Genomic DNA, 288,358 nt, shown 5'->3' with positions numbered 1-288,358 from the left:
GCTTCCCGTCACCCACCACTGGAACAGTCTATTCTCAGATATTTAGGCCCCGGCACCCAGGCAGAGGAGAGAGGTCCCGTAACAGAGAATCTGTCTTCATGTCAGCAGAGAATCAGTCTGCATGTCATAGCAGAGAATCAGGCTTCACGTCAGCCACCACTGCAACAGTCCATTGTCATAAATTTAGGCCCAGCACCCAGGCAGAGGAGAGAGGTCCCGTAACAGAGGATCTGGCTTCATGTCAGCAGAGAATTAGTCTGCATGTCATAGCAGAGAATGAGGCTTCACGTCAGCCACCACTGCAACAGTCCATTGTCATAAATTTAGGCCCAGCACCCAGGCAGAGGAGAGAGGTCCCGTAACAGAGGATCTGGCTTCATGTCAGCAGAGAATTAGTCTGCATGTCATAGCAGAGAATGAGGCTTCACGTCAGCCACCACTGCAACAGTCCATTGGCATATATTTAGGCCCAGCACCCAGGCAGAGGAGAGAGGTCCCGTAACAGAGGATCTGGCTTCATGTCAGCAGAGAATCAGTCTGCATGTCATAGCAGAGAATCAGGCTTCACGTCACCCAACATTGGAACAGTCCATTGGCATATATTTAGGCCCCGGCACCCAGACAGAGGAGAGGTTCATTCAACTTTGGGTAGCCTCGCAATATAATGGTAAAATGAAAATAAAAATAGGATTGAATGAGGAAGTGCCCTGGAGTCCAATAATATATGGTTAAGGGGAGGTAGTTAATGTCTAATCTGGACAAGGGACGGACAGGTCCTGTGGGATCCATGCCTGGTTCATTTTTATGAACGTCAGCTTGTCCACATTGGCTGTAGACAGGCGGCTGCGTTTGTCTGTAATGACGCCCCCTGCCGTGCTGAATACACGTTCAGACAAAACGCTGGCCGCCGGGCAGGCCAGCACCTCCAAGGCATAAAAGGCTAGCTCTGGCCACGTGGACAATTTAGAGACCCAGAAGTTGAATGGGGCCGAACCATCAGTCAGTACGTGGAGGGGTGTGCACATGTACTGTTCCACCATGTTAGTGAAATGTTGCCTCCTGCTAACACGTTGCGTATCAGGTGGTGGTGCAGTTAGCTGTGGCGTGTTGACAAAAGTTTTCCACATCTCTGCCATGCTAACCCTGCCCTCAGAGGAGCTGGCATTGACACAGCTGCCTTGGCGACCTCTTGCTCCTCCTCTGCCTTGGCCTTGGGCTTCCACTTGTTCCCCTGTGACATTTGGGATTGCTCTCAGTAGCGCGTCTACCAACGTGCGCTTGTACTCGCGCATCTTCCTATCACGCTCCAGTGCAGGAAGTAAGGTGGGCACATTGTCTTTGTAGTGTGGATCCAGCAGGGTGGCAACCCAGTAGTCCGCACAGGTTAAAATGTGGGCAACTCTGCTGTCGTTGCGCAGGCACTGCAGCATGTAGTCGCTCATGTGTGCCAGGCTGCCCAGGGGTAAGGACAAGCTGTCCTCTGTGGGAGGCGTATCGTCATCGTCCTGCCTTTCCCCCCAGCCACGCACCAGTGATGGACCCGAGCTGCGTTGGGTGCCACCCCGCTGTGACCATGCTTCATCCTCATCCTCCTCCACCTCATCCTCGTCCTCCTCGTCCTCCAGTAGTGGGCCCTGGCTGGCCACATTTGTACCTGGCCTCTGCTGTTGCCAAAAACCTCCCTCTGAGTCACTTAGAAGAGACTGGCCTGAAAGTGCTAAAAATGACCCCTCTTCCTCCTCCTCCTCCTCCTGGGCCACCTCCTCTTCCATCATCGCCCTAAGTGTTTTCTCAAGGAGACATAGAAGTGGTATTGTAACGCTGATAACGGCGTCATCGCCACTGGCCATGTTGGTGGAGTACTCGAAACAGCGCAACAGGGCACACAGGTCTCGCATGGAGGCCCAGTCATTGGTGGTGAAGTGGTGCTGTTCTGTAGTGCGACTGACCCGTGCGTGCTGCAGCTGAAACTCCACTATGGCCTGCTGCTGCTCGCACAGTCTGTCCAGCATGTGCAAGGTGGAGTTCCACCTGGTGGGCACGTCGCATATGAGGCGGTGAGCGGGAAGGCCGAAGTTACGCTGTAGCGCAGACAGGCGAGCAGCAGCAGGATGTGAACGCCGGAAGCGCGAACAGACGGCCCACACTTTATGCAGCAGCTCTGACATGTCGGGGTAGTTGTGTATGAACTTCTGCACCACCAAATTCAGCACATGCGCCAAGCAAGGGATGTGCGTCAAATTGGCTAGTCCCAGAGCTGCAACGAGATTTCGCCCATTATCACACACCACCAGGCCGGGCTTGAGGCTCACCGGCAGCAACCACTCGTCGGTCTGTTGTTCTATACCCCGCCACAACTCCTGTGCGGTGTGGGGCCTGTCCCCCAAACATATGAGTTTCAGAATGGCCTGCTGACGTTTACCCCGGGCTGTGCTGAAGTTGGTGGTGAAGGTGTGTGGCTGACTGGATGAGCAGGTGGAAGAAGAGGAGGAGGAAGCCGAGAAGGAGGAGGTGGCAACAGGAGGCAAAGAATGTTGCCCTGCGATCCTTGGCAGCGGAAGGACGTGCGCCAAACAGCTCTCCGCCTGGGGCCCAGCTGCCACTACATTTACCCAGTGTGCAGTTAGGGAGATATAGCGTCCCTGGCCGTGCTTACTGGTCCACGTATCTGTGGTTAGGTGGACCTTGCTACAGATGGCGTTGCGCAGTGCACACTTGATTTTATCGGATACTTGGTTGTGCAGGGAAGGCACGGCTCTCTTGGAGAAGTAGTGGCGGCTGGGAACAACATACTGTGGGACAGCAAGCGACATGAGCTGTTTGAAGCTGTCTGTGTCCACCAGCCTAAATGACAGCATTTCATAGGCCAGTAGTTTAGAAATGCTGGCATTCAGGGCCAGGGATCGAGGGTGGCTAGGTGGGAATTTACGCTTTCTCTCAAATGTTTGTGAGATGGAGAGCTGAACGCTGGCGTGTGACATGGTTGAGACGCTTGGTGACGGAGGTGGTGGTGGTGGTGTTGGTGGTACATCCCCTGTTTGCTGGGCGGCAGGTGCCAACGTTCCTCCAGAGGCGGAGGAAGAGGCCGAGGCGGCAGCAGCAGAAGAGGTAGCAGGGGGAGCCTGAGTGACTTCCTTGGTTTTAAGGTGTTTACTCCACTGCAGTTCATGCTTTGCATGCAGGTGCCTGGTCATGCAGGTTGTGCTCAGGTTCAGAACGTTAATGCCTCGCTTCAGGCTCTGATGGCACAGCGTGCAAACCACTCGGGTCTTGTCGTCAGCACATTGTTTGAAGAAGTGCCATGCCAGGGAACTCCTTGAAGCTGCCTTTGGGGTGCTCGGTCCCAGATGGCGGCGGTCAGTAGCAGGCGGAGTCTCTTGGCGGCGGGTGTTCTGCTTTTGCCCACTGCTCCCTCTTTTGCTACGCTGTTGGCTCGGTCTCACCACTGCCTCTTCCTCCGAACTGTGAAAGTCAGTGGCACGACCTTCATTCCATGTGGGGTCTAGGACCTCATCGTCCCCTGCATCGTCTTCCACCCAGTCTTGATCCCTGACCTCCTGTTCAGTCTGCAGACCGCTGGGGAAGGGCTAGGTGGATGCCTTTGGGAAACCCTGCCAGCGGAGTCTTCAAACAGCATAAGAGACTGCTGCATAACTTGAGGCTGAGACAGTTTCCCTGGTATGCATGGGGGTGATGTGACAGACTGATGGGGTTGGTTTTCAGGCGCCATCTGTGCGCTTTCTGCAGAAGACTGGGTGGGAGATAATGTGAACGTGCTGGATCCACTGTCGGCCACCCAATTGACTAATGCCTGTACCTGCTCAGGCCTTACCATCCTTAGTACGGCATTGGGCCCCACCATATATCGCTGTAAATTCTGGCGGCTACTGGGACCTGAGGTAGTTGGTACACTAGGACGTGTGGATGTGGCAGAACGGCCACGTCCTCTCCCAGCACCAGAGGGTCCACTAACACCACCACGACCATGTCCGCGTCCCTTACTAGATGTTTTCCTCATTGTTATGGTTCACCACAACAACAAAAATATTATTTGGCCCAATGTATTGTATTCAAATTCAGCGGGATATAAATTTGAGGCCTAGTATTTAGGCGCTGGGTGACCGGTATGGATTTACTAACAGAATTGGACTTGGAAATGCACAGTAGCGTGTGTGTGAAGTTATTCTGAATGACCCTATGTGCACCTTGAATATTATATACCCTTTTAGGGATAGATTTCAAATAGCTCTGATATAGCAGAAACCACTAAATTATGAAATTGCTAAATTGGGAATTGTATTTCAACCCAGAACAAAAAATGTGCTTTGACGGACACTAAATAACTTTCCCAGCCACAACAGGACAGCGGTAACGAGAGATTTAGCGGGATATAAATTTGAGGCCTAGTATTTAGGCACTGGGTGACCGGTATGGATTTACTAACAGAATTAGACTTGGAAATGCACAGTAGCGTGTGTGTGAAGTTATTCTGAATGACCCTATGTGCACCTTGAATATTATATACCCTTTTAGGGATAGATTTCAAATAGCTCTGATATAGCAGAAACCACTAAATTATGAAATTGCTAAATTGGGAATTGTATTTCAACCCTGAACAAAAAATGTGCTTTGACGGACACTAAATAACTTGCCCAGCCACAACAGTACAGCGGTAACGACAGATTTAGCGGGATATAAATTTGAGGCCTAGTATTTAGGCGCTGGGTGACCGGTATGGATTTAGTGACAGAATTAGACTGGGATATGGCCAAAAAATAACCACACTATTGCTGGTTAAATGCACTTGGTGACGGGCGCAGCTTGCCCCTGATGTAGTATATGGCCAAAAAATGAACAGACTATTGCTGGTTAAATGCACTTGGTGTCACAGCTTGACCAACCACACTACTGAGGGTTAAATGCACTTGGTGACGGGCGCAGCTTGCCCCTGATGTAGTACATGGCCAAAAAATGAACAGACTATTGCTGGTTAAATGCACTTGGTGACGGGCGCAGCTTGCCCCTGATTTAGTATATGGCCAAAAAATGAACAGACTATTGCTGGTTAAATGCACTTGGTGTGATAGCTTGACCAACCACACTACTGAGGGTTTAAATGCACTTGGTGACGGGCGCAGCTTGCCCCTGATGTAGTATATGGCCAAAAAATGAACAGACTATTGCTGGTTAAATGCACTTGGTGTCACAGCTTGACCAACCACACTACTGAGGGTTAAATGCACTTGGTGACGGGCGCAGCTTGCCCCTGATGTAGTATATGGCCAAAAAATGAACAGACTATTGCTGGTTAAATGCACTTGGTGACAGGCGCAGCTTGCCCCTGATTTAGTATATGGCCAAAAAATGAACAGACTATTGCTGGTTAAATGCACTTGGTGTGATAGCTTGACCAACCACACTACTGAGGGTTAAATGCACTTGGTGACGGGCGCAGCTTGCCCCTGATGTAGTATATGGCCAAAAAATGAACAGACTATTGCTGGTTAAATGCACTTGGTGACGGGCGCAGCTTGCCCCTGATTTAGTATATGGCCAAAAAATGAACAGACTATTGCTGGTTAAATGCACTTGGTGTGATAGCTTGACCAACCACACTACTGAGGGTTAAATGCACTTGGTGACGGGCGCAGCTTGCCCCTGATGTAGTATATGGCCAAAAAATGAACAGACTATTGCTGGTTAAATGCACTTGGTGACGGGCGCAGCTTGCCCCTGATTTAGTATATGGCCAAAAAATGAACAGACTATTGCTGGTTAAATGCACTTGGTGTGATAGCTTGACCAACCACACTACTGAGGGTTAAATGCACTTGGTGACGGGCGCAGCTTGCCCCTGATGTAGTATATGGCCAAAAAATAAACAGACTATTGCTGGTTAAATGCACTTGGTGTGACAGCTTCACCCTGATGTAGGCTTTAGCCAAAAAACAACCACACCATTGAGGGTTAAATGCACTTGGTCGCAGCTTGTGCTGGCGCACCACAAGACACAAAATGGCCGCCGATCACCCCAGAAAAATGTGACTGACAAACGGTCTGGGCAGCCTAAAAACAGTGAGCAATTGAGTATCAGCAGCTCAATGACCCACAGCTGCAGATCGATCAATAATCAAGTCCTTTGGAGGAGTTAATCTGCCTAATCTCGCCCTACTGTCGCAGCCGCAACCTCTCCCTACGCTAATCAGAGCAGAGTGACGGGCGGCGCTATGTGACTCCAGCTTAAATAGAGGCTGGGTCACATGGTGCTCTGGCCAATCACAGCCATGCCAATAGTAGGCATGGCTGTGATGGCCTCTTGGGGCAAGTAGTATGACGCTTGTTGATTGGCTGCTTTGCAGCCTTTCAAAAAGCGGCAAGAAAGCGTCACAAAAGCGCCAAGAAAGCGACGAACACCGAACCCGAACCCGGACTTTTACGAAAATGTCCGGGTTCGGGTCCGTGTCACGGACACCCCAAAATTCGGTACGAACCCGAACTATACAGTTCGAGTTCGCTCATCCCTACTGCAGATCCTTCACCCTCCAGTAGGCCTGAACTCAAAGAAGAAAGGTGGGTGAAACTACAGTCTGAAAGTAGAGTGCTGGGTGAGTTGTTGGACTTCATTACTAGTGGCAGAGCCCCTGAGAGGATTTGGCGTAAGAGTGCAGATCCTGAGCTCATCAAACTGTGGAGACAGCGCCATCAGCTCTTCATACAAAAGGGCCTGTTGCTACGGAGAAGCCTAGACCCAGTGTCCAACGAAAGAGTGCACCAGATTCTCATACCCCGACGAGATGCAGGTATGGTGTTGGAGATGTACCACAATCAATCCGGTCACTTTGGGGTCCAAAAGACTGAGGCTAATATCTGCCAGCGGTTTTACTGGGTGGGCATGAGAGAAGACATGGAGAAGTGGTGTCGGGAGTGTGTAGCCTGTGCCTTAAAACGAAGTGAACACCATGATCAGAGGGCACCACTGAGACCCATTGTAAGTACTCGTCCTCTTGAACTTGTCGCCATCGACCATGTGAAACTGGAGCCTAGTCGCTCAGGGTATGTTTATGCCATGACTATTATTGACCATTTCACTAAGTTTGTTGTAGCGGTGCCTGTGAGAGACCAGACGGCCAAGACTACAGCCGAACTGTTCTGGAAACACTTCCTCCTGCCCTACGGATGTCCAGAAAAGATTCTCACCGATCAAGGACCTGCTTTTGAGTCCCATCTGTTCCATGAACTGTGCCGCCTACATAACTGTAAGAAGATCCGGACAACGGCCTACCATCCTCAAGGTAACGGATTATGTGAAAAAATGAATCAGACCTTGATAGAGATGCTGAGGGCCGTGCCTCCTGAAACCAGAGGAGATTGGCCTAATCTGTTGCCACAGCTCATGTTCACGTACAATCATACCATACATTGTTCCACCGGGTATACCCCCTTTTATTTGATGTTTGGGCGCCAAGGGATATTACCTGCTGATCACTCCTTGGACGTACACGTACCTGATTGCATCAGTCCATTGCCTAATACCGACTGGGTTGCTGAGCACCAAAGGCGATTGAATACGGCCCAAGCTATTGTTCAGGAACGTATGGACTATGCTAGAGACCGACAGCAGAGAGACTATGATCAAGCAGCCCATGCAGAACCCTTGACAATAGGGGCTGTGGTATGGTTAAAAAATAACCGCCGTACCAGTAAACTGGACAGTAAATGGGAGCAAAGTCCCTATGTTGTCACTGCAATCCCAAATGTTGGAACTCACACTTATGAGATCACCCGGGAAGGCAGGGGATCCCAAATTGTACACCGAAACCGGTTAAAGCTCTGCCTGACACCAGAACCCAGTGCCGAGAGTTCTATATCTGAACCCCCTGTGTCAGAGTCATCAATACAGTCCGAGGATCCTATGCAGGCTGTCAGTAACCTAAGGTATGACGCTGATCCATGGTTGACACCATGGTTGAACTTGTTGGTGCCCGCTCCGGCACCTACTGTACCTTCACTTCCAGAAGAGCCGGTTCAAGATGCCCCGGATCCAGTTCCCCCTCTAGTGGATCCTGTTGTCCCTATTGTTCCTGACCAAGGTCTCACGGATGGAGATCCTCCTGTTGCTCCTCTCTCTTCTACCTCGTTGCTGAGGGAAGAGGAGACCCCTGTGTTGAGAAGGTCCACCCGGATGACCAGGGGACGTCCGCCAGTCCATTTAGGAGACTTTGACTATGCTGGTGGTGTCTCCTCCCGAACAGTTGCTACCGGAAATAGCCTGCTTGATGTTTGTGCGCAAGAATGGACTCCTCCACGTGAGCCCTTGCCTGTTCTACACCCACAGGAAAACCCTGTGTAGTTCCTTATTATACTTCAGTCAAGAAAAATAGACTAACCTGAAGTCCGCTGTGCCAGGTCAGCGGCCGTGCCTAAGAAGCAAGAAGGCGCCCCTTTTCCTTGCGTCATTTGTTCATTAAGTCACAAATGTTATATTTTCTGTGTGAAATAGTTATTTATCATATTTATGATGTAATGTTTAAATTATGTACCATCTGAGGCCGGTTCAGGCATGTGTGTGAGTACGAGGCCTTACTCACGTTAAAGTCTGGGGGTGTGCAGCATACGGGTAGGCTACCCGACACTGCTAGATTGTAATGTGTATTTCCCTTTAAGCTAGTCGGGCCTGCTTCAGGCAATCCTTGTCACAGCCAGCAGAGGGAGCCCCCAGTTCAGTATAAATAGGCTAGGGCCTAGCCCAGGAAGGAGAGAGAAGTTTCTAGACTCAGTGTTGAGAGGGTCAGAGCTCAGTCAGCAGTGCAGAGATTGCATCTCTGGTGTGGAGGGTCATACCCACCCAGCTTTCCAGGTTAGTGATACCTGAAGAACTCCAAAGACAGAGCCAGCCGTCAGGAGGGAAGAAGACCTCTACCAAGTATTTGCTCAAGGGTTATTACCAAGAATTAGGTGTCTGGACCTTGAGGGTTTCTGCAAGTAGAGTAAGAGGAAATCCCTGAACCTAGGAGGCCTGTCTCGAAGTTAACCTGGTTGTAAGTGAAAATCTGAACCACCACTGTTAACTGCATGATAAAGTGTGAAATAACTCTGGAACTGTGTCATCTGGCTGTTTACCCTACTACATATCCATGCAGTAAAGTTGACCTGTTGTATGAATATCTGAGTTACTCCATTATTCCACCTATCACTACACGGTGTGTCACCGTTCAATTGACACTGGCGTCACGACATTCGTCACCTGCCTGTTCCAGTGCTGACCCGTTTGAAGACGACAGTGAGTCCCAGGTTAGTGGGTTATCCTGCACTACAAAGCCCAGCATACCTAAAGCTACACTACTGACCCCCTGGGACACTGCAATTGTCTGAAGAACTGCCATGCCAGGGAACTCCTTGGAGCTGGCTTTGGTGTGCTCAGTCCATGGGTGTGGTGGGAAGTAGCAGGCGTACTGGCTAGGGGACGGACACTCCGCTTTTGCACATTGCTCCCTCTTTTGCTGTGTGGCTGGCGCTGTGTGACCACCACCTCTTCCTCCGGACTGCACACGTCACTCGCATGACCTTGATTCCATGTGGTGTCTAGGACTTTATCATTCTCCACATCATCTTCCACCCGCTCTTCACCCCTGCCCTCCTTGTCGGTCTGTACACTGCAGAAAGCCACTGCAGTTGGCACCAGTGTTTTATCATCATCAGAGATGTGCTGCGGTGATCCTCCCATGTCCACATCCTGAAACATAAGTGGTTGGGCATCAGTGCACTCAATCTCTTCCACTTTTGGAGCAGGGCTATGTGGACAGCCCTCGGAAACCCTGCCAGCAGAGTCATCAAAAAGCATAAGAGACTGCTGCATGACTTGGGGCTCAGACTGCATGGCTGATTTGAAAGGGGGTGAGGTGAAAGACAGATGCCTATGGGCTGCAGGTGCCAATTCTGCGCTTTCTAGCAGGGGACCGGGTGAGAGACAATGTGATGGAACTGGAGGCACTGTCAGCCACCCAATCTACTACTGCCTCTACCGCTGAACGTTCTGTCGCCTACATGCACCTGAGGAAGGTCTTTCATTTGGGCGTGTAGCTGGCACAGTTCCTCTCCCTGCAACAGGAGCTCCACCAACCCCAGCAGCACCAGGACCAGGGCCACGTCCCTTATTTGATGCTCTCCTCATTCTTTGAGGTCACCCACTGAACTAACAGACGGATTAAATATATCAATTTCTCTGTCTCGTATGCAGTGTAGGTGTACTTCACGCAATAAATGGGTATATGACGTGCACCTAACTAACAGACGGATTAACTATATCAATTTCCCTGTCACATATGCAGTGCAGGTGTACTTCATGCAATAAATGGGTATATGATGTGCTCCTAACAGACGGATTAACTATATCAATTTCCCTGTCACGTATGCAGTGCAGGTGTACTTCACGCAATAAATGGGTATATGACGTGCACCTAACAGACGGATTAACTATATCAATTTCCCTGTCTCGTATGCAGTGCAGGTGTACTACATGCAATAAATGGGTATATGACGTGCACCTAACTAACAGACGGATTAACTATATCAATTTCCCTGTCACGTATGCAGTGACGTGTACTACGCGCAATAAATGGGTATATGACGTGCACCTAACTAACAGACGGATTAACTACATCAATTTCCCTGTCACGTATGCAGTGCAGGTGTACTTCATGCAATAAATGGGTATATGATGTGCACCTAACAGACGGATTAACTATATCAATTTCCCTGTCACGTATGCAGTGCAGGTGTACTACATGCAATAAATGGGTATATGACGTGCACCTAACTAACAGACGGATTAACTATATCAATTTCCCTGTCACGTATGCAGTGACGTGTACTACATGCAATAAATGGGTATATGACGTGCACCTAACTAACAGACGGATTAACTATATCAATTTCCCTGTCACGTATGCAGTGCAGGTGTACTTCATGCAATAATTGGGTATATGACGTGCACCTAACTAACAGACGGATTAACTATATCAATTTTCCTGTTACATATGCAGTGAAGGTGTACTTCACACAATAAATTAAGCAAACATCAAGGGCCTAGCAGGCCAATTTACAGGGGCATGTCATATCCACTTTGCATTTCAGTGGTGCTCCCTGGCTCCGTTTGTATGTCAGGCCTGTACTGCGGTTCAATAGACAGATGTGCCCACAACACAGTATTGGGGGGCAACTGCAACATAAACGGACCCCTAATAGGTATAGGCCCCATAGGCCTAGGGGTTATCAAAGTCGCTGACCGCACCGGAGCAGGCATAACTATCGTGGACTGCTGCACTGGCCTGGGTACCGCTGCTGCAAGTGGTCCGGTGGGTACTGGGATGACTGGCTCTGTGCGCCGGTGCACAGCGTAAGAGGATCCCACCGCAGGTGCCGGTACTAAGGAGGGACGACTGGCAGGGACAGGTACTCTCACCTTAGACCCGGAGACGTCCAAGTCCTTACGTCCACTTTCTTTTACGTCAGGTGGAGTCTGGATCCTGGCGGAGGCAATCTGGCGTAGCTCCCGTAGCTTTAACTCCAGCCGCACAATCTGGCCGTCCAGGCTTTCGGAGTCGGGATCGCTGGTCTCCGCTGTCGCCGTCAGCACTTGGAAGGTGGGTGGTTCGTCCTGCGCAGCCGCTGCAGGCTCAGGTGAGGCGTCCGCTTTCCTCCCTCTGCGGATATTTTCCAGGGTAGCTCGGAATCTCTCGGCATCCTGAAGCTCACGGACAGTTTTCTCCCTGCGAGGCAACTCAGGTGAGGGCCATGGGCTAACCCTCTTCTCCACCCCTGTCGGCTGCCAAAATACATTCGGGCCAATGAACGAGCCCCTTTCTTGAAAGGCATGATGGGCCGGTTCTGGAGAGCACACAGGTTCGCGCTCGCAGCCAGGGTGGTCCTCATCAAGGTCCCAGTCCTCCGATTTCTTTTTAGGACGGGACACGGCAGTGGCGTAGGGGCCTCGCAGGCCCTCGGCAGGGGTGAATTCAACTTCCTCTCCCTCGCGGAGGTTATGTAAATGTTCTGGGAGGTAGCTCCGCTTGACGGACCTCCGATTGACATACAAGTCTCTTCCAGTCAGGTAGTCTTTTATGAAACCGAAGCCTCGGTCCTTGTCAAAGGCCACAACCAACCCCATTCTCCTTTCCAGGCGGGGTTGTGTGTCAGTGTGGCACTCGTGAACGGTCTTTGCCAGTTCTTCATAGTATATTTTGGTTTTAGTCGTCTTCTTTATTGCGGCCTCCCGAAACTCTGCCATCAACGCTGACCACTTGAACGAGGGCTGGAGAAGTCTCTCCAGGAGCCATAGTAGGTCTCCGGTTGCGTCCTCGGTGGCGGGCAGGCGGGTCTCTCCGGTCCTGGAGAGTAGGCCGGTGGAGCGTCCTCTTGCTCTACACCAGTCACATTCATGGTTAACAAATCAGGCGCGGACATCTCAGCAGAACAGTCCTCACTCCTCAACATGCTCGATCCTTCTCTGGAGAGCGACAGGGTGGCGCCAACAATTGCAGACAACTCCTCCCATTGCACTGGGAGGCCGCCCCCCAGGTACTCCAGTATGGTGGAGGCGGAGTCCATTACAGCAGACATGCAAATGTCCAGACAGGGCGGTGGCGCCAGCATACAGCCTTCCCGCACTTTTAGCAGAAGGCGCCAATCTTTACCGCCAATTCAGGATGAAGATGACGCAGCAAACAATTTCAATCAAGCTAAGCGGCCATCTTTGAGCAAAATAGCTGTCTATTCATTGACAGCAAGCGGTGGCTTAAATAAGTAGAAAACAGTCCACACAATGCTATTTTCACACCGCAATTATTACAGTTCACTTTGGCCCAGCAATTTTCAATAAAACAATTGGGGCATGTCACTTTAAGACAATTTTCAGCACACAGTTTTTAAATCCGCTATGGCGCAGGAATATTCGAATCCTGTTCGGGACGCCAATTTATGCAACACGCCAGACCTGCAGGGTATAGACGAAGTGAGGTCACGGTTATGGGCAATCGAGGGTACTCACTGTATTGGAGAACCCTGGGCAGGCGCGTGGCAGTGAAGGAGAGGTAGACACGGTTCCTCTGGGGCACACTCTGTATATAGGGACCAGGCCTGATGGTGGATGAGGTGCCCTGGATGTTACGGGTATTTTGAGTGCCTGGGGCAAGGTCCCTGTTGTATTCGTGACGCCAGTGCCTTTGGACGGTGGCACGCCGGTTGGTAGTTGGAATAATGTAGGTACACAGGTAGAATAGTGAACCAAACGTAACTTTACTGAACAATCCAACTTTGTACAGCAGGTAGTAGTACAGTCTTTCAATCACAGTTCCACAAGTAGGCTTATTCACACAATGGCAGGTAATGGGAGGGTAAATTCACAAGCACTCAGCAGCAGGTTGTACCTTTCCTCAGAATCAATGTACACTGTCCTTTCTAGAACTCCTGCTCTGGCTTTATCTCCCAAGGCCCGGATGCCTAAAGGGTGGCTTAAATCCTTGGTTACTAGCTTCCTCCGGTATTAGATTCTTGCTGCACTTTCTAGTTTCATCTGCCCATCAGGGTCACTTAGCTTACCCTGGATCGCCCTCTCTTGTAAAGTGGATGACTGTGGGTTTCTCCCAGGAGGTTGGGTCCTGCAACTGGGGTGTCTTCAGAGCTAACTAAGGCTCTCTTGTTCTCAGGCAGGCTGGAGCTTCTCACTAGCCTCCTGGACATCACTAGCAGCCAGGGCTATCCAGCTGCATGTCAGGAGCAGGCTTTTTAACCACTGTGTTCTCAGACTCCTGACTCTGCACTAACACTCCCTGTATAGGCCTGGACATTTATACTAGGGGCTCCCTATCTCCCTCTAGTGTCTGGGATGTCTAACTACACCCAACTAGGCCTGCTGTTGCATCATACAGGGGTACATTGCATATAACAACACATTAAAACATACATTAAATGCACAATTAAACATGACATTTCTGTTCCTTGTGAGTAGGAGTAACGCACACACCAATTAACCCTTGTGTAGTGCCCACCCCTACCTAGTGGGACACTACAAGGGCACACAGCTTAAACGCTTCTTGATTGGATGCCCTGCAGCCTTTCAACAAGCTTTATTAAATGCCCGAATACTCGAGCCCAAACTTTTCCGGCAAAGTTCAGGTTCGGGTCTGGGTCTGGGTCCGGGTACCAAAAATTGTAAAGTTCGATACAGACCTGAACTTTACAGTTCAGGTTCATTCAACACTAAACTTGGGCCATTTTTCCACTGCCTCATTTACTAAAAGCTGTTCCTTTAGAGGGCAGAGTCCTGACCAAGTTTTCACCTCCAGTAGAAGAAAAGATAATTACAACTAAGACTGGGCCCCCTCTTGACCTGGGCCCCATAGCAGTCAAATGGTCTGCAATGTTTGCATATGTGTTTGTTTAGATGCTGGTTACGCTCAAGTCGTCTGGTGTGTGGGGGAATATTGATAGGACAGGTTGGATATGATCTGCCCCTTCCCATTGTTTCTCCCTTTGACAAGTGGCACCAGAAATGTCTGGCAGATGCCTATCTCCCTTCACTACATTTAATTTTGTACAGATTTTTGTATTGTGTATTGTGCCTGAGGCTCTAATATATCTCTACATTGGTTTCTTTATGATTTCAGCAGTTCTAGCTTTGTAATCTCATCACAGATCTTATTTTCACTGTCTAATTACTGCTTAGTCCTATTTATAGCTGCAGAGCCTATTACATGAATGTACTACCACTGCCGGCAATGAGAGACTCCCTGTCACTGAGATTAAAGGCAGTGTTATGAATGGCACATGGTAGGTGCATACTTGCTATTCCAATTTACGGGACATTTCAAAGAGATTATCCAAGAACTACACATTGATGACCCCTGTTTGACTGATGGGGGTCCAGGCTTGCGGAAGCCCATTAATCAGCACAACAAAATAGCTTTGCTGCTGTTCTGAACAACACAACTTCTTGTTTACACAGGAGTAGCCCCATACATACTAGTGTGGGCACCCATGGCACTGCAGTTGAAGGCAGGGGCGGATTGGCCATAGATCTTACAGGGAAATTTCCCGGTGGGCCAATGGCCAGGGGGCCGCCTGTGCCCTCCTCACGGCCAGCCAGTGGACGTTTTTGGGGATGTATTTTGTGCTATTGGGGCAGTATTTTGTGCTGTTGAGGCAGTATTTTGTGATGGACTCTGGTATTTGGTCTGTAGGGGTGGTATAATGTGTTACAACATGGTGCTGCCCCCCCCCCCCCCCCACCCTACTTGTGGTGGTCCTGACTTCAATCATTTCGGACCCAACTACAAAATGGAGCCACTTTTAGTATTTTTTCCAGGGCCACTTTAAGTTCCCAGTCCGCCCCTGGTTAAAGTGAAAGGAATAGAGCTGGACTACAAGGAGCAACTGCCTGTACTGTTTCTGTAGACAATATGGGGGACACTGTGCTCAACAGAGCAGCAGGCAGGAGGTTGGACCACCATAAATCAAACACTGTTGGCCTATTGTTAGGAATTTGGATAGTTAAAGAGAACCACTTTAAAGGGAACCTTTCACCTGGATTTTGTGTATAGAGCTGAGGACATGGGTTGCTAGATGGCAGCTAGCACATCCACAATATCCAGTCCCTATAGCTCTGTGTGCTTTTATTGTGTCATAAAATCGATTTGATACATATGCAAATTAGCCTGAGATGAGTCCTGTCCCTGACTCATCTCAACATACAGGACTCATCTCAGGTTAATTTGCATATGTATCAAATCGTTGTTTTTTTTACACAATAAAAGCACACAGAGCTTTGGGGACTGGGTATTGCAGATGTGCTAGCTGCCATCTAGCAACCCATGTCCTCAGCTCTATACACAAAATCTCGGTGACAGGTTACCTTTAAGTCCGTCCCCATTCGGCTACAAAATGGACATAAATTAGCCTTTTATACACATATGCATACCACACGTCCTGTGGTCCTGTACATGGGACTAAGCTGTGCGCTTTGGTAAGTAAAAAGTTAAAACAACACACTAATGAGAATTAACTAGCCCAATACAGGGCCATATAGATCAGATGATTGTCAGGAACAAAGTGTTCCAAAAGATGGGAGATACTCGAACAGAGCTAGCGGTAGCAGAGCTTGGCTTAGGTCTTGCACATCTTTAACCTGCGCCCACAATTTCAGCAGCAGCACCAGTTCCTGAGCTGACCACAATATAAGCAGACCGGCAGATAAGGCCTTCGCAGTTTTTTGGGATGTTTCACCTGTACATTGCCTCTGCTCTTTAATGCCGCTGTGGCTACCACCCTCCTTCTCTGATGTAAACTCCTCCTCAGCACCCCGATCCTGCTCCCAAGTCTTGTCCAACATTCAATCATTATCATAGTCCTCATTGTCCTCACCGTCCATGCCACTTTTATCAGACTGTAATATGTCATTGTGGGCTCTTTGGCCATCCATTTCACAATCTCCTCTTTGTCCTTAATTATAATGTGGCAGTCTATCAGAAACCAGGAAGAACTGTGGCCTGCTGCTACTAATACTGGCCAGATGGTGCTACCACTGCTGTTTGCACTCCTACAGCCACCCACATTCAACTCAAACGAGAAGGAGCGAGTCTTCTATTATTTTTTTATGCCTATATATGAAAAGGCACAGGTTTGTTATACAGATTATTAAACGGTAAGCAAGCATCTTTTCTGTAATTAAAAGATAAAGGTAAAATTAAATGCCCCCTTCTACAAACACACTACACACTGTTATTGACAATTTACAATAGTAGTACAAGACATGGAATGAAACTGCAATATTATAATGTAGTTATTGCAATACAACACCTTCCCTAATAATGCCCTGTATCTTGAAGTAATACAATGTGTTAACTGAAACTGGTATATAGATGTGTTATTGCAGCACAACGTATTCACTAATAATGCACCGTATCTTCATGCAATTGAATGCATTAACTATAACTGATATGTAAGTGCTGTTATTGCAGCACAATGTGTTCACTAATAATGCATGGTATCCTGAAGCAAGACAATGCGTTTGAAGCAGAATATGCGTTATTGATGATGGTGCTGGAAATAAGCCTGTGAAATACTTATGAACTGTCGAAACTTGGTTTAAAAAAAAAAAGGCTGGCTGGCTGTTAATTTAGATTAAAAAAAAAAGGCTGGCTGGCTGTTAATTTAGAGAAAAACAATGAGGTTGGAGGTTCTCCAGAATCATTACAGCAACATGAACTTCTGTGTGTAATTGCTTTTTGGCAGACTCAGACAGCACACATGCTCTCAGATTGCGAGCTGAACTTAGAATGGCATCTCTCCAGCTCAGAGGCTAAGGGACCTTCAGAAATCCTGCCCCAGATTGGCTTACAGGCTCTTTGTCAGCCTCTGAGCCAATCAAGACAAGCCCTCTCCCTCCAGGGTCATGTTATCCTCCATCTTCATCCTTCCTGTCATTTTCACCACAAATTTTCATTGTAAAGTGGTGCAGGCACTGATTTGCACAAGTCATCCGAAATGAATCGAAAAAACATCAAATTTGTTTGGCAGTAGAATTTTAAAAAAATTTGTAATGAATCCAATTATTGTAAAAAGATTTGCTCATCTCTAGTTGTCAGACATTCGCTTCACAGAGTAAGTATTCCTATGCATAACCTAGAAAATATCATTTTATAACACTTATCCACGTTTTTCTTATAAATACTGGTATACACCCAATTGTTTGAACAAGCACATTCATCAGTGACCATTCCTCAAAGTGCACACCACTCAACGTCAACCCTGCCTCAGGCATGCTTTCTATATTTTCAGCCTTGTGGGGGTGACTTACGGATTAATATACAGGCCCTTTGTCCTCAGAGCTGCATTTTTAGTCTCGGCAAGCTTCTAAAGAGGAGATTTTGTTAGAGATTCTGTAGCTCCCTCTCCTGTATTCTTGCTTACAGCTTAAATCCCATTGAAAACAAGGACTTGGCATCCAGTGCAGCTACAAAGCTTTGAAGACTACGTTATTGTAATCCAGTAATCTGCCAGATCAGAGCATCTGCTGCAAAATACTCCGTACACTGGATAGGGATCTGGAAACTTCAAAAATTGGCATTAATTGTCACCATCGGGTATTCTCTGCGTAATGCAGAGCATCACTACAAGACAACTTTCTTGAGTAGGATTTGCCTTAACACCTTTATCCATGCTGTGCTGTAATACTTGATTCTGACCTTTTGTCCATGGTGAAACAACATATAGATGATAAAATTGTCCATGTATCCAACATTAGCAGATGAAACAGTAAACCTACTCAAAGTACAGCTCTAGCTTTATATTTCCATAATGCAACCCTGTTAAAAGCTGGATACCGAAGTCTCTCAATTTATAGTTATTTATCGGTGCTGGGACGACCATTGCAAGTTGAGAGCACAACTAGTAATTAGTTCTAAAATCCCGAATGTCATTCCCCATAAAATGAGATAAAAAAAAAAAGGAGATATGTAAGAGAGATAAAGCAAGTCTTTACATATAACAGCTAGTAATAGATGCTGGCAGCTGTAAATCACTTTCTATGATAAAGACAGGAGCTTCTTCAGGATCCGGTATAGCACACAGTGTACAGACACAAAATTAATCCGTACATCCTGCAGGGTAAAATAAATATGCAGGTGTGCATAGTTATAGTTAAAGGGAAAGCAAGGCATGGCAGCATCTATGATCTACATCTAAACTAATACAACATCTAATATACAGTTAAACATGAGGTGCTCAGAAGGTGATGGACGAACATCGGCTGGGACGATTCGCGGACGCGTGTTCGCGATCAAATGTTCGCGAACCGCGCGTTTGTGGCGGGCCCCATTCACTTTAATGGCAGGCGAACCTGAAAAACCTTCAGGTCATATTTGCAGCCAGCAAACACTTACTAGAAGTACACAAATAGTCCCACAACATGGACAGTGATATACCAGAGGGGAATCATTGGCAAAAATTCCCACAAAAAATATGTATTTTAATCAGGGGCCATTTTTAGGAGTCTTAAAGGGAAACTCTCAAAAATGTGCCCTGCTGCAGCCTAGAACATTTTTATTTCCTATCGGTTTGATGTACACAAATGTGCAGCACTCCACGTTTTTGTATCCTGCAGAGTCCATAAAAAAAAATGCATACGTTAACGTAATTTTTTCTACCATGGAACTGTATGGTGAACGGATGCCACTGTACGGCATCAGTCTGAGGCATCTGTAAATTTTTCCCGCTCATGCCAGGTTTAAAAAAGGATGGCGTGGGCAGGCGTGGCCATCCAGTTATTGGATATCACTGCCATACATTGACCAGGAAAACACCTCTGTACAGTGACCGGATAACACCGCCATACCGTGACCAGATAAAAGGGTATAATAGGAATGACTAGGGGCACTGCACAGGGTGTGGTAAGAGAGCACAATGCAGGGTATAAGGAGGCACAGTATGGGGTGAGGGGCACAGTAAGGGGTGGGGGGTACAGTCACATGACCCTGTGACATTAAAAGGTCCTTATGGTGAATGCGGTTCATACACCACCATAATGAGAAGCAGAGGAGTGAGACAGGGGTGTGATTATGTGGCTAGAGATAAAAATGTAACTGTCGGCCAGTACAGGCCCTAAAAATTAGGCAATGGGCATTCACCTGACAGCAAAGAACTTTGCATTCTGTGGCTGGAGGTACATTAGGCGGTCACAGGATAAATATGTATCTGTCGGCCAGTACAGGCCCCAAAAATTAGCCAATAGGCATTCACCTGACAGCAAAGAACTTTGGATTCTGTGGCTGGAGGTACATTAGGCGGTCACAGGATAAATATGTAATTGTCGGCCAGTACAGGCCCCATAAATTAGGCATTCACCTGACATAAAATGCCTTTTATGCCTCTGTATATACATAAGGCAATGACCATTCTTTGTTTTGGGTGTTGGCGGATATGTGTGGGCTGGCATGAGGAAATTCAATTACACGTGGTCATCACAGGTGTTGAATTCCTCTGAGATCCATGCCTCACTCATTTTTAAAAATGTGAGGTAGTCCACACTGTCGTGAGCTAGGCGAGTGCGCTTATCGGTCACGATCCCCTCTGCTGCACTGAATGTCCTTTCGGACAGGACACTCGACGAGGGGCAAGCCAAGAGTTCCATGGCAAATTGTGCCAGCTCTGGCCACAGGTCAAGCCTGCACACCCAATAGTCAAGGGGTTCCTCGCTTCTCAGAGCGTCCAGATCGGCTGTTAACCCGATGTAGTCGGACACCTGTTGGTCTAGGCGTTCCCTGAGGCTGGATCCGGAGGGCGGCTGTCGATGGGTTGATTGCAAGAATGATCTCATATCCGAAGTGATCAACAAATCTTCAAACCGCCCTCTTTTTGCAGGCTCGGTAGGATTTGTACCCGCACCTGTTTTGCTGTGGGTGGAAATTCCTCTGCCAGTGCCCGCAACAGCAGAATGCAGCATCTCTCGCAGCAAGGTCTGGAAATGCTGCATTCTGACAGCCCTCTGTGATGCTGGTAACATGTCCGCCATTTTTTGTTTGTACCGGGGGTCGAATTGCATTGCCACCCAGTACAGGTCCTTGACCTTTATGCTTTTTATACGGGGGTCCCTCTTCAAACACTGGAGCACGAAGGCCCACATTTGCACTAAATTGGAAGTGGTGGAGCGCCCTGGCTCCTGCTCATCACCCAGGAGAATGTCGTCCTTGGTCTCCTCCCCCCAGCCACGGACAACACCAGGGATCCCCAAAAAGTTTAAAGCCTGCTCTTCTTGCTCCTCCTCCTCCCCCCCAGCCACCATCCTCCTCTGACTCCTCTTCAGACCCCTGACTTGTCTCAAATGGAGTAGCCCTCCCTGGGAATTCATTCAGCATTACGACTTCCTCATCTTGCAGCTCCTGCTCCTCGACGGCTTGATCAATGACACGACGCAATGCACGCTCCAGAAAGAAGGCTTAAGGTACGATGTCACTGATGGTGCCCTGGCTGGTGATCTCATCAAATGGCCGCAGAAGTCTGCGTCGCGCATGAGCAGCCACTGGCGCAGTGAAAAGAAACCAAGCTCCCAGAATCTGTCCTACTGCAGAGTTCGTATAGGTAGTCGTTAACGGCACGTTTCTGCTGAGCAGCCTATCAAGCATATACAAGGTGGAGTTCCATCGCGTCGGGCAGTCACAAATCAGACGGGCAAGTGGTGTTGGCGCTGAACATCAGCAAGGCGAGCCACGGCCGTGTAAGATCTAAAATGGCCAGAGATTTTCCTGGCCTGCCGCAAGACGTCCTGGACCCCGGGGTATTTGGCAACGAATCATGATGTGTGCCATGCACGGCACATGTGTCATTTTGCCCTGTTTCAGCGCGCTCTGCAGATTGGTACCGTTGTCGCACACCACTTTACCAACTGTCAAATCAAGGGGGGTTAGCCACTGATAGGCGTGTGACTGCAGAGCTGAAAGCAGTGCAGGACCGGTGTGGCTCTTGGCTTCCAGGCACAACAGCCACAGCACTGCATGGAAATGTCTCTCCTGGCACGTCGAATTGGTTCTGGGGAGCTTGGCGGGTGCAGCAGAAGAGGCGGTAGCAGTGGGAAAAGGAAGAGTCAGCCGAGGAGGAGACGGAGGATGGAGCTGGAGGAGGAGAAGAAGAGGCAGGCCTGCATGCAATTCGTGGCGGTAACGCCAAATCCACACAGGTGCCACGGGTTACATGCTTGACGGCTTTTAGAAGGTTCACCCAGTGGGTAGTAAATGTTATGTACCTTCCCTGCCTGTGTTTGCTAGACCACGTGTCTGTGGTCAAATGTATCTTGGCACCAACACTGTGTGCCAGAGATATAGTAACTTACCTCTGAACGTGGCCATATAGTTCAGGGATGCCCTTCTGGGAGAAATATTTACTTCCGTGGACCTTCTATTGAGGTATGCCAATGGCCACAAATTTTCTAAAGGCCTCCGAGTTCACCAATTTATATGATGCAGGGGGAGAAATAGAACTGGATCGCACATACACAAAGCTATGCTTTGATCTAACTCGCTTATCAGCGCTATAATAAAGTGTACAGCCCCCCATACTACATGCTGTACAAGAGGCATTAGTGTACATTTTGATCAAAAGGCATAAGCCCACTCACCACGCCAAGTTCGCCTCTGAGTGGGACCTACTCTGAAAAAGGCGCAGCGACCATGCAGTGACGAGGTGGCGCTGCCCTAGTAGGCAGCGGGACCCAGGGGTCAAACAGCTGCAATTTATATGGCAGTAGTTGGCAGGCTAGCAGTTCCGACAAGCCAGCGGTCACCTTTTTTTTTTAAGCTCAAACATTTGGGCCACAGAAGCCTGCCTTGTGCCAGATGAACGCGACGACAGCACAGTGGAAGCAAGAGTGGAGGACAAATAGGAGGAGAGAGGAGAAGGAGAAGAGGAAGGATGTGGAGCACTGGGAGTGTGGCTTTGTGGGTTCTGATGACGTTGCTCCCACTGGGCTCGGTGATGGGAGGCCAGGTGCCATCTTAAGGCGGTCGTCCCTAGGTGAGTGTTGGGCTTACCGCGACTTATGCGTTGAAAGCACAGGCTGCAGATGGCAACACTATTATCAGCAGCTAACACGTTAAAAAAAGCCCACACTGCGAAGCCAATCTGCCGGCGTCCTGGGGGCGCAAGATGTGACCGTGCATTCTAGATGGCTCGCTCCAGATAAATTTGCAGTCTGCTTTTTGCCTCCTGTGCACTGTGAGTTCTGCCTGCTTCTCCTCCTTCTCCTCCCTATCTGCTGCTCTGTCTCTCCCTCTGAACTCCCCTCCTCCTTCTCTCTTATGGGCACCTACGTGACGTCCATCGAGATGTCATCAACGTCACCTTCACCACCACTGACATTAGAGATCTCGGGGTAAGCAGCAACAGCGGGAACCACCCTCCTTGGGCTAATCTGGTTACTGTCGTCAGACCGCTGGGTGGCGGCCGTTGCTACCTCCCCTTCCTCATCCGATGCCAAGAATGGCTACGCACCGGTAAGTTCTGGGAATGGATGGGAAAATAATTCCTCTGACTCGAGTGGAGGGGCTATGGTGGTGGTGTTTTTGGGGGGTGCACACACAGCAGAGAGTGAGGAGGGTGCAGATACAGAGGATAAGGAGGGTGCAGAAGCTAAAGGCTGAGTGAGCCACTCAACCAACTCTGGTGCGCCCTTTGAAGTTATTGCACGCGCTTTCTCCAAGTTCCCACTTAGGCTCCGGCTTGGTGCACCTGCCCGACTCCTACCATCCCTGCGGAACGGTCTGCCTCTTCCTCTGCCTGTCATTTTCTAAATGACCCTCTGCCTAAGTCCGTAGAGAAGAGCAGTATTTGTGGAAGAAGGTATATCGCAGCCCTCAATCAGTATTTGGCAGAAACAGGTATATAGCACCCCTCAATCAGTATTTTGGCGGAAATTGGTATATAGCACCCCTCAATCAGGATTTTGTGGAAGAAGGTATATGGCACCCCTTAATCAGTATTTGGCAGTAACAGGTATATGGCACCCCTCAATAAGTATTTTGTGGAAGCAGGTGTATCGCAGTCTTCAATCAGTATTTGGCGGAAGAAGGTATATAGCACCCCTTAATCAGTATTTGGTGGAAACAGGTATATAGCACTCCTCAATCAGTATTTGGCGGAAACAGGTATATGGTGCCCCTCAATCAGTATTTTGTGGAAGCAGGTGTATCGCAGCCCTCAATCAGTATTTGGTGGAAGAAGGTATATAGCAATAGCACCCCTCAATCAGTATTTTGTGGAAGAAGGTATATGGCATCCCTTAATCAGTATTTGGCGGAAACTGGTATATAGCACCCCTCAATCAGGATTTTGTGGAAGAAGGTTTATTGCAGCCCTCAAGCAGTTTTTCGGGCAATAGATATATCCCACCAATTGCAATTAGTTACTCCAATAGCGTTTGTCCCTCTATCTAGCTGCGGTATCGCAGCAGAACCGCACACAACTTCTGCACAATAAAAATACACTATAATATAATTTCTATGCCAGAAAGTATATTATAAGCATATCACACCCCTCTATATCACACCTATCGATAGCACACCTATACCAGTCCTTAAAAGGACTTTTGTGGCCCTATTAGCTAGCGTTTGGTGTCCCTAACTGTCCCTTCTCCAAAATGCAAAACACATACTGTAAAATGGCTGCCAGATCGGATTCTAATATAGGGTTGAGGGTGTGTCCATGTGCTGAAACGTCTCAATTGGCTGTCCTGTCCCACCTGATGGATGTGTCAAAAAAATATGGCGCATGCGAATATCGCCATATGTTTGCATGTTTGGCGAATCGCGAACGAGCAAAGTTCACTGCAAAACGACCGCTGGGCGAACCGCAAGGCCATCTCTAGTGCTCAGCAAATATATTTTGATCAGAAAATATCTGTGCCCATCCACCATAGCAAGGTGACCTCAGTACGGATGGGAACCTACTCTAATACCATAGAGATACAGTAGGTATTAGATGTGGTATTAGTTCATATATAGATCATATACTGTACATTTATAGAATGCTGCCAACAATTGCTTTCTCTTTAATAGCACAAGGTGTACCAAAAATAATATGGAGCTGTTCTCACCTGGTATCCAAAGGAGACGCTCATCCTGGCATAGGTAAAGAGCAGTACATGTTATCAAGTAACGCATTGTACTGTAGAGAGGAGCTACTAGACAACCAGTACAGGTATTTTCCAGTGAAATGTCCATGCTGGAAAATCCAGGAAGATGGTCGGTGTCTGTGGCATTGTTTGTTGAGTCTAGTTACAAGATACAGTGCCCCAGAAAAAAACATGATATGCTCAAAATATTGCATTGCAAGGCCACTGAGGGACCAAAGTGTATACTGTGCAGATTTATATATCTCCCATTGTGTTCAATACTAATTGTACAAATCCATAGGCATTAATCTCCCCATAGTGAGAGTCGCATGCAGTCAGAATGATATCAGTTATGAACTCTGAAAAAGAGCTCCCATGTGTAGATACGGTATATTTTTCAATATCATGCTTCTTTCACACAGTTTTTGGGGTAAAAATAAAAAGTATATATTTTTAATATTTTTTTCCGACTGTGTTTTTGCAAAGATATTTTTTTCATTTTTTTTTAACTTCCTTAGGCCTCATGCGCACAACTGTATTTTTCAACTGTGTGCTCTCCACATTTTTTCCGATAGGGGCATGCACACATTGGTATTTTTTGTGGCTCTGCATGGACGTTTCGTAAATTATTATTAATATTATTATTATACTAACTTATATAGCGCTGACATTTTCCGCAGCGCTTTACAGACATTAGCATCAAGCTGTCCCCAATGGGGCTCACAATCTACGGTCCCTATCAGTATGTCTTTGGGGTGTAGGAGGAAACCGGAGTACCCGAAGGAAACCCAAGGAGACACAAGGAGAACATAAATTATACAACATCCTATTCTTGTCCATATCATGGACGAGAACAGCCCTTTGTCCCTTTGTATTGATGGAAGTGAGAAAAATACGGAAGGTATCAATATTTTGCAGATCTGTTATTTATGGCTCAATATATAGACACAGCTTTCTGCATAAAACCTTAGAGATGCCAAGGGAAAAATGCCTGAAAAAACATCATTCTCAGAGTCAAAAATGGCAAACGCACACAACACAATGCAAAAAGTTGTAAGCAAAAAAAACGTTTGTCTGTAGTCAATGTCATAATTCACTAGACTTTAAAGTAACACCTGGACACATAAATAATGAGAAAAATGCTGCAAAAGAAAACTCTGTGAACCCCCCAACAAAAACTGTGTGAAACCAGCATTGTGAAGCTAATCAGCACAGGATAATAAACCAAAAACAGAATAAAGCTCATTCATCATAAAGGGCACAGAGTAGCATAGTGTAGCGACAGACGCTGATTTCAGTGGTCTGACACTTAGGAGTTAACATGAAGTTGCTTTTAGGATAAGCTGTGCAGCATCCACGTAGCGATGTAGCAAGGAGTCCCATGTATTCATCATATATTAAACCCCACTCTCCAGCATCTGAATGACAGGTTTCTCCATGTTACTGAGCATATGGAGAAACATGTCAACCAGTGGCTGGAGGAGGGAGGGCCCACATCATATGAATACATCAGCCTCCTTTGTTCACAGTTGACTCCTTGCTGGCCACACAGGGTGAATTTTAACTTATGGGTACAGAAAAATTGCTTCTAAATGACTGACTGTCTGACAGGAGTGGGTCTGTCACTCCACTATGCTGCTTTCGGAGGGCAGGATATGGGACCTGACTAGTTTCCTATTATTGAACGTGCAGTACATTTTGGTGGCTCTAACAGTGGCAAGTGGGGACCATTCAGAATGATTTATGAACCTATGATCTCTGGGTGTTAGCCCAGCGGCCTGTGTCGGCACTGCTGCCCCTATCAGCAGGCACAGGCTCCCTTTTTTCCCTCCTGCCGCACAGCTGACAAACATGGGCAGCAACTAATTTAACTCTGCTACATGTGATCCATGCCAGTGTTTCCTTGCTTCTGAAGGTTGCGTGGGTGTGTCTTTCTTTCCTATGTGGCAACACATACACGCCCTCTGTCTCAGCAGCCAATGGCCGGATTGCAGCATGTATTTAAAGGCACTTCCTACTACAGGAAGTTGCCTGAGCAACCTCAGTGTCTAGCCTGTTTAGTCCCTGTGCAAAGGTGTTTATCTTGTCTGCCTTCCTGTGTACCGAATATTGCACTCTGCTATTGTACTCCTGGACTGCTTTCTGCCGCCTGTCTCTGACCTCAGACTTCGTTTATGGACTTTGCCTGTTTGACGCCTGCCCCTGACCTCGGATCTTGTTTGCTGACTTCGCTTGATTGCTGCCTGTCCTGACCCGTACCTCCAGGCCTTGCACGTTCCCTTGGTGCTTGCACCGAGCACTCTGACCCCCTGGTCAGCTGCCACTGACTTGGGGACTACTCTGGAGTGGCACCTGGCAGATACCCTACAGCCCAAGCCTATCCCCACCATCAGGGGCTCTAGTGAATACCAGGTAGCTGCTTAGTTACGCCCCTCTGGAGTATACCCAGTCAGTGGCGCAGTGGGTCCACACCCGCTTGCATAACACTGGGTGTGCAGAGACAGGTCCGCAGAGGCAATATGTGAGTGTTGGTGGGCCGATGTTGTTTACTCACTGTTCCGTAGGGCTCCCTGGGCCGGTGTACAGTGAATGGAAGAATAGCACCAGTTCCTTCGGGGCACACTCTTTTGTCCAGGGACTCCCGCCAGATGGTGGTTAAGGGGCCCTTGGTGGAATGGTTTAAGGTGCCGTGGAGGCAGGGTCCCTGATGTTCGTGACGCCAGTATCGTGAGGTGCAAAGGAAGCTGGTAGGAAGGATGAGGAGTCAATGGTTGTAAACAACAGAACGTTTTACTTAATCAATTGCCTTGAGGTAGTTAGTGCAGTTAATTTACATAGCAAGGGTGACAACCCATATGATGCATACACGATTGGCTTCGCTGCAATCTTAGTAAAAGGCTAGACAATAGGTGCATTGAGATTTTCCTTTGGCTGGTATGAGAGAGTTCCTTTCTAACTGTCCTCACTTTGTCCACACTCTAGCCAGATACTGGATATAACAATGACTCTAACTTGTGTTTGGCAACCCACAGAACAGTCTCCCTAATTGCATGCATGAATCCTCTGCTCCATTGTTTGCACTGGTTGCTTTCAGAAACCCTAGTGCACAATATCCATAGAGGTATGTGGTAATGGACAACCTTGCGCCTAGTCGTCCGGCTGTGTCCAGGTGCTTTTAGGCTTCTCCCAGTCACTGGTGCTGCAAAGTCCATAAGCTAATGCTGCTTCTATCTCCACTAGACTTTCTCTATATCCCCAGTTTACTCTGGTCTGTGCTAGGTAGCTGTAAGGATGTTCTCACTACTCCCTCAGCTTGGCCAGGGCCAAGGGGCTAAGATAGCAGCTACATATTGGACTTTGCTTCTCCTGCTCCTCACTCTTCACTACCTCTCTCCTAACTCCTCAGCTAACTTCCTTCCTTCTATCTCTGACTTGACACACTCTAAGATATATATATACATATATATATAAATATATATGTGTGTGGTGCCAGCACCACCTAGGGGTGAATGGATGTAATGCAACTACCAGCCTGTTGTAGGGAATTTGCAGCTTAATACATAGAAAATACAATGGCATAAAATTACATACATGAGATTTAAGGGGCCCACTTCCAACACGGAGAGTCCTAAAATGGTGGAGTATGACGAAATCAACTGGTGATAGGTCCTCTTTAATAGAGATGAGCGAATCGAAGTTGACGAAGTGGAATTCGATTCGAATTTCAGATTTTTTTTTTATTTTTTCCTAAAATTGCTGCTGCACATGTTAGGACATGGAGCAAAGGACTCTGGGAACGAGGGATCACCCACAATGCCATGCATGAGCCATTTAGCAGCCAGACCGCCCTATGATATCACAGTCCTATAAATAGCCTCAGCCATCTTGGATTTGGCCATTTTCCAGTGTACTTAGTGCAAGGAGAGATGTCAGCAGGCACTAGGGACAGTGCTAGGAAAGACTTGAAAACTTATATTTTGCTGAATAGAAGTTCAAGGAAAGATCATTAGAAGTGTAGGGAAAGGATAGGGAGGAATTATTCCACAGTATTGAAGCAGAACAGGGTCCAACAGGGGACTGTACAGCCTGGGTAATAGGAACAATCCTATTACACCTTGCTGCACTGACTGCGGATCCAAATTGCCATTACACTGCTGCTTTTAGGTTTGCAATAAATGATGCCTCTGTAATTTCACCAAACCCTTCTTGTTATTAGGGTGCAAATGCTGCCGTTCAGCAGTGCAGTTATATGTTCTAAATCCTTTTTGGGTGTGTATTAGTGGGGAAAAAGGGCTTATTAGCCGTTGTGTGGTGAAGTGAGAACATTACAGCCCTTTTTGGCATGTATTAGTGGGAAAAAAAAGCTTATTTGCCGTTCAGCAGCGCAGTTATATGTTCTAAAGCCTTTTTTGGCGTGTATTAGTGGCAAAAAAAGTATTATTTGTTGTTCAGCAGTGCAGTTATATGTTCTAAATCCTTTTTTGGCATGTATTAGTGGGGGAAAAAAGGGCTTATTAGCTGTTGTATGGTGAAGTAAGAAAATTATAGCCCTTTTTGGCGTGTATTTGTGGCAAAAAAAGTATTATTGTCCATTCAGAGGTGCAGTTATATGTTCTAAAGCCTTTTTTGGCGTGTATTAGTGGGAAAAAGGGGCTTTTTTGCCGTTGTGTGGTGAAGTGAGAAAATTACATCCTTTTTGGCGTGTATTAGTGGCAAAAAAAAGTATTATTTGCTGTTCAGCTGTGTAGTTATATGTTCTAAAGCTTTTTTTGGCGTGTATTAGTGGCAATAAAAAGTATTATTTATCGTTCAGCGGTGCAGTTATATGCTCTAAAGCCTTTTTTGGCATGTATTAGTGGGAAAAAGGGCTTATTAGCCGTTGTGTGGTGAAGTGAGAAAATTACAGCCCTTTTTAGTGTGTATTAGTGGCAAAAAAAAATATTATTTGCCGTTCAGTGGGGCAGTTATGTTTTAAAGGCTTTTTTGGCGTGTATTAGTGGCCCAAAAATTGTATTATTTGTAGTTCAGCGGTGCAGTTATATGTTCCAAAGCCTTTTGTGGCGTGTATTATTGACAAAAAAAGTATTATTTGCCTTTCAGTGGTGCAGTTATATGTTTTAAAGGCTTTTTTGGAGTGTATTAGTGGCCAAAAAAAGGTATTGTACCAGTCGCGTACACACACACAGAGGGGGGAGAGAAGTGACCACTGCGCTCCACCCTTACCCCTGGCCCTGCCTACTTGCCTCACGAGTCCTAATGACAGGGGACAACTGGACGGCAATCCCTAGCTTGGAATAAGTGCAGGGATGACAGACAACAGAATGTGAACGGACTGAGTGAATACCAGGAAAGCTACAAAGTACAAATGGAGCAAGCAAAGAATAGTCAGGAGAAGCCAGGGTCATAAATACCAGGAGAGTCGTGAAGTACCAAAAGAGTCAGCAGAGGATCGTCAGGAGGAGACCGGGGTCAGAATACCAGGAGAGCAGCAAAGTACACAAGGAGCAGGCAGAGGATCGTCAGGAATTCAGCAGGAGGTAAGTACGTCAGGAAAGACACAATCGCAGGTGGAACCTAAATAACAGGCAATCTGTGGCCAGCAGATTGCCTGTTTAAATAGGGAGCTAGAGGGGTCATGTGACGTGGCCAGCGGCACATGACTCCACACAGACTACACAGCCGAGCACCGAGTGATCAGCTAGGTGCTCAGTCCTTAAACCATTAGCATGAATGCAGATAGATGCACACATAGTATTATCAGGAGCGCGGGTGACGCTGGATGCACTGATGATGCGCGCGTGCTCCGGACGTGCCCGCCTCCTAGATGGCGCCGTGACAGGTATTATTTGCAGTTCAGCGGTGCAGGTATATGTTCTAAAGCCTTTATTGGCGTGTATAAGTTGGGGAAAAAAGGGCTTATTAGCCGTTGTGTGGTGAAGTGAGAAAATTACAGCCTCTTTTGTCGTGTATTACTGGCAAAAAAAAAAGTAGTATTTGCCATTCAGCGGTGCAGTTATATGTTTTAAAGCTTTTTTAGCCGTTCAGCGGTGCAGTTATATGTTCTAAAGCTTTTTTGGCGTGTATTAGTGGCAAAAAAAAGTATTATTTGCCGTTGTGTGGTGAAGTGACAAAATTACAGCCTTTTTTGGGGTGTATTAATTTCCTTTTTATTTACTTATTTGATCTAACAGTATGTCAGACAGAGAAGTGACAGGTCCTGCACAGGTGACGGGCAGAGGCATAAATGTTTCTGGGGCAGGCACAGGTCACAGTAGGGTAAGGGGACATGGCAGCAGGGGTCACTTCCAGAGGCCTGAGCTCCCAGTGTCAGCTAACGGTCATGTCTTGACCAGCAACCCAGTGGTTCCTAAATGGTTGACTCGGTCATCCACTTCATCCCAAGTGACATCAGACACCCCCAGCCAAGAGTCGTGGGTTCGTCAGACACAACCCTTAGTTGGCATGGCCTGGGAGCAGGCCCTGTGCCCTCAGCTGTCCTCAACCTGCCTCTGTCCTTTTCTGTTCCCTAAGCCAGAGAAGTATTATATGCTGTGGGCTCAGCTCCACTCTACAGCGAGGACGAGCTACTGCCCAGCCAAGATCTGGAGGAGACATCCGCCGCTTCCTCTGGTAGGCAGGCAAGTAGTGATGAGGAGAGTGGCGTGGGAGCTGGTTTTGTGAGCGGTCAGGTTCCTGGCTCAGAGACCGTTGAGGAGGACATTAGTGTTGAGCGCGAATATTCAAAAAGTGAATTTTTATAGCGAATATCGGCACTTCAAGAATTTGCGAATATTTAGAATATAGTGCTATATATTTGTAATGACGAATATTAGTGTTTTTTTTAACACAGTACACATCAGGTGATGATCCCTCCCTTCTTCTAGCTTGTGGGCCAATGAGAAGGCTTTGTCACAGCTTAGCAACATCCCTAGCAATAGAAAAATTGCCTACCCCACACCGGCATTTTGCACGCATTACGCAAATAATACATTGCTGATTTTCACAATTAAGAATATAATCTCGAATTCATGAATATATGACGAATATTCTACAAAATATTCACAAAATATCACGAATTCGAATATTTGCCCCTGCTGCTCATCACTAGAGGACATCAGTGACGTGAGGATAGTACTCGACAATGATGTAACCGATTGCAATTGAGAGCCGGGTGATGAAGGGGCTTCATCATCATCGGGAGAAGAGGGTGGAGCCAGCAAGTCAGTAGCGTGGCCGGGAGTCAGCAGGGTGGCAGCAGTGGGAGGTCAGGAGCCAAATGTGCCCAGGGTAGACCACCCGCTTCGCAGGAGCTTACCTGTAGTGGTGCAGGGGTTCACGGAGGCAGTGGCAGTAGCAGTCAATCAGTGCAGAGTGTTGGGGGTAAAATCACCTACTTGGCAGTGTGGCGGTTTTTTGTTAAGCAGCCAGAGGAGGCGAACATGGCCATTTGCCGAATCTGTGGGCAGAAGGTGAAGAGTGGCTGAAGGGAGCTGTCTGTCCTTCCATCATCTGCCGATCCTGATGATCCTGCTCCTCGCCCTCCTACTCCTCATCAGTCATTCCGTCAGCAATCGATCACCGAAGCGATTGCCAAGAGACAACAGTATGTGTGCACTCATCCAACAGCGCAGAAGCTGAACGTGCTCCTGGCCCAGTTGCTGGTGCTGCAGTCCCTCCCTTTCCAAGTGGTGGACTCTGCATCTTTCAGAGAACTGATGGCTTGTGCCGAGTCAAGGTGGAGAGTCCCAAGCCGTCAATTCTTTGCCAAAAAGGCAGTACCAGCCCTGTACAAATACAAACCGGATTCCAAAAAAGTTGGGACACTATACAAATCGTGAATAAAAACTGAATGCAATGATGTGGAGGTGCCAACTTCTAATATTTTATTCAGAACAGAACATAAATCACGGAACAAAAGTTTAAACTGAGAAAATGTAAAATTTTAAGGGAAAAATATGTTGAATCAGAATTTCATGGTGTCAACAAATCCCCAAAAAGTTGGGACAAGGCCATTTTCACCACTGTGTGGCATCTCCCCTTCTTCTTACAACACTCAACAGACGTCTGGGGACCAAGGAGACCAGTTTCTCAAGTTTAGAAATAGGAATGCTCTCCCATTCTTGTCTAATACAGGCCTCCACTACATCATGTAAGATAGCCTTCAGAGATCTCTATTCCGGCTACAAAGAAAATATAAAATCGTGGTGGGAAGTGAGGTCTCTGGAGAGCTATATCGAACATAAAATTGTCCCGAGGGGATTACGTATTCCCATTAAACCCGCAGCCCAAATCAATTCTGGGGAACTGCTGGGGAAGTGGGAATCAGAACTAACCAATAGTTCCTTCCGTTTGATGACCATTCTTCTTGAAGAAGAGCGAAAGGTCTTCGAACAAACCTCATCTAAACTGAAGGAGCTCATTGAAAGCGCTCTGAAATATAAATCAGACACCGAGTTTAACAAAAGGGAATCATCCCTACAGACATCGGTGGAGCGTTTTCAGGGGCTCATAAAAGAGAGGAAACACAGGCAATTTCTAAAAGATCTAGCTGAGTTTCGTGAAAACAAAGCATACAACTTTGAAAACAAAATACCAATCCAGGTCGAGTCCGAGATTTCCTCTTCGGAGGCAGAGTTTTCGGACTCGGACACGTCTGAGTTATCGAAAAACATCTACAGGGGTCGGGGCGGATACAATTCAACCCGCAGACCCGGACGTAGGTGGCAAAGATGGGGAAGACAACGAGGGTATGGAGGTCGAGCCGGAGGAGATGTATCACAACAGTATCCCCCTGCCTCTTCCTCCACATCCTCTTCTTCCTCCTTTCCTATTCCTACACCACAACCTCAGGTGTCTTTTTTAGCGAACAGTCAAGGCCCATATCAGCTCAGGGAACGTACGAAGGTGGTCGACAATCGAACATAACAGATAGTCTACAGATTATCAATTTATCGTCCAGACCACTAACTAACACTGAAACAAAAATACTAGAGAAAGGTCTCTCGTTCGTACCAGCAACAACTTTTAACAAATTTATGTGGATCAAGGATCTTAATTTATTTTGCAGGAGACTTAGGTGGCACAACCACCATAATAGTCAAACATGTAGGGATTTGGGCATTAATCCTGAGGACTTCCCAGATCTTCAGAACTTGATGGATCTTTGGGAAGAAGGAACAAGAACAGTGGGGGATGGCCCTTTTACTGATCTACATCCGACTAGCACCAAGTTGCCCCCACCGACAAACTCTGAGCATATAGATATTTTTTTGCGACTGGTGAGCACTGACCTGGAGAAGTTGGATATCAGAAAAAGTAGAGAACACAATCTCTCCAGAAGTGAATTCACCAGCCTCAGACAACTTGAATCTGATAGCTCTATAGTTATTAAACCATCGGATAAGGAAGGCAACTTGGTATTAATGGATCGCTCAAAATATCAGAAAATATGCCTCGATCTTCTAAAAGATACGAATAGCTATCATATTTTGTCTAGCGACCCCTCTGCGACCTTTCTGTCTCATTTAAGGACAATTCTCCCAACTAGGTCTCGAACAAAAAGTTATTAACAAATCTGAGTATCAGTTTCTCTTTCCAAAAAACCCCCAATTGGCGACCTTTTACAGCCTCCCAAAAATTCATAAGGGGCTAAATCTAGGGATGAGCGAACTCGAACTGTATAGTTCGGGTTCGTACCGAATTTTGGGGTGTCCGTGACACGGACCCGAACCCGGACATTTTCGTAAAAGTCCGGGTTCGGGTTCGGTGTTCGTCGCTTTCTTCGCGCTTTTGTGACGCTTTCTTGGCGCTTTTTGAAAGGCTGCAAAGCAGCCAATCAACAAGCGTCATACTACTTGCCCCAAGAGGCCATCACAGCCATGCCTACTATTGGCATGGCTGTGATTGGCCAGAGCACCATGTGACCCAGCCTCTATTTAAGCTGGAGTCACATAGCGCCGCCCGTCACTCTGCTCTGATTAGCGTAGGGAGAGGTTGCGGCTGCGACAGTAGGGCGAGATTAGGCAGATTAACTCCTCCAAAGGACTTGATTAACTGATCGATCTGCAGCTGTGGATCATTGAGCTGCTGATCCTCAATTGCTCACTGTTTTTAGGCTGCCCAGACCGTTTGTCAGTCACATTTTTCTGGGGTGATCGGCGGCCATTTTGTGTCTTGTGGTGCGCCAGCACAAGCTGCGACCAAGTGCATTTAACCCTCAATGGTGTGGTTGTTTTTTGGCTAAAGCCTACATCAGGGTGAAGCTGTCACACCAAGTGCATTTAACCAGCAATAGTCTGTTTATTTTTTGGCCATATACTACATCAGGGGCAAGCTGCGCCTGTCACCAAGTGCATTTAACCCTCAATGGTGCGTTTGTTTTTTGGCTAAAGCCTACATCAGGGTGAAGCTGTCACACCAAGTGCATTTAACCAGCAATAGTCTGTTTATTTTTTGGCCATATACTACATCAGGGGCAAGCTGCGCCCGTCACCAAGTGCATTTAACCCTCAGTAGTGTGGTTGGTCAAGCTATCACACCAAGTGCATTTAACCAGCAATAGTCTGTTCATTTTTTGGCCATATACTAAATCAGGGGCAAGCTGCGCCCGTCACCAAGTGCATTTAACCAGCAATAGTCTGTTCATTTTTTGGCCATATACTACATCAGGGGCAAGCTGCGCCCGTCACCAAGTGCATTTAACCCTCAGTAGTGTGGTTGGTCAAGCTGTGACACCAAGTGCATTTAACCAGCAATAGTCTGTTCATTTTTTAGGCCATATACTACATCAGGGGCAAGCTGCGCCCATCACCAAGTGCATTTAACCAGCAATAGTGTGGTTATTTTTTGGCCATATCCCAGTCTAATTCTGTCACTAAATCCATACCGGTCACCCAGCGCCTAAATACTAGGCCTCAAATTTATATCCCGCTAAATCTCTCGTTACCGCTGTCCTGTTGTGGCTGGGAAAGTTATTTAGTGTCCGTCAAAGCACATTTTTTGTTCTGGGTTGAAATACAATTCCCAATTTAGCAATTTAAAAATTTAGTGGTTTCTGCTGTATCAGAGCTATTTGAAATCTATCCCTAAAAGGGTATATAATATTCAAGGTGCACATAGGGACATTCAGAATAACTTCACACACCCGCTACTGTGCATTTCCAAGTCTAATTCTGTCACTAAACCCATACCTGTCACCCAGCGCCTAAATACTAGGCCTCAAATTCATATCCAGCTAAATCTGTCGTTAGTGCTGTAGCTGGGCGAGTTATTTAGTGTCCGTTCAAGCACATTTCTTGTTCTGGGTTGAAATACAATTCCCAATTTAGCAATTTCATAATTTAGTGGTTTCTGCTATATCAGAGCTATTTGAAATCTATCCCTAAAAGGGTAGATCATATTGAAGGTGCACATAGGGACATTCAGAATAACTTCACACACACCCGCTACTGTGTATTTCCAAGTCTAATTCTGTCACTAAACCCATACCTGTCACCCAGCGCCTAAATACTAGGCCTCAAATTTATATCCAGCTAAATCTGTCCTTAGTGCTGTAGCTGGGCGAGTTATTTAGTGTCCGTTCAAGCACATTTCTTGTTCTGGGTTGAAATACAATTCCCAATTTAGCAATTTCATAATTTAGTGGTTTCTGCTATATCAGAGCTATTTGAAATCTATCCCTAAAAGGGTAGATCATATTGAAGGTGCACATAGGGACATTCAGAATAACTTCACACACCCGCTACTGTGCATTTCCAAGTCTAATTCTGTCACTAAACCCATACCTGTCACCCAGCGCCTAAATACTAGGCCTCAAATTTATATCCAGCTAAATCTGTCCTTAGTGCTGTAGCTGGGCGAGTTATTTAGTGTCCGTTCAAGCACATTTCTTGTTCTGGGTTGAAATACAATTCCCAATTTAGCAATTTCATAATTTAGTGGTTTCTGCTATATCAGAGCTATTTGAAATCTATCCCTAAAAGGGTATATAATATTCAAGGTGCACATTGGGTCATTCAGAATAACTTCACACACACCCGCTACTGTGTATTTCTAAGTCTAATTCTGTCACTAAACCCATACCTGTCACCCAGCGCCTAAATACTAGGCCTCAAATTTATATCCTGCTAAATCTCTCGTTAACGCTGTCCTGTTGTGGCTGGGAAAGTTATTTAGTGTCCGTCAAAGCACATTTTTTGTTCTGGGTTTAAATACAATTCCCAATTTAACAATTTCATAATTTAGTGGTTTCTGCTATATCAGAGCTATTTGAAATCTATCCCTAAAAGGGTATATAATATTCAAGGTGCACATTGGGTCATTCAGAATAACTTCACACACACCCGCTACTGTGTATTTCCAAGTCTAATTCTGTCACTAAACCCATACCTGTCACCCAGCGCCTAAATACTAGGCCTCAAATTTATATCCTGCTAAATCTCTCGTTAACGCTGTCCTGTTGTGGCTGGGAAAGTTATTTAGTGTCCGTCAAAGCACATTTTTTGTTCTGGGTTGAAATACAATTCCCAATTTAGCAATTTCATAATTTAGTGGTTTCTGCTATATCAGAGCTATTTGAAATCTATCCCTAAAAGGGTATATAATATTCAAGGTGCACATTGGGTCATTCAGAATAACTTCACACACACCCGCTACTGTGTATTTCTAAGTCTAATTCTGTCACTAAACCCATACCTGTCACCCAGCGCCTAAATACTAGGCCTCAAATTTATATCCTGCTAAATCTCTCGTTAACGCTGTCCTGTTGTGGCTGGGAAAGTTATTTAGTGTCCGTCAAAGCACATTTTTTGTTCTGGGTTGAAATACAATTCCCAATTTAGCAATTTCATAATTTAGTGGTTTCTGCTATATCAGAGCTATTTGAAATCTATCCCTAAAAGGGTATATAATATTCAAGGTGCACATTGGGTCATTCAGAATAACTTCACACACACACGCTTCTGTGCATTTCCAAGTCTAATTCTGTCACTAAATCCATACCGGTCACCCAGCGCCTAAATACTAGGCCTCAAATTTATATCCCGCTGAATTTGAATACAATACATTGGGCCAAATAATATATTTGTTGTTGTGGTGAACCATAACAATGAGAAAAACATCTAGTAAGGGACGCGGACGTGGACATGGTCGTGGTGGTGTTAGTGGACCCTCTGGTGCTGGGAGAGGACGTGGCCGTTCTGCCACATCCACACGTCCTAGTGTACCAACTACCTCAGGTCCCAGTAGCCGCCAGAATTTACAGCGATATATGGTGGGGCCCAATGCCGTTCTAAGGATGGTAAGGCCTGAGCAGGTACAGGCATTAGTCAATTGGGTGGCCGACAGTGGATCCAGCACGTTCACATTATCTCCCACCCAGTCTTCTGCAGAAAGCGCACAGATGGCGCCTGAAAACCAACCCCATCAGTCTGTCACATCACCCCCATGCATACCAGGGAAACTGTCTCAGCCTCAAGTTATGCAGCAGTCTCTTATGCTGTTTGAAGACTCCGCTGGCAGGGTTTCCCAAGGGCATCCACCTAGCCCTTCCCCAGCGGTGAAAGACATAGAATGCACTGACGCACAACCACTTATGTTTCCTGATGATGAGGACATGGGAATACCACCTCAGCATGTCTCTGATGATGACGAAACACAGGTGCCAACTGCTGCGTCTTTCTGCAGTGTGCAGACTGAACAGGAGGTCAGGGATCAAGACTGGGTGGAAGACGATGCAGGGGACGATGAGGTCCTAGACCCCACATGGAATGAAGGTCGTGCCACTGACTTTCACAGTTCGGAGGAAGAGGCAGTGGTGAGACCGAGCCAACAGCGTAGCAAAAGAGGGAGCAGTGGGCAAAAGCAGAACACCCGCCGCCAAGAGACTCCGCCTGCTACTGACCGCCGCCATCTGGGACCGAGCACCCCAAAGGCAGCTTCAAGGAGTTCCCTGGCATGGCACTTCTTCAAACAATGTGCTGACGACAAGACCCGAGTGGTTTGCACGCTGTGCCATCAGAGCCTGAAGCGAGGCATTAACGTTCTGAACCTGAGCACAACCTGCATGACCAGGCACCTGCATGCAAAGCATGAACTGCAGTGGAGTAAACACCTTAAAACCAAGGAAGTCACTCAGGTTCCCCCTGCTACCTCTTCTGCTGCTGCCGCCTCGGCCTATTCTGCTGCTGCCGCCTCGGCCTCTTCCTCCGCCTCTGGAGGAACGTTGGCACCTGCCGCCCAGCAAACAGGGGATGTACCACCAACACCACCACCACCACCTCCGTCACCAGCATTTCTAAACTACTGGCCTATGAAATGCTGTCATTTAGGCTGGTGGACACAGACAGCTTCAAACAGCTCATGTCGCTTGCTGTCCCACAGTATGTTGTTCCCAGCCGGCACTACTTCTCCAAGAGAGCCGTGCCTTCCCTGCACAACCAAGTATCCGATAAAATCAAGTGTGCACTGCGCAACGCCATCTGTAGCAAGGTCCACCTAACCACAGATACGTGGACCAGTAAGCACGGCCAGGGACGCTATATCTCCCTAACTGCACACTGGGTAAATGTAGTGGCAGCTGGGCCCCAGGCGGAGAGCTGTTTGGCGCACGTCCTTCCGCCGCCAAGGATCGCAGGGCAACATTCTTTGCCTCCTGTTGCCTCCTCCTCCTACTCGACTTCCTCCTCCTCTTCTTCCACCTGCTCATCCAGTCAGCCACACACCTTCACCACCAACTTCAGCACAGCCCGGGGTAAACGTCAGCAGGCCATTCTGAAACTCATATGTTTGGGGGACAGGCCCCACACCGCACAGGAGTTGTGGCGGGGTATTGAACAACAGACCGACGAGTGGTTGCTGCCGGTGAGCCTCAAGCCCGGCCTGGTGGTGTGTGATAATGGGCGAAATCTCGTTGCAGCTCTGGGACTAGCCAATTTGACGCACATCCCTTGCTTGGCGCATGTGCTGAATTTGGTGGTGCAGAAGTTCATTCACAACTACCCCGACATGTCAGAGCTGCTGCATAAAGTGCGGGCCGTCTGTTCGCGCTTCCGGCGTTCACATCCTGCTGCTGCTCGCCTGTCTGCGCTACAGCGTAACTTCGGCCTTCCCGCTCACCGCCTCATATGCGACGTGCCCACCAGGTGGAACTCCACCTTGCACATGCTGGACAGACTGTGCGAGCAGCAGCAGGCCATAGTGGAGTTTCAGCTGCAGCACGCACGGGTCAGTCGCACTACAGAACAGCACCACTTCACCACCAATGACTGGGCCTCCATGCGAGACCTGTGTGCCCTGTTGCGCTGTTTCGAGTACTCCACCAACATGGCCAGTGGCGATGACACCGTTATCAGCGTTACAATACCACTTCTATGTCTCCTTGAGAAAACACTTAGGGCGATGATGGAAGAGGAGGTGGCCCAGGAGGAGGAGGAGGAGGAGGAGGAGGAAGAGGGGTCATTTTTAGCACTTTCAGGCCAGTCTCTTCGAAGTGACTCAGAGGGAGGTTTTTGGCAACAGCAGAGGCCAGGTACAAATGTGGCCAGCCAGGGCCCACTACTGGAGGACGAGGAGGACGAGGATGAGGAGGAGGTGGAGGAGGATGAGGATGAAGCATGGTCACAGCGGGGTGGCACCCAACGCAGCTCGGGTCCATCACTGGTGCGTGGCTGGGGGGAAAGGCAGGACGATGACGATACGCCTCCCACAGAGGACAGCTTGTCCTTACCCCTGGGCAGCCTGGCACACATGAGTGACTACATGCTGCAGTGCCTGCGCAACGACAGCAGAGTTGCCCACATTTTAACCTGTGCGGACTACTGGGTTGCCACCCTGCTGGATCCACGCTACAAAGACAATGTGCCCACCTTACTTCCTGCACTGGAGCGTGATAGGAAGATGCGCGAGTACAAGCGCACGTTGGTAGACGCGCTACTGAGAGCATTCCCAAATGTCACAGGGGAACAAGTGGAAGCCCAAGGCCAAGGCAGAGGAGGAGCAAGAGGTCGCCAAGGCAGCTGTGTCACGGCCAGCTCCTCTGAGGGCAGGGTTAGCATGGCAGAGATGTGGAAAACTTTTGTCAACACGCCACAGCTAACTGCACCACCACCTGATACGCAACGTGTTAGCAGGAGGCAACATTTCACTAACATGGTGGAACAGTACGTGTGCACACCCCTCCACGTACTGACTGATGGTTCGGCCCCATTCAACTTCTGGGTCTCTAAATTGTCCACGTGGCCAGAGCTAGCCTTTTATGCCTTGGAGGTGCTGGCCTGCCCGGCAGCCAGCGTTTTGTCTGAACGTGTATTCAGCACGGCAGGGGGCGTCATTACAGACAAACACAGCCGCCTGTCTACAGCCAATGTGGACAAGCTGACGTTCATAAAAATGAACCAGGCATGGATCCCACAGGACCTGTCCGTCCCTTGTCCAGATTAGACATTAACTACCTCCCCATAACCATATATTATTGGACTCCAGGGCACTTCCTCATTCAATCCTATTTTTATTTTCATTTTACCATTATATTGCGAGGCTACCCAAAGTTGAATGAACCTCTCCTCTGCCTGTGTGCTAGGCCTAAATATATGCCAATGGACTGTTGCAGTGGTGGCTGACATGAAGCCTGATTCTCTGCTATGACATGCAGACTAATTCTCTGCTGACATGAAGCCAGATTGTCTGTTACGGGACCTCTCTCCTCTGCCTGGGTGCTGGGCCTAAATTTATGACAATGGACTGTTGCAGTGGTGGCTGACGTGAAGCCTGATTCTCTGCTATGACATGCAGACTGATTCTCTGCTGACATGAAGCCAGATTGTCTGTTACGGGACCTCTCTGCTCTGCCTGTGTGCTAGGCCTAAATATATGCCAATGGACTGTTGCAGTGGTGGGTGACGTGAAGCCTCATTCTCTGCTATGACATGCAGACTGATTCTCTGCTGACATGAAGCCAGATCGTCTGTTACGGGACCTCTCTGCTCTGCCTGTGTGCTAGGCCTAAATATATGCCAATGGACTGTTGCAGTGGTGGGTGACGTGAAGCCTCATTCTCTGCTATGACATGCAGACTGATTCTCTGCTGACATGAAGCCAGATCGTCTGTTACGGGACCTCTCTGCTCTGCCTGTGTGCTAGGCCTAAATATATGCCAATGGACTGTTGCAGTGGTGGGTGACGTGAAGCCTCATTCTCTGCTATGACATGCAGACTGATTCTCTGCTGACATGAAGCCAGATCGTCTGTTACGGGACCTCTCTGCTCTGCCTGTGTGCTAGGCCTAAATATATGCCAATGGACTGTTGCAGTGGTGGGTGACGTGAAGCCTCATTCTCTGCTATGACATGCAGACTGATTCTCTGCTGACATGAAGCCAGATCGTCTGTTACGGGACCTCTCTGCTCTGCCTGTGTGCTAGGCCTAAATATATGCCAATGGACTGTTGCAGTGGTGGGTGACGTGAAGCCTCATTCTCTGCTATGACATGCAGACTGATTCTCTGCTGACATGAAGCCAGATCGTCTGTTACGGGACCTCTCTGCTCTGCCTGTGTGCTAGGCCTAAATATATGCCAATGGACTGTTGCAGTGGTGGGTGACGTGAAGCCTCATTCTCTGCTATGACATGCAGACTGATTCTCTGCTGACATGAAGCCAGATCGTCTGTTACGGGACCTCTCTGCTCTGCCTGTGTGCTAGGCCTAAATATATGCCAATGGACTGTTGCAGTGGTGGGTGACGTGAAGCCTCATTCTCTGCTATGACATGCAGACTGATTCTCTGCTGACATGAAGCCAGATCGTCTGTTACGGGACCTCTCTGCTCTGCCTGTGTGCTAGGCCTAAATATATGCCAATGGACTGTTGCAGTGGTGGGTGACGTGAAGCCTCATTCTCTGCTATGACATGCAGACTGATTCTCTGCTGACATGAAGCCAGATCGTCTGTTACGGGACCTCTCTGCTCTGCCTGTGTGCTAGGCCTAAATATATGCCAATGGACTGTTGCAGTGGTGGCTGACGTGAAGCCTCATTCTCTGCTATGACATGCAGACTGATTCTCTGCTGACATGAAGCCAGATTCTCTGTTACGGGACCTCTCTCCTCTGCCTGTGTGTGTGCTGGGCCTAAATATATGCCAATGGACTGTTGCAGTGGTGGCTGACGTGAAGCCTCATTCTTTGCTATGACATGCAGACTGATTCTCTGCTGACATGAAGCCAGATTCTCTGTTACGGGACCTCTCTCCTCTGCCTGTGTGTGTGCTGGGCCTAAATATATGCCAATGGACTGTTGCAGTGGTGGCTGACGTGAAGCCTCATTCTCTGCTATGACATGCAGACTAATTCTCTGCTGACATGAAGACAGATTCTCTGTTACGGGACCTCCCTCCTCTGCCTGGGTGCTGGGCCTAAATATATGCCAATGGACTGGTGCAGTGGTGGCTGACGTGAAGCCTCATTCTCTGCTATGACATGCAGACTAATTCTCTGCTGACATGAAGACAGATTCTCTGTTACGGGACCTCTCTCCTCTGCCTGGGTGCCGGGGCCTAAATATCTGAGAATGGACTGTTCCAGTGGTGGGTGACGGGAAGCCAGATTCTCTGCTATGGAACCTCTCTCCAATTGATTTTGGTTAATTTTTATTTATTTAATTTTTATTTTAATTCATTTCCCTATCCACATTTGTTTGCAGGGGATTTACCTACATGTTGCTGCCTTTTGCAGCCCTCTAGCTCTTTCCTGGGCTGTTTTACAGCCTTTTTAGTGCCGAAAAGTTCGGGTCCCCATTGACTTCAATGGGGTTCGGGTTCGGGACGAAGTTCGGATCGGGTTCGGATCCCGAACCCGAACATTTCCGGGATGTTCGGCCGAACTTCTCGAACCCGAACATCCAGGTGTTCGCTCAACTCTAGCTAAATCCTTTAAAAGGTCGTCCAATCGTGTCGGAAATAGACTCACTCACCCATCATTGTGGGATCTATCTCGATAAAGTATTGAGGGACTTTGTATCCTGTTTACCATCGCACACAAGGGATACGATGGATTTTTTGAGAAAGATTGAAACTGTATGACTTGATCCACACTGCTATCTCGCTAGTATAGATGTGGAGTCACTCTATACTTCAATACCGCATGATAAAGGCCTGGCAGCTCTGCACATTTTCTGAGATCAAGAGGGACCCAATTCCAGAATCATAATCAGTTCATTATGAATTTACTGGAGTATACCCTTACTCACAATTATTTTCTATATAACGGGTCCTTTTACCACCAACTTGTCATGGAACCATGAACCAGACGTGCAACCAGAGATAAGTGGAAATAGAAGGCTTTAATGAAAATCAAGCTGTAAGCAAAAGTCCAAACGGATGGCTAAACCGAAGCAGGGTCTTGCGAAGCCAGAGGTCAGGAACCAGAAGGGTAGTCAGACGAAGCCAGGATCAGGAACCAGCAGGGTAGTCAGACGAAGCCAGGATCAGGAACCAGCGGGGTAGTCAGACGAGGCCAGGATCAGGAACCAGAAGCAGCAGCAGTCTTAGAAGCATGTGAACACAGGAGGACCAAGCAAGGAACTGAAGCCACAGACCTCCTATATATATGAGCTAGGCATCCAGCTCCTCCCAGTGGGAAGGAGAAGCCGCAGGGTGGAAGGCTACAAGAAACCCAGAAACCAAGATGGCCGCCAGCACATGTCAAACGAAGGAGGACAGCAAGAAGGTAAGACCATGACAGTACCTCCCCCTCAAGGGCCCCTCCTCCGCGGAGTAAAGAACGGTTTCTGAGGGAAGCCCATAACCACGCCAATGGACCAAAAACTGCACCCGACCGCGGACCAGGCGTGAGTCCAGGATATTGCTCACCTCATACTCCTCACGATTGCCCACTTGGACCGGACGAGGCCGAGGAACCGAGGAAGTGAAACGATTACACACCAGAGGCTTCAACAGGGAGACATGAAACACGTTGGAGATCCGCATGCCAGGAGGAAGCGCAAGGGCATAGGCTACCGGGTTTACCCTGCGAAGCACTCGGAAGGGACCAACAAAGCGAGGCGCCAGCTTGGGAGTGGGCACTCGAAGGTTGAGGTTGCGGGTGGACAACCATACGCGGTCTCCGACCTGGTAGGAAGGAGCGGGCGCTCGTCTGCGATCAGCCTGGAGTCTCTGGCGCTGCGCAGAGACCTCAAGGGACCTCTGGATCTGTACCCAAGAAGCACGTAGGACGGAAAGGTGATCCTCCACAGCCGGAATATCCTGGGGAGAGAATACCTCCGGTAACACGGCAGGTTGGAACCCATAATTGGCCAAGAAGGGAGACGTCCCAGAGGAAGAGTTCACCGCCGTGTTCCTGGCAAACTCAGCCCAAGGCAGGAGGTCAACCCAATTGTCTTGGTGATCGGAGACATAGCAACGAAGGAATTGCTCCAAGGCCTGATTGGATCGTTCTGCGGCCCCATTGGACTGAGGGTGGTAGGCCGAGGAGAAAGAGAGATGAATCCCCAACTGGGAGCAAAAGGCGCGCCAGAACCTGGACACAAACTGACTCCCCCGATCCGACACAATCTCCTTGGGCAAACCGTGCAACCGGAAGACCTCCCTGGCAAAAATCGTGGCCAACTCTTGTGCAGAGGGTAACTTCTTGAGAGGAACACAGTGGCACATTTTGGAAAACCGATCCACAATCATGAGAATGACCGTATGGCCTCGGGATGCAGGGAGGTCCACAATGAAATCCATCCCCAGGTGTGACCATGGACGCTCCCCGGTGGCTATGGGTTGCAAAAGGCCCAACGGAAGGTGCCGAGGGGACTTACTCTGGGCACAAACGGAGCATGCCGCTACATATGCGGCGATGTCGGAACGTAGAGAAGGCCACCAGAACAGACGTGAAACAGCCCAGGACAGCTGATTCTTTCCAGGATGCCCCGCGGCCTTGGAGTTATGGTAGGTTCGCAACAACCGAGTGCGCAACTCCTCAGGCACAAAACATCTGCCGTTGGGTCTCCCAGAGGGAGCACCAGATTGAGCCGCCAAAATCTGCTCACCCAGGGGAGAGGTCAGGCTGGTGCGAATGGCGGCCAGGATCTGATTCGGAGGTATGACCGAAGTCGGAATCGACTCCTCCCCGGACAGCTCGGAGTACTGCCGTGATAAGGCATCCGCTCTGATGTTCTTGGAACCGGGTAGGTAGGAGACCACGTAATTAAAACGTGACAAGAACAGAGCCCATCTGGCCTGACGTGGTGTCAATCTCTTGGCCTCAGAGAGGTAGATCAGATTCTTGTGGTCCGTCAGGATGAGAACCGGAACCACCGAGCCCTCGAGCAAGTGCCTCCATTCTTTAAGGGCCTGCACGATGGCCAATAACTCCCTGTCACCAATCTGATAGTTGCACTCCGCGGCAGACAGTTTCCGGGAGTAAAACCCACAAGGAAGCAGAGGACCCTCTGGTGTTCTACGCTGAGACAGAAGGGCGCCTACTCCCGTCTCAGACGCGTCCACCTCGAGGACAAAAGGCAACCCAGGGTTGGGATGCGACAGAATCGGAGCCGACACAAAGGCGGACTTTAGAGCCTCAAAAGCTCGGATGGCCTCGGGCGGCCAGACCTAGGGATTACTGCCCTTCCTGGTCAGATCCGTGAGAGGCTTGGCTAGCATGGAAAAGTCCCTGATGAACTTCCGATAATAATTGGCGAAGCCTAAAAAGCGCTGCAGGGCACGAAGACCACTGGGCTGGGGCCACTGTAAGACAGCCGAAACCTTCTCAGGATCCATGGAGAACCCCTCAGCGGAAATGATGTAACCTAAGAAGGTTACCTGGGAACGGTGAAATTCGCATTTCTCAAGCTTACCGAACAGCTTGTTCTCTCGTAACCGTTGCAACACTCGTCTGACATCCAGAATGTGGGCCTCCATGGATTCAGAATATACCAAGATGTCATCCAAATAGACCACCACACACTGCTGCAACAGGTCACGGAAAACATCGTTGATGAATTCCTGGAAGACAATTGCACAACCCAAAGGGCATAACCAAGGATTCATAATGACCGGTCCTGGTGTTAAACGCGGTCTTCCACTCATCGCCCGCCTTGATCCTTACCAGGTTATATGCCGCCCTCAGGTCGAGTTTGGTAAAGACCGTGGCCCCTTTGAGGCGATCTAACAGCTCGGAAATCAAGGGTATCGGGTAAGCGTTCTTGATCGTGATGCGATTGAGACCCCTGTAATCGATGCAAGGCCTCAACTCACCGCCCTTCTTTTTCACAAAGAAAAATCCAGCCCCTGCCGGGGACGAGGATTTGCGAATGTGTCCGCGTGAAAGCGCCTCCCTCACGTACTCCTCCATGGCCTCATTCTCCGCTACCGACAGTGGATAGACTTTGCCACGAGGAGGAATGGCACCAGGTTGTAACTTTATGGCACAATCGTATGGGCGGTGCGGAGGTAGGGCAACCGCACGCACCTTATCGAATACATCCCGGTACTCATCGTATTCAGGAGGCAACAGAGAGTCCGAGGAAGTACACAGCAACTTGACAGGCCCATGGATGCAACTAGCCCCACACTGCGGTGACCACGAGAGGATCTCGGCCGATCTCCAATCGAAAGTCGGATTATGCTTCTGGAGCCAGGGGTACCCCAAGACCACCGAGTAGTGTGGAGACTAAATAACCTGGAGACAGACCGACTCTCTGTGAACGGCACCAATGGCCATCCCCACTGGAAGGGTCTCCTGAGTCACGTGTGGCGGCAGAAGGGGTCTGCCGTCTATCGCCTCAAGAGCCAGTGGGGAACCTCGAGGCTGCAGAGGAATGGAATTGGCGGCAGCGAACACACTATCAATGAACAAACCACCAGCACCAGAGTCCACCAACGCCTGGGTCGTCACCGAGCCCCCGACCCAGGAGAGGACAACAGTAATCAGTGGTTTGTCAACACGGGAAACCGGGGACGAGGAGACTCCACCCAAGATCTGCCCCCGACAGGATCTCAGGTGCGAGCGTTTCCCGGACGGTTCGGGCATGCCAACCGAAAATGCCCACCGAGACCACAGTACATGCATCGGCCCTCGCGTCTCCGGAGTACCCTCTCCCCCTCGGACAGGCGAGCAAACCCCAGCTGCATGGGTTCACCCCCAGACAAGTCATCCCCAGGAGGCGTGGGAGGAGAGGGAGGCACGGGTGGGACAGCAAACGTAGGCGCCAATCTGTTAGGAGACCTCCGCAGGCTCTCCTTAAAGGAAGGTCTCTCCCTGAGTCTGGTGTCAATCAAAATCAGGAAAGAAATAAGAGACTCGAGCTCCACTGGTAGGTCCTTAGCTGCAACCTCATCCTTCAAGGCATCCGAGAGACCATGAGAGAAAGCAGCGACCAGAGCCTCATTATTCCAGCCCACCTCTGCTGCCAGGGTACGAAACTCAATGGCGTATTCAGCTACGGATCGTGAACCCTGTCTGATGGACATAAGGAGCTTCGCAGCAGAGGCGGCACGAGCCGGCACATCGAATACCTTCCGAAGAGAAGCAACAAAACCGGAAAACTCGGCAACCACCGGATTGTTGTTCTCCCATAAAGGGCTGGCCCAGGCCAAGGCCTTGTCCGAGAGCAGCGAGATCAAGAAGCCCACCTTTGATCTCTCAGTAGGAAAGGCATGTGGCAGCAACTCGAAATAAATGCCCACCTGGTTAAGGAAACCTCGGCACTGAGTTGGCTCTCCCCCAAAGCGCTGTGGAAGGGGGGCAGAACCGGTCATACCCCGGAACACCGCAGGCGCAGCAACAGGTGTCGGGGTAGACTCTGGCGCAACAACCGGAGCGGCAGTAGGAGCGGGTCCAGGAGCGACAACCGACCCATCGGCAACGGAAGCTAAATGAGCCGTGCGTTCAAGCAGGGTTTGCAACGCCACAGCGAACCGACCCAACAGGTGATCCTGCTGATCAAGTCTGGCAACCAGCGTAGGTAGCGAGGATGGCCCTGTACCGTCAGAATTCATGGCTTGGTCCTAATGTCATGGAACCATGAACCAGACGTGCAACCAGAGATAAGTGGAAATAGAAGGCTTTAATGAAAATCAAGCTGTAAGCAAAAGTCCAAACGGATGGCTAAACCGAAGCAGGGTCTTGCGAAGCCAGAGGTCAGGAACCAGAAGGGTAGTCAGACGAAGCCAGGATCAGGAACCAGCAGGGTAGTCAGACGAAGCCAGGATCAGGAACCAGCGGGGTAGTCAGACGAGGCCAGGATCAGGAACCAGAAGCAGCAGCAGTCTTAGAAGCATGTGAACACAGGAGGACCAAGCAAGGAACTGAAGCCACAGACCTCCTATATATATGAGCTAGGCATCCAGCTCCTCCCAGTGGGAAGGAGAAGCCGCAGGGTGGGAGGCTACAAGAAACCCAGAAACCAAGATGGCCGCCAGCACATGTCAAACGAAGGAGGACAGCAAGAAGGTAAGACCATGACACAACTCAGGGGGATGGCAATGGGAAGTCCTTGTGCCCCTACCTATGACAACCTCCTCCTGGGTTGGTGGGAAGATAGATATGTTTTCCCAGACCAAGCTACCTAATGGGGTGACATGGTCATCTTTTGGACGCGTTATATAGACGATATTTTTCTGATCTGGAATGGCACTTTAGAGGAGTTCAACAAATTTGTGTTAGCCCTAAACAACAATGACATCGGACTAACATTCACAAGTGTCATTGACTCTCGTTGTATTACCTTTCTTGATGTAGAAGTGAGGCTGGTGGATAACAGTCTTACTACCACAGTTTTCCGGAAGTTGACCGCCACAAATAATATCCTGCATTGGAGTAGCCACCACCCCCCTGCAGTAAAAAGGGGTATCCCCAAAGGACAGTATTTGCGCATGCGCAGAAACTGTTCGGGGAGGGAAAATTTCTACATTGAATCTAGGAAACTGAAAAATAGACTATTACAAAGAGGTTATCCTCAGTCAATCCTAAAGGAGGCTTTTCACGTGGCGGAAAACAGTAAGAGAGAGGATCTCTTAATACCAAGATCAAGAGATAGTAACAAAAAAAATCCTATTCGCCTAATTTCTACGTATGATACAGCTAATAGAGAGGTATTGGCGATCCTGCGAACTTACTGGCCAATCCTGACTATGGACGGAGATCTCTCGAGGGCTATCTCTTCCTTCCCGCAAGTTACATATCGCAAGGGGAGGAGCCTAAGAGATAGACTCGTACATAGTCACTATACGGGAACAAAAAAAGAAGGTACCTGGCTTGACAGACAGCCAAAAGGAGTCTTTAAATGCGGGACATGTAAGGCCTGCAAATACATCAATCAGACCAAAACAGTGACCTGTTTTATGACTAAAGACCTGCATACCATAGGCAATTTTGTCAACTGTAAAACAAAAGGAGTCATCTATATATGTCAATGTACCTGCCCTAAAGACTATATAGGGAAAACATATAGAGAACTGAGACGTAGAATATGCGAACATGTCAATGACATTGTGAAAAAGAAGGATACATCCGTGGCTAACCATATGAATCATTGTCATAATGGTGATCTCGGATGCGTCCGTTTTGCGGCCCTCGAGGTGGTCCCTATGCCTGCCAGGAAGGGTGACTGGGACCGGAGGATACTCCAGAAGGAAACGGAATGGATTTATCGATTCCGGTCCAAGTCACCAGGAGGAATGAACGAAAGACTAACATACACTTGTTTCATTTAACTGGTAATTTTTGTCCAAATCTGACCTTCCTCTGTTTTATTAAACAATTTATATCCCAGTATTGGACCATGCTGATACGAGAAGTATCGCAATAAACAGGGACAGCTTTATCACTAAACCCTTATCTTAGCCAAGTTTTACTTATGGACCACCTATGAGATACGTGGACCTCTGTAAAATTAAGATGGGGCTCTATAACAGGGCCACATTCCTTTAATCTCCCACTTATGATAAAAAGATAGCCGGTTTATTGATTTATAGCAATACATAATAGTAGACCGTTGTTCCTATATTATAGGTCTATGATGAACATATCACTGATATCCCTATCCTAAAAAATAAGATATGTCTCCGGTTTCTCCATATATAGGGGGGACGGATATGGACCATATAGAACACGCATTAGCATTTTATCCATCGCTCGATGCGTCTCAATATGCGGCTCAGAGACCGGAACCTCTAGCTGAAAACTTCCGGCGGTATGCGGTTCATCATGCGTACCATCGACCGGAAGTGACGCATCGCAAACGTGTCATGCGTCTCACGAACCGGAAACGCTTGTCTTTCAGCGTCCGGAAGCAACAGCAAGACCGGTGCTTATAAGCTGAGCACTGGGATCAGTAAACCGGCCACATCAGCTCCCTCCTATTATGATTATTCAAATAAGACAGTGGGATTGTCCTGCGCAGTAAGTACTTTGGATAAGAACCTGCAGTTTTTACTTTGTCGGGATTTGTATCGATTTTCTTTCTCCTGTTTGCCTTTCTTCAGGCTATCCACTCACTGACAGGATCTAATATCTTTATACTCCCACTGATCAACAATAGGAGCTAAGTATCAGATATTTACATCTTTTATACCATTTTTTGTATTATTCTCTTTGCCCTACAAAATAGGGTTGTCTATCACCCCCTGATGATCTGCCGGGCGCAGATGAAACGCGTCGGGGTCCGTTTCATTAACATTTATTTTTCCAACCTGCTATTATTTATATAGGTAGGGTTGTCTTAGGTTAACTACAGTCATAGGCACGGGGACAGGGTATCTCTACCTTATGGGGATATCCCTGGGCTGAGGGCCTAGGTTGTCAGGGACATCTAGGGTATCCCGTCTGATACCCCTCTTTTTCCTGTCCTTTGATCTAATACCTGGTTGACTGTTGATTTCCCTCTATCAGGTTACTTAATAGTGTTGTGGCATCCAAATCTAAGTAGGAGTTTTTTTGTAAAAAAGACTTAAAGGACTGAGACCTGCTTTGCAGGCAAAATTGAAAGCCTACAAACCAGAGTGGAGGGTTACACCATTACCTTAAATAGTTGGTGCTGCTAAAGGTCTGGAGCTGGACATGTCTAGTTCCAAGCCCTCAAAGATAAACATGGTCGAGGGCCAACAGAGACCATGGTCTGGTCAGCAAGCGAGACAGAGGAGGAATGATTTTAAATGTTACAATTGTGTAAAACCAGGACATATTAGGAGAAACTGTCGTTCCCCTCCCCAACAGCCTCATCAGGACCAGGATCCTCAGACTCAGGGGCCTGCATGCACCCCTGCCTCTGTGGGTTCACAATAGGAGGCCAGAAACCATATGTCCTTATCTGCCATAAGTACAGCAAAAGCAGGATGTCAAATACAAATATCGGTTCAGGTGGGGAATCAACAAGTTCCCTTTCTGGTAGACACGGGGGCAGCCAAAACAGTGATAAATCCGGATTATGTTAAACCATGGCAGATAAGTGCACAGAGTACCCACGTCTGGTTTCATGGAGGAAGTAGTCTATGTTCCAGAAACATTGCCTATAAAGTTGAAGATCAAAGATAGCACTGTGGTAACACTGTGGTTGGTCAAAGAAACTATTTATTTTAATCTGCTAGGCACTGATGTTTTGCAGGCACTGGGGGCACATATTCATTTTAATGAGGAGGGTACCACACAGGTAGATATAGGAGCCTCGGATGAGGTTCTGTGTCAAGTTATGGCCCTGTACCTAGAGCCTGAGATAGGATGCCATTTACACTACAAGGAATGTGGGGAGTTACAGGTAGTCCAGGACAAGTTATGGGCATCCACAAAGTTAGACATTGGGAAACTTAATGTTACCCCTTTCAAGGGTTATCTCAAACCAGGTTGCTAACCACCCCGTGTTAAGCAGTACCCCTTGAGTCATGCTCAAGAGCAGTCAGTAGCCTTACAAGTGAAACAATATGAGAGTCTTAGCAAGGACCAGTTCACCAGCAAATACACCCCTGTTCCCAGTTAAGAAGAAACCAGTAAAGGGACAACCAGTAACATACAGGATGGTTCATGATCTCAGAGAGATAAATAAGGTCATTATATTACAGACCACCATTGTACCAAACCCACACACTTTGTTATCACAGGTAACACCAACTGCTACACACTTCACTGTGATAGACCTGACAAATGCATTTTTCAGTGTTTCCCTACACACAGACTGTCAATACCTATTTACATTTAAAGGTAATCAATATGCATGGACAGTTTTACCCCAAGGAGCACAGAATTCAACTACCATGTACACACAAGCTTTACAGTCAGTATTATCTGGAAGGGAAAATTCCTGATGACATTGTACTATTGCAATATGTTGATGATTTACTTTTGTGTGCAGGAACTTGGAAAGGTTGCATGGAAGCCACTCAGTCATTGCTGATCTTTCTTACATAAAGTGGATGTAGAGTCTCCAGAGAAAAACTGCAATACTGCCAGTCAAGAGTTACGTTTCTGGGACATTATCTCTCAGAGGGTGCAAGGCACCTTACTGAGGACAGAAAAACAAGCGGTGAAGGACATAAATCTCCCTCAGGGGCCAAAACCCCTCAGGATGTTTTTGGGTCTAGTCTCAAATTGCAGACCCTGGATAAGGCATGCATCCATGCTTATGCAGCCTTTGCATGGTTGCCTGTTATCAACCTTTTTGTCTGACGGAACATGCAAACAAGTCCTTTTTCACTCTGAAACTGGCAATATTAGGAATCCCAGACTATGATCAACCATTTAACCTGTTTTATTCATAGCTCCAGGGACACAGTACAGCAGTGATAGGTACAGACCAGTTGCATATTTCTCTGCTAGATTGGATCCTGTATCCAGGGGAGCGCCTTCATGTGTCAGAGCTGTGGCGGCTGTCCAGCTCATGGTGGAAAAAGCATCTGACATTGTCCTTGACTACCGTCTAGTGGTACAAACACCACATGACATTCAAGGCATACTCAGTCAAGTACAGCCAAAACACATTTCTATGGCCAGATAACTGAGGTTACAATGTTTCCTCCTCATGCCAGATAGCATTACCTTTAAGAGATGCACAACTCTGAATCCTACTACATTGTTACCAATCACAGATTCAGAAATGGGGAGGGAGGCAGGGGCGTAGATAAGGGGGAGGGGATAGGGGGGATCAAACTCCCCCCCCCCCCCAGAGTGTTTGTCCTCCTAACCTGCCAGAGAATGGCCCGGGCGTGCCGCTGCCTGCAATAGCGGCGCGGGCAGTGCGGCACACAGAGAGGTGATGGAGGCTGCAGGGCAGGGCCGGGCAGCACAGGGGGACAGCTACGGCGGCACAAGTAACTCACAGACACGCACAGGGCAGCCAGGCAGGGATGACGCTGATGATCACATGGCATGCACGCTGCCTTCAGGCTCCGCCTCCACCTCGTAGGGTCGTACGTCTGGACCCCGGCCAGCTTCCTGCCTGCGTGTGCCTTCTACTCCTGGGCGGCGGCTCACAGAGCACGGAGCACAGAGCCTGGAGATCTCAGAAGATTAGAAGAGCTAGAGAAGAAAGAAAAAGAAGTAGTTTGAGAGAGAGAGACAGACAAAGACTCTGGAGCACTAGTGCAAGTAAAAGTAATAAGTAACCCCTTAAGGACTTAGGGCGTACCGGTACGTCCTAAGTTTAAATAGCGATTGCGGCGCCCCGAGGGTTAATCCGAACAGGATGCCGGCTGAAATCATTCAGCCGGCATCCTGTCACAACACCAGGGGGGGGTCATGTGACCCCCCCGTGTTGGCGATCGCACCAAACCGCAGGTCAAATCAGAACTGCGGTTTGCTGCATTTCTGCGGTTTCTGATCAGAAACTTTAGTGTGGCTAAAATAAAGATTTTGCACCCCCCCTGCACCCCTTCATGATTTTATGCTGGCGAGTGGTGCAGGCGGGGGTTGTGGGCGGTGGGGGCGTTGCGGGAGGTGGGCGGTGCAGCAAGCGGGATCGCAATCCCCCGCCCGCCTCCTCTTGAAAATTTGTTGGTGTACAGTGGTTATACCAGAGTGTCAGCACATTGCTGACACTCTGGTATAAACGGCTAACATCTATGCAGATGTCAGCCATTTAACCCTTTCCATACCGCGGTCCGTAAGGACCGCGCTATGGAAAGGTTAACTGTCAGGGTCAGGGGGCTCCCTCCCTCTCCCATCGGGGGGCTGCTGTGCCTTTGCAGCCCCCAGACAGGATGGGGTCACAGAGGTAGGGAGCCCCCCTCCTTACCCTTCCCCGTCTGCGAAGTTGTGGCCACAACTGGTTCCCATGGCAACAGGACGCCTTCTCAGACATCCTGCTGTCCATGGTGCTGAACAGATCTATGCTAAAGGCATAGATCTGTTCAGACAAAGTGGAAGTAAAATACAGTACAGTACACTATATAGGGTACTTTACTGTATTATACAAACATCAGACCCACTGGATCTTCAAGAACCAAGTGGGTCTGGGTCAAAAAAATGTAAAAAAAGTTAAGATACAAAAACACATTTATCACTGAATAAAAATAAAAAAATAAAATACACTACACATATTAGGTATCGCCGCGTTCATAACGACCTGATCTATAAAACGGTCATGTTACTTTTCCCGCACGGTGAACGCCATAAAAATAAAAAATAAAAAACTATGAGAAAATTGAAATTTTGCCCACCTTACTTCCCAAAAAAGGTTATAAAAGTGATCAAAAAAGTCGCATGTACGCCAAAATAGTACCAATCAAACTGTCATCTCATCCCGCAAAAATCATACCCTACCCAAGATAATTGCCCAAAAACTGAAAAAACTATGGCTCTTAGACTATGGAAACACTAAAACATGATTTTTTTTTGTTTCAAAAATGAAATCATTGTGTAAAACTTACATAAATAAAAATAAAGTATACATATTAGGTATCGCCGCATCCGTATCGACTGGCTCTATAAAAATATCACATGACCTAACCCCTCAGGTGACCACCGTAAAAAAATAAAAATAAAAACGGTGTAAAAAAAGCCATTTTTTGTCATCTTACGTCACAAAAAGTGTAATAGCAAGCGATCAAAAAGTCATATGCACCCCAAAATAGTGCCAATCAAACAGTCATCTCATCCCGCAAAAAATGAGACTGTACTTAAGATAATCGCCCAAAAATTTAAAAAACTATGGCTCTTAGACTATGGAGACACTAAAATATTTTTAGGGTTTTAAAAATGAAGTCATTGTATAAAACTTACATAAATAAAAAAAATGTATACATATTAGGTATCGCCGCGTCGGTGACAACCTGCTCTATAAAATTACCACATGATCTAACCTGTCAGATGAATGTTATAAATAACAAAAAAAAGTGCCAAAAAAGCTAATTTCTTGTTACCTTGCCGCACAAAAAGTGTAATATAGAGCAACCAAAAATCATATGTACCCTAAAGTAGTACCAACAATACTGCCACCCTATCCCGTAGTTTCTAAAATGGGGTCACTTTTTTGGAGTTTCTACTCTAGGGGTGCATCAGGGGGGCTTCAAATGGGACATGGTGTAAAAAAAAAAACAGTTCAGCAAAATCTGCCTTCCAAAAACCGTATGGCATTCCTTTCCTTCTGCGCCTTGCCGTGTGCCCGTACAGCAGTTTACAACCACATATGGGGTGTTTCTGTGAACTACAGAATCAGGGCCATAAATAATGAGTTTTGTTTGGCTGTTAACCCTTGCTTTGTAACTGGAATAAAAATATTAAAATGGAAAATCTGCCAAAAAAGTGAAATTTTGAAATTGTATCTCTATTTTCCATTAAATCTTGTGCAACACCTAAACAGTTAACAAAGTTTGTAAAATCAGTTTTTTACAAACTTTACAGGCAGGCTGCATGGTTTGATGTATTTTTTCTAGTCTCCTCAACAATAAAGAAACGTAATTTCTTATGGAAATTACAAGAGTAAGCTAACATCTGATGTGTCATGCGTGCCATAGACTGTCACTCCAGATTGGAGTGGGTAGGTACCAATTACGAGTCTTTTTAAAACATGTTTTTTCCATATGGTGTCAAACAACTAAATCGGTATTGCTCAAGGTAAAGGATTGGTTTAGGAATGATATGATAACCCTGATTTTGAGTATTTTGTAGATGGAAGCAGATTTATGGGAAAGGATGGCCGGTTCCACACTGGATATGCGGTGGTCACACATCATGAGGTAGTACTTGCTGAACCACTCCCTCCTCACATGTCAGCACAGGAGGAAGAGTTGAAGGCACTCTCTGAGGCGTGTAAAATGGCTAAAGACAAGAAGGCGAACATCTACACGGATTCCAGGTATGCTTTTGGTATTGCACATGATTATGGACCAATTTGGCAGGCCAGAGACTTTTTGACATCGGCAGGCCAGTCCATTAAGAACAAAGACTCTGTATTTGAACTAATGAACTCTCTATTGTTATATGAAGAGGTGGCTGTCATAAAGGTAAATGCCCACACAAAACAAGTGACTAATGAATCAAAAGGCTGACACAGGGCTGACAAAGCCACTAAAAAAGCTGCCCTCAAGCCCAGAGACACTGAGACTGTACTAGTGAGTGCCTTTGAGCCTCAGGAGATGTCTGCTTAAGCAGATGAAGAAGAAAAAGAAACTTGGACTAAAAGAGGCGATACCCCAAATGAGCAGGGACTATGGCAAGTTCAAGGTAAGATCTACCTACCCATAGTCCTGATAATGGCCCAAAAAGCCCATGGGGTGATGCACCAGGTAAAAGTCCTATGATCAACACTGTGGCCAAAAGGTGGATCGCTCCAGGGTTCTCCACCATGGCAAGCAGGTTTGTACAAAGTTGCATGATTTGTGCTTTGAATAATCCAGGTCAAGTGGTGAAGACTCCTAGCAAGCACACTCCGAGGCCATTTTACCCGTTCCAGAGACTGCAGATAGACTATATACAACTGCCTAAGTTAGGAGTATATGATTTTGTTCTCGTGTGTGTTGATCTCTTTTCAGGGTGGCCGTAAGCTTATCCCGTGTCTAAGGCAGATGCAAAGAACACCGTAAAGAAACTGGTCAGTAGTGATGTCCCGAACTATTCGCCTGCAAATAGTTCCCAGCGAACATAGCTTGTTTGCTGCTGCGGGCGAACATATGCGATGTTCGGTCTGCCCCCTATACATCATCATTGAGTAAACTTTGACCCTGTACCTCACAGTCAGCAGACCCTCCCTCCCAGACCCTCCCACCTCCTGGACAGCATCCATTTTAGACTCATTCGGAAACTGCATTCACAGTGAGAGGAGGGAGAGTGTAGCTGCTGCTGATTCAATAGGGAAAGCGTTAGCTAGGGCATTGTTCTGTGTCCACAGACTCATCTGCTGTAAGGACAGCATCCTGACAGCACCCCAAAAAGCCCTTTTCAGGGCTGGTACATCAGTCTGCTTTTTTTTTATATATATAAATATATATATATATATGTATATTGCAGTTGCCAGGCTGCCCGTGTGTGAGAGGCTGCAGGCTCAGTCACAGTGCACACCATTCATACAGGGTGTGAAAGAAAATACCTCGCAGATAAAAAAAATGCGATTAAAATTTTTTCTGTGACATAATCACATTTGCAAGCCCGTGTGTGTCAGGCCCACACATACTGTATACTGCTAGTGCCTAGGCCTGCAATCATACCGTTACAGGGTGTCATTCACTCAAATACCTTGCAGAATTTTTTTTTTTATATTTAAAATGTTTCTGTGATCTAATCACATTTGCAAGCCCGTGTGTGTCAGGCCAACACATACTGTATTGTGCCCACTGGCTAGTGGCTAGGCCTGCACTCATACCATTACAGGGTGTCATTCACTCAAATGCCATGCAGAAAAAAAAAAATCTATTAAGAATTTTTCTGTGATCTAATCACATTTGCAAGCCCGTGTGTGTCAGGCCCACACATACTGTATTGTGGCCACTGGCTAGTGGCTAGGCCTCCACTCATACCGTTACAGGGTGTCATTCACCCAAATACCTTGCAGACTGTACTGTGCCCACTGCCCACCACTTATATAGGGTGGCACAGTACCTTGCACGCATAGTAACACTTATCTAATAAAAAATGACAGGCAGAGGCAGGCCACGCCGCAGGGGCCATCATGTTCGTGGTGCTGTGATTTCCACTGGCCCTGGAATAATGCCCAGTGTTCAGAGGCCACGTACCCTGAACCCAAAAAATTCAGAGAAAATAGTTGACTGGCTTACACAGGACACCCAATCTTCAACAGCTTCCGCTAAGAACCTTGACGCACCATCCTCCTCCAGCTCAGCTTTGGTCACCTGCTCTCAAGTTACCACTCTCCCCCCCGCCGCCACCACCACTACCACCACAGCCGCTTCACTTGATGCGCAACCATTATTGCCAGGGGATGTAGATAACAGGGATATGTCTCAGTCAGGCAGCATTACACACATGGACATACAGTGTGATGATGATGATGATGTTGTACCCGTTGCTGCTTCCTTTGCTGAGGTGTCAGATACAAGTGAAGTGGTTGATGATGACGATGTGTCAGAGGATGCCACGTGGGTGCCTGTTCGAAGAAAAGAAGAAGAGGGGGAAAGTTCAGAAGGGGAGACAGAGAGAAGGAGAAGACGAGTTGGAAGCAGGGGGAGGTCGTCGCAAGGAGCTAGTGGCACAGTCAGACCGCATGTATCGGCACCCGGGGTCAGCCAGACAGCACGCCAATCAACGCATGCTGTTGCCACCACCAGAATGCCGTCATTGCAAAGCTCAGCAGTGTGGCATTTTTTTTGTGTGTCTGCCTCTGACAACAGCAATGCCATTTGCAACCTGTGCCAAAAGAAACTGAGTCGTGGGAAATCCAACACCCACCTAGGTACAACTGCTTTGCGAAGGCACATGATCGCACATCACAAACGCCTATGCGATCAACACATGATGACGAGTAGAAGCAGCACACAAGCTCAAAGCCACCATCCTCCTCCTGGTCCAGCATCTTCAGCCACTGCTGTCCTCCTTGCCCCCTCTCAACCACCCGGCACTCTGCCTCTCACCTTGAGCAGTTCCATCTCATCTGCCCACAGTCAGGTGTCTGTAAAGCAAAATGTTTGAGCGTAAGAAGCCAATGTCACAGAGTCACCCCCTTGCCCGGCGTCTGACAGCTGGCCTGACGGAACTCTTAGCCCGCCAGATTTTACCATACCAGCTGGTGGAGTCTGAGGCCTTCAAAAAATTTGTCACTATTGGGACACCACATGGACGATTTTTTTTTTCTAATAAGGCAATCCCAAACCTCTACTCAGTGATTAAAAAGGAAGTCATGGCATCTCTGGCATACAGTGTTGGGGCAAGGGTCCATCTGACCACTGATACCTGGTCTGCAAAGCACGGTCAGGGAAGGTATATCACCTACACTGCGCATTGGGTCAACCTGCTGACGGCTGCCAAGCATGGAATGCGTGGCTCTACAGCGGAGTTGGTGACACTGCCACGACTTGCAGGCAGGCCTACTGCCACCTCCTCTACTCCTCCTACTCCATCCTCTTCCATAACCTCCTCGGCTGAGTCCTCTTCTGCTGCGGCGTCTGGCTGCACATCAACTGAATCCCCCCAGCTCCCCAGGGGCTATTCCACATCCTGGATACGACAGTGTCACGCTGTCTTGGGGTTGACTTGCCTGAAAGCAGAGAGCCACACCGGACCAGCACTCCTGTCCATCCTGAACGCACAGGTGGATCAGTGGCTGACCCCGCACCAACTGGAGATCGGGAAAGTGGTGTGTGACAATGGAAGCAATTTGTTGGCGGCATTGAATTTGGGCAAGTTGTCACATGTGCCGTGCATGGCACATGTGTTGAATCTCATCGTACAACGCTTTGTGTCTAAGTACCCAGGCTTACAGGACGTCCTCAAGCAGGCCAGGAAGGTGTGTGGCCATTTCAAGGGGTTCGTACACGGCCATGGCGCACTTTTCAGACATTCAGCGCCGAAACAGCATGCCAGTGAGGCGCTTGATTTGCGACAGCCCGACACGTTGGAATTTAACACACCTAATGTTCGACCGCATGCTCCAACAAGAAAAAGCCGTCAACAAGTATTTGTATGATCGGGGTGCTAGGACAGCCTCTGCGGAGCTGGGAATTTTTTTGCCACGTTACTGGACGCTCATGCGCAATGCCTGTAGGTTCATGCGTCCTTTTGAGGAGGTGACAAACCTAGTCAGTCGCACCGAAGGCACCATTAGCGACCTCATCCCATTTGTTTTCTTCCTGGAGCGTGCCCTGCGAAGAGTGCTGGATCAGGCTGTAGATGAGCGTGAAGAGGAAGAGTTGTGGTCACCATCACCACCAGAAACAGCCTTGTCATCATCGCTTGCCAGACCTGCGGCAACGCTGCAAGAGGAGTATGAGGAAGAGGAGTCAGAGGAGGAATGTGGCTTTGAGGAGGAGGAAGACCAACCACAGCAGGCATCCCAGGGTGCTCGTTGTTGTCACCTATCTGGGACCCGTGGTGTTGTACGTGGCTGGGGGGGAAGAACAGACCGTCAATGACATCAGTGAGGAGGAGGAACCGGGAAATGAGTAGCTTGGCATCCAACCTTGTGCAAATGGGGTCTTTCATGCTGTCATGTTTGTTGAGGGACCCTCGTATAAAAAGTATGAAGGAGAACGACCTGTACTGGGTGGCCACGCTACTAGACCCCCGGTATAAGCAGAAAGTGGTGGAAATGTTACCAAATTACCGGAAGTCAGAAAGGATGCAGCAGTTCAAAACCAAACAAAAAAATATGCTTTACACAGCTTATAAGGGAGATGTCACAGCACAACGGGAATCTAACTGGGGAAGAGGTGAAAATAATCCTCCTCCTACCACGACCACGGCGGCAAGGACAGGACACTTTACAGATGTGTTGTTGATTGAGGACATGCAGAGCTTTTTCAGTCCTACACATCGCCACAGCCCTTCGGGATCCAGCCTTAGAGAACGACTCGACCGACAGGTGGCAGACTACCTCGCCTTAACTGCAGATATCGACACTCTGAGGAGCGATGAACCCCTTTACTACTTAGTGTGCAGGCTTGATCTGTGGCCTGAGCTATCCCAGTTTGCGATAGAACTTCTGGCCTGCCCCGCTTCAAGTGTCCTGTCAGAAAGGACCTTCAGTGCAGCAGGAGGCATTGTCACTGACAAAATAAGTCGCCTCGGTCAAAAAAGTGTTGATTGCCTCACTTTCATTAAGACGAATGAGGCATGGATCCCGAAGGGACTGACAGTAGGGGATACGTTTAACTAACAAAAGGCCTGAAGACATGCCTTGGCCTGAAAATGGTCCCCACGCTGCTTTATTTAATGTCTGCATATCGGATGACTTTCGTGAAAACTAGGGTTCAAGCCACAATGTTTTAGTCACCTTTCTGCCTTGAAAACATCAATTTTTCCGGCCGCTGCTACAATAACATTGTTTTTCAGGCATGTGTACATGCCTAATTTTTCTGGCCTCTGGTGCTGCACTGTGGCTGCAAAAACAAAACAAACAAAAAAAGGCACATACAAGTGTCAATTCCCCTTTCGTGATCGTTACCTTGTTGTGGTGAAGGGACTTGCGTATCACAATGAAGCGATCATCACCTCTATGAGTGTGTTGGCAATGTTGCCACACCCCAGATGATAAGGCCGTTGCTTCATTATGATCAGACCAAAAGCGATCGGGACGGCTGGATGTTTTTTCATCCATATGTTTTTTAATACATAAAATAAAAAAATCATAATAAAGTCTCTTAATAGTTTATTAGAAATAATGCAGACAATTAAAAAAAATCCCCATCAATTCCAATACAAATCAAGTACAAAGCTCAGAACTAAAATTATTCCAGGATGTTGTAATGGTTCGTTAATTCGACAATGGTTAATCAATTCGACACACATCCCCGGATAGGGGACGTAACAGGGATTAAACTGATAGGAATAGTACTAGTTAAGACACCACTCATATATGGTGTCACAGCACATTGCTCCGTGCATGCGCAGTGCCCCAACTTGGGAGTAAGAGGACCGACCAAGCTGCTTTTTCCATCTCCCGGTTCCTAAAATCAATTCAGTTTGGTGTATCAGAGTTTGGTCTGTCACTGTGAAGGCAGTCGAAGGTACCCGGCCTAAATTTTTTTTCATAAAAGGCAATCCCACCCTGATATGGGACGTAACAGGGATTAAACTGATGAGACTAATACTACAGAAAATAGCACTCATATCGGGTGTGACAGTAAATTGCACGGCGCAGACGCAGTGACTGTGGCGTGGATTCAAACAAAGGGGAGGGAGCCAGCGTTTTTTTAACCATCTCCCTGTTCGAAAAATCAATTTAATAAATGGACCCTAGATCGGAGATGTCACGTAACAGGGATTAAATTGATGAGAATAGTACTACAGAAAATAGCACTCATATCGGGTGGGACAGTAAAGTGCACGGCGCAGACACAGTGACCGTGGCGTGGATTCAAACAAAGGGGAGGGAGCCAGCGTTTTTTTAACCATCTCCCTGTTCGAAAAATCAATTTAATAAATGGACCCTAGATCGGAGATGTCACGTAACAGGGATTAAATTGATGAGAATAGTACTACAGAAAATAGCACTCATATCGGGTGGGACAGTAAATTGCACGGCGCAGACGCAGTGACCGTGGCATGGATTCAAACAAAGGGGAGGGAGCCAGCAATTTTTTAACCATCTCCCCGTTCGAAAAATCTATTTAATAAATGGACCCCAGATTGGGGACATAACAGGGATTAAACTGATGAGAAGAGAGAACTATAGAAAATAGAACTCATATCGGGTGGGACAGTAAATTGCACGGCACAGACCCAGTGACCGTGGATTCAAACAAAGGGGAGGGAGACAGATTTTTTTTTTTTTAACCATCTCCCCATTCGAAAATCAATTCAATTCACCTTTCCGGGACCCTTGGTGTTGTACGTGGCTGGGTGGAGGAAGAAACCTTCAATGACATCAACGGGCCATGGCTAGCTTGGTATCCAACCTTGTGCAAATGGGAAGTTTGCGGTTGGGCAAATGGACTGTTTGCGGTGCATTAAAAGGAGAGTTTGGTCTGTCAATGTCTGTGAAGCGGGCGTAACCCTTACACTACCTGATCGATACAACATCATACCTGATCGTATGCACACACTGAATGTTTTAAACCACGTTGTTTATAAAAAAAAATAAAAAAAATGGATTGTTAGGTGATTTATGCCCTTTATGGATAAAAATCCAACTCTGCATCAACTATGTAATTTTCCATGGGAGTTTTGCCATGGATCCCCCTCCGGCATGCCACAGTCCAGGTGTTAGTCCCCTTGAAACAACTTTTCCATCACTATTGTGGCCAGAAAGAGTCCCGGTGGGTTTTAAAATTCGCCTGCCTATAGAAGTCAATGGCGGTTTGCCCTGTTCGCACGTTCGCGAACATTTGTAGAAATTCGCGTTCGCCGTTCACGAACGGAAAATTTTATGTTTGCGACATCTCTACTGGTTAGTTAACTGATATGCAGGTATGGTGTTCCTGAAGCTATTGAGTCAGATAGAGGTTCCCACTTTACAGGTGAAGTGATGTGAGCGGTTATGCAAACTTTAGGCGTGACGCAAGCCTTCCATACGGTGTACCACCCACAAAGCAGCGGCCGTGTCGAACGCTTGAAAGGGACAATAAAACTGAAAATTCAGAAAGCCATGCAGGAAACAGGTAGACCATGGACAGAGTGTTTGCCTCTAGCCTTGTGCTCAATAAGAACTACACCAAACAAGAAGACAGAGTTGTCCCCCTTTGAGGTATTGTTTGGTAGTGCCCCAAGGCCAGGATTGTATTTCCCTCAACAGTTACAGTTGCAGTTGCAGGCTGACGGTATGGTTACATGAAGGCCCTCACTGAAAGATTAGATCACACTCATAAACAAGTGTTTGCTTCCATTCCAGATTCCGACTCAGTAGAAGGTACGCACAGTCTCGAGCCTGGAGATTGGGTGGTGGTAAAGAGGCACGTGAGGGAAAACCTTTGAGCCCAGATTTGATGGTCCCTTCCAAGTCCTGTTGAAAACTGCAACCTCCATAAAGGTGGAAGAAAAGCCTAACTGAATTCACACCTCACATTGCAAGAAAGTGCCAAACCCTGAGGATGGAGATGCTTTGCACTGCTTCTCCTGGCTCTGAGCATCCAAGCTCTACACATGAAGCTAAAAAGTGAATGGGACAATGCCCTTATTAGGCATCATCAGGTCATGTTAAAGAATATGACAGATGCGGACAATTATAAAAACTGTTGGATCTGTACTCACAGTCCTGTGAGTTCAAAGACTATGCCTTATTTAGCGATCCTGGTGCCATGGTTAGAGCTTGCTGACATAAACTGTAGAGACTTTTTATCCATTTGAAGATCAGAGAATTAAAGTCTTAAGTTTAACTCTACTGCAGTGCCCCTTCCTATTGCTGGATGGGTAGAACTCCCCTGGTGACAGGCCAATGTGACTGCAAAAAAGGACAACACTGTCAGAGTATGGGATTTTGATGGACATAAGTGGGCCAGAAATAAAGTACGAAAGCTTCATCTAGGAGATTTAGATTTTCCAGTATCAGTCTCTTTTGCACTGTGTCAGGAAGCAGGGGGTGTTACCCCTACTCTAGGACCACGGGCACGGCGCAGGGCACGGGTTCCCCTTCAGCTCGGTAGAACACCTGGTGCCCGAGGTGCGGGTGCGCGGCGTGTGCGCGTGCGCAGTACACAGGCTGCTCGCTCATTTCCGGGTGCATAGCGTTCCTGCATTATCCGGCTGTCAGGTGTGAGCCTTGCTGAGGGAGATTCCCAGTACACACCTTCTTCACCTGCCATTGGTTCCTGGGGAGGGTGGTTCCTACCTTCCCTGGCTATAAAGACCTGGCCTGAGCTCTGGCTCATTGCTGAGTTATTCCACCTTATGGTGAACACCTAGCCTCCCTGCAGATCCTCCTATTACCTGTTGTTTCTTTGTATCCTTCCCGGCTACTGACCCCTGGACTGTCTTCCGCCTTGAACCTTCGCTGCCTGCCTCGACCCGGATTGGACATTGACTACCCCTCTTGGATTATCCCTAAACTTGTACCGCGTTCTGGGCTGTCAGCTGCTTACTGCCAGTGGGTTCCTCATCCCACTACTGGCTCCCTAGGAGGTTTGACAGAATAACTCAGCCTTCACCATGGAACCCGCAAAAGCAGTGGATCCCATGACGGCCATGACCCAGCAACTTAACCTCATGACGCAGGCCTTCCAGGAGATGCAAGCCAGTCATGAGCACCTGCTGCAGAGGGTTGCCACACAGGAGCAGCGCATCGCAGAGCGCACCGCGCTACCACCCTCGCCTCCCCCTACGCCGGCGCGCACCCTGGAAGTGGTCTCTAGCGAGACGTCAGTCAGCCTCCCTGAGCGGTTTTCAGGAGATCGGAGGAAGTACCGCTCCTTCATCATCTCCTGCGAGCTGTTGTTTTCCCTGAAGCCGCGTACATATGCCACGGACTTCGTCAAGGTACGCACTGCAATTTCCTTGCTCTCAGGGCCTGCCCAGACCTGGGCGCACCAACTCCTACTAGATGACCCAGTGCTGGCATCTTGGAAGTCCTTTGCCGCAGCTATGCAAAGACTTTATCATGACCCCCTGCGTTCTTCAACCGCCAGGGGTACCTTGCGCACCCTCCGCCAGGGCAGACGTCCAGTGGAGGATTACATCATGGAATTCCGTGAGGTAGCCCCGGATACGGGCTTGAACGAGGTGGCCTTGATTGACCAGTTCCGCATCGGTTTGTCCAAGCAGCTCAAGGATGAGCTCGCCCGCATTGGGGTGTTGGGCTCCTTGGGGTGCCTGATGGACTCAGTAACCCACCTGGATCGCCGCTTCCGGGAAAGACGACAGGAGCGACAACAGACCCCGCCTCTAACGGAGCGCCGGTCGGAACCCTTAAGGCTTCCTGTTCCTGTGGCGGCAGACGGTAACCAGGAGGAGCCGATGCAGATCGGGGCTATTCGGGGTCCCCTGTCCACGGAGGAGAGAACCAGGAGAAGAACCTTGCATCTGTGTTTATACTGCGCAAAACCGGGCCATTTCCTGAAGGACTGTCCCATCAAACCTCCCGAAGGTAGGCCGGAGACACCCACGGTATGCATTAACCTACCTATGTATAACAACTCGTCTCATCTCACTATCCCTGTTTCCCTACAGCTGGGCAACAACAATATTGATCTCTCTGCCATCATTGATTCGGGCGCAAGCAGCTGTTTTATGGACAAGGATCTGGCTTCCCAACTAGGCATCCCGTTGCGCCCTAAGAAGAACCCATCCCAGCTGCATCTGGTGGATGGCAGCACCCTAAAGACGGGACCTATAGCCATGGAATCCCATCCCTTGTTCCTCCGCATCGGCCTTTACCATTCCAAGAAGATCGTGTGGGACATCGTGCCTTCCCCCTTGTTTCCAGTCATTCTAGGCATCCCCTGGCTTAGGAGACACAACCCCACGATTAACTGGACCTCTGGCTCCATCACCTTCACGCCCTCCTCCGGTTCTCCTGTTCACGCGTCTCCGGCTCCAAGCCCTCCTACGGTTCTGGGCACCGTTGAACACAGACTACCCGACAAATATCGGGACTATGCAGACATTTTTGAAAAAAAAGGAGCAGACGCCTTGCCGCCACACAGGCCCTATGATTGCCCCATTGACCTGCTCCCTGGAGCCCCACTGCCGTACGGGCGCTTGTACAATCTGTCCGAACCCGAGACCAGGGCCCTGAAGGACTACATAGAGGAGAGCCTAGCGAAGGGGTTCATCCGTCCCTCGACCTCTCCAGTTGGGGCCGGCATCTTCTTTGTGGGAAAAAAAGATGGGGGTCTCTGGCCCTGTGTGGATTACCGGGTCCTGAACAACATCACCAAGAAGAACCGGTACCCACTCCCTCTCATTCCCGACTTGCTGGACAGAGTCAAGGATGCCCATTTCTTCACCAAGATCGACCTCCGGTGGGCCTACAATCTGATTCGTGTCAGGGAGGGGGATGAGTGGAAGACAGCATTCCGCTCACGGTTTGGGCACTACGAGTACCTTGTCATGCCCTTCGGGCTCTGTAACGCCCCTGTCACATTTCAGTGCTTCATCAATGACGTCTTCCGTGACCTGTTGGATACCCATGTTGTGGTATATCTGGACGATATCCTTGTCTTCTCCAGATCACTGCCACAACACGAACGGCATGTCAAATCGGTGCTCCAGCGTCTGCGGACCCACAGTCTCTATGGCAAGCTTGAAAAAAGCACCTTCGAAGTCTCGTCCATTGAGTTCCTGGGCTACATCCTATCCCCAGGTCGAGTGGAGATGGACCCCAGGAAGATCCAGGCCGTCCAGAATTGGCCTGTCCCCCGCAATCGGCGGATGGTGCAGCAGTTCATTGGTTTTGCCAATTTTTACCGCCGATTCATTCAGAACTTTTCAGCGATCTGCGCTCCCATCACTGCTCTGACCAGGAGCAACACCCTGTTTGAATGGACCCCGAAAGTCCAACAGGGATTCCAGCACCTTAAGAGGCTGTTCACACAGGCACCTATACTGGTACAACCGGACGTCTCTTGCCCGTTTTTTCTGGAGACCGACGCCTCCGAGGGGGCTATCGGGGCTGTTCTCTCCCAGGTCCAAGGGGAGAAGCAGCTTCTCCATCCCGTTGCCTTTTATTCCCGCAAACTCACCGGGGCCGAACGCAACTATGATGTGGGTGAGAGGGAGCTGCTCGCCATCAAGGACGCCCTGGAGGAATGGAAGGAGCCGAAAACCCTGTGGTGGTGTACACCGACCATCGCAACCTCGAATATCTCCGCAGTGCAAAGCGACTGCGTCCTCGACAAGCCAGGTGGGCTCTCTTTTTCTCACGTTTTCGCCTCCAGATTACCTATCGACCGGGATCCAAGAACGGCAAGGCTGATGCCTTGTCCCGTATGTGCTCCTCCGAGGCCGATCCTGCACCTCCGGAACCGATCCTGCCAGCCGCATACTTTCTAGCCACCCAACACTCCTTGATCGAGAGGATCCGACGGGCCAGCACGCCAGCTCCAGAGGAGGCAGCCCATCTGCCAATGAAGCAGGGGCTTCATTACCACCAACAGTGGATCTATGTCCCAGTCTCCCAGCGACTGCCTGTACTACAGCATCACCATGACCACCCCACAGCAGGCCACCGAGGTAGGCGCAACACCACGGAATGCATCCTACGTCAGTTTTGGTGGCCCTCTTTGGCAGCCGACGTACGCTCCTTCATAGAGTCTTGTTCCGTGTGTGCACTCTACAAACGTCCCACCTCAAAACCCGTTGGGTTATTACAGCCTCTGCCAGTGCCAACCCTTCCATGGCGCAACATAGCCATGGATTTCATTGTGGACTTACCGCCTTCACAAGCCTGTACCACCATCATGGTGGTGGTGGACAGATGTACCAAGATGTCCCACTTCATTCAGACCTCCGGTCTCCCGACGGCCCAACAAACCTCGGAGTTGTTCCTCCAACACGTGTTCCGGTTGCATGGGCTCCCTGATTCCATCATCTCAGACAGGGGCTCGCAATTCACCTCCCGCTTTTGGACCCAGTTTTGCCGTAGCCTTCATATCACTCGCAGCCTGTCTTCTGCCTATCACCCCCAGTCCAATGGGCAGACCGAAAGGACCAACCAAACCCTCGAACAGTTCCTTCGCTGTTACACATCCCATCTACAAGATGACTAGGTGAGCCATCTCCCCTTCGCGGAATTTTCCTTCAACAATCAGCTTCATTCCTCCACCGGGCTCTCACCATTCTATGTCAACTATGGCTATCATCCCGCAACTCTCCCAGATCTCCCCCTTGATGTCCCGGTGCCTGAAGTGGCTCAACGGCTCCGGCTCCTACGAGAACTAAGGCGGACCCTAATGCAACAACTCCAGGCCGCTCAGCAGCGGCACAAGATACAGGCAGACCGTAGACGCACAGAATTTCCCAGGTACAAAGATGGGGACAAGGTGTGGCTTTCCACACAGCACCTCAAGCTGTCCTGTCCCTCCCGAAAACTGGGACCCCGTTACCCTTCGAGATCGTGAGTATGGTCAACAACGTTGCAGCCAAGCTCCAGTTGCCTACTTCCCTGGGAATCCACCCGGTATTCCACGTGTCCTTGTTGAAACCACACCGTGCCAACCCGTTCCCGGACCGGGCACCTGCTCCACCACCTCCCATCCAGGTGAATAACGATGATGAGTATGAAGTCCAGGAGATCCTGGACTCCCGCCGCCGGCGTGGGGTCCTGGAGTATCTCATCCACTGGAAGGGGTACGGTCCCGAGGAGCGTTCCTGGGAGCCCTTGGGGAATGTCCATGCGGCCGCCAAGGTGCGGGCGTTCCATCGGGCTCACCCCGAGAGGCCTTCCAAGGGTCGCGTCTGGAGGCCGCTCCTTGGTGGGGGGCTCTGTCAGGAAGCAGGGGGTGTTACCCCTACTCTGGGACCACGGGCACGGCGCAGGGCACGGGTTCCCCTTCAGCTCGGTAGAACACCTGGTGCCCGAGGTGCGGGTGCGCGGCGTGTGCGCAGTACACAGGCTGCTCGCACATTTCCGGGTGCATAGCATTCCTGCATTATCCGGCTGTCAGGTGTGAGCCTTGCTGAGGGAGATTCCCAGTACACACCTTCCTCGCCTGCCATTGGTTCCTGGGGAGGGTGGTTCCTACCTTCCCTGGCTATAAAGACCTGGCCTGAGCTCTGGCTCATTGCTGAGTTATTCCACCTTATGGTGAACACCTAGCCTCCCTGCAGATCCTCCTATTACCTGTTGTTTCTTTGTATCCTTCCCGGCTACTGACCCCTGGATTGTCTTCCGCCTTGAACCTTCACTGCCTGCCTCGACCCGGATTGGACATTGACTACCCCTCTTGGATTATCCCTAAACTTGTACCGCGTTCTGGGCTGTCAGCTGCTTACTGCCAGTGGGTTCCTCATCCCACTACTGGCTCCCTAGGAGGTTTGACACACTGGCCCAGGGATACGATCAGACTGAAGGAGTCACTATAGTGGCAATACAAAAGACTCTACATAATGTGTCATGAGCATAACAACAAGTTTGAAGGGTCCATAAACGATAGTGATGATTGTAAAGACAACCCTGGGGCTGTATTGACTCCTAAAACTAATGCCAATTATTCCTGCGGTTTTCGGGGAGAAATAGGCAGTGATAATGATGGCCAAAAATTGTGTTTATATAATGAAAGTGTAACCATTACTGCAGTTGCTTATATACTCATTTATCATGTAACCTATAATTATACTCTTCCTGGTGATCTTTATTTTGCTTGTGGAGTTTCAGCATATAAGTGGATTCCACCTGGAGCTTAAGGAACCTGTACTCTTGTCCGACTGACTCCATCCACATTTATACTGTCACATGATAAGCTTAACACCTTCAGGACCTTGGACGAGTATACTCGTCTTGGAGCAAGGGTACTTAGCGCTCCAGGACGAGTATACTCGTCCTGACATGGTGACAGCGCTGAGTGCCGGCTGTTACACACAGCCAGGCACTCAGGCTCAATGCCGAGGGGGGTCCTGTGACCCCCCCCCATATCGGCGATCGCTGCAAACCGCAGGTCAATTCAGACCTGCGGTTTGCAGCGCTTTATGTAGTTTCTGATCAGGGACCGCAGGGATCAGAAACCTAAAAATTGCCAAAATCTACATTTTTTAACCCCCCCCTGCACCCCTGAATTTATTTATGTGGCGGGGTGCAGGGGGGTAGTTTGTGGGCGGTGCAGCAGTTGCGGTGCGGTAGTTGCGGGAGGCGGGCGGTGCGGCAGGCGGGATCGCGATCCCCGCCTCCCGCTAAATTTTCATTGGTGTCCAGTGGTATACCAGAGTGTCAGCACATTGCTGCGATGTCAGCCGTTTCACCCTTTCCATACCGCGGTCCATACGGACCGCGGTATGGAAAGGGTTAAGTCAGGGAGCTCCCCCCCTCTGCCATCGGGGGGCTGCTGTGCCTTTGCAGGTCCCAGATGGATGGGGGGACAGAGGGAGGGAGCTCCCCTCCTTCCCCTTCCCCGTCTGCTCAGTTGTGGCAGACAGGGAAGGTTCCCATGGCAACAGGACGCCTTCTCAGGCGTCCTGCTGTCCATGGTGCTGAACAGATCTATGCTAAAAGCATAGATCTGTTCAGTGTAAGTAAAATACAGTACAGTACAATATATTGTACTGTACTGTATTATACAGAAATCAGACCCACTGGATCTTCAAGAACCAAGTGGGTCTGGGTGAAAAAAAGTAAAGATAATAAAATCACATTTATCACTGAATAAAAAAAAATAAATAAAAAATACACTACATATATTAGGTATCGCCGCGTCCGTAACGACCTGATCTAGAAAACGGTCATGTTACTTTCCCCGCACGGTGAATGCCATAAAAATAAAAAAATAAAAACTATCAGGAAATTGAAATTTTGCCCACCCTACTTCCCAAAAAAGGTAATAAAAGTGATCAAAAGAGTTGCATGTACGCCGAATTAGTACCAATCAAACCGTCACCTCATCTCGCAAAAAATGAGCCCCTACAGGAGACAATGGCCCAAAAAAAAAAAAACTATGGGGACACTATAACATGATTTTTTTTTGTTTCAAAAATGATATTTTTGTGTAAAACTTACATAAATAAAAAAAAGTATACATATTAGGTATCGCCGCGTCCGTATCGACCAGCTCTATAATAATATCACATGAGCTAACCCCTCAGATGAACACCGTAAAAAATAAAAACTGTGCTAAATAAACAATTTTTTGGCACCTTACATCACAAAAAGTGTAATAGCAAACGATCAAAAAGTCATATGCACCCCAAAATAGCGCCAATCAAACAGTCATCTCATCCCGCAAAAATCATACCCTACCCAAGATAATCGCCCAAAAACTGAAAAAACTATGGCTCTTAGACTATGGAAACACTAAAACATGATTTATTTTGTTTCAAAAATGAAATCATTGTGTAAAACTTACATGGAAAAAAAATAGTAAAATGGAAAATTTGCCCAAAAATTGAAATTCTGAAATTTCATCTCTATTTGCCAATAACTCTTGTGGAACACCTAAAGGGTTAACGACGTTTGTAAAATCAGTTTTGAATACCTTGAGGGGTGTAGTTTCTTAGATGGAGTAACTTTTATGGAGTTTCTTTTCTAGGGGTGCATCAGGGGGGCTTCAAATGGGACATGGTGTCCAAAAAAATCTGTCTAGCAAAACCTGCCTTCCAAAAACCGTATGGCATTCCTTTCCTTCTGCGCCCTGCCGAATGCAACACTGGATGGAAATAAATCTTGTGACATTGCAGAAGCTTATCGAAACAATGCCACAGCGAATGTGTGCCGTAATCAAAGCTAAGGGCTTTTTTTTGGTGGCAACTTTTTTTTGGGACAGGCAGTGTATATAGGATTCAGAAGGAAAAAAAAATTGCATGCATTAAAACCTTCACGTTGACTAGGACTGAAGCCGACTCGGAGGCAACACACCAGTCAACAACTGTCTGACTAATATTGTGAGTGAATTATTAATTACATGCTTCTTCATATCTAGAACATTGCGTCGCCATCAGAAGACCTTCATTTATGCTGTTTAGAAAATGTCATTGCAATGTTCTACTTCAATTATCTGTATCAATGTATCAATGTCTTTCAAGTTGTAAAAACTGCTGAATACAGAGTCCTCATTCTGTGCGCGTACATAATAATTACTGTTTTTTTTTTTTTTTCTTAATTACAACTTGTGTATTAAAAAAAAGACGCCACAGGAACTGAAGGGAGAAGAGTGCTCCCTCCTACTCAGTTATAAAACATAACTGTCATTTCATCATTCACCTCATATAAACCATCACTGCGACAGACACGGAGATATGTGATGACATCTGTTAACACCAACAGTGGCATCTTGCTGGGCACCATTATTCAATAAGTTGTCTTGCAGCATATGCCGCATGTACAGTAAGTGAGTACACCCCTCACATTTTTGTAAATATTTTATTTTATCTTTTCATCGGACAACACAGTAGATATGACACTTTGATACAATGTAGTCAGTGTACAGCTTGTATAAATTTGGTGTGCCCTCAAAGGAACTCAACACACAGCCATTAATGTCTAAACCGTGGCAACAAAAGTGTGTACACCCCTAAGGGAAAATGGCTAAATTGTGCCCATTTGTGTCATGGGACTCGTTAGTGTTACAATGTCTCAGCTGTGAATGGGGGGCAGGTGTGTTAAATTTTGTGTTATCGCTCTCTGTCACGGCTGAGGATGGGGAAAACCCTCAGCCGTGCGATGACAGAGGATGGTAGTCACGACTTGGCCAGAACCACAGAATTAGGGAGCAGGTCACCTCCTATTGCTTCCCTAATCTGACTCTAACTCCTAGCGACATGAGCCGACCTTGAAGGTAGGAGGGCTCATGCTCTGGAACCTCGGGTCCCTACTAGCCCTCCGCAGGTGCCTAAGCTAGGAGCTGGGTAGACTACCTGTTCCTCCTGGACATGGAGAAATAGGAGTCTAAAGATGGCCAAACTATAAAGACAGGGGAAACAGAAACAGTCATATGGCAATGACAGGTAAGTGCAACTAGTACTAACACTTAGCTGCCACAGACAGAGCCTGGGACCCAAGTATCAGTGCTGCTGTCCACAAACACAAACGACAGAGCACACACACCACACAGGACACCAGGAAACCATACGCTGCAAAGAATAGACATGACACACAAACACATCCTCATAACATCATGTATAAACAATACATAACAATTTGTTTATGACCACAAGGGTGGCCCCAACTGGCAGATGGAATTACCAGGAGGGTGTCTCCAGCAAAGCATGGCTGAAGAACCCCTCAGCTTCTGATCTCCAAAGAGGCTTTATAGCCCAAAGTGGCCACACCCACACAGACACACACAGGAGAGGGAATTAACCCTTCCAACACTAACCAGGGAGTGAAACCACTTAAAGGGGAAGTGTCCAAAAGAAGATCACACTGTAGCTGTTACCGCAGGCAACGACATGGGTGGCAACCATGTCCTGGGAGTCAGCCAGAAGGCCGAGACACTGCCACCACATGTACACATCCAAACCAAACGTTGCCACGGGCAGCCACAGTGAAGGGAAGAGTCACAGTGCACACCAAACATAAATTTCGTGCACACCAGACATACAAAGTGCATAACATACACACACTCCTAACTGAGAGGTTGCTAGGTGCAACCGCATGAACATTGCCGCAAGGTGCCTAGCACCAGCTCAGGCTGCTCTACTGCAACAATACAAAATAACTTGTTGCCCGCGGAAACCACAAGTGAGGCAGCACACTAGCGGCCCTCACCTGTGGTTGAACACCCAATAACAAACCGCAGGCAACAGCATGCGGTTCAGGAGTCACGACCATGACCATGGCCGTGACACTCTCACACTCTCTGATCACTGGAAGCTCAGCATGGTACCTCATGACAAAGAACTCTCTGAGGATAAAAAATAAATAAAAATGTTGCTCTACATAAAGATGGCCTAGGCTATAGGAAGATTGCCAACACTCTTTTTTATAAATTAATTACATTTTTATTTTTCCTTCAAAAAATTTAACAAACATGATATTACAAAATTACAATACAAAATATGCACATTTTAAATGCATTTTTCTGTCATAATTGCTACAGAAAAGACACAATTTATCCCATTTCCCCCTCCCCCACCTTCATTCTCGTTGTCGTTGTCTGGGGGCACAGCCGCTACAGCATTAGACCTTACGACCATGTCAGCCAAGTTCTATCCCATCTAGCTCTCTGACTCTTATTATAAATAGCAATTTTTTCATATTTCCTCACTATCAACCAGGTGGTACCTTTCAGATATCAACAAGTGGTTTTTTGAGCCCCAGTTCCTAGCAATTATTACCCTGGCCAACATAAGTGACTTCATCCAGAGCAGATTTTCCCGTCCCTGTTCATCATATACGGAGGTGCCTAAGACCGCAATCATTATATCTATCTCCGCTTCACATGAGGAGCATCTGAGGAGCTGAGAAAAGACATTACTCCAAAAATCCTGGATTGCCAACACTCTAAAACTGAGCTGAAGCACGGTGGCCAAGACCATACACCGGTTTAACAAGACAGGCTCCACTGAAAACAGGTCTCGCCATGGTCAACCAAAGAAGTTGAGTGCACGTGCTCAGCGTCATATCTAGAGTTTGTCTTTTCAAAATAGACATATAAATGCTGCCAACATTGCTGCAGAGGTTAATGGGGGGGGGGGGGGGGGGGCTCAGCCTGTCAGTGCTCAGACCATATGCCGCACACTACATCAAATTGGTCTGCATGGCTCATGATGCACAAGAAAACCCGCAAACAGTTTACTGAAGACAAGCAGACTAAGTACATGGATTACTGGAACCATGTCCTGTGGTCTGATGAGACCAAGATAAAAAATATTTGGTTCAGATGGTGTCAAGCATGAGTGATGGCAACCAGGTGAGGAGTACAAAGACAAGTGTGTCTTGCCTACAGTCAAGCCTGGTGGTAGGAGTGTCATGGTTTGGGGCTGCATGAGTGCTGCAGGCTGTGGGGAGCTACAGTTCATTGAGGGAACCATGAATGCCAATAAGTAGTGTGACATACATGATCTCCTCCCTCGGAAACTAGATGCAGGGCAGTATTCCAACATGATAATGACCCCAAACACACCTCAAAGACGACCACTGCTTGCTAAAGAAACTGAGGGTAAGGATGTTGGACTGGCCAAGCATGTCTCCAGGCGTAAACCCTATTGAGCATCTATGGGATATCCCCAAACGGAAGGTGGAGGAGAGCAAGGTCTCTAACATCCACCAGCCCCTTGATGTCATTATGGAGGAGTGGAAGAGGATTCCAGTGGCAACCTCTGAACTCCATTTGTGTATAATAGTAGGGCACACCTACATTCGGCTGCACATGGAGACAGGCTGTAATAACAATATCAATTTATTAGAACTATATTATCACGCAGTAATAAAAACAGTAATAAAAACCCTAAAATTTCCCTTAAAATAGATTAATAACCGAGAATAGCATGGTAAGGTACATACAAATGGATAAGGTGCATACATATGATGATCTCAATTATAATGAAAGGACCATTGCGCCAAAATAGATGATATGTATGTAGTGGCACCACCAACTGTATAGGTATACAAGTGATGATCACAAATTATGTGCAGTTTCTTTGTGTACGATAGTCACTTGATTTAAATATCCGTATTGTAGTTCATATATTGCGCTCGTTTCAACTACTGGTCCTGATCAGTACCATTTGTTAGTTGTCTCTCCTTATTGTCCTTGTTAGATTCCTCTCCGGATTTAATGGACAAGTTTATGCACTATTGTTGCGTGATCTGGTGTCCTTGAGTAGCTTTAGAGAGTGTGCGGTATACAATCTCTGATATAACCGTTTTACTGTCACTATTGTCTATATATGACATAAACTATCTAAACTGATATCACTTAGAATTTGAGTTACTCACTGTTTTGCAGGATTCGCCAAACCTGCTGTATACACCGTGGCGTCCCATGTGTTGTGGAGTTGAAGATGGCAATCCAGGCTCCGGTGGACTTTTCAGTGAGTGTAACTTGAAGCGGTTCTGGAGATCTTCGGTGGGTGGATAGCAGGTATGCCGATTTAGTAAACGGCAACAGCGATCATGTTGATTCAGTAGGTTGTAAATGTACCGATCCGCACTGCCTTACTTGGGTTTGTATCACTCGGCGTTCCACGTGTCTGTTAGGTCACCGATTCCTCTCCCCGTTAATTCTCTGGGTTTTACTAAAGCGCTCCAGATTTTTGGATTTGTTTAGTAGAGTTACTTGTCTACCTCCATGATAAATCTTTACCATACACGTTTCAGAGTTAACTACAACTCCTTCCTCAGTGGTCATCATTCTCATGGATATGGTCAGTTTAAATACTTTTCCGGAGTATGTTCCAATTTGAACATTCTGTGTTGTATCAAATATATGGATTGTGTAACGGATCTCCTAGCACCCCGAGAGGGTACCTCCGTTGATGGATGCTCCCAGTGCTTCCCGAGGACTCCAAGCACTCCGCTCTACACCAAAACCACCACAGGAGCCAGGAACAGCTCTTACAAGAGCTAGTAGTGATAGCCAGGGGAGTATAGCAAATCTTCATCGTAACCTCCTGGCATTCCTGCGGGGTTAGTGGGGGATCTGTACCGGTCGTCCAGCGTCCCTACTCCCTGAAACTCCGGCTGCCGTTGGGGATCTGGGCCGACTGCCCAGAATCCCTGAAGGGCCGGTGGAGAGATCTCGGTCCCATCTCCACCTGCCATATGGGTTTCCCCCCAGGACCAGTCTATGAGGTCCCCTACCTCTGTAGCTGGTACTGAAGCAGGGGATACTTCAGGCGGGTCTTCCCAGCTGTAGGGTTGTAGGTCTAGGACGGCCACCCAGCTCTCTGGCAGTGTATCTTGGGACCGAATTGAGCTGAAGAAGTATTGGTAGTCCTGCTCCAGCTCCCACTCTTTTGTCACTAGAGATGCCAGGTCTTGTCTCACCTCTCTTGCTGTAGCCCAATCATGCATAGACTCCCTGTAGTCATAGATATCCCAGAACCGGGACTCTCCAGCATCTCCGAATTCCGGTTCTGCGAAGGCCTCAAACAACAGGCCAGGGCCATCATAATCCTCACCCTCGGGTCTGTCGTGCTCAGCCATCCAGGGGGAGTGCCGAATCACATACCACCAGAGTGCCTGGTAGGCATGGTCTAGCCAAAGCTCCTTCCATACCAGGCTCTCCAGTTCTGTCACCCACTCATCCAGGGGCTTCTCTCCCAGAAGGGGCATTCGCAACTGCTGCTCCTCACTGTGGAGACACTCGCCCCCCCAACGCTGTACATCTTCCAGGGCCTTGTGCCAGGCGCCTTTCCGGACTGCATCCCTCCAGTCCGGGTCATCCTCCTCCTCGTAGTGGAACGCTGTTCGAAGACTAGCCGATTCCATCCTGCTGTAGCCAGGGGCGCTGTACGGATACTAGCGTTGCCCTCAATTTTGTAAATCCACGAACGGTGTCTCCGAGCTGCTTCTCCTCTCACTAGGACGCCATCCCACTGCTTGCCACCAATGTAACGGATCTCCTAGTACCCTGATCGGGTACCTCCGTTAATGGATGCTCCCAATGCTTCCCGAGGACTCCAAGCACTTCGCTCTACACCAAAACCACCACAGGAGCCAGGAACAGCTCTTACAAGAGCTAGTAGTGATAGCCAGGGGAGTATAGCAAATCTTCATCGTATAGCAATCCCCACACACATGAGACGAGGCTCTATGTTGAATGTAAAACAGCAACTCTTTAATGGGTTATTTTTCAGCCTTTTATGCAGGTCTCCTAGCAAGGGACACTCCCCCTGGGGCCCTTGTAGAAGACTGTGACAGTTTATATTTTAGCCAATCACTGTGCATTTACAGTATTGAAACCTTCCCAGCAATTGTACACAAAACCCCCTTCCCTCTGTCTGTAACGCAATCAACAAAATACTATGAGCATTGTCTTTGACGCAATTAACTAACACACTGGCATTGTCTGAGACGCAATTAACTAATACAATTACCAAGCATAATGGGCTAACTTAATCACTACCAGACAGAACACACACATTTTTCCCAACACACAGAAAACACATCAAAACCCCACATATCCCCATAATGTATACATCCATGGATAGCTCTGATCTGGGTGAACAACATATCCAAAAATCACCCAGATCCGAGCAGGGGTTCCCGAATTCCATGGAAGTCACATTTGGCCGGCCGCAAGCATGGCTTTCCTGCCCAAAACAGTTCCACAGAATTAAGCTGTGCGGCTGGTCTGTCTTCTCCTTCAAAGTTAGTATGGGCCATAATCCTGGGGCAAGAGGCTGGCAACCAGGCCCCTCCAAAACCCAGTGGCGAGGTTGGTTTCGCCACAGAGTGGATCTGTATTCCATTTTAGTCCTTGTGGGGGTAGTAGTGGTTTATACTTAAGCTCAATATAAGGAGAATGCAAAGCATGACAAAAAAGTAAAAATAAAACTAAAAACAAGAAAAAAATTCTAGGCAATCTATCACTTCTTCCAAAAATAAATAACTTGATTTTGTGTTATTACGGCTTTTTTATTTCATTGCAGTGTAGCTGCGGTATTGGAGCGTGTTTGATATAGTGTCTTCTATAAATGTACAGACTTAGGGCACCTATTTTATATATACTGAAAGTGCATTGTATGTCACATTTATCGAGTGTAGGGAAATCAATTTTCACCACTTCTTCTTTTGTTGTGACAGTATACATGCAGTATTGTTGCGTTTTTCCCGCTAATTGAATATCTATCATTATATTATCTCCTCTCTAAATATACAGATATGGGGAATCTATTATGTATATCCCAAATGATTATTATTTTTAGTTTTTTATTTCTTATTCTTTAGTTTTATTTTTTATTAACATAGAAACATAGAATGTGTCGGCAGATAAGAACCATTTGGCCCATCTAGTCTGTCCAATATTAAGTATGTATGGTCCATTTTATTTGCAATCTGAACTACCTTATTTTCTATTCTAGGGGACTCCCATCAATAGATTTATGCCTCAAGATTATCTTGACTCATGGTAATGAAATGGAGAGAAACACACTGACCGGTCGAGACCACATGACGTTTTAGAGACAGAACAACCACATAATGATGACTAAAGCAAATTTGGGATACCTACCTCAAATAGATATGAAATATTAACAGAAAACCATTTTTTAGATCAAACTCACCACAAAGCACAACCACAACAAAAAACACCTCAGAGATCTCCACAAACACAGACACGTACAACACGAGTAGAGTCCCCAACACATCATTACAATTTGAGATACAGACACAACAGTCAAGAACGGAATCACAGAATATATCAACAACACAAAACACAACAATCACGACATTAGGAAAATAAAAACTAACAACATTAGAAATAACAATTTATCTAAACTAGAAATACAGGCAATTAAACAACTGCAGAAAGAACAGAAAAAACTATACGCCCAGCAGACAAGGGGGGGGGGGGGGGCGATTGTTATAGGGGATTCAGATAATTACAACAAAGAATGTAAAAGGCAACTAACAGACACAACTACTTACACAAAACTAAGTGTTGACCCAACACAGGAATACTATAGGGAACTATCCAATCTGTGTGAAAAAGGACGAAAACAAGGTATTTTATCCAAACAAGAATCCCAGTATATACTCAATACCCAACGTAGATTACCAGTGTTTTATTGTGTCCCCAAGTTACATAAAGATCCAATAAACCCACCAGAGCGACCAATAATTTCAGGTATAGGTTCTCTCACTGCAAATTTATCACATTACATTGATAAACTACTTCAACCAACAGTCAAAAAAAGTCACGTCATATGTAAAAGACACTACACAAGTAATACAAATAATAGAACAACTGGAATATAACCCCCAATGGATTATAGGTATATTAGACGTACAATCCTTGTACACAATAATAGACAATAAACAAGGATTGGAGGCTATGAGTAGAGAATTACAGCAAGGAAGTCAATTACCCAAAGAACAAATAGAATTCCTGCAGGAGACTACACAGTACATACTGAGCCATAACTACTTTTGCTTTGACTCAGACATCTACCTACAGATATGCGACACGGCCATGGGCACCAGGTTTGCACCCAGTTATGCAGATTTATTTATGGCTAATTAGGAGCAAGAAAATATTGACCCTAAACTGGGGTCTGACCTGGTGCTCTGGAAACGTTACATAGATGATATTCTATTTGTATGGAGGAATAACCAATAATCTCTGGATATATTCTTGGAAGAAATCAATCAAAATATATACAACCTATGTTTTTTAGAAACGTTTAGCCAAATAATGGTGGAATTTTTGAATCTACAAATTAGGGTAGATGATAATAAATTGATATGGAAAACCTATCATAAGCCAACATCTAAAAATAGCTATATACTATACAATAGCTGTCACCTACCCCAATGGTTATTAAACATACCGTCCGGATAATTCAGGCGTATTAAGAGGAATTGTTCAAAAACAGAGAATTTTGAAGAGGAGGCCATACAATTAAAAGATCAATTCCTCAAAAAACAATATCCACCAGAAGTATTGGAAACGGCACTTAACACAGTTCGTCAACTAAACCGTGAAACTTTTTTTAACTGTAAAGGGGGAATATTAATCACCAATATTATGCGAATATCGGTAATTAATATTCATAAATAGGAGGAGCCGTCTAGTGAAGACTCCGCCTATTTATACCTTTATATAATAATAACACAATATCTTCGCTATGCTTTACACTAATCAACTACACTAGCTGCATGCGCCTTACTAACTCGCTACCGCTAACAAGTACACGCTACACAAAGGGTACAAATATAACGGTATTTATTTAACACACTAAGCACGCAATACACTAACAATACACAGCACTACACATATACAATACTCAAACTACGCTACACGTTCCCAAATTCCACCCACAAACTAACTATACAATACACACATACAAGTATAACAACCCACCCGCCTAGCTCTATACTGTCCCTACGGGGTTACAAGAGGGTTATACAGTTTGTATACAGCAAGGGTCCAGGGACACAGCAGGGCAGAGTAGGAGAAGGTGTGCAGAGTAGGAGAAGGCGGTTAACAGGGGACTGGCGCAGCAGGGGTTAATGGATAAGGGAATATGGTTGGCACTGCAAGGGAGGTACAATGCCATGCCAGCGTATACTCAGCCATCTCCAGGGCCAAATGGGCCTCTCTTCCTTCAGGCAGCAGTCCTCATGTGTCTCTGAATCCCAGTCTGGTTGTAAGGAGAGAGAGAGAGCCACCTCTGTTCGGTTTGGGTTATTATAGCCCCAAAACAGCCCCCTCCTCCTTCCTCAGGCATGTGACATCATAGTGTGGTTTTTGATGTCTCTGGTTAGAAGGTCCCCTCACAAATGGTGCCAAAGTGTCTGATTGCTTTAGGCCTGAACAAAAGGGGACTGGATGCTAATCAGCTGTTATCCTACAGGCTATCAGCACAAGTTTTACTCTAAACAACTCTGTTGATAACAGTTGGAATTGAACCGGGGGTATGAATGGGCAGCAATAAGCCCACATACATACTGTCATGCTGACATAAGTGTATATACATAGACACGTGTGCAAATACATACACACATATCTATATATACACACACCCTCGCATATATCTGGGGCATCACATACAGGGGACATGCATATGTCCCCACTTGCCATACAGGGCCAATATATACACGGTCATACAGGAAATATATACTAACTATAAGGGGACACATATATACTAATATAAGGGGGATTATAAGGGGGCACAGCTTCCAGGGACCACATATTTCCCACAGGGGCCACCATGAGCCCCTGGGGATCACCATGGGCAGACGTGCGCAGATGCTGGGCACATCTGCGCACATCACCCCATGATGCGGTGGTTAATGTATGCATATATATACCATACATGCCCGCACGTGTTTGCAGGCATGCATGGATATACACGCATACGTCTCAACCCTTCCTCAACAATCCCCCTGTTGTCGGACTATATAATACGACAATATATTGGGGGAACGGGTTGAGGTATATTTCCCCCCCCCCCCTCAACCCCATCCTAGGTGGAAGTTCAGGAAGAACTGTAGTGTACACTGTTCTTTAGGTACTTAGACATCCCTAATCCATTTTTCTCCGACCTGCCCTTCACCGTAACCTACTCCTCCGTCCACAGGATACACAGTCTTCTTCTTGACATCTTTAGGATACCACACACCCACAATCTCTTTAACAGTCTTTTAGTGTCGGCCACCCCCACTATGGAGTGACCACACCCCCACAGTCTCTCGGTAATTCTGCCGATCTTCAGGTATCTTCGTCCCCCCCAATTCTGGAGCGGGTTCACCCTTACAGTCTTTAACTGGCCTTTCTTTAACCCCTTAAGGACACAGCCTTTTTACACCTTAGGACCAGGCCATTTTTTGCAAATCTGACCAGTGTCACTTTAAGTGCTGATAACTTTAAAACGCTTTGACTTATCCAGGCCGTTCTGACATTGTTTTTTCGTCACATATTGTACTTCATGACACTAGTAAAATTAAGTCAAAAAAATATTTTTTTTTGCACCAAAAAATACCAAATTTATCAAAATTTTGAAAAATTAGCAAATTTCAAAGTTTCAGTTTCTCTACTTCTGTAATACATAGTAATACCCGCAAAAATTGTGATGACTTTACATTCCCCATATGTCTACTTCATGTGTGAATTATTTTGGGAATGATATTTTATTTTTTGGGGATGTTATAAGGCTTAGAAGTTTAGGAGCAAATCTTGAAATTTTTCTGAAATTTACAAAAACTAAATTTTTAGGGACCATTTCAGGTCTGAAGTCGCTTTGCGAGGCTTACATAATAGAAACCACCCAAAAATGACCCCATCTAAGAAACTACACCCCTCAAGGTATTCAAAAGTGATTTTACATATGTTGTTAACCCTTTAGGTGTTGCACAAGAGTTATTGGCAAATGGGGATGAAATTTGAGAATTTCATTTTTCTGTCTAATATTTCATTTTTACCCATTTTTTCCACTAACAAAGCAAGGGTTAACAGCCAAACAAGACTGTATCTTTATTGCCCTGACTCTGCAGTTTACAGAAACACCCAATATGTGGCCGTAAACTACTGTACGGCCACACAGCGGGGCGTAGAGTGAAAGGTGCGCCGTATGGTTTTTGGAAGGTTGATTTTTATGGACTGGTTTATTTACACCATGTCCCATTTGAAGCCCCCTGATGCACCCCTAGAGTAGAAACTCCCTAAAAGTGACCCCATCTAAGAAACTACACCCCTCAAGGTATTCAAAACTGGTTTTACATACGTCGTTAACCCTTTAGGTGTTGCACAAGAGTTATTGGCAAATGGGGATGAAATTAGAAAATTTCTTTTTTTGCCTTATTTTCCATTTTAACCCATGTTTTCCACTAACAAATCAAGGGTTAACAGCCAAACAAGACTGTATCTTTATTGCCCTGACTCTGCCGTTTACAGAAACACCCAATATGTGGCCGCAAACTACTGTACGGCCACACAGCGGGGCGTAGAGTGAAAGGTGCGCCGTGTGGTTTTTGGAGGGCTGATTTTTATGGACTGGTTTATTTACACCATGTCCCATTTGAAGCCCCCTGATGCACCCCTGGAGTAGAAACTCCCTAAAAGTGACCCCATCTAAGAAACTACACCCCTCAAGGTATTCAAAACTGGTTTTACATACGTCGTTAACCCTTTAGATGTTGCACAAGAGTTATTGGCAAATGGGGATGAAATTTGAAAATTCCATTTTTTTGCCTTATTTTCCATTTTAACCCATGTTTTCCACTAACAAAGCAAGGGTTAACAGCCAAACAAGACTGTATCTTTATTACCCTGACTCTGCCGTTTACAGAAACACCCAATATGTGGCCGTACACTACTGTACGGCCACACAGCGGGGCGTAGAGTGAAAGGTGCGCCGTTTGGTTTTTGGAGGGCTGATTTTTATGGACCGGTTTATTTACACCGTGTCCTGTTTCAACCCCCCTGATGCACCCCTGGAGTCGAAACTCCCTAAAAGTGACCCCATTTTGGAAACTACGGGATAAGGTGGCATTTTTTGGGGGAGTATTTTTAGGGCAAATATAATTTTTGGTTGCTCTATATTACATTTTTGTGAGGCAAGGTTACCAAAAATAGAAATTCTGATATTTCTTCTCCATTTGCCATTAACTGTTGAGGAACACCTAAAGGGTTAATAAAGTTTGTATAATCATTTTTGAATACCTTGAGGGGTGTAGTTTCTTAGATGGGGTCAATTTTAGGGAGTTTTTACTCTAGGGGGGCATCAGGGGGGCTTCAAAAGGGATATGGTGTCAATAAAAAAGGCCATCAAAATCGGCCTTCCAGAAACCATGTCGGTCCTTTCCTTTTGCGGCCTCCCTTTTACGGATACAGCAGTTTACGACCACAAATGTGGCGTTTCTGTAAACTGCAGTATCAGGGTAATAAATTTTAACTTTTGTTTGGTTGTTAACCCTTGTTTTGTTACCGGAAAAAACGGACTGAAATGGAAAAGTGCCAAAAATAGCGGTTTTGGCACCGTTTTTTTTATTTTTTTTTTAACCGTGTTAATCTGGGTAGTTAGGTCATGGGATATTGTTATAGAGGAGATTCTTACGGACGCGGCAATATCTAATAAGTCTACTTTTTTTTTTACAATTATTTAGGTTTTTGACTATATTATCTTTTTTGATACAACATTTTTTTTTGGGTATCTCTAAAGTCTAAGTGTCATTTTTTTTATTTTCTTTTAGCCAATTATCTTATGTGGGGGCTCATTTTTTGCGGGATGAGCGGACGGTTTTATTGGCACTATTTTGGGGGCTATATGACTTTTTGATCGCTTGCTATTAAACTTTTTGTTATGTAAGGTGACAAAAAAAAATTTTTTTGCACCTATTTTTTTTTTTTTTTTTTTACTGTGTTAATCTGGGGGGTTGGGTCATGGGGTATTTTTATAGAGGAGATTCTTACGGACGCGGCGATACCTAATAAGTCAACTTTTTTTTACAATTATTTAGGTTTTAGACTATATTATCCTTTTTGATACCCTAAAAAAAAATTTGTATCTCTAAAGTCTAAGAGTCATTTTCTATTTTTTTTTTTTATCTGATTATCTTATGTGGGGGCTCATTTTTTGCGGGATGAGATGACGGTTTTATTGGCACTAATTTGGGGGCTATATGACTTTTTGATCGCTTGCTATTAAACTTTTTATTATGTAAGGTGACAAAAAAAAACTTTTTTTGCACCTTTTTTTTTTTTTTCTGGACCGTGTTAATCTGGGGGGTTAGGTAATGGGGCATTTTTATAGAGGAGATTATTACCGACGCGGCAATACCATGTCTACTTTTAATAAATTATTTTAGTTTTTTTGGGTGTCTCAAGTCTGAGAACCATTTTTTTTTATCCGATGTCAGTGCTAAATTGGGATATAAATTTAGTACTCCATGGAAGTGTGATACTCCCTGAAGCAACCGTCAATGCAGAGGCCCGGATGATCGGGGCAAGTGTCGCACTGAGTAGTCGTGTCCTTCCGTATCCCCCTCCTGCGACACACTCTGCACTTTTTTTGGGTTCGTCCCTTCTTTCCAGTATGGGGGACCACACCTGGAAAGTGTTGGCCAGGGACGATCCGGGCACCTACAGTTCCCGAGGTACTCCGGCCTGCTCTTTCCCGGTCCGAAAAGATCAGGGCCTTGAGGACTGCCTCATAGAACTGGAGGAATGTCCCTGTGCTGCCAGCGCTTCGGGATAGTACAAAAGAGTTGTACATGGCAACCTGCACCAAGTAGACCGCAACTTTTTTGTACCATGCCCGGGTTTTGCGCATGGCGTTATATGGCTTGAGGACTTGATCAGAGAGATCAACTCCTCCCATATACCGATTGTAAGCGACGATACAATCGGGCTTGAGGACCGTTGCCGCGGTACCTCGCACAGGGACAGGGGTGATGCCGTTACCATGAATTGTGGACAGCATAAGGACATCCCTCTTGTCCTTATACCTGACCAGCAACAGGTTTCCAGTGGTAAGGGCACGGGTCTCACCCCTGGGGATAGGTACCTGGAGGGGGTGGGCAGGGAGGCCGCGTTGATTTTTCCGCACGGTCCCACAAGCGGACGTGGATCTGGCGGCAAGGGACTGGAACAAGGGGATACTGGTATAAAAGTTATCCACGTAAAGGTGGTAACCCTTATCCAGCAGTGGGTACATAAGGTCCCACACAAGTTTCCCGGTAACACCCAGAGTGGGGGGACATTCTGGGGGTTGAATCCGGGAATCTCGCCCCTCGTATACACGAAATTTGTAAGTGTACCCTGAGGTACTCTCACAAATTTTGTATAGCTTCACGCCATACCTCGCCCGCTTGGAGGGCACATACTGGCGGAAAATGAGTCTCCCCTTGAACGCAATGAGAGACTTATCAACCGCGACCTCTCTTCCAGGTACATAGGCCTCCATGAATTTGGCCCCAAAGTGATCGATGACCGGCCGTATCTTGTACAGACGGTCATGGGCAGGATCACCTCGGGGGGGACATGCTGCATTATCGGAATAATGCAGACATTTCCGGATGGCCTCAAACCGGGAGCGTGTCATGGCTGTACTGTAAAGTGGGGCCTGGTATAGGACGTCCCCACTCCAGTACAGCCTGACACTGGGTTTTTTGACCAGGCCCATATGCAGCACGAGGCCCCAAAATGTCCTCATTTCGGCTGCACTGACCGGCGTCCAGCCACCGGGCCTGGCCAAAAAGGAGCCCGGGTGTTGAGCGACGAACTGTTGGGCGTACAGATTCATCTGCTCCACCATCAGATTTACCAGTGGGTCACTGAAAAAATGACAAAAAAAGTCATATTCAGTGTAGCCCACTGTGGAAATCTGGATTCCTGATTGGCCTACAAAATCAGGAATCACAGGCTCGTATCGCTCTGGGCTACACCAGACAAGTTCACCGGCAGGGGGCTCCGGTGGATTTAACTGGTGGGCCGGGAAACCAGTACGAGCCCCAGAGCTGCTCGTACTAGTGTGGGCCACAGGGTCCCTAACATGGCGGTCCCCTTGCTCCGCCTGGCGGCGTCTCCGCCGCCTTGGGGGCTCATCATCATCGCTAGATGATGAGGAGGATGCGGATGACAACAGGAATGTGGGGTCATCCTCATCCTCACTGGGACTCTCGGAGTCAGAGGCAATCTGGGCGTATGCCTCCTCGGCCGAGAACGTCCGGCGGGCCATAGGGGAGTGTGTGTCTGCGTGTATATGTGCGTGTGTGTAACTCTTTATTTTGTGTGCGTGTGTGTGGGGGCACGGGTGTTCACGAACTCACCCTAAAACTAACAGAAAAAAAATAAAATAAACTAACTAAAAAAAGGGCAAAAAATGTGGGGAAAAAAATTCAAAACCGCTGATCAACCGTCCGAAGTTGATCAGCGGTGGGGTGTGCGATGCGCTAACAGTGGCCGGACACTAAGTGCCGGCCACAGTCAGCGTACACGAAAAAAAAAATATGCACCCCAAAAAAGGTGGGGGGGGGGGCAGGGGGGGGGGGGGCAAGTGGCAGCACCCCTGGGGGGTCTAGGGTCACACAGCTGTGCTGTGGACCCCAGACACCCTAACTAGGGTGATGCAATCGAAGTTCAAAAACTAACTTTCCCTTTTTTTTTCCCTGCCTAAACCAAACTTTCCCTAGCTGTCCCTATGTACCTGATGGGGTCCTGGGGGGCACAGATCGGGTCCTGGGGGGCACAGATCGGGTGCAGCAGACACGTGCAGGCAGCTCCTCTCTCCTCCGGCTCCGGAACACAAAAGGAGGAGGAGAGGAGCGCCTGCCTCTTTTGAATCTGCCGCCGGACCGCCCACAGACCAATCAGAAAGCGATCCTGAGTGGTGATGTCACCATCACCACTCAGGATCGCTGGATGGTGATTGGTGGAGTGAAATCACACCACCATCACCATCCTGTTCCGGGTTATCGGGACTTCAGAGACCCGAATAACCCGGAAACGCAGAAAACCGCAGGTCTGAATTGACCTGCGGTTTTCTGCGATCGCATACATGGGGGGGTCACCGGACCCCCCGGCGCATTTGCTCCAAGTGCCTGCTCAATGATTTGAGCAGGCACGGTGTTCCGATCACCGCCCGCCGTGCGGCGGTGATCGAAAATGCACAGGGCGTACATGTACGCCCTGTGTCCTTAAGTACCAGGGCACAAGGGCGTACCTGTACGCCCTATGTCCTTAAGAGGTTAACAGTCTCTTGGTGTCGGCCACCCCCACTTTGGAGTGACCACACCCCCACAGTCTCTCGGTCGTTCTGCCGATCTTCAGGTATGGCCCGCCTCCAAGGCATCTGGAGCGGGTTCACCCTCACAGTCTCAGTCCCAACGTCTGTTTCCATCTTGATGGGTGCGGTTCTCCCGTGGACAGATTAATAGGTCTTTACAAGGCAGGTCAGACTCTTAAGCGGCGATGTCACAGTACCTAAATTCTACTGCGGAGAACACCTCCGCCACACTACACATCCAGCCCTTCCCTTAAGAACTTCACCGTTCCAGGGTTCAAGGAGGCAAATGAATGATGCCTGTCCCTATCGTGACCTAACCTTATCCCCATTCACACAAAATACATGTCATATCCCTCCCAAAACCAAATTCCATACATGTGTGTACCCATAGAGACTCATGCAACCTGGCATTCCTCTCTACCTCCAAAGACACAGGTAGGTCGTAGACCCCTGTGTCAATGGGAAACGACTATAGGATGCAAATGTGTACAGCCAAATTATAACTCACCACAATGCGTTGGGTGAGTTTCCCTGGGTATAGGCTGTCACACATTTGTACCTAGAGTGTCTATGGGTACACAATCAACCAACAAACATAATCAATATGTTATACGTCCCGAACCCCCATTGAAAACAAAACGTGTCCATACAATAATATTTGGCTACAGGAACCATGTTTGGTTATGTCCTGAGCCTCCTCCTCCGGATAGTTCTGTACAGTTCTGTCTGGTTCTGGTCAATAAGTCCCTTGACCCTCCGACTGTAGATGACGATCACCAGAACCAGAAGAAGTTTCACTGGGTGAAACAAGTGATATGCTCTTCCACCCGAACGTCTCCAAATCTTCCTCCAGAGTCTGAGATAACGCTCCCGCTGGATTGTGGCACAGTCCTCCATCTCTAAAACACCTCTAGGCAGAGGTCGCTTGTTTGCCAAAATCCAGTGGGATCCTCTGGAGCCTCCCAAGAGTGTCAGGGGGAATAGCTGGCCTCTTCCGTGGCCTCTCCTGTGTTTTTCTTCCGCTCCATATAAAACCTATGGCAGAAGAAAATACCAGGTGCTCCCAGGGGAATTTCTCCCCTAACGGTGCAGTTAAATGTACAAGAATTCCCAGCACCAATACCTTTGACCCATGGGTAGAGAAAGGTATTGGGCTGCCCTTTGTCTCACAGGACTCCTCATTATCCCAACACTGGTGTCTGAACACCCTACCTTCAGAGGAGCGTGTCCTCTGTTACACATCCCTCTGCACCAACAGATAAGGATGGCCTCCCTACTAGGTTAGGATAACTGGAGTTCTGTGGACAAAGCACCATCTTGATAGCACCGCATCCCTGTCCACTCATGTGTACCCAGGCTGACTTCCCCCTGTGATCCTATCTTGTGGAGGCCCGCAGAACCAACGGCATAGGCATGCCCCGGCTCCCCAGGACCCCACAACACAAGAACACAGTCCACACTCTGCTGCCAAACACTCTGCGTCCAATCCCTATCAGAGCTGTGCTACCTGCTCGGACTAGAATTAAGTGCGCAGCACAACATTACACCAATGTTGTCTGTCCGCCCCAGTCCCCAGCGCAACACAGCCTTACCGAAAACCTTGAGCACAACAGTGTTATCAGTATCGATCCGAGACCCTGGTTGCCCAGAATAATATCACATCATCCTTTGTGTGCTGCATGAAGAAGGTCCTTATGCCTTCTCCCGACCAGCAGGATTTCCCGTGTGATATTATCTGCTCGCTACCCTATACGTTCTCGATCCACAGTATAACACTGCTCCACTCCAAGGGGACACAGAATGAAACAAGACAGCAGACGGGACATTACAACACTACATAAATCAGCCTGGTGGAACACACTCATAGACAAGGACCACCATCAACATCAAAGAGAACGTTACAACAGACAACAAAAACACACAACATGGACATGTACAGGGAACAAACGGTGTAACAAATAGTACAGGGGTGTCAAATGTTGCCTAGCCTAGCTTGGCCACTCTGGCTCCTCAGCAGCTGATGATGCTGCCAAGAGGTTACCCCTTTATGGCCAAGCTGACTAGACCCCGCTGCACGATTTGCTACCTGAATCCCATCACATAGACACGTGTGCAAATACATACACACATATCTATATATACACACACCCTCGCATATATCTGGGGCATCACATACAGGGGACATGCATATGTCCCCACTTGCCATACAGGGCCAATATATACACGGTCATACAGGAAATATATACTAACTATAAGGGGACACATATATACTAATATAAGGGGGATTATAAGGGGGCACAGCTTCCAGGGACCACATATTTCCCACAGGGGCCACCATGAGCCCCTGGGGATCACCATGGGCAGACGTGCGCAGATGCTGGGCACATCTGCGCACATCACCCCATGATGCGGTGGTTAATGTATGCATATATATACCATACATGCCCGCACGTGTTTGCAGGCATGCATGGATATACACGCATACGTCTCAACCCTTCCTCAACATTAACACTAAAATTAAAGCAAACCAAATTAATAGTGAAAACAATATGAGGTTAATACTACCTTAACACACAATATAAGAAGGAGAGATATATGATTAAAAAACACTGGCACTTTATAGTTAAAGAGAAGGTGATAGGACATTTAATACCTCACTTCCCACAAATTACCTTAACTAAGGCACCAAATTTGGGACTAATGGTAGCCCCATTGATCACTAAAAAAAGCAGGTAAACCGCAACAATACATTCAAAAATTGGCAAACATCACGGGCTTTCATAGATGTGGAAAATGTATGGGATGAAAATCAAACTCATTTCCAAGGAAAACAACTCTAGTAAAATCCACAACTAACATTCATCAACACACAATAAAAGAATTCCTTACTTGCAACACCAACAGAGTGGTATATATCATACAGTGCCCGTGCAATAAGCAATATGTAGGCAGAACAAAAAGAACACTTAAAACACATATTGCAGAACACATATCAAATATTAAAAAGGGATTTAAAAAGCATACCCTATCTAATCACTTAAAAATCCAACATAATCAGGATCTGAAGGGACTTATCTTCACGGCATTGGAAAAAGTTGAAATAGACTGGAGGGGTGGAGACCATATAAAGAAAATGTCGAGAAAAGAATCGAAGAATATATTTGAATTTAATACCCTCCTACCAGCAGGACTCAATGCAGAGTTTGAGCTCTTTGGATTCCTTTAGATGGGGGGAAGGGTCCCCCATCGACAGGAGACCAGACGATTACGCAATTCGTCTGGTTCTCTCCTGGATGGAGAACCCCCCCCATCCTTTTCTCAACACCATCCATTACCACCAATATTACAGACATCTTGTATTGTTTTTGCATCCTGGTTTTACTTTATTTAAAATATGTCACCCTCCTAAAGTCATTTTTCTTTTTTTGGCTACTTAAAATCCTTATACTGCGATTTATCAATATATAATGCTCTTACTCTTTTTCGTTCAGTCGTTTCTTTAAAAAAACTGACTTTTATAATATGTAAATTACCTCTCTACCAGCAAGTAGGGCGGCTACTTGCTGGTAGCAGCCGCATCCTCCCTTCAAAAAGACATCCCCTCCTCATGTTGATTGACAGGGCCAGCGAACGCGCTCGTCCTCTGGCTGGCCCTGTCTGCGTTATAAATCTCGCGCCTGCGCCGTAACGGTCTTCAGTCGGCGCAGGCGCACTGAGAGGAGGACGCTCGCTCGGCCGCTCCATCCTCAATGCGCCTGCGCCGATGACGTCACATCTACAATCGGCGCAGGTGCACTGAGGAAGGAGCGGCCGAGCGAGCGTCCTCCTCTCAGCGCGCCTGCGCCGACTGAAGACCAGTACGGCGCAGGCGCGAGATTTATAACGCAGACAGGGCCAGCCAGAGGACGAGAGCGATAGCTGGCCCTGTCAATCAACAGGAGGAGGGGCGTTTTTTTGAAAGCAGGATGCGGTTGCTACCAGCAAGTAGCCGCCCTACTTGCTGGTAGAGAGGTAATTTACATATTATAAAAGTCTGTTTTTTTAAGAAACTACTGAACGAAAAAGAGAAAGAGCCCTATATATTGATATATCACAGTATAAGGATTTTAAGTAGCCCAAAAAAGAAAAATGACTTTAGGGGGGTGACAGAAGCCCTTTAACCGCCTCCGGACCGCCTAACGCAGATGTGCGGTCCGGAGGCGGCAGCGCTGCGCACAACGACGCATATACGCGTCATCTCGCGAGACGCGGCCCGCGCATGCGCAGTTCGCGCCGGCATTTCGAAGAGGACCATTTCGTCATCAGCTTGGCAGCCAATGATCGCGGCTGGCAAGCTGATGATTTTCAAAAAAGCCAATCACAGAGCCATATATCAGATCATATTTGTAAATATGATCTGTTATATGGCTGCCTGCTCCTCTGCTGGTTCTTTTCGTCGGTTGGATCCAGCAGAGGAGCAGGCTTCACAGTGAGTACACCAAACACTACACTTTAGCCCCAGATCACCCCCCTGAACCCCAATTAACCCTTTGATCACCCCTTTGTCAATCACTAGTGAAAGGAAAAAAGTGATCAGTGTAAACTGTCACTTTTTTTTTTCACTGGTATTGACCGTTAGGTTTTAGGTATAGTTTAGGTCCCTTGGTTAGGTAGTTAGCGATCAGTTAGCGCCCAGCCCACCGCACCGCAGTCCGTTATTCGCTGATTAGCGTATCGCTAATCAGCATTTGTACTTTTATAGTATCTGGAAGTGATCAAAACTGATCACGGTCAGATCTATAATTGTACTAGTGTCACTTTAGTTCGCCCTCCACCCAAAACGCAGTGTTTGCCCGATCAGGCCTGATCGGTCGCCCACACCCGCCCCACCGCAGTGACAAAAAAATTTTTTTTTTTGATCACTGCACAATCACTTTACACGCACTGCGGCGATAAAAAAATCAGTTTTGATATTTTTTATCCACCGCAGCGGCCTCCGGTACTTCGCTAGCCTCCCCTTTGTAAGACAGGCTTGCTTTTTTTTTCTTGGGTAGTCTCAGGGAATACCCCTAAATTTAGTTGCCCAAAATGTCAAACAGGGGGTATTCCTCTGAAGAGGCCTACAGGCTTCTGACCCAGTCGGATGAGGAGTGGGAACCCTCATCTGATGAATCCAGCGGGTCAGAATACGAACCTGTAGAAAGCAGTGGCTCTCTGACCCAAAGTTCGGACGAGGAGGCTGAGGTCCCTGATAGCACCAGGCGTACCCGGCCCCGTGTCGCTAGACCACAGGTTGCGCAGGATCCGCTTCAAGAGCAGCAGAGTGGGGCTGGTGCTGTCGGATTACGTGGTGAGGCATACACCAGCAGCCCAGCCCTCCCTGGACCTAGTACCAGCACTGCCGTACAACCTGGTGAAGTAGCGAGCACCAGAAGGGCAGTTGAAGCTGGTACGGTGGCACGTGCAGTAGTGACCCCGTCGCAGCCACCGCAAAGACGTGCCCGTAGAGCCCCTAGAATCCCAGAGGTGCTGGCAAACCCTGATTGGCAGTCCCCAACTTCAGCCGCACCTGTAGTTTTCCCTTTCACTGCCCAGTCTGGAGTTCGGGTTGAGACAGCTCAGATCGGTTCGGCCCTGGGATTTTTTGAGCTGTTCTTGACTGCGGAGCTTTTAGACATAGTTGTGGCCGAAACAAACAGGTATGCCACACAATTTATCACCGCTAACCCGGGAAGCTTTTGTGCCCAGCCTTTCCGGTGGAAACCAGTCCAAGTTTCCGAAATTAAAACTTTTCTGGGCCTCCTCCTCAACATGGGCCTGACAAAAAAGCATGAATTGCGGTCATATTGGTCCACGAACCCGATTCATCACATGCCCATGTTCTCTGCTGCTATGTCCAGGGCACGTTTTGAGGCCATCCTGCGTTTCCTGCACTTTAGTGACAACACCGCCTCCCGTCCCAGGGGCCACCCTGCTTTTGACCGGCTCCACAAAATTCGGCCCCTCATAGACCATTTCAACCAGAAATTTGCAGATATTTATACCCCAGAGCAAAACATCTGCGTAGACGAGTCCCTGATACATTTTACCGGGCGCCTTGGCTTCAAACAATACATCCCAAGCAAGCGCGCCCGGTATGGGGTCAAATTGTATAAGCTCTGTGAAAGGGCCACAGGCTATACCCACAAATTTCGGATCTATGAGGGAAAAGATCAGACCCTGGAGCCGGTCGGTTGCCCTGACTACCTGGGGAGCAGTGGGAAGACAGTTTGGGACTTGGTGTCACCCTTATTCGGCAAGGGGTACCATCTTTATGTGGACAATTTTTACACAAGTGTGGCCCTCTTTAGGCATTTGTTTCTAGAACGGATTGGCGCCTGTGGTACCGCGCGAACTAGTCGCGCGGGCTTCCCCCAACGGCTCGTTACCACCCGTCTTGCAAGGGGGCAGAGGGCCGCACTGTGTAACGAAGAACTGCTCGCGGTGAAATGGAGAGACAAGCGTGACGTTTACATGCTCTCCTCCATTCACGCAGACACGACAATACAAATTGAGCGAGCAACCCGTGTCATTGAAAAGCCCCTCTCAGTCCACGACTATAATTTGCTCATGGGAGGGGTGGACTTCAATGACCAGATGTTGTCTCCGTATTTAGTTTCCCGCAGAACCAGACGCTGGTATAAGAAGGTGTCTGTATATTTAATTCAATTGGCTCTGTACAATAGTTTTGTTCTCTACAGTAAGGCTGGGAGAACTGGATCCTTCCTCAAATTTCAGGAAGAGATCATCGAGAACCTCCTGTACCCAGGAGGTTCCGTGGCCCCATCCACCAGTGTAGTTAGCCGTCTACACGAGCGACATTTCCCCAATGTCGTTCCTGGTACCTCAACCCAACCGTCACCCCGAAAAAGATGTCGTGTCTGTAGCAGGAGTGGAATAAGGCGTGACACCCGCTATTTCTGTCCTGACCACCCTGCCCTATGCTTTGGAGAGTGTTTCCGGAAGTACCACTCACAGGTACACTATTAGCATAGGGATCATCTCACCAGGACAGGCACACAGGGCTATTAGGGCCCATTCACTCACTGCTGCTGCAAACGTCTCCTTTCACATGGGACAAAGTGCATAACGCACTTCGCCACATCTTTGGGCGATTTGCGCTTTGCACATTGACCCATGGGGAAGGAGAGGTTTGTTCTATAAAGGTTAAAAAAAAATAAAAAAAACACCAGTAAGCAAAAAGGTTAATGTTCAGTTAAAAAAGTTAAAGTTTATATGTTCTGTTGCAAAGTTAATAAAATTATTGCATTGCGGCCTGGTTTTTTCTTTTTTTTTTTTTTTCTTTTTTTACCTTCCAGGTGGACCAACCGATCGACCAGCTGCAGCACTGATGTGCATTCTGACAGAAGCATTGCGCTGCTGTCAGATTACACGCAAGTCGGTGTATGCGGCGCTGCAAGACGGGATTTTCTCCTCTGCAGTAACAGATATGTTTGCCGAGGCATACGAGCTGAGGAGGAGGCGGCGTTCCTATGCTTTGGCAAACACTTTGTATATATATAAAAAAAAATAAAAAAAAAATCCCGGCAATGATTTATTCATCCACATCGTTTGATGTGAATGGAGAAATCTGGTTTGCCAGGGCATACGAGCTAAGTGGGTATGGATGTAGGGCGGAGCTCCTATGTCCTGGCAGACGCCTTTCCCCTCCTTTTTTTTTTTGGGGCAGAGATTTTTTCATCCACATTGATCGATGCGAATGAAGAAATCTGTGCCGTTCATTTCATTACCTGTATGCTCAATATAAGGAGAATAGCAGAAACTCCTAATGCTGGCCATACATGTAATGATTGCGGAGACCCTCAAATGCCAGGGCAGTACAAACACCCCACAACTGACCCCATTTTGGAAAGAAGACACCCCAAGGTATTTGCTGAGGGGCATATTGAGTCCATGAAAGATTTAAATTTTTGTCCTAAGTTAGCGGAAAGTGAGACTTTGTGAGAAAAAATAAATAAAATTCCGCTAACTTATGCGAAAAAAAAAATAATCTATGAACTTGCCAGGCCCCTCATTGGATACCTTGGGGTGTCTTCTTTCCAAAGTGGGGTCACATGTGGGGTATTTATACTGCCCTGGCTTTTTAGGGGCCCTAAAGCGTGAGAAGAAGCCTGGGATCCAAATGTCTAAAAATGCCCTCCTAAAAGGAATTTGGGCACCTTTGCGCATCTAGGCTGCAAAAAAGTGTCACACATGTGGTATCGCCGTACTCAGGAGAAGTTGGGGAATGTGTTTTGGGGTGTCATTTTACATATACCCATGCTGGGTGAGATAAACATCTTGATCAAATGCCAACTTTGTATAAAAAAAATTGAAAAGTTGTCTTTTGCCAGGATATTTCTCTCACCCAGCATGGGTATATGTAAAATGACACCCCAAAACACATTCCCCAACTTCTCCTGAGTACGGCGATACCAGATGTGTCACACTTTTTTGCTGCCAAGGTGGGCAAAGGGGCACATATTCCAAAGTGCACCTTTCGGATTTTGCAGGCCATTTTTTACACATTTTGATTGCAAGGTACTTCTCACACATTTGGGCCCCTAAATTGCCAGGGCAGTATAACTACGCCACAAGTGACCCCATTTTGGAAAGAAGACACCCCAAGGTATTCCGTGAGGGGCACTGCGAGTTCCTAGAATTTTTTTTTTTTTTTGTCACAAGTTAGCGGAAAATGATGATTTTTTTTTTTTTTCTCTTTTTTCCTTACAAAGTCTCATATTCCACTAACTTGCGACAAAAAATAAAAAATTCTAGGAACTCGCCATGCCCCTCACGGAACACCTTGGGGTGTCTTCTTTCCAAAATGGGGTCACTTGTGGGGTAGTTATACTGCCCTGGCAATTTAGGGGCCCAAATTTGTGAGAAGTACTTTGCAATCAAAATGTGTAAAAAATGGCCTGCAAAATCCGAAAGGTGCACTTTGGAATATGTGCCCCTTTGCCCACCTTGGCAGCAAAAAAGTGTGACACATCTGGTATCGCCGTACTCAGGAGAAGTTGGGGAATGTGTTTTGGGGTGTCATTTTACATATACCCATGCTGGGTGAGAAAAATATCTTGGTCAAATGCCAACTTTGTATAAAAAAATGGGAAAAGTTGTCTTTTGCCAAGATATTTCTCTCACCCAGCATGGGTATATGTAAAATGACACCCCAAAACACATTCCCCAACTTCTCCTGAGTACGGCGATACCAGATGTGTGACACTTTTTTGATGCCAAGGTGGGCAAAGGGGCACATATTCCAAAGTGCACCTTTCGGATTTCACCGGTCATTTTTTACACATTTTGATTGCAAAGTTCTTCTCACACATTTGGGACCCTAAATTGCCAGGGTAGTATAACTACGCCACAAGTGACCCCATTTTGGAAAGAAGACACCCCAAGGTATTCTGTGAGGGGCATGGTGAGTTCCTAGAATTTTTTATTTTTTGTCGCAAGTTAGTGGAATATGAGACTTTGTAAGAAAAAAATAAAAATAAAAAATCATCATCATTTTCCGCTAACTTGTGACAAAAAATAAAAAGTTCTATGAACTCACTATGCCCATCAGCGAATACCTTAGGGTGTCTACTTTCCGAAATGGGGTCATTTGTGGGGTTTTTCTACTGTTTGGGCATTGTAGAACCTCAGGAATCACGACAGGTGCTCAGAAAGTCAGAGCTGTTTCAAAAAGCAGAAATTCACATTTTTGTACCATAGTTTGTAAATGCTATAACTTTTACCCAAACCATTTTTTTTTGCCCAAACATTTTTTTTTTTATCAAAGACATGTAGAACAATAAACTTGGTGAAAAATGTATATATGGATGTCTTTTTTTTGCAAAATTTTACAGCTGAAAGTGAAAAATGTCATTTTTTTGCAAAAAAATCGTTACATTTTGATTAATAACAAAAAAAGTAAAAATGTCAGCAGCAATAAAATACCACCAAATGAAAGCTCCATTAGTGAGAAGAAAAGGAGGTAAAATTAATTTGGGTGGTAAGTTGCATGACCGAGCGATAAACGGTGAAAGGAGTGTAGTGCCGAAGTGTAAAAAGTGCTCTGGTCATGAAGGGGGTTTCAGCTAGCGGGGCTGAAGTGGTTAATTAGCGAGAAAAACGCTCCAATACCGCAGCTACACTGCAATGAACTACAAATAAGCTGTAATAACACAAACTCAAGTTAGTTATTTTTGGAAGACGTGATAGATAGATTGCCTAGTATTTTTTTTCTTGTTTTTATTTTTACTTTTGCCATGCTTTGCATTCTCCTTATATTGGGCTTAAGTATAAACCATTACTACCCCCACAAGGACTAAAATGGAATACAGATCCACTCCATATATTTGATGCAACACAGAATTTCCAAATTGGAACATACTCTGGTAAAGTATTTAAACTGACCATATCCATGAGAATGATAACCAATGAGGAAGGAGTCGTAGTTAACTCTGAAACGCGTATGGTAAAGATTTCTCATGGAGGTAGACAAGTAACTCTACTAAACAAATCCAAAAATCTGGAGCGCTTTAGTAAAACCCAGAAAATGAACAGGGAGAGGAATCGGTGATCTAACAGACACGTGGAACGCCGTGAGATACGAACCCAAGTAAGGCAGTGCGGATCGGTACATTTACAACCTACTGAATCAACATGATCGCTGTTGCTGTTTACTAAATCGGCATTCCTGCTATCCACCCACCGAAGATCCCCAGAACCACTGCAAGATACACTCACTGAAAAGGCCACCGGAGCCTAGATTGCCATCTTCAACTCCGCAACATTTGGGACGCCACGCTGTATGCGGCAGGTCTGGCGAATCCTGCAAAATAGTGAGTAACTCAAATGCTAAGTGATATCAGTTTAGATAGTTTATGTCACATATATAGAAAATAGTGACAGTAAAACGGTTACATCAGAGATTGTATACCGCACACTCTCTAGAGCTACTCAAGGACACCAGAGATCAATGCGATCACGCAACAATAGTGCATAAACTTGTCCTTTAAATCCAGAGAGGAAACTAACAAGGACAATAAGGAGAGACAACTAACATATGGTACTGATCAGGACCAGTAGTTGAAACGAGTGCAATATATAAACTACAATACAGATATTTAAATCCAGTAGTGCCTCCATCATATCAACATTTTTTCCAACAGTATATTCATCAGTCAGCAATATTATTCTGCAGGCAGTACAGAAGAGGTGATCGGCACCAAGTGACTATCGTACACAAGGAAACTGCACATAATTTGTGATCATCACTACACCCTTGTATACCTATATAGTTGGTGGTGCCACTACATACATATTATCTATGTTGGAGCAATGGTCCTTTTATTATAATGGAGATCCATTTGTATGCACCATATCCATGCTATTCTCGGTTATTAATCTATTTTAAGGGAAATTTTTGGGTTTTTATTACTGTGTGATAATATAGTTCTAATAAATGGATAGTTATTACAGCCTGTCTCCATGTGCAGCTGAATGTAGGTGTGCCCTACTATTATACACACATATCATATTACCTTTGAAGACTGGGTGGATCTTTTCAGTAGGTGCACCCATTCTCTACTACTGGAGAGTAGGTGAGCTATCTCCTACTATTAACTGCTGAACCCCATGCCCAAGAGAGTTAAGGCAGTGCTGTAAAATAATGGTGGCCACACAAAATATTGACACTCTGCGCACAATTTAGCCATTTTCCCTTAGGGGTGTACTCACTTTTGTCGCCAGCGATTAACACATTAATAGCTGTGTGTTGAGTTATTTTGAGGGCACACCAAATTTACACTGTTATACAAGCTGTACACGGACTACTTTACATTGTATCAAAGTGTCGTATCTTCAGTGTTGCCCAATGAAAAGATATAATAAAGTATTTACAAAAATTTGAGAGGCGTACTCACTTTTGTGATATACTTTAAGTCAATAGCATTACAGCTGCAGAGGACCACAAGAGACAACGTAAAGTGTTAACCCTGATAGGATGAGAAGGATCAGATTTGACGAGTGTAACTAAACACAACCACCAGAAATTATAGAACGTCTCTTTATGCGATATGTCCCTTGTAAGGAAAGGTTGAGACCTGGTACAATGAGCGTCTGACAATGGAGGTGTTGATGACACCTCTCCCACCATTTACGGCTGGCCGAAGAGTAAATACGGAGATAAGCGCGCAGTTCTGCACATAATGCTGTATCATGATAAATCAAATGGTGCAGGTGCATGTCAATAAATTAAAATATCATTGAAAAGGGGCCTTGATGTTGACGATTATGGCTTACAGGTAATAAAAATCCATAAGTCATTATCTCCAAAAATGAGATTATGCAAGACTAATACAGAATTTTTAATACAGAAGTGTTGGGCTATTGAAAATTATGTACAGTGTATGCACCGTTTCTCCGGATTCTGGCACCTTGATTTCCAAATGAAATGTAAAATTTACTTTCATCTGAAAACGGGACTTTGGGCAACTGAGCAGCAGTCCAGTCCTTTTTCTCCTTAGCCCTGCTAAGATCTTGTCTCTGGGTCATGAGTGTCTTTACACAAGGAATGTGACAGTTTTGGTCCTTGTCCTAAATAAATCTGTGTGTGGTGGATCTTAAAGCACTGACTCAAGCCGCAGTCCACTCCTTGTGAATCTTTCCCAACTTCTTTAATCTTTTCACGCCCTATGACGTACATGTACGTCATCGGGCCTGTCTTTAAACATAGCAGGGTTTCTGCTATTTTAAATTATGCCGTGCCCACAATGGGCTTCGCAGGGCGCATGCCCTGGCCCAGCAAGGGAGAACGCAGGCGCGGGATTTCGCTGGGAGAGAAAGAGGACGCAAAGGAAGAGAAGGGCGGGCAGAGGCTGGGCCGGGGATATGAGCAAAAGAGGCAGAGCAGCCAGGGCTCCACCGAAGTTAGGGCTAAATTAGGGCTCGCACTTGCGAGCCCTAATTTACATACATATCTGTAAAGAATAATTCAAGGCAACTGGACGTACTGTAGATTTCTTGAAAACGTTTCACTCGTTCTTCCAACGAGCTTTCTCAATTCTGAGTGATTAAGAAAGCTTTAGGGGCTATCCTAAATACTATGGATAGCCCTTGGCCCTATCTTATATGGAGGATGGCCTTATGACTATCCCATGCATGCTTAAACTCCTTCACTGTATTTGCAGCTACCACTTCTGCAGGAAGGCTATTCCATGCATCCACTACTCTCTCAGTAAAGTAATACTTCCTGATATTACTTTTAAACCTTTGCCCCTCTAATTTAAAACTATGTCCTCTTGTAGCAGTTTTTCTTCTTTTAAATATTCTTTTCTCTTTTACCTTGTTGATTCCCTTTATGTATTTAAAAGTTTCTATCATATGCCCTCTGTCTCGTCTTTCTTCCAAGCTACACATGTTAAGGTCCTTTAATCTTTCCTGGTAAGTTTTATCCTGCAATCCATGTACCAGTTTAGTAGCTCTTCTCTGAACTCTCTCCAAAGTATCAATATCCTTCTGGAGATATGGTCTCCAGTACTGAGCACAATACTCCAAATGAGGTCTCACTAGTGCTCTGTAGAGCGGCATGAGCACCTCCATCTTTCTACTGGTAATTCCTCTCCCTATACACCCAAGCATTTTGCTAGCATTTCCTGCTGCTCTATGACTTTGTCTGCCTACCTTTAGGTCTTCTGAAATAATGACCCCTAAATCCCTTTCCTCAGATACTGAGGTTAGGACTGTATCACTGATTTTATATTCTGCTCTTGGGTTTTTACGTCCCAGGTGCATTATCTTGCACTTATCAACATTAAATTTTAGTTGCCAGATTTTTGACCATTCCTCTAGTTTTCCTAAATCCTTTTCCATTTGGTGTATCCCTCCGGGAACATCAACCCTGTTACAAATCTTTGTGTCATCAGGAAAAAGACACACCTCAGGCTACTTTCACACCTGCGTTACACGTGGATCCGTCTGGTATCTGCACAGACGGATCTGCACCTATAATGCAAACGCTTGTATCTGTGCATTACCATTTTTTATTTATTTTTGGTCATGATAATGCAAACAGATCCGTTTTGACTTACACTGAAAGTCAATTGGAGGCAGATCCGTTTTCAATTGCACCATATTGTTTCAGTGAAGACGGATCTGTCCCCATTGACTTATATTGTAAGTCACGACGGATCCGTTTGGCTCAGTTTCGTCAGACGGACATCAAAACGCTGCTTTAGTCTCTGCCTCCAAAGCGGAATGGAGGCTGAATGGAGGCAAACTGATGCATTCTGAACGGATCCTTATCCATTCAGAAAGCATTGGGGCTAAATTGATCCGTTTTGGGCCGATTGCGAGAGCCCTGAAACGGATCTCACAAGCGGACCCAGAAACGCCAGTGTGAAAGTAGCCTTACCATCGAGGCCTTCTGCAATTTCGCTGATAAAGATATTAAACAATATGGGTCCCAGAACAGATCCCTGAGGTACCCCACTAGTAACAAGATCATGGTCTGAATATACTCCATTGACTACAACCCTCTGTTGCCTGTCCGTCAGCCACTGCCTAATCCATTCAACAATATGAGAGTCCAAGCGAAAAGACTGCAATTTATTGAGAAGCCTTCTATGTGAGACAGTATCAAAAGCCTTACTAAAGTCTAGATAAGCGATGTCTACTGCACCTCCTCCATCTATTATTTTTGTCACCCAATCAAAAAAAAAATATCAATAAGATTAGTTTGACATGATCTCCCTGAAGTAAACCCATGCTGTTTTTCATTTTTCAATCCATGGGATTTTAGATGGTCCACAATCCTCTCCTTAAGTATGGTTTCCATTAATTTCCCCACTATTGATGTCAGGCTTACTGGCCTATAGTTGCCCCGATTCCTCCCTACTACCTTTCTTGTGAATGGGCAGAACATTTGCTAATTTCCAATCTTTAGGGACGACTCCTGTTACCAGCGATTGGTTAAATAAATTGTTAATGGTTTTGCTAGTTCACCGCTGAGCTCTTAATAGCTTTGGGTGTATCCCATCAGTCCCCAGTGACTTATTTGTATTAATTTTAGACAGCTGACTTAGAACCTCTTCCTCTGTAAAGACACATGCGTCAAAAGATTCATTAGTCTTCCTTCCTAACCGAGGTCCTTTTCCTTAATTTTCCTTTGCAAAAACTGAACAGAAGTATTCATTGAGGCAGTCAGCTAGTTCTTTATATTCTTCCATATACCTTCCTTCTTTTGTTTTTAATTTCGGAATTCCTTGTTTTAGTTTCCTTTTTTCATTTATTTATCCCATTTCTCCTGGACTCCATTGAAACTGTTCCAATCTGATAGGGACTCGTATACCTCTAATCTAATTTTAGAAAAGTCAATTTTTCTAAAATCATCTTCAGTTATGCTACAGCGCTTTGTAAGCAGTCTAGAATGTCAAAATGTGGTGACAGACTCCCTTTAACCAATTAAAAATCATAGGCATCGCCACGTGCAAAAATGCCCATACTATAAAAATATAACAATATTAAAGGCTTAGGGCAAAAAAAATTAAAACAGCCAATTTGCCATTTTTTGTCACTTCAACTACCCAATAATTTCTTTATAAAATATTTCTCACACATTTCAAATTGGTATCACTGAAAAGAACAGATCGTCCTGCAAAAAATGAGCCCTCACACAGCCCCGTACACATAGCTACAAAAAAGTTATAGGTGTCAGAATATGGTTATAAAATGTATTATTTTTCCCTTAAAGGTTAAAAAATGAATCTGTATTAAAACGCAAGAAAAATTATACAAGTGTGGTATCGTTGTAACGGTACTTACCTGGAGGATGAAGATAACAGGTCAATTTTACCACATAGTGTACAGTGTAATTAAAAAAAATAAATAAATAATCTGCATTCCCCCCAATTTGGAATTTTTTCCCACTTCCCACTACATGGTATGGTCCCTCAAAAAAATAAGCCCTCATAAGGCTATGTGAACAGAAAAATAAAAAAAGTTAGGACTATGGGAAGGCGGGGAGTGAAAAATGAAAAATGGCCCAGACCTGAAAGGGTTAATAGCCTTTTCTCTGTTGATTGTGCACCTTTTTCTAACACACTTTATCCTTCCACTCAACTTTGAATTAATATGTTTGGATACAGCACTCAGTGAACAGCCAACTTCTTTAGCAATGACTTTTTGTTGGTTGTCAATAACCGTCTTCTGGACATCGGTCAAGACAGCAGTCTTCTCCATGACTGTATAGCCTACTGAACCAGACCATTTAAGGGCTTAGAAAACCTTTGCAGGTGTTTTGTGTTGATTAGCTGATTAGAGTGTGACACCAGGAGTCTGCAATATTGAACTTTTTCACAATATTCAAATTTTCTAAAAAAACAAAATTTGGGGTTTTCATTATCTGTAAGCCATAATCCTCAATATATTAAAAGAAATAAACACTGAAATCATTGATCAAGGTGGCCCCACAAATGCTCAATTGGGTTCAAGTCTGGGGCGTTATGGCGCCAGGTTAGGACTATGAAGTCTTGGTTATGCTCATCTTACCAATATTAGACAATGGACATCTCTAGCCGTGTCACACATTGCATTGTCATGCTGGAAGATTCTATTCATCCCAGGGAAGACAATCAACATGTATGAGTGTACATAACCTGCAAGAATAGATTCATACCCAAATCAGTTGAGAGTGCCTTCTACATGGATGAGTGGGCTCAGAGAATGTCACTAAAACATTCCCCAGACTATAACGCTGCTACCACCAGCTTGTGTTCTTTAACCAATGGTTGCAGGGTATGTTCTTTGAAGTTTCTTTCCTGACATGCTAACATCCATCTGTTCCATGACGCAGACAATGTGACTCATAGGAGAAGACAACCCTTTGCCAATCAGCAGAGGTCCAATTCCGATACAGCAGCGAAAATTGAAGGCTTTTTTCATTAGCAGAGGTGCAGTGACAAACAGTCTCCTCCGGAGCCGCATATGCAGTAGGGTTCACTGAACTGTTTTCGGGCACTTGCACACGACCGTATGCCCTCCGAGACATACAGTCCGTGAGCAGGCCATATGTCACGGAGCTGCGTTGATCGGGAGCACACAGCATCTAATATTACAATGATGCTGTGCACATCAGGCTGCCCGCGGGACTATGGTCCCACACTCATAAGATCATATGAATGCGGGACAATAGTCCCTCGGGCGACCCGACGTTCACAGAATCATAGTAATCTATGATACTGCGTGCTCCCGAACCATATGTCTCGGAGGGCATACGGTATTGTGCAAGTGCCCTTAGACAGATAACTGGAAGTCCCCTAGGTTATTTTGGCAGCGAGTTGCTTCACTGTATAGCCTCAGTCTGCCCTTGCACACCTTTGTAGCCAAATTTCACCTCTCACATCAGTGGCATGTGGTGCTCTGCAGTTTTCATATTGCCTATTTGGAATGGTGCCATTTCTCCACTCACAATATACTTTCACCACAGCAGCACGCTAATAGGTCACAGTTCGCAGTTTTAGAAATATTACCACCCTTGGCCTGAAAGCCAATAATCATCCCATTTAGCAGCTCTGATAATCGCCCCTTTCACCCATGACAGCAACGAGGGATCTCTATTAAAACAGCCTATGGCACACCTTATGTACCCACCAAACCAGCTCAAGACACGTGACTTCCTTCATGAGTTTGGCACTGCCAAAAATCGAAAGTAGAAAATGGTCATAATAATGTGACTCGGCTGTGCGTAACAAGCAATATAACGCAATAATAATGTAGAAGTAACAAAACTCCACTGACACCTGATGGACACAAGCGGTATTGCTGCCATGTATCATTAGTATTAGTCTTTAACCCTTTGGGTTAGAGGCCTATTTTCATTTTTGTATTTTTCCTCCCCATGTTCCAATAACCATAACTTTTTATTTAAATTTTTCCATTCACATAGCTATATGAGGGCTTATTTTTTGAGGGACACAATGCATTTTTGTAATGCCACCATTTAATGTACCATGTCTTGTAATGGAAAAGGGGAAAAAAATTCTGTGTGTGGCAAAATTGAAAAAAAATAAATAAAATCTCACTAAAAATGACCTGATATTCTTATTCTGTGGCTCAATACGAATGTGGCAAGTGTGTGTGTGTGTGTGTGGCAGTGCGTCTTATGAGGCGAATGCTGCCATTTTTACACTGGTGACGCTGATGCTGAACCACCCAGCCTGCGATGTATCAGCGGGGAGGGAGGAGGGGCTGGAGGCCGGCAAGTTATGTTGGAATCGCGGCGGGGCCCAATGCAGTCACTGTACTCTATTACACCGGGACCCGCTCATCACAGTCTTTATATGTAAAGTGTAGACATGGGAGGTTTGTTAAAGTATAGCAATCCTCTACAGTAGTAGCGCAATCCTCTGTAGTACTCACTATGAAACTCCAGTAGCAGGCAGGTGGGGAGCATAACGTCACGCGCCTGCTCCTCCGACTTTATGAATGAAGCAGGAGGAGCAGGCGTGTGACGTAGTGAGTGACGTTACGTTCCTGCCGGCCTGCCTGCTACTGGAGTTTCATAATTAGTACTACAGAGGATTGCACTACTACTGTAGAGGATTGCCATACTTTAACAAACCTCCCATGTCTACTCTTTACATATAAAGACTGTGGTGAGCGGGGTCAGGTTTAATAGAGTACAGTAACTGCATCTGGCCCCGCCGCGATTCCAACATCAGTTGCCGGCCTCCACTTTGAAAAAAATTAAATCTAATTTTCTTTGCATTACGATATTCTGACAGCCATAACTTTTCAATATTTCGGTCTACAGAGCTGTATGAGGGCTTGTTTTTTGTGTAAAAAAATAATGTATTTTTATTGGTACGTACGTCTTATGTGGTATGTATGTCTTTTTGATTTCTGTTATAAATTTTTTTGGGGTGGATAAGAAACACAAAAAATGGCGAATCATGCACTTTATATTTTTTTTTCTGTTACGGCGTTCACCGTACAGGATTTTTTGGGGGGGATATTTTAATAGTTCAGACATGGCGATACACAATGTTAAATTTTTATATGTTAAAGTGGGAAAAAACACCAATATATTAAAAGTTTAAACCACATGGGATCTATTAGAGTGAATAGGATTTTTACTCTCTCCATTCTGAGCTATGCCTGGTGCATAGCTCAGTATGGAGATTGCCATGGCCGGCATAGAGCGCTTCAGGAGCGTTCAGGCTGTCATGGCAACCGATCGGAGCCCTGTGATTTCACCGTGGGGGTTCTGATCAGAAGTCAGAGGGAGCCTCATCCCTCTGCCTTCATTCACAGGTGCCGTGATCAGTTGAGACAGCCCCTTTAAGATTCTTGGCTACATGCAACCAGTAGGCATGTATTGACTTGATATCATCTTGAGCTTGATCTCATCTTGTGATCATGCACGGTGGCCAATATGAACAAGCAGCGCTGCAGTGTAAAACATAAAATCAGGTATAGGGTAGCAGTCTGAGCCACTGATAAAACATTAAGAGGATTTTAGACTACTAAGACCTCATTAACATTGAAGAGCCATGTGCACAAGGATATAAGAAAGCATATAGTGCAGTCCTGGGCTACAAAGCTATAGTCCCTTAATGCGCCACTATATAGTGCTGCACTATTTCTCCATTATGTGCAATGTTTGTAATATGGCACCCAAAGGGCATGGCACAATTAAGTGCTCCTCTGTATGAAGTTAGAGGCATACAAAGGTACAATGGGACCCAAAGAATTCTACGAGGGGTTGTGAGCCCTTAGATTCCTGCAGTCATTGATGTACTAGTAAAAGCAGATCTGAAAGTAGCCACCAAAACACAAGAAAATGAACAGTGGGTAAGCATCACCCAAAAGTAATAAGGGTCTGTATAAATGCTGTTGTATGGACTCTGGACCATTTTATCTCACTTACAAATGATTTAATAAGCAAACAATATTATCTTTACGTATGAATTTTCAGAGGCATGTAAATATAGCTCCCTCCCAAAACTGAGTCCATGGTGCTTCACAAGCTGTGGATGATGGTGCGGTTTCGCAGCTGCTGTACATAGTCCTTTGCTTGCTGGAATCCAGTGAGGGGTTCTTCTTTTGGAGGTGGTGGTCCCTCAACCAACTTGACAAAAAAATGGCAGTGTACCTTATCCATGATGCCAAATCTGCCCCGGCCATGGATACGAATCCGCTTCAGGTAAGTGCCTTTACCGGAAAATGAGTCAGCTGAATGGGAACAGAAGCAGGTTTGTGTGAATAACGTCACATTTTTATTCTCAGCCATTTATACAAAAATCTGCCATAAAACACCCATGTATATTGCATCTTATGACAACAACAACAGGGGTGGCAAAACCTCAACTGACATGTATATCCAGACTCTGACATTTCCAGTTGTGACGTGGTAGATGACGCATAAAATCTCATCAAACATGAGAACTTTTTATTTTATGAAAATATTTCAAATTGCAGTAATGAGCTAACAAGTGGCGATTTAAAGAAATCTCTTCGACATGCTGCAAACGAATTTATGTTGCGGATTTAAAGCATGGATTTCAGCCTTTGCATAGTGTGAAATCTGATTAAAAAAATCCTCCCGGTGTGGCCGTGTACATTAAATCTCTGAGAATCACACGTTCCTGTGAAATGCTTACCCACGTAAAGGTTAGATTTATATTCCACATGGTGCATTCTTACTGCCATTTCTTGAGCTTCTAACAAGACCTAGAAATGTGAAAAACGTTTAATTGATTTTATCATTCAAAAATCACAAATTAATGTGCCATACTTTAAGTCATATCAGGAACTTTTGCCCTCGTGTTTGCTTTAGATCTACCTTCTTATTGAAGGGAAACTGTCATATTTTTTTTTTATTTGCCATTTTATTAGAGCTGGGCATGTATACCTGAGTTAGTCTGTCAATGACTGCCAAAAGATCTGTAATTACCTTCTAATAACAGCTTTCATTGATGTCCTCTTTGCACTGCTCCCTTAAAAAGACAGTTTCTAGGGCTTGTCTGTCTCCCAACTTAAAGGGTTTCTGTCATGAGAAAAATCATTATGTAGCTGACTGACATTAACGACGCGCTAATGTCAGCAGTACATAACAGTATGTTTGTTAACTCCCTGCCGCCGTTCTCTTAAAAAACAGACTTTTATAATATGCTAATGAAGCCTCTAGGTGCTATGAGGACGTTGCTGCAGCACCTAGAGGCTCGGTCTACTCGCCTTTTGGTACGCCCATGTCCACTGGATTGACGTCCTTCTTCTCTGCATCGTCTTCATAATCCCGCGCCTGACCCATCCCGTTTATTAGTCGGCGCAGTGAGTGAAGGGCGCTCAGCTGCTGCCAGCTTCCTCACTGCGCCTGCGCCGATTACGTCACTGGCGGCAAACGAGCCTCCTTCACTCACTGTGCCTGCGCCGAATACTAAACGGGACAGCGCAGGCGTGGGATTATGAGGATGATGAGGAGAAGGACGTCAATCAAGTGGACGTGTGCAGTCCTTCACACTGCATGCCTGCATTAGGCTTCAGAGTGAGGAAGCGTGTCTCTCAGTAATCCGATCTAATTGGCTGTCAGGGAGCTGCTGGCTACAGCAAGTGTGTATGTGAAGTGAGGAAAAGCAGTTTTGACCTCAGAGAACTGGCAGAGGAGCCATCTTGGGAAGGTCCTCATATTGTAAATGTTTAAACAGCCGTAACTAAGGGAAAACACTCAAGGAAAACAGTGGTAAGTGGAGAAACTAAAGATCGCTTTATGCATAATGCTGCAGCATTAACATGTGCTAAAATTAATTTTTTTATGAAAACATGACAGTCACCCTTTAAGAACCTTGGCCAAGAACAGACGTTTTTCATTGTTCAAACGGCAGCTCCCTCTAGTGGCAGACTCTGCTTCTGCAACAGCACAACTGTGTATAGGGGCAACCACTTGATCTTTCTATTAATTTAAACCAAAGGATACTTAGGCTACATGCACACGACCGTTGTGTGTTTTGCGGCCCGCAAATTTCGGATCCGCAAAACACGGATGGCGTTTGTGTGCGTTGCGCAATTTGCGGAAGGGCACGGACAGCCAATAATATAACTACCTATTCTTGACCGCAAAACTGACAAGAATAGGACAGGTTATATTTTTTTTTGCGGACCATGGAACCATGCGGCCCCACTGAAGTGAATGGGTTCACATCCAAGCCGCAAAAACTGCGGCTCGGATGTGGACCAAAACAACCGTCGTGTGCATGTAGCCTTAGGCTACTTTCACCTCTGCATTTTTAAATCTGGCAGGCTGTTCCAGGAGAGAATTAGCCTGCTGGAGTTCACTGTAGCCGGCAAAGCTGTCAAGTGCTGTGCACCACTGGATCCCCATTGAAGACAATGGAATTTGGTCGGTTTCTGGCATGAGTGCTGGGTTGCAGCTGGACAAAGTCAAGTCAAAACAGGGCACTCATGGCGGAAACTGATCAGATTTGAGCTAGATCCCATAATAATCAATGAGGCCCATCCGCAAATCGCAATGGGGTCATTTTTGAAACTGGAGTAAAGTAGAACAGGCTTAGTTGCCCATAGCAACCAATCAGATTCCACCTTTTATTTTCCAAAGGAGTTCTACTTCACACTAGTTTCATAAATGACCCCAGAAGATGTAAAACTAGCCTTAGAGTGGTCACTTTACAGCAACTTGGGCTACTTTCACACATGCGCTAGCAGGGTCCGGAAGGCTGTTCCGGCAGGGAAACAGCCTGCCAGATCTGTACTAACGCTAGCCCATGTGTGCCGCCGAAAGTCCGCTCCGGCCCCATTCAATATAGAGGGGACGGGGCGGAGATCCTGCTGCAGCACGGCAAACATGCCGAGAGGCACCCGGACAAAAACGGCAGCATTAGTATGGATGTTCCCTGCCGGAACAGCCTGTTGGGCCCTGCTAGTGCAAGTGTGAAAGTAGCCTTAGGCTAGGTCTACACAACGATATGTGTCACGCGAAACATAGGGCACAACTACACTGCAACATGTGTCGTGCGACAATTTTTATAATGGTAGTATATGGTCTCGCACTGCAACATGCTGCGACTGCGACAGTCGCAGAAAAATCCATCTTGAATAGGATTTTTGCAACTGTCGTGTCGCAGTGCAACACCAAGACTACCATTATAAAAATGGTTGCGTGACATTGGTGCGACAAATATCGTCGTGTAGACGTAGCCTAGGTTCTGTGCAAGACCTCAGTTGCACCACTTAAAGAGGATCTTTCACCAGAAAAAAAATAACTTCTAAACTAACTATAAAAGGCATGTAGAGCGGCGCCCAGGGACCCCCCTGCACTTACTGTTATACCTGGGCGCCGCTCCGTTCTCCCGGTATAGCTTCCGGTATCTTCATAGTTAGGCTCCACCCAGGGGAACCTGCCGGCGGCCCATTCTCCCATGCTGCAGCGCTGGCCAATCGCAGCGCTCAGCTCATAGCCTGAGAGAGAAAAAAGCCTCTCAGGCTATGAGCTGAGCGCTGTGATTGGCCAGCGCTGCAGCATGGGAGAATGAGACGCCGGCAGGTTCCCCTGGGTGGAGCCTAACTATGAAGATACCGGACGCAATAACGGGAGAACGGAGCGGCGCCCAGGTATAACAGTAAGTGCAGGGGGGTCCCTGGGCGCCGCTCTACATGTCTGTATAGTTAGTTTAGAAGTTTTTTTTCTGGTGAAAGGTCCTCTTTAATAGAAGGGCTGTAAGACACTCCCGTCAGCATCACAAGGGCTGAAGTTTTTTTTAGGGGTAATAAATAAAGGTGCAGATAAAAGAAACATCCCAGACAAAACAAACAGATATCCTGTTAGGTCTAGTGCCTGTTTTTCTTTCATGCGCATTCACTTTGGGTCCAGGGCTATGGAATTAGTAGGCGGGGGCATGTATTTATTTTTATTCTCTCTCAATCCCACCCCAAAGAAACCTCTTCTAACATAGTTTACTGTATAAATGAAGACATGTAGGCGATAAGACTGCAGCATCACCCCCCTCCTCTCCCTCTCCCATTAGGCTGTATGCGAGACTCATGCTGTGAGAGAGGAGGGGCTTCTTGGTCTAGACTCGAGCAGAAAAGGAGCCCGTCCACTTTTAAAGAAAAACACCAGATCAAGGGGAAGGGGGGAATTTATCATTTCCCTTACGCCAGAAAAGGGGTTTAGTTAGCCACAAGGTTTGGATTGCGACTTTTTTTAAAATAAATAAAAAAGTGCCTCTTTTTACGCCACCCTTGCCACTTTAAAAAAAAAAAAAAAAAAAAAAGGGGGGCTTAGCAAGTGAGAGAAAGGGGCGTGGCCAACAGTGGAGACAAATTTTTCTTCATTTACGTCAGTTTTCCGGTGCAAATGAAGCAAGACATCAAAAGCAGCACGAAACTGACGTAGATTTTTGTTTAAGTGCATGGACTGTCAAAGGATCGCCCTAAATTAGGGCGAAGAGTGCACCTTGTCATATATGTGGTGCATCTTCCGACAGTGCAAGGGATATGAAGACCAGCGCAGAAAGAGCCTGTCTTGATAAATCTCCCCAAAGACTCATGCCAGGAATAGGTTACCATATTCATACACACTGCTAGACCGATGATGGCACTTGATTGGTATTAACAAATTTACATTTTTTCTACGGATTATTCTCCTCTTACCTCTTTAATTATTTTTGCTCCTTTCTTGTCACTGAATTCCATCTGAGCAATCGCCTGGTCTACAGACATCCCCTTGATCTAGAGGTAGAAAGGAACGGTTAATCCTCCCGGATCACGTGACTGATCGGTTATTATTCTGCTACTAAACAGGCCCCTGAGGGCTGTGACGCTCCCTAGATAAAAGCCATTCTACGAAAATATGGGATCATTTACATATCTACATCCACTATCTAGATGAATTAATAACTTTGCTCAGTTTCACTTTGATGACCAAGAAACTCATTTTACTGAAGTCTGTTTGTGGTTACAGTCAAAGTTCTGGATTTAGGAAATTAATCACAAGGAACCGGCGGGGATTCAATTTATGAAATGTTAAAGAGTTCTTAAACAAGGCCGCCTTCCATGGAGCACAGAGATCAATCATATAGTTACACAGAGAGTCTCCTTCTAGACACGACAGTGATGATTTCTGCAACCCACCTGAATCACTGTCTACAACAGGAGTCAACAAACTCCGGACTACAACTCCCATAATGCTCCACTCCTTTCTACAGGAGTTCCAAGGCTGGCCAAGCAAGTTCAGCACTTTCACAACAGCTGGAGTGACAGAGGCTGCTGGACCATACGTTGCATGTCTGCGCTGTAGGAAGATTGTCAGAGCTCGTATCAGTCAATGTCTCCAATGAAGCCTACAATCTCTGATTCCAGATATCAGGCGCACCCGTCTCTTTCATAGGAATCCATAGAAGAAGAATATACACCCTCACGTCACTCCATGCAGATGCTACTTTTTCTAACCCAGAACCCCAGTACTGCAAGGCAACAGTGCCAACTTGGACAATAACTTTTATTACGGTCCCCCCACAATAAGCCAATTACAAGATATCCTTATATGTCTCTGGAGCTCCAATCCTGGATTTGGCTCACTGATTGAAATCACTGATCAAACACTGACGTGTGAATAAGGCTACATGCACACGAACGTATCTGTTTTGCGGTCCGCAAATTGCGGATCCGCAAAAAAGACAGGTGATGTTCCGTATGGCATCCGTTTTTTTTGCGGATCCATTGTAATAATGCCTATCCTTGTCCGCAAGCTAGAAAAAAAATAGGACATGCACTATTTTTTTTGCGGAGCAACGGAACGGACATACTGATGCGGTCAGCACACGGTGAAATGAATGGGTCCGCATGCTAGCCACAAAAAAACGGAACGGACACGGAAACAAAATACGGTCGTGTGCATGAGGCCTAAGGCATCACACAGTGCACCTTGAAACCAACGCTCCAAAATGGCTAATAAACTAGGGTCTTTAACAGGTGATGAAAATGGGTTTGCTAAATCAGATACCTTTAAATACTGCACTGACTTTCCTACTAGACCTGACAGGACGTATATTAGTAACCTATGCTCATCATGCACATTCCTCCTATGTGTTCATTCACCCTTTTACACTAGTCAGTATACTAGCCATAATATGCACTACCAACTTAGGGCTCTTTCACACCTGCGTTATTGTCTTCCGGTATAGAGTTCCGTCGTCGGGGCTCTATGCCGGAAGAATCCTGATCAGTTTTATCCTAATGCATTCTGAATGGAGAGAAATCCGTTCAGGATGCATCAGGATGTCTTCAGTTCCGGAACGGAACGTTTTTTTGGCCGGAGAAAATACCGCAGCATGCTGCGCTTTTTGCTCCGGCCAAAAATCCTGAAGACTTGCCGCAAGGCTGGATCCGGAATTAATGCCCATTGAAAGGCATTGATCCGGATCCGGCCTTAAGCTAAACGTCGTTTCGGCGCATTGCCGGATCCGACGTTTAGCTTTTTTAGAGTGGTTACCATGGCTGCCGGGACGTTAAAGTCCTGGCAGCCATGGTAAAGTGTAGCAGGGAGCGGGGGAACAGCATACCTACAGTCCGCAGAGTGACGTCAGGGCGCCCCAGGCGTATGGATGACGTGATTGCATGGAACGTTCTGACGTCACTCTGGAGCGCCCCGGGAGCCGCGCGGACTGCAAGTATACCGCTTCCCCGCTCCTACTATGGCACCCAGGACTTTAATAGCGTCCTGGGTGCCATAGTAACACTGAAAGCATTTTGAAGACGGATCCGTCTTCAAATGCTTTCAGTACACTTGCGTTTTTCCGGATCCGGCGTGTAATTCCGGCAAGTGGAGTACACGCCGGATCCGGACAACGCAAGTGTGAAAGAGGCCTAAGGGTACTTTCACACTAGCGTTTTTCTTTTCCGGCATAGAGTTCCGTCCTAGGGGCTCTATACCGGAAAAGAACTGATCAGGCATATCCCCATGCATTCTGAATGGAGAGTGGTCCATTCAGGATGTCTTCAGTTCAGTCATTTTGACTGATCAGGCAAAAGATAAAACCGTAGGACCTTTGATGACATCACTCCGGTCATCACATGGTACGTCACATGAACGTTACTATTGGGCTGTATGACTTTTGTTTATGCTCCTGCATACTGTTTGCAATGATCAGCTTTCTCAGCACAGATGTAGATCAAGGTCTTGATATATGGAACACGAACATTTTTTTTCTAGTTTTATATGCACCTTCATTCTCATACTGTGCATAATATTATTATATATATATTTACACACACACACACACACACACACACACACACACATACATACATATAAACACACGCTGCCTTATCAGCACACAAATCATCCAGATCCCTGTGCACCATACTTGCTGCTTACCAGTTTGGCCAAATACCACATCTTGTCCATGCTGTACTTTATCTGCCTGCGGCAATGGTGAATTTCCTATGGAAGTAAAGGATAAAAAATAAATATATAAGTACATAAAACCGAAACACTGGCCGGGGCTCGATGTTAATAAGAACACACTGATTTCTAATGCACATCAGGAGACTCCATATCTGTTGCAGCAAAAGTTATTTATGCCTAGGGCAGTGACTTCCTATCAGGATACAGGAATAAAAAATATAAAATTATCAAGGCTGTGGAGTCTGGGCGCCAAACTTCCAACTGATTCCTCCATTTTTATATACTTCAACCACCCAAAACTGTCTGCGGCCCCATAGCCCTGCTAATTATCACAGTTTCTTTTTTTTTTTTTTTTCCAAATAAGGCTTTAGGTTCACATATATACTGTTATGTTAAACATTAAATGTTCCTAAACGCCTATGAAAAGTAAATCTGCAACAAATTACACATTTATTATAATGGTACAATATTAACCTCTTCCCAACATCTGCTGTACGTATACGGTGAATGTTTGATCTTTAAGGATGGCGCCCACTCAGAAGCCAAGGGTGCAGCATGGCTGCTGGGTGCCTGCTGTTTTACACAGGAGGCACCCAGTGTCAGAGTCTATGATTGTCCATAGTTGGAGTCGTCTCCATTCAACCCCTCAATTTGCAGATCCGCAATGCACTACGGACATCTGATTGGACCCTGAATATGGCTCTTGGAATGCGGCTACATAAAAAAAGTATTGCTTTTGCATGAGACATGCTATTAATGCACAAAAGTACTTAAAAACAAAAATATACATATTTGGTATTGAGGAAATCATACCGACCCTGATCAAACACTGATGTGCGAGTAAAGCCTAAGGGCTTGTTCGCACGACCGTATGGCTTTTTCCATGTTTTGAGGGCCGTTTTTAAACGGATAAATTTTTCCATTTTTTGTTTCAGTAGTGCTTCCGTTTCGGTTCCGTATGGCATATACAGTATACAGTAATGACATAGAAAAAAAATAGGCTGGGCATAACATTTTCAATAAATGGTTCTGCAAAAACGGAACGGATACGAAAGACATACGGAGTATATTCCGTATGTGTTCCGTTTTTTGCGGACTTATTGACTTGAATGGAGCCACGGAACATGATTTGCGGCAATAATAGGACATGTTTTATCTTTCAACGGAACGGAAAAACTAAAATACGGAAACGGAAAGCATACGGAGTACATTCCGTTTTTTTTTTTTGCGGAACCATTGAAATCATTGGTTCTGTATACGGCACGCAGAAAACGGCCCATATACAGAACGCAAAAAACGTTTGTGTGAACGAGCCCTAAAGCAGTGTCCAGAAAATCATTAACATCCATCCACTACATGGTTTGAGACTGAGCTGGTATACGTCTCAGCACTAAGGTTGACTGAAGTGAACTTAACGGTGGGGGGGTTTCTTCGGGAATTAAGAAAATTTGAATACTCGTTTTGTCTGGGGAGCAATCATCGGGTGAAATAAAATGGCCGCTGTCCTATGAGTACACACAAAACCTGTCCTGATCACACAGCAGGGCAAGTTACTTCACAATACTGAGGTAAAAAGCTGCCTCATCCTCCTGCCTACTTGTCAGGGATTATGATCCTGAATATGAATACAGCTGAAAAAAAAAAAACTTTAGCTGAATCTCTGTAGCAATGGAGTTCACGAGCAGATGTGGCTAATAGGCAGCAGCACTTGCATGCAGTGTCCATTACCACAGTCTGTCCTGTCCATTCTCTGTTCTTCATGTCTCCTGATGAACTCCATTCCTACAGAGATTCAGCTAAAGTTCTTATCCGCTGTATTCAGGATTATAATCCCTGACAAGCAGAGCATAGCGGAGGATGAGGCAGCTCTTTTCCTCAGTTTTGTGAAGTAACTTGTCCTCCTGTGTGATTAGGACAGGTTTTGTGTGTACTAATAGGATGGCGGCCATTTTATTTCTCCTAATGATTGCACCACAAACAAAAAGAGCCACTATAACTATTGAAAGGTATTTGGAATTATATTTATAATAAAGTAATATTTACGTATTTTTATTTTCTTAACTCCTGGAGAATTCCTTTTAACTGCGCGTTTAATACCTGCTCTGGACCGCCAGTATTGCATTTCCTATTTTGTGTGCGTGTTTGTATTGAGGCACTATTACAGGCTAGCATAACACAAAACCGGACTCACCGCGGGTCGCCGAGGCTCATCAGGGAGTTGAGGGGGGTAGACGACTCTGTTCTTCATCTCCCAGTTTTGTCCCTCCAGGGCGGCGGTGGTATGGATACTGCTTTGAGATAGCACAGTACTGGCAGCTGTCAGGCTAAAATACCACAAAGTGACTGTGCAATAAGGTCAGTGTACGTTGTTCAATCAGTTTAATATAAAATTCAAGTAACCTACAAACGCTGGGTTAAAGTTGAAGCCCATGGCCTAAACAATACAGAAGCCCAAAGGTTTGCATTCACTGACTGCAAACAGATGTTGAAATCAATTGAAGAACAATATATATTAGAGAGTTGTAGAACATCACGGCACAACAAATATACACTCACCTAAAGAATTATTAGGAACACCATACTAATACGGTGTTGGACCCCCTTTTGCCTTCAGAACTGCCTTAATTCTACGTGGCATTGATTCAACAAGGTGCTGATAGCATTCTTTAGAAATGTTGGCCCATATTGATAGGATATCATCTTGCAGTTGATGGAGATTTGAGGGATGCACATCCAGGGCACGAAGCTCCTGTTCCACCACATCCCAAAGATGCTCTATTGGGTTGAGATCTGGTGACTGTGGGGGCCATTTTAGTACAGTGAACTCTTTGTCATGTTCAAAAAACCAATTTGAAATGATTCAAGCTTTGTGACATGGTGCATTATCCTGCTGGAAGTAGCCATCAGAGGATGGGTACATGGTGGTCATGAAGGGATGGACATGGTCAGAAACAATGCTCAGGTAGCACGTGGCATTTAAACGATGGCCAATTGGCACTAAGGGGCCTAAAGTGTGCCCAGAAAACATCCCCCACACTATTACACCACCACCAGCCTGCACAGTGGTAACAAGGCATGATGGATACATGTTCTCATTCTGTTTACGCCAAATTTGGACTCTACCATTTGAATGTCTCAACAGAAATCGAGACTCGTCAGACCAGGCAATATTTTTCCAGTCTTCAACAGTCCAATTTTGGTGAGCTCGTGCAAATTGTAGCCTCTTTTTCCTATTTGTACTGGAGATGAGTGGTACCCGGTGGGGTCTTCTGCTGTTTGTAGCCCACCTTTCTTTCCCATTCTGACATTCAGTTTGGAGTTCAGGAGATTGTCTTGACCAGGACCACAACCCTACATGCATTGAAGCAACTGCCATGTGATTGGTTGACTACATAATAGCATTAATGAGAAATAGAACAGGTGTTCCTAATAATTCTTTAGGTGAGTGTAAGTGCCATGTACAAAAGATTCTTGAGAATACTTATATATACTATACAGCGAGACCACACATACATGGCTTACAGAGGACTATGGGACACATTTACTAAGGGCTCATTCACATGACCTATTGACATAGGTTATCAATTTCGAAGTCCTGGAAAACCCCTCTAAATGGATTGCCTCATGATGACAACTCATCCTATCCCATGGATAAGTATTAGTTCGGCGGGGGTCCGATCGCTGGGGTCCCTGCTGATAAAGAGAACGGGGGCCTGTGCTGCCCCATTTGAACTGCTGCTCCAGTCAGCCGGAAGATAGCCAAGCGCTTGTACACAATTTTTTTCCAGCAGTCCCATAGAGCTGAATGGAGCGGTGGACATGCATGTGTGTCTGCAGTTCCATTCAAGTGGGATTTGGGGGGTACTATTTCTCCTTGGGGAGAGAACACCTTAATCAAGGAGAAAAAGTACCCCCTCAAATCCTGACTTAGGCCGCTCACCCAGTTAACCCAGTACTCTCTGCTCTGCATTAATGAAGAGCAATCACCCGAAACTGCTGTCTGCAGATGAGGAGCTGGCTTATTTAATATCCAATTCATGTCTCAAGGCCTATTTAAAGGGTCGAACATTGATTTATAGCATAGCTGCCTTACATCTGGAGCTTGCTGAGAGCTCATTTGCATCCCTTTCTTCCTATTCAAATGAAAGCACATGCCCCCATTGCCTTATAATGGAGTCAGTCAGGTTATTGTTTGTTCTAGCATTAAAAAAAAAAGAAAGAAAAAAAAAAAAAGTATATATATTTTCGTATTTTTCGCCCCATAATGGAAGCGCTCATTAGTACCGGAGGACCGGGAAGCGGTGAAAGATCTGTACTCACCAATTCCTGGTCCTCGGCTGTGCACAGCGTGAGGGTCACTGTGACCTCACACTGTGCGCACCTGTTCACAGTGCAGCAGACGAAGGAGGAGGAAGACAGAGCGCGGTGAGGAGCGGCAGCATCCAGGAGCAGAAGAGGTAAGTGTTTTTTTTATCTTATTTTATAAAACATGAGGCTGCTGGGCGCATAATGGCTGCTGGGGGCTAATGAGAGGAATACTGGGGGCATAATGGCTGATGGGGGCTAATGAGAGGCATAATGGGCGCATAATGGCTGCTGGGGGCATAATGGGGCTAATGAGAGGCATAATGGGGGCTAATGAGAGGCATAAGGGCTGATAATGGGGGCTAATATCTGAGGTCTGATTGGGGGTCATTTACATTGGGCTCCGATTTGAGGTCTTATTGGGGTCTTAACATTGGGGCTGATTGGGGATGTCAGCTGAGGTCTGACCTGAGGTGTAATGAAAAACATTTTTTTCTCATTGTCCCCCTCTAAAACCTTGCTGCATCTTATAGGGGGCGAAAAATACGGTATGTTGTTTTTCATGTTTGTAGCTGAGAGATTGTTACAATTGTATCCAGTCAGTTTTCCTGTATTTTAAGCATCCGTTATTCTCAGTTATACACATTTTGCATGTTTCAGCCATTTCCATCAGATCTGTTATTTTACAGAAATAAATTCAATTTTTCCATCTAAAATAACAGATCCCAGACTGCAATGGCCAAAACGGATGCCAAATGTGCAAAACAGTTGTTTTTTTTTTGCCGTTTTCTGTTCTTCTTACACAGATCAGAAAACAAAACGGTGTTGTGAATCTGGTCTGAGCTTTACAGCCAGCACATTACCTGCACGGACACATCTCCCAGTCCTCAACCAGCATAGATCTTCCTCCCTCCCACACCACTTCTTGTTCTCTATCCTCGTTTGACAATATAACAGAAGTACTGTATTAGGCCCCTTTCAGAGGAGTGAGTGTCTCACTGCGGACTCGCAACGAGGCACCTGGCCTGGACTTCCAGCACTGCCTGGGTCGCATAGCATTATAGTGATTTATGATGCCATGTAAGCCTTACAGTTCTGGAACGTACTACATGACACTGACGTAATGCTGTCAGTGTTATCCAATACATTCCAGAACTGTAAGGCCCCTTTCACATGGGCGTCATGGATTTGGCCCGGATAAGATGCGGGTGTGACGCGGAAAAATGCACGATTTTTCCGCACGAGTGCAAAACATTTTAATGCGTTTTGCACGCGCGTGAGAAAAATTTGCATGTTTGGTGTATGTATATATATATATATCACCTTAATCCACTTGTTCGCGCAGCCCGGCCTTCAGGACATGGGTAAAGGACCTTTGATGACATCACTGCGCTCATCACATGATCTATCACCATGGTGATGGATCATGTGATGGACCATGTGATGAGCGCCTTTTCCTCCTGCACAGCAAAGAAGAAGAAAGAAGAGAAGCCGGGCTGCGAGAACAAGTGGATTAAGGCGAGTTAAAAAAAAAAAATATATATATATATATATATATATATATATATTTTTATTTTTTTTTTATTTTTTTTCAACCCCTCCAGCCCTATTTTACTAAGCATTTTGTATTAAGAATGCTATTATTTTCCCTTATAACCATGTTATAAGGGAAAATAATAATGATCGGCTCCCCATCCCGATCATCTCCTAGCAGCCATGCGTGAAAATCGCACCGCATCCGCACTTGCTTGCGATTTTCACGCAGCCCGATCACTTCTATGGGGCCTGCATTGTGTGAAAAACGCACAAAATATAGCATGCTGCAATTTTCACGCAATGCACAAGTGACGCGTGAAAAATCACAGCTCATGTGCACAGCCCCATAGAAATGAATGGGTCCGGATTCAGTGCGGGTGCAATGCGTTCACCTCACGCATTGCACCCACGTGTAAATTACTGTAATGCTATGTGACCCCGGCAGTGCTGGAAATTCAGGACGGGTGCCTCGCTGAAAGTGCACAGTGAAGCACTCGCTCGTCTGAAAGGGGCCTTCATCTACTGGCTCCTCTCTTCTTCTCAACAGACTACTTGCAGTAGTGATCCTATTCCTTTACACCTCCAGTCCCTCTCCCCAGCTGCCATTAGTCACCTAACTGCAATATGTAACCTCTCTATTCTGGTATCTTTCCATCATCTTTTAAACATTCTATGAAAATTGTAGATTCACACTGAAGGCATCAAAACTATGAATTGACACATGTGACACATAACAGAAAAGTGTGAAACAACTTAAAATATGTCATATTCTAGGTTCTTCAAAGTAGCCACCTTTTGCTTTGATTACTGCTTTGCACACTCTTGGCATTCTCTTGATAAGCTTCAAGAGGTAGTCACCTGAAATGGTTTTCACTTCACAGGTGTGCCCTGTCAGGTTTAACAAGTGGGATTTCTTGCCTTATAAATGGGGTTGGGACCATCAGTTGCGTTGTGGAGAAGTCAGGTGGATACACAGCTGATAGTCCTACTGAATAGACTGTTAGAATTTGTATTATGGCAAGAAAAAAGCAGGTAAGTAAAGAAAAACGAGTGGCCATCATTACTTTAAGAAATGAAGGTCAGTCAGTCCAAAAAATTGGGAAAACTTTGAAAGTGTCCCCAAGTGCAGTCACAAAAACCATCAAGCGCTACAAAGAAACTGGCTCACATGCGGACCACACCAGGAAAGGAAGACCAAGAGTCACCTCTGCTGCGGAGGATAAGTTCATCCGAGTCACCAGCCTCAGAAATCGCAGGTTAACAGCAGCTCAGATTAGAGACCAGGTGAATGCCACACAGAGTTCTAGCAGCAGACACATCTCTAGAACAACTGTTAAGAGGAGACTGTGTGAATCAGGCCTTCATGGTAGAATATCTGCTAGGAAACCACTACTAAGGACAGGCAACAAGCAGAAGAGACTTGTTTGGGCTAAAGAACACAAGGAATGGACATTAGACCAGTGGAAATCTGTGCTTTGGTCTGATGAGTCCAAAATTGAGATCTTTGGTTCCAACCACCGTGTCTTTGTGCGACGCAGAAAAGGTGAACGGATGGACTCTACATGCCTGGTTCCCACCGTGAAGCATGGAGGAGGGAGGTGTGATGATGTGGGGGTGCTTTGCTGTTGACACTGTTGGGGATTTATTCAAAATTGAAGGCACACTGAACCAGCATGGCTACCACAGCATCTTGCAGCGGCATGCTATTCCATCCGGTTTGCGTTTAGTTGGACCATCATTTATTTTTCAACAGGACAATGACCCCAAACACACCTCCAGGCTGTGTAAGGGCTATTTGACCATGAAGGAGAGTGATGGGGTGCTGCGCCAGATGACCTGGCCTCCACAGTCACCGGACCTGAACCCAATCAAGATGGTTTGGGGTGAGCTGGACCGCAGAGTGAAGGCAAAAGGGCCAACAAGTGCTAAGCATATCTGGGAACTTCTTCAAGACTGTTGGAAGACCATTTGAGGTGACTACCTCTTGAAGCTCATCAAGAGAATGCCAAGAGTGTGCAAAGCAGTAATCAAAGCAAAAGGTGGCTACTTTGAAGAACCTAGACATATTTTAAGTTGTTTCACACTTTTCTGTTATGTATATAATTCCAAATGTGTCAATTCATAGTTTTGATGCCTTCAGTGTGAATCTACAATTTTCATAGTCAGGAAAATAAAGAAGACTCTTTGAATGAGAAGGTGTGTCCAAACTTTTGGTCTGTACTGTATATATAAAAATAAAGTATCATCTCTTGACCAATCCTGAACAACTAACTACTGACCTGTCTCTAATCTCCCCCTTAATCTCTAAACTCCTGGTCTACTGTCGCCTAGTAACTTTTATTTCACAAACTCAACCCCTTACAATCTGCCTTTCGCCTTCTACACACTGCAGAAACTGCCCTTACCCAAAGTATTTAATAATCTCCTGACAAAGATAAGGAATGGAAACTACTCTGTACTGATTCTTCTGGAACTCTCTGCAGTATTTGACACTGTAGACCACAATATTCTCCTCAGTATGCTCCACTCTATTGGCCTCAAGGACACTGCTCTGTCTGGGCTTTCTTCCTATCTCCCTGGTTGCACTTTCAGTGTATCATCCACTGGCTCTACTTATTCTCCTCATCATCTTGCTGTGGGGGTTCCTCAGGATTCTGTCCTAGATCCTCTCCTCTTTTTTCTCTACCATAGCCTCTACTGAACAGACCATGAGCAGATTTGGTATTCAGTACCTTCCATGCTGATGTCACCCAACTACTATGTACCTCATGTACTACAACACCAGTGACTGTGTGTCCACTACCTCTATCATGTCCTCACTCTATATGAAACTGAATCTCTCAAAAACTGAACCTTTTGTCTTTCCCCTATCTACTAACCTACCTAAATCTGCTATTTCAATTTTGTTCCATGGTAGTAACATAACTCCTAGGCAGCATGCCCACTATCTAGGGGTTATGTTTGACTCAGATCTTTCCTTTCTTCCCCATATTCAATAACTGGCACACTCATGTCACCTGCACCTCAAGAACATCCCCTCAAAACGCCATCCAACACCAATCCCCACACTCAATGCACTGGCTCCATCTGCACTACTCTATTTAGTACAAAGATGGCGGATCACTTTATAAACCAATCACTTTTACCTTTCGTGGCATAGATTGTAAGCTTTTGCGAGCAGGGCTCTCCCTCTTAGAGTTTAAGTCATTCTGTGATGTCCATTTTGATTTGTACATGTTCCCTCTGAATTGTACGGCGCTGCGGAATATGATGGCACTAGAGACTAGGCTGCTGATGTAGTTAGCTCACTGAGACTTGTCTACGCTGGATGCAACTGTAGCAAAGTCTGAGCTGTGAGACGTATCGGACCCGTACGGGTTGTCAGATGCTGGATGTGCAAGTGGCAGAAAATGATAGTAAATGAGTTACAGTCAGAGCGACTCTGCGTTAGTGTTACTCACCCGCGCTGGGTCCGGAAGAGTGACCGCCATACAGCTGTAAGAGACACGTCACATATTAATCCTTGTATGACACAGCCACACGTGCACCGATAAATACTGACAAGTAGTAAGTGTGGCCCCTAAGTGATAAGCAGCACCCAATGCCGCATATCCCCCCTATAACAACGATGCTCAGATACCTTATAATACTCCTGACTCTCTTTGCAGTGATCCCATCCAAGGACACTACAGTTAGTTTCTCCCCACACTGAAATGACTGATAACAGGGAACAATAGACGTACTGGGGGAGATTGTCAAAACTGGTGTAAAAAGTAGAACTGGATTAGTTGCCCATAGCAACCAATCAGATTCCACCTTACATTTTCCAAAGCAGCTATGAAAACTGAAAGGTGGAGTCTGATTGGTTGCTATGGGCAACTGCATCAGGGTTCCTTTACACATTTTGATAAATCTCCCTTAATGTATCAAAGTGACAGATTCTGAATGTCAGAAAGGTCATACAAATCCATACAGGGAGCCATGTCGATACACACACCTGTCACCTTCCTTGTCATACCTCAGCCTGACAGTGACAACCCGCTCCCAGTGCCTGACACCGCTCCCCTGGAGTACATATGGCCACTACTTCCATACTGCAGCACAGCCAGGCAGAGGCCATGTTCATGAGTTTGGGAAACCATCAGACGACCTGAGGACACTGCATGGAGACGGCGTTCCCTCACAAAGCAGCAGACACCATGGCCGGGCTCGGTTCCATAAGTCACCCTACCTCAGGGCTCTGACATCCTCGCCCTCCCCGCTACTCACACGCAGATATGGACGCCGCCATCTTGGAGAGTCTCTCGCTTTACGGCAGTCTGTCAGCGCTCACATGGGAGCCGGTTCTTTACGACCACACAATCGTGAAGTGCTGCAGCGTGCTGGGGGAGAGGCTGAGCTGGAGCAGGTAAGTAGGCAGATTACATACTGTGTGCCCTGTATATAACACCTACAATGTGTATATGGTATCTACTCTCTGTATATACTATCCATACACTGTATATTGTACCTGTACCCTGTATATAACACCTACAATGTGTATATAGTGTCTACTATCTGTATATACTATCCATACACTGTATATTATACCTGTATATAACACCTACAATGTGTATATAGTGTCTACTATCTGTATATACTATCCATACACTGTATATTATACCTGTATATAACATCTACAATGTGTATATGGTATCTACTCTCTGTATATACTATCCATACACTATTATACCTGTAACCTGTATATAAAACCTATAATGTGTATATAGTGTCTACTATCTGTATATACTATCCATACACTGTATGTTGTACCTGTACCCTGTATATAACACCTACAGTGTGTACATAGTGTCTACTATCTGTATATACTATCCATACACTGTATATTATACCTGTATATAACACCTACAATGTGTATACAGTATCTACTCTCTGTATATACTATCCATACACTGTATATTATACCTGTACCCTGTATATAACACCTACAATGTGTACATAGTGTCTATCTGAATATACTATCCATACACTGTATATTATACCTGTATATAACACCTACAATGTGTATATAGTGTCTACTATCTTCCATACACTGTATATTATACCTGTATATAACACCTACAATGTGTATATAGTGTCTACTATCTTCCATACACTGTATATTATACCTGTATATAAAACATAGAATTCCTGTTCTTTCCGATCCTGTACCTCTGCTCTGTATCTTGAGGATTGTGGAACCATTCAAGTCAATGGGTCTGCATGCGCTGTACGGCCTGCACACAGTCGTGTTAACAAATCCTAATTTGCACCGGTTTTCAGGTGAAAACCTAGACAAATGTACAGCAGCTCTGAGCTGGCGGTGAATGCACCTAATATACGACGAGGCCTGCAACTCGCCATAAACCATTATGTGCTGGAGATATCCGAGACCGGCATAAAACTTTAATCTATGATAAATCTCCCACAATGCTTTTCTATCACTCGCCTTATATAGACCTGTCTGACCTCCACCCCTGGGTGCAACCTCAGCATCCACACTTCACCGGACGCTGCTGCCGCCACTGGGGGAGACCGTGACAGCAGCTGCCGCCTAGTGTGTAGGAGATTATTAGCTTTATTATAATGGAGCCACCTATAGTCCCTGGTCCTGCAGTATCTGCCGCCATGTGTTTAGGAGATTATACTTTACAATAATGAGCCCCCTATATTTCCTGGTCCTGCAGCAGCTGCCGCCATGTGTTTAGGAGATCATATACTTTATTATAATGGAGCCCTCTATAGTTCCTGGTTCTGCAGCAGCTGCCGCCATGTGTTTAGGAGATCATATACTTTATTATAATGGAGTCCTCTATAGTTCCTGGTCCTGCAGCAGCTGCCTCCATGTGTTTAGGGGATCATATACTTTATTATAATGGAGTCCCCTATACTTCCTGGTCCTGCAGCAGCTGCCGCCATGTGTTTAGGAGATCATACACTTTATTATAATGGAGTCCACTATACTTCCTGGTCCTGCAGCAGCTGCTGCCATGTGTTTAGGGCAGGGATGGCCAACCTGAGGCTCTCCAGCTGTTGCAAAACTACAACTCCCAGCATGCCCAGACTGCCTACAGGTATCAGCCTACAGCAAAACATGGTGGGAGTTGTAGTTTTACAACAGCTGGAGAGCCACAGGTTGGCCAGCCCTGGTTTAGGGGATCATATACTTTATTATAATGGAGTCCACTATACTTCCTGGTCCTGCAGCAGCTGCCGCCATGTGTTTAGGAGATCACATACTTTATTATAATGGAGTCCTCTATAGTTCCTGGTCCTGCAGCAGCTGCCGCCATGTGTTTAGGGGATCATATACTTTATTATAATGGATTCCTCTATATTTCCTGGTCCTGCAGCAGCTGCCGCCATGTGTTTAGGGGATCATATACTTTATTATAATGGATTCCTCTATAGTTCCTGGTCCTGCAGCAGCAGCTGCCGCCATGTGTTTAGGGGATCATATACTTTATTATAATGGATTCCTCTATACTTCCTGGTCCTGCAGCAGCTGCCGCCATGTGTTTAGGGGATCATATACTTTATTATAATGGATTCCTCTATACTTCCTGGTCCTGCAGCAGCTGCCGCCATGTATTTAGGAGATCATATACTTTATTATAATGGATTCCTCTATACTTCCTGGTCCTGCAGCAGCTGCCTCCATGTGTTTAGGGGATCATATACTTTATTATAATGGAGTCCACTATACTTCCTGGTCCTGCAGCAGCTGCCGCCATGTATTTAGGAGATCATATACTTTATTATAATGGAGCCCTCTATAGTTCCTGGTTCTGCAGCAGCTGCCTCCATGTGTTTAGGGGATCATATACTTTATTATAATGGAGTCCACTATACTTCCTGGTCCTGCAGCAGCTGCCGCCATGTATTTAGGAGATCATATACTTTATTATAATGGATTCCTCTATACTTCTTGGTCCTGCAGCAGCTGCCCCCATGTGTTTAGGGGATGATACGCATTATTATATACTTGATCAGGAGCTAAGTCTAGTTCTAGAATATTGAGCGGCAACAATCACTCTCATCATAGTCACCGTTTGAGGACAAAATCCAGACCAAAAACAAACACCACAAAATATTGTTTTTCCAATTATTTTTTTATTGGAATAGTAATTAGCAACATTGTAATAAAATATTACTGGCCCTTTAATTAGACAGGCATCACAGTGACTCTCAGGTCAGGCCTGGGGGAGACCACAGGACTTGCTGCGGTCATTCAGACCAGTCCACCACTGTCCTGAGATGAGAGCCACCAGATCCAAAGATCCAGAGGAAGGCGAACAAACCCCCCGGAGAGTTCTACCTCAGGGGGGAAAAAAATTCCTTCCTGACCCCAGATGTGGCGATCGGATTTCTCCCTGGATTAGATCGGTCCTGCTGCATATTGCTGTATATATGTATGTAATATAAAGCTCCGGAGTGCTGACCCTGGAAAGAAAGAGACAACCTGCTCCTAAGAGCTTACAATCTAATATACAGTACATGACCTGATCTTTAGAGCTTACAATCTAATATACAGTAGAAACTCTGCTCCTAAGAGCTTACAATCTAATATACAATGAATGCCCTGCTCCTAAGAGCTTACAGTCTAATATACATTACATGCCCTGATCTTTAGCGCTTACAGTCTAATATACAGTAGAAACTCTGCTCCGAAGAGCTTACAATCTAATATACAATTCATGGCCTGCTCCTCAGATCTTACAGTCTAACAATCTCTTACAATCTAAAGCACTAAGTGAAGTGTCCTCTTCTGCGTGGACTTGTCCTCTTCTAGCTTTAAAGCTGAAATGACCCAAGATGATTCTGATTTAGAATTTTGTACATTCTGCAGCAGGCCATGAAATAAAATCTGTGTCCTGGGGAGGCTGTAACATCCCCCATTGATAACAGCTGATCGCTAAGAAGTTCTCATGTAGAGAAGCGGTTGTCCAGATGGGACAATTTCCGTAAGGCCAGGATCATACATGCCATATTTTGCACTTTTTGAAGGAACAAAACTAAGGGGGAGATTTATCAAACTGGTGTAAAGTAGAACTGGCTTAGTGGCCCATAGCAACCAATCAGATTCCACCTTTCAGTTTTCACAGCTCCTTTGGAAAATGAAAGGTGGAATCTGATTGGTTTCTGGTCAACTATATTAGTTCTACTTCACACCAGTTTGATAAATCTCCCCCTACATGCCCAGATGCTCACATTTCCCATAAAGTAAGACCAAGGAACATTTCTTATGCATTTTTTTTGGGGGGGGGGGGGTTAATGGCAGAGATATATCTGTGCTTACTTTCACCCAAGGTTTGAATTTTGCTAGCCTAGTCCCGTTTCTGAATTGCCTGGCCATGGACAATTGGTTTGTTTGCACCCCAGCCGGGATCCTTGCCCCAGTTGCCACTCCTAAACTATAGTTCTGGTAATGGCGCAGTTCTGTACTTCACTGCACACCCTCCAGCTGCTGTGATATGTGATGGCCTGTGGTCTTAGCATTGAGTGAAGAGCTACATACCTGGATATGTCCTCTTCAAGCTGTCAAGCTCAAGTGACACAAAATGGTTCTGGTTTAGAACTTTGGTCATTCTGCACTAATTATGACATCATATGGTGTCTGTGATGTCATGTGCCCTGTGATGTCATCATAACTGCCACTGTTGTTATAGTAACATATGGTGTGGCTTGTGATTACCCATATTTATTGTAGTTAGCAATGCTTTTGTGAGTGTTTCTGTATACACTGAATTTATGGCTTTCTTCAGAGGTATACACTAGTGTTGGGCGAGCATGCTCGTCCAAACACCATTTTGACTTGAGCATCGCGATGCTCGAGTCTCCTCCCCGCACGTTTGTTGGCTGCTAGGCAGCCAGTCAACGTACGGAGAAGTATTGGCACTCGCTGTAATGCCGTAGTCATGTTGGTTACTGGCATTAAAGTGATTGGCTGGTCGGAGATATATACAGTGGGATGCGAAAGTTTGGGCAACCTTGTTAATCGTCATGATTTTCCTGTATAAATCGTTGGTTGTAACGATAAAGAATGTCAGTTAAATCTATCATATAGGAGACACACACAGTGATATTTGAGAAGTGAAATTAAGTTTATTGGATTTACAGAAAGTGTGCTATAATGGTTTAAACAAAATTAGGCAGGTGCATAAATTTGGGCACTGTTGTCATTTTATTGATTCCAAAACCTTTAGGCCCCTTTCACACGGGCGAGTTTTCCGTGCGGGTGCGATCCGTGCGGCGAACGTATGGCACCCGCACTAAATCCTGACCCATTCATTTCTATGGGGCTGCGCACATGAGCGATGTTTTTAACACATCACTTGTGCGTTCAGTTGAAATCGCAGCATGCTCTATATTTTCCGATTTTGACGTGACGCAGGCCCCATAGAAGTGAATGGGGTGTGTGAAAATCGGATGGCATCCGCAAGCAAGTACGGATGCCGTGCGATTTGCACGCATGGTTGCTAGGAGACCATCGGGATGGAGACCCGATCATTATTATTTTCCCTTATAACATGGTTATAAGGGAAAATAATAGCATTCTGAATACAGAATGCATAGTAAACCAGCGCTAGAGGGGTTAAAATAAAATAAAAAATAATTTAACTCACCTTAGTCCACTTGCTCGCGAAGCCGGCATCTCCTTGTGTCTCCGCTGCTGATGAACAGGACCTGGGATGAGCTGCTCCATTAAATAGAGCTTAAGGACCTTCGATGACGTCACTCCGGTCATCACATGATCTTTTACCATGGTGAATCACCATGGTAAAAGATCATGTGACGTACCATGTGATGACCGGAGTGACGTCATCGAAGGTCCTTAACCGGTATTTAATGGAGCAGCTCATCCCAGGTCCTGTTCATCAGCAGCGGAGACACAAGGAGATGCCGGCTTCGCGAGCAAGTGGACTAAGGTGAGTTAAATTATATTTTATTTTATTTTATTTTAACCCCTCTAGCGCTGGTTTACTATGCATTCTGTATTCAGAATGCTATTATTTTCCCTTATAACCATGTTATAAGGGAAAATAATACAATCTTCAGAACATCAATCCCAAGCCCGAACTTCTATGAAGAAGTTTGGGTACCAAACATGCGCGATTTTTCTCACGCGAGTGCAACGCATGACAATGTTTTGCACTTGCGCAGAAAAAATTGCGCATTTTCCCGCAACGCACCCGGCTCTTAGCCGGGCCAAAAAAATGACGCCCGTGTGAAAGAGGCCTTAGAACTAATTATTGGAACTCACATTGGCTTGGTAAGCTCAGTGACCCCTGACCTACATACACAGGTGAATCCAATTATGATAAAGAGTATTTAAGGGGGTCAATTGTAAGTTTCCCTCCTCTTTTAATTTTTTCTGAAGAGTAGCAACATGGGGGTCTCAAAACAACTCTCAAATGACCTGAAGACAAAGATTGTTCACCATCATGGTTTAGGGGAAGGATACAGAAAGCTGTCTCAGAGATTTCCGCTGTCTCTTTCCACAGTTAGGAACATATTGAGGAAATGGAAGACCACAAGCTCAGTTCAAGTTAAGGCTCGAAGTGGCAGACCAAGAAAAATCTCGGATAGACAGAAGCGACGAATGGTGAGAACAGTCAGAGTCAACCCACAGACCAGCACCAAGGACCTACAACATCATCTTGCTGCAGATGGAGTCACTGTGCATCGTTCAACCATTCGGCGCACTTTACACAAGGAGATGCTGTATGCGAGAGTGATGCAGAGGAAGCCTTTTCTCCGCCCACAGCACAAAAAGTGCCGCTTGAGGTGGACTAAAGCACATTTGGACAAGCCAGCTTCATTTTGGAATAAGATGCTGTGGGCTGATGAAACTAAAATTGAGTTATTTGGCCATAACAAGGGGCGTTATGCATGGAGGAAAAAGAACACAGCATTCCAAGAAAAACACCTGCTACCTACAGTAAAATATGGTGGTGGTTCCATCATGCTGTGGGGCTGTGTGGCCAGGGCAGGGACTGGGAATCTTGTCAAAGTTGAGGGACGCATGGATTCCACTCAGTATCAGCAGATTCTGGAGACCAATGTCCAGGAATCAGTGACAAAGCTGAAGCTGTGCCGGGGCTGGATCTTTCAACAAGACAACGACCCTAAACACTGCTCAAAATCCACTAAGGCATTTATGTAGAGGAACAAGTACAACGTTATGGAATGGCCATCTCAGTCCCCAGACCTGAATATAAATGAAAATCTGTGGTGTGACTTAACCACCTCCCGACCGCCTAACGCGCCGATGCGTCCGGGAGGTGGTTGATTTGTTCCTCCTGGGCGCGTCATCTCGCGATACCCGAGATTTCCTGTGAACGCGCGCACGCAGGCGCGCGCACTCACAGGAACAGAAGGTGAGCGAGTGGATCTCCAGCCTGCCAGCAGCGATTGCTCGCTGGCAGGCTGGAGATGTGATTTTTTTTAACCCCTAAAGGTATATTAGACGCTGTTTTGATAACGGCGTCTAATATACCTACTACCTGGTCCTCTGGTGGTCCCTTTTGTTAGGATCGACCACCAGAGGACACAGGCAGCTCAGTAAACTCGCACCAAACACCACTACACTACACCCCCCCCCCCCCCCCGTCACTTATTAACCCCTTATAAACCCCTGATCACCCCATATAAACTCCCTGATCACCCCCCTGTCATGCTCCGTTCAGACGTCCGTATGATTTTTACGGATCCACAGATACATGGATCGGATCCGCAAAACACATACGGACGTCTGAATGGAGCCTTACAGGGGGGTGATCAATGACAGGCGGGTGATCACCCATATAGATTCCCTGATCACCCCCTCTCATTGATCACCCCCCTGTCATTGATCACCCCCCTGCAAGGCTCCATTCAGACGTCCGTATGATTTTTACGGATACATGGATCGGATCCGCAAAACACATGCGGACGTCTGAATGGAGCCTTACAGGGGGGTGATCATCCCATATACACTCCCTGATCACCCCCTTTCATTGATCACCCCCCTGTAAGGCTCCATTCAGACGTCCGCATTTGTTTTGCGGATCCGATCCATGTATCCATGGATCCGTAAAAATCATACGGACGTCTGAATGGAGCCTTACCAGGGGGGTGATCAATGACAGGGGGTGATCACCCATATACACTCCCTGATCACCCCCTGTCATTGATCACCCCCCTGTAAGGCTCCATTCAGACGCCCGCATGTGTTTTGCGGATCCGATCCATGGATCCGTAAAAATCATACGGACGTCTGAATGGAGCCTTACCAGGGGGGTGATCAATGACTGGGGGGTGATCAATGACTGGGGGGTGATCAGGGAGTCTATATGGGTGATCACCCCCCTGTCATTGATCACCCCCCTGTTATTGATCACCCCCCCCCCCCCCCCCTGTAAGGCTCCATTCAGACATTTTTTTGGCCCAAGTTAGCGGAATTTTTTGTTTGTTTTTGTTTTTTCTTACAAAGTCTCATATTCCACTAACTTGTGTCAAAAAATAAAATCTCACATGAACTCACCATACCCCTCACGGAATCCAAATGCGTAAACATTTTTAGACATTTATATTCCAGACTTCTTCTCACGCTTTAGGGCCCCTAAAAAGCCAGGGCAGTATAAATACCCCACATGTGACCCCATTTCGGAAAGAAGACACCCCAAGAAGACACCACGGCGAGTTCCTAGAATTTTTTATTTTTTGTCACAAGTTAGCGGAAAATGATGATTTTTCTTTTTTTTTCCTTTTTTCCTTACAAAGTCTCATATTCCACTAACTTGCGACAAAAAATAAAAAATTCTAGGAACTCGCCATGCCCCTCACGGAATACCTTGGGGTGTCTTCTTTCCAAAATGGGGTCACTTGTGGCGTAGCTATACTGCCCTGGCAATTTAGGGGCCCAAATGTGTGAGAAGTACTTTGCAATCAAAATGTGTAAAAAATGGCCTGCGAAATCCGAAAGGTGCATTTTGGAATATGTGCCCCTTTGCCCACCTTGGCTGCAAAAAAGTGTGACACATCTGGTATCGCCGTACTCAGGAGAAGTTGGGGAATGTGTTTTGGGGTGTCATTTTACATATACCCATGCTGGGTGAGAAAAATATCGTGGTCAAATGCCAACTTTGTATAAAAAAATTGGAAAAGTTGTCTTTTGCCGAGATATTTCTCACCTTAGGGTGCCTACTTTCCGAAATGGGGTCATTTGTGGGGTTTTTCTACTGTTTGGGCATTGTAGAACCTCAGGAAACATGACAGGTGCTCAGAAAGTCAGTGCTGCTTCAAAAAGCGGAAATTCACATTTTTGTACCATAGTTTGTAAACGCTATAACTTTTACCCAAACCATTTTTTTTTTTTGCCCAATCATTTTTTTTTAAATCAAAGACATGTAGAACAATAAATTTAGCGAAAAATTTATATATGGATGTCGTTTTTTTTGCAAAATTTTACAGCTGAAAGTGAAAAATGTCATTTTTTTGCAAAAAAATAGTTAAATTTCGATTAATAACAAAAAAAGTAAAAATGTCAGCAGCAATGAAATACCACCAAATGAAAGCTCTATTAGTGAGAAGAAAAGGAGGTAAAATTAATTTAGGTGGTAAGTTGCATGACCGAGCAATAAACGGTAAGAGTAGTGTAGTGCAGAAGTGTAAAAAGTGGCCTGGTCATGAAGGGGGTTTTAGCTAGCGGGGCTGAAGTGGTTAAAGAGAGCTGTCCATGCTCGGAAGCCATCAAACCTGAATGAACTAAAGATATTTTGTAATGGTCCAAAATACCTTCAACCAGAATCCAGACTCTCATTGGAACCTGCAGGAAGCGTTTAGAGGCTGTAATTTCTGCAAAAGGAGGATCTACTACATCTTGATTTAACTTCTTTTTTGTGGTGCCCAAATTTATGCACTTGCCTAATTTTGTTTAAACAATTATAGCACACTTTCTGTAAATCCAATAAACTTCATTTCACTTCTCAAATATCACTGTGTGTGTCTCCTATATGATAGATTTAACTGATATTTTTTATCGTAACAACCAACGATTTATACAGGAAAATCATGACGATTAACAAGGTTTCCCAAACTTTCGCATCCCACTGTATATCACCCAATGACACGTCATTCGGCTCAGTCTTAGTCAGGGTGAGCTGCAGCAGAAGGGGACGGATAGTGAAGGGACAGGAATTGTTTTTTTTTTTTAGGCAGGGTTTAGACTTGAAAGGTGTTAGAGACCCAAAAGTGCTTTTAAAGGGAGTCTGTCACCAAAATATGACATTGTACATCACTTACATGGCTCTCTAGCACACCTATCCATGATTCAAATGGTACCTTTATAATTCTCTTCTGAGTTTCACCAGCAGGAAAAACGCACTTTAATCCATATGCAAATGAGGGCTCGCAAGGACCCAGGGGCGGCATTCTGTATGTAGGTGCCCAGGCTGCTCTGCCTTCTTTTTACGTTACTCCTCCCCAGCCTCTTCCTTGGCCCGCCCTGTAAGTCCCTTGCGTCATCCACAGGACCGGCCGATATCCCGCGTGTGCGCAGTGCACCGCCGGCACAAGCATGCGCACTGTGATGCCCATTGTGGGCACGGCATCGCTACATGTAGTGCGCATGCAGGGCGGGCCAAGGAAGAGGCTGGGGAGGAGTAACGTAAAAAGAAGGCAGAGCAGCCTGGGCACCTACATACAGAATGCCGCCCCTGGGTCCTTGCGAGCCCTCATTTGCATATGGATTAAAGTGCGTTTTTCCTGCTGGTGAAACTCAGAAGAGAATTATAAAGGTGCCATTTGAATCATGGATAGGTGTGCTAGAGAGCCATGTTCGTGATGTACAATGTCATATTTTGGTGACAGACTCCCTTTAAGGACTATTGTTTTATCTGGCTGCAATATATATTATTAGCGCAACCTGCGCTAAATTGCGTGCAATTGTTTGGCTGCTGCTGACAGTGACACAACCTCTGCTACATCTTTTGTGTTAAATTTCAGCGATTATGGCAAAAAAAGATAGGAAGGCGCTCATAGGGTAATAAGTTCAATAACAAATGCATGAAAATAGGACATTAATGGTTGTGCTCGCCTTATAGTGTTGTGCATACGTAGGCACAACACTAGTGAGGACAGGGGGTCGGTGCAGCCGGTATCTTCTCAGTCCTCGTAAGTGGAGTGGCCAATACTTCAGAGGAATGATAAGTAACACAATGGGAAAAGTTTTGTGCACTAAAAAAGTACACCAATGGATACCTTCTGGCTCAAAGACACGACCTCAGTAGATAAATAAAGGGTCTTTATTTATGAGTGACAACACGTTTCGGAGTCAGTAGACTCCTTTTTCAAGTCTGTGGGGTCCGTGCTGGGGCTTGAAGCTCCCACCATGGAGAGTCTTGGCAAACAAGTGATCCCACACTCGATATTCCGAGGAGCTCTTTTCATCGCCATTCCTTGATTTGGCCCTCTCACCTTATTGTGCACTGATTCCCAAACTCTTGAGCATCCACAGTCAGAAAAAGATGACGGTGAGGAACGGCAATTAGTGTTTCACGAGGTGGATGATGATGATGATGAGACACAGTTGCCAATAAGTCAACTGCAATTAGTGTCTCAAGAGGTTCATGATGAGGATGAGACAGTTCTCAATAAGTAAGGTTCTTGTTAGTTCAACAAGTCTTGAGGATGACCAGAGTGAGGAAGTGGAAGAGGAGTTGGTGGACGATGAAATCGCTGACCTAACCTGGGAAGGTGGCAAGCCGTGCGAGGACCGCAGTACAGAGGGGGAGGGATCCGCAGCACCGCACCAGGCTGGAAGAGGCAGTGGAGTGGCAAAAGGGAGAAGGCGGGCCACACCAAATAGGCCCACAACTGTTCCCCGGAGCACCCCATTGCAGCAATCTCCCTTGCCAAGGGGTAGATGTTCTGCAGTCTTCTCAGCGCGAATTAGATGATGATGCGGAGGAGTAGGAGACCGTTGCCTCCGCTACAGAGGGTAGTACCCATAGCAGGTTTATTCCATCTGTTCAGCGTGAATGGGGCCGAAGAGGATAAGGAGAATAAAAGTCATCCTCCTGATGAGGACCGCGAAGTCTTGTCTCTTGGGACTCTGGCACACATGGCTGACTTTGTTATGCTGCCTTTCCCATGACCCTCGCATTATACGCATTTTGGCCTTCATGGATTACTGGTTGTTTACCCTTCTCGACCCCCGCTACATAGAGAACTTCTCATCTCTCATTCCTGTGGTGGAGAGGACTATCAAAATGGTGTAGTACTACAGTCGTGGCCAAAAGTTTTGAGAATTACATAAATATTGGAAATTGGAAAAGTTGCTACTTAAGTTTTTATAATAGCAATTTGCATATACTCCAGAATGTTATGAAGAGTGTTCAGATGAATTGCATAGTCCTTCTTTGCCATGAAAATTAACTTAATCCCAAAAAAAAACTTTCCACTGCATTTCATTGCTGTCATTAAAGGACCTGCTGAGATCATTTCAGTAATCGTCAAGGAAAGAGGTACAATTCTTGTTAAGAAGGCTTCAGGGCATCCAAGAAAGTCCAGCAAGCGCCAGGATCATCTCCTAAAGAGGATTCAGCTGCGGGATCGGAGTGCCACCAGTGCAGCAGGCAAGTGTGAGCACATCTGCACGCACAGTGAGGCGAAGACTTTTAGAAGATGGCCTGGTGTCATGAAGGGCAGCAAAGAAGCCACTTCTCTCCAAAAAAAACATCAGGGACAGATTGATCTTCTGCAGAAAGTTTGGTGAATGGACTGCTGAGGACTGGGGCAAAGTCATATTCTCCGATGAAGCCTCTTTCCGATTGGGGCATCTGGAAAAAGACTTGTCCGGAGAAGAAAAGGTGAGTGCTACCATCAATCCTGTGTCATGCCAACAGTAAAGCATCCTGAGACCAGTCATGTGTGGGGTTGCTTCTCATCCAAGGGAGTGGGCTTACTCACAATTTTGCCCCAAAACACAGCCATGAATAAATAATGGTAGCAAAACACCCGCCAACAGCAACTTCTTCCAACAATCCAACAACAGTTTTGTGAAGAACAATGCATTTTCCAGCATGATGGAGCACCGTGCCATAAGGCAAAAGTGATAACTAAGTGGATCGGGAACCAAAACTTTGACATTTTGGGTCCATGGCCTGGAAACTCCCAAGATCTTTAAGCCCATTGAGAACTTGTGGTCAATCCTCAAGAGGCGGGTGGTCAAACAAAAACCCACTAATTCTGACAAACTCCAAGAAGTGATTATGAAAGAATAGGTTGCTATCAGTCAGGAATTGGCCCAGAAGTTGATTGAGAGCATGCCTAGTCGAATTGCAGAGGTCCTGAAAAAGAAGGGCCAACACTGCAAATACTGACTCTTTGCATAAATGTAATGTAATGTAATTGTCGATAAAAGCCTTTGAAACGTATGAAGTGCGTGTAATTATATTTCACTACATCACAGTAACAACTGAAACAAAGATCTAAAAGCAGTTTAGCAGCAAACTTTGTGAAAACTAATATTTGTGTCATTCTGAAAACTTTTGGCCACGACTGTAGAAGGTCCTTGTGGAAAAATTGCTCCAAAAATTTCCAGCTGACAACACTAGCGACAGTGTACGTAGTTCCTTGGGCAACCGAGTAGGGGAGATGAGGGGAACACATAGCAATTCCAACAGAGGCAGGGGAACACTCTCCAAAGCCTGGGACAGTTTGATGACAACCCGCCAGTACCCTCACCCTGATGCGAGGCCTAGTGTCGCAAGAAGGGAAAAATTTGGGAAGATGGTTAAGGAATACATAGCAGACCGTGTTAGCGTCCTCAGTGATCCCTCTGTGCCTTACAACTATTAGGTGTCCATGCTGAGCACGTGGCACGAACTGGCGCTCTACGCCTTGGAGGTGCTGGCCTGCCCTGCCTCCAGCGTTTTCTCTGAGCGGGTATTTAGTGCTGCTGGGGCATAATAACTGATAAGCGCATCCGCCTGTCAACTGAAAATGCTGACAGGCTGAACAAGGCCTGGATTGACCATGACTTCTCTACTCCACCAGTGGAAAGCGGCTGAACATAAAGGCACTTTAAGTGTGGCTTTTATGGTGTATTCCCATGTACCCATTCCACCATAAAAAGGGTATATGGTTCAATCTTCTTTTTCTCGTCCTCCTCCTCCACCCTATCAACATGCTTATTCGGCTGCCCTCGCTCCTAATGTTTTAGATCAGGCATGCTCAACCTGCTGCCCTCCAGCTGTTGCAAAACTACAACTTCCAGCATGCCCGAACAGCGTACAGCTATCAGCCTACAGCAGGGCATTGTGGGAGTTGTAGTTTTACAACAGCTGGAGGGCCGCAGGTTGAGCATGCCTGTTTTAGATGGTCACATCAGCAGCAGGCCCTCGCCCCTAATATTGTTTTAGATGGTCAGATCAGCTCGCCCCTAAAGTTGTTTTGGATAGAAACATAGAATGTGTCAGCAGATAAGAACCATTTGACCCATCTAGTCTGCCCAATATACTAAATACTATGGATAGCCCCTGGCCCTATCTTATATGAAGGATGACCTTATGCCTATCCCATGGATGCTTAAACTCCTTCACTGTATTTGCAGCTACCACTTCTGCAGGAAGGCTATTCCATGCATCCACTACTCTCTCAGTAAAGTAAGACTTCCTGATATTACTTTTAAACCTTTGCCCCTCTAATTTAAAACTATGTCCTCTTGTAAAAGTTTCTATCATATCCCCTCTGTCTCGTCTTTCTTCCAAGCTATACATGTTAAGGTCCTTTAATCTTTCCTGGTAAGTTTTCTCCTGCAATCCATGTACTAGTTTAGTAACTCTTCTCTGAACTGTCTCCAAAGTATCAATGGCCCTCGCCCCTAATGTTGTTTTAGATGGTCAGATCAGCAGCAGGCCCTCGCCCCTAATGTTGTTTTAGATGGTCAGCTCAGCAGCAGGCCCTCGCGCCTAATGTTGTTTTAGATGGTCAGATCAGCAGCAGGCCCTCGCCCCTAATGTTGTTTTAGATGGTCAGGTCAGCTCGCCCCTAATGTTGTTTTAGATGGTCAGATCAGCAGCAGGCCCTCGCCCCTAATGTTTTAGATGGTCAGATCAGCAGCAGGCCCTCGCCCCTAATGTTTTAGATGGTCACCAGCAGGCCAGTAATCATACATTTTCAAGGGTGTGTATGATGCCTTCCTTTATGTGTAATAAAGGGTGTATTCGAGTGTCGGTTCCTTGTAATTTTTGGAGGCCCTTTCACTGTGCATAGGCTTTTGGGTGTAGGAGTCCCACTTCCTGAACAATTGTACCACAATGTGAATGAGGCCCTCCTTTATACAGGTTGTATCGGAGTGCCTCTTTCTTGTAATTTTTGGCAGCACTTGCACTTTATATACAAGTCAATACAAGGGAAAGAATGTTTCCCAACAATTTTTCCTCTAAAATCTTTTTATTTATTTTTTTCCTTCGGGTTTTGTGCGTATTATTGTCAGTCTGTAAAAGTGGTGTACTACTCGGACAACATCGTTCCCAGCAGTGACCTGGGAGTCCAAGATGCATCCAGACATCCTCCCTATTAGAGTTGTTGCAATACCAATTTTTTTATTTGATTTTGATACCATAAAAAAGTATTGCGATACTCGATACTGCGCGAAAATTGCATTCCACATTTTTTCAAAATGGCGGATCGCCCTTTTTTTTTTTTTTCTTCCTGTTCCGGCGTTCACCGCATATATATATTTTTTTCTATTTTAATAGTTTGGACTTTTCGGACGTGGCGATATGTGATATGTTTATTTATTTATTGTTTATATATTTTATATGTAATTTATACTTAACATTTTGGTGGGGTTTTCAAAACTTTTTTTTTTGTTTTTGCTTTTTATTTAATAGCTATTCCCCCCCCCCTTAGGGGCTAGAACCTTGGATTTTTTTCATCCCTTGTCCTATTCACCCTGATAGAGCTCTATTATGGTGAATAGGAATTCACACTCTCCCTGGGGCTCTGTGCACACAGCAGCAGGGAGCCGACTATGGCAGCCAGGGCTTCAGTAGCATCCTGGCTGCCATGGTAACCGATCAAAGCCCCAGAATTACACTGCTGGGGCTCCGATCAGAAGCTGCCACTGCACCACCAATGAAGAGGAGGTGAGGGGACCCTGTGGCCACTGCCACCAATAATTTGAATACTGGGGGGTTGAGGGGGGGCGGGCGCACTGCGCCACCAATGATAATTAACCTTTAATACAGGAGGCGGGTACTGGCAGCAAATCGCTGGCATTTAACCTCTCAGGTGCCGCTGATCGCAGCTCCCTGTCATAGGCAGGGTGCCAGCTATGCGATTCTGCTGCCAGCACCCGCCTCCTGTATTAAAAGCTAAAGACTACCTTTCGTGGGTTTGGACTTAAGTTAACAGGACATGTAGAGCGGCGCCCAGGGATCTCCCTGCACCTACTATTATTCATGGGCGCCGCTCCGTTCGCCCGCTGTGCCCCATTACTGTCTCCTGCTCCTTATACTAATTACTACTATCGGAGCAATGGGCAGGAGACATCAGCTTCTCTTCTGGGCGTTCCTTCTCGGAACACCCAGAAGAGAAGCTGATGTCTCCTCCCCATCGCTCCGATAGTAGTAATTAGCACATGGAGCAGGAGACTGTAACTGGGACACAGAGGGCGAACAGAGCGGCACCCGGGAATAATAGTAGGTGCAGGGAGATCCCTGGGCACTGCTCTATGTAGCCTGCTAACTTAACACAGTCCGAACCCATAAAAAAGGTTGTCCTATCATTGGTGGCGCAGTGCGCACGCCCCTCCTCCGCCCGTCTCTCCTCATTGGTGGCAGCGGCACAGGGGGGAGGGAGAGACTGCTTCCTTCTCCCTGTGCTGGTGAGGGAACGTGAGTGCACTGACAGCAGCATCTGTGATACTAGACTGCGCAGCAGTGCAAGCCAGTATCTAAATTTCGATACCCGCAACAACCCTACTCCCTATGCTGATCCTGAACCATTTTAGTGGTAATTGCATCAATTTCTGACCTTTTCCTATGAACCAGACACCCTCCCCTCTTCAGAGCAGGGGGCGCCTGGTTTAATGTCTGGTTCTCCCATTCACTTCCATTGTGCTCGGGTGCTCTGTAGAGCACCCGAGCATCCTGAGGTGTTCTACTCGAGCACTTTGGTGCTCGATCCACACTAGTACACACTCATGACATATAAGTGTTCGCACTGGTATCAAAAGCTTTCATCTGGAGCTTCTCCAGCTCTGATAGGAAGAGTAGTACAACATGCGGCACAATTCTATACGTCAAAGCGACAGACATCCCACTGAAATCCTGACGGACCCAATTATAAGTCATCGGGATCTGCCAGGGGGATTGTTCGGTGTCTGCGATGTGTCTTTCACGGGGTCATGGCTTCCAATCTTAAGTGAGGAACAAAAAATTGCACACTCCGAGCAAAATCCTTCCTGTTTGCCCCCAAATAATGGCACTAATTCATAAATAGATCAGCAGATCCTAAAATTTCTGGTCTCAAAATTGAATTCCTTTCAGTAAGTGCTCATGCACATGAGCGTGTGTGACCCGTGCCCATGCTGCGGACTGCGAATAGTGGTCTGCAATGCACGGGTACCGACCGAGTGCACGGTGTTTGCCGACCCATTCCCTTGAATGGGTAAACGATCCACTAGATACATTCCGCACTGCAAAAAAATAAACATGTTCTATTTTTCTGCGGTGCATAGGCACGGACCAAAATCCCACGGAAGCGATTTGTAGTGCTACTGAGAGCTTTTGATCCGTGCCTCAGCTCCACTGCAAATCTTGTGGATTGGGGACCCATTCAAGTCATCCGTAGTATGGCCTGCACACAGCCGGCGCCCGTATATTGTGGACCCGCTGTGTACAGGCTGCAATACGGCATGGGACACGTGTGAATGAGCCCTAATTTGGTGAAAACCTAGACAAATGTACAGCAGCTCTGAGCTGGCGGTGAATGCACCTAATATACGACGAGACCTGCAACTCGCCATAAACCAGTCACATCCACCGGCTGTGCTGGAGATATCAGAGACCGACATAAAACATCAATCTATGATAAATCTCCCACAATGCTTTTCTATCACTCGCCTTGTATAGACCTGTCTGACCTCCACCCCTGGGTGCAACCTCAGCATCCACACTACACCGGACGCTGCTGCCTGCACCGGGGGAAACCGTGACAGCAGCTGCCGCCTAGTGTTTAGGAGATTATTAACTTTATTATAATGGAGCCACCTATAGTCCCTGGTCCTGCAGTATCTGCCGCCATGTGTTTAGGAGATCATATAATTTATTATAATGGAGCCCCCTATAGTCCCTGGTCCTGCAGCAGCTGCCGCCATGTGTTTAGGAGATCATATACTTTATTATAATGGAGGCCTCTATACTTCCTGGTCCTGCAGCAGCTGCCGCCATGTGTTTAGGAGATCATATACTTTATTATAATGGATTCCTCTATACTTCCTGGTCCTGCAGCAGCTGCCGCCATGTGTTTAGGAGATCATATACTTTATTATAATGGATTCCTCTATAGTTCCTGGTCCTGCAGAAGCTGCCGCCATGTGTTTAGGAGATCATATACTTTATTATAATAGATTCCTCTATAGTTCCTGGTCCTGCAGCAGCTGCCGCCATGTGTTTAGGAGATCATATACTTTATTATAATGGAGCCCTCTATAGTTCCTGGTCCTGCAGCAGCTGCCGCCATGTGTTTAGGAGATCATATACTTTATTATAATGGAGCCCTCTATAGTTCCTGGTCCTGCAGCAGCTGCCGCCATGTGTTTAGGAGATCATATACTTAGTTATAATAGATTCCTCTATAGTTCCTGGTCCTGCAGCAGCTGCCGCCATGTGTTTAGGAGATCATATACTTAGTTATAATAGATTCCTCTATAGTTCCTGGTCCTGCAGCAGCTGCCGCCATGTGTTTAGGAGATCATATACTTAGTTATAATAGATTCCTCTATAGTTCCTGGTCCTGCAGCAGCTGCCCCCATGTGTTTAGGGGATGATACAGATTATTATATACTTGATCAGGAGCTCTGTCTAGTTCTAGAATATCGAGCGGCAACAATCACTCTCATGATAGTCACTAGATACATAGACAAAATCTAGACAAGAAAAAAAAACACCACAAAATATTGTTTTTCCAATTATTTTTTTATTGGAATAGCAATTAGCAACATTGTAATAAAATATTACTGGCCCTTTAATTAATCAGGGATCACAGTGACTCTCAGGTCAGGCCCAGGGGAGACCACAGGACTTGCTGCGGTCATTCAGACCAGTCCACCACTGTCCTGAGATGAGAGCCACCAGATCCAAAGATCCAGAGGAAGGCGAACAAACCCCCCGGAGAGTTCTACCTCAGGGGGGAAAAAAATTCCTTCCTGACCCCAGATGTGGCGATCGGATTTCTCCCTGGATTAGATCGGTCCTGCTGCATATTGCTGTATATATGTATGTAATATAAAGCTCCGGAGAGCTGAACCTGGAAAGAAAGAGACAACCTGCTCCTAAGAGCTTACAATCTAATATACAGTACATGCCCTGATCTTTAGAGCTTACAATCTAATATACAGTAGAAACTCTGCTCCGAAGAGCTTACAATCTAATATACAATTCATGGCCTGCTCCTCAGATCTTACAGTCTAACAATCTCTTACGATCTAAAGCACTAAGTGAAGTGTCCTCTTCTGCGTGGACTTGTCCTCTTCTAGCTTTAAAGCTGAAATGACCCAAGATGATTCTGATTTAGAATTTTGTACATTCTGCAGCAGGTGTGATGTCATGAGGTGTTATGCTGTCATGTGCCCTGTGATGTCATGTGGTGTCTATGATGTCATCAGCCTTGTGATCTCATCATAGCTGCCAGCCAAGCAATCAAGTACATGATCACCGTCACACATTTGTAAAAGTAGCAGTGTCAGGAAAATCTTTCTAGTACTGCACCTGTATAGCACTACATCACAGCGCGGCGTCTAAGAGCCACAATATATATTGGTAAATGTCATGGCTCTTATTTAAAGGGATCATTTAGCTTCATTCCATATCAGCTACTGCTCCATGTGCTAAAGGCCTACACAGGATTCCACACTGGGCTTCCTGGCAGCAATAACCTACTAGTCCCTAGTCACCCCCTTATCCAACAGGACCCAAAGCAGCTGACAGCAGAGAGTTAGAGAAGTGATTAAACACCCCAAACCCGCCCAGGACCACCCACTTATGGGCAACATTACATTAGCCCTGCCCATTTTGGGCTCAGGAAGGCCCAAATTTGCAGGGACTTTCTCTAAAACATGCCCTTCACATTGGAGACAGTTGGCAGCCATTCATGTATAGTATTACATAGTTTGTAAGGGGCCATGAAATAAAGTCTGTGTCCTGGGGAGGCTGTAACATCCCCCATTGATAACAGCTGATCGCTAAGAAGTTCTCATGTAGAGAAGCGGTTGTCTAGATGGGACAATTTCCGTAAGGCCAGGATCATACATGCCATATTTTGCACTTTTTGAAGGAACAAAACTAAGGAGATTAATCAAACTGGTGTAAAGTAGAACTGGCTTAGTGCCCCATAGCAACCAATCAGATCCCACCTTTCTGTTTTCACAGCTCCTTTGGAAAATGAAAGGTGGAATCTGATTGGTTTCTGGTCAACTATACTAGTTCTACTTTACACCAGTTTGATAAATCTCCCCCTACATGCCCAGATGCTCACATTTTCCATAAAGTAAGACCAATGGTCATTTCATATGCATTTTTTTTGGGGGGGGGGGGGGGGGTGGTTAATGGCAGAGATATATCTGTGCTTACTTTCACCTAAGGGTTGAATTTCGCTAGCCTAGTCCCGTTTCTGAATTGCCTGGCCATGGGCAATTGGTTTGTTTGCACCCCAGCCAGGATCCTTGCCCCAGTTGCCACTCCTTAACTATAGTTCTGGTTAATGGCGCAGTTCTGTACTTCACTGCACACCCTCCAGCTGCTGTGATATGTGATGGCCTGTGGTCTTAGCATTGAGTGAAGAGCTACATACCTGGATATGTCCTCTTCAAGCTGTCAAGCTCAAGTGACACAAAATGGTTATGGTTTAGAACTTTGGTCATTCTGCACTAATTATGACATCATATGGTGTCTGTGATGTCATCATAACTGCCACTGTTGTTATAGTAACATGGTGTGGCTTGTAATTACCTATATTTATTGTAGTTAGCAATGCTTTTGTGAGAGTTTCTGTGTACACTGAATTTATGGCTTTCTTCAGAGGTATACACTCAAAAACCTGTGCTGGATGTTACCCAGTTGTATTCTTCATCCATAGGGTTCCATTGTAAAGGAAAAAAAGTACCGTATTTTTCCCCCTATAACACGCACCGTCCCAAAAGACCCACCCAGGTTTTAGAGTAGGACAATAAGAAGAAAAAAAAATTGCATTACACCTCAAGTCAGACCCCCAATAGTAATCAGACCTCAGCTCACAGTCCAAACCAGATCCCCCAATGTTAATAAGACCTCAGCTCAGACCCCAATGTGAATGACCACCTATCGGACCTCAGATCAGAGCCCAATATAAAGAAGACCCCCAATCGGACCTCAGATGAGACCCCCATGCCTTATATCAGTCCTCCATGCCTCATATCAGCCCGCAGTCATATATAAATATATATATATATATATCAGCCCCCAGTTTTATATATAATCAGCCTCCCAGCCATTATTCAGCGGCCCCCCAACCATTATTCAGCAGCCCCCAGCCTTAGATCACAAAATAAATAAACCACTTACCTCTCCTGCTCCTGGACGCCGCCGCTCCTCTCTTCCAACGCAATCCTCTTCATCCTGCCGTCGGCTGTGCTGTGAACTGGCGCACACAGCGTGAGATCACAGAGCGCCCACATGCTATGGCCAGCCACTGCACAGCCGAGGACCAGAAAGCGGTGAGTACAGAGCCTTCACCGCTTCCTGGTCCTCCGGTACTAATGAGCATTTCCATAATGGAAGCGTTTATTAGTATTCACCCCATAAGATGCAGGGGAATTTTTCCCCCAGTTTGCGTCTTATGGGGTGAAAAATATGGTAAATGTCTGCCACTATGTTGAATGGGATGTCTCTGCAATACGCACAACAGCCACTATGTATGGTGTTCTGGTTTACGGACCAAAGTATACATTGAAGAGGCCACAGCAACTCGCCAGGCTTAATGGTGCTGTCAGCCAGCTTATTGGCAGGTGTCCCGAAAGTCAGACCCCCTGATATTGACATTCTATGCTAAGGCCAATCCTGTAGTGAAAAAACCCTTACACACCCCAAGATTGAAATTTCAACACCAAGAAGGACAATCCATAGGGGTATGCAAAACGAGGAAGAAGCAGGTGTTACTTAGATCTGCAAATGATCAGATTTTCAAGCACATAGCTCCAATGTGTGGCACGTGATAGGGGCATAAAACCCAGATTGAAAGCAGAGTTTTTTTAGCCACGTGAATGGGGGATGATTGTGTGATTCCTCTTGTTTGTCTACATGTCAATTATCTCCACTGGTCTCAAACTAGGAGGGACAGAATCCTTGAACTGACAGATTTTGGTTTATCACTTCGGCAAATCACTACAAGCTTAGGCCGAGATGTCGGCACTGTTCAACCAATGACAAACCAAATGCTATAAACTGGTTTAAACCAGTGAACTCTAAATTTCATCACTTCAAGGTCCCCTGCTGCCCATGGATATTTAACTTTGCTGACCTATATAGCGCTACTATATTCTGCAGCACTTTATAGACATTAGCTTCAAGCTGTCCCCAATGGGGCTCACAATCTAAGGTTCCCTATCAGTATGTCTTTGGAGTGTGGGAGGAAACCGGAGTATCCGGAGGAAACCCACGGAGAACATACAAACTCCATGCAGATGTTGTCTTTGGTCGGATTCGAACCTAGGACCCTAGTGCTGCAAGGCACCAGTGCTAACCACTGAACTCCCTACAGATATGATGTACAGCACATCCAAAATAAAGGAGAATCTGCCGTCAATGGCTGTTCATGAACTGAATGTTTTCAGCGCCTGCGCATAAGAGGATGCAGCTATGGTAAATCTGGTGACCTCCGTCATCATCATGTGCTAGATAAGTTTTGGGCTGAGGCTCCTATGGGTGCCTCCAGTCACCCAACCTCTATTCTGTATAGCTATATCACGGGGTGATAATGGTTTATCTTTGGAGGGAGTGTCATCCACTCGTTAAACTTCAATAAAACTAGTTTAAAAAATATATATTCCTAAATACCCCCCCCCCCCCCCCCCATACTTTCTGGAACTTCTGCAGGCACTTCCTATGTATATATACCACTTTTTCCATGGACATAGCGTGAACGGAGCAGCTTTTAAGTGCGTGCGATCATGCCGGGAGTTAGCCACGCCCCCCAGGAATATATTTATAATAAAGTAATATTTACATATTTTAATTTTCTTAGTTCCCGGAGAACTCCTTTCAATCCTGCACAGGAAGTCTTGGTCACCATGCAATGATACAACCTATCACAGCTCCCAGTTAGTACTGACTTCTCGCTCTCATGTAGTTTAACTATTCTTGTGCTTACCATTATTGTTTGTTATCTTCTGACTACAGGTGACACAAGGATGGGAGATCCGGACCGGATGCTTAGTGCATCCCCCAACTGGTATTGCAGCCGTTCCAGCGATGCAGCCGGAGGGCTTTTGGGGTTTGCAGCTCGTAATTCTGTCTACTTGCTACGTATAAGCCCACAGGAGCCTGCATTCTATGGTAACTTTCTGTACAGCGCTGTGAGGGTAAAATAGATATTCATTTTCAGTGAACCAATGAAAATATACCGAGGAATGACTTAAATGGGAGCTCTATTGTGCTGGGAAGGCTTAAAGGGGTTTTCCAGGATTTTAATATTGAAGACCTATCCTCAGGATGTATCATCATTATCAGATCGGCGTGGGTCTGACACCCGGCACCCCTGCCAATCAGTTGGTTAAATCTGTGCCAGTGCAGCCTTCCCTTTGTTGTTTACCAGCTCAATATTGCAGCAGCGAGCAGGTGTAACTATAAGCCATCCCATTCCTTTCTATGGGACGGCTCTGTAGTATACACTTGAATAGGAAGGAGCCATCCCATAGAAGTGGATGGGACAGTTTATAGTTACACCTGCTCGTCGATACCGCTGCGATGTAAACGCTGAAGGCTCCGCTGGCACAGAGCGCGGTCTTCTCTTCAACCAACTGATCGGCAAGGGTGCCAGGTGTAGGACCCCGGAAAACCCCTTTAGAACTGCAGCCATGTCATGATCGGTGGGGGTCGCACTCCTCATATCCTAGTGATATGCCATCACTTTACCAGGTGGGAATAACCCTTGAACTAGCAATTTCATAATAAATTCATTAGAATTATTATTAAAAATCATTTTTTAGCAGGTTAAACCCTATTAGATTAGGTATAGTGCCTGGTAGGCTTGATCCTTCTGATTAAAATGACACCTGTTTTGTGAAAATCTCCACGAAAAAAAAAGTCATTTATTCTTTATGCAAATGAGAGCTTCAGTGCAATGAGGGACAGGGTTTAGCTCCTTAGTGCACCTCAGCTTTTCAGTGCTGGCCATGCCTCTTGGTGCACTAAAGCCCTCATTTCCATAAACCAGGGGTCAGGAAAGTTTTGGAAAAGTCTGTTTGGATCTCTCAGTATGGGATGTTTATCTCATCCTTAAATACACTGACATTTCTCCAAAACACCACCTCTTTGAGGAGACCAGATTTTCAGTTCTCCTATTTAATAGAGATGTAGGTGCTCAGTACTGAGTTGAAGCACCTTTGGCAGCTATTACAGCCTCCAGTCTTCTTGGATATAGTGCCACAAGGTTTGTACACCTGGATTTGAGTGTTTTCTGCTATTCTTTGCAGATTCTCTCAAGCTCTGTCAGGTTGGGTGGGGACCGTCAGTTGACAGCCATTTTCAGGTCTCTCCAAAAATGTTCAATTGGGTTCAAGTCAGGGCCCTGACTGGACCACTCAAGGACATTCACATACTTGTCCCTAAGCCACGCCTGTGTTTTCTTGGCTTTGTGATTGTTGGGAGCAGAATGATGGGGAAAAGATTTAAAGGGTCTGAAGACTTTCCTAATGCACTATATATACAGGGCCTACCTAGATTCAGAGCAATATACAGTACATTAACCATTGAGTGAAAGGAGCTACTTGGCAGCATCTTTATGTAGTAGCATTTTTGAGGTCCTGTATATTTCGTGAGCCGCTCATCTCAGTGGCTTCGAGCTGGCCACTAGCCTTGCATATTGGTTGTCCTTAGTGATTCATGTGCTTTCTCCTCTTTTTGTTCAGGGGAGCTGGTTGGGCATACAGAACGGGTGTCCAGCTTTGCCTTCTCCCACTACTCTGGTCAGCCTCACCTCTGTGCCAGCAGCTCTGATGACGGCTCTGTGAAAGTGTGGGACACCCAGGCGAAGAGTTTGGTGACAGAACACAAGCTCCATCGGGTAAGATCATTTGTCTGTACAAGCGTCTGTGTAAGAGCCAGGACAAGAAGGATGGCAGACGATGAGAGATTGACATGGACATTACAAGGGCTCACATACTAAAAGGGCAAGCAGCGACTGCAGGAGATGAAATAGAAGGAGGAAGCATTAGTGTAGGATGGTGAGGGGAGAGGGAAGGAGGCGCAGGGGGTCTGTGAAATCATTGCCGAGTATGATATGGAAGAAGTGTAATATTAAACTTGTATAATACTTCTATAATATGAAGCTTGCTTAATTGTAATCAGAAAAATGTACCAACATTGTCCAAGCTTGTAGAAAATGCTAAGGGGTGCTGCACCCAGTTTACGCCCCAATATTAAAGAGGACTGCTCACCTCTTCTGGAATGTCTGTTTTAGGAAATACAGATATTCCCCATAAAATAACAGTTCTGTGGCATCATTTCTTTGGACACACCATTGTGCCTTTCCTTTGTTTTTCCTCCTAGAAATTTGGCTTTGTAGGAACATACCCCCAACTGGTTACATCCAGGTGTCAGTTTAGTGATACATTTCCAGGAGATGTAACAGAAGAACAGCTCTATACAGAGTTATAAAAAAAATAATGCTCCATAATTATTATGTTATAAGGAATACAACTGCTGAAGGATCCTCTGTGAAGACTAATGGCATAGCACTAGCCTATTCCATCAGTGTCCTATCAGACACTGCCTGTAATATCGTGTTAGCCTCATGAGTGTCCAGCCAATATTACGTAGCTATTTCTTCCTCTGCCGGTTTCTGCAGTCAGAGATCAGCACTGGACAGAAGAAGTCCTGAGACGTTGCCATAAATCCATGGTGGTCTCACTGACTCCTGGGAGCGTGCTTGGGTTGGGTAAGCAAGAACATGTAGTTCCTGTTTCATATTGTGGCCACCCTGGATACACCCTTAATTATGGACTTTGGGAAAGGTCTAGCATGGCATTTTGTCTATGTCCTGTGTACACGTTCTTAAAAACATCTGTACTTTCTTTCTTACAGAACACAATCTCTGCCCTCCACTGGTCTCCCCTGGTAAAGGATTTGCTGGTAACCGGAGACGAGAAGGGGATAGTGGTTTGTTTTTGGTGTAATCGAAATGATGGGCAGCAGTTTTTCCCAGAGCCGAGGACCATTTTTTGTCTGTCCTGTGCACCACACCAAGAAGATCTAGTGGCAATAGGGTATGTAGCTGAGGAGACCACTAAAGCTGGCCATAGACTGGACAGTCCCTTGCAGATAAAGAGCAGGCAATGCATAATACCTGCAAACCCTGGGAATAATACCCATTCTGCAGATCTGTCTTCTGACAACGCTCTATATTTTAGGGCATCTTGGGGCATCTTTTAGCCTCCCACAGGCCGGTGCTACCTATGACTCCATTTTATCAGGGCATCTTTTAGAAGCTCCCAAAATATAAAGCAATAAGGGTCCCAGAGGTGAGGAAAACCTGGTTTAAGATTGAAAAGTAATTGGGCCATCATAATGTATCACCAGATTGTCTTGGCAACCACAAAGTCCTATTCTGATCACCCCTGGCAGAGAACTGATTTTGCCAGGAAAAGCCACAGCCAGCCAGGCATTTCCCCCGCAGCGACTGCTGCAGGGGAAATGTAATGTATGTGGCGTCAGATGAATGGCTGACCCTATAATATAAGGATGGCTGTGGTTTTTCAGAAGGGGTACCATTCCTACAAAGCAGCTCTTAATCTTGCCTCATAAAGAGAATTCTGTGCAGGGAACCTCAATCTATGACTCATGTCCATACACCCTAATTGGGCATATATATAGGGGTCGTCTTCATGGGGCAACCCTTTTAATGTTGTTAGGAGCTCATTATGTTCTTGCCGTAAGAGTCTTGGCTGACTGTGATGCCCATAGAAGTTACCTTGCTATCCCATATAATAATCAGAAAACTGTCTTAACTTTCCCAGGTACAAGGATGGTATGATTGTCATCATAGATATCAGCCGTAGAGGGGAAGTTACTCACCGTCTGCGAGGACACGATGATGAGGTCCATTGCTTGGCATGGTGCCCACATCCCCGAGAGGAAGATCTATATACGAAGTCAGAGGAATCACAAGGTATGTACTATGACTTCCACTGCAAATATGGAATCCAAGTACCAGTATTTATAGAGATGGGTCACTACAACTATACAGGTGTTAGCATGTTGCTGCTATAGCCATGCAAGCAGAATTTAAAGGGAAAGTCCTATGGGTTGTATTTTCTTTTTATTCATTAGATTAAAAGGGTTATACTATGATTAATGAGACATCATATAGCACTTGAAACCATCTTTCTAATAAAGCTAGAACCAGCCCTGTACCTCACATGGATCCATAGATCTCCCTATTCATTGCTCTACGATCACTTGCAAAGATCTGAACGATGACTATGCATGTAATGTACACTTTAGGCAGCTGAAAGGAATGACAGTTAATTGCCAAAGGAATGTCATGGATTATTAGGATACGTCTGTAAGAGGGGACCCGAGGGACTCCGCTGAGATGCAGTGAACCACACAAGAATGAATGCACAGACAGTGAGCTGTGTGAACCACAATAACTGACTCTAGAGGAAAAAACTATATACAATATAATGTACACCGTGATCCAGCCGGACCACAGTGAGGTGTACTGAAGTGGCGGTACAATCTCTGTGGGTTGCTAGCAACCCAACATTGTCCACAGTGGGAACTCAGCCGGGAATTCCATAATTTAGGTACTGTACCCTTTTAAGGATTTATATTTTTCCTAAATGCCGCTAAATACGGCAGGATCTTCTAACCAAACACAGAGAACCGGAACCACTAGGAATCAACACCAAATTTTGGCTTTGTGTACCTGGGATCCCGGCTGAGGGGCACTGTGGCTCACAGAGGCCAAAGACAGAAAAAATCCCACACTATCCCTCCCGCATGCAGGTATTGCCCACCACCCCACCTCAGCTAGACTCCATAGAACTCCCACTTGGCTATTTGTAACTCCAGAGCCGGGATGTGGATCCACTTGCTGTTGCAGTAAAGCTTTGCTGCAGCTGTGCCAAAACTTGTACTCGCCCTGATTCCAGGGAGGGACCTGAGCTCAAGATTTAAGTCCCATTCAAAGTGCGCACTAACTGAGCGGAAAATGCTTCAGGCTGAGGTTTTCTTGATGGATGATCCAACGCTGTTCCTCATCTCCTGATTATAAACAAAGACTACAGATCCTCTTTAGCAGGCATCGGATCTCAACAATCATCCCTTGCTCACTGTGGATGAAGCCTTTAATCTCTGGCTGATCACAGAACACATCAGGTAAACAATTTAACAGACAGGTCTGAATCCGTTGCTCTCCAACTGCTGACTTTCTGTCCTCCAGCCACTTCCTCTCCCCAGCCCATCTAGCTTTTCCCAGGAAGTCAGGACATGGCAACAAAATGCACAAAATAAATAAGAAGCTACTTTTAACAGTCCATTTCAATAATGCCTCTTGCACACGTATCCGTTCCGTTTTTGCATATTCCGTTTGCGGTTCTTATGCAGAACCATTCATTTAAAAAACAGAATGTACTCCGTATGCATTCCGTATCTCCGTATATCCCTTCCGCTGAAAGATAGAACTTATCCTATTATTGCCTTCAAATAACGATCCGTGGCTCCATTCAAGTCAATGGGTCCGCAAAAAATACAGAATGCATACGGAGCACATCCGTATGTCATTAGTTTTTTGCAAATCCATGCCCACTTTGCCCATGTGTATACTGTTAAAACACATTACTGTGCATTATATTAATGATTAATACGGAGATTTTTTGCGGAACTACGAAATGGAAACACAACAGAAACAAAAAACTGAACAACGGATCCGTGAAAAACGGACCACAGAATACAGAAAAAGCCATACGGTCGTGTGCAAGAGGCCTAAGAAAGCAAATCCTATGCAGCTATAAGATTACTTTTCTTTTTATATTAATTGTCAACATCTCGCTCCATTAGTTCTAAGGGGGCTGGCTGCCCAACTAAGGGCCTCTAGTGGCCAGTCACACAAACTGCATGTTATCTCACTCATAGCTGATTCAATGTAGTCACAGATGGATTCAAATGGAGTATTATATGTCTCATCTTCAGGGGCCCCAGACAGTGACCCCTTCACACGTCCATGTGGGACATAAAATTTATCAGAAAAGTCTGCTGTGGATTTTGCCAGGGATCAGCATCAAAAACCAAATCAATTACATGCATTTCTTGCTTTATACCCCCTATTATTTGGCCTACTTGCCCAGTTTTGGCAATCATTGGTGCATCTAAAACCATACCCTTTTCCCCATGAAACCACACCGATTTTCAGTTAAAGGGGTTATCCCATGACTAATGTAAAAAATGAAAATCGGACATCATATAGTACAGGACAGTCTCTTTCTAACAAAGCTAGAACCAGCCCCGTACCTCACATGGATCCAGAGATCTCCCCATTCATTGCTCTGCTAGATTTATATCAAGCTGACAGCTCAAGGGGAGTATCTTTTCTGCTGCAGCTCAGGGGGCGTGTCCATGATCTCCCTATCACAGCTCAGGAGGCAGCTGAAGGATGAAACTGGGCATGTGCGGCCATCTCGGTGAGCAGGACAAAGAAATAAGAAAACAAACAAACAGCAGGTGGTGCTGTAGATACATTGTATTGAATAACTCAGTAGCGAGGCAAATTTTTTTATTACAGGTAATTACAAAAGTTTTCAGATCCCGGTGCTGGTTTGAACATTGTAGAATATTTTTCATGGGACAACCCCTTTAAGCCACACTCCTTGTGGCATGTGTGCCATTATTTTGGCTTTGTCTGAGACAGAATCCTGGTATATTTGCCATAGTAAACCTGCACCATTGTACGCTGTACTGCATGATCTAAAACTCGTATTGCATACTGTAAATAATATAAGCAGAGACTGTACTTTCAGTGAATTTTACCTTCACACCTACATATGAATATTTCAGGCTTTTAAGTCCAGCAGTCCTTTAAAATCTGTTAGTCTTCTGGTTAGAAATTCAAAAAAAGAATGGAAGATTGCATTAGTAATCCAGGAGACCCATCGTTCTTTCCCTCTGAAGCCTCTCTTGTCTATGTGCTTGTTTTCCGATGGATTCTGTGTTGCTTTTCATCAGGAGCAGAACAAAATGCAACCAATGGTGATCTCCTGCCGGAGTCTGAGAACAAGGGCTGCTACCTGGCCTCAGGCAGCAAAGATCAGACCATCCGTATCTGGAGTTCCTCCACAGGCAAAGGTAGGAGCTCTCCAGAGCTGTCGTGCACTTTATAGTTATTATGCAGGTTGAGTACATACATTGTACTGATAAAGATAGTTATTTGCAGATGTACTTTACATTGCATTTTATATCAGTAAACTGTATGTCAACCATTATAGCTATATATATATATCTTTTAGCTAACCTGCAGGCCTGAGGGGAATCCGATATACTGCATGGGTGCTCTGCAGACTACATGTTACCTTTTATTGCAGATCGTAGTTGATTTTGAACACATTAGACTTTTGGTTTCATGAGATCAGCAGCATCAAGGTTTCTTATTATAGATGTCTATTCCCCTCTTGCACCATAGCAATTACAATGGCTGACCCCATCGGGCATATATATGATCAAGCCAGGGACATTAGCTGTCTATGACCAACTTTAGTTATTGTGGCATAGTTGTCAACTTTAGGCTCATTTTTATTCTGCCATTTTTCTTTTCTTTAGGCATTATGACTCTGAAGTTGCCATATCTAAAGAGGCGGGGAGGAGGAGTTGATCCTACAGTGAAGGAACGCTTATGGTTGACAGTCCACTGGCCGCGTGGACATCCTAGCCGGATACTCTCTAGCTGCTTTGGGTTAGTAATTGAGAGTAGAGGCTGCCTTCTAAAAGGGTGCTGTGGTGGTAGGGTGTGAAGAGGTATAAAGACAAACTATAAGAAGGCTACTTTATATATCTTTGTTTTGAGGTTCCTCTTAATAAACTGATCATGAGGTGCCTCACATCTTAGGCTAATTTGACACTAGTGTTAAAGAGATCCAGCAGGTAGTTTCGGCAGGCAACAGCCTGCTGGAACTCTCTGCATCCAGCATTGCCGGATGCTACCTGTTGACCACCAGTGTCATTTGTCCGGCGAATTCTCAGCATATTTGCCAGGTAGCTGCTCGATCTCCACCAGCTTAGAGTCCGGCAATGCCGAATCTATAAAGCTCCAGCAGGCTGTTTCCTGCCAGAACAGCCTGCCGGATCTCTTTAAGGGCTCGTTCACCCATTCCGTGTGCATTCCACATCACGCATGCGGACCCATTCACTTCAATGGGTCCGCAAATCCAGAGATGCGGAACAGAAGCATGGAACGGAACACTACGGAATCACGGAGTGCTTCCTGGGGTTCCGTTACGTGCCTCCGTACCGCAAAGAGGTAGAACATGCTCTATATTTTTGTGGAACGGAGGGATCGTGAATGGGTCCATGATCCCCATGAGGCTGCTCCACGGACGGCGCCCATGCATTGCGGACCGCAATTTGTGGTCCACAGAACGGGCTTCACATGTTCGTGTGAACGAGCCCTAACGTGTGAGCTAGCCTTAGATCAGCTGTTTATGCTCGACAAACAATATGAAAAGTTTTCCACTGAAAGAATTGTACATGCTGAATATTGTTCACAGCTGCCAAAGTTCTGCTCCTCGGGTGCCAAATATTGGGCTGCATGTATTTAGTGCATTCAGCTAATTGGGGGGCTCCAGTTAATATTGTGTAGGCTGAGTAGAATTTACATTTTGTGGACTGTGTAGCAATACTTCTCATTGTCTCTACAGGGGTGAGCTGCTTATGTGGGAATTAACTAGAAGTGGAAAGCAGAAATGGACCCTTCTGGGCTCCTCAGAGGGACAGAACCATTCCCGCATTGTGTTTAACCTTTGTTCCTTAGTCACAGAGGAGGGGAAGGAGCTCCTTCTGTCTACATCTATGGATCGGGACGTGAGTGCTGTTCATCTTGTGTTAAGGAGGCATTACTGTTTTGTAAAGTGAGGGCATATCGCTAGGATGTGCCATAATTCTATTATTGTGGGGTTTTCACCTCCTAGGAATGAAGGTGACACAGAGCTGATGTAGTGCTCTGCCCCTTTCAAAGTTTTACCTGCATAGTGCACCCTTGGTCACCCAGCGGTAGCTGGCCACATTCACAGGGGAAAATCTGTGAAGGGGACACTCCAGCCTTGCAACCAGGGACGGACTGGGAACTTAAAAGTGGCCCTGGAAAAAAAAAAACTAAAAGTGGCCCCATTTTGGGGTCCAAATTAACAGAAGGAGATGCAACACAAGTAGGCGGGGTCAACAGTACCAGCAGAACCAAATAACACAGTGTAGCACAATATACTGCTCCAAAAGCTGACCCTCTATGGTGGCCATCAATAGCTGCCATCTTCTGTCGTCCTTCTCCAGTTGTCTATGGAGCAGGGGGCTTAGTAGGTGAGATGCGGGCCACAGCAGTTGAATCCAGGAGGGTATGTGCGGTCACTGGCTGGGTACATGAGTACCTGATTCTCACAGCGCTAATTACTGTTGAAAGGTCATTATGTACTCAGCCAGCGGCAGACAGGAGGACTTTTGTGGCCCCCTGGGGCATCGGCCCACCAGGAAATTTCCCTGTAAGGTCTATGGCCCCTGCTTGCAGCCCCTTCATTCTGAGCATTGGTGGGAGTCCCAATCAGACACCCACCAGCCATAACCTAATAGCATAGATGTGCCATTACCTTACACAATAGGAATACCCTTGTAAATGTAGGTCTGTGTGATTCTTTGATCAAATCAGTGAGAATGGTGGACAGCCCCAGTGGTTAGACTAGATAAATGCTAGTAATGAGGCCACGGTTTGCTGATGTCTGCATACTAAAGCCAAGTTTATGCTTACTTCTTACTTCCTGGCAGTTTAGTGAAAATCTGCTCGATAGAACAAAGTGAATGCTCTCCCTTTATGGAAGCTTCTAAGAGTCCGCATGTAGTGCTTCTGTCACAAGTTTGCCTTCGTTTTTCACAGAATACACCAACACAATTAGCTATAGTGACTTGATACTACTATTATAGCCCATAGTCCAAACCAATATCGATTCCCAAACATTTACCTCCTACGACAGAGAACAGCTACTAGAGCTTATCACAAAACATCAAACAAAAATTCGTAGCCTTTATAGTTCCCATTAAAAATGATTTTATTAATACTTTTAAAATACCAAAATACACATTCATATAGTAGGGATAAATATTATATCTTACCGCCAGATATCTAACGGAGTGCGAATTCTAGGCCAATTCATAGGAGGCCCATATTGTAACTGACTTCCATTTGCGATGCCTAGATATGAGCCGAAAAAAGTAGTACTATGCTATCATATCCTCACGGATCATGTAAACGTGGTAACATGTATTAGAAGTTATTTCATCTAGATATCAGTCATGGGACTTGAATGTGCCTATTTGTCTGATGTTACCATGTTTACATGATCAGTGAGGATATGATAGCATAGTACTACTTTTTTCGGCTCAATTTTTAATGGGAACTATAAAGGCTATGGATTTTTGTATTCTAGACCATAGCTGCATTCACTTTTCAGTTGGTTGTTATAGGAAACAGTCAAAAAACCTGTTATGAAACCGGTCCAGAACATTTTACATGAATTCTTATGAACTCAGCGGGACACTTGAGTCTTTCTTACATCAGATTACTTGACAGCAAAAATGCAGTGTGAGGTCTGCTTTGAAATCTGTAGAATTGTAAATGCAGCTCTGGAGTCGCTAAAGCCAAACGTATTTTCGAAATTCACTGTATAAAATTACCTTTCATCTTAAATCATATTACCTCTACTTCTTACACATTCTACTCCCCTTTTAGTCTACCCCTCATTGGTTTTAGATTGTATTCTTGGCCATAGGCTTTTCCCACCTGCAGTCTGCATTGCGTTATCATTTAGTCATACTTCATTGTATCCTGAATTTTCTGCAGATTTTTTATTTTCTTTTGAGAACGAAAGGTTCTATAAGAAACTTTATGTTTATGGGCAATCTATATGGGCTATGCTACCTCTATAAATACCTTTCACTACGATGCACTGATTCTGTCCTCTCTGTACAGGTGAAATGTTGGGACTTGGGCTCCCTTTCTTGTTGTTGGTCATTGAGCTCGCTAGGAGGCTTTGTGTACAGCCTGGCGTTTTCTCCTGTGGCATCTGGATGTCTGGCGGTCGGAGTTGGTGACGGCATGCTTCGTGTCTGGAACTCCCTATCTGTCGTCAATGCATACGATGTGAAGACACTGTGGCAAGGCATCAGATCTAAAGTGACTGCAGTAAGTACATTCAGATTTAATATCTCCAGCATGAGAAGGGTGGGTACACAGTGGGCAGGAGGACTGTTCAAGATCACATCCATTTATTAAACATTCATTTCTGCCATACTGATCTTAAGCCTGAGGCCTTTAAATCAAGGCATGGTGAGTTTCAGGGGAGGACTGGCCATAGACTTTACATGGATATTTCCCTGTGGGCTAAAACCTAGGTGCCACCCAAGCTCTCCCAACTGCCTATGGCCGGTTACATAATGATCTGATGCTCTCTGCATTAATTCACTTATGTACCTGAGCAGCGTGCCTTCCTGAATTCCATTGTATCGCTGTCCCCAGGACGGAGGTTCAGTTGAATACTGCAGTGGGGGCTTGAGAGCCCATGTCTGTTAACCCTCATAGGCCACCATATCAGGCAATGTACACATGGTGAAACAGGCATCTGGAGGTGACAGCGACTTGATACAGGACTTGGGTATTTTATTTTTTTCTTTACTTGCTCACCTGGGGAACACACTACAGGGGCACTATAGAGGTTATTACTAAGTCCAGGCAGCATGCTGAAGGTAGGACTTTCTTGATGCTGTGGCCCCCATCTCGCTTCCTAAGCCCCTTCTCCATGTCTTAATTAGAGACAACAGGAGGGGGAGGAGAGAACCTGGCTGCTATTGATGGCCACCACAGAAGGACAGCTTCTGGGGGGTATTTTGTGCTACACTGTGGCATCTGGTTCTGCTGGGGACAGCAGGATTTTGTTCTGCACTACGGTATTACTGACCCCATCTACTTCTGTTGGCTCTGTCTACTTATGTTGCCCCTCCTTTTGTCAATTTGGACCTGCCTGCAACATGAGGGTCACTTTAAGTTCCAAATCTGCCCCTGGTGAGTTCTCAGCTCCACAGAAAGTATGGGAACTGGGCAGTAGTGTCTAGCTGGGAAGGATTAGTAATTCGCCCTGGTGGTAGATGGATTTTGCATCTTTCTCACCTAATCTTTTGCTTTCCGCAGCTCTCTTGGCATCCAACTAAAGAGGGCAGGTTGGCCTTTGGGACTGATGATGGAAAAGTTGGGATTTATGATGTCTTTTCCTCCAAGTAAGCTATAAGTATTAAGTGTATTTTTATGTTTTATATTATATCTGAGATTTCCTCTAGTAAAAGACAAGTCCACATCTGTTGTTTACTGATAAGTTCACTTTGAATTCAGCTCTCAATAATCAGCTTTTGTTTCTTTTGCAGACCCCCTCAAATTTCTAGTACTTACCACAAAAAGACTGTGTATTCCATGTCCTGGGGTCCTCCATTGCCTCCATTTTCTTTTGGTAAGATACATTTCTTCTGCTTTCTATCCATTAACCACTAGAATACTACATACAATGCATTCTGAAAGTCTTCAGGCCCTTTCCCTTTTTTCACATTTTATGTTGCAGCCTTGTACTAAAACAAAATAATTTATTTTTTCCAATCATTCTGCACTCAATACCCTATAATGAGAAAGTGAGAACGGAATGTTCAAAATCTTTACAAATTTATTGAAAAGGAAAAACTAAAATCTTGCATTAAATCTTGCTTATGAAATCATACTTAGTTAAAGTGCCGTTGGCCATCCTCTTGGTTATGATGCCACAAGGTTTGCACACATGGATTTTGTGCCATTCTTCTCTGTAGAACCTCTTGAGTTCTGTCAGGTTGGAAGCGGACCGTCGGTGGACTGCTTTTTTTTAGGTCACTCCAGAAATGTGCAATTGGGTTCACGTCAGGGCTCTGGGCCAATCAAGGACCTTCACAGGGTTGTCCCTAAGCCACTACTGTTTTGTCTTGGATGTGTGCTTAGGGTCATTGCTTTGTTGGAAGTTGATCTTTCAGCCAGGTCTCAGGTCCAGAGCACTCTGGATCAGGTTTTCGTTACGAATATCTCTGTACTTTTCTCTATTCAGCTTTCTTTCAATCCTGACAAGTCTCCCTGTTCCAGCCGCTGAAAAGTGCTCCCACAACATGATGCCGCCACCATCATGCTTCACTGTAGGGATGGTATTGGGCAAGGTGATGAGCAGTGCCTGTTTTCCTCCAGACATAACACTTTACTTTAGGTTTCATGAGAACAGAGAATCTTGTTTCTCAGTCTAAGAGTACTTTTCTTTGCAAAATTTAATGTGTCTTTTAGTGAGGTTAACCATCTAGGACTGTCTCCTATTTACACACAGGACCTTAGGAGCTCAGCCAAAGTGACCATTTGGTTATTGGTCACATCGCTTACCAAGGCTCTTTTCTCTTCATTACCTAGTTTGGTGAAGCAGCCAGCTCTAGGTAGAGTCCTAGTTGTTCCAGTCTTCTTCCATTTAAAGAGGTCGGCCACTTTCTAGTTACTGTTGACCAATAGGTTTGTAAGATGATTATATGACACTAATATAGCCTTTGTTGAAATTGTGTACTGTTTTCTATATTTCATAAGGTATGGTCCCTTGTTTCTAATTCTTTTGTGCTGTCCACACAGTGGTCCTGTCCATAAAATGGCTGCTGATGGAGGGTCATGTGACCAGGCTAATCACCTTCATGTGATGTCTCCTCCATTCAAATAAACTGCAGCTGCCATCTGCACTACACCATTGGGAGTTTACTTGTTCTGCAGTTTGTTTGAATAGAGGAGGCAGAGTAATGTGTGTGTGTGTGATCACATGACCCTCCATCAGCAGCCATCTTATGGACAGGACCTCTATGCAGACAGCGCAGAAGATTTGCTTAACAAGAGGACATTGCTTATTAAATTATAGCAAACAGTGCAGAATATCAACAAAGGCTATATTAGTGGCATATTGTCATCTCACCTACACATCAGTCGACAGTAGCCAGAAAGTGGTCAACCCCTCTAAGAACTATGGAGGCTACTGGGCATTTTCAGTGCAGCAGACATTTTTTGTATCCTTTTCCAGAGCTGTGATTCCAGCTGTACAGGCAGTTCTTTTCTCCTCATGGCTTGGGTGAATGGGGTAAAACATTTTTATATTAGCATAAGGCAACATAACAAAATGTGAAATGGTCTGAAGACTTTCTGAATACACTGTATATAGTACAAACATTTATACAAAATAGTAACTCCATTTTCTTCTTTTTTTTTTTTCCCCAGGCGCTGAAGGGGACCGGCCTCCATTCACCCTGTATAGTTGTGGTGGAGAGGGGGTCATTTTCCAGCACAACCCCTGGAAACTAACTTTTGAGGCACAAGATATTAACAAGCTTATCCGAGATACAAATGAGATTAAAGTAAGTATGTCTATCTATATGTCTCACTTGGTTTATGCTGGTAATACACTACCCCCCCATACACATCCAGCCATCTGGGGAGAGGTGAGACACCTCTGTACACATTATATATAAATGTGTATGACCACTTTTATATTTAAATAGAGAAAATAGACTTGGGCACTCATGAAGATTCATTGAAAATCCAGTGTGTAGCCTAGCACATGGTGTGAATACACCTTTCCATTGATGTTGCCTGGCATAAGAAAACCAAATAAAAATAAGCAGTGTATTTTCAACGAATCTCAGGAGTGCCTAAGTCTATTTTCTCTATTTACGTTTACTGGGTTGGGACCCCACGACTAGAGCACCCAAACCAGGACACGAGTGCCACATTCTTCTGAGAATACCACTTTTATATTTGTTATACAAAATTACCTCTTACATGTGCAGACCTTCACCAGAAACCTGAATACGTTGAAAACACCACTAAGGGTCCTTTTACATTGGCTGATACCTGGCTACAACATACGCCGATTGACAGTGTAACAAGTCAATAGGCACTCATCCTAAAAGGGTTGTCTCACTTCAGTAAATAGAATTAAATTGTGTAGATTAGTTTAATGCAAGGCACTTACTAATGTATTGTGATTGTCCATTTTGGTGGCTGGATTCATTTTTCCATTACATTATCCACTCCTTGTTTACATGGTTACGACCACCCTGCAATCCATCAGTGGTGGTCATGCTTGCACACTATAGGAAAAAAAAGCACCAGCCTATGTGCACTCCCAAGGTCCCGGCCACTAGAGAGACTGGTGCTTTTTCCTATTGTGTTGAAGCACAACCACCACTGTTGAATTGCAGAGTGGTCGTAACCTTGGAAACAAGGAGTGGATAATGTAATGGAAAAATTAATCCAGCCAGTAAAGGAGGCAATATGGACAATCAAAATACATTAGTAAGTGGCTTGTATTAGCTTTCTCTACATGACAAATGCTATTTGCTGAAGTGAGAGGACTCTTTTAAGGGCTTTTTATACTGCTTGGTGCAGACTGTAAGGGGATGACTGGATTGTTCATTCCCATTCAGTTTTCATATTGTTGTTAGTTTCATTGGGGACTCAGAAAACCATGGGTATAGCTGCTGCCACTAGGAGCGAACACTAAGCTGGAAAATTAAGTGTCAGTTTTAGCTTAGTGTCCGTAGGAGGCAGACATGCCTGTTTGCAGGTCTGCTAACCTTCAGTTTTTTCTGGGAATACAGGAGGCATAAACCCCCTGTTACCCCTTGGGTGAGAACGGAGACCAGCAGGTCATCAAGCCTACTGCTCATTCCCTACCCCCAGAAGGCAAGGAGGTACGGCATATCACCAAATCCGCTGTAACCCAGAGAACATGTCGAGGCTCCTTTATTCCAACGTAGCTTCCCTCACCAAGGGGCAGTAGACTGATGAGGGTGACATGGCTGGATTGGGGCACAAGTATACTTTCCACCCTGGCCTGCGATATAGTGCCCTATTTCCCCCTTCAAACTCCCCTCTCACTTCTGCCCTGGCCAGTTACTCATTCTGAGGCATGGGCTGTTTGCTGCTTACTGACCACTTGTCTGGCAGTTTTCCCACCGCCTTTTTCTACATCCTGTAACATGCCTTATCCAAGGTCTCCCTCTGGATCCTTCTTTTCCTGCCCCATGCCAAACTTGATCCTATCCCAGCATATATTCTAATAGAGGCTGTGGCTTTTGCAACCTACAAGACCACATGAGTAGCAGCCCCTTCCGTTCCTAGCCAAGAGTGGTGGTCTTAAGTTCGACCCCTACAAGGTAGTTACCTTTGTTCCCTTGTGTTTGGCTTGGCTTTGGGGCTCTGGACTTTCTCTGCACCAAGCCATGCCTCTGCTGTGAACAGTAAATCAGGCCACAGCTTTTGCAGCCAAGCAAGTCCCATGTTCTTTTTCAACAGTGTCTCCTCGCTGTCAGCTCCCTCAGTCTGGGGAAGGGGGGGGGGAACCTCTAAGAACCCTCTCAGTTCTCCATATTGGGCAGCAAGGCATCAGGCCTGGTTCGCACTGGCCCCCTTCTCTGCCCCAGCCCTTCCAACTAATTGAGACTATGGCTTTTGGGGCCTACTAGTCTGTACACCAAATGGTCCCTCTGCACTGTCCATCGTGGTACTGAAACCAGGACTGCTGGCCCTCTCACTTATATCGGCCCTTCCTACCTCAATCTGGCTATCTTGGAAGGGTATTCTGTGTCCTGAGTGATGGGTACCACCTGTTCTTGATTGTGGCCCATCTCCAGTTCTTGTTGTTTGTTGCTATCTGTTTTCTGTTGGCTTCTACTGGCTGCTCCTATTGCTTTGGTAAAAACCTATTAGCTCAGTGTCTACAGGAGGAGTATAGCTGTGAGGGGGATGCTAACACCTTTTTTCAGCTTAGTGTCGCCTACTAGTGGGAGCAGCTATACCCATGGTCTTCTGTCCCCCCCCCCCTCCACACCCACACCCAATAAACTCAGTCAGAAAATGATTTTACAGGTATCTCCAAAAATCCTAAAATCTCCTGTTTACATGGGGAGGTGTGCTGCCGAGAATAATATTTTATAGGCTTACATAAAAGATGTGATTGGCCAATAAACAAGTATTTGCCTGCATAAAAGATGTCTGTGACAACAAATGATTGCTGCCATAGTGATTGGGAACAAGCTTTTTTATGAGTGAAATGCCTTTCCCATATTCCCGGGCCCCTCACACACACTGTACTTGCCTCGCTTCCCAGCACCCGCATCGCTTCCGAAACACGCACGGCCGCTGCTGCATCGGGGGGATAGGGCAGCCAATGGCAGGCCACGACATCTACGATCCTCCCTTGCATTGCGGGCGACGCTAGGGAGACTCGTCACCACCTGCCGACCCACCCTCCACTGACGTTGGATGTTTTCATCCGCACGAGGCCGAGATGCAGCGGCAGCCATGCGGGCTTTAGAAGACGCGGGTACCAGGGAGCAAGGTAAGTACATTGTGTGTGAGGGGCCCGGGCATACCCCATTTCAGGGGTTGGATAACCCCTTTAACCGTCAAACGGATTTTCCTATCATACATTTATATCAATGACTAGGTCTCCATGGCAGCTTTTGGTTGAATGTTTCCTTAAAGGGAACCTGTCACCTGGATTTTGGGTATAGCGCTGAGGACATGGGCTGCTAGATGGCCAGAAAAATGTTTTGGGTGATTTTGCTTTTTTAAATTTTATTGGGGAACACAGATTGTAAAGATGTTTATTTAATTTGTATAGACGTCTATGGTTCAGCCTACAGACAAAAATGGGAGTCCAAGTTGCGCGTGCTGCATGTAGTTCAGATGTGAATGTAACAAGATTTATCACTAGATAAATAGGCAGGCTTTTGTGCCATTTTGTGGCTTAATTATTGTTTTTTTTCCCCTCTGTTTAAACAGCATAAATTACCTTTACATACAGAGCTGAATTGGAAACCTGACTGGCAACATCTCGCTGTTGGTAATGAGGATGGGTATGTAAACCTTTGTAATAAATTAATACTGTAGCTGCCTTATAGATGGCTATTAAGAACAGGAGAGGGCATCCTTTTTCTGCGGCATCTTCTGAACTGCTTATACGTCTCCATAAATGTTCCTTTTTTGTGTTACTACAGGAGCATTGAAATCTTTCGGGCTCCGCATCTTAAGCTGATCTGCACTATTCAGCAGCATCATAAAATTGTGAACGCTCTTCGCTGGCACCATGATCACTGTGAGGATCCCACCCTGAGCTTCCTCCTTGCTTCAGGATCCAATAATGCTGTGATCTATGTACATAACCTGAAGGGGGCGCTAGGTGAGGTTCTGCTTATTGACTGTAATCTTGTTAATTTCCTTGACTTAGCAGCTGCTTGTCACAAAAGAGATCCTGAGACGTAATATGAGAAGATTCCTGATGTAATCAATTGATTTGAGGATTGTATGTCCTAATAATGAATTGAATTGCTACCATTTTGTGTCACTGCAGAGAACTCTGCTGAAGTCCCAGGCACCATCACAGATCCTTTTCGGACCTTGTCTGGACACACCGCAAAGATTACAAGTCTGTCTTGGAGCCCTCATCATGATGGTAGGCTGGTATCTGCCTGCTACGATGGCACCTCTCAAGTAAGATGAATATAATGGAGGATAATTGTTCATTCATAGACTGGTCCTCTGAATGTAGGACACCTCACATGGCTGCAGCAGGGAACAGCTGTCGGTAGTGGTGATGTCAGAAATAATGCCATATCACTACTGTATGTGGCAGCTGACCACCATGGTCATGTCACGTGTCAACATTGACAACACGCCCCCATGTTCTTGTGTACAAAGCGGACACCTGTGTTGCTTTCACATCTGAAGTAGCTTTTATTGGTAGAGGTAATCGGGGCCAGTTTTAGACCAAGTGGGGCCCCAAATCCTAAAATATTGGACCAGAAGTCTGACAGCACTTTGTAGGCACGGACAGCGGTTGCAACCACAGCAGCTGATTGCAGAATGCCACATCATCTCTCTTTAGCCTTTCCACTGTGAGCTGCTGATCCTGCAGCCTCTTTGGGTATGTTCACACAGAGTATTTTCTGTGCTTAATAAAACCTAATGCAGAATCCGCATCAGATTTTTTTGGGGATGTGTTTTTTTTTTCTGACGCATTTTATAAAACACTTTTTGATGCAGTTTTGGCGTGGATTTTCATTCCTTCCTATTTTTTATGGGAATTCTGGACATGGACCCCGCGTTATGAATGGCCAGGGCACTTCTTTTTTTTTTTTCCATGGTGCCGTTTATGAAACCACAAGCTAAAAAAAGGGGTTGTCCCATCTGGGCCCCTGAAGTGAAGGGAGATCCCAATGTGCATGCGTGGTCATGCTCCATTATGCTATGAGTGTTCTGATAAAAGCAGTGAATGGAGATAATGCTGTGCATGGACTATATTATGGGGAACGTGTGGATGACACACTGTTATGGGGGACCTGTGGATTACACACTGTTATGGGGGTCCATGGAGAAAAATATCCAGCTCTTCTCATAATCCACAGCCCTGTGCAGGGAACGAGCCAAGCAAATCTCTCAGATATAAGATAAATAGTTCCAGCACTAGTCATGAAACTTAGTTGCACTTTATTTCTTCTTGTAGCAGATAACTCTCATAGACACAGTCCTCCACCCCAACATAGTTGACGCGTTTCGAACACAGGTGTTTTCTTAGTCGTAACCAGATAATGCTGTGCATGGACTATATTATGGGGAACATGTAGATGACACACTGTTGCATTCGCCCTACAAGGCATTGTGCCTGGTTGAAAGGGGTTATCCAACCCATATAATGCCCCCCAAAATGCCTGGGCACCTCATACTGGTCATACGTAACCCTTTTCCTTGCACCCGAGTCGCTTCTGACGGCTGCCGCTGCATCTCCCTCACGCGCGGATCAAAACATCAGGCAACTGGGTGGGCAGCCAATAGCTGGCCGCGACAAGGACGAGCCTTCCTAGAGTCACCTGCGTTGCTATTGGCTGAACCATGACCCCTCCCCAACCCCCCCCGTCGCTGGATGTTTTGATCTGCTCGATGGAGAGATGTAGCGGCGGTCGTACGTGCATCAGAAGCAACGCGGGTGACGGGGAGCAGGGAAAGTATGACCAGTATGAGGTGCCCAGGCATTTTGGGGAGCATTATAGGGGTTGGATAATCCTTTTAACACTGAATTCCTTGGTAACAGATTCCATTTAGGTTACGACTAAAACAGTACTTCAGCTATAGTTCCACAGTAACTTATAGTAATACACTATTCATAGGGGCAGATGGAGAACTGTGACCAGAGCAGAGACCCTGTCATTATGAGCACAACACCTTTCCCAACTATACTTATTGCTCTATCCCTGGGGCAAATAATCAACTCCCTCCCATAAACATGAACTCTTCCTCAATGTATTATTAACCCATCTAGCTAAACAGACTGATGCCTGAACAAGCATCCATTGTGTTTGCTTATTGGAACTGTGCGCTGAAGCTGGATATATACCTATTTATCTAAGGCTGGGTTCAGACCTGAGCGTTCGGGATGGACCGCAATTATATGCGCGTTTACAATCGCAGCTCCAGAACAAGCGAACGCCCTCCCCCTCTCTGCAAAGTGACCTCTGCAGATGTCACCAAGAATGCACACCACATTCTCTCAGAATTCATTATCTTCAGACAAGGGCGTAACTATAGGTGAAGCAGGGGAAGCGGCTGCTTTGGGGCCCCAACTCAGAAGGTGCCCACCCAGGAGTAAGACTAAAGGCTTTTATTGTCAGTGCCCCCTCAACAGTATTATACAGTGACATAATATACAGTGACAGTATATACAGTGTAGGAAATGGACGGCGCAGCTGCCGGGACTGATCTGAGAGAGTGATCTCTCTAGGAGATCTCTGAAGTATAGGGGAAGATGTCCATTCTTTGCTTTTGACAGACTTCCCTAGGGTTAAATAACAGGCCCTATTGCTGTAGGTGTCTTGATTGCAATTAACCAGTTTATATTTCCATACCAGGTTTGGGATGTACTTAAAGAAGAGCCAATCAGTAACTATCGGGGGCACAAGGGACGATTGCTATGTGTGCAGTGGTCACCAGTGGAGGCTGATCAGGTGTGGACGGGAGCAGATGACTTCTCTTTACACAATTGGTCTGTATCAAAGCAGGAGCACAGTCAACCTCCCAAAGGTTAGTTCCCGTATTTGATTTTTTATTTATTTTTTTGATCATTTTCATAGTCCCTTTTCAAGCAGAAGTATAGGGAGTCTTAGGAGCCCTTCACTCAGGTTGATTCACAGACAATTTTCAAAAACAACTGAATGTTCCCAATAATTGAGATGAGAGCTGTATTTACATGCAGCAATCATCTCCTCTGTATGGGGGTAAGATGTTGCTGCTCAGTCGCTCATCACCCATACCCATGCAAAGGACCTTTACAGGAAATGCTTGATGGGAAAACAAATAGCTCTTCTTTACAAGGCAAAAAATTTCTCTTTATTGCTACTTGCAGTTAGTTACCATGTAAGTCAATGTCAAACCCTTTAAAGCCCCTTGAAACATGACTAGGGTTACGAGCCAGACCAGAGACAACCATCTGTGGACAGTACTGCTTTGGAGTTAAAGGGAACCTGTCATCAACTTTATGCTGCCCAACTTGCAGGATAACAGGCCAAACTGGATGGACAAATGTCTTTTTTCGGCCTTATGTACTATGTTACTATGTTACATACTAACGGCAGAATAAAGTAGAAACAGATGAGTTGATTTCAGAGGTCTGTCATTTATAAGTTAAAAGTAAGTGGTTGCTGAGAACCAACATCACAATCATTGCAGACTGGGCCTGGAAAAGAGTCCCGGCCCCCTGAGAAGAGTCCTGGTTATTCATGAATTCCTGCCCTCCCTGCCCACCTGCTGATGGCTGACCGTCTTCTACCTAGTTTTCTCCCTTTCTCTCTAGGAGAAAACTGCCAATCATCAGCAGATGGGTGAGAGAGCATGAGATTCTGAATAACCAGGACTCTTCTCAGGTAGATGTGACTCTTTTCGAGCCCTGAGCTGCAATGATCATGATGCTAGGTCTCAGCAACCACTTACGTTTAGCTGATGAGTGACACACCGCTGACATCAGCATTTCTGTCACTATTTTATGCTGCCCTTAGTGAGGTCAGCATAAAGTTGATGACCGGTTCCCTTTAATGCTGTTCGTCAGGTGGGTTGCTAGTTTGTCAAAGGCATTTCCTGTAGGCCAACTGACGAGGAGCAAGAACTCTGAAATAGTATTGTCCACATGAAGGTTGTCTTTGGTTTGGCTGATATCGCTAGTCATGTTTTAAAGCTCTTTATTGGTTTGGGTAGCTACCTGCAGGTGTCTCTAAAGCAGTCCAAAAATCTTGTAAGTTCCTTACGCTATCTTCCCTTTTTAGGAAAGAAATCCGTTGACCTGGAAAAGAAACGCTATCAGCAAGTCAAAAACAAGGCAAAGAAAAAGAAGAAGACTGACATTATTACTCAAGAGGTTGGAGGAGAAGTGATAAGCAGGGACCAAGAAAGTCTTCTCACCACAACACAGAATGGGGCATCTGATCAAGAAGAGGATGGGGCCTCTCCTGAGATGATTCCTGAGAAAACCCTGCAGGAAGGTATAGTATGACTTGCATCCTATGTTTGGCCCAGAGTGGTGTAACTAATGGTGACTGGCCCATTCATATTCTATGCATTGTTAATACTAATGAATTGTAGCAAACCCTCAGGAAAAAATGTGAATTTGGTATTCACAGTTGGAAAACAGAAATGTGGAAAATTATGAGAATTTGAACCATAAACTGCGTTATAAACTTGGAGGACTTGTTATTATACAGTGTTTAATCTTCATCTGAATCTAGACAACTCTATACGCATAGACATCCTGTGAATTATAATCCATCTGTGTAACTGAGGTCAAGTCTTAAGTATACGATTCTACATTTCTTACGGCTCTGCTGACATATAAATAATTTAGTGATTGAAGTAAAAAAGTTTGTTCAGTATGTAAGCTGTCAAAGTACGGCCAAGACCTCTACCGTGATTCTTACGCCATAAATGATGCATACATATATATTATTTACAACCGCACCAGAGGATCTCCTGACCTGCACTTGTTACTCCAGGCACTTCTCCCATGCAGGGGTCACATTGGGTTCTCCCTCTATATTGTCTCATTATCTGGAGTTTATGGTGTTATTATAGCTCTGGTTTTGATACTTTTATATAGATATAAAATAAACTTCCCCTGACGAAGCTATTCGGTTAAACGCGTTGGGTAGGTGAGGGACAGAGGTATGGGAGATGTGAATATACTCTGTGAATTGGTAATCCTCTTCAGGCTTTTTGGCTCTCCTCTATATTACTGTTTTGCTATCTTACTGCTATAGATTTGACATACTATACTACACTTTTATGTGTGATTTTACAATAATTGATGAGTTTTCTTATTTTTTGTGCAGTTTGTAGTGGAGATCCATTTATTTTTCTCTTCCCTTTTTCAAGTATTTTACTATGCAATATATATGTGATTAGTTGGAAGACATCCTTGCTGTGCTTACCTTGTATACCTATTCTACTTAGTCTCATCCCAGCTGTCCCTCTTTTACTTTCTGCTGTCCCACTGAAATGGTGGGGACTCCATTGTATATGCTTTGTATATACGGTACGTGTATTTAATAAAGTGATTTATTTATTTTTTGCTAACAAGATGGTTGTTTGTGGTTTATAACCTGGCTATACACTTCATATATATACATATTATGTAATTCCGTGTGGCCCTACTAGGTCATCATATAGTTTTTTTTTTTTATATAGATATAATTGACAGTACAGTAAACTAAGTAGCATATTGGTGTACTGCAATGGCCTTCAACTTGTGGCTCTCCAACTATTGCAGAACTATAACTCCCAACATGCTTTGACACATTGGAGGCCACAAATATACTATACATATACATATATATATATATATATATGGCATAATGAGGGACACTTTAGGACCCCCATATAGCTGACATTTAGCGAAGTCTATTGTCAGTTTACGCCTTTTCCAGATTTTCTGATCCTAAAAACGTTGCTTCACTGAAATCGAATGATTTCCCTATTGCATTGTTCTTGAAGGGGTTATCCAATAACATAAACTGCCCCCCCCTCCCCATGTGCCAGGCCCCTCACAGGGAATATACTTATCTGGCTCCCCGCGCCGCTCCAGGTTCCCGCACCACCACTGCTGCTTCTCTCAGTGCGCCAATAAAAAAGCATCCGGTGTCGGGGGGTGCAGCCAATGGCAGGCGGGGACTAGCCTCCCTAGAATCATCCGCGATGCTAGGGAGGCTCGTGGGGGGCAGTTTGATATTGGATAACCCCTTTAATTTGCCTGTACAGTAGTGTAAACCTTGGGTGGGGGTCATAACATCAGTCATGCAGCCTCTTCCCTGCCTCCACTGGTGGGGGATATTATGGCAGCAGCTTTGTGTGTCTGTTATCCTTTCTGTAACTTGGTAAAATATAAAACAATGGACACCTTCTCTGTCTGTGTGATTCTAGCTGCAGTGGAATCTCAGCCTGTGTCCGATGCTTCACCTCTGCCAAGTATTGAGAAGCGCAGTCCAAGCCCAATATTTAAGAGAGCTGCACCCAAGAAGGAGCAACCAAAGGAAAAGGGAGGTTTGTATTGTCCTATTGAATAACGTACATGAACTTGCAGTGGCTTTTGGCTACACTTTAATACTGAGTTATGTCTCATGCACATTTGTATTTTTACTTTAGAAGTTACTATTCTCATTCACAATATCGACAAGAATAGGAGATTTTCTGTGGTTTGCATAATAGACATCTCACGGATGACATCCATGTATTGTCCTTTTTTTTTTTTTAGGACATATAGAAATGAATGGGCCTATGCGCAATCCGCAAAAAATGCGGTTCAGACACGGATACAAGATACGGTCATGTGCTTGAGGCCTTAGTAATAGTTTGAATAGCAATTTCCTAAATGTTTTAACCCTTTAGTGCTATATGACGTATATACTCGTCATGGAGCACTGCTCCTTAGTATACTACATATATATATATCCCCCCCCCCCCCCACAGCTCCCGATGTGCCCCCCCAGTAAATTTCAGGATGGCCGAGCAGGCCGGCCGCTCATCCCTCAGCTTCCCTCCCAGTTTCAGGATGGCTGGAGCAGTTGCAGCGTGTCAGCTGTAACTTACGACCACCCTTCAATAGGAAAAAGCACCAGTCTACGTGGGTTCCCATGGTTCTGGCCACCAGAGAGGCTGATGCTTTTTTTCTATAGTGTGCAAGCACGGCCACTGATGCTGGATTGAAAGATGGTCGTAACCATGGAAACAAGAAGTGTATAATGTGATGAAAAAATTAATCTAGCCACCAAAGGAGGCAATATGGATAATAACAATACATCAGTGAATGCCTTGTATTAACTTTCTCTACATGATAATTGCCTCTTTCTGAACTGAGACAACCCCTTCAGTGCTCCAGACAAAAAAAAAATACCTAGGAGCCATCGGCTACTGAACTGAAAAATTTAGTGGCCAAATTACATTTTTAGTCGCCAAATTTAAATACATATAACTATAATTAAAAAAGACTTGGAGGAGAAGATGAGACAGTAGTGAGCCAGCTCTACATACAGCATACTTCCTGCCAGAACTAGGAAACATATACAGTGCTGGGATTTTTGCCCATTCCTCCTTGCAGAACTGCTCCAGCTCCTTCAAGTTGGATGGTTTGCGCTTGTGAACAGCAATCTTTAAGTCTATCCACAGATGTTCTATTGGATTGAGATCTGGGCTTTGACTAGGCCATTCCAACACATTTACAGTTTCCCCTTAAACCACTCAGGTGTTGCTTTAGCAGTGTGTTTGGGGTAATTGTCCTGCTGGAAGTTGAACCTCCGTCCTAGCTTCAAATCATGCACAGAGTGGGACAGGTTTTGCTCAAGAATATCCCTGTATTTAGCACCATCCATCTTTTCATCAACTCTGACCAGCTTCCCAGTCCCGGCTGCTGAAAAACATCCCCCAGCATGATGCTGCCACCACCATGTTTCACTGTGGGGATGGTGTTCTTTGGGTGATGTGATGTGTTATGATTTGCGCCAGACATAACGTTTTCTTTGATGGCCGAAAGGTTCAATTTTAGTCTCATCAGACCAGAGCACCTTTCTCCATACATTTTGGGAGTCTCCCACATGCCTTTTCGCAAACTCACAACGTGCCTTTTTGTTTTTAGCTGAAAGTAATGGCTTTCTTCTGGCCACTCTGCCATAAAGCCCAACTCTATGGAGCTTACGGCTTATTGTCGTCCTATGTATAGATACTCCAGTCTCTGCTGTGGAACTCTGCAGCTCCTCCAGGGTTACCTTAGGTCTCTGTGCTGCCTCTCGGATTAATGCCCTTCTTGCCCGGTCCGTGAGTTTTGGTGGGCGGCCGTCTCTTGGCAGGTTTGCTGTTGTTCCATGTTCTTTCCATTTGGTTATGATAGATTTGATGGTGCTTCTGGGGATCATCAAAGATTTGGATATTTTTTTATAACCTAACCCTAACTTGTACTTCTCAACAACATTGTCCCTTACTTGTTTGGAGAGTTCCTTGGTCTTCATGGCAGTGTTTGATTAGTGATGTCTCTTGCTTAGGTGTTGCAGCCTCTGGGGCCTTTCAAAAAAGGTGTGTATAAGTAATGACAGATCATGTGACACAGATTGCACACAAGTAGATATCATTTCACTAATTTTGTGACTTCTGAAGGTAATTGGTTGCACCAGATCTTTTTATGGGCTTCCTAACAAAGGGAGTGAATACATACGCACATGACAATTTTCTGTTTTCTATTTCTAAACAATAGTTTCATTTATATATTTTTCTCATTTCACTTCACCAACTTAGACTATTGTGTTCTGATCCATCACATAAAATTCAGATTAACAAAGCATTGAACTTAAGGCTGTAATGTAACTAAATGCGAAAAAATTCAAGGGGGGTGAATACTTTTGCAAGGAGACTACAGCAACACATACCTCCTTCCATTCATTGACATCTCCTGTCATGTAGACGTTCTTTTTACTCTTCTCCTTTTGTTTGACCCAGAGCTCCATGACAGATACTTTCAGTCACATCTAGGCTCTGAAGAGTTTGTTAAAACATGTTAGATTTCTTAATTTTTCTATAAGCCTCCCCACATTTTAAGCACAATCTCCCCACCCTGGTTTCCCAACAATGTCATCCTGCTGTCCCTCCCAGCCTTGTGCCCACTGTGCTCACCAATCCCCCTGCTGAAAAAAATAGGGACCCCAGTAGACATAGTGTCCTTATGGTGTTTCCAGCAATTATAATGGCCCCTAGAGTGCCCTCCAACAGTACTAATAATGTCTGCTAAAATGCCCCCAGTAATAATAATAAAACCCTATATTGTGCTCCCAGTACTAATGCCTGTATTGTGTCCCCAAAATTAATGTCCCCTTTTATGTCCCTGTAGTAGAAATGCCCCTACAGTGCCTCCAGCATTAATATCTCTTATTTTACCCCAGGTAAAAATGCCACTATAGTGCCCCCAGTAGTAATGCCCATGTACAAAAAAAATCCTGTTATAGTGCCCCAGGATTAAAATGCCCCCCAGTGCATCCAGTAATGTCCCATATAGTGCCCTCATAAAAAAAAATGCCCTGGTAATTCCCCCTATAGGGCCTCAGTGTTAAAAGTTCCAGTGCCACCAGTAATGGCCCTTATACTGTATTAAAAATTCCTCTAGAGTGCCCCAATTATGCTGCCAGTTATGTCCCCCACAGTGCCTCTCCATTAGTAATGTCCCCCACAGTGCCTCTCCATTAGTAATGTCCCCCACAGTGCCTCTCCATTAGTAATGTCCCCCACAGTGCCTCTCCATTGGTAATGTCCCCCACAGTGCCTCTCCATTGGTAGTGTCCCCCACAGTGCCTCTCCATTGGTAGTGTCCCCCACAGTGCCTCTCCATTGGGATTGTCCCCCACAGTGCCTCTCCATTGGTAGTGTCCCCCACAGTGCCTCTCCATTGGTAGTGTCCCCCACAGTGCCTCTCCATTGGTAGTGTCCCCCACAGTGCCTCTCCATTGGTAGTGTCCCCCACAGTGCCTCTCCATTGGTAGTGTCCCCCACAGTGCCTCTCCATTGGTAGTGTCCCCCACAGTGCCTCTCCATTGGTAGTGTCCCCCACAGTGCCTCTCCATTGGTAGTGTCCCCCACAGTGCCTCTCCATTGGTAGTGTCCCCCACAGTGCCTCTCCATTGGTAGTGTCCCCCACAGTGCCTCTCCATTGGTAGTGTCCCCCACAGTGCCTCTCCATTGGTAGTGTCCCCCACAGTGCCTCTCCATTGGTAGTGTCCCCCACAGTGCCTCTCCATTGGTAGTGTCCCCCACAGTGCCTCTCCATTGGTAGTGTCCCCCACAGTGCCTCTCCATTGGTAGTGTCCCCCACAGTGCCTCTCCATTGGTAGTGTCCCCCACAGTGCCTCTCCATTGGTAGTGTCCCCCACAGTGCCTCTCCATTGGTAGTGTCCCCCACAGTGCCTCTCCATTGGTAGTGTCCCCCACAGTGCCTCTCCATTGGTAGTGTCCCCCACAGTGCCTCTCCATTGGTAGTGTCCCCCACAGTGCCTCTCCATTGGTAGTGTCCCCCACAGTGCCTCTCCATTGGTAGTGTCCCCCACAGTGCCTCTCCATTGGTAGTGTCCCCCACAGTGCCTCTCCATTGGTAGTGTCCCCCACAGTGCCTCTCCATTGGTAGTGTCCCCCACAGTGCCTCTCCATTGGTAGTGTCCCCCACAGTGCCTCTCCATTGGTAGTGTCCCCCACAGTGCCTCTCCATTGGTAGTGTCCCCCACAGTGCCTCTCCATTGGTAGTGTCCCCCACAGTGCCTCTCCATTGGTAGTGTCCCCCACAGTGCCTCTCCATTGGTAGTGTCCCCCACAGTGCCTCTCCATTGGTAGTGTCCCCCACAGTGCCTCTCCATTGGTAGTGTCCCCCACAGTGCCTCTCCATTGGTAGTGTCCCCCACAGTGCCTCTCCATTGGTAGTGTCCCCCACAGTGCCTCTCCATTGGTAGTGTCCCCCACAGTGCCTCTCCATTGGTAGTGTCCCCCACAGTGCCTCTCCATTGGTAGTGTCCCCCACAGTGCCTCTCCATTGGTAGTGTCCCCCACAGTGCCTCTCCATTGGTAGTGTCCCCCACAGTGCCTCCCCATTGGTAATGTCCCCCACAGTGCCTCTCCATTGGTAATGTCCCTCACAGTGCCTCTCCATTGGTAGTGTCCCCCACAGTGCCTCTCCATTGGTAGTGTCCCCCACAGTGCCTCTCCATTGGTAGTGTCCCCCACAGTGCCTCTCCATTGGTAGTGTCCCCCACAGTGCCTCTCCATTGGTAGTGTCCCCCACAGTGCCTCTCCATTGGTAGTGTCCCCCACAGTGCCTCTCCATTGGTAGTGTCCCCCACAGTGCCTCTCCATTGGTAGTGTCCCCCACAGTGCCTCTCCATTGGTAGTGTCCCCCACAGTGCCTCTCCATTGGTAGTGTCCCCCACAGTGCCTCTCCATTGGTAGTGTCCCCCCCCCACAGTGCCTCTCCATTGGTAGTGTCCCCCCCCACAGTGCCTCTCCATTGGTAGTGTCCCCCCCCACAGTGCCTCTCCATTGGTAGTGTCCCCCCCCCACAGTGCCTCTCCATTGGTAGTGTCCCCCCCCCACAGTGCCTCTCCATTGGTAGTGCCCCCCCCCCACAGTGCCTCTCCATTGGTAGTGTCCCCCCCCCACAGTGCCTCTCTATTGGTAGTGTCCCCCACAGTGCCTCTCTATTGGTAGTGTCCCCCACAGTGCCTCCCCATTGGTAGTGTCCCCCACAGTGCCTCTCCATTGGTAGTGTCCCCCACAGTGCCTCTCCATTGGTAATGTCCCCCACAGTGCCTCTCCATTGGTAATGTCCCCCACAGTGCCTCTCCAGTGGTAATGTCCCCCACAGTGCCTCTCCATTGGTAATGTCCCCCACAGTGCCTCTCCATTGGTAATGTCCCCCACAGTGCCTCTCCATTGGTAATGTCCCCCACAGTGCCTCTCCATTGGTAATGTCCCCCACAGTGCCTCTCCATTGGTAACGTCCCCCACAGAGCCCCTCCCGTAGAAACGTCCCCCACAGCGCCCCTGTGCTTGCTATGAAAGCTGGAGGGGGGTCCTCTGTGGAAGCCAATTAGACCATACCAGTGGCAGGGTTAAATAGGCTATCTGCGAGTGTAATACTAAGAAGTATAGCGGTGCATTATACCAGGAGACTTGATGTTCAAGTCCCCTAGTTTTGTTCAAGTACAAGTTGAAATTACACTGCACCACAGCTACAAGGCAGATGGCATGCAGATAAATATTTAAGCTGATACAGCACTTGCACTAGTGCTGCAACCTCCTTCAAACAGCTGATTGGCAGCGGTGCCTGGAGTTGGATCCCTGCCGATCTGATATTGATTACCTATTCTGAGGACAGGTCATCACTATTATACCATTGCTCAACTCCTTTAACATGTCATTTATTTATACCACTTGGAAAGTAAAAAATAAGAAATGCTAAAGGAACTGCTATTTTTGCCTTCCAAAACTGAAATAAAAAGCTATAAAAAATTAATATGTACCCCAAATTTGAACCAATAAGAAATTGAAGCTCTCACACAACTCTGTCAGCAAAAAAGTAAAAACATTATGGCTGTTAGAAAATTATTCCAGGAAAATCCATGCTCTAAAAACCAAACCTTCTATATATGGGATATTGCATACTCAGGAGAAATTGTGCTTCATTCTGTGTGGTGCTTTTTCTCCCATCTATCTTTCTGAATATAAAAGATTTGAGCTTAAGCTAAATATGATTAGAACAAATAGTCACTGCACCCCTAGATGAATTCCTTGAGGGGTGTGGTTTCCAAAATTGGGTTTTTGGGGGTGTTTCTTATGGTTTAGCACCTCAAGCCTCCCGGTGCCTGAAATATCCTAATAAAAATGTATGTAGTCGGTGAATGCTCAGCTTGACATATGCAACCTCCCATAGCCCCAATGCCTGTATACAGAAATATATTTTTTCATACATGGCCGTCATTAGATTGTCATTGAATACACATGTTATTTCTCTTCTAGACCTGCACAGCCGAAAGAAGAAATCGCGCTCTCTGCTTCCGATCAGCACCAGCAAAGATCACCGCTCTAAAGAAGAGCAACATCGGGACTGTGTGAAGCTGGCAGCCGTCCTGTGCACCGAAGGAGGTAATCGTAATGTGCTGTCCTATAACCATCATTCAGCTATCAAATGTTTGCTTTTTCTCATTAGATTTCTTTGGCCACTTATCTCCGCTATAATAATTTGGCAGGTATATTTTTTAAACCTTTACATGTTTTAGTGGAATTTTTGGCTAGATAAATGGAAAATCATAATGATGACCGTTTATTACAAAAGCGAATGTCACCCTACATTTAATCCCTATGTTATAGTGTGTATATAATGTATGTTCAGAAGCAAATTTCTAAGTATGTGTAACTTATCTTCAGCCTATATTCTAGTGCAGCACTGCATTCACAGTTCTGCAGGCTTCAGAGCTTTAATCTCCCAGCATTCCTGGCTCAGTGTCTGTATAGAGCTTGCTCTGGTGATTATGGAAATGCTGTCTTTTCACTTTGCACTGTACAGTGATTTTGTAAAAACTGTCCCACTGCATTATGGGAATTTGTATAAACCCGGAAGGTTTGTGTCTGTGAACATAATTGTCACCATGTTCCAGTAGCAAAAAAAAAAATTGCGAATGCAGCTCTGGAGGAGACTGGTCTTTATCACATGTTGTAGAATTAGTATGAAATAAGTTTTTGCCTAGTTGCTGAACTTCTATAGATTATACCTTGATGTAAACAGTTACTTTAAATGGAGTCCATAGAAGCAGGTATACGTTGAAAACGTGTTAGTCTGTGGAGCACTGCTGTACAGGCATGCTGAATGTCGTCTTGTCTTTACAGAATCAGCAGAGGGGACGGGTTCTGTGAGTGAGCTTTCATCACATCTTGGCCTCTACAGTGACCGAGCAACTTTACGCCGACTCATGGAGGAAGAGGGTTAGCAATAAATAGTTTTCTGACAGTTAACACTTGAATAAACTTTGAAATTGGTATTTAAAGGGGTTTTCCACCATTTAAATATCATATTTTTGTTGGTATGCATCAGAAAAATGAATAGTATTTGAGGTTATGTCATAATTGATGTAAAAAAAAAATATATATGAAAATCAAACATCATACCGTACATGACAATCTCTTTGTAACAAAGCTAGAACTTGCCCTGTACGTCACATGGATCCAGAGATCTCCAGATGTATTGCTCCAGTTGTCCTGCTAGCTTTAAAGGGGTTGTCCGGGTTCAGAGGTGAACCCAGACATACCTCCATTTTCATTATTATTAACATTGAAAATGCCTTATATAGTCTATCTACCAATCTTTTACATCAGGAAAAGCTCACCTGGAGAGTGGACACTCAGAACTCCAACACCAGGTCATGCTGTGGAAAGGTGACCTGCAGGGGGCATTACAGCTGGCTTCTGAGAGGGGAGAGCTTACAGACCAGCTGCTTGCTCTGGCACCAATGGGTAGGTATGAGCAATATATTTACATTCAGCCTTCTTTAGTTCATTAATATGACCATTAAGTACAAGATTGTATACATGGGCACACCAAGTGGCAGGCTTGGCACTAACCCATTTAGTGGCAAGTCAACCAACGTCTGGAGGAAAGAAGTATTTGGCATGTTGTGTACTGCAGCGCTGTACGTAATAGTGACATGCTATATAGAGGCTGTGTACATTATGTCGCATATTCATTATGTAGTGAGATGGCAGAAACACACACACACACACACACACTGCGTCCCCAGTCATGTTTGTTTTGTGTGACTGGTTGGAACATAGACCCTCAAGGTGTTAGGTCCTAGTTATAAAAATCACTCTGCTTCATTTTTTTTTAGCTGGATATAAAGTCTGGGTTTGGACGGTTGAAGCATATGTGAAACAGCTTTGCTTCCAGGAACAGTATGTAAAGGCTGCCACTCACCTCCTCTCCATTAATAAAGTCTATGAGGCGGTGCAGCTCTTAAAAGGAAACCACTTATACAGGTAAGTGGGTCTGCAGAGCTTATATTCATAATGAAGGGTCCTCTCTTCTGTTGGCTTCTCAGAGTTGACATATGTCCTGTATCATTATAAGTTTGGTTTGTCTTCTAGAGAAGCCATTGCTGTCGCCAAAGCTCGTCTGCAACCAGATGACCCTGTACTCCGAGATCTGTACACCAGCTGGGCCACTGTACTGGAGCAGGATGGTCATTATTCTATGGCCGCAAAGTGGTAAGGCACAGCCAGATGGCTTGAGAAAGTAGGTGTAGGGCTGTCTGGAGATGGGTAATGTTAGGATGAGCAAATGTTTGTGGATTCCATATGACATGCCAATACTCTGTGTATGGGAGCTTTAACAGTAATTCTGCTCTGCACTTCTCTTCATTTACTCAGTTACCTAGGGGCATCATCCCCATATGATGCAGCTAAAGTCCTGGCCAAGAAGGGGGATCTACCGTCTCTCAACACCGCAGCCGAACTTGCTTTAATCTCAGGAGAGAAGACTTTAGCAGCTTCCTTTGCTCTACGCTGTGCGCAAGAACACATCACTGCAAACAACTGGGTTGAGGCCCAGACGTCTCTGAAGCAGCACCCAACCCTGCTGGTAAATCACTCAAAGCATTGTCTACCACTGTAATAAAGGGAACACAAACATTGATGGGGGTCATGTATAAAAAGTATCTATCGCAACCAGTCATGTAGAAAGCTTCTTTTAAATACTGTTTGGCTGCTATGGTCCACACCACTTGTTATTTGGTTCAGAAAGTATATGCTTGTATAATTGGGTCATTTTACAGGGCCACAGGCTGGTCTTTTGTACCAGTGAATTACTGTTTAACCACCTTGAGGACAAGACACCAGTGGATTGGAAGACACAGTCCAGCCCATGTTTTCACGAATGTGTTGGCCACGCCAGTGAGGAGCCTTTCATTAGTAAACTCACAGGCCTGTGGCAGATGGAATATGGGCTGTGCTCAGCAGACCAGTATACAGGAGGTTTGTCAGCAGCTGTGTGCATCTGACACCCCGCCAACCACAGGCAACACCAGCCCCAAGCAGGTAATGGAGCTCTTCTTGACTGTTGTATGTTATTCACATTGGTTAATTCCTGTCTCATCAGGAAAACCCATTTTGCAATTGCCAAACCCATGGAAATCAGCTAGTCAGGGGAAGCTCTGACAGGCCATACCTATCCTTTGCAGCAGCCATCTTTGGCCTTCTATGTAATACATGTATGGGGCAAGAGCTGCTCTCTGCAATGAATCTCCACCCTGGCTAATAGAGTGGGTCCTAAGAGGAAGACAGTCTTTATGGCATCTATATGCATTAATTGGGCATATGAAAAGGGATCTATATAGGGGAACCTGTATTACATAATTGTGGTATATTCACATGTCACGGATTTGTTGCATACACTTTTGCGTCTCTACCATTCAGCTGAATGGAGTTTGCAGAAATCCATGCACATGCCACAGAAACAAACCCCTTCAGATGGGTGAAACCGATCTGAAGTCGCACATTTCTGCAACAGATCTGCCACATGTGAATATATCCTAACTTTGCACACAAGAGATCAGCGTTTAGAAGCGACATCTAGCAGCTCTGTCATTTATTAACTCTTTCATTGTCCATGACTGTCCCATTTACTTGTCCACACAGCTGCTTCTCCACATCGCTCACGAGGTGGCGCTGTCTGCTCTGAACTACCTGTCAAACAGCTGGGATGAGATGGCGGCAGCGTTACTCCGTGCCCTCTACCGTTGTCATCAGGCAGGACAGTTTACATTAATGCAAGAAATTTCCCATCTACTGCTGCCAAAAGGTAGGTTCCAGGAGCTATAGACTTGTAATCCGTTCCAGAGTCACACTGCGTCTTTTTTCACTGTTCATGGCTGCTTTCAGAATTCCCGTTGCCCTTCAGACTCTCAGACATGTGATGTAACAGTTTAGCTGCTCCCACAATGCATTGCTCTATGGTGACAGGAAACCAGCAGAATTCTAGTTTTAGATGTGAATGGCGAAGGAAACAGTGTATCGGTACATGATGAGCACAGAATTTGCAGAGTTTCTCAACACTACAGTAAACTCTCTTAAATGGAACATCCTATTTAAATGTGGACTATCCCTTTAAATAAACATATTGGGGTAGATAGATCAAACTATAATTTTATGCCAATCTTTTGAAAACCCCTGCACTACCAGAGGATGCGCATCTGGCAGTCTGTGCCCTAGACTGAAATCTATGGCAGCTCTGAGTTGCTGTAATTTCTATGCCGGTCCCGCTGGTCCTGCCCCTTTCTCACCTCACCATTTTCAAAAAGTGGTGAGGGCAGCATATAAATGCCATTTGCAACAATATTTTGTCGCAGTGGCATTTAAAAAGTCGCAAGCACAGTGTTTTCCTCCAGAAAACTGGCGTACGGAATTTACCAGGGAACATCACTGCTTCATAGCTGTCCATTATTTCATGCTACAATATGTTCTATGACGTGTAATATTGTTGTCCTCAGGTTGCGATGAGCTAAGAAGGAACCTCAACCCAGACAATAAACAAAGTTTGGCGGCATGTGACAGCGTGCAGGCGTTCCTCGCCTATATCCAGTTGTATGACACGTGGTGGAATCAGTCAGAAGTGAAGATGGAGATCTCTTCTGGAGAAGATGCAGTTCTCACTGTCCCAGGGGAGAAGGATACTCCAGAAATCCCTTGTGATTTTGGAGTGCTTTTGTCAGACCTGCATGCCAGCTTCCAGAATGCACAGCGGGAGATTACGGATGTTCAGCAAGCTCTTCGGGAGATGATCCAGCAGCATCAGAGGAACAGGCAGATCCAGGATAGTTCTCTAGAACTAGATCAAGACGCTGACTCAAACCCAGCTTCATCGCCAGAGAAGGGTCCTGACAGCAAGAGCCAGATGTGAGTAGACTATGTGAAGCTCATTATCATTATTCCTTCCTTTTGCTCTTACATTAATTGTCATTCTGCTGTTTTACACAGTTCGAACCCAAATCCAGTCTCCCTGACGGAGCTGATGAAGAAGCTTTCTACAGCAAACCATAAATTGGCTGAATTTCCTGAATACCTAAAGGTAAGAGCTGCTGCAGCAATTCAGTTGAGTAAATCAGGTTTAAAGGGAATGTGTCATCAGAAAATGACCTATTGTGTAAATCATGTTTTTATGTTCAATATATTTAAAAAAAAGTTATTTTAAATTTTCCATATTTCCTATATTTAAAAAAAATACTAAAATCCTGCAGTTTTCGCACTGTCCACTAGGGCACACTTTTTCACACTTGCGTTCAGAGCGGATCCGTCTCAGACGGATCCGCTCATATAATGCAGACGGTGGCTCCGTTCAGAACGGATCCGTCTGCATTATATTGTTAGAAAATTTCTAAGTGTCAAAGTAGCCTCAGACGGATCCGTCCAGACTTTACATTGAAAGTCAATCGGGGACGGATCCATTTAAAAATTGAGCCATAGTGTGTCATCTTCAAACGGATCCGTCCCCATTGACTTACATTGTAAGTCTGGACGGATCCGCTTGCCTCCGCACGGCCAGGCAGACACCCGAACGCTGCCAGACTAATGCATTCTGAGCGGATCCGCATCCACTCAGAATGCATTAGGGCTGGACGGATGCGTTCGGGGCCGCTTGTGAGAGCCTTCAAACGGAGCTCACAAGCGGACACCCGAACGCTAGTGTGAAAGTAGCCTAAGCCTAATAAAAGGTGCTTCTTTACTGGAGTTATCCTCTTATCATTACAGACAGAATTACAATGACATTTTTCACCTATATATAGATTACATAGATCCGCCTCTCACAATAGGTAATATCACAGCTTATCTACTCCCTCCTATCAGTGAGGTCCCCTCCTGTCCATTGTGTCTATAGCCCATGGTGGCCACTGTAAGGCAAGATGGAAACCCCCATAATCACGTTCAGGAAATTGAATTAAAAAAAATCTGGAATCAGAAAATAAAAACTGATTAGAAAGAAAGGATGTGTTTTAACTGGCAGTAAAAAAAATTTGGTGACATATTCCCTTTAATGGGTTTTTTCTTAGGGCAGTCCATCAATGTGTAATTGGTAGGGTCCTGGCGGGCATTTACATGCAGTGTGATCTCTTTCGCAGTATGAGGACGAGGGATCACTATTGCGATCCCTCGTCCTCATACAGAATCATTGTTGCTGGGCAACAAATCGCTGTTTAGAAAGCACGATCTGCTCCCCAGAAACAATGATTGGCGTGCCTGCACGAACGACCGGATCGCAGGTTATCGGCAGCACATTTAGATGGGCAGATTATTGGGAACGAGCGTTCGCTGGAACAGTTGCTCCTGATAATCTGGACGATTGTTAGTTCATCTAAATCCACCTTTAGTTAGCAAGTGCAGCTGCCTCTTTAGGCCCCATGCACACGGCCGTGTTTCACGGCCGTGTGCGGGCCGTGTTTCACGGCCGTGTGCGGGCCGTGTTTCACGGCCGTGTGCGGGCCGTGTTTCACGGCCGTGTGCGGGCCGTGGAACCGCGGCCTGGATCCCTCCTGAGAGCAGGAGCGCACAGCGTCACTGGTTGCTATGACGCCGTGCGCTCCCTGCTGCCGCCGCAATACAGTAATACACTGGTATGATCTATACCAGTGTATTACTGTACTGTGCCGGCAGCAGGGAGCGCACGGCGTCATAGCAACCAGTGACGCCGTGCGCTCCTGCTCTCAGGAGGGATCCAGGCCGCGGTTCCACGGCCCACACACGGCCGTGTGCATGGGGCCTTAGTCCTTCACCAAGCACAGCAGGGAGTCTGCACAATGCTACCTTAGTACTGCACTTTAGGCCATAACTACATGGGCAGAACCGCTGCTCTGTCTGGTACAACAGACAACCTCTTTTTTTCTTACAATCCTGGAAGTCCTAAGTACTAAGAAAAGATGTCCCAGGATGGTTATATTATTGAAGAAAACAAGTGTTAGCAAAAAGAAGAATTGCTGGCAGTTCCTCTTTAAAGGGGATGGCCAATTTGTAAGATTTATAGCAGATTTTCATTAAGGTATTTCTTATGTGACATACATTTGCATGTGCAGGAAGAGGATCCATCCAGGGGCATGGGTGATTCACATCGTCACAGCCATCTTGCGCCCTATGGACTCAGCAGGGAACAAGTACTGCTGTTTATGCAGCCCACAGTTTGGGACGAGGAGGGTGATCGAGAGCGTAGCTGGGATAAGATATTGTGAGACACACAGATGTATGTCAAACAAGAAATATATTACGACACATCTGCCATCATTCTTAAAAATTGGCCATCTCATTTAAATATATTCTATGTATATTTGAAGTATGATGCCCAGTAAGGGCCCTTCTCAAATTAGCCAGAGCAAAGGGCCAAAAAGAAAGATGAGGGAACTCAACCAGGCCATGGATTATATGGTCACCTAAATATTTTACTGGCCACCATGAAATAGTACTTCCCAGAGGGTGCAATGTGTGACCACTGCAACCTTCTGCAGCACCCAAGAGGTGATCACTGGAGTGATGTGCAGATGAGATGATGGCTGAGGCAGGATTGTTCAGAGAAAGAGTTGTCTTCTTGAGGCAACATCTTCAAGAATAAATAGAAGAAATTCCTGTTCCCATGTAAGACCAGACTGCAAAATTAAATGGAGTCACCTTGGGGACAAACTGCACTTTGACTATTTTTACTGCAGGATCACTCCGCCATTGAAGTCTATATGACAAAAGGCCAGATCTGTGTCTCTGCAGTGGTTGCATACAGCTCATCTGGTACATATGTTCCATACATGTCTTCCTTATATTTTCTCTAGGTGCTGCCATTTCCTAATGTTCTGGAGAGCTGCCTGGTCCTACTTCACCTCCCCTCTACTAAGCTGGCCTTGGATGTACATGGACAGGCGATAAGTCTCCTGCAGAGACATGGCTCTGGGTCACCCGACTACCAGAAAGTAGCCAGCAAGTTGGTGTCATCATTACAAGGGCAGCAGTCCACAGACTAAGTTGGCTTCTGACTGCTTCCAGGTCTGCAATAACCACCGCACTAGTGCCAGCATCCATCAGCTGCCTTTGCTTCTCTCTGAAGCTCTCTACTATAGTCATCCATCCACCCTGAGTATATTTATAACCTCTGGGATTTGAATTATGTTCCCAGCAGTGGTCTGACCAAGGCCTTAGGATGCATGGAAGATGCTGAACTGTAGCTTTGGACACTCCATGCAGTTCAATGCCAAGGACCCATTTTCTTTTTGTTCTCCATATTCTGCTGTGTGCACGTATCTTGAATGATATGCAGCAGTCAGTGCACTCAACTCCTTATCGTGGAAGTGTTTTTTTTTTTTTGTGATGGACCTGTAGTTTATAGGGAATATCCATCTTTGCAACTAATTTTACTTTGGCAGTTAAGAATAAAATAAATTTGCTAATATTCTTGGTTACAGACCTACATTTTTGGCTACAGCTCCCATGCAGACTTGTGCATCTCCATGTTAACAGACTGCAGTCACTTTACCATACATTTGTCCTCTTGCTAATATATACGTAAGTAAGAAGTAGAGGACACATAGGAGGGTGGCTGCAGGATCAGGGGTTGCTTGTAGTCTAACGTGAAGACACACAGGTCTTCGGCAAAGTCTACACAGAAGACACAGAATTATGTTCCATTTTAAATGAAGAATACTTTAAAAAACGTGCTTCGTTTTCACTTTAGTTGCATTGGAACAAAAAATAGTCCCAAAGATGGACCTTTCTTTAATGATGTTGTATGACAGAAAAACAGCGCCTCCTTTCTCTAGAGTGTGGTATTGCAGCTAAGCCCTTTGCACTTCAATGATTACATATACCTAAGAATTAAGTTTGAAACAGTTTCTGCCTTTTCTTCCACTTTCCAGGCTATTCTTGTTAGGCTGGATTTATACACTGAAGTCTACTCATACTTCTGTGAAGCAGAGGATGGGAGATGCTACTCACTTAGAGTCCAATTATGTCTTTTATTTTTTTTTAAATAACCCCAGCAGTGTGCTGTACCTAGTGAAAAAAATCATACTCGTCTGCTCTCCGTCGCTCTGTTCTGTAATCTTCTGGTCCCAAGCCTATAAACTTCTGGGCTCTGGACTGGAGCATATGGACCGCTTCAACCAGCAACTTTCCTCAGCAGTGATGTGTCCCCAATCAGCACGTCACTGCTGGGTCACATGCTGCTTGGGGACACGTAACCATGGGCTGCAGTGACACATGTAAAGCCTTTCTGAAGTTTACAGCCCAGGGACCAGTAGTGAAATAGAGCTAGAACAGTGCATGACAACACACTGCTGGGGCTGTTCTAACAAAAAAAAAAAAAAGCTGGTTATCCCACAAAAATATTATCACCTATTCTGTTAACCTAGCATGATACAAATACTGAATTTAAAGAAGGATTCCCACAAAAAGGTTTTTAGTCTGTGACATGTTAGAAAGGTACATGATGTAAACTGCTGTAAAGGTAATTTTCTTACCAGATACTGTTTGTGAGTTATAACCTTAATTCTGATCCTTAGCTATGTCATGTGTCCAACACTGACTAATATAAATCACACAGCATTTTATATGTGGACAAGACATCCGTTTCTCTATGTATTCCTATCGGAGCCTCACGCTCAGTCTCCTAGGAATAAATAGAGAAGTTACTGACTTTTTGTCTTGTGTCAGTTGGAGATCAGACTGTTGGTCACATGACACAGCTGAGGATTAAAAGGGAGGCTATAACTCACAAATACAGTCACTGGTAAGATTACCTTCACTACAGTTTATATCATACACCTTTCTAACAGGTCAGAGAGTAAACATTTTTGTGGGAGTGCTACTTTAAGCAAAAAAATATATAATGACGCTTCTGCTGTAATGTACAGTATTTTCAACAAAATGTGGAGAATATTCTGTCTTGTATATACTGTAATTTTCAAGTGTATGATTATCAGCTGGCTAAGAATTGTTTCTATAGAGTATCTGTTTATGATGCGTATGAACCTGATGAGGTTTAAATGGGGAGTTGCCTTTTTTCAGATACAGCAGCTCTGCCCCGTTCCAGTAAATTGAACTTAAGCTACTTTCACACCTGCATTAGGTGCGGATCCGTCTGGTATCTTCACAGACGGATCTGCACCTACAAACGCTTGTATCCGTTCAGAACGGATCCGTTAGCATTATTCTTTTTTTTAAAAAGTCTAAGTCAAAACGGATCCGTCCTGACTTACATTGAAAGTCAATAGGGGACGGATCTATTTTCAACTGCACCATATTGTGTCAGTGAAAACGGATCCGTCCCTATTGACTTACATTGTAAGACAGGATGGATCCGTTTGGCTCCGCATCGCCAGGCAGACACCAAAACGCTGCAAGCAGCATTTTGGTGTCCGCATCCAGAGCGGAACGGAGCCAAACTGATGCATTCTGAAAGTATCCATTCAGAATGCATTGGGGCTGAACTGATCCGTTTTGAACCGTTTGTGAGAGCCCTGAAACGGATCTCACAAACGGAATTCAAAACCCCAGTGTGAAAGTAGCCTTAGCTGGAATACCAGCCCCAACCCATGGACAGGAGTTGTGCTGTTTCTGGGAGGAATCCTAGACAAATCCTTTAAGACCAAGATGACGCCGCTATCTTACTAAGGCTACTTTCACACTGGCGTTTTGGCTTTACGTTTGTGAGATCCGTTCAGGGCTCTCACAAGCGGTCCAAAACGGGATCAGTTTTGCCCTAATGCATTCTGAATGGAAAATGATCCACTCAGAAATCAGTTTGCCTCCGTTCCGTCTCCATTCCGCTTTGGAGGCGGACACCAAAGCGTTGCAAGCGTTTTGGTGCCCGTTTGACGAAACTGAGCCAAACGGATCTGTTCTGACACACAATGTAAGTCAATGGGGACGGATCCGTTTTCTATGACACAATCTGGCACAACAGAAAACGGATCCGTCCTCCATTGACTTTCAGTGGTGTTCAAGACGGATCCGTGTTAGCTATGTTAAAGATAATACAAACTGATCCATTCTGAACTGATGCAGACTGTTGTATTATCTGAACGTATCAGTCTGTGCAGATCCATGACGGATCCGCACCAAACGCGAGTGTGAAAGTAGGCTAAGGGCAGTTTATATCCCTAACATTTCGAAGCACTGCAGCTGTTTTAGTTTTGATAATCTGAAAACGATACAGACATCATTTACAGCTTGGAAAAATACAAATGCACATTGCATTCATTACTAGAGAAAATAGTCCTAGAGGACAAAGAGTATTATGGTTAGTTACAGTGGTCATGTCGGCTTTAACTGTATGTACGGGGAGTAAGTATGGTGGATCCGATGCATTAAATGACACTGTGAACCTACTTGTACAATATGTTTTCTCAACTACAGCCATGCCAAGGAAGACTTTTTTTCCAATAAATATTTAAAAGTTTAAGATGCCAGGAGTATGTTTTAAATTTGCATCATAAGAAAAATGCTGATAGGCTCCCTTTAATGGGGTTATCCCACAATTAACCCCTTTAAGGACCCGCGCCGTACATGTACGGTGCTGGTGGACGTGACTTAAGGATCAGCGGCACGTACCCGCCAGTCACTAACAGCTGGGCCCCTGCTGCATACGCTGGCATCGGTGAAAACACCGATGTCGGCGTTTTAACCCCTTGTATGCAGCGGTCAAAGCTGACCACGGCATGCAGAGGGTATGGGTGCCCTCCGCTTCCCGATTGGGTCCCCGCACTGCAGAGAAGGCAAGCCCGATGCCTTCCATAGGCATCGGAGCTTGCCTTCTACGGAAGCCTTAGAGAGTCTCACAGGCAGGCTGTCAGCATGAAAGCTGACAGCCAGTGCATTACAATACAGGTTGTATTGTAATGCATTGCAGAGGGGATCAGACCCCAGAAGTTGACGCTCCACAGTGGGACAAAAAAAAAGTAAAAAAAAATATATATATGTTTTTCATAATAAAAAAAATTAAGTTTCAAGAAAAAAAAATCCCAAAATAAAACATATAAATTGTAAAAAAAAAAAAAGGAAAAAAAAGAAAACCAGACATATTGGGTATTCCTGCGTCTGTAACAACTCGCTCTACAAAAATATCACATGAACCACCCCCTCACCTGAACGCCGTAGAAAAAATAAAAACTGCTAAAACAATCATTTTTTTTGTCACCTTACATCACAAAAAGTGCAACACCAAACGATCAAAAAGGCATATGCCCCCCAAAATTGTACCAAGCAAACCGTCACCTCATCCCGCAAAAAATAAGCCCCTACATAAAACATCATGTTAGTAGAAAGTTCCAGTATTGTTACTGTAATACTGGCTTCTATGTGGCTGTAATATACGTCACTGGCTATGAGTGATGGTGCCGAGATTGCTAGCGCTGTGACTGGTGGCACTGACTGATGGATGATACGACTGGCACCGACTGGTGGCTGTTGCCTGTGGCACTGACTGATGGTTGAGACGGCTGCTGGCACTGACTGGTGGCTGAGACTGCTGGTACTGTGACTGATTGCTGAGACGGCTGGCACTGAGTGGTGGCTGAAACTGCGGGCACTGTGACTGGTGGCTGAGACAGCTGGCATTGACTGGTGTTGCTGAGACTGCGGCTAATTGCTGAGACCGCTGGCACTGACTGATGGCTAAGACGGCTGACACTGACTGGTGGCTGAGACGGCGGGCACTGTCACTGGTGGCTGAGACGGCGGGCACTGTGACTGGTGGCTGAGACGGCGGGCACTGTGACTGGTGGCTGAGACGGCGGGCACTGTGACTGGTGGCTGAGACGGCGGGCACTGTGACTGGTGGCTGAGACGGCGGGCACTGTGACTGGTGGCTGAGACGGCGGGCACTGTGACTGGTGGCTGAGACGGCGGGCACTGTGACTGGTGGCTGAGACGGCGGGCACTGTAAATCAGACCCCCTGGCCCCTATAACCTCCCCCCTCCATCCTTTAAATCAGACCACCAAAGTCATGGGCCCTGATTTATCATCCCTTCACTCCAGAATTCTGGCGTCAATAAATTTCAAAAATAGGGCTTTTGCGACTTTTTGGAACTAGCTTGCGCAAAATGTTGCCAACTTTTTGCATTTTTACACCACTCACTCCAGTTTTGTAATGTGAGTGGAAATGTGGTCATGGTTAGCTATGTTAATGAGTTTCCCACAAGATTTATAACTGAGCTTTTTTTTATAAAGTCGAAAAAAAATTGTCGCAATCTAACTCTAGCATAGGAAAACTGGAGTAGCTTTTCTAGACAGAAGTGTTAGTTCTAAGGATAAGACAAATTTATCAAACAACCGACGTGGCAAGTACGACAACATAGACTCAAGCGAAACTGACTTCAAATATTCCCCTCATGATAAATTCTTCCCTGGTTTTGACAGCTTTAGAGGCTCTGGGTTGAAATAATAAATGGAACCCTCGAGAAGTTGCCCCATTCTGGAAACTACACCCCTCAGGGTATTTATTAAGGTGTGGAGTGAGCAGTTTGACACCACAGGTGTTTTGCAGAAATTAATGAGCAGTGAAATAAAAACGGCAAGTAAGTTCTCCACAGATATGGCATTTCTGTGCCCAATATGCTGGGCTCAGATGGTGCCATCTAAGACACCCTATACCCTTTAAATTGTCAGGCGGGTTCTACTGGGAACGGAAATGCCTTTAATGTGGACATAAACTGCTGTTCAGGTACACTTCAGGACTGAGAAGGGAAAGGCCAGCGTAGATTTTGATGGACTGGTTTACAGGCGCCATGTTGCTTTCAAACAGCATCTGGGGTAGTAGTACAGCTATTTTCTGATAACCACCATACTTTTCTTTTCTTGTTCTCTCGACAGAGCTGTGCGAGGGCTTATTTTTTGCAGGATGAGTTGCCATTATCATTGTTTCTACTTTGGGTACATGACTTTTTGATCACTTTTTATTTAATATTTTGGGAAGCAGGATAAAGAAATGGCAGCAATTCTGCCATTGCTTTTTTGGTTTTGTTATTGCGGCGTACATCGTGAAGGAAAAATTGCATATTAACCCCTTCCCGGCACATGACGTCATGAAGGTCGGTGACTTACCGCATCTTGACGTAATAGTATGTCATTGATAACTCCGGTCACCGAGCCAAATAGCAGCCCGATGATCGATCGCTGCAATTGGCTGGCTAGTGAAAACCAGCCCATCGCAGCACCGGCAATGCATGGAGCTGCAGGGGGGCTCGGCTAGAGGTGGGAGGGGGCTGATGACATCAGCCCATGTCTTCTAGGTCAGGGAGGGGACACCAGACACAGGTGTCCCTTCCCAGCGCTGCCATTGGCTGGAGCAACACTCCAGCCTATGGCAGCGCTATACTTCTATCGCCCTATCTGTGGTGCTGCTGATGGCTGTATTGGAGGTGATTGGGGCTGATTACATCAGCCATGTCACCTCCGAGGTCAGGGAGGGGACATCAGACACTGATGTGCCCTTCCAGCACTGCGATTGGCTGGAACAACGCTCCACATAAATCACTGGAACAGTGCTTTTCAGAAGAAGAAAAAGAACAACATCTGGAACAGCTGTAGTGATCTTTGGCTCATCTGCAGCTGTTTCAGATTCCCTGCCCCTTCACCCCTCTCTGCGTCCTTTTTTGTTAGTTTTTTTGGCTTTTTTGGGGGGTTTTATGTCAATTTTAGTTTAGTAGTATTTTTGAACCCACACATGTGCCGTCTGCGTCCGTGGGTCCTGCTTGTCAGTACTGTCAATTACTGACTGCGTCTGCTCAGGTTTAGTGCCTTTTTTATTTTATTTTATTTTTTGGAGCCTTTTTTTCTAAATTTTTATCTTATCCTTTCACTTATCTTTTTCTCTTTTCTTTCTTTCTTTCTCTTTTTTTCTTTATCAGAAATTTTATTTTAATTCATTACAAGCCCCCTCACGTGTTAAATCACTACATACACCCCCCTGACACGTTTCACTTTACATACACCAATAAAAATAAAAATGTCCAATTCATCCCAGAGAATGTACTCCGCTGAAGAGGCATACGCCATTCTTGCCTCTGAAACGGAGTCTGCAAGTGAGAGAGAAGAGGATCATCATCATCCGGTGATGAGGGACCCTCAAGGAGACACCCCAGGAGAGATTAAGTAGACTTGATTGTGGGACTTACTGCACCCACTGCTGGATTATGGTTATTACCTCTATGTAGATAACTATTACACCAGCATCCCCCTAATTATGTCCCTAAAAGCCAGAGGTACTGTGGCTTGCGGCACAGTGCAAAAAAATCTGAGAGGGCTCCCTAGCAGTGATAGTTAGTTCGCAGTGTTCGCCAGCGAACACATGCAGGCTGCCATCTTGAGTTACCCGTACGGCGATGCACAGGTAAGCCCGGGAGCCGGTCTGAAATCAAATGCGGTCACCGGGAGCAGGCAGCTCTGAGAACAGCCCGGTGAAGGCCCCTGGAACTGCCTGCTCCCGATGACTGCATTTGATTTCAGACCGGCTCCCGGCACAGGCAAGGGTTTACCTGTGCATCGCCAGACGGGTGAATCAAGATGGCAGCCTGCATGTGTTCGCTGCGAACTGACAATCACTGCTCCCTAGATCCCTGGTAGGGCAACTACTCCGAAAAGGTGACAGTAAGGCTCTCCGCCATGAGAACATGCTGGCGGTTAAGTATAAGGATAAGAGGGATGTCCTTGTACTAAATAAACTGTCAGATGACATGCAGAATGTAAAAATAAATTCCCCATTAAAAGTGTCCTGTCTGACCCAGGAAGAAGTACAACAGTGACTTAAAAAGATTAAAATAGACAAATCGCCAGGACCGGATGGCATACACCCCCGTATCCTAAAGGAATTAAGTAATGTCATAGCCAGACCCTTATTTCTGATACTTGCAGACTCTATGCTGACAGGGAGTGTTCCACAGGATTGGCGCATGGCAAATGTGGTGCCAATATTCAAAAAGAGTCCAAAAAAGGGGCCAAAAACAGAGCCTGGAAACTATAGGCCGGCAAGTTTAACTACTGTTGTGGGTAAACTGTTTGAAGGTTTTCTAAGAGATGCTATATTAGAGCATCTCAACGGAAATAAGCAAATAACGCCATATCAGCATGGCTTCGTGAGGGATCGGTCATGTCAAACAAATTTAATCAGTTTCTATGAGGAGGTAAGTTCTAGACTTGACAGCGGCGAATCAATGGATGTCATATATCTGGACTTCTCCAAAGCATTTGACACTATACCACATAAAAGGTTAGTATATAAAATGAGAATGCTCGGACTGGGAGAAAACATCTGTAAGTGGGTAAGTAACTGGCTGAGTGATAGAAAATAGAGGGTGGTTATTAATGGTACACACTCAGATTGGGTCACTGTCACTAGTGGGGTACCTCAGGGGCCAGTATTGGGCCCTATTCTCTTCAATATATTTATTAATGATCTTGTAGAAGGCTTGCATAGTAAAGTATCAATTTTTGCAGATGACACTAAACTGGGTAAAGTAATTAACACTGAAGAGGACAGTATACTACTACAGAGGGATCTGGATAGATTGGAGGATTGGGCAGATAAGGTTTAACACTGACAAATGTAAGGTTATGCACATGGTAAGGAATAATGCAAGTCACCCGTACATACTAAATGGTAAAACACTTGGTAACACTGACATGGAAAAGGATCTAGGAATTTTTATAAACAGCAAACTAAGCTGCAAGAACCAGTGTCAGGCAGCTGGCCTCAAGGCCAATAAGATAATGGGTTGCATCAAAAGGGGCATAGATGCCCGTGATAAGAATATAGTCCTGCCACTTTACAAATCGCTAGTCAGACCACACATGGAGTACTGTGTACAGTTCTGGGCTCCTGTAAACAAGGCAGAAATAGCAGAGCTGGAGAGGGTCCAGAGGAGGGCAACTAAAGTAATAACTGGAATGGGGCAACTACAGTACCCTGAAAGATTATCAAAATTAGGGTTATTCACTTTAGGAAAAAGACGACTGAGGGGAGATCTAATTACTATGTATAAATATATCAGGGGTCAGTACAGAGATCTATCCCATCATCTATTCATTCCCTGGACAGTGACTGTGACGAGGGGACATCCTCTGCGTCTGGAGGAAAGAAGGTTTGTGCACAAACATAGAAGAGGATTCTTTACGGTAAGAGCAGTGAGACTATGGAACTCTCTGCCTGAGGAGGTGGTGATGGTGAGTACAATAAAGGAATTCAAGAGGGGCCTGGATGTATTTCTGGAGTGTAATAATATTACAGGCTATAGCTACTAGTGAGGGGTCGTTGATCCAGGGAGTTATTCTGATTGCCTGATTGGAGTCGGGAAGGAATTTTTTATTCCCCTAAAGTGGGGAAAATTGTCTTCTAGCTCACAGGGTTTTTTTGGGCCTTCCTCTGGATCAACTTGCAGGATGACAGGCCGAACTGGATGGACAAATGTATTTTTTCGGCCTTACTATGTTACTATGGCAGCTAAAATCTGTCTGCCAAGTCAAGCCTGCAAAAAACGTATTTTGCACTTTGCCTGTAGAGGCCTGCTGTGCGCCAATACAGCAGGCTATGAGCACATATGGGGTATTCGCAAAATAGGGAACATATACTGGGGTGCATTTTCTCCTTTAACCTCTTGTAAAAGTGAAAAATTGGGGTCTGCTAGTAATTTTTACAAATGGTCTTTGAAATGCTTGTCTCAAGTAATTCTGCCTTCTGCGAGACACTTTTTTGGTAAAAAGTACCCTTTTCACCACTTAAAATGTTCGTACAGGGGTGCTCTTTCCTAAATGGGGTCATTTCTTGGGATTTTTTTTTTATTTCTGGGGACCTCAGGACATTTTTTAAGTGACATGACAGCTAAAATCCATGTCTGCCAATTCAGGGGAGCCAAATCCATATTTAGCTTTTTGTATCTAGAGCCCTGCGCCCATATTTTATGAGCACATATTGGGTGTTGGCGTATTCGGGGGGAAATGGGGAACAAAATGTGGGGTGCATTTTGTCCTGTTACCCCTTGTGAAAGTGAAAAATGTGGGTGTAAAGCAGCCAAGCGTTTCCTAATTCTGTGAAACGCCCAATAGGTCAAAGTGCTCACTACACACCTTCAAATATTCCTTGAGGGGTGTAGTTTCCTCGAATGGGGTGACTTTTTGGGGGTTTCCACTGTAGGACCACCTCAGAGTGTCTTCACATGTGACATAGCTCCCAATTACTATTCCAGCTAAATCCGCTCGCCAGAAGCCATATGGTGCTCCATCCACTCTGTTCAGTTTTTAAGCACACATGAGCTGTTTCTGAAAACCCCAGATTCAGGGTAATAGATTTTGAATTTTGTTTGGGTGTTAACCCTTAATGTGTTGAAGAAAAAATAGATTCAAATTTAGAATCTGAAAAAATTTTTTTTTTTTTAATTCGCCCCTCTAAACCGTTTTTTTAGGGCGGCTACTTGCTGGTAGCAGCCGCATCCTCCGATCCTAAAGACGCCCCCTCCGCATGTTGATTGACAGGGCAAGGGAACGGGATCGTCCTCTGCTGGCCCTGTCTGCGATCAAGATCTCGCGCCTGGTAGCAAGCTAATTTGCATATTTATGCAATTACGTTTTTAACAAATTCTACTGAACCGAAATGATTATTTAGCTTATGTATGCAGAAATCGCACTATAGGGATTATAAGTAAACCCAAAAAAAAAAACGGTTTAGTGGGGTGACAGAAGCCCTTTAATTCTCGTGGGGCACCTAAAGGGTTAACAAAGTTTGTAAAAATCAGTTTAGAATACCTTGAGGGTGTAGTTTCTAAAATGGGGTGATTTATGGGTGGTTTCTAATATGTAAGCCCCAGAAAATGACTTCATAACTTAACTGGTCCTAAAATATTTGGGTTTTGGAAATATTAAGATTTGCTTCTAAATTTCTAAGCCTTCTAACATCACCAAAAAATAAAATGTCATTTTAAAAATGATCCAAACATGAAGTAGACACATGTAAAGTAATAACTATTTTTGGAGGTATTACTATGTATTATAAAAGTAGAGAAATTGAAATTTGAAAATTTTGTATTTTTTTATAAAATAAAAATGATTTTTTTTTACTCCATTTCACCAGTGTCATGAAGTACAATATGTGACGAGAAAACAATCTCAGAATGGCCTGGATAAGTAAAAGCGTTTTAAAGTTATTACCACATAAAGTGACACGTCAGATTTCCAAAAAACGGCCTGGGCAGGAAGGTGAAAACAGGCCTGGGGTTGAAGGGGTTAACTTTAGGCTACATGCACACGAACGTTGTTTGTTTCTGTGTCCGTTCCGTTTTTGTTTGTTTTTTTGCGGTTAGGATGCAGACCCTTTAATTTCAATGGGTCTGCAAAAAATCGTGTGCATGTAGCCTAATTCTGCTAGTCAGTATGACTACAGAGATACCAATTTTTATTTGGGGAAAAAAAAAAAAATTGTGTTGCTGTTTTCTGGGAGCCATATTGTGTGGCATTGTGTGAGGGCTCATTTTTTTCAGAGACATTTATATTGGTACCATTTTATGGTACATAGTACTTTTTGATTCCCCAATATTACACTTTTTGTGAGGCAAGGCTGTTCTGATACCATTTTAATTTTTTTTCACAACGTTCTACTGACAAGGTAGATCATGTGGTATGTTTATCGAGCAGGTTGATAGGGATGCGACAATACCTAATATGTCTATTTTTTTATTGTAAATGGTGTAACGCCATCAGCTCCTACTACCAGTGTTGAAGAAAGGCAGGGACACAACAAAGTCACTTTAATCCAGTTTATTGATAATTCTGGCCAACTTACAGTGTAGTGCAGCCGGGTTAGAACAAATACAGGCTCCGTTCTCCCTTAGATCTGTCCTCAGGCCAGTGTTGCTTCACACACGCCCTGCATTCTGTGATATGTAAGCCGCTCACTTAACAGACACACTCTGCTTCTTGCTGCTGACTTTTAAATGAGATCTGTGAAAATAGGCCACCTTTGAAACCCGGAGTGGAGCGTGGGGAATAAGCACCCACCCAGCTCTTTGCTTATTCCCAATAAAAGCTAGGCCCGAATTAGCCGAAACCAGCTATGCCAAGTAACAACAGCATCCACTATATACCCTAGTGGACACACTAGCAACAGACTTTTACTCCAAGGCCCGGCACATTGATGACACGTCTCAGGTGAACACCATAGCATACATCTCCTCTAATAGGTTTCCTGCACCATTCTAGGAGACACATATCTTCCCTCATATATGAGGCCTGTCACTGCCTCACAATGGCTTGATGGTAAAGGGTATTTTTTAACTTGAAACTTTTTTTTTTTATATATAATAGGCCGCAGTAGCTGGCAGACCCCAAAGCCTTTGTGAGAGGGAGCCTCTTCCCTCTATAAACCCCTTATATGCAGCGGTCAGCATTAACCTTGGCATCCAAGAGGTTAATCCATCAGCATCAGAGTTTTCACCGATGCAAGTGGATACAGCCAGGCCCCTGCCACTGATCGAGTAAGCGCAGCGTCTGTGCCCACTTGGTCACTGCACCATAATAGTACAAAGCTAGACCTTAACTCGTTTCCAGCTGCACCGTGCATGAACAGCACATGTAGTCTAAGGGTTAAAAAGAGGTTTTCAGGGAGTTTAATATTGATAACCCATCCTAAGGATAAATCATCAATATGTGATCGGTAGGTGTCTGACTCCCAGCACCCCTGCCGATCAGCTGTTAGGGTCCATTCACACGTCCGTTTTTTCTTTCCTGATCTGTTCCGTTTTTTCAGGAACAGATCAGGACCAGATCTGGACCCATTCATTTTCAATGGGTCCTGGAAAAAATCGGACAGCACAATGTGTGCTGTCCGTTTCCGTTGTTCCGTTCCGCATGTCCGTTTAAATATAAAACATGTCCTATTCTTGTCCTGAAAAATCGGATCCTGGTACAATACAAAGTCAATGGATCCGCAAAAAACGGATGACATTCGGATGTCATTCCGTATGTCATCCGTTTTTTGCGGATTCCGTTCCTGGAAACACATAACAAATTATTATTATTTTTTTTTATTATATTTATTTGTAATTTTCTTCTTCTCATTATAAAAGACATAGGTGGGGATTCACCATTACAAAAAATACATATATACACCATCATAAATTACACAAGTGTGTCCTAACAATATCGATATACATACTCCTAAGCAACACAAACATATAATAACAGTTTTTCCCCTTCATTTATACTTTTACAAAAGGCTTCACAAAAGAGAGTGCTTTCCCCCCCCCCCCCCTCCCATCCCCAGCCCCACCCCCTCCTCCTCCCACCCCTCCACCCTTTTTTGGTTGTCTTGGGAGTATCCTAGTAATATTTCCTTTCAGTAACCTCTTTTCAAAAAAAGAAAACTAAAACTTCCCCCTTTTTCTTCCTTATCTACTCACTAACTTCGTCTGTCTAGCTTTCTCATAGCTTGTCACCCTTTCACATAGGTTTTTCCATTCTACCACACTTGGCGGGCTATCCGCTCCCCAACCTCTAGCCAGAACAACACGTGCCAGCATCAGACCTTTTTCCCATTTCCTTTCACTTTCTCTGTCTACCCCCATTCTTCCGGTGTCTCCCAGGACTGCTATACTAATCTCAAAAGGAGCAGATTTCCTTGTCTCTCTCTCGAGGTCCTGGAAAACTTGAGACCAGTACCCCTGTACAATCAGGCAGGACCAAATCAGATGGAGAAAATCGGCCCCTTCCTCTCCACACTTCCAACACCTTGCATCTCCTGTTTTATACATTTTACTCATAACCCTTGGGGTAACATAGGTCCGGTGAAGGATAAAAAACTGCGTCAATCGGAAGCTACTGGAAATTGTACTCCTTTTAACACTTTTATATATGTTTCTCCAGTCCATGATTAAGGGTGCCACCTCCTCTGCCCATTTCTTTTCACTTTTAAAACTAATCACCCTTCCCAGACCCTTTTTTACCTTTTTATAAATCTGTGAGATTGAGATTTTACTACCTATTCCCTGATGACAAAAATCAACAAATTCTGAGTGCTGTATAATAAAATATTCTTTAATCTTCGTTTTATCAAAAGCGTGTTTCAGTCTACTATATCTAAACCCTGTGAGATAATCTTTGTCTAAACTTAAACCCATTTCCTCTGGTGTCTTCAACTTTCCTTCCACTACTATCTGGGGCACAAATCTAATGCCCTTTTTCTCCCAGAACAAATAATCCTCAAACTTCAGAAATTCTTTTAAGTTGATATTTCCCCAGATAGGTGTGAACTTTAGTGAGTGATTTATTCCCAATAATTTTTTAATGTTAACCCAAACTAAATGTACCATCTTACTAATTGGGCACTGCCTCCCCTTTATTTTTAACATTCCTGCTTCCAATATACTGATAATATTATATTGAAGAACTTCCAACTCCCCTTCCAGGAAGCGACGCAGTCTGTCATCCTCCATCATTAACCACTGAAGCTGGGATGCAAAGTAATAGCCCCTGAAGCATGGGATAGACAGACCGCCATCTTCCTCATCTAACCATAGATATTTTTGTTTCAGCCTGACCCTTTTTCTCCCACAAATGAGATCATTTATCGCTCCTTCCAATGCATTAAAGAAGTGGTCCCCTATCCAAATTGGGCATGAGGAAATAACATACAAAATCTGTGGTAATAGAACCATCTTTATTATTGCTATTCGGTCCGCTTGTCGGATCAACAGTTTTTGCCAAGAACTTGTTTTTTCCCTAACCCTTTTTAATAAAGGGTCAATATTAAGTTCTAGATACTCCTGTATCCTCGAGCTGACTTTTATTCCCAAATATTCAAACGATTCCGTGGGTTTCAAAACTTTGATGTTAATTTCCTCCGGCCCAATTTCCTGACCAATTGGAAGCAGTACCGATTTTGTCCAATTCACCTTAAAGCCGGAGACAAGGCCAAACTGGTTAACTACCCCCATCAAGTACTGTACCATTGGTACTCCTCCATCCACAAAAAACAGAATGTCATCAGCGTAGAGACATATCTTATCCGATGCACCGTTTCCCCCAAATCCCCTTATTTTTCCATCTGCTCGGACCTTACAGGCTAGTGGTTCTACAAATATAGCGAACAACAATGGGGAGAGTGGACAGCCCTGACGAGTCCCCCTCTGCAGAGGTATTGACTCTGATATTACTCCATTAATCCTAACCCTAACTTTCGAGTTATTATATAAAAGCTGTATCCATTTAATAAATTTCTCCCCCAAATTAAACTCGTACATAGTCTTCCAGAGGTATGCCCACTCCACCCTGTCAAACGCTTTTTCCGCGTCCAAAGACAGGATGGAGTGGGCACCCTCACCAACCATCTGCATATTCAAAAGTGTTCGTCTAATATTCGTCTGCGCCTGACGTTTGGGTACAAACCCGGTTTGGTCCGGGTGTATTAACTTCTCTTAGGCGATTTGCAAGTAATTTAGCACAGATTTTGAAGTCAGTATTGAGAAGAGAGATGGGGCGATACGAGTCCACCCTGCTCTCATCCTTCCCCTTTTTACCTATCAAAGTTATCACTGCCTCGGAGAGGGAGGGCGGAAGTTCACCACTATCCATTGATTCATTTAAAACCTGTACTAACACTGGAAGAATGATATCTCCATACCTTCTATATATCTCGAAGGGTAGGCCGTCCAGCCCAGGGCTGGTGTTCCCCTGAACAGTTTTCAGTGTCTCTCGTAATTCCTCAACTTCAATGGGACCATTCAACCAATCCCTCTCCTCATCCGTAAGTCTGGGAATTGGTACTCCCTCCATGAAGATTCTAATTTCTTCACGGGGTATTCGTCCTATAACAAATTATTATTTTTATTTTTCAATTTTTTTTCAAAGAAATCCAAACAACTTTATTTGATTATTGAAATGTATACATGTTTCCGTTTTTTGCGGATCCGCAAAAAACGGATGACATACGGAAACATTTTCAGGAACAACGGATCCGCAAAAAACGGACCGTTTTTCAGGATGAAAAAAAACAGGACGTGTGAATGGACCCTTAGAAGGAGCCGTGGTGCTCTGGTAAGCACTGCAGCCTCTCAGTGACATGGCCTAGGCCCAACTCAGTCCCATTCAAGTCAATGAGCCTGAGCTACCCTACCACGGACAGGCACTACCCAATGTACCCTATTATGCTTAGTATGTTGAGATAAAGCCGCAGCGCTCATCAGAGCACCATGACCTCTTAAAACAGCTGATTGGTCTGACATCTGGCACCTCCATCAATCAGATATTGACAACCTATCTCGAGAATAGGTCATCAAACTTCTGGAGAACCAATGTATTATGTGATCTTTAAGTCGTGTGGGATGATTGTGTGATGCTTCCTGTTCGGCAACATGCCACTTGTCACCAGAGGTGAGGTGGTTGCCTCAGACAGCACGACTCCGGAGACAAGTGAGGATGGCAGCAGGGCTGTGGGAAACATGAGCTTCCATTCTCTCTATATTCAACTGTATCCTATGTCTTCAGGGGCGACATCTACCTTCACTGTTCCCTCTATCAGATGCAGGCGTATCATTTTCAATGAAAAAAAAAAAAAAAAAAGCGGGGTGCCGATAGGTCCCTCTATTAGCACTTTACAGGCGGCGGGCACCATTGCACCATGTAAAGTGTTAAACAGCCCGGATGGGCACTCCTGCCAGTCCGGGTTGCGGCTCCCAGGGGGACCTGTGCATCGCTTAGACTGGGTCGCTGTAGGAAAAGCAGCAGACCAGCCTAAGGCCCCTTAGTGACCACCGTAAAAAGGCGTATGGGTGATCACTAAGGGCTCTTTAACCCCCTTAGGTGCCGCACCTGAGGGGTTAACTGCCGCTGATCATGGCTATGCGATTCTACTGCCGAGACCTGTATTTGTATTAAACGAGGTAACCTGTCACCTAAAAACACCTCCCAAACCACCAGCATTACCTTAAAGTAGCCAGCAGTATGTTTCAAAAGATCCTTTTCTTCCTCCAGCCAGATGCACCAAAATCTTCAAAAACAAACTTTAATCCCCTGCATGCGCTATGTAACAGCATAGTTTGAAGTCAAGGGGGCAGCGGCCTCCTCACTTTAAGTCAGGATAACCACACCCTCTTCACCTATGATTGACAGCATGAACGTTCTGACGCGCACTCTCACCCGGGAGCCTGCGAATTCAGCCGCTGAAAACTACCTGACAACGGTATACAGCAATGTGCAGGCTCGTTAATAGAGACGTCATGGCTCATGTGTGAGACTTCAGCCGGCTTTGCTGGTCAAATGCCAACTTTGTATAAAAAAATTGGAAAAGTTGTCTTTTGCCAAGATATTTCTCTCACCCAGCATGGGTATATGTAAAATGACACCCCAAAACACATTCCCCAACTTCTCCTGAGTACGGCGATACCAGATGTGTGACACTTTTTTGCAGCCTAGGTGGGCAAAGGGGCACATATTCCAAAGTGCACCTTTCGGATTTCACCGGTCATTTTTTTACACATTTTGATTGCAAAGTTCTTCTCACACATTTGGGCCCCTAAATTGCCAGGGCAGTATAACTACCCCACAAGTGACCCCATTTTGGAAAGAAGACACCCCAAGGTATTCCGTGAGAGGCATGGCGAGTTCCTAGAATTTTTTATTTTTTGTCGCAAGTTAGTGGAATATGAGACTTTGTAAGAAAAAAATAAAAATAAAAAATCATCATCATTTTCCGCTAACTTGTGACAAAAAATAAAAAGTTCTATGAACTCACTATGCCCATCAGCGAATACCTTAGGGTGTCTACTTTCCGAAATGGGGTCATTTGTGGGGGTTTTCTACTGTTTGGGCATTGTAGAACCTCAGGAATCACGACAGGTGCTCAGAAAGTCAGAGCTGCTTCAAAAAGCGGAAATTCACATTTTTGTACCATAGTTTGTAAACGCTATAACTTTTACCCAAACCATTTTTTTTTTGCCCAAACATTTTTTTTTTTAATCAAAGACATGTAGAACTATAAATTTAGCGAAAAATTTATATATGGATGTCGTTTTTTTTGCAAAATTTTACAGCTGAAAGTGAAAAATGTCATTTTTTTCCAAAAAAAACTTTACATTTCGATTAATAACAAAAAAAGTAAAAATGTCAGCAGCAATAAAATACCACCAAATGAAAGCTCTATTAGTGAGAAGAAAAGGAGGTAAAATTCATTTGGGTGGTAAGTTGCATGACCGAGCGATAAACGGTGAAAGTAGTGTAGTGCCGAAGTGTAAAAAGTGCTCTGGTCATGAAGGGGGTTTCAGCTAGTGGGGCTGAAGTGGTTAAAGTCCTGGTTGCCATAGTAGTAGTGGGGAGCGGGGGAGCAGTATACTTACAGTCCGTGCGGCTCCCGGGGCGCTCCAGAATGACGTCAGAGCGCCCCATGCGCATGGATGACGTGCCATGTGATCACGTCATCCATGCGCGTGGGGCGCCCTGACGTCACTCTGGAGCGCCCCGGGAGCCGCACGGACTGTAAGTATACTGCTCCCCTGCTCCCCACTACACTTTACCATGGTAACCATTCAGAAAAAGCTAAACGTCAGATCCGGCAATGCGCCGATACGACGTTTAGCTTAAGGCCGGATCCGGATTAATGCCTTTCAATGGGCACTAATTCCGGATCCGGCCTTGCGGCAAGTCTTCAGGATTTTTGGCCGGAGCAAAAAGCGCAGCATGCTGCAGTATTTTCTCCGGCCAAAAAACGTTCCGTTCCGGAACTGAAGACATCCTGATGCATCCTGAACGGATTTCACTCCATTCAGAATGCATTAGGATAAAAACTGATCAGGATTCTTCCGGCATAGAGCCCCGACGACGGAACTCTATGCCGGAAGAAAAGAACGCAAGTGTGAAAGAGCCCTAACCAGCCCAATACCCAGATCTTAATCCAATAGAAAACTTGTAGGGTGACATCAAAAATGCAGTTTCTGAGGCAAAACCAATAAGTAGAGAAGAACTGTGGAATGTAGTCCAATCATTCTGGGCTGGAATACCTGTTCACAGGTGCCAGAAGTTTGTTGACTCCATGCTACACAGATGTCCAGCAGTTCTCAGAAACAGTGGTTATACAACTAAATAGTAGTTAAGTGATTCAAAGGAAAGCAAAATCTTTTTCAGTTTATATAGTGAATGTTTGAGTTTGCAAAGAAGAATACAAACACTGCTATTATTTTTGAACAGTCCGCACACGACCGTATGCGTTTTGCGGTCTGCAAATTGCGGATCCACAAAAAAAATAATACAATTTCCGTATGCCATCCGTTTTTTTTGCGGATCCATTGTAACAATGCCTAAAATGGACAAGAATAGGACATGTTCTATTTTTTTGCGGCACTACAGAACGGACATACTGATGCGGACAGCACACTGTGCTGTCCGCATTTTTTTTTTTGCAGACCCATTGAAGTGAATGGGTCCGCATCCTATCCGCAAAAAAAACAAAAAAAAAAAACAGACCGGACATGGAAAAAAACAACGTTCGTGTGCATCCTAATATTCACTTTTCTTCAATTTTTTTTTAGAAGAAGAACAACACAAATTTGATATATTTTTCTTCATATTTTAAGTTGGAATAGAATGTGTAGTGTTCCCAATGCATTTGTGTGTATGGAAATAAAAGCTAGTAGAAGGATTTTAAGCTTTATTCACTTTTTTTTAAACACACTGCTATTATTTTGAACAGAACTGTATTCAACCTTCTGTGAGCTGAACATATTTTACATATTGATGCAGTTTTTGGTAACCAGAGCTAGGAACAGAGCCATGATCAAATTTTTCAACATGGATCTGCTAAATCTGAGCTCAGAGCTCAATACACAGTTTTCTATGACTTGGTTTTGGGTTTTCAGGAAGGAATCTGAGTAAATGGTGCCAGGACTCTTGGAGAAAGCCTGCGAGTCCTTCTTTCCTGGCCAACAGGCAGGAAGTGTCAGTTCTATGTACGGTCAATCCCTTTGTGTTGGCAGGGAAAGTAGAGCTCACAAGCTTTCTCTAACCCTGGGTTCACACCTGAGCGTTTCTGAGACGCACGTTTTTTGCAATAGTAAACGCGCGTTTGTGTGATTGACTGCAGTGTTGTCCAATGAGTCTATGGCCAAAACGCGTGACAAACGCTCCAAAAAAAGCTCAAGAACTTGTTTATGCGTCAGGCATTTTACAGCGCGTTCAAACGCGCTGTAAAACGCTCAAGTGTGGACCAGGGCCATAGGGAAGCATTGGTTTTCATGTGTTGAGCGTTTTACAGCGCGTTTGAACGCGCAGTAAAACGCTCAGGTGTGAACTTAGGGTTAGAGTCCTGGTAGCATTTACACCGCTTTCTACACGAGACTGCTGAATCAAATCATACAAAATAATATTACAGGTGAAACTGGAAAAATGTGAATATCGTGCAAAGTTCATTTATTTCAGTAATGCAACTTAAAAGGTGAAGCTAACATATGAGATAGACTCATTACATGCAAAGCGAGATATTCCAAGCCTTTATTTGTTATAATTTGGATGATTATGGCTTACAGCTTATGAAACCCCAAAGTCACAATTTTGAGGTCCCCTTTGCTCAGGGGGTATGGATTAATTAGCTGACTAGAGTGCGACACTTTGAGCCTAGAATATTGAACCTTTTCACAAAATTCTTATTTTAAGCTGCATTAATGCAATTCCTTTTAAGTTGCATTACTGAAATAAATGGACTTTTACACAATATTCAAATTTTTCAGGTTTCACCTGTATGTAATTTATAATATATTAGTAAATCACAAGTTTTCCATTATCTCTTCAAGTAAAACAAATATACTTACCATTTTTCAATTTAGTTGCAGCAGTCATTTTTGAAAAAAAGTAACAACTAGGTCTTGCTGAATGAAGATAGAAATTTTGAAATTCGTTCACGCTTCGTTTGGTGGTAAAAGCAGAATTGTGTTATGCATTCTGTTACCACGGACCATAACGCAATTCTTTGACGGAATGAGGCATTTCGTTATTTATTCCCTCATAATAGAAGTCTGGGGCCTGCATAACAGATCCGTCCCATTTCCGTTATGCAGGGGAGTCTTCTCCTGCATAACGGGACGGATCCGTTTTTGCAGGCCATAGACTTCTATTATGACGGAATGAATAACGAAATGCCTCATTCAGTCATAGAATTGCGTTATGGTCCGTGGCATCAGAATGCATAACACAATTCTGCTTTTACCACCAAACGAAGCATTCAGCAAGACCTGCGCTGACGTCACCACAAGGTGAGTCTATAAGGGAAAATAGTCTATAAAGGGAAAATAATACAGGGAATACACTTTAATGGGGTCCGGGGTTGCTTTCATCCCCATCATCTCCTAGCAACCATGCGTGAAAATCGCACCGCATCCGCACTTGCTTGCGATTTTCACGCATACCAATTCATTTCTATGGGGCCTGCGTTGCGTGAAAAACACTGAATATAGAACCTGCTGCGATTTTCACACAACGCACAAGTGATCACCGCTCATGTGCAGAGCCCCATTGAAATGAATGGGTCCAAATTCAGTGCAGGTGCAATGCGTTCACCTCACACATTGCACCCGCAAGGAAATCGCACCAGTATGAAAGGGGCCTTAAAAGGGCTGTCAGCTTTTTATTTATTTTTAAAAGAGGTGATTGAATGGGATAACATAAAAAATAGCTAATACTCACCTATTCAACCCCCCACCAGTCCTGCAGTGGTGATACATGTACACTCAGGAATTCGCTACAGCAGTCCTGTGAATGACGTGTGTGTTAAAAACCTCCGGTATCCTAAGGGTTTTTGCATTTTCCTTCCCCATTTTCCGTGAGCCATAACTTTTTAATATTTCCACTCACATAGCTGTATGAGGGCTTTTTTTGCGGGACAAGTTGTACTTTCTAATGGGAAGCGGGGGAGAAAAAAAAATTCCAAATGGGGTGGAATTGGAAAAAAACGCAATCCCACCACCGTTTTACGGGTTTTGTTTACGGCAAAACTGACCCATGCACTTCATTCTCTGGGTCAGTACGATACCCCATATGTATAGGTTTTTTTTATGTGTAAATATTAAAACTCTTTTTTTTACATCAGCATATTCTGACCCCCCATAACTTTTTTATACAGTCCTGATCAAAAGTTGAAGACCACTTGAAAAATGGCAAAAAAAAATCATATTTTACATTGTTGGATCTTAACCACCTCCGGACCGCCTAACGCACGGATGCTCCGGAAGGTGGTTGATTCATTCCTCCTGGACGCATCCGTGCGTCATCTCACGATAGCCGAGATTTACTGTGAGCGCACGCGTTCACAGGAACGGAAGGTAAGCGAGTGGATCTCCAGCCTGCCAGCGGCGATCGTTCGCCAGCAGGCTGGAGATGTGATTTTTTTTTTAACCCCTAACAGGTATATTAGACGCTGTTTTGATAACAGCGTCTAATATACCTGCTACCTGGTCCTCTGGTGGTCCCTTTTGTTTGGATCGACCACCAGAGGACACAGGCAGCTCAGTAAAGTAGCACCAAACACCACTACACTACACTATAACCCCCCCTGTCACTTATTAACCCCTTATGAACCCCTGATCACCCCATATAGACTCCCTGATCACCCCCGTCATTGATCACCCCCCTGTAAGGCTCCATTCAGACGTCCATATGATTTTTACGGATACATGGATCGGATCCGCAAAACACATACGGACGTCTGAATGGAGCCATACAGGGGAGGGGGGTGATCAATGACAGGGGGGTGATCACCTCATATACACCCCCTGTCATTGATTACCCCCCTGTCATTGATCACCCCCCTGTAAGGCTCCATTCAGACGTCCGTATGTGTTTTGCGGATCCGATCCGTGGATCCGTAAAAATCATACGGACGTCTGAATGGAGCCTTACCGGGGGGGGGGGGGTGATCAATGACAGGGGGGTGATCAATGACAAGGGGGTGATCAGGGAGTCTATATGGGTGATCACCCCCCTGTAAGGCTCCATTCAGACGTCCGTATGTGTTTTGCGAATCCGATCCATGTATCCGTGGATCCGTAAAAATCATACGGACGTCTGAATGGAGCCATACAGGGGGGGGGGGGGGGGTCTATATAGGTGATCACCCCCCTGTCATTGATCACCCCCCCTGTAAGGCTCCATTCAGACATTTTGGCCCAAGTTAGCGGAAATTGTTTTTATTTTATTTTTTTCTTACAAAGTCTCATATTCCACTAACTTGTGTCAAAAAATAAAATCTCACATGAACTCACCATACCCCTCACGGAATCCAAATGCGTAAATTTTTTTAGACATTTATATTCCAGACTTCTTCTCACGCTTTAGGGGCCCTAAAATGCCAGGGCAGTATAAATACCCCACATGTGACCCCATTTCGGAAAGAAGACACCCCAAGGTATTCCGTGAGGGGCATATTGAGTCCATGAAAGATTTAAATTTTTGTCCCATGTTAGCAGAAAGGGAGACTTTGTGAGAAAACAAAAAAAAAAAAAAAAAAAAAAAAAAATTCTATGAACTCGCCATGCCCCTCATTGAATACCTTGGGGTGTCTTCTTCCCAAAATGGGGTCACATGTGGGGTATTTATACTGCCCTGGCATTTTAGGGGCCCGAAAGCGTGAGAAGAAGTCTGGGATCCAAATGTCTAAAAATGCCCTCCTAAAAGGAATTTGGGCCGCTTTGCGCATCTAGGCTGCAAAAAAGTGTCTTGGTCAAATGCCAACTTTGTATAAAAAAATTTGAAAAGTTGTCTTTTGCCAAGATATTTCTCTCACCCAGCATGGTTATATGTAAAATGACACCCCAAAACACATTCCCCAACTTCTCCTGAGTACGGCGATACCACATGTGTGACACTTTTTTGCCACCTAGGTGGGCAAAGGGGCACACATTCCAAAGAGCACCTTTAGGATTTTACAGGTCATTTTTTACACATTTTGATTTCAAACTACTTACCACACATTAGGGCCCTTAGAATGCCAGGGCAGTATAACTACCCCACAAGTGACCCCATTTTGGAAAGAAGACACCCCAAGGTATTCCGTGAGGGGCATGGCGAGTTCCTAGAATTTTTTTTTATTTTTTGTCACAAGTTAGCGGAAAATGATGAATTTTTTATTTCTTTTTCTTACAAAGTCTCATATTCCACTAACTTGTGACAAAAAATAAAAAATTCTAGGAACTCGCCATGCCCCTCACGGAACACCCTGGGGTGTCTTCTTTCCAAAATGGGGTCACTTGTGGGGTAGTTATACTGCCCTGGCATTCTAGGGGCCCATATGCGTGAGAAGTAGTTTGCAATCAAAATCTGTAAAAAATGGCCTGTGAAATCCGAAAGGTGCTCTTTGGAATGTGTGCCCCTTTGCCCACCTAGGCTGCAAAAAAGTGTCACACATCTGGTATCGCTGTACTCAGGAGACGTTGGGGAATGTGTTTTGGGGAGAAATATCTTGGTCAGTTGGGGAATGTGTTTTGGGGTGTCATTTTACATATACCCATGCTGGGTGAGAGAAATATCTTGGTATAAGACAACATTTCCCATTTTTTTATACAAAGTTGGCATTTGACCAAGATATTTCTCCCCAAAACACATTCCCCAACTTCTCCTGAGTACAGCGATACCAGATGTGTGACACTTTTTTGCAGCCTAGGTGGGCAAAGGGGCACACATTCCAAAGAGCACCTTTCGGATTTTACCGGTCATTTTTTACAGATTTTGATTGCAAAGTACTTCTCACGCATATGGGCCTCTAAAATGCCAGGGCAGTATAACTACCCCACAAGTGACCCCATTTTGGAAAGAAGACACCTCAGGGTATTCCGTGAGGGGCATGGCGAGTTCCTAGAATTTTTTATTTTTTGTCACAAGTTAGTGGAATATGAGACTTTGTAAGAAAAACATAAAATAAAAAATAAATCATCATTTTCCGCTAACTTGTGACAAAAAATAGTTCTATGAACTCACTATGCCCATCAGTGAATACCTTAGGGTGTCTACTTTCCGAAATGGGGTCATTTGTGGGGTGTTTGTACTGTCTGGGCATTGTAGAACCTCAGAAAACATGACAGGTGCTCAGAAAGTCAGAGCCGTTTCAAAAAGTGGAAATTCACATTTTTGTACCATACATTGTAAACGCTATAACTTTTACCCAAACCATTTTTTTTTACCCAAACTTTTTTTTATCAAAGACATGTAGAACAATAAATTTAGCAAAAAATTTATATATGGATGTCGTTTTTTTTGCAAAATTTTACAACTGAAAGTAAAAAATTTCATTTTTTTGCAAACAAATCGTTAAATTTCGATTAATAACAAAAAATGAAAAAAATGTCAGCAGCAATGAAATACCACCAAATGAAAGCTCTATTAGTGAGAAGAAAAGGAGGTAAAATTCATTTGGGTGGTAAGTTGCATGCCCGAGCAATAAACGGTGAAAGTAGTGTAGTGCAGAAGTGTAAAAAGTGGCCTGGTCATTAAGGGGGTTTCAGCTAGCGGGGTTGAAGTGGTTAACAAGGTTCCAAGTAGAGCTTCAACATGCAACAAGAAGAAATGAGAGTGAGACAAAACATTTTTTGAGCAATTAATTGAAAATAACGATTAAACTAAAACAGGCTGTTTTTCAGCTGATCCAAAGTTTAGGACCACATGCCTTTAAAAGGCCAAATCTGTGCAAAGATGTGGTGGATTCATTGTCATTTTCTGTCACACGTTGTAATGGCAAAGGCAAAAAAACTCTCCCTTTTTTAACGTGATCAGGTTGTTGAACTGCATAAGCAGGGTCTCTCACAGCGTGCCATCGCTATCTTAAATGATCCTGAGGGTTAAAGGAACAAAAAAAGTCAAAGTAGAAGACCCCAAAAAATGTCATTAGCACTGAGCCGGAGGATCCAATTGGCTGTCCGTCAAGACACTGGACGATCCTCGACCCAAATTAAGGCCCTTACTGGTGCTGACTGCAGCCCCATAACCATCAGACGGCATCTGAGACTGAAGGGCTTCAAAAACAAAAAACGTCTTCAAAAGACCTCGTCTCCTTGAACGCCACAGAACTGCTCGTTTGGACTTTGCAAGAGAGCAGCAAACATGGGACATTCAAAGGTGGAAGAAAGTTTTATTCTGTGATGAGATTTTTTTTTTAACCTTGATGGTCCTGATGGTTTCCAACTTTATTGGCATGACAAGCAGATCCCACCTAAGATGTTTTCTACGTGCCACAGTGGAGGGGGCCATAATGGTCTGGGGTGCTTTTTCCTTCAGTGGAACAATGGAGCTTCAGGAAGTGCAGGGGCGTCAAACGGCCGCTGGCTATGTCCAGATGTTGCAGAGAGCATTCCTCATGACTGAGGGCCCTCGTCTGTGTGGTAACGACTGGGTTTTTCAACAGGACAACGCTACAGTACACAATGCCCGCAGGACAAGGGACCTCTTCCAGGAGAATAACATCACTCTTTTGGCCCATCCTGCGTGTTCCCCCGATCTAAATCCAATTGAGAACCTTTGGGGATGGATGGCAAGGGAAGTTTACAAAAATGGACAACAGTTCCAGACAGTAGATGGCCTTCGTGCGGCCATCTTCACCACTTGCAGAAATGTTCCCACTCACCTCATGGAAACGCTTGCATCAAGCATGCCGAACCAAATTTTTGAAGTGATAAACAATAACGGCGGAGCTACTCATTACTGAGTTCATGTTTGGAAGTTGGATTTCAGTTTGTTGTTTTTTTTTTTGGGGGGGGGTTTAGTTTTTTTTAGGAGGTGTGGTCCTAAACTTTTGATCAGCTGAAAAACAGCCCGTTTCAGTTAATTCGTTGTTTTCATTAAATTGAATGCTCAAAAAATGTTTTGTCTCACTCCCATTTCTTCTTGTTGCATGTTAAAGCTCTACTTGGAACCTTGTTAAGATCCAGCCATGCTAAATATGATTTTTTGCCATTTTTCAAGTGGTCTTAAACTTTTGCTCAGGACTGTACTTATGTCTACTGAGCTATTTAGGGGCTCATTATTTGCGGGACAATTCATAGTTTTAATTGATACAATTTTGGAGTGCGCATGACTTTTGGATCACATTTCTTTTTGGTTAAGAGAAGCAATGAAAAAATGGCAAATCGGCCATTTTTACCCTTTTTTCCGTTACGCCATTCGGCGTATTTGATTATTTTTTTAATTTTAATATTCTGGGCGTTTTCCGTCGCAGTAATACCCAGGATGTTTATATTTATTGTCATTTAGTAGTTGTTTTTTTTTATACGGAAAGGGGGTGATTTAAACTTTTTTATATTTTTTTTATCATAATTTTAAGGCTCATAAATTATCTTATAAATTATGTTTTTGAATTTTTCATTTTGATCTATTAGCGATTTAAAAAAAATGACAATTTCTTAACATTTTGCTCATTTCTCATGTTGGCCTGCCATCTGGTGGCCAAAATAAGAATTGCACCATTAATGCTCTGAATTTCTTCATAGAGATTCGGAGCATTCAGTGCATGTACTGAAGTCCCGATTGGCCTTTTTGCGGATTCAGGTGCCGTGATCTCACTTGATCACGGCATCTAAAGCATTTAATTACCGCAATCAGCATTATTGCCGGTTACAGTAATTAGCTGTAGGTCTCTGCTGTTTGAAACTGCAGAGACTTGCCGGCCATGACGCCCGCTACACGCGCGAGCGGGCGTCATGCTTGCACAGCAGCAACAAACTAGAAAAACACTGACAAACGAAACACGGTTGACAACCTCTGACTGCAGCTCCTATGTCACTAATATTTTTACATGTTGGATGAAAATATATATCTGCACTGGCGGAACAAAGAATGGGTAACTTTAGCCTTCGCCGCTGTTTACAACATAATCAGGGTACACATAAATGTCTTCACTAAAAACAAAAAAAAACAAAATGAAACATCTTTATTTTACAAATTTAAAAACATAAATAATATTTACAAGCGTCTTAAACTCCAGCTTACATCAATTGAGACAGATTACAAAACCTGCTGGGGTAAAACTGCAAGACTTACAGGAAACCCGTGTTTTTTTTTTTTCCAATGCTTTCAGTTATTTATTATATATTTTTATTTTACAGGGACATAAGTAACAGGGCAGTGTTTGCTCTCATGTCAGGACTCCATATACACATTCATAAAAAAAATAATAAAGGATACATTCCACATTAAAAAGGTTGGAGGCTTTTTTTTTCCCTAGGGCATAAAATGGCGGGAGGAGACCAAAGCATCTAGGCTTGGAACTCGCCATTAATAAAAATAAAACATTTGCTTCGGGTATTCTAGACGCACAGTAGAAATACTAAATTACAATGCATTTTATGCCTTTTTTTTTTTTTTTTAAGTGAATGTTATTTACACTTCATTCAGCAAGTCAGAATCTTTTTATTGAAGGTTATATACTTGGTTTCTTGTACAGAGACTGTGTGCAAATGTGAACACATAACAGGCCGCCATTTTGTCAGCTGATTTAATATCCGTAACCAAAAAACAGAAAAAGAAAATTCCCAGGTAACTGCTGACATCGCAGACACATTACATTACCTGTGACTCCAACGAAGCACAGCAAAGATGATAATGCACACTGGTTTGACCCCACATGGTCACCTTCACTATTAAAAGGGCAGGTATCATAAGCTTTTACCAAAGGTCCAACTTTGCAATCATTTTTTTATTGTACCAGAACACCTAAAATGAAAGAAGTAACTTTGCAAATGGCCTTAATGTTAATGTTGTGTCTGCACCTCCTATGCAGACTTGTGTCTCCATGGTAACAGACAACAAACAAACCCTTTGTAGTCTGATCCTGCAGTAATATACTCTTTTAAACATCTCCATTTCACTAACATACATTTTGTAGATAAGCAACACATAGGATACAGACTGATGGCAATTAGAAGAATCAGCTACACTGTTTCTGTTACCTTGGAATCACAGTCCTGCATTGAAGTGGTATAAGATTTCAGTTAGTTCCTCAGTCATACATCAGTGTTTGGTCAGTGATTTCCATCAGTGATTTCGAGCCAAAACCAGAAGTGGAGCCTCCACAGACATAAGGTATAAGGGAAAGATCTGCATCTGCACCTGTTCTCAGTTTAGAGCCGCACCTGGTTTTGGCTCAAAATCATTGATGAAAATCACTGACCGAACACTGACGTGTGAATGAGGCTTAAGACTTTTTTTTTTTTCCTCATTTTAAATGCACTGAAGCAATAAAAAATGGTTGTGAAGTTGGTGTTTCACTGTAATGTGTCTCAAATCAAATTTGCATGCTAATATCCAAGTTAGTAAGACCCATACCTTTGCTTATGTCTCCATTAATGCACAGAAATTGAAGTTTGAGGTCGAGTATTTTAGGAAAATATCCAATTTTATCGATAATCTAATTATCTGAACACAGTCTGGAGATTGTCAATTGGACCAAGAGAACAGCATCACATTTAGAATATTAGATTTACCTTCTGCAGACCGCCCCTGCTCTTGGAATTTTCTTGTGAAGGCCATATTTGTTACGTTAAGAGAATATTAATTGGGTTCTTCTGCAGTCTTTTTTGGGGCGTGCAGGCAAAAAAAATGCAGTTGGATATTCACTGCAATGTCCAATGCAGCTATTAACATACCTGAATAGTGAATATCATAGCAATTGACATATGCCACAATACCACAACTAAGCTGAAGCAGCTGGAACTGCACAGGAATGCATAACCAATGAAGAGTCAATGGCTACATTCCCCTGCCAGGACAGAAGAGACAGAGGGGATCCTCTTTAAAGGTGCTTAAGCTTTGCAGAAATGGAAGCAATGAGGACAAACACTGACCTGGTCAAAGAGATTCTCACAATGCTGCAGTTAAACCACCCACACTAAAAGCAAAGAAAGTGTCTGCAACTGCAGAAGGATGAGCAAAGGGTTAAGGTGTCCGTATAAGCCACAGCCCACAAATTTGGTCACGTGTGGAGAAGTGGTCGTTTTTGAGGATTACTACGTTTGCATTTATTTTTTTTGTAAGATGCTGACGTCTTGAATAAAAGTTTTAAAAGAATGAAAATGTGACATATCTGGCACAATAATTGTATACATAGGCATCTCTACAGCCGTTTACTGTACAGCTGGCTCTGAACATTGCTATGTGGAAGCTATGAGCCAAAAAGATCTCTGCAAGACATGGAGAATATAGGAAGATGATGTAGCTCATTCTCAGGAGATAGGAAGCCAAGTGCTAGGCATCTCATTGCTGTCCATTGTTTATGAGAGACATGATGCTTATTTTCTCCTCTGCCTCCTCGTTCGACTTGGGGGCCACTCCTGTCCCCAGTCCATACAGGCGTCCACAGTACTTGGCATCATCAATATGGTCCTCAAAAAATAGCTAGAACAGAGCAAATCACATCATTTTGGTACACAATGTAAACAGTGGAACAAGTCTAAAATGGTGTTCACACTATGTGATGGTATACAGTGTAAGCCAGTGCATACTCTGAATGTAGCCACATGCCTTTATTGATCCGAAGGAGGCCAAAACAGCGTCCTTTTGACCTTCATTGGAGTGGTAAGGGTACGTTCACACTTGCGGCAGGATGGATCCGACAGGCTGTTCTGCCTGTCGGATCTGTCCTTCCGCTATTTCGCCGGACCGCCGCTCCGTCCCTATTGACTATAATGGGGACGGGGGTGGAGCTCCGATGCAGTACGGCAGTGCACAGCGAAAGGCCGCCGGACTAAAAGTCCTGCATGTCCAACTTTTTAGTCCGGCGGCCTCTCACCGCGAACTGCCGTACTGCGCCGGAGCTCCGCCCCGTCCCCATTATAGTCAATGGGGACGGAGCGGCGGCACGGCGAAATAGGGGAAGGACGGATCCGACAGGATGAACAGCCTGTCGGATCTGTCCCGACGCAAGTGTGAAAGTACCTTAAGTGCGGCAAACTTTCTTTTAACAATACAGGATCACTTAGGGACCCTCTTTTTCAATATTTTTTTGTTTAACAAAAGGCGAATGGCCACCATATGGCACTGCATGGCTATACAGTGCCTTACAAAAGGAGTATACCTCGGGGACTACTCCCAAAATGCACATCCAATCCAACATATGCAGACATTGCTATGCAGTCTGCCTGTGTTGCTAACTCCATTGCCAGTTATGATGCAGCACATCAGCATGCCAAGAAGTTTGTTATACATGAGAAATACACTCTGCGTGAGATGTATCCTACTCCAGCAGAGTACGCCAGGATAAGATACCCAAGCTTGCTGCGCCTAATTTATGACGACATGCAGTTTGCGTTTGTTTTTTGTTTTTTTAACCCCAGTTTTCTGGTGTAACTTAATGATGAATCTGCCCCTTTAACTACCAGCAAACACAAAATATACCCACTTCTTTCATACGGAAGAATGCCATGCCGGTTAGAAGAGAGTCAGACCCTGCTTGATGCTGTCGACCGATCCTCTGCAGATCTAGCTGATCGGCCACCTCTTGAAGACCACCCTGTACACAAGAGTATTCAATAAAACATACGGCTTCAGACAAACAAATAAAGCTCAATGGCGTTCATTAGTCAACCCTCTTGTGAACAACACATGAGCAAACACTGCACATCTAAGGCAAAGTTCACACATTGTATTAAAAGCTAATTTATATCCTACCTTGAGATTTTTGCAGCTCTTCATTAAATATTTGACATCATAAATGGATGGGAAGAAAAGATTCAATATATGGAAAAATTCATGTTCCTCTTCTGGAAGCCGAGAGTCTGTTAGAAGCTTCACCATGTATCCAAAGTCATAGCCACTGCAGAGGACAAAAACAACCTTCAGTTCCAGGACAAGAGTAGATGAGGTCAAGACTATAAAACGAAAAACCGCCACAAATTGGTCGACAGTATGGCTATGTTCAGATGATTAGGATGTCACACCAAAAATCCACACTACACTGCTGGAGTATAAGGGTTACAAAACCCCATTCAGCAGAATTTTCAGCAGCAAATTTCCAAAACTGCCGGATCCCAATTATGTTGCAGATTTGCAGCGGGTGAAATCCGTGGCAGAAAACCTAACATGAAACATAAGGAGCAGGGGGCATACACAAAATAATGCTTTTACATTACCGGATCCAGCATCCACTACCCACTGACTAATTGTGATAGTGATCTGGACACATTCTAGCAGAAATACCGGGTCGGACAAATACTGCTTTTTTCCAGCCAGCAGAAGAGCCTGCCAGATCTAGAAACGCAACTGAACGTATCATTACACGCTCCCCCAAGTTTTTTTTTGTTTTGTTTTTTTACAGTAGTTAAAATTCTCGAAGGATTGGCCAATATTGAAACCCAACACGCCAAATCCTCATTTCCCTGACATCTGCTATCAGGGTAAAGACAAGAGCAATGCAAGCAGGGTTTTGGTGTCCGCCTCCAGAGTGGAATGGAGACGGAACACAGCCAAACTGATACATTGGGGCTGAACTGATCCATTTTGGGCCACTTGTAAGAGCCCCGAAACGGATCTCACAAGCGGACCCAGAAACACCAGTGTGAAAGTAGCCTAAACAATCCGCTGCCCCCGGAACAATGATTTGCTAGGGGGAAAAGCGATCACTTGTCCCCATACAGAGTAGGTGACTGCTGCATGTGAACACAGCCCTCATCTCTAAAGATCAGGCAATTATTGGGAACACCTGCTTATAATAAATCTACCCGATCATCAGTCCGTGTAAAAGAACCCTAATAAATGAGATGGAAACACCCCTTGAACACTGATACTGTAATATGCTGTAAAACCCTCACCTGTGGAATGACAGCCACTTCACATTATCACACAGAACCACTCCAGAGGTCATGAGTAACTCTGCAAAAGTCAGAGTGTCGATACCTTCATCTTCATGCTTCTGGAACTGAAGGCCGGAATTAGCCAGCAGATCAATGGAGTCCTGAGAATACATATCTTCCCTGCAGGATGCAAGATAAAATGATGAAATTCCATGGCACTATGCAGAACGCTCTAAAACTAGGTCCAGAGGCGGCAGACCACCCCCCCAAATAAAAAAAAATAACATCTGTGCTAATTGGCAATGGGTGAAACATTTGTGCTCCGAAAGTTGTTTTCAGCCCATCTGCAGCTGCCACATTTATTTAGTAGAAAGTAGCTGGCTAGGAACGGGCAGACATTCCCTTATCCTTATGGCACATTTACATGAGCCGACTGAGCAGTCCAGGAAGGAACCATTTTCCTTGCTGACAATTACCTGTTCAGAAGAGGAGAGAGCCGCATTTACATGCAGCATTCACCTCCACAGTATGGGGACGAGAGAGGACTATGTACGTGTAGTATACCACGACCTGGTTCAGAACCTCACTCACAATTATATCCACATAATCCACTCAGTCGTATTAGTCTTATTCAAAAGGTTATCTGGAATACTCGGTCTTTTAAAGCTTTGCTTGCATTTTTCAGTCCTTTTATTCATATAAATAAATCGCTATAACGCATAGCAATCCTGAGAGCGCTGAACTGATTGCTACCCCATGGTGCACGACTTTTCGTGGGTCATGCCCCCTAATCATGCGTGCCTGTCAGTTGTAACCATGCGCTTTAAATACAATCTCTATCATCATTTCACAATTACATATATACCATATTTTTCGCTTTATAAAAGACGCACTCTACCCCTCCACAGATCCCCCCCCCCCCCCCACACAACAGTGTCCTCCACAGATCCCCCCCCCCCCACAACAGTGTCCTCCACAGATCCCCCCCCCCACAACAGTGTCCTCCACAGATCCCCCCACCCACAACAGTGTCCTCCACAGATCCCCCCCCCCACAACAGTGTCCTCCACAGATCCCCCCCCCCCCCCAACAGTGTCCTCCACAGATCTCCCCCCCCCCCACAACAGTGTCCTCCACAGATCTCCCCCCCCCACAACAGTGTCCTCCACAGATCCCCCCATAACAGTGTCCTCCACAGATTTCCCCCCCCCCCCCATAACAGTGGTGCACAATCCACAGACCTCCCATTAGTTCAAAACCCACCAAAAGCACACCATTTGGTTCAAAATATTTTATTTCCTCCACAAAAACCTAGGTGTGTCTTGTCATCAGGTGCGTCTTATAAAGCGAAAAATACAGTAAGCATATATAAGCTATTAATGAATATATGTAAATGTGAAATGATGATAATGGAAAGATTGTATTTAAAGTGCATGGTTACAACCCACAGGCACACATGATTAAGGGGGCGTGACCCCGAAACGTCACGCAACATGGGGTAGTGATCAGTTCAGCGCTCTCAGGATTACTATGCATTAAGCTACATGCACACGACCGTATGTGTTTAGCGGTCCGCAATCAAAAATTTATGACATCCGTTTTTTTTTGTGTGGGTCCATTGTAACAATGCCTAAAATGGACAAGAAAAAGACATGTTTTTTTTTTTTTGCGGGGCTACGGAACGGATATACTGATGCGGACAGCACAGGGTGTGCTGTCTGCATTTTTGGCGGACCCATTGAAATGAACGGCCGTGTGCACCCCGCATCAGGGATGCGGACCCATTAACTTGAACGGGTCTGCAATTTCGGAGATGTGGAACGAAGTCACGTAACAGAACACAGGAAACACTACGGAGTGCTTCCGTGGTGTGTGTTTCTGTTGTGCCGCACTGCAAATAAATATGACGTCATTTTTTTTGCGGTGCGGACTGACCACGGACCCATTCAAGTTGAATGGGTCCGGGCCGCTGCACGGATGTTGCTCGTGCATTGGGGACCGCAATTGCGGTCCCCAATGCACGGAACGGACGCGGAACGGCCGTGTGCATGAGGCCTAAGACTAATATGACTGACTGGATTATGTGGATATGTTGTGCGATTCCTTTTTTATTCCTTCTAGAAGTTATAAATGAGTGTTTCGAGTCTTACACTGGCAGCAGTGGATAATGTCATACTGTGCAGGGACACATCCCCAGCTGGTAACACTCAGCTAGACCTTCTTTGCAAAATGCAACTAATTCATACATAACCTCCAGAAGGCATACCAAATGAATGGTACGAGAGTTTACTTGTCCTTGTAACCTCTCGGGCTCCTGCCTGTGCCTGCTTTGCTAAGCTAAAAGCTTACATGCTGGACTTTTAGCTTAGCTAAGCAAGCACAGGCAGGAGCCCGTACTGCTCAGCTAATCCTGGCATAGCGCATGTGCTATGCCAGGATTTAGTAAACCTCGGGGGCACAGGCAGGAGCAGTAATGTGCACTCCTGCCCGTAACTCCATTCTCTGCAGCCCCATTGATAAAGTTCACAGTCCATAATCCATACACCGCTGAGAAGTGAGTGATGTGGAGAAAAGTGAATTTAAATCGCGCAGGAAAAATCAGGGCTTTAGGGGTGAATGTTTACTAAAAATTCTAAATCAATAAATAAAATATATTAGAAAATTATTGGGGCATTTGGTACATTTAAAGGAAAAAAACTTCATTAAAAGTTTAGTTACTCTTTAAAGACGTGCCAATCAACTTCTATAGTGTTGATCGGCAAATAGTTACTGGTCCAGCATCGGCCCGTGAAAGTGGACCCTGAAACTATTCAGTGGATTTGAGCTACAACTTGTGCTATAAATCGGTCAGTAGTTTTATTGTGTCCTAGGGGCAAAATAAACAAGTGACAGATCCCCTTAGCAAAATACCAGACTTACGTGAGGTTAAATTTGAAGTTAAACTGCCACGTGTTGGTTCCAGGTGGGTACTCCCCTTTCTCATTCATGAATGTGAGACCTAGCTGTATAATCTTTAGTAAATCTACATTGCAGCGCAGGAGCTGGTACTGATAATCTATAGTGCTTCGAAACTCCCCGATCGGCCTCACAACCACACCAGGAAACTCTGTGTCCTGCAAACAGCAATGAAAGAAAAAGTCAACTGACTGCAACGTCAATACAAAGGTTTCAGAGGGGTCAGCTATAAAACTAGAACATAAAATACTCCCCGTAAAAACAGAAAAGCCGCAGGCGGCACCGCTCGGTACTTTCTCCACTGAGACTGTGTCTTCCGATACCTTGTGTGACTCAGTGTACGTGGTGCACTGCCCCAAAGAAGGTACAGCTTCAACAATTGACTGTAGTCATAGAATGAACAGGCGGCACTCACCACTGAAATCATCAATCTTCTTTATTCATCAATACGGGTGGAGATAAAAACAGGGCTGCGGCAGACTCGCTTATTGCAGTGCGCTAAGTAGTTACTTGGCGTTCTGTGAGAAGCGAGTCTGCCCCAGCCCTGTTTATATCTCCCTCTACATTGATGAATAAAGAAGATTGATGATTTCAGTGGCGAGTGCCGCCTGTTCATTCTATGTCTACAATCAACATAAAATACTCCAGTGAGGAGAACGAGGCAGTGGGATGTCTGTGTAATACAGGATTCTTCGGAGAAATGCTCCAAGAGATGAGGCTCCTGCATGACAGGCATACAGGTAAGGCTACTTTCGCACTCACGTTTTGTGCGGATCCGTCATGGACGGATCCATTTGTATTATATTTAACAAAGCCAAAACTGATCCGTCTTGAACACCGTTGTAAGTCAATGGAGGACAGATCCGTTTTCTATTGTGCCAGTGAAAACGGATCTGTCCCCATTGACTTACATTGTGTGCCAGGACGGATCCGTTTGGCTCAGTTTCATCAGACGGACACCAAAACGCTGTAAGCAGCATTTTGGTGTCCGCCTCCAGAGCAGAATGGAGACTGAACTGATGCAAACTGATACATTCTTTATCCATTCAGAATGCATTAGAACGCAAACTGATCCGTTTTGGACCTGAATGGATCTCACAAACTGAAAGCCAAAACGCCAGTGTGAAGGTAGACTAACACTGATTGTGTAACTACAAAAGGACATCAAACAACCCAATATCAATAAAGCAGTAATCATTATCACCAATGAGATGAGCAAAAAATTGCTTGAGTGGATCAGTTCACCTAGTCCTTCTTAAAGGGGTTGTCCGGGTTCAGAGCTGAACCCGGACATACCCTTATTTTCAGACAGCCCCCCTGAGGCTAGTATCGGAGCATCTCATGCTCCGATGCACTCCCGTGCCCTGCGCTAAATCGCGCAGGGCACGGGCTTTTTTGTTTTCAATAACACACTGCTGGGCGGAAGTTGTCACCGGCTCTGAGGGGCGGGCTTTAGCTCTGCCCTAGCCGTTTTACTGGCTAGGGCAGAGCTAAATCCCGCCCATCAGTGCCGGTGACGTCACCGGGGTTCCTGTCAGCCCCATGGAAAGCCCCGGTACGTCACCGGAACTCCTAAAAATGCCTTTGCCCTGTGCAATTTAGCGCAGGGCAAAGGAGAGCATTGGAGCATGAACTGCTCCGATGCTCATGTCAGGGGGGCTGCCGGGGTGAAAATGGAGGAATGTCCGGGTTCAGCTCTGAACCCGGACAACCCCTTTAAATGAGAAAAAAAATTCTCAGTGCATGGACAAACAGAATGGCTGCAAGCTACAAAGTCAGTGGCAAAAGTTGAAGGCATCCAGCACTCGGGAACAAAATCCCAAAATGTATAATTTATTATTATTTTTTTTTAAATTGCTTTATGTGTCCCAAAAAGTTTTGGGGATTTTATTCCTGAGTGCTGGACGCCTTCCAGTTTTGCCACTGACTATGTACCTGGGAGAAATCACCCCATCGGCAGCTCAACGCTCGTTTTCTCAGGAGGCACCAGAGGACAAGCTCACACAGTATGAATACGTATATATCACTTACAACCATCCAACGGTTACTAGCACGCATGGATCACCGTCCATGCTGTCCTTACATCTCATTCTCCAGTGGATATGGCATAGTTACTTATGACTTCTCTGGTACTGTATTGGACGCTGGATCCTTAAAGAGGACCCGTGACCACAAAATGCAGTGCAATCTGAATGCAGCATGAGCTGAGTAGACATATAGTTTTATGGGAAATGATACAGTATAACCTGTAATTTAGACATTTATATCTCAGCTTTTTTTCACTTCCTGTGAACAGCTATCAGTACAGAGGTGTTATCCATGACTGACAGATATAATCTCTTGCACATTTATCCACGCAATACTATCAATCACTGATAAGCCCTCCTCCATGTACCGATAGCTGTTCATAGGAGGTAGAAAAAAAAAAAAAAAGTATAAATTACAGGTTTTACTGAATCTTTTCCAACAAAAACATATATCAATCTGCTCAGCGTCTCCTGCTCTGTAACATGGTGCTCAGGTTGCATATCCAGTTATGGATAATAAAGACCTACCCTCAGGTCTGAGTCTCAAGCACCCCTGCCAATCAGCTGTTTCGGGGAGCCCCCGAGGTTCCAGGCAGCTCTCCAAGCACAGCGCTGTATATTGTATAGCGCCTGTGCTTAGTATTGCAGCTCAACCCTATTCACTTCAATGGGTCTGCGCTGTGCCTAGGCCATGTCACTGATGTACGGCGACACGACATGGCCTTGGAAGGGGCAGCAGCGTTCATGCAGGATAGGCCATCAATATTAATTCCCAGATAACCCCTTTAAGCGTTCTCCCAATTTCCCTATACAAATACATTATCTTCCTAGGAACAAAAGGACCAGGGGTGTTGAAATCCAACATGACCAACCCTCCTCTCCCCAACCCGGAGAATGGGGAGGACCCCCCATACACATCAGATGGTCAGGAGATACCACCAAAATGAAGGGTTCAACAGACATTCATCTTTGTGGATGGCCAGTTTAACAAACAGACATCGAGATATCAAGTCACTTTGGGTATTTTTTAACCCTGTCCTTGGGGAATGCCAACTGTTATTATTTTAACTGATCTTATAAGGAACATATTTTTTATATTAGAATTTTAGTCGGTTATTGCAGTCCATTTTGAACAGACTGCGGCGAGAATCTGCAGAGCAATCGTTCCAGGGAACAGACCCTTGAGCCATTGAATCTCGGATATTTTATGTAAAAGAGTTTAGCATTTGGAGAATTGATGGTATAACATGTAGGTAAGGATAACAGTAGGGGTGGGCGGTATAGGCGATATGCGATATGAATTTGGGCCGCGATATGGATTTTCGCCATATCGCCTATATTGCCGGACCGCGATATGAACGCGCTCTCTGCGCGCGCCATTTTCTCCTGAGCCGGCCGGCACAGCGGAGGGAGAAGGAGGGAGTCCCTCCCTCCCCACTGTGCGCGGCTGCCGCTGAACACCAATGAGGACAGAGTAGGAGGAGGAGGGGAGGGACTGTGGCCACTGCGCCACCAATGAATGTGCCGGCCATATCCCACAGGGTCAGGGTCCCCCTCCTCCCCCGCATCATTGGTGGCAGTTTGCAGTTCCGATCGGGGCCCCAGCAGTGTAATGCTGGGGCTCCGATCGGTTACCATGGCAGCCAGGAGTCAAGCTACTGAAGCCCTGGCTGCCATGGTATGTTAGTGAGCAGCATTATACTCACGTGCGCCGTGGCCGCCGGTCGTTCCTTCTTCTCATAGGTCTGTGCGGCGGATTGCTAATGCTTACAGCATTAGCAATGCACCGCACAGACCTATGAGAAGAAGGAGCGACCGGCGGCCACGGCGCACGTGAGTATAATGCTGCTCACTAACATACCATGGCAGCCAGGGCTTCAGTAGCTTGACTCCTGGCTGCCATGGTAACCGATCGGAGCCCCAGCATTAGATCAGAGGCTGGGGGGGGGGGGGGGGCACATGAGAGGCTGGCACCATGGTCAGCTCCCTGCTGTTGTGTGCACAAAGCACAGAGCAGCAGGGAGAGTGTAAAGTCCTATTCACCCTAATAGAGCTCTATTAGGGTGAATATGACAAGGGTTCTAGCCCTTAAGGAGGCCAATAGTTAATAAATAAAAAGTAAAAAAAAAAGTTTAAACATCCCCCTTATAGAAAACAATATATCGCAATATATATCGCATATCGCACATGCTAAAAATGATATCGCAATATATTTTAGGCCATATCGCCCACCCCTAGATAACAGCACTCACCATTGCAATGTATCCATAGGTGCGGACAAGCTCTCTTATCTTACGCATTTCCTCCTCCAGGTTAATGGCCCAAACCTCACAGATCACTTGACTGTTGTCGACCACGGCAGCTGGCATTTTGGTGGAATATCTGGCAATTTCGGGGTGATTTGTAAAGACAAAAGTAGGAAAGGCTTGTCCTGGACAGAGGGAGGGTTTCACACCTGTGAGTTTAATAGACAGACTTACAGTTAAACACAGTCACGGACGCCGTATTGTTCCTGCCAGACATTTATTTTCACCACTACAAAGCACCAAATGCAAGCCCTGTAAGCGGGGTGGCGTCACCCTGCTTCTGAAGCATTTCAGGAAGGAGAAGTATATGTTCTTCCTTCACTAGGTAGAAGAAACATATTGACTGATCTGCTGTTATATACATATCATATAGAAAAGGTTCACTCTGGAGTAAGGTAATTACCATTATGGGCTAAAAAAATAATTTTTCAATTGGTCTTTATTAAACATTTTCAACAGATTTTGTTCTATAGGGTAAAGTTTCAATCTGTAGATTATCTTGCTTTCAGTGTCACATTGGACCCATCAGATATATAGCCCTTATCTCTGAACTCCTGACTACTCGAACACTTTGATAAGAATGTAGCTATAATGAGTCTTAGGCTCCTTTCACACTAGCGTTCGCTGGTCCGCTCGTGAGCTCCGTTTGAAGGAGCTCACGAGCGGACCCGAACGCAGCCGTCCAGCCCTGATGCAGTCTGAATGGAGCGGATCCGCTCAGACTGCATCAGTCTGGCGGCGTTCAGCCTCCGCTCCGCTCGCCTCCGCACGGACAGGCGGACAGCTGAACGCTGCTTGCAGCGTTCGGGTGTCCGCCTGGCCGTGCGGATCCGTCCAGACTTACAATGCAAGTCAATGGGGACGGATCCGTTTGAAGATGCCACAATGTGGCTCAATCTTCAAGCGGATCCGTCCCCCATTGACTTTACATTGAAAGTCTGGACGGATCCGTCCGAGGCTATTTTCACACTTAGCTTTTTTTTTGCCATTTTAATGCAGACGGATCCGTTCTGAACGGAGCCTCCGTCTGCATTATTATGAGCGGATCCGTTCAGAACGGATCCGCCCGAACGCTAGTGTGAAAGTAGCCTTTGGCTGGGTTCAGACCTGAGCGTTTTACAGCGCATTCCTACACACTGTAAAACGCTCAACAGGCAAGAACCAATGATTCCCTATGGGAATGGTTCTCACCTGAGCGTTTTACAGCGCGTGTGATCACGCTGTAAAACGCCCGACGCCCCAAGAAGTACAGGAGCTTCTTCGGGGCGTCTTGTCGCGTGTTCCCGTACATAGACTTCCGGGAACGCGCGACAATGGGCGTTCGCATACTACCGGAGCCGCGTATGTGAGACGCCGGAGAATCGCGCATACGCGCTCAGGTCAGTACGCTCAGGTCTGAACCGGCTGTTAGGGTATTTTCACACTTACGTCGTTAGATTCAGGCAGGCAGTTCAGTCGCCAGAACTGCCTGACGGATGCAGAAATCCGTGTGTAAACGGATAGCATTTGTAGACTGATCCAGATGCAAATCCGTCTCACAAATACATTGCAATACCGGATCAGTTTCTCGGGTGTCATGTGGAAAAACAGATCCGGTATTACATTTTTTTCACATTTTTAGAAGGTCTGCACATGAGCAGACCGCAAAACCGAATCTGTTTTTCCGGAACACTTGGTGCCGGATCCAACATTAATGCATTTCAATGGAAAACAATGCCGGATCAAGTGTCCCGGAATTTTGGACCAAGAAAATACTGTAGCAGGATGCAGCATTTTCTCCGTCCAAAAACCGTACAGTGACTGAACTGAAGAAATCCTGATGCATACTGAAAGATTGCTCTCCATTCAGAATGCATTAGGATAAAATTGATCCTTTTTTTTCCGGTATTGAGCCCCCTAGGACGGAACTCAATGCCGGAAAACTTTAACGTTAGTGTGAAAGTACCCTTAGGCCTCTTTCACACGAACGTAAGGGCTCTGTGCCCGTGCTGCAGGCCGCATACAGCGGTTACGCAATACAAGGGTCATCAGCCGTGTGCATTCCGCATCACTGATGCGAACCCATTCACTACGGAGTGCTTCTGTGGTGTTCCGTTCCGCAAAATCTTTTTGCAGAATGGACAGATCGCGGACCCCATTCAAGTGAATAGGTCTGCGATCCGCATGCGGCTGCCCCACGGTCTGTGCCCGTGCATTGTGGACAGCAATTTGCTGTCCACAGCACGAAGCCCTTACATTCGTGGGCAAGAGGCCTTAGGGTTTCAGAGATAAAGGTTATATATCCAGCTAGCAGAGCAGAAACCTGTGTGAAACTGAACGCAAGAAAATCTGCAGACAGACAAACTTAACACTGTAGGACAAAAAATGTTTTTTATCTCGAAATGAGTAAAATGCAATCATTAAAAAAATTGCCCCAAAAGTGTTCATAGCCTTTAAATGTTTATCCGCAAACTGGTTCTTACTCTCTTAAACTACAATTACAAGTATAATGTAGCAAAATATGAATAAAGACCTACTGAATTCTAAAAACAATGGGGGAGAGTTATCAAACTGGTGTAAAGTAGAACTGGTTTAGTTGTCCACAGCAACTAACCAGACTCCGCCTTTCGTTCTTCACAGCTCCATTGGAAAATGAAAGGTGGAATCTGATTGGTTGCTAGGGGCAACTAAGCCAGTTCTACTTTACACCAGTTTAAAAATTCTCCCCCAATGTTTCTAAAGTGCATCCAGGGAGAACAAACAGATTCAAAAAGTTTATGGTTTCTCGTTTCTTCAAGTCTGATATTATGGTCAACTTTCTGTATAACGGCTGGAGGAGATTTAGATCTCCAATAAATAGGGACAAAATCTTTGTACAAGAGCAAACATTTAAATCAACATCAATTTATGCAGAAGGATTTTATCTGGAAATAAATGCCAGGCATAGCTCTGGTGATAGAGAGTGAAACTCCAGAAATCCAAGTTATGTGCTGTACAGTAGGAGACCAAGCAGCAGGACCACCAGAATTGGACATATGTGCCCGACCCCACACCCCACAGCCAACATTTAGGGTTGTAGTTGGGATTGTATTTCTGAAGTTTCACAGGGGTAAGACGCCACCTGGACAAAACTTTGAGGCCGTTTTCATGTCTGGAAGCTTGTTCCAGGGCAAAGAAAATGTTCAGCAATTCTGCAGAAGTAAAGATCCAATTCCCAAGCAGCTATGAAAGGAGGTGGTGTTCTGAGAAGAAAGATGCCGATTGTTAATAAGACGTGGAAATAACTTTTTTCGACGTGCTGGTTTGGGGGAGAATAGTTTCAAACCAGGTCAATGACCTACACAAGACTGAAATCTACATATGAATTAGTTATATGAAAGAGGAGTAATGCTTGGGTACATTTTTTTATTTTTAGCTTGGAAGCCGATGGGAAACATCTCCCACTGCATCCATCAAGAGATCCAACAAAAATGCACCCAACCCATTCAAAATGTCCAGAAAGTCCAGTGTTTATAAGCCATCTATAACAAGACATAAAAAAGGATTCCACGCTTTTTGCCTCCAGCTCCACTGCAGACCACTGTGTCTCCATAGTTACAGGCAAGCCCTGTGGAGTACCCGGACACATGGGTCAGCATAGGAGCTGCATACGGAAAACTGCAGAAAACCCATACTGCATATCTGAAAGCAGCACATGACGAGGGGAGAGAAGAGGTCTGTGATCTATAGGTTTATATGATTTGGAGCAGGATTTTCTCCGCTTTTTACTCAGAAATTCTGTTTTCTGTATACAGCAACTATGCTGACCCATGTGGCGCTATGTTTACAGGATGCAAACCATAGAAACACATAGGTCTGCAGAAATCCCTCGCAGGTTCATATTTAAGGGGCTGTCCATGAAGCCATTAATATACTGGCAGGGGTCCAATACATGTTTCCTTGTTGTTCCAGTGCAGGAAATCCACAGCTCCGCCCACTGAGTAGTGGCTGGAACTGGTAACTGCAGCGCTGCTCCCATTCACCTCATTGGATGCAGAGCTGCAGATACCAGCCCCGTCCACTGCAGAAAAAACACAGGACTTCTGGCACCAGAGATACAAAGGAAACAGCTGAGACCATCCAAATCTTGGACAACACCTTTAATTTGCATCAATTATTTGTAGCTTGCTTTTTTTTTTACTTTTAGCTTTTATGTATTTTTTTTGGGGGGGGGGATCAATAAATGTGCCCATATCATTTTATCAACTGCTGGTATCAGCATCCAGACATAATGCAGGGTGAGCAAAGCGGGGTGAAACTGCTCTTACTACCCACGCTCGTCCAGCTCGCCCTCATAATTCAGACAAGACAATGCACAAACATTAGTTACAGGCAGGGATGAGCGAACTTGTGTTTTAAGTGCGGCGTACAAGGTTCGGGTTATCTAAGAATTCAGTTATGGATTCCGCCACCACGGACCGTAACTTATGGTACCGGAATCCATAATGGAATTCTTAGATAACCCCCACTAGTTACAGGTGCACCCCAGAGATCCACAAACAGGATGCAAAGGTGTACTGCCCTGGCAGCTAGAATGACCCTTTGGCGACAAAAAAGGGCCCCAGAATGGGAATAGAAAAATGAGGATTTTCAATCAGTACTTCACATCCCACCATTTTCTACAAGGACTGAGATGCAGAACGAGGAGTGACATGCGTATGGATCAGAAGCCAATAGAACCCCCTTGGTATTACAGTCACCTCACCATGGAATATCACATTTGGCAGGGGTAATCTCCGCCATAGCACATACATATATGTACAGGACACACTTCATATGATAATACCAGACACAGCGCACGTTCATTCACATTCCCGTTCTTCTGATCCTTTTTTTTCCCCCATTTGTTTGAATCAGTGGTGCTCAGTTTGCATCTATCAGAAGAACAGAAAGATGAAGAAAAATAACTTATTTTGAGCATCAGTTGTGATCACTGCGTCTTTTCCATGAGACATCAGTTATTTCGATTTTTCTGTTCTTCTGATGGATCAAAAGAGATGTGAACTGAGCCTTAAAGAGGACCTTTCACCGATCATGACACTGTGAACTAAGAATACAGACATGGAGAGCGGCGCCCGGGGATCTCACTGCACTTACTATTATCCCTGGGCGCCGCTCCGTTCTCCCGCTATGCCCTCCAGTATCTTCGGTCACTAAGTTATGGTAGGCGGAGTCTGCCCTTGTTCTGCTGTAGCGCTGGCCAATCGCTGCGCTGCAATTGGCCAGCGCTACAGCAGAACAAGGGCAGACTCCGCCTACCATAACTTAGTGACCGAAATCTCCGCCTACCATAACTTAGTGACCTAAGATACCGGAGGGCATAGCGGGAGAACGGAGCGGCGCCCAGGGATAATAGTAAGCGCAGTGAGATCCCCGGGCGCCGCTCTCCATGTCTGTATTCTTAGTTCACAATGTCAGGATCGGTGAAAGGTCCTCTTTAAATAACCATGGGCATATGTTGCGACATCTGCATATGGCCGAACACAATTCTGAAGGCAACTAGTGATGAGTGAAGCAAGCTCTGGATCCTAGATCCAAAGTCGCTGCGCTCAAAACTTGGGTTTGATGCTGTATGGAGATTCGTCTCTGTACAGCATTAAACGTACGGCCTCTGACGAGAAGTCAATGACTTTGTTGAATAACTTCGGTATTTGATTTTTAAACTGAAAAAAAAAAAAACATTTTAAAACTTGGATCCGAACTCTGCTTCTGTTCCGAGGTACCAGTTTGAAGTGAAGCAGAGTTCGGATCAAAGTTTTTAAACGGTTTTTCAATTTAAAAATCAAATACCGAATTTATTCACCAAAGTCTTGTGAGACTTCGGGAATAACTGACTTTGCCTCATCAGAGGCCGTACATTTTAGTGCTGTATGGAGACGGATCTCCGTAAAGGATTAAACCAAAGTTCTGAGCAAAGCAACTTCGGATCCAAAGCTCGCTTCGCTCATCCCTTAAGGCAGAGATGCTCAACCTGTGGCCCTCCAGCTGTTGTAAAACTCCAACTCCAACTCCAACCATGCCCTGCTGCAGGCTGATAGCTGTAGACTGTCTGGGAAATCTGGGAGTTGTAGTTTTGCAACAGCTGGAGGGCTGCAGGTTAAGCATGCCTGCCTTAAGGTAACAGCTATATTGTCCTCACAAAATCAGCAGCCATGAAGCAACATCTGTGTGTCCCATTGGGCGATGACCACACAGGGCAGATTTTTGCAGTCCAAAAGGAGAAATCTGCAGCATAAATCCACAAACGATTTAAAATCTACATCTCGGGTCAATTTGAGCCGCAGATCTTGTTTTCTGCAAGGTGTGGATGAGACTTTTGAATATATCATCCACTTGGCTGACTCAAAAATCAGCAGCGCCAAATCCACCAGCGTATCTGTCCTGTGTGAACATACCTTTACCTTTATAAAAGGAAGATTGTGGGGGAGATTTATCAAACTGGTGTAAAGTAGAACTGGCTTAGTTGCCCATAGCAACCAATCAGATGCCACCTTTCATTTTCCAAAGGAGCTGTGAAAACTGAAAGGTGGAATCTGATTGGTTGCTATGGGCAACTAAGCCAGTTCTACTTTACACCAGTTTGATAAATCTCCCCCACCGAGTGCACCTTGACCATTTAATGGCCTCTAGACCTTCCAATGCTGGGCTTGAAGATGACATGAGCCCTATCTTGACACCTTTTTGCTGGCTGCCGAGCAGTGGCATAACTAGAAATTACTGGGCCCCACAGCATATTTTTGAATGGGGCCCCCCTCCCCCAGTAATTTTTTCACAACCCCTTCCTTTCATGCCACCCTATTCCTGTGGCTAGTAAAGATCGCTCTCTCAGACCAGGCCCGGCAGCTGTTCCATCTATATACTGCCACTGTATATTATTTCATTGTGTAATACTGTTGAGGGGGCCCAGACAAAATCTTTTAGTCCTCCTCCTCCTGGATGGGTCCCTTCTGGGTCAGGGCCCCAAAGCAGCCGCTTCCCCTATAGTTACGCCCCTGCTTTCGAGGCTCCTTTCACTTGCTCAGAATCTTGCAAACTGAGAGGCCCAGATTCACTTATTGTGCACATGTGCCTGAAAATACAGTCAAAAATGCATTTAAGCCTGTATTAGGCAGATCAGCAAACGACTGTTGAGAGGGAAGCGTTCCCCTCCCGTCAATCGCCTGCTAGCTAGCGAAAGAGACCACTGCTACAACATGCAGTGAACTCCTCCACAGCATGGGGAGGAGCGAGCACTACGCCATCACTCGTCCACACATTACTTGCTAGCAGAAGATCGCTACTAGACAGGACAATCTACTGCTGGCAAGCGCTGATTTTTAAGGGTGCTTAAAAATCAGAATCGGCTGAACAAGCGATTGCTTGATCATCGGCGCAGTATTACACTGCAAGATAATCGCTAACGAGTGTTCATGCAAACGTTCGTTAGCGATTATTAACCAGGGTGATACAGCCTCTAATCCTTAGGCCTCGATCACATGACTTTTTTTTCTTCCATTTATGGGCCGTTTTTGGCGTTCTGAATACGGTCAGTATACGGAACCATTCATTTCAATGGTTCCGCCCCAAAAACTGAATGTACTCCGTATACATTCCGTTTCCGTATTTCCGTTCCGTTGAAGGATAGAACATGTCTTATTAGGGTTGTTGCGGGCATCGAAATTTCGATATCCAATCGATACTTTTGTCCCAGTATCAATACGATACCGGGATTTCCATGTTCAGTCTAGTATCTCTGAACATGAGCGCGCTGCTGTCAGCGCGCTCATGTTCCCTCAGCAGCACAGGGGGGAAGGAAGCAGTCTCTCCCTCCCCCCTTTGCTGCTGCTGCCACTGCCACTGCCACTAATGGACAGAGAGAGGGGAGGGCGCACTGCGCCACCAATGATAGTACTTTTCATGTGTTCGGACTTTAAGTATAAGGCTACACAGAGCGGCGCCCAGGGATCTCCCTGCACTTACTATTATTCCTGGGCGCCGCTCTGTTCGCCCGCTGTGCCCCATTACTGTCTCCTGCTCCATATGCTAAATACTATCGGAGCAATGGGGAGGAGATAGCAGCTTCTCTAGTGGGTGTTCCTTCTCCCCTGGCTGTAGCGCTGTCCAATCGCAGCGCAGGGAGAAGGAACGCCCACTAGAAAAGCTGCTGTATTTTATTAAAATGCGGAATGCACGTGGCTTTTTTGTTTTATTTTTTTCGCGTGGTATTGAATGGTATCGAGTATCGCAATACTTTTTTATGGTATCGAAACCGAATCAAAATTTTGGTATCGCAACAACTCTATGTCTTATTGGTGCCCGCAAATCACGTTCTGTGGCTCCATTTAAGTCAATGGGTCCGCCAAAAAAACTGAACACATACGGAAATGCATCCGTATGTCTTCCATATAGGTTCCGTTTTTTGCGGAACCATCTATTGAAAAGGTTATGCCCAGCCCAATTTCTATGTAATTACTGTATATGCCATACAGCAAAACGGAACAGAAATGGAAACACAACAGAAACAAAAATAAAACTGAACGAATCCGTTAAAAACAGACCGCAAAACACTAAAAAAAAGCCATACGGTCGTGTGAAAGAGACCTTAGGCTACATGCACATGACCGTACGTGTTTTGCGGTTTGCTAATAAGAATTAAAAAAAAAAAAAAAACGGATGCCTTCCGGGTTTTTTTGCAGATCCATTGTAACAATGCCTAAAACGGACAAGAATAGGACATGTTCTATTATTTTTTTTGCAGGACTACGGAACGGACATACTGATGTGGACAGCACACGGAAACAGGGCCTCATGCACATGAACGTTGTTTGTTTCCATGTCCGTTCCATTTTTTTGGGTGGATACTATGCAGACCCATTCATTTCAATGGGCCTGCAAAAATTGCGGACAGCACACCGTGTGCTATCCACATCCATATGTCCGTTCCCTAGCTCCGCAAAAAAAAAAAAAAAAAAAAAAAAAAATGGCATACAGATGTTATAGTTTTTTTTTTTGCGGACCGCAAAACACATACGGTCGTGTGCATGAAGCCTTATTCACACGTCGGTAGTTGTGAGCAAAAACCAGGATTGGAGCCTCCACAGAGATACGGTATAAGGGAAAGATGTGCACCTGTTCTGTGGTTACAGACGCACCTGGTTTTGGCTCACAATCATTTATAGAAATCACTGACCGAACACTGATGTGTGAATAGGATACATGAAAAGGCTGTGGACGTCACGCTCTGAACCGTGAAAGAAGAAATCCACAATGGAGGTCTGCAGCATAAATGGACATGCAGCAGATTTCAAAACTGAATCACAGTTCAATTTACGCTGTGGATTTTCTTGTGGATGAAAGTTCTTAAAGGGGTTGTCCAAGCTTTTACTATTGATGACCTGTTCTCAGGATAGGTCATCAATATTAGATCAGTGGGGGTCTGACACCCCCTGCCGATCACCTGTATGAGGAGACGACGCATGCAGTGTGCACATGCAGCCTCCCTGTCCGCTGCTGAGGTCTATAGGAAAGACCATAGAGAGCAGAAGACAGGAAGAGAGAATGGAGACAGCACGTGTCGTCTCCTCATACAGCTGAACGGCAGGGGTCCGATATCTGATATGATCTTATAATGATGACCTATCCTGGGGATAGGTCAGCAATAGTAAAAGCCTGGACAACCCCTTTAACATCTTATGCATTTTGCTAGTACTGTACAATGCTGCGGATTTTCTGCTAAAAAAACGTGCAACGCCAAATCTGCAGCTATTCAGTCACATGCGGACACAGCCTAATCCATTAGACTGTGTAGACCCGCACCAGATTTATCACAGGGGCTCAGGCTGGATGATAAATGTGATGCACATGACCATAGTTTTGGTGCAGATCAGACGCAGACCCATTCATTTCAATGGTGCTGCAAAAGTTGTGGACAGCACACTGTGTGCGGTCCATATCCGTATTTCTGTTCCATGGCCCCGCAAAAAAAAAAAAAATCCTATTCTTGTCCGTTTTGCAGACAAGAATAGACGCGGGACCTGCAGAAGGTAAAATGTGGGACGCACATGACTGGTATCCATCAATGTGCAGACCGCAAACACAAACATGGTCATGTGTTTAACATGAGACAGAATTTTGGTAAAAAACGTTGCATCCTAGGATACACCCGTTTCTACTAAGCACCACCCCTTTTTTGAAGACAGAAAATGTGTAGAAAACCCAAGTTGCACCAAACTGCGCCACTTTTTGACAGACTCTACTTAGACACATTAGGAAATCTGGTCCAAAGAGCCTGAGCAGTCAAACATCTGATGTGAGTACAGTACAGGGGACGCACAGCTGTAATTGCCCCGCACCACCACTACAACGTAGACGTAGACGTTATGCAGGTAAACCCTGAAAAGAACACCGCGCTCACACAAGCGCTTTGTCCCCTTCAAACAGCTGATCTGCAGGGGTGCAGGGAACCGGACCCCCACCAATCTGATATTGACGGCCTAATCTGAGGATACGTCATTAAGATCACAAAATCAAAATGGAATTGCAACGTGAGTAATTACCTAGTCTGTAGTATTAGTCTGTTGTGATCCTCTCCAAGGAGTTTCACTTAAAGAGCATCTGTCAGCAGTTTTGTCCCTATGGCACTGGCTGACCTGTTACATGTGCACTTGACAGCTGAAGGCATCTGTGTTGGTCCCATGTTCATGTGTGCGCATTACTGAGGAGAATGATGTTTAAATATATGCAAATGAGCCTCTAGGAGCAACGGGGGTGTTGCCATTACACCTAGAGGCTCTGGTCTCTCTGCAACTGCTGCGCCCTCTGCGTTTAGATTGACAGGACCAGGTATGCTCATGTTTACACTGCCTGGCCTTGTCACAAACAGTGGAGAGGGCGCAGCAGTTGCAGAGAGAGCAGAGCCTCTAGGTGTAATGGCAACACCCCTGATGCTCCTAGAGGCTCATTTGCATATATTAAAACATCATTCTCCTCAGCAATGTGGACACATATGAACATGGGACCAACACAGATGTCTTCAGCTGCCAAGAGCACATGTAACAGGTCAGCCAGTTGCATAGGTATAAATGCCCTTTAACAATAGGCAAGATGGCTGTCCCATAATCTTGTACAGTAAATAGAGTAAAAAAAAAAAAAAAAAAAAAAAAAAAAAAAAAAAAAAATCTTAAAGGGAACCCGTCACCTGGTGGATTTGGGGTATAGAGCTGAGGACATTGGTTGCTAGATGGCCGTTAGCACATCCGCAATACCCAGTCCCCATAGCTCTGTGTGCTTTTATTGTGTAAAAAAAATAAACAATTTGATACATATGCAAATTAACCTGAGATGTGTCCTGTCCCTGAGATGAGTCCAGAGTGAAGGAGCCCAGCACCGCCCCGTATCCTCAGAATCTCCTCCTTGCTCCCCGATGACAGAAAGCTAGAGCGCCGTAATCTCGCCATGCGCAGTGTCGTGATAGTGTTCCTTCTCTGTACTGGCATCAGCCTCAGGGAAGGAACTGTGCATGCACTAGCTCGGGCTTTAGGCTGCTTTCAGACCAGTTCCATGTTCTGGATTTGTATCTGCTAGGTAAGTACTTATCAGATCTTCACTGCAGGTGGACCCCAAGAGTTATCAGGTTTCCTCGTAAATTCTCTCCTCACCGCAGGTCTATTGAACTGTAGTCATATAATGCCATGACTACAGTTCAGTAGATCTGTGGTGAGATGGGAATTCACAGCATCATGAATCATTATGATGCTGCGAGTTTAATTCATAGAAGTGTTCAGTCCAGGAAATACAGCTTCACGGACTGAATACGCTTGTGTGACACAAGCCTAAAACTGCAGCGGCAATTGTACATGGGGACAGCACCCTGACGTGAACATCACCCATCGGAATGAGCCCTTGGAAGTGACATCAGCGGGGTAGGCGGTAGCATGGAGGACATGCAATGTATCCACTGGAGACTACAGGGGGGTGAGGCGACTGGATTTTCCTGAGCAGGGACGGTGCTAGGAGTATGTGGACCAGTGTGGTACAAAGTAAACATGGGCCTTCTGTGAGTGGACCTCACCATGACACCACTGCCTGCTCAGCGCTGCACCAAGTCATCACATGGCCCATGATAATGTAAACTATAATGTGTATATATCTATCTAACTCATATTTCACCCTATAGACCCAGAAGCCACAAATATGGAGGCTACCAGCTCCTGTTCCTGGCAGTGCACCATTCTCTTGGGTCCCTGGAGCTGGTGTAGTGTTCATACTTCCAAACATCTGCTGGGCACACAGGCCTACCCGCCTTCCCTCAACAGACCTCACCTCCCGTGCTCTGTCCTGAACTGCCGGGCACCAGGCCGCACAGACGTTTCTCTAGACTTGGCTCCTACGTAACGACTTCTCTATGGTACCGTCCGCTGATAAACTGCCAGGCCACTCCAGCTCTTCCTCTCTATGGTGTGGGAGGAAAAGCACAGAACCACGCACTGTACAGCGAGCTACAGGAGCATGCGTATACCAGAGATCACGGACGGACTGATTCCTGCGCAGGCGCAGTTCTATCGTATTCTACGCCTGCGTATTGCCCACCTACAAGTGTCTGGGACCTACAAGTGTAAAAACTGCATGCGCCGTAGGGACCTTCAGCCTCGGTCCCAAAGTGACTGCTCACCTCACCGCTAACACCATCATTAGGCTTAGTTATTGTTTTTATATGATATTACTGATCTTTTTAACTACAGGGATGTAGATATTACCCTGCTGGTACGTTCCACGGCTGCTTCAACCCAACTAGGGCTGCCACTAGCCACCCTTCCAAACGAAAAAAGGGCCAAGTTAAGCCACGCCCCAAAGGGTGTTGCGGTGCGGGGCGTGGCTTAAAACAGGGTGTAAGTCGCTGTGTCACAATGTGGCTCCCAGTATTAATAGTGCCCCCCAGTAATAGTAATGCCCTCATTAGTGCCCCCCAGAATTAACAAAGCCCCCAGTAATAGTAATGCCCCATTATGCCTCACAGAATTAATAATGCCACTATTAGTGCCCCCAGTAATAGTAATGCCCCCATTAGTGCACTCCAGTAATATCCATGCTCCCATTAGCACCCCCAGAATTAAAGGGGTTATCCCATCTTAGACAATGGGGGCATATCGCAAGGATATGCCCCCATTGTCTGATAGGTGCGGGTCCCACCTCTGGGACCCGCACCTATAACGAGAACGGAGCCGGGGAGAGTTGTGGCTGGAGGACCCCGGGTTTCCCAGGGTCCGACCACCACCAGGCGCAGCTCCCCGCCTCTCCCATTGAAGTGAATGGGAGCGCACCGCACATGCGCGGCCAACGCTCCCATTCATTTCTATGGGACCGACGGAAATAGCCGAGCCAGCGCTCGGCTATTTTCGGCGGCTCCATAGAAATGAACGGAGGGCGGCTGCGCATGCGCAGTGCGCCCGCCTCCACTTTCTCTGCTCCGTTCTCCTTATAGGTGCGGGTCCCAGCGGTGGGACCCGCACCTATCAGACAATGGGGGCATATCCTAGCGATATGCCCCCATTGTCTAAGATGGGATAACCCCTTTAATAATGCCCCGTCCTATTAGTGCCTCCAATAATATTAATGCCCCCCAGAAATACTAATGCCTCCATTAGTGCCACCCAGAATTTATAGTGCCCCCAGTAATAGTAATGCCCCCATTATTGCCTCCCAGAATTAATAATGCCCCTATTAGTACCCCCCAGTAATAGTAATGCTCCCATTATTGCCCCCCCCAGAATTAATAATGCCATATTAGTGTCCCAGTAATAGTAATACCCCTATTAGTACCCCCAGAATTAATAATACCCCATTAGTGTCTCCCAATAATATTAATGCCCCATTAGTGCCCCCAATAATATAAATGCCCTAATTAGTGCCCCCCAAAATTAATAATGCTCCCATTAGAGCCCCCAGTAATAGTAATGCCCCCATTAGTGTCCCCCAGTAATAGTAATGCCCCCTTGTCTTCTCTGTGCAAAAATAAAATAACTCACTACCTCCAATTGATTGTGCCGCTGTGAATACCTGCTGCTGACTGGAGGACAGGACCTGCGCTCCAGCATGATGACGTCTCGCAGGTCCTGTTCTGCACATCCAGTCAGTAGTAGAAAGAAATTACCGACAAGGGCACTCAATTACCGGCTTGGCTGGTGAGATACCGGCTGGGTGGCAACCCTAAACCCACCTGACGGGGTGAAAGTGACGCGATGACGAGAACATCTCCATATACCAAGCTAATGGTTTAGAATCTGGTACAACTTCAGTGACTTCCTAAATAAAAATGCCATGTAGTGTCCAAATGATACTGCACTAAAGTGCTGAAATAATCTAACTATACGTTTTCCCAATGTGCTGTGCACACATAATGCCACATATACAGTGTTGTATGTATGCTAATATACCATACTTACCAACCTTTAACAAGCCCAAGGAAGGACATTATCATGCACGCTGCTGTAATATTTTTTATTTACGCTAAGCTTCTAACACCACCCTATGTCTATCTATCCGTGCCCCAATCCCGCGTAGTCCCCTTTGTGCCCTGGCAGAGTATAATGCCTCCTTCACAGTAGTCGTACCCCATTAGTGCCACACACAGTAGAATGTCCCCACACTTTAGAATGCCCCTTTAGTGCCCCCACATAGTAAAATGCCCCTTTAATGTCTTTTACAGTAGAATGCCCGCTTTAGTGCCCCCCTCAGAGTAGAATGTCCCCTTAGTGCCTCCACACAGTAACTATATCCCCATAGTGTCCCCACACAGTATTTATCCCCCCATAGTGTCACACAAAGTATTTTTGTCGCCTGGTGTCCCACACAGTATTTAAGCCCCCATAGTGCCTCCATGCAGTAGTTATGCCCCAACACACTAGTTTTACCCCATTACAGCCCCTTGGATCTCACAGGCCGGAAGCTGTATGAGTAATACACACAGTATTACTCATACAGCCAATGCATTCCAATACAGAAGTATTGGAATGCATTGTAAAGGATTAGACCCCCAAAAGTTCAAGTCCTAAAGTGGGACATAAAATAAAGTGAAAAAAAGTTGAAAAAATAAAGTGAAAAAAAGTTGAAAAAATAAAGTTTTCTCCTCCAAAAATTAAAAGTTTCAAGTAAAAATAAACAAAAACTTCATTTTCCCCAAATAAAGTTAAAAAAATTTGTAAAAGATAGGGGGGAAAAAAAGTATACATATTAGGTATCGCCGCGTCCGTATCGACCGGCTCTATAAACATATCACATCACCTAACCCCTCAGATGAACACCGTAAAAAATAAAAAAGGCGTTTGCCCACTAAAATAGTACCAATCTAACCGTCACCTCATTCCGCAAAAAATTAGCCTCTACCTGAGACAATCGCCCAAAAAATAAAAAAAAACTATGGCTCAGAATATGGAGACACTAAAAAAATCATTTTTTTGTTTTAAAAAAGCTGTTATTGTATAAAACTTACATAAATAAAAAAAAGTATACATATTTCGTATCGCCGCGTTTGTATCGACCGGCTCTATTTTTTGTCACCTTATATCACAAAAAGTGTAATAGGAAGTGATCAAAAAGTCACACACACCCCAAAATAGTGCCAATAAAACCGTCATCTCATCCCGCAAAAATCATACCCTACCCAAGGTTATCGCCCAAAAACTGAAAAAAGTATGGCTCTCAGACTATGGAAACACTAAAACATGATTTTTTTGCTTCAAAAATGAAATCATTGTGTAAAACTTACATAAATAAAAAAAATATACATATTAGGTATCGCTGCGTCCGTATCGACCGGCTCTATAAAAATATCACATGACCTAACCCCTCAGGTGAACACCGTAAAAAATAAAAACTGTGCTAAATAAACAATTTTTTGTCACCTTACATCACAAAAAGTGTAATAGCAAGCAATCAAAAAGTCACACGCACTCCAAAATAGTGCCAATAAAACCGTCATCTCATCCCGCAAAAATCATACCCTACCCAAGGTTATCGCCCAAAAACAAAAAAAATTATGGCTCTCAGGCTATGGAAACACTAAAACATGATTTTTTTGGTTTGAAAAAAGAAATCATTGTGTAAAACTTACATAAATATAAAAAAAAAGTCTACATATTAGGTATCGCTGCATCCATGACAACCTGGTCTATAAAAATATTACATGATCTAACCTGTCCAGATGAATGTTGTAAATAACAAAAAATAAAAACGGTGCCAAAACAGCTATTTCTTGTTACCTTGCCTCACAAAAAGTGTAATATAGAGCAACCAAAATTCCTATGTACCCTAAACTAGTACCAATAAAACTGCCACCCTATCCCGTAGTTTCTAAAATGGGGTCACTTTTTTGGAGTTTCTACTCTAGGGGTGCATCAATTGGGACATGGTGTCAAAAAAAACAGTCCAGCAAAATCTGCCTTCCAAAAACCATATGGCATTCCTTTCCTTCTGCGCCCTGCCGTGTGCCCGTACAGCAGTTTATGACCACATATGGGGTGTTTCTGTAAACTACAGAATCAGGGCCATAAATATTGAGTTTTGTTTGACTGTTAACCCTTGCTTTGTTACTGGGAAAAATGGATTAAAATGGAAAATTTGCCCAAAAATTTGAATTCTTAAATTTCATCTCCATTTGCCAATAACTCTTGTGGAACACCTAAAGGGTTAACGACGTTTGTAAAATCAGTTTTGAATACCTTTAGGGGTGTAGTTTCTTAGATGGGGTCACTTTTATGGAGTTTCTACTCTAGGGGTGCATCAGGGGGGCTTCAAATGGGACATGGTGTCAAAAAAAACTGTCCAGCAAAACCTGCCTTCCAAAAACCGTATGGGATTCCTTTCCTTCTGTGCCCTACCGTGTGCCCGTACAGCGGTTTACGACCACATATGGGGTGTTTCTGTAAACTACAGAATCAGGGCTATAAATATTGAGTTTGGTTTGGCTGTTAACCCTTGCTTTGTAACTGGAAAAAAATTATTAAAATGGAAAATATGCCAAAAAAGTGAAATTTTGAAATTGTATCTCTATTTTCCATTAATTCTTGTGAAACACCTAAAGGGTTAACGACGTTTGTAAAATCAGTTTTGAATACCTTGAGGGGTTTAGTTTCTTAGATGGGGTCATTTTTATGGCGTTTCTACTCTAGGGGTGCATCAAATGGGACATGGTGTCAAAAAAACCAGTCCAGCAAAACCTGCCTTCCAAAAACCGTTAATTTTTGTGGAACACCTAAAGGGTTAACAAGGTTTGTAAAATCAGTTTTGAATACCTTGAGGGGTGTAGTTTATAGAATGGGGTCATCTTTGGGTGGTTTCTATTATTTAAGCCTCGCAAAGTGACTTCAGACCTGAACTGGTCCCTAAATATTGGGTTTTTAAAAATTTCAGAAAAATTTCAAGATTTGCTTCTAAACTTCTAAGCCTTGTAACATCCCCGAAAAATAAAATATAATTCCCAAAATGATCCAAACATGAAGTAGACATATGGGGAATGTAAAGTAATAACTATCTTTGGAGGTATTACTATGTATTATTGAAGTAGAGAAACTGAAACTTGGAAATTTGCAATGTTTAAAAATTTTGGGTAAATTTGGTATTTTTTTTAAATAAAAATTATTTTTTTAACTTCATTTTACCAGTGTCATGAAGTACAATATGTGAAGAGAAAACACAATCTCAGAATGGCCTGGATAAGTCAAAGCGTTTTAAAGTTATCAGCACTTAAAGTGACACTGGTCAGATTTGCAAAAAATGGCCAAGTCCTTAAGGTGAAATAGGGCTGAGTCCTTAAGGGATTAAAATCTTGGAAAACCCCTTTAAAGTCTTTTTTGTCCTGTACAGTTATTACCATTCTCTGTGTAAATAAGCAGCTCAGATATCATGATAATCCAGTCATCCACCTGTGAGCTCAGTTTAAAGGAGTGCCCATTGCCAATTAACCCCATAGATAAGGTGGAGCAGAGGGCATTCTGCCACCAACATGTGCCTATTTACCAGCATATTGCAGTGTCATCCAAGAACACAGCAGCTGACAAGAAGTTTCTAAGTATGAGGACTGTCCTTGAGAGAACGCAGTACACGATGATCCCAGTACTTTGGCATAGCCCCTACAATAACCATGTTGCATGGTTGTGAACTTTATATTACAGAATAAAAAAAAGTTACAAGAGTTCAATTCAACTGTCATCAAGTGGAGATGTTTAATACATGCAGATCACATGTCTTTTCTTTATTTGTCAGATTTTACAGTGTGGTATCAGAGCCTCACGTCTACCACCGTATGTCCATGTCCCCTAAACCACTCTCAATCATACTTTTAGGACAATACTGACAAGCCCAAAGCAGTGTTCATGTAAGACATTTAATGCCACATTATAAATAGTGCCACTCAATGTCAATAAATAGGGATCCGCTATCCCTCCTTCTGCTACTTTCATACTAGCGGCACGGACCTCCTGCAAGCTGTTCACCCAACGGAACAGCCTGCCGGAGGTCCGTGCCGCTAGTGTGAAAGTAGCCTCAGAAATTAAACAGACTTAAAAGGGTTTTCCAAGATTTATTTTACTATCCTCTGAATAGGTCATTAGTATCTGATCAGTGAGGGTCCGACACCTAGGACCCCTGCCGATCAGCGGTTTTCAGAAGGCTCCTCACAGTTTACAAAGCACAGCGCCATACATTATATAGCGACTGAATAGGGCTGAGCTGCTCCTAGGCCATGTGACCCATGAACCTGTCATCACTGGCCTAGGAAAAGCAGAGGGAAGGTCGCAGTGCTCACAGGAGCGCCGCTGCGTTCTTAAACATCCAGGTGTCGGACCCCCACCGAACAGATACTGATGACTTATCCAGAGGATAGGTCATCAGTAAAAAAGAAATCTGGGAAACCCCTTTAAGAGGAACCTGTCATCAGAGCTGTCCAATAGCTACCATTTTATGTCCTCCTTCTCCTGTTATCTCAAGGCTACTTTTACATTTGCATTTTTGCAGATTCGTCATGGATCTGCAAAAATGCTTCTATTACCATAATACAATCGCATGCATCCGCCATGAATGGATCCGGTTGTATTATGTCTTCTATAGCCATAACGGATATCAGTGATTTCATAATCCACCAGCTCCTTTTCCACTTCCTCACTCTGGTCATCCTCCTGACTTGTTGACCTAACAAGAACCTCACTTATTGACAACTGTGTCTCATCATGAACCTCTTGAGACACTAATTGTGGTTGACTTATTGGCAACTATGTCTCATCATCATCATCATCCACCTCGTGAAACACAAATTGCCGTTCCCCCACTGTCATTTTTCTGAATGTGGATGCTCAAGAGTTTGGGAATCAGTGCACAAGATCTCCTCATATCCCTCTTCAAGCAGGCTTGGCGAGAGGACCGAATAAAGGAATGGCGATGAAAAGAGCTCCTCAGAATATCCGAGTGTGGGATCACTTGTTTGCCAAGACTCTCCATGGTGGGAGGAAGGAGGATCAGGGTGTGGATTCTGTTGACCAGACTCTTGGCTACTGAGACTGGACTTTGTGGAAGACAGGGTGGTGCTTAACCGACTGGAAGCATTATCTGCTGCAATCCAAACGACCACCTGGTCGCACTGGTGTGACTTCGAGAGTGGTGTCCTGCGCCGCCCTTCAAACTGGGACATGAAGCTAGGTATCGTGGATGAGTGTGTTTCACCGCCACAGCCTCTGCTTGCTCCATCAGCATCACGGCCACTTCCCCGTCCCCTACTGCTCGCCTTGAACATATTAAATGGTATATATGTGTAAGAGATGTCAAAAAAATAGGCATCCCATAAGAATAAACTAATATCTATATAATTTCTAGCTTCAACAATCCACAAGTATGACTGTATTATATTAAATTCATGACATTGCTATTAACAACCAGTAGATGGCAGCAGAGAGAAAGCTTGAATAGCAGAGCTACAAACAGCAAAGGGGAACTGAATAACGCAGATCTTGGTTTATGGGAGGACAGGATTTACTGCTACATTTCCTGTATCCCCAAATACTGAAGATAATAAATAAACTAAAAATAATTCAGAGCCATAAATAGGCTAAAATGATGTAAAACACATACCTATAATTAGCTAAGGCTGCTGTGATGCAGTGTGAGTATATAAGATATGCACAAGTGCCAGTGGCGGATTACAATAGGGACGTTCGGGTCGGCAGCCCCGGGCCCAGCACCGCTGGGGGGCCCAACGCTGACCCGAACGCCCACATACTGCGGCAGGGCACGGGAGCGCATAGCTCCCTGTCCCGTCGCCGATCACCGCCATAGGCTTCAGGCGTGCGTGATGATGTCATTGCGCGCCTGTGCCTACTTGGGGGGGGGGGGGGGGACACACAGGAGGACATATTAGGGAAGATAAATCGATTACATAGGGGGGGAATGTGGGGGCTGTATGGGGCCAAATTATTATGGGAGGGAATACTATGTGGGGGCAAATTACTAGATGGGGCAGTGTGGGGGCAAATTATTATGAGAGGGAATACTATGTGGGGGCAAATTACTATGTGGGGCAAATTATTATGAGAGGGACTACTATGTGGGGGCTAATTACTAGATGGGGCAGTGTGGGGGCAAATTGCTGTGTGGGGGCCAATTATTATGGGAGGGACTACTATGTGGGGGCAAATTTCTATATGGGGCAGTGTGGGGGAAACTATTGTGTAGGGGAAATTGCTATGTGGGGACAAATTACTATATGGGGCAGTGTGGGGGCAAATTACTATGTGGAGCAGTGTGGGGGCAAATTACTATGTGGGGGAAACTATTGTGTGGGGGCAGTGTGGGGTAATTTCTATGTGGGGACAGTGTGAGGTAATTTCTATGTGGGGACAGTGTGGGATAATTTCTATGTGGGGGCAGTGTGGGGTAATTTCTATGTGGGGGCAGTGTGGGGTAGTTGCTATGTGGGGACAAATTACTAGATGGGGCAGTGTGGGGGCAAATTACTATGTGGGGGAAACTATTGTGTGGGGGCAGTGTGGGGTAATTTCTATGTGGGGACATGTGGGGTAAATGCTATGTGGGGGCAGTGTGGGGTAATTGCTATGTGGGGACAAATTACTAGATGGGGCAGTGTGGGGGCAAATTACTATGTGTGGGAAACTATTGTGTGGGGGAAATTGCCATGTGGGGACAGTGTGGGGTAATTGCTATGTGGGGACAGTGTGGGGTAATTGCTATGTGGAAAAAATTGCTATGTGGGGGCAAATTACTATGTGGGGGCAAATTACTATGTGGGGGCAGTGTGGGGAAAACTATTGTGTGGGGGGAAAATTATTATGAGAGGGAATACTATGTGGGGACAAATTACTAGATGGAGCAGTGTGGGGGCAAATTATTATGAGAGGGACTACTATGTGGAGGCAAATTACTAGATGGGGCAGTGTGGGGGCAAATTGCTATGTGGGGGCAGTGTGGGGAAATTGCTATGTGGGGACAAATTACTAGATGGGGCAGTGTGGGGGAAAATTACTATGTGGGGGAAATTGCCATGTGGGGACAGTGTGGGGTAATTGCTATGTGGGGACAGTGTGGGGTAATTGCTATGTGGGAAAATTGCTATGTGGGGGCAAATTACTATGTGGGGGCAGTGTGGGGGCAAATTATTATGAGAGGGACTACTATGTGGGGGCAACTTACTAGATAGGGCAGTGTGGGGGCAAATTGCTATGTGGGGGCAGTGTGGGGAAAACTATTGTGTGGGGGCAAATTATTATGAGAGGGAATACTATGTGGGGACAAATTACTAGATGGGGCAGTGTGGGGGCAAATTATTATGAGAGGGACTACTATGTGGGGGCAACTTACTAGATGGGGCAGTGTGGGGGCAAATTGCTATGTGGGGGCAGTGTGGGGGCAAATTGCTATGTGGGGACAAATTACTAGATGGGGCAGTGTGGGGGCAAATTACTATGTGGGGGAAACTATTGTGTGGGGGAAATTGCCGTGTGGGGTAATTTCTATGTGGGGACAGTGTGGGGTAATTTCTATGTTGGGACAGTGTGGGGTAATTGCTATGTGGGACAATTGCTATGTGGGGGCAGTGTGGGGAAAACTATTGTGTGGGAACATTGTGGGCAAATTACTATGTGGGGGCAGTGTGGTGGAAATTACTATGTGGGGGCAGTGTGGTGGAAATTACTATGGGGGGTAGTGTGGGGCAAATTACTGTGTGGGGGCAAACTACTATATGGGGGCAGTTTGGGGGAAATTACTGTGTGGGGGCAAATTACTATAGGGGGATTACTATGTGGGGGCAGTGTGGTGGAAATTACTCTATGGGGGTGTTGCTATTGGGGAGGCACTGTAGGGGCAATTCTATTATTTCTGGGGACAATATACAGGGATTATCACCTGGAGCACAATATAGGGTGTTATTATTACTGGGGGCAATTTATCAAACTGGTGTAATGCAGAACTGGCTTAGTTGCCCATAGCAGCCAATCAGATTCCACCTTTCATATTTGACAGCTCTTTTGGAAATCCAGTTCTACTTTACGCCAGTTTGATAAATTACCCCAATTATATCTATCAGGGTCACTATTTTTTCAGCAGTATAGTTCCTGGGGCATTGGGGAGCACAACGGGCACAGTATTGGGGGTGGCAGGATGACACTGTGGGGACACCAGGATGAGGAGGTTGATGGAAAAATTGAGAAATGTAACGTGTCTGTGTTACAAACTGTAGAGACGAGATGCGGCTAAAAGAATTTGCCATGGTGGTCTGGGTCTAATGGAGGAGAAGAGGAAAGAGGAGATCTACATGACAGGAGATGTCCCTGGATGTAACAGGTATGTGGTGCTGTATTCTCCTCCATGTCTTTTTTATTACAATTATATGTATTTTAAATTTGACAACCACATTTTTCAGTTTAGGACCCAATTTGGGGTATTTCTTTTTTGTCTGAAGATGTCAGATGGCCTAAGAAGAGACTGTGGCGCCCATGAAGCACCGCAGCCTGTTCATACAATAAAATAAAATAAAATGGAGGGGGGGGGGGGGCAAGTTGGGTAGACAGCCCCGGGCCTATCATGCACTTAATCCGCCCCTGACAAGTGCTAGTGAATTACAATGAGGTTTCACATGGTACTAATATGTAGTGACTATGATTACTATAGAAGCTGATGTCACTCTATTATATTATACTGCACTATTGGTTTACTGTGATGCAGATTAAATAATCCGAGAGCAACTCTCATGTTAATGGTTTAATATCTCTTATAGGAAAGTTATACCTGTTATTGAGAATGTTTTATTGAATATAGAGATGTGTATTAATATAGGAGGACAGGATTTCCTCTACATTTCCTGTATCCCCATATAATGAAGGTCATGTGTTTGTTCCTTCCAGAACATGTTCAATAAAATCACTTCTGTCATCACCCAGCCCGCTCCCTTCGCACATTGGGATTATTGACCATACTTTCAGCAAATGTGCAACATATGCTTGCAAGTATGTCACACGTACAGTAGGGCAGTTTTTTTAAGTGTATGCCCAAAAAAATAAACAGAATATCACAGATATTTAGGATGGGCAAACGTTATACAGGAGATGTGGCGCAGGTAATGTCGCTGTCACCAGCGGCGAAAAAAATAAATGTCACAGATATTTAGGACGCGCAAATGTAACACAACAGATGTAGAAGAGGTTGTGTCACTGTCGGCAGCGGCCAAACAATTGCACACAATTTAGCGCAGGTTGCGCTTATAATATATATTGCAGCCAGATGAAACAATAGTCCTTAAAAGCCAACAGCCAATCACTGTAATGCCAGTAACTAACATGACTACGGCATTACAGTGACTGCCAGCACTTCCCCGAACGTTTATTGGCTGCATAGCAGCCGCTTGAGCACACAAATCAAAATGGTGTTCGGACGAGCATGAGCGCCCAACACTAGTGTATACCTCTGAAGGAAGCCACACATTCGGTGTACACAGAAACACAAAAAAAAAGTATTGCTAACTACAAGTAAGTAATCACAGGCCACACCATGTTACTATAACAACAGTCGCAGTTATGATGACATCACAGGGCACATGACATCACAGACACCATATGATGTCATAATCGGTGCAGAATGACCAAAGTTCTAAACTAGAACCATTTTGTGTCACTTGAGTTTGACAGCTTGAAGAGGACATATCCAGGTATGTAGGCCTTCACTCAAAGCTAAGACCTCAGGCCATCACATATCACAGCAGCTGGAGGGTGTGCAGTGAAGTACAGAACTGCGCCATTAACCAGAACTATAGTTTAGGAGTGGCAACTGGGGCAAGGATCCCGGCTGGGGTGCAAACAAACCAATTGTCCATGGCCAGGAAATTCAGAAACGGGACTAGGCTAGCAAAATTCAACCCTTGGGTGAAAGTAAGCACAGATATATCTCTGCCATTAACCCCCAGAAATGTATAAGAAATGTCCCTTGGTCTTACTTTATGGAAAATGTGAGCATCTGGGCACGTAGGGGGAGATTTATCAAACTGGTGTAAAGTAGAACTAGTATAGTTGACCAGAAACCAATCAGATTCCACCTTTCATTTTCCAAAGGAGATGTGAAAACTGAAAGGTGGAATCTGATTGGTTGCTATGGGCCACTAAGCCAGTTCTACTTTACACCAGTCTGATAAATCTCCCCCTTAGTTTTGTTCCTTCAAAAAGTGCAAAATATGGCATGTATGATCCTGGCCTTACGGAAATTGTCCCATCTGGACAACCGCTTCTCTACATGAGAACTTAGCGATCAGCTGTTATCAATGGGGGATGTTACAGCCTCCCCTGGACACAGATTTTATTTCATGGCCCCTTACAAACTATGTAATACTATACATGAATGGCTGCCAACTGTCTCCAATGTGAAGAAGTCCCTACAAATTTGGGCCTTGACCATAAGTGGGTGGCCCTGGGCGGGTTTGGGGTGTTTAATCACTTCTCTAACTCTCTGCTGTCAGCTGCTTTGGGTCCTGTTGGATAAGGGGGTGACTAGGGACTAGTAGGTTATTGCTGCCAGGAAGCCCAGTGTGGAGTCCTGTGTAGGCCTTTAGCACATGGAGCAGTAGCTGATATGGAATGAAGCTAAATGATCCCTTTAAATAAGAGCCATGACATTTACCAATATATATTGTGGCTCTTAGACGCCGCGCTGTGATGTAGTGCTATACAGGTGCAGTACTAGAAAGATTTTCCTGACACTGCTACTTTTACAAATGTGTGACGGTGATCATGTACTTGATTGTTTGGCTGGCAACTATGATGAGATCACAAGGCTGATGACATCATAGACACCACATGACAGGGCACATGACAGCATAACACCTCATGACATCACACCTGCTGCAGAATGTACAAAATTCTAAATCAGAATCATCTTGGGTCATTTCAGCTTTAAAGCTAGAAGAGGACAAGTCCACGCAGAAGAGGACACTTCACTTAGTGATTGTTAGACTGTAAGATCTGAGGAGCAGGCCATGAATTGTATATTAGATTGTAAGCTCTTCGGAGCAGAGTTTGTAATGTATATTAGATTGTAAGCTCTAAAGATCAGGGCATGTACTGTATATTAGATTGTAGGCTCTAAAGATCAGGGCATGTACAAACCGGATTCCCAAAAAGTTGGGACACTAAACAAATTGTGAATAAAAACTGAATGCAATGATGTGGAGATGACAAATGTCAATATTTTATTTGTAATAGAACGTAGATGACAGATCGAACGTTTAATCCGAGTAAATGTATCATTTTAAAGGAAAAATACGTTGATTCAAATTTTCGCGGTGTCAACAAATCCCCAAAAAGTTGGGACAAGTAGCAATAAGAGGCTGGAAAAAGTAAATTTGAGCATAACGAAGAGCTGGAAGACCAATTAACACTAATTAGGTCAATTGGCAACATGATTGGGTATAAAAAGAGCTTCTCAGAGTGGCAGTGTCTCTCAGAAGCCAAGATGGGTAGAGGATCACCAATTCCCACAATGTTGCGCAGAAAGATAGTGAAGCAATATCAGAAAGGTGTTACCCAGCGAAAAATTGCAAAGACTTTGCATCTATCATCATCAACTGTGCATAACATCATCCGAAGATTCAGAGAATCTGGAACAATCTCTGTGCATAAGGGTCAAGGCCGTAAAACCATACTGGATGCCCGTGATCTCCGGGCCCTTAAACGACACTGCACCACAAACAGGAATGCTACTGTAAAGGAAATCACAGAATGGGCTCAGGAATACTTCCAGAAACCATTGTCAGTGAACAAAATCCACCGTGCCATCCGCCGTTGCCAGCTGAAACTCTACAGTGCAAAGAAGAAGCCATTTCTAAGCAAGATCCACAAGCTCAGGCGTTTTCACTGGGCCAGGGATCATTTAAAATGGAGTGTGGCAAAATGGAAGACTGTTCTGTGGTCAGACGAGTCACGATTCAAAGTTCTTTTTGGAAATCTGGGACGCCATGTCATCCGGACCAAAGAGGACAAGGACAACCCACGTTGTTATCAACGCTCAGTTCAGAAGCCTGCATCTCTGATGGTATGGGGTTGCATGAGTGTGTGTGGCATGGGCAGCTTGCATGTCTGGAAAGGCACCATCAATGCAGAAAAATATATTCAGGTTCTAGAACAACATATGCTCCCATCCAGACGTCATCTCTTTCAGGGAAGACCCTGCATTTTTCAACAAGATAATGCCAGACCACATTCTGCATCAATCACAACATCATGGCTGCGTAGGAGAAGGATCCGGGTACTGAAATGGCCAGTCTGCAGTCCAGATCTTTCACTTATAGATAACATTTGGCGCATCATAAAGAGGAAGGTGCAACAAAGAAGGCCCAAGACGATTGAACAGTTAGAGGCCTGTATTAGACAAGAATGGGAGAGCATTCCTATTTCTAAACTTGAGAAACTGGTCTCCTCGGTCCCCAGACGTCTGTTGAGTGTTGTAAGAAGAAGGGGAGATGCCACACAGTGGTGAAAATGGCCTTGTCCCAACTTTTTGGGGATTTGTTGACACCATGAAATTCTGATTCAACATATTTTTCCCTTAAAATAGTACATTTTCTCAGGTTAAACTTTTGTTCCGTGATGTATGTTCTATTCTGAATAAAATATTAGAAGTTGGCACCTCCACATCATTGCATTCAGTTTTTATTCACGATTTGTATAGTGTCCCAACTTTTTTGGAATCTGGTTTTTACTGTATATTAGATTGTAAGCTCTTAGGAGCAGGTTGTCTCTTTCTTTCCAGGGTCAGCTCTCCGGAGCTTTATATTACATACATATATACAGCAATATGCAGCAGGACCGATCTAATCCAGGGAGAAATCCGATCGCCACATCTGGGGTCAGGAAGGAATTTTTTTCCCCCCTGAGGTAGAACTCTCCGGGGGGTTTGTTCGCCTTCCTCTGGATCTTTGGATCTGGTGGCTCTCATCTCAGGACAGTGGTGGACTGGTCTGAATGACCGCGGCAAGTGCTGTGGTCTCCCCCGGGCCTGACCTGAGAGTCACTGTGATCCCTGATTAATTAAAGGGCCAGTAATATTTTATTACAATGTTGCTTATTGCTATTCCAATAAAAAAATAATTGGAGGAACAATATTTTGTGGTGTTTGTGCAGTGTCCCAGGGGGTCAGTAGTGTGTGCTGGGCTTTGTAGTGCAGATTGACCACTAACCTGGGATCCACTGTCGTCTTCAAATCTGGGCGACTGCTGGAACAGGCAGGTATTTAACAGTTCGTGACGCCAGTGTCAATTAAACGGTGACACGCCGTGTAGGGTATGGTAAAAGAATGAAGCAAGCACAGGATAGCCAACAAAAACTGGAACTTTTACTGAATATCAGTCAGGATAATACATGGACACAGGTAGAGCACAGTTCCATGAAAGACGGTTGGTTTTCCATAAAGATACAGGTGGTTCTTGGGAATTACAGAATGGCCGGTCTTAGCAATGTATAATACAGAGTGTTGATTGCAGGAGATGCAGTACAGGCGGCTTGCACACTATTCCTGACTGGTCCTGACACATGTGACTTTCTCTCCAAGGTCTAATGCCCTTTATCTGGCGTACCCTTGAAGCTGTCCTTATCTAGTACCTCCTCTGTTATCTTGAGTACCTCTTGCTTTATCTGATCGGCCTCTGTGGTAATCTGTGTCTTGACTGGTGGCTTGCTTATGCTGCTTCAGCTAAACGGATGATGACTCAGGAGGGGAACCTTTTCCTTGGATCCGGAACCCGGTTACAGGGCCTTTACTACCCTCTCCTAGCCGACAGGCTTCAGGCCTGCTATGCTCTCACAGGCCCATAGCCTGGCCTTCTCTCAGACACAGGATCATTTCTGACCTCTGCTCCCACTGTCTGACTCCTGCTACTACTTCCTGACTGGGCCTTATATAACCTAGGGTTCCCTAGCTCCCTCTAGTGACTCAGAGCTGTAACTACACCCTAGCCGGCCTGCAAATGCACGTTTCACAGTAACAGGAAAATACATAGCATGACATTATAAGATGTTTTATACCAACCTCCCCTTAAATACAGGGGGAACGACAACACCCAAGTGACCCTTCTGTAGTGACGGGGTATTACTCTCCCGTACACTACATACCCCGCTGCTTTAAGCTGAGTACGACCTCGTACTCCATCAGGGCCCGCCCAACTGGAATCATGACCTGAAACAGAGAAAGACACATGCATGCATACATATATGTCAATTACACTCTTATCAGACCCAATTGGCAAAGGTGAAGTCTGGTGACAAGGGGCGTCGTTCTCTTTTTCACAGGATAGTGAGTGGAACGGGGGCGCTGACCTGGCACAGCGAATGTTAAAAAACCAGGATAGTCCATGACAATAAATTAGTCCATGATAAATTAACCTCTCAGAGGCTTGCACATAGGAAGTCCATCTCTGGGCACATAGACGTGAATAAAACCAAACCGGTTACTTAAATACTGTCAGCAGCACAGATATAAAATGACAATACAGGACTCTGACAATACCAGGGCCATGTTATCCTGGCAAGTCCTGCTTACCCTTTAAAATAGTGCTGACATAAAAATGTCTTTTCAACCTGAAATGGGGGTAAAAAGGGGTAAAATGGTGCAACACTTTAAGGCACAACTGGGATAATAGCAGCAAACCGGATGTCCCAAACATAACAAGGGCAGCTGGAAGCAGTGGTACACAGTGGCGCATTATTCAACTAGGATGCCACCGGCCGTGTGTAACTGGCAGCGAGCTTTACCAGCTCTACCAACTGAGGGACAAAACGGCCATTAAGGAGATGGACAGGAGGGCCGGAGTACTCACAGGCGAGTGTCGTATTCTTCCTCGGATGATGAATCGACGTACGGAACCTGCAGCAATTGTGCTGGCAAGGCCGGCCACATTTGGAACCCGTCTCCCCTGACAATTTTTAGAGGGGGAGGCTTGTCTTTCACGGCCTCCATTTCGGCCTCCGTCCTCGGAAACGGAAACCACCGCACGCCTCCTGCGCAGCCGAGGTCCGCCACCCAATACACCCTCTTGCGTAGGGCCTCTAGTTCAGCTTTAGTGCAGGTGAGCGGGGCTACCGGAGGTTCAGGGGCTGTGACCGCTGGGGTAACAATGGCAGCTGCTCCTTGGCGCCGGGCCTCAGCACATTCCTCTGCTCGCCGGCAGCTGTCCTGCCGCTCCTTCTCTTCCTCACGTCTCACTGCATCCGGAGGGGGATACCGCTCCTCCAGCCCCTGCAGCACGATGGGCTCCCAGAAAACGTCGGGACTGAGGTACGCCTGGCTATGCAGATGGGTGGTTCGGGCCTGTTCCACGTGCGCTCTCTCTGTCTCAACTGGTTCTGACCTCTCTTTCCCAGAGTCCCAGTTCTCAGCCGGCGCCTTCGGGCGAGTCACTGCGGTGGCGTAGGGACCCCTTAGACTTTCGGCGGGGGTGTACTCAACGATCTCTCCCACAGTTAAATTATGGAGATGCTCCGGGAGATAGTGCCGCTTCACCGATCGCCGGTTTACATAGAAGTCCCGGCCAGTCCCCAACTCCTGGATAAACCCGTAGCCTTTCTCTTTATCAAAGGACACCACGATCCCGCGGCGCCTTTCTAGCTGGGGCTTACCCGGAAAGGAGTCTCCTTGTATGGACTTAGCCATTTCTTCAAACCGCTTCTTCCGGCTGGTGTTCTTTTTCGCCACCGCGGCTCTCAACTCCTCCATAATAGCCGGCCATTCTGCGTGCCGGCGACGGATCGGTGGGGACTCAGGTTGGGCGATACTTAAGTCCATGGCCTGGGCCCAGGGGGTGGCCGTCCAGGCTAGAGGGTCCCACGGCCCCAACTCAGGAAAGTCCGGTGGAGTGGCGCCCCACTCGCACGTGGTCTCGACTTCTAGCTCTGCAGCACACGCCATCTCTCCTCTTCCTGGTTGCAGCGTCGACACTGACTCCTCCCACGCACTGGGCCGGTCTACCTCCATCTGAGGCCCGCCTCCCAGGCGTAACTCTTCAGGGTAGTCAGTCGCGTCGTCACTCCTCAAGGTGGGTGGCGCTCCAGGGCAATCTCCTCCTTCTTCTTGGAAGGTTTCGGCGCCAAATATTCGCGCCTCTGCACATCCTGATGGCGCAGTAAAAAGCCTCATGGCGTCGGCGGCCATTTTAGATGTCCTGATGCTGCAATTCACTGACAGCAAGCAGGATGATGAAAAGTCCAATAAAACACAGTCCACAAATGCGATTTTCTCTCTGGGGGTAGCGCAACACAGTACAGCGTCTCTGATTCCTCCCAGGCACAATTGTAATCCACAGATTTAGAATAAAGGTTACAGTCTTTGCAATACGGTGGTGGAATAGTTAAAGCACACAGTTCACACTTCTCTGCACTTCAGAAGTATGCGTATCCTGTTCGTGACGCCAAAAAGAGCGAGGCAGTGTCCCAGGGGGTCAGTAGTGTGTGCTGGGCTTTGTAGTGCAGATTGACCACTAACCTGGGATCCACTGTCGTCTTCAAATCTGGGCGACTGCTGGAACAGGCAGGTATTTAACAGTTCGTGACGCCAGTGTCAATTAAACGGTGACACGCCGTGTAGGGTATGGTAAAAGAATGAAGCAAGCACAGGATAGCCAACAAAAACTGGAACTTTTACTGAATATCAGTCAGGATAATACATGGACACAGGTAGAGCACAGTTCCATGAAAGACGGTTGGTTTTCCATAAAGATACAGGTGGTTCTTGGGAATTACAGAATGGCCGGTCTTAGCAATGTATAATACAGAGTGTTGATTGCAGGAGATGCAGTACAGGCGGCTTGCACACTATTCCTGACTGGTCCTGACACATGTGACTTTCTCTCCAAGGTCTAATGCCCTTTATCTGGCGTACCCTTGAAGCTGTCCTTATCTAGTACCTCCTCTGTTATCTTGAGTACCTCTTGCTTTATCTGATCGGCCTCTGTGGTAATCTGTGTCTTGACTGGTGGCTTGCTTATGCTGCTTCAGCTAAACTGATGATGACTCAGGAGGGGAACCTTTTCCTTGGATCCGGAACCCGGTTACAGGGCCTTTACTACCCTCTCCTAGCCGACAGGCTTCAGGCCTGCTATGCTCTCACAGGCCCATAGCCTGGCCTTCTCTCAGACACAGGATCATTTCTGACCTCTGCTCCCACTGTCTGACTCCTGCTACTACTTCCTGACTGGGCCTTATATAACCTAGGGTTCCCTAGCTCCCTCTAGTGACTCAGAGCTGGAACTACACCCTAGCCGGCCTGCAAATGCACGTTTCACAGTAACAGGAAAATACATAGCATGACATTATAAGATATTTTATACCAACCTCCCCTTAAATACAGGGGGAACGACAACACCCAAGTGACCCTTCTGTAGTGACGGGGTATTACTCTCCCGTACACTACATTTGTTTTTTGTCTGGATTTTTTCCTTAAACAGTGACTATGATGAGAGTGATTGTTGCCGCTCAATATTCTAGAACTAGACAGAGCTCCTGATCAAGTATATAATAATGCATATCATCCCCTAAACACATGGTGGCAGCTGCTGCAGGACCAGGAAGTGGAGTGGAGGGCAGTGGAGCGGAGGCACAGTTCAGAAGCTCTCAGTAGCACTACAAATCGCTTCCGTGGGATTTTGGTCCGTGCCTATGCACCGCAGAAAAATAGAACATGTTCTATTTTTTTGCAGTGCAGAACGTATCTAGTGGATCGTTCACCCATTCAAGGGAATGGGTCGGCAAACAACATGCACTTGGTCGGTACCCGTGCATTGCAGACCACTATTTGCAGTCCGCAGCATGGGCATGGGTCACACACGCTCATGTGCATGAGCACTTACTGAAAGGAAGTCAATTTTGAGACCAGAAATTTTAGGATCTGCTGAAGGGGGTCCTATACTATTTATGAATTAGTGCCATTATTTGGGGGCAAACAGGAAAGATTTTGCTCGGAGTGTGCCATTTTTTGTTCCTCACTTAAGATTGGAAGCCATGACACCGTGAAAGACACATCGCAGACTCCAAACAATCCCCCTGGCAGATCCCGATGACTTATAATTGGGTCCGTCAGTATTTCAGTGGGATGTCTGTCGCTTTGAGGTATAGAATCTCGCCGCATGTTGTACTACTCTTCCTATCAGAGCTGGAGAAGCTCCAGATGAAAGCTTTTGATACCAGTGCGAACACTTATATGTCATGAGTGTGTACTAGCGTGGATCGAGCACCAAAGTGTTCAGGTGCTCGAGTAGAACACCTTAGGATGCTCGAGTAGAACACCAAGGTGCTCTAGAAGAACACCTCAGGATGCACAATGGAAGTCAATGGGAGAACCAGAGCATTAAACCAGGCACCCCCTGCTCTGAAGAGGGGAGGGTGTCTGTTTCATAGGAAAAGGTCAGAAATGTATGTAATTACCACTGAAATGGTTCGGGATCAGCATGGGGAGGATGTCTGGATGCATCTTGGACTCCCAGGTCACTGCTGGGAATGATGTTCTCCAAGTAGTACGCCACTTTTACATACTGACAATAATACGCACAAAACCGAAGATAAAATCGATTTTAGAGGAAAAATTGTTAGGAAAAATTCTATCCTGTATATTTACTTTAACCTCTTCAGGACACATGACGTACCGGTACGTCATGATGTCCTGGTACTTAAGGACACATGACGTACCGGTACGTCATGTGTTGTTCCGATCACTGCCGTCCGGCTGGCAGTGATCAGAACAAGGTGCCTGCTCAAATCATTGAGCAGGTACCTAGGCTAAATGCGCGGGGGGGGTCCCGTGACCCCCCCATGTCGGCGATCGCAACAAACCGCAGGTCAATTCAGACCTGCGGTTTGATGCGCTTTTTGCCGTTTCTGATCAGAAATTTTATAATGCCCAAAATATATATGGTTTTTCCTCCCCCTGCACCCCTGAATGATATTATGTGGGCGGGTGGTGCAGGGGGAGGGTTGCGGGCGGTGCGCAGGCGGGATCGCGATCCCCCGCCCGCCTCCCCTTGAAAAATCGTTGGCGTGTAGTGGGTATACCAGGGTGCCAGCACATTGCTGGCACCCTGGTATAAACGGCTGACATCGTTGATGCGATAACAGCCGTTTAACCTTTTCCATACAGCGGTCCGTACGGACCGCTGTATGGAAAAGGTTAACAGCGCAGGGAGCTCCCTCCCTCTTTGATCGGGGGCTGCTGTGCCTTTGCAGCCCCCCGATGGGAGAGGGAGAGAGCCCCCAGACAGCCCCCCCCCCCCCGACACCCCAGTCCTCACCCTTCCCCGTCTGCGAAGTTGTGGCAGACGGGGAAGGTTCCCATGGCAACAGGACGCCTGCTCAGGCGTCCTGCTGTCCATGGTGCTGAACAGATCTATGCTAAAGACATAGATCTGTTCAGTGTAAGTAAAATACAGTACAGTATTATATATTGTACTGCACTGTATTATACAGACATCAGACCCACTGGATCTTCAAGAACCAAGTGGGTCTGGGTAAAAAAAAAAAGTAAAAAAAAGTGGAAAAAAATGTAAAAATTAAAAAACACATTTATCACTGATTAAAAATGAAAAAAATAAAATTCCCTACACATGTTTGGTATTTCCGCGTCCGTAACGTCCTGATCTATAAAACGGTCATGTTACTTTACCCGAACGGTGAACGCTATAAAAATAGAAAATTAAAAACTATGATGAAATTGAAATTTTTCCCACCTTACTTCTCAAAAAAAGGTAATAAAAGTGATCAAAAAAATCGCATGTACGCCAAAATTGTAACAATCAAACCGTCATCTCATCCCGCAAAAAATGAGACCCTACTTAAGATAATCGCCCAAAAACTGAAAAAACTATGGCTCTTAGACTATGGAAACACTAAAACATCATTTTTTTTTTTTTCAAAAATGAAATCATTGTGTAAAACTTACATAAATAAAAAAAAGTATACATATTAGGTATTGCCGCGTCCATATCGACCGGCTCTATAAAAATATCACATGACCTAACCCCTAAGGTGACCACCGTAAAAGAAAAAAAATGGTGTAAAAAATGCAATTTTTGGTCATCTTATGTCACAAAAAGTGTAATAGCAAGCGATCAAAAAATCATATCCACCCCAAATCAAATCGTCATCTCATCCCGCAAAAAATAAGACCCTACTTAAGATAATCGCCCAAAAACTGAAAAAACTAAGGCTCTTAGACTATGGAGAAACTAAAACTTTTTTTGTTTTAAAAATGAAATCATTGTGTAAAACTTACATAAATAAAAAAAATTGTATACATATTAGGTATCGCCGTGTCCGTGACAACCTGCTCTATAAAATTACCACATGATCTATCCTGTCAGATGAATTTTGTAAATGACAAAAAAAAACTGTGCCAAAAAGGTATTTCTTGTTAACTTGCCGCACAAAAAGTATAATATAGAGCAACCAAAAATCATATGTACCCTAAACTAGTACCAACAACACTGCCACCCTATCCCGTAGTTTCTAAAATGGGGTCACTTTTTTAGAGTTTCTACTCTAGGGGTGCATCAGGGGGACTTCAAATGGGACATGGTGTAAAAAACAAACAGTCCAGCAAAATCCGCATTCCAAAAACCGTATAGCATTCCTTTCCTTCTGCGCCCTGCCGTGTGCCCGTACAGCAGTTTACGACCACATATGGGGTGTTTCTGTAAACTACAGAATTAGGGTCCATTCACACGTCCGTTTTTTCTTTCCTGATCTGTTCCGTTTTTTCAGGAACAGATCAGGACCAGATCTGGACCCATTCATTTTCAATGGGTCCTGGAAAAAATCGGACAGCACAATGTGTGCTGTCCGTTTCCGTTGTTCCGTTCCGCATGTCCGTTTAAATATAAAACATGTCCTATTCTTGTCCTGAAAAATCGGATCCTGGTACAATACAAAGTCAATGGATCCGCAAAAAACGGATGACATTCGGATATCATTCCGTATGTCATCCGTTTTTTGCGGATTCCGTTCCTGGAAACACATAACAAATTATTATTTATTTATTTTTTTTCAATTTTTTTTCAAAGAAATCCAAACAACTTTATTTGATTATTGAAATGTATACATGTTTCCGTTTTTTGCGGATCCGCAAAAAACGGATGACATACGGGTGACATACAGAAACATTTTCAGGAACAACGGATCCGCAAAAAACGGACCATTTTTCAGGATGAAAAAAAACAGGACGTGTGAATGGACCCTTAGGGCCATAAATAATGAGTTTTGTTTGGCTGTTAACCCTTGCTTTGTAACTGGAAAAAAAATATTAAAATGGAAAATCTGCCAAAAAAGTGAAAATTGTCCCATCACCATGGGAACGCCTCTGTGTTAGAATATACTGTCGGATCTGAGTTTCACGATGTAGCTCATATCCGACAGTATATTCTAACATAGAGGCGTTCCCATGGTGATGGGGACGCTTCAAGTTAAAATGTTCGGGTGTCCGCCTGGCCGTGCGGTGGCAAGCGGATCCGTCCAGACTTACAATGTAAGTCAATGGGGACGGATCCGTTTGAAGATGACACACTGTGGCTCAATTTTCAAACGGATCCGTCCCCCATTGACTTTCAATGTAAAGTCTGGACGGATCCGTCTGAGGCTACTTTCACACTTAGAAATGTTTTAACAATATAATGCAGACGGATCCGTTCGGAACGGAGCCACCGTCTGCATTATATGAACGCAAGTGTGAAAGTAAAGGGACTCCTGACTTTACATTGAAAGTCAATGGTGACGGATCCGTTTGCAATTGCACCATATTGTGTCAACGTCAAACGGATCCGTCCCCATTGACTTGCATTGTAATTCAGGACGGATCCGTTTGGCTCCGCACGGCCTGGCGGACACCAAAACGACTTTTTTTTCATGTCTGTGGATCCTCCAAAAATCAAGGAAGACCCACGGACGTAAAAACGGTCACGGATCATGGACCTACGGACCCCGTTTTTGCGGGGTCCGTGTGCATGAGGCCTAACTAACATGACTACGGCATTACAGTGACTGCCAGCACTTACCCGAACGTTTATTGGCTGCATAGCAGCCGCTTGAGCACACAAATCAAAATGGTGTTCGGACGAGCATGAGCGCCCAACACTAGTGTATACATCTGAAGGAAGCCACACATTCGGTGTACACAGAAACACTAAAAAAAGTATTGCTAACTAAAAGTAAGTAATCACAGGCCACACCATGTTACTATAACAACAGTGGTAGTTATGATGACATCACAGACACCATATGATGTCATAATCGGTGTAGAATGACCAAAGTTCTAAACCAGAACCATTTTGTGTCACTTGAACTTGACAGCTTGAAGAGGACATATCCAGGTATGTAGGCCTTCACTCAATGCTAAGACCTCAGGCCATCACACATCACAGCAGCTGGAGGGTGTGCTGTGAAGTACAGAACTGCGCCATTAACCAGAACTATAGTTTAGGAGTGGCAACTGGGGCAAGGATCCCGGCTGGGGTGCAAACAAACCAATTGTCAATGGCCAGGCAATTCAGAAACGGGACTAGGGTAGCAAAATTCAACCGTTGGGTGAAAGTAAGCACAGATATATCTCTGCCATTAACCCCACAAAAATGTATAAGAAATGTCCCTTGGTCTTACTTTATGGAAAATGTGAGCATCTGGGCATGTGGAGGGAGAATTATCAAACTGGTGTAAAGTAGAACTAGTATAGTTGACCAGAAACCAATCAGATTCCACCTTTCATTTTCCAAAGGAGATGTGAAAACTGAAAGGTGGAATCTGATTGGTTGCTATGGGCCACTAAGCCAGTTCTACTTTACACCAGTTTGATAAATCTCCCCCTTAGTTTTGTTCCTTCAAAAAGTGCAAAATATGTCATGTATGATCCTGGCCTTACGGAAATTGTTCCATCTGGACAACCGCTTCTCTACATGAGAACTTCTTAGCGATCAGCTGTTATCAATGGGGGATGTTACAGCCTCCCCTGGACACAGATTTTATTTCATGGCCCCTTACAAACTATGTAATACTATACATGAATGGCTGCCAACTGTCTCCAATGTGAAGAAGTCCCTACAAATGTGGGCCTTGACTATAAGTGGGTGGCCCTGGGCGGGTTTGGGGTGTTTAATCACTTCTCTAACTCTCTGCTGTCAGCTGCTTTGGGTCCTGTTGGATAAGGGGGGGACTAGGGACTAGTAGGTTATTGCTGCCAGAAAGCCCAGTGTGGAATCCTGTGTAGGCCTTTAGCACATGGAGCAGTAGCTGATATGGAATGAAGCTAAATGATCCCTTTAAATAAGAGCCATGACATTTACCAATATATATTGTGGCTCTTAGACGCCGCGCTGTGATGTAGTGCTATACAGGTGCAGTACTAGAAAGATTTTCCTGACACTGCTACTTTTACAAATGTGTGACGGTGATCATGTACTTGATTGTTTGGCTGGCAACTATGATGAGATCACAAGGCTGATGACATCATAGACACCACATGACAGGGCACATGACAGCATAACACCTCATGACGTCACACCTGCTGCAGAATGTACAAAATTCTAAATCAGAATCATCTTGGGTCATTTCAGCTTTAAAGCTAGAAGAGGACAAGTCCACGCAGAAGAGGACACTTAACTTAGTGCTATAGATTGTAAGAGATTGTTAGACTGTAAGATCTGAGGAGCAGGCCATGAATTGTATATTAGATTGTAAGCTCTTCGGAGCAGAGTTTCTACTGTATATTAGATTGTAAGCTCTAAAGATCAGGGCATGTACTGTATATTAGATTGTAAGCTCTTAGGAGCAGGTTGTCTCTTTTTTTCCAGGGTCAGCTCTCCGGAGCTTTATATTACATACATATATACAGCAATATGCAGTCGGACCGATCTAATCCAGGGAGAAATCCGATCGCCACATCTGGGGTCAGGAAGGAATTTTTTTCCCCCCTGAGGTAGAACTCTCCGGGGGGTTTGTTCGCCTTCCTCTGGATCTTTGGATCTGGTGGCTCTCATCTCAGGACAGTGGTGGACTGGTCTGAATGACCGCGGCAAGTGCTGTGGTCTCCCCCGGGCCTGACCTGAGAGTCACTGTGATCCCTGATTAATTAAAGGGCCAGTAATATTTTATTACAATGTTGCTTATTGCTATTCCAATAAAAAAATAATTGGAGGAACAATATTTTGTGGTGTTTGTTTTTTGTCTGGATTTTTTCCTTAAACAGTGACTATAATGAGAGTGATTGTTGCCGCTCAATATTCTAGAACTAGACAGAGCTCCTGATCAAGTATATAATAATGTGTATCATCCCCTAAACACATGGTGGCAGCTGCTGCAGGACCAGGAAGTGGAGTGGAGGGCAGTGGAGCGGAGGCACGGTTCAGAAGCTCTCAGTAGCACTACAAATCGCTTCCGTGGGATTTTGGTCCGTGCCTATGCACCGAAGTGCAGAACGTATCTAGTGGATCGTTCACCCATTCAAGGGAATGGGTCGGCAAACAACATGCACTTGGTCGGTACCCGTGCATTGCAGACCACTATTTGCAGTCCGCAGCATGGGCACGGGTCATACACGCTCATGTGCATGAGCACTTACTGAAAGGAAGTCAATTTTGAGACCAGAAATTTTAGGATCTGCTGAAGGGGGTCCTATACTATTTATGAATTAGTGCCATTATTTGGGGGCAAACAGGAAGGATTTTGCTCGGAGTGTGTCATTTTTTGTTCCTCACTTAAGATTGGAAGCCATGACCCCGTGAAAGACACATCGCAGACACCAAACAATCCCCCTGGCAGATCCCGATGACTTATAATTGGGTCCGTCAGTATTTCAGTGGGATGTCTGTCGCTTTGAGGTATAGAATCTCGCTGCATGTTGTACTACTCTTCCTATCAGAGCTGGAGAAGCTCCAGATGAAAGCTTTTGATACCAGTGCGAACACTTATATGTCATGAGTGTGTACTAGTGTGGATCGAGCACCAAAGTGCTCAGGTGCTCGAGTAGAACACCTTAGGATGCTCGAGTAGAACACCAAGGTGCTCTAGAAGAACACCTCAGGATGCACAATGGAAGTCAATGGGAGAACCAGAGCATTAAACCAGGCACCCCCTGCTCTGAAGAGGGGAGGGTGTCTGTTTCATAGGAAAAGGTCAGAAATGTATGTAATTACCACTGAAATGGTTCGGGATCAGCATGGGGAGGATGTCTGGATGCATCTTGGACTCCCAGGTCACTGCTGGGAATGATGTTCTCCAAGTAGTACGCCACTTTTACATACTGACAATAATACGCACAAAACCGAAGATAAAATCGATTTTAGAGGAAAAATTATTAGGAAAAATTCTATCCTGTATATTTACTTTTACCTCTTCAGGACACATGATGTACCGGTACGTCATGATGTCCTGGTACTTAAGGACACGTGACGTACCGGTACGTCATGTGTTGTTCCAATCACTGCCGCCCGGCTGGCAGTGATCGGAACAAGGTGCCTGCTCAAATCATTGAGCAGGCACCTAGGCTAAATGCACGGGGGGTCCCGTGACCCCCCCATGTCGGCGATCGCAACAAACCGCAGGTCAATTCAGACCTGCGGTTTGATGCGCTTTTTGCCGTTTCTGATCAGAAACTTTATAATGCCCAAAATATATATGGTTTTTCCTCCCCCTGCACCCCTGAATGATATTATGTGGGCGGGGGGTGCGGGAGGCGGGCGGTGCGGCAGGCGGGATCGCGATCCCCCGCCCGCCTCCCCTTGAAAAATCGTTGGCGTGTAGTGGGTATACCAGGGTGCCAGCACATTGCTGGCACCCTGGTATAAACGGCTGACATCGTTGATGCGATAACAGCCGTTTAACTCTTTCCATACAGCGGTCCGTACGGACCGCTGTATGGAAAAGGTTAACAGCGCAGGGAGCTCCCTCCCTCTCCGATCGGGGGCTGCTGTGCCTTTGCAGCCTCCTGATGGGAGAGGGAGAGAGCCCCCAGACAGCCCCCCCGACACCCCAGTCCTCACCCTTCCCCGTTTGCGAAGTTGTGGCAGACGGGGAAGGTTCCCATGGCAACAGGACGCCTGCTCAGGCGTCCTGCTGTCCATGGTGCGGAACAGAGCTATGCTAAAGACATAGATCTGTTCAGTGTAAGTAAAATACAGTACAGTACTATATATTGTACTGTACTGTATTATACAGACATCAGACCCACTGGATCTTCAAGAACCAAGTGGGTCTGGGTAAAAAAAAAAAAAGTAAAAAAAAGTGAAAAGAAAAAGTAAAAATCAAAAAACACATTTATCACTGATTAAAAATGAAAAAAAAGAAATTCCCTACACATGTTTGGTATCGCCGCGTCCATAACGACCTGATCTATAAAATGGTCATGTTACTTTACCCGAACGGTGAACGCCATAAAAATAAAAAATTAAAAACTATGATGAAATTGAAATTTTGCCCACCTTGCTTCCCAAAAATAGGTAAAAAAAAGTGATCAAAAAAGTCGCATGTACGCCAAAATTGTAACAATCAAACCGTCATCTCATCTCGCAAAAAATGAGACCCTACTTAAGATAATCGCCCAAAAACTGAAAAAACTATGGCTCTTTTTTTTGTTTCAAAAATGAAATCATTGTGTAAAACTTACATAAATTAAAAAAAGTATACATATTAGGTATTGCTGCGTCCATATCGACCGGCTCTATAAAAATATCACATGACCTAACCCCTCAGGTGACCACCGTAAAAAAATAAAAATAAAAACGGTGTAAAAAATGCAATTTTTTGTCATCTTACGTCACAAAAAGTGTAATAGCAAGCGATCAAAAAATCATATCCACCCCAACATAGTGCCAATCAAACCGTCATCTCATCCCGCAAAAAATGAGACCCTACTTAGGATAATCGCCCAAAAACTGAAAAAACTATGGCTCTTAGACTATGGAGAAACTAAAACTTTTTTTGTTTTAAAAATGAAATCATTGTGTAAAACTTACATAAATAAAAAATCATATGTACCCTAAACTAGTACCAACAACACTGCCACCCTATCCCGTAGTTTCTAAAATGGGGTCACTTTTTTAGAGTTTCTACTCTAGGGGTGCATCAGGGGGGCTTCAAATGGGACATGGTGTAAAAAACAAACAGTCCAGCAAAATCCGCATTCCAAAAACCGTATAGCATTCCTTTCCTTCTGCGCCCTGCCGTGTGCCCGTACAGCAGTTTACGACCACATATGGGGTGTTTCTGTAAACTACAGAATTAGGGCCATAAATAATGAGTTTTGTTTGGCTGTTAACCCTTGCTTTGTAACTGGAAAAAAAATATTAAAATGGAAAATCTGCCAAAAAAGTGAAATTTGGAAATTGTATCTCTATTTTCCATTAAATCTTGTGCAAAACCTAAAGGGTTAAAAACATATGTAAAATCAGTTTTGAATACCTTGAGGGGTGTAGTTTCTTAGATGGGGTCACTTTTTAATGGATTTTCTACTCTAGGGGTGCATCAGGGGGCTTCAAATGGGACATGGTGTCAAAAAAACTGTCCAGCAAAATCTGGCTTCCAAAAACCATATGGCACACCTTTCACTCTACGCCCCGCTGTGTGGCCGTACAGTAGTTTACGGCCACATATGGGGTGTTTCTGTAAACGGCAGAGTCAGGGCAATAAAGATACAGTCTTGTTTGGCTGTTAACCCTTGCTTTGTTAGTGGAAAAAATGGGTTAAAATGGAAAATTAGGCAAAAAAAATGAAATTCTCAAATTTCATCCCCATTTGCCAATAACTCTTGTGCAACACCTAAAGGGTTAACGAAGTTTGTAAAATCAGTTTTGAATACCTTGAGGGGTGTAGTTTCTTAGATGGGGTCACTTTTATGGAGTTTCTACTCTAGGGTTGCATCAGAGGGCTTCAAATGGGACATGGTGTAAAAAAAACAGTCCAGCAAAACCTGCCTTCCAAAAACCATATGGCGCACCTTTCACTCTACGCCCCGCTGTGTGGCCGTACACTAGTTTACGGCCACATATGGGGAGTTTCTGTAAATGGCAGAGTCAGGGCAATAAAGATACAGTCTTCTTTCGCTGTTAACCCTTGCTTTGTTAGTGGAAAAAATTGGTTAAAATTGAAAATTAGGCAAAAAAATGAAATTCTCAAATTTCATCCCCATTTGCCAATAACTCTTGTGCAACACCTAAAGGGTTAACGAAGTTTGTAAAATCAGTTTTGAATACCTTGAGGGGTGTAGTTTATAGAATGGGGTCATTTTTGGGTGGTTTCTATTATGTAGGCCTCGCAAAGTGACTTCAGAGCTGTAGTGGTCCCTAAAAATTGGGTTTTTGTAAATTTCTGAAATATTTCAAGATTTGCTTCTAAACTTCTAAGCCTTGTAACATCCCCCCAAAAATAAAATATCATTCCCAAAATAATTCAAACATGAAGTAGACATATGGGGAATGTAAAGTCATCACAATTTTTAGGGGTATTACTATGTATTACAGAAGTAGAGAAACTGAAACTTTGAAATTTGGAAATTTTTCCACATTTATGTTAAATTTGGTATTTTTGGGTGAAAAAAATAATTTTTTGGACTTCATTTTACCAGTGTCATGAAGTACAATATGTGACGAAAAAACAATCTCAGAACGGCCTGGCTATGTGAAAGCGTTTTAAAGTTATCAGCACTTAAAGTGACACTGGTCAGATTTGCAAAAAATGGCCTGGTCCTAAGGTGTAATAAGGCTGTGTCCCTAAGGGGTTAATATATAGAGTACAAGTGCTGCCAAAAATTACAAGGAAGAGACACTCGAATACAACCTGTATATCACATAAAGTAGTAGTCATTCACATTGTGGTACAGTTGCTCAGGTAGTGGGACTCCTACACTCAAAAAGCCTATGCACTAAGTGGAAGGGCTGCCAAAAATTACAAGGAACCGGCAGTCAAATACACCCTTTATTACACATAAAGGAGGGAATCATACATACCCTTGAAAAAATATGATTGATGGCCTGCTGATGACCCTCAAAAACATTAGGGTTGAGAGTCTGCTGCTGAGCTGACCATCTTAAACATTAGGGGTGAGGGCCTGCTGCTGATCTGACCATCTAAAACATTAGGGGCGAGGGCCTGCTGCTGAGCTGACCATCTAAAACATTATGGGTGAGGGCCTGCTGGTGACACTCTAAAACATTAGGGGTGAAGGCCTGCTGCAGATCTGACCATCTAAAATATTAAGGGTGAGGGCCTGCTGCTGAGCTGACCCTCTAAAACATTAGGGGCGAGGGCCTGCTGCTGAACTCACCATCTAAAACATTAGAAGAGAGGGCCTGCTACTGATCTGACCATCTAAAACATTAGGGGTGAGGGTCTGCTGTTGAGATGACCCTCTAAAACATTAGGGGCGAGTGCCTGCTGCTGAGCTCACCATCTAAAACATTAGGGGAGAGGGGCCTGCTGCTGAGATGACCGTCTAAAACATTAGGGGCGAGGGCCTGCAGCTGACAGTATGTATTCAATATATCATAGAAGACACATTTAAAGTGCCTTTATGTTGAGCCGCTTTCCTCTGGTGGAGTAGAGAAGTCAGGGGCAATCCAGGCCTTGTTCATTTTGATAAGAGTCAACCTCTGAGCATTTTCAGTTGACAGGCGGATGCGCTTATTAGTTATTATGCCCCCAGCAGCACTAAATAGCCGCTCTGACAAAACGCTGGTGGCGGGGCAGGCCAGCACCTCCAAGGCATAGAGCGCCAGTTCGTGCCACGTGTCCAGCTTGGACACCCACGGTCTGCTACGTACTCCTTCACCATCTTCCAAAACTTTTCCCTCCTTGTGACACTAGGCCACGCATCAGGGTGAGGGTGCTGGCAGGGTGTCATGAAATTGTCCCAGGCCTTGGAGAGTGTTGCCCTGCCTCTGTTGGAACTGCTGTGTGTTCCCCTCGTCTCCCCTACTCGGTTGCTCAAGGAACTACGTACTCTGCCGCCAGTGTTTTCAGCTGGAAATTTTGGGAGCAATTTATCCACAAGGAGCTTCTGGTATTGCACCATTTTGCTAGTCCTCTCCACCACAGGAATGAGAAGTTTTCTTTCTAGTGGGGGTCGAGAAGGGTGAACAACCAGCAAACGGTGTTGGCCAAAATGCGTATAACGTTCACCCAGTGTGCCGTCAGGGAAATGTAGCGTCCCTGGCCAAAAGCACTTGTCCATGTGTCAGTCGTTAAGTGGACCTTCCCAATAACTGCGTTGGTCAGGGCACGGGTGATCTTACGAGACATATGCTGGTGTAAGGTGGGGACGACACACCGGGAAAAATAGTGGCGGCAGGGGACTGAGTAAGCCTAAATGGAAACATTTTCAGGGCCAGCAATTTGTAAAGGTGCACATTTAGTGCTATGGCCTGTGGGTGGGTGGCTGGGTATTTGCACTTTCGTTCAAAGGCCTGGGGTATGGACATCTGTACGCTGCGCTGGGGCACAGAAGTGGATGTGCTAGATGATGGTGCTTGCGAAGGTCCAGGTGCAGGGCGGAAGGCATCCGGGCCTGCGTCTTGAACAGGGGATTGGCCAGCACGTAACACAGGGGAAGAGGAGGTGTGACCCGCAGACACTGATTGTGGACCCAGGCATTCGACCCACCTATTAGGATGCTTTGATGCAATGTGGTGGATCTTGCTGGTGGTGGCGAGGTTGCTAGTATTCACTCCCCTGCTCCTTTTGGTATGGCACAGGTTGCAAATGGCAATTCTTTTATCGTCCGCACTTTCCTAAAAAAAGTGCCAGATTGAGGAACATCTACCCCTTGGCAAGGGAGATTGCCGCAAAGGGGTGCTCCGGGGAACAGTTGTGGGCCTGTTTGGTGTGTCTCCCTTTTGCCACCCCACTGCCTCTAACTGCCCACAGCCTGTTGCGGTGCTCCGGATCCCTCCCTCGCTCGGCTTGCCACCTTTCCAGTTTGGGTCAGTGATTTCATCATCCACCAGCTCCTTTTCCACTTCCTCACTCTGGTCATCCTCCTGACTTGTTGACCTAACAAGAACCTCACTTATTGACAACTGTGTCTCATCCTCATCATGAACCTCTTGAGACACTAATTGTGGTTGACTTATTGGCAACTGTGTCTCATCATTATCATCCACCTTGTGAAACACTAATTGCCGTTCCCCCACTGTCATTTTTCTGAATGTGGATGCTCAAGAGTTTGGGAATCAGTGCACAAGATCTCCTCATATCCCTCTTCAAGCAGGCTTGGCGAGAGGACCGAATAAAGGAATGGCGATGAAAAGAGCTCCTCAGAATATCCGAGTGTGGGATCACTTGTTTGCCAAGACTCTCCATGGTGGGAGGAAGGAGGACCAGGGTGAGGATTCTGTTGACCAGACTCTTGGCTACTGAGACTGGACTTTGTGGAAGACAGGGTAGTGCTTAACCGACTGGAAGCATTATCTGCTGCAATCCAAACGACCACCTGGTCGCACTGGTGTGACTTCAAGAGTGGTGTCCTGCGCTGCCCTTCAAACTGGAACATGAAGCTAGGTATCGTGGATGAGTGTGTTTCACCGCCACAGCCTCTGCTTGCTCCATCAGCATCACGGCCACTTCCCCGTCCCCTACTGCTCGCCTTGAGCATATTAAATGGTATATATGTGTAAGAGATGTCAAAAAAATAGGCATCCCATAAGAATAAACTAATATCTATATAATTTCTAGCTTCAACAATCCACAAGTATGACTGTATTATATTAAATTCATGACATTGCTATTAACAACCAGTAGATAGCAGCAGAGAGAAAGCTTGAATAGCAGAGCTACAAACAGCAAAGGGGAACTGAATAACGCAGATCTTGGTTTATGGGAGGACAGGATTTACTGCTACATTTCCTGTATCCCCAAATACTGAAGATCATGTGTTTGTTCCTTCCAGGTAAGAGAACACAAATTCAGAGCCATAAATAGGCTAAAATGATGTAAAACACATACCTATAATTAGCTAAGGCTGCTGTGATGCAGTGTGAGTATATAAGATATGCACAAGTGCTAGTGAATTACAATGAGGTTTCACATGGTACTAATATGTAGTGACTATGATTACTATAGAAGCTGATGTCACTCTATTATATTATACTGCACTATTGGTTTACTGTGATGCAGATTAAATAATCCGAGAGCAACTCTCATGTTAATGGTTTAATATCTCTTATAGGAAAGTTATACCTGTTATTGAGAATGTTTTATTGAATATAGAGATGTGTATTAATATGGGAGGACAGGATTTCCTCTACATTTCCTGTATCCCCATATAATGAAGGTCATGTGTTTGTTCCTTCCAGAACATGTTCAATAAAATCACTTCTGTCATTACCCAGCCCGCTCCCTTCGCACATTGGGATTATTGACCATACTTTCAGCAAATGTGCAACATATGCTTGCAAGTATGTCACACGTAAAGTAGTGCAGGTATTTTAAGTCTATGCCCAAAAAAATAAACTGAATATCACAGATATTTAGGATGGGCAAACGTTATACAGGAGATGTAGCGCACGTAATGTCGCTGTCACCAGTGGCAAAAAAATTTAACTGAATGTCACAAATATTAATTCGGTATACACAGAAACACTAAAAAAAGTATTGCTAACTACAAGTAAGTAATTACAGGCCACACCATGTTACTATAACAACAGTGGCAGTTATGATGACATCACAGGGCACATGACATTACAGACACCATATGATGTCATAATCGGTGCAGAATGACCAAAGTTCTAAAGTAGAACCATTTTGTGTCACTTGAACTTGACAGCTTGAAGAGGACATATCCAGGTATGTAGGCTCTTCACTCAATGCTAAGACCTCAGGCCATCACAGCAGCTGGAGGGTGTGCAGTGAAGTACAGAACTGCGCCATTACCAGAACTATAGTTTAGGAGTGGCAACTGGGGCAAGGATCCCGGCTGGGGTGCAAACAAACCAATTGTCCATGGCCAGGCAATTCAGAAACGGGACTAGGTTAGCAAAATTCAACCGTTGGGTGAAAGTAAGCACAGATATATCTCTGCCATTAACCCCACAAAAATGTATAAGAAATGTCCCTTGGTCTTACTTTATGGAAAATGTGAGCATCTGGGCATGTAGGGGGAGATGTATCAAACTGGTGTAAAGTAGAACTAGTATAGTTGACCAGAAACCAATTAGATTCCACCTTTCATTTTCCAAAGGAGATGTGAAAACCGAAAGGTGGAATCTGATTGGTTGCTATGGACCCACTAAGCCAGTTCTACTTTACACCAGTTTGATAACTCTCCCCCTTAGTTTTGTTCCTTTAAAAAGTGCAAAATATGTCATGTATGATCCTGGCCTTATGGAAATTGTCCCATCTGGACAACCGCTTCGCTACATGAGAACTTCTTAGCGATCAGCTGTTATCAATGAGGGATGTTACAGCCTCCCCAGGACACAGATTTTATTTCATGGCCCCTTACAAACTATGTAATACTATACATGAATGGCTGCCAACTGTCTCCAATGTGAAGAAGTCCCTACAAATTTGGGCCTTGACCATAAGTGGGTGGCCCTGAGCGGGTTTGGGGTGTTTAATCACTTCTCTAACTCTCTGCTGTCAGCTGCTTTGGGTCCTGTTGGATAAGGGGGGGACTAGGGACTAGTAGGTTATTGCTGCCAGGAAGCCCAGTGTGGAATCCTGTGTAGGCCTTTAGCACATGGAGCAGTAGCTGATATGGAATGAAGCTAAATGATCCTTTTAAATAAGAGCCATGACATTTACCAATATATATTGTGGCTCTTAGACGCCGCGCTGTGATGTAGTGCTATACAGGTGCAGTACTAGAAAGATTTTCCTGACACTGCTACTTTTACAAATGTGTGACGGTGATCATGTACTTGATTGTTTGGCTGGCAACTGTGATGAGATCACAAGGCTGATGACATCATAGACACCACATGACATCACAGGGCACATGACAGCATAACACCTCATGACATCACACCTGCTGCAGAATGTACAAAATTCTAAATCAGAATCATCTTGGGTCATTTCAGCTTTAAAGCTAGAAGAGGACAAGTCCACGCAGAAGAGGACACTTAACTTAGTGCTATAGATTGTAAGAGATTGTTAGACTGTAAGATCTGAGGAGCAGGCCATGAATTGTATATTAGATTGTAATCTCTTCGGAGCAGAGTTTGTAATGTATATTAGGTTGTAAGCTCTAAAGATCAGGGCATGTAATGTATATTAGATTGTAAGCTCTAAAGATCAGGGCATGTACTGTATATTAGATTGTAAGCTCTTAGGAGCAGGTTGTCTCTATCTTTCCAGGGTCAGCACTCCGGAGCTTTATATTACATACATATATACAGCAATATGCAGCAGGACCGATCTAATCCAGGGAGAAATCCGATCGCCACATCTGGGGTCAGGAAGGAATTTTTTTCCCCCCTGAGGTAGAACTCTCCGGGGGGTTTGTTCGCCTTCCTCTGGATGTTTGGATCCGATGGCTCTCATCTCAGGACAGTGGTGGACTGGTCTGAATGATCGCAGCAAGTCCTGTGGTCTCCCCCGGGCCTGACCTGAGAGTCACTGTGATCCCTGATTAATTAAAGGGCCAGTAATATTTTATTACAATGTTGCTTATTGCTATTCCAATAAAAAAATTATTGGAGGAACAATATTTTGTGGTGTTTGTTTTTTGTCTGGATTTTTTCCTTAAACAGTGACTATAATGAGAGTGATTGTTGCCGCTCAATATCCTAGAACTAGACAGAGCTCCTGATCAAGTATATAATAATGTGTATCATCCCCTAAACACATGGTGGCAGCTGCTGCAGGACCAGGAACGATAGAGGAATCCATTATAATTAATTATATGATCTCCTAAACACATGGCGGCAGCTGCTGCAGGACCAGGCACTATAGAGGACTCCATTATAATAAAGTATTTGATCTTCTAAACACATGGCTGCAGCTGCTGCAGGACCAGGAACTATAGAGGAATCCATTATAATAAAGTATATGATGTCCTAAACACATGGCGGCGGCAGCTGCTGCAGGACCAGGCACTATAGAGGACTCCATTATAATAAAGTATTTGATCTTCTAAACACATGGCTGCAGCTGCTGCAGGACCAGGAACTATATAGGTATCCATTATAATAAAGTATATGATCTCCTAAACACATGGCTGCAGCTGCTGCAGGACCAGGAACTATATAGGTATCCATTATAATAAAGTATATGATCTCCTAAACACATGGTGGCAGCTGCTGCAGGACCAGGAAGTGGAGTGGAGGGCAGTGGAGCGGAGGCACGGATCAGAAGCCCTCAGTAGCACTACAAATCGCTTCCGTGGGATTTTGGTCCGTGCCTATGCACCGCAGAAAAATAGAACATGTTCTATTTTTTTATGCAGTGCGGAACGTATCTAGTGGATCGTTTACCCATTCAAGGGAATGGGTCGGCAAACAGCATGCACTCGGTCGGTACCCGTGCATTGCAGACCACTATTTGCAGTCCGCAGCATGGGCATGGGTCACACACGCTCATGTGCATGAGCACTTACTGAAAGGAAGTCAATTTTGAGACCAGAAATTTTAGGATCTGCTGAAGGGGGTCCTATACTATTTATGAATTAGTGCCATTATTTGGGGGCAAACAGGAAGGATTTTGCTCGGAGTGTGCCATTTTTTGTTCCTCACTTAAGATTGGAAGCCATGACACCGTGAAAGACACATCGCAGACTCCAAACAATCCCCCTGGCAGATCCCGATGACTTATAATTGGGTCCGTCAGGATTTCAGTGGGATGTCTGTCGCTTTGAGGTATAGAATCTCGCTGCATGTTGTACTACTCTTCCTATCAGAGCTGGAGAAGCTCCAGATGAAAGTTTTGATATTAGTGCGAACACTTATATGTCATGAGTGTGTACTAGTGTGGATCGAGCACCAAAGTGCTCTGGTGCTCGAGTAGAACACTTTGGGATGCTCGGCTGCTCTACAGAGCACCCGAGCACAATGGAAGTCAATGGGAGAACCCGAGCATTAAACCAGGCACCCCCTGCTCTGAAGAGGGGAGGGTGTCTGGTTCATAGAAAAAAGGTCAGAAATTCATGTAATCACCACTGAAATGGTTCGGGATCAGCATGGGGAGGATGTCTGGATGCATCTTGGACTCCCAGGTCACTGCTAGGAACGATGTTGTCCGAGTAGTACTCCACTTTGACAGACTGACAATAATACGCACAAAACCGAAGATAAAATCGGTTTTAGAGGAAAAATTGTTAGGAAACATTCTTTCCTGTATATTAACTTTAATATATATTGCAAGTGCTGCCAAAATTGCAAGGAAGAGACACTCTGATACAACCTGTATATCACATAAAGCAGGGCCTCATTCACATTGTGGTACAATTGTTCAGGTAGTGGAAATCCTACACTCATAAAGCCTATGCACTAAGTGAAAGGGCTGCCAAAAATGACAAGGAACCGGCACTCGAATACACCCTTTATTACACATAAAGGAGGGCATCATACACACCCTTGAAAAAATATGATTGACGGCCTGCTGATGACCCTCAAAAACATTAGGGGTGAGGGTCTGCTGCTGATCTGACCATCTAAAACATTATGAGCGAGGGCCTGCTGTTGTCCCTGTAAAACATTAGGGGTGAGGGTCTGCTGCTGATCTGACCATCTAAAACATTGAGGGTGAGGGCCTGCTACTGATCTGATCATCTAAAAGAGCCTGCTACTGATCTGACCATCAAAAACATTAGGGGCAAGGGTCTGCTGCTATACTGACCCTCTAAAACATTAGGAGCAAGGGCCTGCTGCAGATCTGACCATCTAAAATATTAGAGGCGAGGGCATGCTACTGAGCTGACCATCTGAAATATTAGGGGTGAGGGTCTGCTGCTAAGCTGACCCTCTAAAACATTAGGGGCGAGTGCCTGCTGCTGATCTGACCATCTAAAACATTAGGGGCGAGTGCCTGCTGCTGATCTGACCATCTAAAACATTAGGGCTGAGGGTCTGCTGCTGAGCTGACCCTCTAAAACATTAGGGGCGAGGGCCTGCTGTTGAGCTCACCATCTAAAACATTAGGGGAGAGGGCCTGCTGCTGATCTGACCATCTAAAACATTAGGGGTGAGTGCCTGCTGCTGAGCTGACCATCCAAAATATTAGGGGCGAGGTCCTGCTGCTGATGTGACCCTCTAAAACATTAGGAGCGAGGACAGCCTAATAAGCATGTTGATATGATGGAGGAGGAGGAAGAGAAAAGGAAGATTGAACCATATACCCTTTTTTGGGGTGGAAGGGGTACATGGGAATACAGTGTCTTCAATACATCATAAAAGCCACATTTAAAGTGTCCTTTATGTTCAGCCGCTTTCTGGTGGAGTAGAGAAGTCAGGGGCAATCCAGGCCTTGTTCATTTTGATAAGATTCAAACTGTCAGCATTTTCAGTTGACAGGCGGATGCGTTTATTAGTTATTATACCCCCAGAAGCACTAAATACCTGCTCTGACAAAACGCTGGCGGCAGGGCAGGCCAGCACCTCCAAGGCATAGAGCGCCAGTTCGTGCCACGTGTCCAGCTTGGACACCCAATTGTTGTAAGGCACAGAGGGATCACTGAGGATGCTGACACGGTCTGCTACGTACTCTTTCACCATCTTCCAAAACTTTTCCCTCCTTGTGACATTAGGCCGCGCATCAGGGTGAGGGTGCTGGCGGGGTGTCATGAAACTGTCCCAGGCCTTGGAGAGTGTTGCCCTGTCTCTGTTGGAACTGCTGTGTGTTCCCCTCGTCTCCCCTACTCGGTTGCCCAAGGAACTATGTACTCTGCCTCCAGAGTTGTCAGCTGCAAATTTTTGGAGTAATTTATCCACAAGGAGCTTCTGGTATTGGACCATTTTGCTAGTCCTCTCCACCATAGGAATGAGAGATGATAAGTTTTCTTTGTAGCGGGGGTCGAGAAGGATGAACAACCAGTAATCGGTGTTGGCCAAAATGCATATAACGCAGGGGTCACGGGAAAGGCAGCCTAACATAAAGTCAGCCATGTGTGCCAGAATCCCAACAGACAAGACTTCGCTGTCCACATCAGGAGGATGACTCTCACTCTCCACATCCTCTTCCTCCTCTTCGGCCCATCCACGCTGAACAGATGGAATAAACCTGCTATGGGTAATACCCTCTGTAGCGGAGACAACCGCCTCCTGCTCCTCCTCTTCATCATCATCCAATTCGCGCTGAGAAAACTAACAGAGAATGGTCTGGCTATCACCCTGTGTACTGTCTTCCCCCATTTCCACGTGTTTCCCATGCAAAGCGCCCGCCTTCATTGTGAGCAGTGAGCGTTTCAGTAGACACAGAAGTGGGATGGTTACACTGATAATAGCAGCATCGTCGCTCACCATCTGTGTTGATTCCTCAAAGTTGGGTAAAACCTCACAGAGGTCAGACATCCATGCCCACTCGTCGCTTGTGAAGAGCGGAAGCTGACTGGAAAGGCGACGACCATGTTGCAGCTGGAATTCAACTACTGCCCTCTGCTGCTCACAAAGCCTGGCCAACATGTGGAATGTAGAGTTCCAGCACTTGCTCACGTCGTACAACAGTTGGTGAGCTGGCAATTGCATGCGCTGCTGCAGCGTTGCCAGACCGGCGGCAGCTGTAGATGACTTTCGGAAATGGGCACACACACGGCGCACCTCCACCAGTAACTCAGGCAAATTGGGGTAGGTTTTGAGAAAGTTGAACACGTGGGCTAGGCATAGTATGTGAGTGAGCTTGCTGAGCTCCAAAGCCGCCATCAAGTTACGGCCATTATCGGACACAACCATGCCAGCTCAGTTTAGTCCCTTATACCCTTCCACAGCTCTGCGGCGGTGTGCAGTTTTTGTCACCTAAGCAAATTAGTTTCAGCACGGCCTGTTACCGCTTCCCCACTGCAGTGCTACACTACTTCCAGCTACTGACTGATGGCTGACTGGTGCTGCAAGATGAGAATTCTGAGGTGGAGGAGGTGGAAGAGGGGAAGGGGAGATTGCAGCCACTAATGTAGGTGATGTCGGAAATCCTGATGGAAGTAGGGCCCACAATCCTTGGCATCTGTAGCATCTGTGCCATCCCAGGGTACGACTCGTTCCCATCTTCACAACGTTCACCCAGTGTGCCGTCAGGGAAATGTAGCGTCCCTGGCCAAAAGCACTTGTCTATGTGTCAGTCGTTAAGTGGACCTTCGCAAAAACTGTGTTGGTCAGGGCACGGGTGATGTTACGGGACACAAGCTGGTGTAAGGCGGGGACAGGCACACCGGGAAAAATAGTGGTGGCAGGGGACTGAGTAACGAAGGATGGCCACCGCCATCAGGCTGTGGAAAGCCTCTGTGTCCACAAGCCAAAATGGCAACATTTCCAGGGCCAGTAATTTGGAAAGGTGCGCATTTAGTGCTATAGCCTGTGGGTGGGTGGCCGGGTATTTGCGCTTTCGTTCAAAGGCCTTGGGTATGGACATCTGCACGCTGCGCTGGGGCACAGAAGTGGATGTGCTAGATGATGGTGCTTGTGAAGGTGCAGGGCTGAAGGCATCCGGGCCTGCGTCTTGGACAGGTGATTGGACAAAACGTAACATAGGGGAAGAGGAGGCAGTGGTGTGACCCGCAGACACTGATTGTGAACCCAGGCATTCGTCCCACCTATTAGGGTGCTTTGATGCCATGTGGCGGATCATGCTGATGGTGGCGAGGTTGCTAGTGTTCACGCCCCTGCTAATTTTGATACGGCACAGGTTGAAAATGACAATTCTTATATCGTCCGCACTTTCCTCAAAAAAGTGCCAGACTGCGGAACATCTACCCCTTGACAAGGGAGATTGCCACAAGGGGGTGCTCCGGGAAACAGTTGTGGGCCTGTTTGGTGTGGCCTATACTGCTGTCCTAGCTCGGCTTGCCACCTTTCCAGGTTGGGTTATTGATTTCATCGTCCACCACCTTCTCTTCCACTTCCTCACTCTGGTCATCCTGCTGACTTGTTGACCTAACAAGAACCTCACTTATTGACAACTTGTGTCTCATCCTCATCATGAACCTCTTGAGACACTAATTGCGGTTGACTTATTGGCAACTTTGTGTCATTATCATCATCTACCTTGTGCCAAGACTCTCCATGGTGGGAGGAAGGAGGATCAGGGTGAGGATTCTTTTGACCAGACTCTTGGCTACTGAGACTGGACTTTATGGAAGACCGGGTGGTGCTTAACCGACTGGAAGCATTATCTGCTGCAATCCAACTGACCACCTGGTCACACTGGTGTGACTTCGAGAGTGGTGTCCTGGTCTGCCTTGCAAACTGGGACATGAAGCTAGGAATCGTGGATGAGTGTGTTTTTTGTGCACTGGCAGCAGGCACAGTTTCACCGCCACAGCCTCTGCGTGGACCATCCGCATCACGGCCACTTCCCCATCCCTTACTGCCAGGTGTGTATCTATCACAAGGCAAACAAGGCATTTGCCTAGGGCGGCACTTGAAAAGGGGGCAGCAAAATGCCTTGTTTGCTTAGTGATAGTTACACAATATGCTAAATATATTTTTTGCCCCTTGTCCGATCCTTCACTATGCGAGCGGCATCGCCGGCGCCGCATAGTGAAGGCGTTGAAAAACTTACTTCCTCCCCCTCCTGACTTCCTCCCGACCTCCCCTGCCTTTTGGATCCTCACGTTGCCATTGTGACGTCACACAGAAGTGGAGTGACGGCCGGCAACGCTAGGGTGAGCCTTATCTCCTCCAAGTGCAGAGCGGATCCTGCACACGGTCACCGTGAACACTGAGGCCAGGCCCCGGCCACCAATGCACTGATCCCTGAGCCTGCTGTCTTTAAAAACTGTAAGTACGTAAATTACAGTAATTCACAATAAATCTATTACTTCGTTGTTTTATGGGGTAAGGGGGTTGGGACCCGTTGGGTGGTTAGAGGGGGGATTAATACTGTACTAACTCTAGCACATTGTTTTTTAACAAGGAAGGGGTGGGTCAAATTTATATTAGGGGGGTGCCCGAGTTTAGTCTCGCCTAGGGCAGCACAAAACCAAGATACACCACTGCTTACTACTCACCTTGAGTATATGTGTTTGCAAGTATGTCACACGTACAGTAGCGCAGGTTTTGTAAGTGTATGCACAAAAAATTTTAACTGAATGTCACAGATATTTAGGATGGGCAAACGTTATACAGGTGATGTAGCGCAGGTAATGTCGCTGTCACCAGTGGTAAAAAAATTAAACTAAATGTCACTGATGTTTAGGATGCGCAAACGTTATACAGGAGATGTAGCGCAGGTAATGTCGCTGTCACCAGCGGCGAAGAAATGAAATGTCACAGATATTTAGGGTGCGCAAATGTAACACAACAGATGTAGAAGAGGTTGTTTCACTGTCGGCAGCGGCCAAACAATTGCACACAATTTAGCGCAGGTTGCGCTAATAATATATATTGCAGCCAGGTGAAACAATAGTCCTTAAAAGCCAACAGCCAATCACTGTAATGCCAGTAATTTACATGACTATGGCATTACAGTGACTGCCAGCACTTACCCGAACGTTTATTGGCTGCATAGCAGCCGCTTGAGCACACATATCAAAATGGTGTTGAGACGAGCATGAGCGCCCAACACTAGTGTATACCTCTGAAGGAAGCCACACATTCGGTGTACACAGAAACACTAAAAAAAGTATTGCTAACTACAAGTAAGTAATCACAGGCCACACCATGTTACTATAACAACAGTGGCAGTTATGATGACATCACAGGGCACATGACATCACAGACACCATATGATGTCATAATTAGTGCAGAATGACCAAAGTTCTAAACTAGAACCATTTTGTGTCACTTGAGCTTGACAGCTTGAAGAGGACATATCCAGGTATGTAGGCTTTTACTCAATGCTAAGACCTCAGGCCATCACAGCAGCTGGAGGGTGTGCAGTGAAGTACAGAACTGCGCCATTAACCAGAACTATAGTTAAGGAGTGGCAACTGGGGCAAGGATCCTGGCTGGGGTGCAAACAAACCAATTGTCCATGGCCAGGCAATTCAGAAACGGGACTAGGCTAGCAAAATTCAACCCTTGGGTGAAAGTAAGCACAGATATATATCTGCCATTAACCCCCCCAAAAATGTATAAGAAATGTTCCTTGGTCTTACTTTATGAAAATGTGAGCATCTGGGCATGTGGAGGGAGAATTATCAAACTGGTGTAAAGTAGAACTAGTATAGTTGACCAGAAACCAATCAGATTCCACCTTTCATTTTCCAAAGGAGCTGTGAAAACTGAAAGGTGGAATCTGATTGGTTGCTATGGGTTACTAAGCCAGTTCTACTTTACACCAGTTTGATAAATCTACCCCTTAATTTTGTTCCTTCAAAAAGTGCAAAATATGGCATGTATGATCCTGGCCTTACGGAAATTGTCCCATCTGGACAACCGCTTCTCTACATGAGAACTTCTTAGCGATCAGCTGTTATCAATGAGGGATGTTACAGCCTCCCCAGGACACAGATTTTATTTCATGGCCCCTTACAAACTATGTAATACTATACATGAATGGCTGCCAACTGTCTCCAATGTGAAGGGCATGTTTCAGAGAAAGTCCCTGCAAATTTGGGCCTTCCTGAGCCCAAAATGGGCAGGGCTAATGTAATGTTGCCCATAAGTGGGTGGCCCTGGGCGGGTTTGGGGTGTTTAATCACTTCTCTAACTCTCTGCTGTCAGCTGCTTTGGGTCCTGTTGGATAAGGGGGCGACTAGGGACTAGTAGGTTATTGCTGCCAGGAAGCCCAGTGTGGAATCCTGTGTAGGCCTTTAGCACATGGAGCAGTAGCTGATATGGAATGAAGCTAAATGATCCCTTTAAATAAGAGCCAAAGATTTTCCTGACACTGGTACTTTTACAAATCTGTGACAGTGATCATGGACTTGACTGTTTGGCTGGCAGCTATGATGAGATCACAAGGCTGATGACATCATAGACACCACATGACATCACAGGGCACATGACAGCATAACACCTCATGACATCACACCTGCTGCAGAATGTACAAAATTCTAAATCAGAATCATCTTGGGTCATTTCAGCTTTAAAGCTAGAAGAGGACAAGTCCACGCAGAAGAGGACACTTCACTTAGTGCTTTAGATTGTAAGAGATTGTTAGACTGTAATATCTGAGGAGCAGGCCATGAATTGTATATTAGATTGTAAGCTCTTCGGAGCAGAGTTTGTAATGTATATTAGATTGTAAGCTCTAAAGATCAGGGCATGTACTGTATATTAGATTGTAAGCTCTTAGGAGCAGGTTGTCTCTTTCTTTCCAGGGTCAGCACTCCGGAGCTTTATATTACATACATATATACAGCAATATGCAGCAGGACCGATCTAATCCAGGGAGAAATCCGATCGCCACATCTGGGGTCAGGAAGGAATTTTTTTCCCCCCTGATGTAGAACTCTCCGGGGGGTTTGTTCGCCTTCCTCTGGATCTTTGGATCTGGTGGCTCTCATCTCAGGACAGTGGTGGACTGGTCTGAATGACCGCGGCAAGTGCTGTGGTCTCCCCTGGGCCTGACCTGAGAGTCACTGTGATCCCTGATTAATTAAAGGGCCAGTAATATTTTATTACAATGTTGCTTATTGCTATTCCAATAAAAAAATAATTGGAAGAACAATATTTTGTGGTGTTTGTTTTTTGTCTGGATTTTTTCCTTAAACAGTGACTATGATGAGAGTGATTGTTGCCGCTCAATATTCTAGAACTAGACAGAGCTCCTGATCAAGTATATAATAATGTGTATCATCCCCTAAACACATGGTGGCAGCTGCTGCAGGACCAGGAACTATAGAGGGCTCCATTATAATAAATTATATGA

At 45.4% G+C, this 288,358-nt stretch overlaps 3 protein-coding genes across 6 annotated transcripts; 1 reads left to right on the top strand and 2 right to left on the bottom strand.

Moving 5' to 3' along the window:
- Window positions 1-109,560: 109,560 nt before the first annotated feature.
- Window positions 109,561-127,291, bottom strand: MRPL22 (mitochondrial ribosomal protein L22). 4 transcript variants are annotated; one of them, XM_044281191.1, is made up of 7 exons: window positions 127,196-127,291; window positions 126,388-126,421; window positions 119,277-119,409; window positions 117,056-117,121; window positions 114,331-114,408; window positions 110,325-110,394; window positions 109,561-109,896 (listed from the first exon to the last, which is right to left on the bottom strand). In XM_044281191.1, the coding sequence occupies exons 1-7, from the start codon at window positions 127,215-127,217 to the stop codon at window positions 109,685-109,687; spliced, it is 615 nt and encodes a 204-aa protein (XP_044137126.1). In that variant the 5' UTR covers window positions 127,218-127,291; the 3' UTR covers window positions 109,561-109,684. The 4 variants fall into 4 exon arrangements, with proteins under 4 accessions (XP_044137126.1, XP_044137128.1, XP_044137125.1 ...); XM_044281193.1 differs by having other exon boundaries at window positions 127,158-127,229; XM_044281190.1 differs by lacking the exon at window positions 127,196-127,291 and adding an exon at window positions 126,945-127,126 and having other exon boundaries at window positions 119,277-119,428.
- Window positions 127,268-192,030, top strand: GEMIN5 (gem nuclear organelle associated protein 5). The gene is given in 30 exon segments (XM_044281189.1): window positions 127,268-127,334; window positions 150,613-150,768; window positions 152,343-152,497; window positions 153,517-153,698; window positions 154,449-154,600; window positions 157,657-157,776; window positions 158,248-158,380; window positions 159,342-159,504; window positions 161,657-161,869; window positions 162,872-162,957; window positions 163,102-163,184; window positions 164,987-165,123; window positions 168,557-168,630; window positions 168,772-168,953; window positions 169,125-169,264; window positions 171,676-171,847; window positions 173,083-173,298; window positions 175,229-175,348; window positions 181,844-181,969; window positions 182,711-182,806; window positions 183,197-183,334; window positions 183,709-183,856; window positions 183,965-184,084; window positions 184,247-184,457; window positions 184,651-184,842; window positions 184,844-184,912; window positions 185,513-185,675; window positions 186,364-186,769; window positions 186,851-186,941; window positions 189,679-192,030. Coding segments are annotated over 29 exon segments (4,422 nt in total). The 5' UTR covers window positions 127,268-127,334; window positions 150,613-150,623; the 3' UTR covers window positions 189,868-192,030.
- A 25,725-nt stretch (window positions 192,031-217,755) lies between these two features.
- CNOT8 (CCR4-NOT transcription complex subunit 8) lies at window positions 217,756-242,425 on the bottom strand. Its single transcript, XM_044277889.1, has 7 exons — window positions 242,232-242,425; window positions 229,860-230,062; window positions 225,545-225,738; window positions 222,644-222,805; window positions 221,505-221,649; window positions 221,236-221,346; window positions 217,756-220,232 (listed from the first exon to the last, which is right to left on the bottom strand). Exons 2-7 carry the CDS (start codon window positions 229,974-229,976, stop codon window positions 220,092-220,094), a joined length of 870 nt encoding a protein of 289 aa, XP_044133824.1. The 5' UTR covers window positions 229,977-230,062; window positions 242,232-242,425; the 3' UTR covers window positions 217,756-220,091.
- Window positions 242,426-288,358: the final 45,933 nt, after the last annotated feature.

Source organism: Bufo gargarizans, chromosome 2, assembly GCF_014858855.1.
Source record: "Bufo gargarizans isolate SCDJY-AF-19 chromosome 2, ASM1485885v1, whole genome shotgun sequence".
In the NCBI taxonomy this organism is placed as follows: Eukaryota; Metazoa; Chordata; class Amphibia; order Anura; family Bufonidae; genus Bufo; species Bufo gargarizans.
Note: the sequence above shows the minus strand (reverse complement) of the source record. Positions and strands in the feature narration are given on the sequence as shown.

Excerpts from the sequence above, each read along its gene's own strand:
- MRPL22 (XM_044281190.1), bottom strand. The coding sequence starts at position 127,052 with ATGAACATGGCCTCTGCCTGGCTGTGCTGCAGTATGGAAGTAGTGGCC. Across the intron at positions 117,122-119,276 it reads ATGAGCCTCGGCGACCCGCG|GAAATTCACCATTGCCGCAG; the intron begins GTGAGTCCGGTT and ends TTACTTCCATAG. Across the intron at positions 110,395-114,330 it reads GAGCAAAAATAATTAAAGAG|GTCTTGTTAGAAGCTCAAGA; the intron begins GTAAGAGGAGAA and ends TCACATTTCTAG.
- CNOT8 (XM_044277889.1), bottom strand. The coding sequence starts at position 229,976 with ATGCCAGCTGCCGTGGTCGACAACAGTCAAGTGATCTGTGAGGTTTGG. Across the intron at positions 222,806-225,544 it reads AACTTCAAATTTAACCTCAC|GGAAGATATGTATTCTCAGG; the intron begins GTAAGTCTGGTA and ends TGCATCCTGCAG. Across the intron at positions 220,233-221,235 it reads CATTCTTCCGTATGAAAGAA|CTATTTTTTGAGGACCATAT; the intron begins GTGGGTATATTT and ends GCTCTGTTCTAG.